Here is a 243903-nt window from a genome sequence, read left to right as displayed (position 1 = left end):
TATATTCAATAAAACCATAGAGACTTGATATTCATACTGAGTTTAGCTGAATATAACCTTTAATTAAATATAGATCAGCTAGCATGGCTATTTTGTCCTATTTAATTTAAGTATGAATGGAGGCTGTTGAAAATGGTACGTTCCTTTTATCTGATGTCCGAGCTCCACAGCGCACATGAGACACGCTTGGGAGATTTTGGGAATGAGAAATCCTTTAACCGTTTTCTACTAAAGGACAAAGTTTTAGAGGTTTTTCCTAAGGCGCGGATCAGTTATCGGCGGATCGTTATTGAAATAAAGGGAAAAAGTTATTCTGAAAGAAACTGAAAGAGCCTTTTCAGAATGATGCGCGTACGCTAGCTTGTGCGCAGGGACCGCGGGGATTTCTTTTCCAAACAGAGGATTTTTCCTTTCTCAGGGACGTTTTCTTCGAGGTGCCGAAAAAACGACGGTGCTATAAACAAGTGTACAAAAATCTTAGTGTTGACGGTACTAACGTGAACCTTAGGAGAGGAAACGTTTAGCCCCAAACCTACGTAAGCCAGAATTATTCTACTATTCTAACGATCAGATTCATTTTTTATTTTACAAAATGAAAATATTAATCATGGAACGCTATTAGCTAGGGTTTTCGGCTTCATACGACCGAGTTGTTGGAAGTCAAGGGCGTCTGCCGGGGCTTTGGCCCCCGCTTTGGCTCACAACTAGCATGGGGTAGAGCGAGGCTCTCGCCTCGGAAACAATTGTGATAATTTGATTTTAAAAATAACAAAGGGCCGTAACAAAAAGATAAAAAAATGATTCGAGTTGTCATGGCACATCTTATCGACGTATGAAAAATCTCACTCACCGGTAGCGGATTTTCTCCTGCTGACGGGCCTATCAATTACAGCCGCGCTGATTGAATTAAGCTCTGTAGCCCTTAATATAACACTTAGAGAACTTATTGAAAGAACATTTTTGGGAAAATTCATGTGCACCACCTATTTGTGGTTATTTGATGAACGAATATCAGTCTTATTTGCATGTTAGCAAGAGGGATGTAAAAAAAGCCGCATGGGGCCTGGGTTCCAGTAGGTTTTCCTTCTTCAAATGTCTTTGTATGTTTTTTTTTGGCACGGAATTCGATAGAATAGAGCTTAAATGATATAAATCGCTTTCAAATATGTGCGTTTTGATCTTTTTTTGTCTCATGAAAGGTATGAAAATCATACCACAGGGTACCCGCAAAACCAGATTAGAAAAAAAAAAAATAATTGCTCTTTATCTATGGATCCGCTAATGGTACCGGTGGGCACCGGTCTCAATATTGATTACCATCCCCTAGGCTATATTTATACCAAGTTTGGTGCTTTCGTCCGCTGTGTATAGATTGAGCTCTTTTTGTGCGCTAAGTGACCCGACTAATAAAGCCCTCTCTTCTCCAATAAGCGCCCAAGGCCGGAAAAATGGGCGCTTATTCGAATCTTACGGTAAAGGAAATGACAACCTGTTATACAACTAATATAAATATTCAATACAATCAAGCAAGTCAAGGTAGAGGGTAAATACGAAAACAATTGTAGCGGATCAAGAAAAATTACGATGTGTGTTTGGGGGAAATACTACTACGTCCGTTTTTGCGCTCGCCCCAGGAACAGCGGGCTCAAAATACATAAATGTGAACTTTAGAAGCACACTAGCATACACACATTGGCACCAGTCGGGCCAAGACGGGACGCTAGCACAGTCTATTACCCGTGCAGTTCGGCAACCATGGACAGCTGTTTCGTCCTTTTTAGGACTCGTCAGCATGGCATAGCCGGTTTGCCTCAGTTAAACTTCATCGGCAAAAAAAACTGCAGGGCGACTTCGACTCGAACGAAGTGCTTTAAACCACAGCTTAGATCCATGTGGGATCTAGAGCTGCGACCGGGGGCTAGCGTGATGCCAATTGTGCGGATCACGCATGCGACCTTTGCTAGTCTAAAACTCCGTCGGATAGCCAAACTATCCTTGCGAGTATGTATACATAAATGTGAACTTTAGAAGCACGCTAGCATACACACATTGGCACCAGTCGGGCCGATGGCGCCCGATCACCGAACGAACAGGGTTTTCTGCGATAACAACACCGAGTTCCACCTGCAAGCAGGCTATTATGCCGGAAGTTAACTAAAAATTTGGTAGTAGACTTTGGAGTTTAGTATATTGTGCGCAAGAACGACTCGGACCCCGTTTGCACACGGCTTTAATTAAATATGGCGACCGGCGGCAATTCGAAGCCAGGTTTTCATCTGAAAATAAACCAGCAGGAAATTAAGTCTATGACAATATCTAGCAGAAATTATTTGAGATAGACATTTAAACAATCAAAATAAATTATTTTCAAGGTATGTTGATTTGAACTCTGCAATAGTCATGAGCATAATTTATCAAAATCAATGAAAGAGAAGTTAAATACTAAAAAATAAGCTAGAAAAACCATATTGTCTGGTTTAAGGCAGTTTTAGTAATTAAATTATACAAGCGCTTTTTTTGACATCAAAGTTGTGTATCCTTGGAGACAATGTAAGGTATAACAATAATAAACTTCACAACAATTTTCATCGGTGGTCACCGTAGTGTAGTGGTTATCACGTGTGCCTCACACGCACAAGGTCCCCAGTTCGATCCTGGGTGGTGACACATACTTTTTTTTTTTCACAAGCTCTCAGTTTGTGAGAACGCTACTTTGTTACTATTAGTCTTAAGTAAACATAAAACGTGCAATACGTTATACTATGAAATAGACCCCCTACATATTTGGCAGCCCCCCCAGTAATTAATGACTGTTCCCTAAAAATACCATTTCTAAGAGAAAAGGCTATTTTTCTTGGATACCCCTTAAAAATACCTGATGCCTGATTTCGACCCCTAAAAAAATATGACGAGCATCCCTATCAGGTCGACATGGGAAGAACCCCCCCCCCCCCCCCCCCTGGAGTTGCATGTTTACATCAAAACAGCTTCCAAAACAATATCACTTTGCCCCCTAAAACACAAGATAGGAGAAAAATAAACAACCACTGCAAAGAGGGAAGAAATACTTTAATATATATAAAAATTTCTTGAATTACTTGGTACAACCCTTTACTGGAAACCCTTCCTTTGCCCCCCCCCCCCCCCCCCTTTGAGCTCCTGGATCCAACTGCTCAGTGTTCTAATTGTTAAAAAACTGCTTTGAACTTCCCTTTTTCTCTACAATGTAGAGTAAGGTTCTGTTTAGAATTTGTGAAAATGTATAAAATTTGTAACAAATAATAATAATAAAGTACATAAGCTATACATTTCCTACATTTTCTCAATTAAGTGGTATTTTTTTTACAAGGCCCAAATTCCATGATTTAGAGTAAAACAAATATGTCTATTGATCCACTTGGCGTCTTTCAGGGACATGCCGTCTATCCTTGCTTGCAGTTTTCTTCCTCCTCTTAGTCAAGTATTTCTGTAATTTGCCTTTAGACTTCAGTTCTTTGTACTTTTCTGCTAACTCAAGTTTCTTCAACTCGGCTGGAAGATTAAAAAAATAGAAAAGAAATATTAAAAACATATCTATGATACCTGCAATATTGATAAATTCAGGTGAAAAAGGTTAGTACTCACATTTTCTGAGATAAAAAGGTTTCTTCCCTTTTTGAACCAGTTCTCTCTCTGTTTCCTTGATCTTCTTTTTGCTTTCTCTCTTTGCCTCTGCTGACTTCCTTGACCTCTCTTGCTGATTCTGAAAACAAAAAAGTAAAATAACCCAGAATTCTCCTAAACAGGATGCACATATACAAAACTGATTTCCGGGTCCCTTTTTCAATAATTCATATAAAATTACCTCAATTAAAAGGAATGCTGTAAAGTAATGGGTAATAATCACAGATCCCAACTGTCCTGTTTATTTGAGTTCTTTTGTATAATATGCAGAAGACAAAACCTTGTAGTTACACTCAATGTGTAGATTTAGCACATGAGCTTGCGTGCAACAGGGGTTACAGTAAATCATATGCATAAAATCTGTTGCATAGTAAACTCAGACTGCAACCTCAAACCTTATGTATTAAGGGGACATCCAGCAGAGTTTGTGTTCCCTTTTACCCTTTGAACTTAAATCTTAGCAGAAATTGATGGGATCAAAACACAAATTTACCACCTACTAAAATTTTGCAGCTCCCACTTTGGGATAGTAACCCCTTAAGAGATATACATCATGTAATAAAATTGACTACTCAGCCAAGCAGCTAACCTTTATCTGATTCAAAAAAACTATTAAAAGAAATTTCATTACCTCTTACTAGATCTAAGACGTTTTTGCCATGTATATCTTCATGTATGTTAATATTCGTTTTTGTATGTTTCATTCTTATTTACCTGTGACTCGTCTGACGACAAAATCTCGTAAGTTATTTAATTTTGGCTGTCTAGCTAGATTAGCTCTTATTTCTAGACAGCTGGTACCCGTTTTGTATTAAAGTATTTAGTATTGTATTGTAATTTCATCTTGTGGTACAAATAAAATATATTTTATTGTATTGTACATTTGACACTACAACGTACCATGACTTTGAGGAGATCATGTAAGTTCTTTCTTTTCTCAGCATTTTTTGTTTTCTTCAGTTCTTTCTCTACACTCTGCAAACATCCATACACAGAGGTGTTACTGTAGCCAGTATAAAAGACAAATATCCATACATGAAGGTGTTACCGCAGCCAGTATAAAAGACAAACAAGCTGGCAACAGAGTTGATAGGTTTAGTATTCAAAATATCTAGATCTCAAAAATGGTCCTATGCAGGAAAGAAACATGTTAATGCAATAACCATTTGATGAGCTAAACAATAAATTACATTTAAGATATAATTAACAATTAGACTATGAGTTCGAGTTTTCTATGAGTCAATAAATAGTCAAAGAGGCTAGTAGTCTAATTGTTTTAGTATAAATCCACTGACATACTCCAAATAAATGATTATTTTAATAATTCTCAGTAATAAATAACACAAACAAAAGTACTTTTACAAAATCACAGTATTTTTACAGTATTTTTACAAAATCAAAACAGCGTGCACTCTTTCGAAATGGCGTGTTTTCTAAGTGCGTACGCAAGCACATACAACCAGTGTTTGCAGCGCACGAAGATAAAAGAAAATTGAAAACTTTAGCTTCAAAACCCTGCAGTCTTTGTTACTTTAAGTGTCCTTTTGTAAGGATGGAAAATCATTTACTAGAAAAGTTTGTGAACCAAATTTCCTCGAATTTGAATCAAGGTTTTTTGTCTCTTTCGCTTCAAGTGGCTTTTTCGCCGGCTTTTTCGCTACTCACTATCCATGTCTCAATAGATAGTGAGTACGGGAGCCAATAAAATTGCAAGATGCATGAAAGTATGTGAGTAGATTTATACTAAATATATATACACATATATTGCATGCATGTAATTCGTCCATGGGATAGAAAACTATTTAAACTATTTAACTATTTATTTGGGTAGATAGGCTCTCCATTTTATTATATGCAATCTTCATACCTTCTTCTCTTCAACTCTGATATCATTAACAAATGAATATGACTTTCTAAACAAATCCTCATTAAACTTTCCTGATAAGTCATCAAACCGAGGATCTCTTCCCATCTGAAAAAGATATTATGTATCTGGTCAAACTATGTGGATATACAGGATTGCAAAGGGTTTAAAAGGACAGAACTCACAACAAAATACAAAATATGGTATATAAAAAAACTAAATTCTAATGAAAATGAAACTGTTATGTCTTTCCCTAAATACACTGAAGAAGAGTCAGGTCTGTGGCCTTTGCTTTTATTGGTATTAGAGTATGATACATGTTTATGAAAGTAAAATACTTTATACCTTTTTCTTGACTTGCACCACCTTCCTTAACTTGGGAACTCGCTGTTTTGATGATAACTCTTGAGGCCTGGAAAAAAATGAAAAGCTCATGTAAAGTTGTTGGAACTTTTAGAATCAGCCATGTGTTCACGAATAGACACAAATGGATGACCAGAATCTACATTTATCTAAACAATGTGAGTATTTTTACAAATGCTTATATAACTACAAATATATAATATTAACATATTTTAAAGTATACTTTACTGTGGCTTGAAATAAGGAACCCTAAGGACCTCTACATACCCTTTATTCTTTTTTTTTTTAGTCTCTAGATCTGGTATTCCTTGGGTTCTCTCCTCCATTATACCATGAATTGCCAAATTATATCTAAACAGTAAAAATAAAGAGCGAGCTCTTGAGAAAGACATGACAGTCCACAATACAGTACAGTAAATTCCCTTAATTTTAATTGTAATAGTCATTAATACCAAATGATATATAACTATCACATCATCATCATCATCATTCTTTTTCTTTTTAGTCTCTTGATCTGGTATTCCTTGGGTTCTCTCCTCCAACCGGGCATTATACATGTATGGATATCAATGCAAAGCCAGAAGGGAGCGATGACAATGCGCACAGCACATCATACATACAACGTCATTATGATTCAATAAAATTCCACACGATAGTCAGTGAAAATGGATGACGGTATCCCACTGAAAACTAGACCTTCATACTAATTCTCATTTCTACATACTTTTTGGATCCAATCTTATCCTTGAGATCTTGAAGTTCGCAAAATGGAATCTGTGATAGTTCTGATAGACAAATGAGTAAGAATATTGTAAGAATGTAGAAAGTATGGAAAATTAAAAAATATATATATATATAAGTACTTAAGTTAAGTAAGAATACTATGGAATAACAATGACACAGTAAAATAAAGGTAATTCGGGAGCCGTAATTCGGTCAAACTTACCATCTTTCAGATGTTCCTGAAATAAAACGAATATTGATAGAATTTAAATATATCTCTAGCAAGGCAAAAGACAGCAACAAATGCACAGGCACGTGGATTTCAAACTTACGACTTCGCCTTCATCTGAACAATCGTCTGTGGGAGATTCGTCATCAGAACTATCACTTAATTGATTATCCATGTTTTAACTCTTTATTGAATTTATCTTAATAGATTTGTCGTCATAAATACATCGCGAACGCGAAAGGAAACTTCAGTGAGAAGCGGCACTAAAAACACGACAGAGGCGCCATCTTGGAAAGCTGGCTGCTGAATGATTGCAGGCTCGTATGTACCAGTCTGATATAGTGCGATTTAGTCGTATCCGACTTGCCCGCGACACCTTTACTACTCGAATCGTAGATTGTAAATTAACCTACGGCTCCGCTCGTAATTCAGGGCTAAGACATGTCGTAGGCAGGTGGCATACGACTAAAACGTGCTGTCTAAATCAGCCTTAAGGAGGAGGGGGGGGGAGGGGATGTTAAAGCACTAATCAAAGCATACTTGCCATCGGCTGGGCTGGTAGCTTTAGCCTCCCCCCTTCAAATTTTTGAGAGAGAACAGGTAGCAAATAACGTCACTATAAAATTCATACGCCTCCCATTGATTTGATAAGTGTTAAAGGCTGCGCTATTGTTCTACTACTCCTTTGGAAATCCACATTATAAAGACAACCGTTCTGTAAATAAAAACACGAGAGTTTGTTACATCAGTAGTTTTTGTATTTTACCAAAATACAAAATATGGGCTCTCCTTTCAAGTTACGAGCGTGAGAAAGTTATTCCAGACCTTCAACTACCGCTACATTTATTTCAGCCCCCCTCCCCCTGTCAAAAAACATATAAAATCTACGTACCTCGCCTTCTATGCAAATTATATTCGAGGATGCCATTTGACCAGCTGCTATGTCCCGATCATCGACGGAAAGCTAAAATTGACGTTCAAACAATCATCTCTCGCAGGTTTGTAAGCGGATTGTTTTAAAAATCGATTCGGGGATCTTTCCATCCCTTTCCCATCCTGTACCGGTGTCAGTGTTTTCGTACTGCTTAAAGAATCACAAACAACCACTCCTTTGATATTGTTTACAATTAAGAATACATCGGTTTATTTGCAAGGAAAGAACAAAATAACCATCCACACCTGAAGTGTAATACCTTATTAACAATGTTTTATTGAAGTGGAGTTTTGTTTGAAGTGGCCGATGGATTCTTTGAGTGCGATGGTATTGTGCGGGAGCGTAAAAATGCGGCGTGATTGGCCATTTTTAAAATCTTTCAAAAATCGCGCTGAATCTGAGAATTAAGTTGCCAGCCTTGTTCATTAACATACTTAGTACCGACACAAAAATAAGAGACAACTAAACTCGTAAAATATAGCTTATAGAGAAGAAAAAAAAAACCAGACGGCTACATTTATACCCCAAGTTTAGTTCATAAATTAGTGCATGAAGATGGGGTCGACGTATGCCTGCACTGGATATAAGGTCTTTCGACATCGCCTTTAGCCTCATGTTCTAACAGTAATGGTACTATAAAACTAGGTCTTCCCTGCTTCCACCGCCACTGTGCTTGGAGACCTATAGGCTCGAAAAACTTCCGAGGCAGCCCTCCTTCCCGTCTCTATAGCAGCCTGGACTGTAGCAGGGTTTGTCACGTGAGTTGCCTCTCCCGCGAAAAACAATCGGCCGCTGATAGGTTTAGCAAGTTCGCGGCGCATCCCGTACGCATGCGCGCTAGATGCACTGTAGCCGCCTCTGACGTAAGGATGTTTGGACCAATGGTAGTACACGCAACTCATGAAGCACTGGGAGGCTGGGCGGGGGTTGCCATGGGAACTGAAAGGAGCGGATGCGGAAGATTTTGTTAGGCACATTAAGCCTCTAATATCCATACGCTACAACTCGTAACTGCCTATCTATAACTCACTTTAATTATATTGAGCTATCGATACACATTGTGGCACAAGGGATAACTACATAGGCGTGTGAACGGCGAAACTCGGCATTCTCGCTGATACTATCTATTTCGTTTTAGTCAGTAATTTCACAGAAGTAATAACAGAAAATTTGACTACGATTAGAGAAGGACAAAATCAACAAAACCAGCAAAAGGAAGAGTCTTTATAAAGGTCGAGCCTAAGGATTTTATGGACAGAGCAGCCTGCTACTTTCGATAAATTTCAAACATACCCAAAAATTTGATCAAGCTGCTCCAGGAAACGATCCCTGACGACCTCCTCCTCTAGGTGAACCTTCTGGGCTGCATGCTCGGCAGACTGGAAACCCACAAGCACGTGGCATTCCTCGCCGTCCACGTGCTGGTCACGTGTATAAGTCCATATTTGACTTATAAATCCATGTGTCACATAAATGAATTGTGTCGGACCCCAGAAGGGTTTTCCAAAGCGACAGACAATTTTTAAGGCCGTACCCATGTGGAGTCTTTCAATGGCTAATTCCTTTTCTCTTGGGAGTGGTGGCGAGAAGATGATGTCTCCATCCTTGAGGATTGTCAAAGGGACTGTGATGACCACATAGTTTGCAGATAGCGTTTCGCCAATGTTATTTGTTAAAGTCACTTGCATATCCTGAGCATTTGACGTGCTATTTTGACCTTTGTAAACATATAACAAGGAAATTAGCGTTAAGAGATTTAACCACACTTGTAAATTACACGCTCTATTCAGTCAAGGGTTCGTGTTATTAGAGACTAAAAGCACGCTTGATGTTCCCCTGCTTCTAACATAATTAACTTTCTTGTGTACTAGCAGTAGCTGGCTACAAAGAAAACCTTTAAAGAAGCACCTGCGGTACAAAAGGCAAGCAAGTACTATAAGTTGTCATTCAAGAGAGTCTATTGACAAGTGGTTGCTAGGGTGTATCTAAAATTGACGTGTCAGGCAAATAAAATGCACTTGAATACAATGTGAAGTGCGCATTGAAACCTCTTAAAATCCAAGGTATCCATACCAACCTGACCAGGTTATCTGCCTGACTGGCCAGTTGGTCCTGATATCAGCCACAGGGCATTTTTTCAGGTAATGAGAAACAAGAACTGCATAGGATCCTTCAAGCCTGTAAAGAGAATATAGACTTTTCACTGATGAATATATCATTTCAAAATTACACCCAACTGCCCAGGAAGGATATCAATTTGAAGCGTTTCTTTTAAAAGTGAAACATTTTATTTTTAAATATTTGCTATATAAAAATAAAAAAAAAAATAAAGTAATATAATTGTATTCCTTCCTCTAAATGGGGACAGGAATTCAATTGGTGGACAAGCTACTCATAATTGAAAAACAGAATTGAAGGTAATCTTATCTTATGAAGACAGTGCCTGGGTGGCGCAGTTGGCACAACTTCATTCTGTTGTTTTTACTACCGTTTCTGGTATTGAGACCCAGTACTTATGACCCTTTTTCTTTCAGGGTTCTCTGATCTCCTCCCTCCACAAAAATCTCCAGTTTAAACCATAAAGCTGTACTCCACAGTCAGGCATGAGTGTTTCTTTATATGCTGTCAGCTCAAATCGTTGTATTCTGTGCCACTGTAATCAACCAGTGATTACTTAGGAGATTGCCTATAAAAATGTAATCAATAGTTCATTCATTCATTTATGAAATGATCCCACAAACCTGTAGTTAACAGGGCCATAATCCCAACATTCCTCTTCCTCTGCAACACCTAGTAGTCCAAGCTTAGAGAGGGGTGCTCCATTTGTTTGCCCTATCTTAGTCTCAAAAAGATCCCATGTTGACTGTGTTGCACCCTGTTCATTAAGCCATGCCACTAGACTGATATCTAGATTACCAATGACAGTTCTGTAAAGAAGCAAACAATATGTTAATCAAGAAGACAAAAGTAGATATGATAATCAAAACGAAAAAAAAACGCACATTTTTACGAGCATATCTTTAAAAAAATAATATATGGGGTAGTACTCAGCACCCCAAAGTCAAGCCACGAGGATGTTGTACTTGCAAAAGGTGTTAAACATCTTAGCAGTGGTAACATGGGTAACAATCTTGTGTCAGCAAAAGTCTGCATGTGAGAAATACCTTAATTCATCATCTTTGTATTTTTGTTTCATTTCTGTTAGTTTCTGGTATAGGTTTGTCCTATCAGGTGTGTATGTTTCCATATCTTGAGCACTCATACAGGTGCAGGCCCTACTACATTGTCTTGTTTGATGGCAAGCAATTCCTTTCATATCAGAAATGTCACATTGATCACAACTTTCATGATCATTAGTGCTATCCTGGTATAATTGTTCTCCAATTTTTGTGATCCGGTCCCAGACCTCATGCATTTCCTTGATGTCTGGGTCAGTTCCATGTAATGAATGCAGTTCACCTTTATGGTAAACTGTAGATTCAAACAGGTTGCTAGATTCTCCATAGCCCTTGGGAAGAAAATATGTTTATCTTATTTGTCTGTATTGTGTTGCTTTCATTTGAATTTCAAAAATTAAGACTAATGGCCAAAATAATAAAACCTGTGATTCATGAATAGAAGTGACAAAATTGTCAATCCACAAAATTCTGCTAATTTAAAAAATGGCAAGAAAGCTCAAAATTCAATTACAAAGGATTGGGGATGGTAGGGGGTGGGGGCATGGGTTTTGTCTGAAACCTGAGAGAGGAAAATATGAAAACACAAAAACTATCATATGCACACTAGAAATGCACTTGGAAAAGATACAATGTTTGCTTAAAAATACCAGACCTTTATTTTCCAGTTGTTTGCATGCGCTATTTCATAAATGACATTTTCTGAGCCATGGATAAAATCTGCACCAAGATCAACAGGGGGGAATCCCATAAAAGGCTGAGCTGTCTTGATTCGACCACCTAAAATATCAACGATACTAATATTTTGGGACTCTTTGCAATTGAACAATGTTAATCATCAGCCTACTTTCACAAGAGTTGACAGTAAAAATCATCAATAGTCATTGTGTTTACTTCATTAAGTAAAAACTACATAAGTAATCTGTCTGTCCTGTAAGTCTGTTCTTCAGATTGTGTGTCCTGCTCAGCTTATCTGTCCATTAGACTGTCCAGCCTGTCAGAAAGACATAATGGAAAAACATGACAGGACGTTTCCAATAAGCTCATTACACACCAAATGAGGCGGAAAATTCTCCTAAGTACTTAGTGAGTAATATCAAACAAAATATCAAGTGCAACTTTTTTTAAAATTGATGCGACTTATTGTAAAGTTTCATTGGAATTTGAGCTTTTCATCCCTAAGCCCATAAATAGCGCGAAGGATGAACAAGGAAAAAATATCTTAAACAGCCAAAATCTGGGTATGTGCATTTCGGCCTCACGTTATTTGTGTTTTAAAATGGGAATATCAGTCCAGAATACAAGGAACTGATGGCTATTGGAAAAATTGTATCTTCTTTCTCCATCGCTTCAAAGTGCACATGTTCAGGGGTTTTCCGTCATGTCTGTCAGAATAAAAACAAGGACTCTTTGCGTATGGTCTGTCTGCCTGTCTTTCCATCTGTTGGTCTGTCTGTGAAGTCCGTTCATTCTGTCTGTCCTGTCCGTCCACCCGTCTGTATCATCTGTCTGTCTGACAATCTTGTCTGACTGTCCACTCTATCTACAAAAACGAAATACCAACCAAGGTAGTCAGATGCTTCAAGAAGAATCACATCAAACCCCTCCTCTTCCAGGACAGCTGTGGCAGCAAGTCCAGCCACCCCTGCACCTACGACAGCAACTCGCTTGGGAGAAACTTGACTTGTCTTGACAGCTGCATATCGATAGAATTGTGTGAAAGAGAAAATTAAAACAATCAAAAGGAAAGCTAGTTGAGTAATATCACTTATAGACTATAATTTTAAACAACAAACTAAAAAACAAAAAAACAAAAAAACAAAAAAAAAACAAGCAGCTCGAATACTGAGTACTAAAGATACACACTCGATTGCAAGACATTTCCTGGCGCTTTGTCCGCCGCCATTGTTGATTTCACACGACTACAGGAAGCCCAACCCCATGTCCATGGTGATCGAAAACATCGTAAATTCGAGTCTAGCAGCAGTGCAGTTGAGATCCAAAATATTTGATTCACTTGTAAGTTCGTAGCTTTATCAAAAAAAGGAAGATTTTTTTTTTCCTTTTTACTAATAACATTTTTTTTTTCTGTCACAAATGGGATACCCGTGGTCTAACTTTACCGCTAGTTTCCAGTCCTCATTCAAAATGTCAGCTTGAGTGTGAAAGAAGACAACTTATTCGTGGGTAAAATACTTCTTGAGTTAATTTTTTTTTTAAATTAACTAATGGATGCACTTTGTTCTTATGGAAGCTCTGATTCTGAGCCAGAAGAACAGGCAACTATCGACCCGCTTGCGGCTAGCAACAAGGAAGTCGAATGTTCTTCAAGAAACTTCAAAAAAGACTTGAAATCGCAAAGTGCAATGATGGCACTGAGCTCTGCTGTCCTTCAAAAAGACAAACCGGTTCCAGGGGCTTCAATTGCAAACGGAGAATACAATAATAGGACTCAAGGTCCTAGTTTGAAAAGGGCGTCATTACATGACTCTGATTTTAAAATAGATAGAAATACAATGTGTGTGACAAACCAATCGACATCACTCTCTAGGACACCTTCCTTGAGTCTTTCAAATGGCGCTAAGACCAGACCCTATGTTTCCAAACGATTGAGAAATAATGAAACAATCTCTAACCCAGGATCTTTGATTACAAAGGCTAAAAGTACAGATGAAACTGGTGGTGGTAATGAAGAGTTTATTGGACCTTTGCCAAGACAATCAACCAATATTCAATATTGTCCTGGAGAATTGGTTGAAGCTAAACCTATGGCGGAACCAGAGAAATGCATAAAAAACAAATCGCCAAGAAAATCTCGCTTAAAAATCCAAGCTCACACAAGTGGTGTAAACCGTTTGGACTGGAACCCAGTTTATACTAATTTGCTTGCGTCATGCTCTATGGATAATAGTGTTCGGGTGTGGGATACATATCTGAATGGGATCTGTGTCAAGAGTCACACTTTTCATGGGGGTGCTGTTAAGGATGTCAAATGGAGTCCCGGTGGCATGCAACTTCTCAGTTGTGGATATGATAAGAGTTCAAGGCTCATAGACATACATACAGGTTTGGCATTATATACAATCATCATTATCAAATCTTGCAAGGCAGGAGGGGCCTCTATCTCACATAACAAAGTGTGTCTTTCTCTTTTTTGAGCAGGTTGTCAAGCCTCCGTGTTCCATCAGAATGATTATGGGGAGGGAGATGTTAGAGGAGACTCTATTTCACATAACTAAGTGTGCCTTTTTTTTTAGCAGGTTGTCAAGTCTCTGTGTTCCATCAGAATGATTATTGGGGGGGGGGGGGGTAGATGTTAGAGGAGACTCTATCTCACATAACTAAGTGTGTCTTTTTCTTCTTTGAGCAGGTTGTCAAGTCTCTTTGTTCCATCAAAATGATTATGTTACTTGTGTGCAGTACCACCCTATTGACCGAAATGTGTTTCTGACTGGAGGTGCAAGAAATGGAATCAAGTCTTGGGATGTTAGGACAGGAAATGTGAGTAAATACTTATTTCTACATTCTCATGTGCGTGATGGTTGATCTTATATGGGTGAAGGGATGTGTAAACGCTGGTCCAGATCCACAATATTGTAAATTTTTAATTTTTGTATACAACAAAGTTAACAGTTGAGTGCTTAGTCTATGTAAGTTCAAACATTGTATTATCCATAAGCTGTATCTAATGTAAATGAAGATATAACAATTGGCTAAGTTCATTTGCATACTTTGCGTATTTTGAATATGGCTCATGAATGATACAAGATTTGAACTTAGCATTAGCATTTGATCCAGGTAATCACAGAGTATCATGCAGCCTTTGGCCAGGTACAAGCACTAGCATTTCTCCCAAATGGCCAGGAATTCTTCTCTGCAGCAGAAGTGATAAGACGCAATTCAACTGACAAGGGCATCATGGCATGGGACTTCATCTCCACTGCAATTTTATCCAATCAAATTTATCAGGTATGATGACTGTAATGATTAAAATAAGAATCAGAATAAATAAGAATGGAATTCTGTAGTTTTTGTGTTGTTTCTTTTTTTCATGAAAAGCAATTTAGCATTTCAAAATCATGCTCACAGTTTATGCCTGCAAATGATAATCAAAATGTTTTACTTTTTAGAAAAATGAATACATAATTTGATTTTTGTGGGTCTGTCTGTTTGTATGTCTGTCCATTGGTTGGTCAGTCTGCCCACCAGTGTCTGTAAATTGATTCATTAATGATTGACTATTATTTTTATTGATTGATTGATTGATTTTAATTCTTTCATTCATACGTTCACTCATACGTTCACTCACTAATTTACTTATTTTGTGGTCAAAAAGGAAGCTTTCACCTGCACTAGTCTAAAAGTCCATCCAAGCGGTTGCCAATTCATTGCTCAATCCAATGGCAACTATCTGGCTATATTCTCTACCAAGAGACCATATAAATTGAACAAGTACAAAAGATATGAGGGACACAAGGTATGTAAACGGCCTTTTTCTAACACCCATAAAAGAACCAAATTTTAGATGTCCTTATACTAGGTATGCTCTGCATACAGTTGATTGACAAAATGTTGTCATCCACCGGCTTCGCAACTAAAGACAAGCCTGCATGTAAACATGGGTAAAAACCACTGAAGCACCTAGCTGCATATATTAGCCAAAGCGTATTTTAGCTTAGACTCGGTGGCTATGTTGTTGAAGACAATGTTTTGTCAATAGACTGTATAAGCTTATTTGGGTGATGCCTCTCCACCTCTGACTTTCTGGAATGATTTAGATTACCAGTAGAGTCTAAGGATCTGAATCTTGCCAAGTCTCTGTTGCATATCAGCCGTCACTACTGGAGGCCTCATCAGCCTCACTTATGTGGGCAGTTAATAGGGGGAATAGATTGTAAGCTAACAAAAACAAGCTGAAAATCACAGGCGTGTAAACAGAAGGGTGCACAGGGTGCTCTGGCAATCCCCCCCCCCCCCTTGGCGGCCAAAAAGTAGGTCATTTCTTTTTAAGGAATCAAAAACTTTGCTTTTTCCACATAATACTTATGACTGAATCCCCCGCCTCTCAGCCAATCCTGGGTATGCGCCTGAATCGAGCCTATAAAATTATTTTATTTTTCTTATCAAATCTTTTTTTGCAGGTCTCTGCATATTGGATTGGGTGTGACTTTAGTCCAGATGGTACTCTTGTTCTCTCTGCCTCAGCTGATGGTAGTGTGTATGTCTACAATGAGCAATCATCCCGCCTGGTAACTTCTTTACCTGGACATAGTGGCGTTTGCATGGATGTATCATTCCATCCAACACTTCCAAGCACTGTTGCCAGCTGTGGTGTGGATGGTAGTATCATAATATGGACATGAGATTTTATGCTGTAGCTAACACATTCCACTGGCTGTAACTTCTTCACCTGTACAAAGTAGTGCCTCAACTAGGAAGTCATGGAAATGACTTGGAAACTAGCCTGCTAGTCGATTCTCCAGTGGGTTTATTCGGAAATTACTGTTTCAAGGAGTTTCGGGATTCCTGTGGTGCAAGGGGAACTCTGAAAACCCTATCCTCGCACACTATCCAGAGTCTTGTGATGAAAAAACATATAATGCGATTTTTTTTGTCTTTGTCCAAGTAATTTTCTACATTATCCAACCCACGCACCAGAATTTCCCCTCCCTTCATTCGCGAGCCTAGCTTTCCGTGGATGTCACGGGGGCCTCAGGTTTTGCCATTTTTTAACTCAAATTTCAGTGAAAAAATCCCCATAAATTCGTCTTTGCTTTCAAACATCCGTAAGCACAGCACTCAATAATGCCCAAGACTCTCCTAATATGGTAATAAATCAAGTGACATTTTCAACAGGCCCTTGTAGAGAAAATGCATTTTTAGGTAGATTTGACAGGTTCAGGAAGAGATGCCACTAATTCTCATCTATAGAAAAACTAAATGCGAAGCATAGCTCGGCACCAAATGCATGCAAGACACCTGACAACCAAGAGCAAAGTTTTGATCGTCACCAAAGATCTCGCTTGATTTTGGTCATCTCCATAGTAATTTTTTGGATATTTTCTTATCAGAAGTAATAACGATATATTTGCAGGGCCACAGTGTCCAACTTAGTTACGGGACAAGTATACATATTTTAAAAAGCAAACAGCTTTCTATCAAAGTGTGTGACATTTAAAAATGATAAAAAGTTTGACACCTTTAGCTAAAAAGTGGAGCACTAACATCGGCCACAGATTCCTCTCCCTCATAGACAAGCACTTCCCGAAAGACAAAAAACTCAAAAAAAATATCCAAAAAACACCATCAAGATCAGTTACAGCTGCATGAGCAACACCAAACAGATAATCGAGAACCACAACAAGCGCATTATAACTCATCATTGACAACCGAAGACACCCCCACATGCAAGACATGCAACTGCAGACAAAAGAACACTTGCCCTCTCGACGGAAACTGCCTCCAATCATCATAAATTTACCAAGCCACCGTAACAAGAAAAGAAACAGAAACCTACGTAGGACTCAACGAAAACGAATACAAAAAATCACACAGCCTCATTCCGCCACGCTAAACACAGAAACGCGACTGAACTCAGCAAACACATATGGGAACCTCAAGGACAACAACATCGAACACTATTTCATGACGCATCCTATCATCTCACTCCAGGCCCGTAGCCAGGGTTTTGAGCGGGGTGGTTCGTTTTTCTATTTCAGCGGACCAAATTTCTGGTATACCCCTCTCCTCGCCTTATTACATTAGGTTATCAATCTTGTTTTTAAAATGTTATTAATAGGGTGCATTTTAACATATAGCGGTAATAATAAAGCTCCAATAAAACGATGCAATCTTTGTCTAAAAGAAAAACGTATCATCATTCGCCAACCCAAGCTGTCAAAGCGCAACGAGCTAGTGTCTTCGTGTCGCTACAAAAACAAAGCCCTGCTACGCAACAATTAAGCCATTCAAATTTCGCGCCTTTTTTATTTATGAAATATTGTATATAGACTGTATATATGGTGATATTATGTATATGCGATGGTATGATTAATAAATCCCCTGATGAGTGGGCAACCACGAAACGGGTCTCGTAGGGATGAAAAAGTAGTTTGCGTCTTTTCCGCACATCAAGATATATCTCCCTCTACGACAGTGTATCGAGCACTCTTTTATGAACGTCAAAAATCACGCATTATATATACTGGATATATACGGTATATGTATACTGTATGTATACCCCAGTGCCCCACCCCCTGTTACGTCCCTGTATTTATATAAAGCCTCGGACTATCGGCAGGTTTTACTACTTCCCCATAGAAGTAGGCATATCTGTTTTTTTTCTTTTCCTACAGCTATTTTCTTTCTGGAATTCAGCAGGTTGTCGCTAGGTCGCTAGAACGACAATTAATCAATAACGGCTTCTCCCCTAACCGTGCTTTTTATTCATTAGATCAGCTTGCTTTAATAAATACCCAAGCTGTGAAAGGGCTTACACGCATGGTCTTTATACAAGAAGTCGTGGCGCGTCTAACTTTGGTAGTCAGGTGAGTATACAGGTGGACATATATAGAGGCGTCACAGGTATTCTTAGTCCCGGGAATACTTCTCGAGGTTGTTTGGTGTAACGGAGATAGCCTTTCTTATGAAAGCTTGCGTGAAATCTCAAGGTTGCGCATTCCAATAGGCGGGAGACAATAGAATATCCTCTCAAGGTTGCGCATCCCATTGAGACAATAGATTATCCTCTCAAGGTTGTGCATTCCATATTGACCCTTGCCCTCTGGGAGTGACTTTTCGCGTGATAATCGCGTGACACACCTTATACGCAGCAAAGTGAATATAACATCTTTGTTTTCTAGTTCTAAGTTATCGAGGTTCCGGTTGCTTAGTACGAGTTCCCCCCACAAAATTGCCAAGTGGCAGTTAAAATCAGCCTACGTATTGCTATGTTTCAAACTTGAAGGTCATTTTATGAAACAACCCAACTTTATTGCATCATCCACCACCAACTCGACAACAAAACAGGTTTCGAAAGTATTTTACGCAGTGTTAATATGCATGATGCCTAAACCAATCACATTTGTTATTCTTTGAAAGTTAAAAGAGCAGACAAATGTGATTGGCCAAAAGGGAAGCCCATTCAGTGTCCCATGCGTAGGCCTCGTGACCAACCAAGCGCGTGGAATATTATTTCTTCCTTCGCGCCATTTTGAAGTTGGTCTCCGAATCCTTTTGTTGTGGTATCCTGAGTTTTTAACCGTTCTGGGAGAGCTACAACACCAGTGACCATGTCGAATGAGGTAGAATTCAACTCCCTTCAAGGGAAAGACGAAGTGAAAGTCAAGCTCGAACAGCCTTCTAGAGTACCCCAAAAGCCGAGCGATGAAGAAGTGGCAAAGTACAGCAAAACACGCATGGTCCTTGTTGTGTTTTTCGGGTTGGTGATCCTTGCTATGATCGTGGCCGCTGTTGTTATCATTATAGTCGCTCCTAAATGTGCTAAGGCTAAAGTTAGAGATATGGATAAATCCTGGTTAGAAAACGAAGTCGTATACAAAATATCCGCTCAACAATTCAACAAGAATCTTACCGGCATAATCGACAAACTCGGTTACCTCGAGAACCTTGGCGTGAAGGTACTAAGTATAGGCGCTGTATTCAGCGAAGAAGATTTACAAGACGTAAACAATGCTCTCGGCAAAATGGAAGATTTCCAAAATCTTTTGAAAAAAGCGCACGATAGGAAGATGAGGGTCATCGTAGACTTCGTCCCCAATCACACGTCGAAGAAGAATAAGTGGTTTGAAGAGAGCAGCGTAAACAAAACGAATTCGAAAAGAAATTGGTACGTCTGGAGGGATTCAGCCAACAACTGGCCCTCGATGAACGGCGGTAGTGCTTGGGAAAAAGACCCAAAGACCAACCAATATTACCTTCACCAATTCAGTGTCGACCAGCCCGATCTAAACTACCACGAAGAGGCCGTCGTTAAAGCGATCAACGGGGTTGTGAAATTTTGGAGTGAGAAAGGAGTCGATGGTTTCAGTGTTAGCGGCATCGAGTACCTTCTTGAGGATAGCGACTTCAGAAACGACGGCTACACAGAGAAGTTTAATGCCAGTCTCCCTCTGACTTACGACATGACCAAACACAACTCCACATATGGTTAGTAAACATTAGTGATATCGAGTCGAATCTGCTGACTTAAACTGTTGTTGATAAAAAGGTTCAGTATTTTACTAAAATTGGATTTTGTTTCTGATGTTTTCTTTAATCTTCGGAAGTACTTATAATCTTGAATGTTTTCTCTTTTTATGAGTTTACATTTACGAAAATGTTACGTGGCATTTGACTGAAACGAAATGAACACACTACACGTGCCTTAAAATTTGCATAAACCGCGCGAGTAGAATATTGTTTTTTATGGACCGGCTAATTTAATTTTTCTTGCGGCCGTATAATTTGATCCCTTCCATTTCTAGCCAGACTGAAGACAAGTTTCGTGCTGTTTGAAGGAGAAAGTATTTGAAACCGATACAGATAGGGCAAAGAGCAAACCGATTAGCTCGGACAAAATCACGTATTATTCTTTTCAGTCGGCGTTTACTCTTTGACTTGAGCTTTTAATTCACTTTATATGAAATATGATAATTTATGAAGAAAAGAAAACCGACCACTAGAATCATTGAAATATTTGACTGTAATTTAAGGATTTTCAAATAGGACAACTATAAATTATTGAGTGCTTTCAGGTGGTAATGGCTGTGAAATTCTCATTTGAAATTGGACTGAGCTATTTCCCTTCAATATTCCAGTAGTTTCTCACCAATCACAACATTGATTATCATTATTTGATGAGTAGCTTTTACCCAAATTGTACATTCCATCCAATGAAGAAATTAAATCCCCTGTTGCTATAATGGCTTGAGGCTCATAGATCACCTTTTAAAAATGCCATATGGAGAAATGACTTTAATTTTCACACTCTCAAATTCTGGCATTACGAGAGAGACCATGTATACTCATGCAAGCAACATGGACATTCAATGAGTATGAGTGTTCGATTCCCAGGGGCAAGAGTTTCTGGTTTTCTGGTTCTTTACTTGTTTTAGTTTGATGTGTCATGTCATTGAGTCCATAAACCCCCCAAAACACAAAATAAACAGTGGCTTAAACATTTCATTTGTCTGACATTCTTTGTTGTTTCAGATTTGGATGGAAATCTGAATATTGTCAAGACGTTCCGTGACACTCTGGATGAGGTTGATGGGTCTTACAGAGCTCTTGTTGTACAAGTCAGCAGTACAAAGAACATTGCTGCGCTGTACAACAGTAGCGACCTACCTGTTGCAGCCCTCGCCAACAAAATTGACTTGGCTGACCTCCCAGGGTCAATTAACAAGACGGTGATGGCATATCTGGCCATGGTCCCTGCTGGTAAATGGCCAACATTTACTCTTGGCGATAGCAAGATTGATGATAAGATGGTTGATGCCATGAATGTTTTGCTTTTGACCCTTCCTGGTACGCCCTTGTCTACCAGTGGCCAGGAACTTGGTTTGGAGAGCATGAAATGGGATGGAGAAGGTCTGTGAACAGATTTTTATGAGTTTGTACTGTTTTAACCATGTAAACTAGCTTGTTTATTTAAAATTACCTTCAAAATTATTATGCTGCTAATACAAAAAAAATGTTGCCTCATACATGAAAAATATCTGATCCTAGTTTGCAAAATATCAAAAACAGGACTTTATCTGATTGGGCCATTCATTTTGCACCAACATGTACTAAAACACATATTAGTCTTGCAAGGTCTTGGCAAAATTTTCATCATGGATTATGGCTCTGCCTTTCTCTTACTTCATGTTGTGTTTTTATGCAGGTGTTAAGGAGCAAGAGAAAGGTAATAAATCACACTACAGTGTGTACAAGGCTGCTAGTGCACTCCGTCGCAATGATGCATTCAAGAAGGTGAAAACACAGGATATCCATGTCGACTCACAAGTCTACGCCTACCTCCGTGCTGACAAGTACCTAGTTGTTATTAACTTCAGTGATAAGGAATGGAATGGTGACCTTCCCAAAATCTCAGGGCATGGTGTGTGCAGGTTAGATAATAAGTTTGAGATGGTAGATAAAATAGTCGACCCTAACACCATCAAGCTACAAGGTGGCCAAGTAGTAGTTATTGAAATGAAAAGTGTGACGCTTATGTAGATGGTGTTATGCAAAGTTATCTGTAATTGATTGGCGTAATAAGAGGAGTTAAAGATATGGGTAATTATCATGTGGGGATGCTATAGACTGGCGTTGCTGATTGCAAATCAATATCCTTAGTTAACCATGCCATAGTTAATCTAGTTGGTGAACAGCCATACCAGAGAGGTCTAATTAGCTCCTTGCATAAATTCAATATTATTATTTATATCATGGCAAGACCTTTATCACTCCTTAAAAAATAGACTAAGATAGGTTTTATTGTTTTCGATGTGATAAAATGTTTTAAAATAAATATAAATACTGTGATTGTAAGACACAGTACATCTTCTCAGGGTTTTAATGTGATGAATTCTTGTGATGATTGTAAATCCAATATCAAACCTGCATTAACTTTGTATATAGCATCTTATTTGGAAGTGTTAACTTAATCTACTTGTGTTCATTTCTTATTGACTGATTGACTTGATTGACATTAAAATGCTTGGTGTATGTAATGAAGTTCTTTTGAGTATTTTGTAAGCTCCAATGCATACCTGAAATTGAGTAAGAGTTTGATTTCTATGGACTGATCAGAGTTTTTCAGTTCTGGATTTCAAAAGTTCTAGTATGTTCGTGTTTTAATTTTCACATACCTTACAAATGAATTGCAATGATTTTTCATGAAATTTTATGTGAATTTGATTTAGAGGATTGCAAAATTGGAGACACATCTGGTAATAAGGTACAAAACTATGTGATCCTACAAATATTCTTAAAGCTCACTTCATGAACATACACAGAAAATCCTGGAGTTTTGTTACAAAACACTCAAATCAACTTCAAGTTGTTTATTTGTATTTACAGTAAAATATTCAATAACAGTGCTATGAATGATTGCAATTTGTGACACATGATGTTTTCTGTGATTACGTTTTTATTATATGTTTAGTCTCAATAATATACTTAGTAATATACATACCATGCCATTCTTTAAACCTTTATGTTGTGTTAGGGCAGTTGCTGTATTGCTAAATGTATTTGCCCAAATTGTATCTAGTGATCCAGTCGTGAATGTTACAAGGTTTGAGACAAAATACAGTAATGTGCTGCAACACTTCTATCTGCACTAAATGTCCGTAGACCACTGCTATTGGTGCCAAATAGCTGTATACTAACAGCTTCATGTGTTGTAATCATGATTTGGAGACTTGATTAAAAAATCGCAAGTATATAGTGCATTACTCTTTTGATTTGATAGGAATAAAATTCATAATCGTGTCACAAAAAGGTGTTTAAATGTAATGTTTGCTATATCATCAGCAAAAAAAACCATCAGCAAATCTGATTTGCCATTCTCATGCCAAGGGGGTAGGTTACCTGCATAGCAAGCAGAAAAATCCATTGAATAGTGTGGCCTGTTCTCCATGCACCATGCTATTCACTTGGCCTCTATTTCTACTGAAACCCCACTTAAACAATTGCTACGCCGGCTAGGGGGAAGGGTGAGTAAATTTTTTGGAGGTCACTTGTGTAAACGTTAGAGCTGGGGGGGGGGGGGGGGGGTACAACAACAACAACACTTTTTATTTTCTTTGTTCAAAGTTTACATATATTGGCGAGCATTCCTGCAGAAAGCATAGCTTGTCGAGGGATTTGGGGTCGTTTTAGCGCTGTTCGGTGGAATTTAGAATTCCCTCTGATAAGTTAGAGGGTAAAATGAGCCGGTCGGTTCAAATTACTATACTCATTGACAGAACCTGGGCTACCTGTGGTTACGTTAGTTAAATCTCTGTTCCGGGCTAAGTCTAATTTCACTGCACTTCAGATTTTGTAATACATTGCGTTGTAGGTCCGATCTTAGCGTTTCGTCGTCTTCCAGTAGTCAGAGTTTCGGATCGAAGCGCAACCGCTGTTCGTAGAGGATATCGCTGGCTATGAGAACGCCTGGCCGGGTCAACATTTAAAAATTGGAAATTCGGTTTCAATGTTTGTATTTAAAAGGTTGGAATGTTTTTTTTTTTTAAATTTGTTTTTAAGGTTTGAATTTTTTCAATGTTTGGAATTTTTTTATTTATTTTTTGCGTTGATTTTTTATTTGCGTTATTTTTTTTCATTTCCTTTTTAGTAAATTTTATATTAATTTTATTTTTCAATGTTTTTTTTGTGTGCAAAATTTACGGAAATATTTTTGAGATTTTTGCTATGAGAACAATGGGCCACCATACTCCAACTCCAAGTAATAAAGAGCGCCAGAGATCATCAATCACGGGATTTCGGAAATAATCAGCCAGAACCGGAGGAATCTCTCAGCTTTATTAGGCAGCCGCGATTGGTGGGACGAGTGTCGATTCTATATCTCAGCGTCGTTCTTCTAATTCTTGTGTCACACTGGATAAACCTTCCTTAGACCGCCTTCCTTAGAAAGTGTTGCCTAGGCTTATTTGGGGAACTCTTGAGAAGTTGACGAAAACCGGACCTGACGGGATACCTTACTGGATATGGGGAGAATTTTCAAAAAATATTTGTGCATGTCGTACACAAGATCTGGCACTTGTCTCTATCTACACAAGAATGGCCCCTCTCATGGAAGTGAGCGAATATAAACCCCCTACCGAAGATGGATATTCATTCCACATTTTCACACTTCCAGGATGGAGGAAAAAGTTAGAAGATATATGCTGCTTGACACCGTGACACTCTCCCAGATTTCCACATTTCCACACTTTCACTGATAGAGGAAAAAGTAAGAAAAGATAAGTTGTCTAACACTCTGCCAGAACATTCACTTTTCCAGGATAAAGGAAGAGATCAGGGCCCGCACAATCACCAAAATACTGAGTGCCCTCGTTCAGATGATACCGCAGCTTCGATCAGTAGTCTTTTGATCGTAACGTTGCATATCACGGAAAGACAAAACGTGTAGATTCTACTACAAAACGTGTAGATGCTAATACAAAAGTCAAAAGAAACGCGCCAAACTATCAAAACATGGCGCACCCACAGTGAAACCAACGCGACCAGAAAGCAAGTACCAATAATAAATACCGAAAAAAGAAATAAAAACACTTAAGATCCCTGCGGATGAGTATTTTTAAAAATTGGGCTCTCTGTGGAACTATTTTATGGGAGAGAGGGGACTAAGAGCGAGTTGAACAAGAAATTGAAGCAGCGCCGGACGAGGAAGGTGGAAACATATTTCTCACAGATAGTGTCTTTCGTATGTATTGCCTTATATGGGCATTAATGCCCATATTTAGAAGAGCTAGAGTTTTCCCCTCCCTGATCTCCAGAAAACATGCTGAAAAATACTGATTCCTGTCAATTTGAGACTTGCGGCAAAAAATTGTTGAGCAAAACTTGCTTGCTTGGTCAAATTTTTTTCTTACTAGTCTTATGATGTCCTTAGACCCAGGCCTCCAAGAGATTGACCGAGCGGGTTAAAAAATCACCCAATTTCCCAGGACCCCGCTGTTTCTCGATCATGCCATAGGAAGTCTGAAATCAATAAAAGCCCACTCAAAACACCTGAGAAGGAGGCTATGGTTGGGCTACGAATGTCATCTTGGTGGAAGCATCGAGTAAAACAATCTAATACATTTATTAATATTTGCTTCACCAATATTCTTAAATATATAAGATACAATGTTGATGGATAAGGAGGTAATAAGAAAACCCTGAGAAAACCTTGTGATTCCTACTGCTATGTGGGTGAGCGGAAGAGGCTCAAAATCTTGTGATACCTGCCTAATGCGAGTGAGTTGACAGCTATAGTCCACCATTCCACCCAAAGTTAGAAAGAAAACTACAGAGGGATGATGAAACACATTTGTGATTTGACTTGTCAATTTAGAGCAGCATGACCCTCCCCTCCTCTTTGGGTAAAGGCCTGGTTTGTTTTATAACAGCTAGTATGCTGACATATAAGCTCCAAAGCTAGAGACTATCATTAGAATTTATTGAAAATAACAAATGGTATTATCATCAGGTATAAGGCATATTTTTCAGTGTTGAATGAAAATTAATGTTTACATACTTTATAAACAAACATGTGGCACTTTTCCAGGTTACCAGCCAAATGGTATGGCTCTAAAGAGTGTGAGACCAATTCCCAGTATTTTTTTTCACATAACTCAGCCATTTTGGCTTCATAGCCATACTCTGTGTCAAACATCACATCTTCTCTAATAGTAAAACAAACTAAACCCTCTGCTCTGACTACTCGCACCATTTCATCCATAGCAGCTTCAGCAGTCACATGGCCTTTCGTAAAGACACCAACACAAGCAACGGCATCATAATCACCATCTGAGATGTTAAGTTTTCTCCCAGGCTCCAGGTAATCTGTAATGTAGTTCTTGTAAAGGTTTTTTTTACGAGCCACTTCATGTGACTTCTCAGAGGGGTCGAGAGCATCAATGTTGGTGAAGCCATGCTTGACAAGCCCTTCTGCTTGTAACCCAGTTCCTGACCCAACATCAAGGATTCTACAATCTTCGCTAAAGCCTTGGGACTTGAGAAACTTTGCTGTGATGCTTGCTGCAACCTCTGGTCCAATGTAGCCACGGGCATCCTTTACATACTGTGGGATAAATGTGGCACTAAGAGAAATCACAACACCATATAGAGCATGGAATGTCTAATGATGTTGTTTGTTGATGCAAAAGTTTTTGCCCCCTCTTCCAACAGAAACCAACTTCCAACTTTCTCTTCAAAAAGGGCAGTGGCCTCATGAAGTATCATAATTATTGACTTGACCTGGTGGTGTCAAGAAAATAATATAATAATTACGACAACAACAATTATTATAAGTACTTATATAGCGCTTCAAGAAAATTATGCTATATAAAATAATAGTGTATTTCATGTTTGGTCGATAAGTATTTACTTTCTCTGTCGCTTTAGATAAGAACCTCAAGTTTGAAAATGGACGAAAAATACATTCATCATTACCCTGGGTACCAGAGTCTCGAGCTTCGTTCGTTTACTATGCGCCCTTCGCAGTAAACGAACAAAGCTCGAGACTCTGATACCTAGGGTAATGCATCAAGTAATGCATCATAATCTTAATTCATGCATCAATAAGTGATGTTTTCTTTTTTATTACAACTCTGACATACCTTATCGTAATGTATTGCCGTCTCGTCATAATAACTAACAAGCTCTTTAAGGTTATCAAAATCATTACATTTCAGTACGTTGTCTTCAATTGGTTTTTTAGCGTCACTCATCGTTGCTGTTGTTGTTTCAACCTGACAATAAAAGCAAAATAAACATCCCTCTCGAATCTTCATACAGCTTCATAAAACTCCACAATTTTTAACTTCATTGTGAGTGCAGTTATGCCATGGGATACTGCTCATACATAAAATGTTAAGGATTTTTAGGGGCTGTTTTTTTTTTACCTTGCTTGTTGTCGCATAATCGAACTCTTCGTCACGAAAGGTGTGATGACCGAGAGGGCCTAGGCTACACCATGTCGATCAACCACCTTACCACCCTAACTGAATGGCGACGTGAATTACTAGTAAGGGCAGGTATAGTAGTATATTATTCTGATTGAAGTCTAAAAATATACTTTGAGAAAAAGTGTCATAGCGCATATGTAAAGGAAAAAAAGAAAGTTTTGTGAAAAAAAAGTGGAGATGCGGGGGATCGAACCCCGGGCCTTCCGCATGCAAAGCGGACGCTCTACCACTGAGCTACATCCCCTAATCTTGGTAGGATTACTTGTTAATATGAATATCATTACAAATCGCAAAATGCACAGGGTACCCAAATTGAGTAATTACATCTAACAAATTCTATTATTTCAAATAAAAAATATTGCTATTCCGTTAAACTTTTTCAGAATTTTGTTTACAATTCTTTACACTTTCTTTTCAGTATTTTTCATAAAGTATTTTGTTTTTAGATGGACTGGTAAGAAGTTTTTGTTCGCGGGCTCAGGCTGTCACTCCATCCTTCTACCTAAAATGAAACCTTCTCCACACTCGACAACGCTGTTGGCAATTTTTTGGGTTGTTTGAAAGACACTAAGCAAAATGTGTAATGAGATGATTTTTAAACGCATGTTTCCCAACATCCTTGCTCACCAAAGCAGAGTGAACCACTAACCATTTTGGCGTTCGACGTCCGGAAATGGCGGGCTTTTCGAGCTTGAAATACGACGTCGGCTTTGGTGATTTGCTGGCTACTTCTATCTCAGATAAAGCGCAATCTTTGTCATAGGAGTTCTGGTGGCTCGGTAAGTTTATCGTGTATTTTTAGGTCAAGTCGATTCTCGATATGATTCTTTAAAGATGAACATCTTTCCAAACTCAATGTTATTACCTCACTCTCACTGATTTGAAAGCATTTGCTAGACTGTTGCATCTGTTGCATGATTGATGTTATTGTTGGATGTTCTTTTAAAACATGAGATAACCAAAGAGGCAACTGGGGCGTGGGTGTGTTATTATTGGATGAGACTTTTAATATAATCAATGTCGAGACAAGAACATTGTTTATTATGGATAAAATGAAAAATAAATCCAGCTTAAATTGTTTTTCTTTGTACACAGTGATTCACCTTCACCACATCTTGCCCACCACTGTTCGCGATGCGCACATGAAACCGAACCCTGGGTACCAGAGCCTCCAGACTTCTCTCGTCCAGTGACGCTCGTCCAGTGACGCTCAAAATGCAGTGACAAGCACCATTTTGGCTGAGCGTCACTGGGTGAGAGAAGGGTCAGACGTCAAATTTGGAAACAAGATGGTAAAGTTTGTTTTTATTGCAAAGAGTTGCAGAAGATGTGAGAAAGGTAAATCAAGTATCACATTCATTTGCGAAACACAACTTATTTATTAGTTTTTTTTTATCACCAAAGTAAAGCCCCTTTGCAGCGTAGGCCTTTGCAGCCTAAGACCCTTCGTATGCACATAACAAGAATTCGCTAGCTCCTTCTTGAAGCCACCCCCCCCACTGCCACCCCCCCCCCCCCCAAACTGCCATATGTGTTGTACTGTATTCATCCCTTCACCACTAGCTACTGCAAAATATTCCTGAATATTCCCCTGGGAATGAATTTTAATGGAAATATAAACACCAAAAAAGAAATGTACCACCCCAAAAAACTTGACTTTAAAGAAAGAATCCATGTGATGTTAATACCTGAGCACCCCCACCTCTATTTGGGCAGAGCTGACCTTAGAAATACATTAAAAGCTTGATTTAGTTTTATTCCTCACCCCCAAAAGTAGAGGTACTTCTGTTATAGGGAGACACTTGAATACCCTGCTATCAGAGCTTTTTTCTGTTTATTTCTATCAGTTCACTTACCTGTGTGACGACTTTGTTCTTTCGCGTTTTCACACAAACAAAGGAGGACATGTCGTAAACTAAATTTTGTAGTAATTCTAGGTTTCTGTTACCTCTAGTATTATTCTTCATGACATTGCTAAGACATGTTAAACAAATCACTAAGAAAAGCATTTAAAACATTAAACTCTTCCATTGATATCCATGTTAGGCAGATCTGTTCATTTACAGGAAGAAATGTAAAGGGTGTGTACCCATTTAAGAACACTCATCCAAGTGAGCCACCAAAAGAGAGTGTATCCATTATACTTTTCGTAGGAGCCGTCTTATGACACATTTTTCCCATGGATATGATGGTGGAATCACGGACAAGACTCTTCCGCATTCCTAAGCATCAATCAAGTAAGCTCAATAATATCCTAAGTTAATGCTGATAAATAATAATAAGTAGATTTATATAGCACCTTTCTGTAAAGGTTCCACAATAATATAAAAGGTAACATAAGTAGCTATGTACTGTATGTATTTACTGTATTAATATTTGAAATGGTATATAGTATAAGATTTGAAACGGTAAAACGATTGCCAAAAAAGGCAGAACGTTTTTAAGAAATTATTATTAAAATCTTTATTTTTGATTTGAAGTTAGACAATTCATCCCACCTCGGATTTCTGATAGTATAGAGCTCCATAACATTGGAATATACACCAAGAAATCTTTAGAGCCACATGTTTTAAGGTGATATCTAGGCTTTGTTTATACTTGGCTGCAGTGTAAAAAAAAAAAATTTTCAGAGATAAATATCCAACATCCCTATCCCCCTCCAGAAAAGATCCATCTCCCCCCTCCCCTGTTGTTTTCAAAGCTTGGTTTTTTTTTGCCGATTCCGTGGGCGGTGGGAAGTGGGTTGTTCCTATCCTTTTTTCGAGAATGGCGTTCCTACTTTTTGGACTCATGGATTTGATCTGCATTGTTTATTAGCTTGGCTTTTCGGTAACAAAGAGACGTTCGTGGGACTGGGACCAGCTAGCTATCGTGACCCTCAGCTTCCAGTAACAACGTTCCAGGCTTTAGTAACAGGGTATTGACTTATCTACGGAATAATTATCTAAAAGAAGCTAAAAAACGAAACGAAATTGTCGAAAATAAATGACGATTATAAAATGAGCGATAGTTCCCAAGTCGCGGCCTGAGAAAGTTAACAAAAGGTGGAACTTCACCCGCCCCCCTAAAAAAAAACACACTTTCGTAAAAATCTCAAATAAGCCTTCAATGTAGGTAAATGTAAAAAAATAGCCAAGAAGAAAATTTGAAACAGTTGCGCAAAATTGTATCGACAGAGATACCGTAGCGCGAAAAATAAAATACCTAAAAAACAACAACAAAAACAGCAAAGTAATCTAGTCATCTTAAGCCTAAAATAAAAACAAATGTATGAAATAATAACACAAAAAGACGCCACTGAATAAACAATGTGTAAAGAGAAATTTTAGAAACGAACTTATAGAAATTAGAGAAACGAACCCCTGCGATAGTATCTTCTCCATGGCGATTTTATATAGAAAGGTTCCCATTTAGGAAGAACATTACGAACAACATCTCACTCATTGTTTATTACCTATCCAAGTTATGAAAAATGGGGAATAGTCGTTGGCATCTACAAGGGCAGGGGAATAAAGTTTTTTAGGCTAAATTCTAAACAACGAAATTCCCATTTTCGTTGTAGTGCGCCTTGCTTTGCGAGAAAAACCCGGTCAAGCGAAACAAAAAGATTTCTATAGAAAAAATTGATTACAGAGATTGAAGGTTCTAGAGATATCCTAGTAAGAAACGAAACTATAATAACTCGAGGAACAAGAACACTTTTCCATCACTGTAAGACTGACTTTTAAGTCAGCATCAGCCGCTAAGGGACAGCTTGTCGGTTCAGTTTCAATATATTGGTCCTGTTTTAAGTTGTTGGTTAACGACATTTTTCTGTAAAAAAACGAAATAAGAAGTCACTTGAACTTCGTTTTCGCGAATTCCCTTCCCCCCACTGCAAACACAATTTTCTCTGCGTTCGCGAAATTATTAATCGTATAATGTGCTGAAAACTTTCGCGAAATTTAAGACGCGCGAAAATAAAGAAAAGATTAGGTACGTTTCCGTAATCTGAGCTACTACCCCGTGGAGTAGAAACAGTCCCCGACGCACATCCAAAACCTGTCCGACTATTTATTTATTGTTTAAAATTTAGCCTAACAAACTCATTTCCTCCAGCCCCAGCATCTACTGCGCATATTCTTAAAAATCTACTGCGCATGCTCAAGTAGAAGTACCGCTTCCTAATTTCGACTTAACAATGCAAATATTTTTTTTAATGGTTGGCGGCTTGTTTAAGAGCAATGTTATCAAATATTGATTGGCTCTTGCATGGCTACTTCCATATGTGATAACATATATCCAGAGGGGCTTAAAAGATGCTTTACTATTCTTATTACTTTCCCTTGATGGCAAATGCTGTCATGGATTTGGGGTGCTTGCGAAAAAAATAGACATTTGAAAAGAAAAATATTGGATGTTTAACTGAGGGTTGGCCACTACGCGTCTCCATTTAATCCGCCCTTTTTACATTATAACCACAAAATTGTGATTTTTGAATTTTAGGGTAACCGTGATTAAGATATTTCTTATCGTGTACCGCTTTTTCGGTAATTCCTTAGCGTATTTCGCGGAAACAACATCTAAACAACCCTTATCTTAAACAGCTCCGCGACGCCTTTAATAATGTGTCGTCCTATCCACGGGCTGTTTTTTTTTAAGGAAATCAAGTATTATTGAATTTATTGCTCTTCAAAAGGTAATGTAGAACTCACACCACGGGGCCTGGAACATACCTTGTGTGACGTCAGAGTAAAGATTTGACCCAAAACTGGCGCGTCTTCGGGTTGCGGCAGATCAATAAGAAAAGCAGATAAGACGATGGAGGGTACTCTAGTGTGCTTCGGTTTACTATGAAAACTTGGCCATCCCTTTATGAATGTTGCACGGTGGTTATTGGATTTGTGCAGCTTTCTCGGGTTCTATTTGGTTCAAGTTGTTTTGTCTGGGGTTAGAAGTATACCAGGATGCCGAACGTTCGGATGTTCCGACGCGGACCACCTCAACCTCGTTGCCAACAAGAGAAGGAACACAGGGAACAAAAGATTTCACTTCAGAAAGCGCACCAGGTAAGAGATATTTGCTATTATTCTAACACTCCGCTCCAAAAGTAAGGTCCTTGGATATTCCCCCAAGGTTTAGGATAGTTCATCTTTAATGCGATTATCTTGTTTGATAATAAAAATGAGCGCTGGGAATCGGAGTGGATTCTTGTGTTTTCGTATTTAATAAAGGATCGTGTGTGGAAATAATATCAACATTGTGAGACTTGCCTGTTTGTTTACCGTAGATAGCTTCTATTAAAAGTCTTATGATCAGATAAACAATACCTTCAATTTTAAATATCTTGTTTTGTATAAGAGTAAATGCAAGTCCTAGCATATTTTCACCAAGAATATGCTTCGTTTTGTTATTTTTTTTTTAAACAAGTTTAGCGGTCTCATATCGGTCTTTAATAAGAACATCATATTTGGCTAGTGATGAGATAAAGTATGTGAAGCCCCTTTGAAAGCCTTCCCAAACAGCATGTGAGAAAGACATTCTCAGAATTCATAATGCACGAATCAAGCGAATATTGATAATAGAAAACTTTTGACTTTTAAGGTCCTTCACTAGATGAAAGCTCAAAGTTCTTGGGTTGTGAACGCCGATGAAAAGAGATATTCTTCAACAAGTGACCTCAGATTGGAGAAAAATGTCTGTTTTTCATACAGAGGCGACTTCAAACCCAAAATAATCAGAATATGACTGCATTTATTATTCATGGGATATGAATATGTAGCTTAGGTGAACAACTTGCTTACAAAAGACCGGAGAAAAAACACCGCGATTAAATACTTTTACACTGGTTGAATTTCTGCTAAATCATGGCGAAAATCATCTGATTTAATTTTAAGATTCGCCATTTTTGGGCTGTAGTTGCAGTCTGTAGTATAGTTTCCCTGTTAACCATAATTCCAACCGCAATTAACTTTTCCATTATCAAAAAAACACCGCACATCTTAGGACGAATGAACGCACGAGTTTCACCAAGCCACGGAGGAAGTGCAATTCTTTCGACAACCCGATGCATCTGTACTCATCTATAACTAAAACTTCAGTTTTTTTCTTATTAGAAGCCTTTTTGTGATATCGATAATGATAAAGTTATTACATTGAGTTCTTAGCTAGTCCACCCTTATCTTTGATATCGGAGCGTTTGTTGAATCTACAAATATAGCAGTAGATTGAAGGGCCTTTTTATACATTGCAGTGTTTATTTGTACTTCGTATTGAAATGTTTTCGTAAAGGTTTTTTTTCTTTTTACACTTCAAGTGTAAAAGGATAAAGCAAACAATGGAGATTAAAAGGCGTGTTTATGCATGAAGAGCGTAAGCCACTTTTTAGAGGACGGAATAATTTTTAGATTAAAGAGCAGGTGAAAATAGTTAATAATGACGAAATGCATCTGAGAAAACAATCAAAAGGTTGTAAGGAGATGGGTCGCACTCTTAAAGCATCGTTATTTTCAAGTCATCTATTTTATATGCTTACGAACGTTCTCCGCCCTCCAGCAAGACTGGTAAAATACCTATTGATGAAGCAGCGTACAGCTAGACTGGTAAAATACCTATCGATGAAGCAGCGTATTTACTGAAAACAAGTCGATAACTATTATATGTGATAGTTTTGTTAGTTTTCTCAATAGATAGTTCCGTACCCTTATCGTAATCGGTCTCATAATCCAGTCTTAATAAGACTCTGCCATGACTTTTATGATCATATTAATTGCGTTTTCTTGCCGATATTTCAATTTTATATAGGTGATTCCCGAGAAAGTATAAAGGTCATGGGGTTCATTAAGCTGTAGTACTGCATCATAAAGGCTATTGTACAGAAAGCTAAATTCTCCTTCCAGACTTATTAATCGATGCATTTAATAGTTGAAAGTGTGTGTGCGTTGTGACCACGTTACTCACGGGTTTGTATTTTTGGGTCGATATATTTGTTAATAAACCAGAGTTTATTTTACCGAAGGAAAGAGATTTTTTTACAAATAATTACAAACCACAACCGGCAATTAATTCAAATCAATATTAAAAAGTAGTTAAACTTTCATTGTAAGAAATCTGACCAGAAGAACATTCGTCAAACTTTTAGACTCCGCGATCAGTTTGAGCAGTTTTGTTCAAGAGTTTTACAGAGAAAAAAAGTTTATTTGCTCTTTAAAACAAATAATTACCTGGACCCACGATCTGCAAATGATAAAAATCCGTAAGGTTTTCATTTTGAAAAAAAAATCTGACGAAAGAAAAAAGGTTGAATTTTGAGACTCCGAAAATCAGAAGTATTTTAAAGGGTTTCTACAGAGTTTACACTGATGGTCGAACTTAACATTCGAGGCTGCGACAAAAAGGTGTATTTCATGGTTTTATGGTGTTTGATAAATTGTGAAATGTAAGTTGTTAAGGAAATCATATTGAGCGTCCTTGTAAAAGGCTTCTTGTAAAACATTTAAAAACAAACCCTGCAATACCTTGAAATCTCACTTCTGGTGGTATGACCACGATTGTCACTTATCAGAAGCATTTCAGGGATTCGAAATGTGTAATAGCATTACCCACAAGCATCTCACATGCTTTCAAGCACTTCCCGCCATATTTGATAGTTTGATGCTCTGGCTATTCTGGACAAATTTACATTTACGCGTGACGTTTGCACGTCCTAATTGGTGCGCAGGCGTCTATCATGGCGACTACGAAGTTGTTTGCTCTGTGTCTGTTTTGCCGTCACCCAAGCCGATACTAGCTCGATGCTTTTCTACTGTTTAAGCCTTTGCCAGTCTCATTACCTGGAAACCTATCGAATATCAGTTTGCAGTGTGCCATTGAGAAACCGCCCAAACAAGGCTACACGACTCACGACTCTTCTCAACCTAGGCCATGATCAACCGATTGATGTGATTGTTTTTAAGCCTTTGCGAGTCTAATTATCTGGAAACCTTACGGATATCAGTTCGCAGAGTGCCATCACAAAGACGTCCAAACGTCGGCTACACGACTCACGACTCTTCTCAACCTAGGCCATGATCAACCGATTGATGTGACCGTTTTAAATAACTTTTATTAAATTTCCGTATACATGGAAGAGAATTGATCCACGTAGTCAAAATCAAGCCGCTCCATCGTCGGAGCCATGCAGGTTGCAGCGTTTGTTTGCTCCACTATCCCCTGTAAAAGTCTTCCTGATTTTGTCCTGGTAAGATCGATCACTGAGACTCTGTGGCTCTAACAAAGTCATCTGTTCCTCACAAGGCGATTCTCGTCCCGTTTTCATGGCGGTTATATTTACCACCATTCGCATTTGATAAAATGAAGCTCTCAGCTTTTTTTTTTATCCAGTCTACAGTTTATACATATCTACACCTACACAGCATGATCTCCATCGTCGGCAATTTCAACCCAGTTTCGACAGAATTATCTCCTTCAACGTTCCGACGAAGAAGTCCAGACCCGTGACTCAGACACTCTAGATTGGCATCTGACAAACATGAGTTACACGAGGCGTACCATTTACACTCGTGACACCAGGAATAGTGCGCTGATAGGTTTTGGGAGCTGGATCCATCCTATTTAGGGCCGTAGAAGGGGATGGGGCACTTGGGGCATGTCCCCAATATTTTCAAACATTTCAAGCAAATGACCATTAGGGGCATGGCTGTGCCCCCCATTGTTTTCCTAATGTTTCTGTATTGTGTCCCCTCAAATCTTACGTGGCCTGCAACGGCTCTGCTACTCATGGGATGGATTGCTTTCTTTGATCTCGTGAAATGTAAAAACAACATGGCGTTACATACAGCTGTATCAATCTGGATATGATCCTCCTCCCCCCAGAGGATGTGTCAAGCATCCAAGTGATCTCTATCCCTTAGGGTCTCCCCGTGGCTGCCAGAGAAGCCTACCCGGGACTTCACTCAATAGGCCATTCCAGCTATAAGCATGCGCGCGCACTTACCATGGGAACCTACCTCAACTACCGGAATGCAGCGCGCGCTTCGTTCGATGTAAGCTTAAAAAGGCGCGCGCTGCATTCTGGTAGTTGAGGTAAGTTTCTATGGTTATGGGCGCGCAATCTTATAGCTGGAATGGCCTATTCAAAAAGACACCAGGCCCTGACTCCATCCCCAGCATTTTACTGAAGTTGTTTGAGTGTTTGTTGTTTGAGGCTTTTGATTTAGTCGCTGCTTCGGCCATCTACAACGCCCCTGTGCGCCAGGGAATCCTGTCTCCACTCGTGAAGCGCGCCATCATTCCGATGCTCGGTCGAGGGCCCTACCTTGCCAGATTGCGATGCCCATTACACAATTTACTCTTCAAATAACTATACCACCAATCTTTCACAACTTAAAAAAATAAGTTTACTTGTACAGGGAAATCAATACTTGATGCCTTACATCCACAACACCTGGGTGCCCTATGTAAAGTGAACTTTTCCTGTAACTTGTTCTTCGCGGACAGGTTTTGACCTTATCAACCACAAGATTCTCTATAAAATGCCCCGCTAATTCGACCTCTATCCCAGCATGCTTGATTGCTGCTTTTCTCCAGGAGCGTTCTCAGTCCGTGAAAACCTTATCATTGCCTTCATCTGTCAAATGGCAGCGTCCCACAAGAAACTACTGTTAGCTCAGTCCTTGTCCTGTTCTTTCTTCTGTTATGATCTTATAAAGATCTTAGTACCGGAGCAAAACACGTGGACGATCTGTCTATCATAGAAATGAGAAAATATTCTTTATATGACCTTTCGTCCCACGTGTGTAACAGATCGTACTTGCCATGACCGAATAGCTTGCCCTTTTTGGCAAAACTGTGAGAACTGTGGATTACTTGAGGTATACTTTTAATGTAATAAATTTTCGCTCTTCAAGGGATCTCAGCAAAAGAAATGAAAAGCGCTGCGCAAAACTTGCGAAGCAAAACTATTGTTAAAATCATGTGCGCAAAGAAAAAAGCGCGCGAAAAATTACGAATCATTAATTAAGTATGTATGTCTATTTTAAATACGTTGTTTGGCTATTGTCCAAAAAGGCGTAAAGTATGGGTATGTTTTGGCTTATTAACGAAGGAGCTAGAGAGGCGCGAAAAAAAAAACAATTTAAAATATTGTGTCTCTGACGATCACAATCAAAACCTTGACAAGGTAAGACTTTTTAAGCTTTTTTTAAAAAAGAAATTATGCACTGCAACATGAATTCGAAAACAATACTTTAAAATGCAAACAATATCTCTTCTTTAACTCATAACCTTACTTCGAAATGTCTTTTCATACTTAATTATGCATGGTGGTATGCAGACGAAGTTTGTCACGAGCTTGTCAAAACCTTTTAAGAGCATAGTTGTTTGATAAGTTTACTTTTTCCTGAAGACACATTTATTTTAATTTGAATGAAGAGTCTATTTCAAGGCACATTGTGAACTAACGAGCATCAAATTTTGTTTATTTTTTGCATCTCAAACGCGATTAACTTCCATTATTGCCCTACGGGTATTAACCAACTAGAAATGGAATAAGCAGCGATTTTAAGATAAATATTTGAAGGGGGGATAGTATCTCTATAGTCCGAGATTTCTTACGATATGTTACATTCTGATGGGTAATGCTCCTGGGTAAACTAGTAGGCAGTTTTAAGTTAGCATCGCACGTGTAGTCCGTATGTTTCCGTGACGTTTTCCTCTACAGTAACCATGGGAACATAAATCTGTTTTTATTAATAACGATAGCTTCAATTTTATGTGGTTGTTTTTCAAAAAAATAATGCTTCTATGTATAAAAGTTTGTCAGAAAAACACATGATTGTTCCTTGTTTGTTTCTATGCTCGTACTAAGTTTGCAACAATGACAGAGCAAAAAAATGGCATGAAATTGTCCAATTCTCATTATATAAGCCCAAGATTCCGCATTCAAGGAGTTCCTCTGACAAAAAGTTTAATTCAAAATTTTAAAGAAATTTAGAAGATATGAAATTTAGATATTTGAGAGGAAAGTTAGCTTAATTTCTGATCAGAGCCCTATTTTCCCTTCAAAATATTGCTTAAGTTTTGTACAGTCGTGCCTTCTGTGACTTAAAGCCCGGCGCACAAGGTGAGGAAAATTTCACGCGTGCACTTTGGCCTCCCGAGGCAGTGAGCAAAGTACACGCGTGAAATTTTCCTCACCGTGTGCACCGGGCTTAACGGTTATACGTGAGGCCGAACATCCGTAGTTAGCACTACGCACATTTTCTCAAGTGCGCACACATCGCTTAAAATAAAACCTTATTTTCTCAATAAGCCGTGCGCAGTTTTTGCTTGTACATTTTTTCTTAGGCATTTCCCGCCAAAAAGACCACAACGCGTGTACTTTGCGGTGCGGGTTCCTTTCATTCATGCAGTAATTAATAAATTGTGTCAATGACATTTACCTTTTAGGGAATATAAAATTTTAAAGTGCGTGACTGAAAGTTAACATCATTATCATTGATGTTGAATTAACTGATAAGGCTTGTGATGCTTCGTTGCGAAATTTCATGTCTTGGCATTTCTAGCAGCACGTAATTTGTGATAGCAAGATTCACAAGTTCAATGCCAATGCTTGCGATAATATTGATATTTCAATGTATTATCCAAAAGGTGTTTTTCCATCTACTATTGGTATCATTGCCACAATTTATTGATGACTGCATGAATGGAAGAATCCCACACCGCAAGGAATTACTTTTTGGCGCGAAAACTAGCAGGCATCGTTGGTATCTTTTTGGCGGGAAATTCATAACGCACCCATTATTCAGCCATAAAATGCCTGATTTCGAATAACAGATCAAAGATGTGAGCATTGAATAGGAAGTGGTTTCGCATTTGATATCTTATTTATACTGTATACTCCCCATTATCATTTCAATTTCGCTCTGCCATTGCGCAATTAGAACATAATAATGATAAACTTAAACGACGCGATATATGTTTTTCGCCTTACAACCTGGCATCTGTCACGGGTTCCTTCCGTCACATATTCGTGAGAATTCTCACCGCTTAGAACCATACAAATATGAATCGAAAGGTCATAAAGAAAACGCATTACATTTAAAAAACGCCGCAAGAAGTGGGCGATCTCGCGTTTCGTTATATCACGTTTAGCTTTTGCATTTTCTTGAATATTATGAATAGCTTTTAGCTCAATCGCTTCGAGAGTGTAATACATTTCTTATTTCTCAGCGGAACCCCGATAACTCGAGCTTCCCACGAACTCGAATTGAACTCAAAGCTCCTTAGAGAGTGAGTTTCAGTCATTTTTACTCGGATTTTTCCAACTTCCCGTTAACTCGGACTTACTTTTGTTTTCCTTGAGAATTCGAGTAAACCGAGTTACATTGCAGTAGCAAGATGGTTTACTCGTACTAAAAAGTAGTTTCAAACTACGCATTCAATGTTTATTGTATTGATAATGTAGCGTTTTTAAATGGGAATTAAATTGGTTTAGCGAATACTCGGAGCAAGCACGTTTCATGTGCTGTTCGTTTAAGAGAAAAACGTGCTCATCCGTGCTTGGCTTTACATGGAATTACATCATCCTTACTACCGTTTATCACAAGCGATGCTCATGAATAAGCGATGCCCCACTTAAAATTAAATTTGCTCTTTACATGATGTAGATATGTGTTACGGATTTTTGAATTAGTCGTCTCGCGATTGTAATTTCGAAGACACTTTTTTAAAGCCACAAGCTGTTCTACGACAAAAATCATAAATTTACATTGAGTTAGGCCTGCGTTGCTGTAAAATCATTCTAAAAGACGGTTTTAGATCAGGAATGTATATTAAGGCGTTGGCGATTAACTTTCATATTCGTTTTAATATTTTTAAGAACTATACTCAGTGGTTCATTATAGTTTGCGTGGTGTGGTGTCATCCATCACGCTCATTTTCTCCCCCGTGCGATGCGTCTCAATTGTGCAATACATCATTTCAAAGAGATTTCCTTTCACAGCCATATATTGCCATATTTTGGCGTCAGGGTTAATTGTTAAAATGTGCGGTTGGCGTTTATCACTTCGACGCGCGGCAAATTCTTGCTGCTGCACGCAATTTTCTCCGCTTTCCTGCCTTTCCTTTTGGCCCTTTGGCCTTGGATCACTATGTGGCCCACACCTGCTGGTCGTTTAGAAAAAAAGTGAAGTTGATTAAAAGTGGATCACGCTCACAATATTAGATTGCCTGACTCATCCCGCACCATGCCAATCGAATGAGTTCATAGAAAGATTAATTGTTTTATTATTGTTTTGCCTTTTTATCTTTATCACAATCGTGTTTGTGTGTGCTGATCACCTTGGAACGGCTTTGCTATTCAGGGAAGGGTTGGTCCCTTTTGACTTCTTCACTTCTGACCTGGTTTCTTCTGTTTTAGACACCTTCTGGATTGGTCCCTTCTGATTTGGTCCCTTCTGACGAACCCCTTCTGACTTTGACCCCTCTGTCTTAGCCCCCTTTTGGAATGCTCCCTTCTGACTTAGGGCCTTCTGACTTTTTCTCTTCTGACCTGGTCCTTTCTGTTTTAGACACCTTCTGGATTGTTCCCTTCTGATTTGGTTCCTTTAGACTGGACTCCTTCTGACTTCTAACTTTGAATCCTTTTCTTCTGACTTGGTACCTTCTGACTTGTTGCTTGATTTGGTGCTTTGGCGTGTATCTTTGCCTTTTGACTTACTTCTTTAAATTGACTTATCAAATTGACTTTTGGACTTATCCCTTAGACTTTTTATGTCCTTGTGTGGAGGTTTGACTTAGCTTGTTGACTTTCTTTTCATTTTTTGACTCTATAACTTAGTCTTTTAATTTTATTTCTTTTTTCCCTTGGTCTTATTGATTGGCCCTTTGATTTCATTCCATTGTTTGACCCGTTGACTTGACTCACTTGATCCGTCGACTTTTCCCTTGGTAGGCCTTTACCCCTATCACATCAATTTGCTCTTTTTTTAACTGTGCTAAAAACATGCATGGATATAGCCTAAATTGGTGCTATATGAGAACTTTATCTATCTGGCTATGGAAACATACTTAAAAAATACCCAAAAATGAACACGTGAATGCAATATTGACAAAAATGTGAAATCAACTTTAAAAATGGTGTCAAAAGAGAGTTCAGTTACTAGCTAACTACAAGTTGACAGGGTTTTCCGGAATGCATTATGTAGGCATCAAAGAGGTGGACTGGCCATTTAAGGGCCCCCCATTTAAGATCAATGATAATGTTAGTCTTCCCAACAGTGATAAATACGGGAGTGGTGATTTCGTCACCAAAATATAAGATCGTAATTTTGTCAGCGGTCATGGACAAACACTTTTAACTGGATATAGTAGGAAGATGGAAAAGTATTTCGGCCTTTTCCCTACAGATAGCAGTTCATTTTTTACTTTATTTTATTTTTTCATTTCTAAATATATTCAACCTTCATTTATATAGCAAGCATTTTTCCACTACGCTGGATGTTTTTAGAATGACTGGCTGTTTGATGCTTATCTGTTAGTAGATTTTCTATGTTCTGTCTTAGATAAATGGCATACATTTATTTCCCCCCAATCATTAATTGCCCACAAACATTGTTTCGCAGTTTTGAGCCGAATATCTTAGAAAGAATAAACACTCCTGGAAAATCCTATTGGGTAAACTTCTTAAGTTCAAAGATTAAAAGTTTACAGACAAAGATTACTTCCATCCTCTGACATGTATAATTTCTTAAGAAATTAAAAAGTGCTATCTCCACGGGGAATCCAAAAAATGAAATCTTCGCTAAAAGGTAGATTGACGCTTGGTGGGAATATAACCACAAGGACAGCAGCCTTGACCCTAACGCTTTACAATGATTAATGTACCGAAGCTCGCATCTCAAAAGAGTCCTTTTTAATATATATTATTAACAACCTCTCTGTCTGCAAATTTACAAGAGAGTGGCTATAAACTGACGTGGCGCTTTTCCAGTTTTCTATGAAGACTGGAGCCATAATACGTTGATGATATTGTTTGCTTAATTGTGAGCTAATTCAACAAGAATAACTATTGTTTCCATTAACACGAGTCTTTTTCGTTGCTCATGCGTTGCATGTAACACCATCAAAAGTAAGATTTCACGCAAAAAAAATCCGTTCTCTACAACAATAACTAAGCCCTCACTTAAAATACAGCTTGAAGCTACACAAAAGCTCTTACAATTCACAACTTTTTTGGTGTACGATTGGTTTCTGACATTGCCCATGATTTAAAAAAGCTTTTCCGTACTCTTATTTTCCTCAGCATTTTCGTGACATGTCGCACTCAAGATTCTTCATTATATGGCCGGAGGGCAGCCGCTCCTATTTTATTTGGAGTTTCCTAATTTCGGTTCACGTTATCTCAATATGCGGCTTCGCAACACATCATAACGAACATAGCTCCCCGCAAATTTGTTTGAATAAAAATATTGCATTAAGAAATAACAGTAACATCGTGTTTGAAAAAAAAAAATGCTCAGTTTGACTTACACTCGGCCTTTTCGGTTGGCATAGACTCGTGCATCCTCTAGTTGATCGTAGTTAGAGCTCACAAAATTATTTTCGACATTTTTAAGGGCAAGTACGGTTCTCGACAGGGTTTCGACCTTTTTTAAGTTTTAATTCTTTTTTTACCAAAGTTGCACCCTTTTAAAATACCCACCTAGTCACTGTGGAGCACCCTCTCGCTAATCGTATAGTCTTGCAGTTACAAATACAAGAAGCTAATGTGTGTTTACGGCGTCCATTCGCGGTAGTTTCCTCGAAAACGCAATAAACGCCAAAGTAGATTTAATTAAGAGGCAAGACACGGTCATATGCATGCTACTCATAAAATATAAATCTTCATAATTAACATGATAAAAAGCTACGGTGTTACTCAATGTGTAAAGTTGAATTCAGAAGAAGCAGTGCTTGTCTTTTGTTTGCGGAAGCATCTATTTCCATCGGTTTATTTGAGGAAGATTATGATAGTTTTGTTTTGTGAATTTAGTCAATAAAGTATATAGAACTTTATTTTTTATGGTTATTTTGAGATCTCATCACATAACCTGCCTTTCAATATTGAATAAATAAAATAACAAAAATGTGGTTGAATAAGGAAATAGGCTTCCGCTATTTCTCATTAGAACTAGCCTCTTCAAGGTTGCATTGCGTAACGAAAAAGGCTTCGTTTACTTAGTGAGTTATAAGTAACGTGCTCAGATATGATATTGTTTTGGCTGGAAAGTCCATATCGTGATATATCGTGAGTAGGCCGGTATTTCTCTAAGGTGGTGGTGGTGGTGGTGGTGGTAGTGGGGGCACGGTTATTCAAAAGCTTCCCCCCCCCCTCCCTCCTACAAATTATGGGAATGGGGCAAAGATCAGCTGTGTATTGGAATGAGCTTTGCCGTCGTCCGGAATCTTTTTACCATAGAAATAATAGAATCTTAGGATTCCAGTTGATCTGTGAGCCAGTCACAATAAATTGATTGATTCTGCACCTCAAATAAAGTTTCGCGATATTTTAATCAGTGTTTTTAGATAATCCAAAATAAATTGGCTAGTTTGAATTTGGCAATGCAAGCTAAAGTCGGTACTTGGCACGTGACAAAGATTCTATGTATCCAATTCATGTTTTGTGCTGGCCTCACCTCTTTTCGCTGGGCAGTTCTCGCTAATATTCGTAGCGAAATCATTTGATTTTTCAGTCTATCGTTATTCATATTGTATTTATCCCGGGTTCCCTGTGGTGACAATGCCGATTTGCATTGAGATCGAGTGCCGTGAGGAGTTCACGTGCATTTTACAACCAGCATGTGTTCACTTAAAGTATGTCATTAAAAGTTTTTAAATGAAATAAAAGTTTTGTAACTAAAATATTGCTCAATATTGTGAATAGAATAAATACAGTAATGGTTTTGAAAGGGAATGTTGTCAACGGTTATGACTGTTAAAATGATAAAAGTCGTGTTCGTGGGTTTCAGTACAGGTTTAAAGCCCACTGAAACCTTAAAAATGGAATTCGGTGACCAACTAAACCCCCAGGACATATTCCATTTCGTGGATAATTTGGTATCACTTTGATGAAGTTAACAGGAAATTTTACGTAGTTTTGTTCGACACTCCTTCATATATCATATTCATATTTAAATTTCTTAGTCAAAGCATGCATTTCCCTTAAGTGCTTTCTATCATAAAACTCATAAAATTAACACACATAGGTATTTCGACGTATCGGATAAAAAACAGTCCCATTTCTGCGAAGTATTCTGTACTTTGGGTTATTCGTGCGATTGTCGGCAATATATTGTCGATATAAATCGTTGCCCTTATGTCTTCATGGTAACATGAAGTGCGCTTTCCAAGCTACGGTTCTTCTAAGGTTTAAGGTCACTTCATTTATACACTTAAGCATACTGATAATCATCATCGATTTCAACATCGCCTTATTTCTCGTAACTGAATACAGTTTGGGCGGTTGCGTGACTCGATTAAACATGAGTTCTTCTATTGGACTCCATAGCGTGGAATGTAAAACTTTAAGTTGAAATAAAACATATCCTATACAGTAGATCTGTTTGTTTTTCGCTCTTGTTCGTTGCCAGTGACGACCTTACAGAAAAAAACATCATCGCGATCATTGCAAACACCATATGGACATGGAGTCTCGAAGCATTTCCGCTGCAAAATGCACGGAATTCCTTCCTTTATTGTTCTCAAAATTTATAATCATGTATGTTAAGGTAAATGTAGGTTTCTAGTTTCTCTGACAACCGATTATTAGCATAAACTTGTATATGTAAATAATATGTGATGAGAAAGACCCTTCGATGAAAAGCATTGACGTGATTTCCTAATGAGAAAATGTTACGCAGGAATGCGAAAAAAAAAACGTCCCATTAAAAATAACATGAAAATTGAGACGTTTGCGAAAGTAATTTCTATATTGTTTTTTTCGGAAAAAACGTGTCTGGATTTAAGGATGCTACGAGCTCAACTACGTTATTCTGGATGACATTGTTCTAGCCCCCCCCCCCCCCCCCCCCTAAGGTATGTTTCGTTACAAAAAATAAAGACGTTTTAGCCACCAAAACCGTACAACATAAGAACTTTGAGACACAACGAAATAACCAATCTGTCGCTTGTATTTCGTAGACTTAGCAGATACAATTAATATTTACCAAACATGTAAGACTTCGGCTGTTTGCTAAATCACCATACTATAGTAATCAGGATTAATAGTGGAGATATTAATTACAAGAAGGTGTAGGATAGTTGAATAGAAATGGACAAACACGTCGTTTAGCCGAAGTTTACGACGACATGGGGAATTTATCCAACTAGGGAATGTATTTCTTTCTTTCTTTCTTTCTTTCTTTCTTTCTTTCTTTCTTTCTTTCTTTCTTTCTTTCTTTCTTTCTTTCTTTCTTTCTTTCTTTCTTTCTTTCTTTCTTTCTTTCTTTCTTTCTTTCTTTCTTTCTTTCTTTCTTTCTTTCTTTCTTTCTTTCTTTCTTCCTTTCTTTCTTTCTTTCTTTCTTTCTTACTTTGCCTTTTCAACCAACACGAATGTTGGAATTATCTTGTAAGGGTCTTCACTTTTGATAGGTTTCCTTTTTAATAAACTTTTACAAGCTTTCCGTCCCTAAGTCTCGCTCGTTAAACGTTGGCCTGTGATCTTTGGTTCCTATAATTTGATCAACTTAAGAATGATTCTGAAAGGATTTCCCCGATTAAATACGAAGTGGGGAGATGATAAATTTCCATATCACCAATCCGCTCTTACTTCGACATGCCTTTTACCAGTTGTCGTTTGGGGAATGGCTTTAGAAACCCGGTTTAGGGTCGCGTGCTCTTCGTATCTACGAGCTGTTTTCCTAGTATGTATGTCCTAGGGTTGCCATCGTCGATAGAAAGTGAGGATTTGATTGGGGGGAACCAACAATGAACTTCTCCGTCAAGGCCTAGCACGAAAAATATGCATAATCGTAATATGTCTTTGTCAGGGATCAATCCATTAACTATTAATAACTTCTTTAAACAGGACGATGAGTATGATGCAGTACGGTTGGGGATGAGCGTGAAATCAGAAAAATGCTCCAAAGGCTTATGTTGTTGTTGGAGTTCTGCAAAAGCCGAACCCAAGTCCCTTGGGATGGCGCAAGATTCCCAGAACTGCAGGTACGGTGAACTTCTGGCTCACATTACCCATTTGTTTAGCTAATCATGCATCATTTCTAACAGTTTTCCTGTTTACTCCATTAATTAACACAGTCTGCGACGCGTTATGATTGCAAAAAATGTCTCTAACTTTGTTTTGACACGATGGCCAGTTTTTTTTTGGACGCCAGGTTTGCCCGAAAGTTTCTGTTTAAGAGTTTGTTTCAGCAGTTTCTGTGTTAGCAACGAAAAGTTTAAATTGATCTCGTACTGGTAGTAGCTGTGAAGCTGGGGATTGGATGCAAAACTATCCCAAACTCTTTAAGAAGTCAACTTGAACGTTTTTAGACATTTTAGTTTTTGTCAGTTTTGAAATAATATCTAATCCTAAAGGGGTTTCTCGGTCAAATTTCGTTAAAAAGTCTGAACGATTTGTTGATTATTATTTTTTGTCATGTTTTTTTTTCGAGAGCTTTATGATTTTTCGACTTTTTGTGGTTTGTTCCGTATGAAAATAGTGCTCATGGCTTATTTAGGTATATGATATATTTTCTTGAGGGTAATAAATTTGTTTTGAGCGTGGGAAACTTAGCATGCTTCGATGTTTTTTTTTTTTATTATTCTTTATAAACCCAACAATCACCTGCTCCGATGCCTAATTACGTATTCCCGACGATTCAGTAGAGCCGGGTTGGGGCTGTAGTGAATATTTAGCCAGAGGTGCTGTCTGCTAAAACAACCGACATCTTTTATCGAGTTACACTCTAAAATGCGATGTTACCGCAAATAAAATGCGTAAGCCTCACAATAAAATCTAGATAAGAGCCGAAAACTCGGGCTACAGTGTTACCAATAACTAACTTATTTCCGCTTCTAAATATCAGTCGGTCTTACATTTGACACAACTCTTTTCCACTCAGAATCGCAATATTACGCGTAAACTTAAAAACTCGCAGTCTCGCTTTTGAGTGCGTACTCGCTATTGTTAGCAAGGCAATAATGGCTCCAATGACTTTGTAGCTTTCTAATGTTCTGATGACTTGATAGCATTGTTTGGTGTGCGGTGTTTTGCGTTTGGAATGTGTTGCATGCCACCAATCTTATGCATTGGTGTTTTAACACGTGATATACTTGACCAATAACGACGCCGAGATTTTTTTTGCGGAATGAATTGTTTTTGTTTGGTGTCAATTGTATATTCCGATCGCGTTTGGCTAGAATGAAAAAAAATATAGCGGGTTGTAAATTTGAACGTTTTACTTACAATTTGCACTTTCTTTTCTCTCTTTTTGATGACACTTTTGAAATTGCATTAAACGTTGGTTATTTCCGTCTTTTCAAATTGTCGCCATTTCAAATCCGATCTGTTTTAGATTTCATTTAAATGAAGAATTGAGCGCAAAGCCAGGAATTCTTAAAAACAACGACATTACTAGTTCTCAGTGTCTTACCCACAAATATTTAGCATTTTGTCGGAGAAATTTATTCAGCGGCGATAAATCACCGTAGTCAAGAAACAGCCAATCAAACGGCAGAAGGTGACGTTGAGAGAGGATCGTCCCGACTTGCCTTGCGAGCGCGGGGCCGGTTTCTCAAACCAGGTGTTGTTTTATTTTTAATGACTCGCTGTTTACCAGCATTATCGTCATGGCGAACCCTTGTTTTTGCGCAAGTTTTCTGATTTCTTGAAGTGAGAATCTCTTAAAAATGATCCAGGGTGGACGGCCGTGAATTGTTGTGCGTGTGGCAAATTCTCGACTGCAAATTCTGTGTGGTGCGCGATTGTTGTGAGGCTCTGGAAGTTCTGAAGGGGGACTTCAAATGTTATGTGCTCTGTTGGCGCAGCTGAACTTCAGAAAAGAATTTCACTTTCAGCGGCATCAGTCCAAATATGATCGCAGCTCAGGCGGCCGCAAGGGCTCATCTTAAGGCTGTTGAACACGAAAGATTATCGAGGGAAGAAAACCTTAAACGTTCACAACTCGCACTGGGCAGCGGCGAGGATGGGTTTGAACCAGTGCCGGAGGAGAAGCCCGTCAGCGTACCCGACCATTTATTAGGAGTTCCACTAAAGGATCGAGACAGCGAGGAAGAAGTATGCGAGGTATGTAGCCGCTATTCACCATCATGCACGTTTTCAACATCTCACACACCACCGCGCGTACCAACTCAAAGTATTCGCTCTGACTTCCGTCCTAAGGTTCTAGTAATGGCGCGGCCGTCGTTTTGACTTTACTTCACGTTCACGCCACGATACTCACGGTGCCTCACGGTCTTGCGAGACTACACTATTTTTGTGTGATACATCAGCATTTGGTCTGCCCATTTTGTTCATTTTTCTGCGTTTATTTCCCGATTTTCTAGTCATAGACTGAAGCTGTGTGCATTCTCTTGGCCCATGCGTAAATATTTAAATATTATGCTGCTTTGGTCGCCGCACGGTTTTTTTTGGAAAATCTATAGGATTTCATGCCCTTGATAAAAGACTGGCTGTCTTACCTACAGTTTTTATCCCTATTTGAGAATTTGTTCACTCTCGGATGAAATTAGAAGAGAAAACAGAAAAGAATTATACCTGTCAACGCTTATACTGAAGGCAAATTTTGACCCAAATTCTCTTTATGTATGACACCATATAAATCCACTATCTTCTAAAGGGTTTTTAGGAATCAATAGTTCCAAAACAGACGCTGAACGAGATCTACCAGGCTGTATTTATCGCTTTACTATGTGAATATATTATGGCGATTGAAATTCATCATTTGCCTATTTTGAATCTCTCAATTCTACTCGCAAAATGCTGTTTCTTTCTATTCGTGCTCAGACAGCCGTACTCGCTCAAAACATGTCGGTTTGAAGTCTATTCGTTTCATCTGACTGTATTCTTAAATTCTATTCTGTTTTCTCTAAGATAAACAATTATACCAGAGCGTTCACCCATCACGATTGTCATGTATATATATTTATAACTTTAGGGAAGTCGGTATTTCTTGCACTTCAATTTCTCATTTGACGAGATCAGAATCTTAGGGAAATCCTCTAACTATCCCCTTAATGAAAATCATTTGTGTTTATTTCCATAATTCGTTTTTCTTTTCTCGATTATCAAAGATGGTTACGTCCGAGACATGATAGACCCTCGCGATTGAATCGAACCGAGTTGAACGCTCGTTATACGCGAGCCACTCAAAGCGCTCTCTGGATATTTTTATTTACATTTTTATTCTATAACAATAGTCAGCTCGGAAGAGCCGTAAATGCGCGGCGCACTTTAGAAATACGAAGACTCAGCCGATTATTCGCTTTTCTTGTGGATTAGAACGAATTTAATCCTAAGCGTAAAGCCAACTAACTTTCGTTAGCTGCGGTGTAGTGAATAACAATGACATCTTCAGGTGTCCGTAAAGCTAGCGAGAATGTTGGATTGGTGTGCGTTAACTTCTCATTTACGTAATATTTAAGCGGTGAAACTAATTTGGGATTCTGCATTATAGACTTCAGTATCTAGCAATATCTAAACAACAAGACGACAGCTTGGCCTCGCGAAGAATTTTCCCGTTTTCGTGGGATACCGGTCTTGTTACACCAAACTCTCTTCGCTGACCGCAATTAACCATGAATATTCATAGAAATGTTATCGCAAGTTTTCACGCGGAAAAGTTAAAAGTTCTCAAGTCATTCATAAGTGTTACGACTTCGCAGTTTGGCGTTTGGCATCAGACGAAGTACATTGACCTAGAACGAAGTTGACATACAAAAACTGCGAGACGAACGTTTGTTGTTTTTTTGTGGCCATAAGCCCCCCTGAAATAACCCCAAAGAACAGTAACCTTGGTCTGCATAGGTTTATATTTGCCAGTGTCAGAAACATACGGGTTCATACATACGGCGGTTCATACGAAGCACTAGACAAACTTCCCGCGAATACTAAAACCCAATCCCACTTCCGGCAGAGTTATAATTGAAATTTAAAAGAACTACGTAAATAATGATCTTTTTTTTTATCTCGCCTTAGAGTAGACCCTTATTGTAGGCATTCCAATAAATTTGTTCTCCTCTTGAGGACAAATATTACTACTGGTAGGGACTGTGATTTTATTTTCTTATACTGGTACCTGTTACTAGTTATAGACTAGCAATTAGGACACTCTCGAAAGGTAAGCATGTATGTAAAGAGTGCTCTCGCCCGAGAGAATTGCATTTCGTAACCTTTCCTTAATTTTCAAGAGATTTTTTTTTGAAAAACGCTGTTCTATGATTCGTGGTTGGCAGTGCCAGCTAGAATTAAATATTAATGGTGTAAATTTTCGCTTCAAAGACCTGATTTACATGTGCTTAATAATTCATCCCCGGCTTTTGTTGGTTTGCTTACTCCCATTTGTTCTCTTGATGAAATATTCAAATTCCATTGCCCCAAAAAGTAGAGCGATATTATGGCGACTTTTCGGAAAATTGAGTGGCTTTGAGTGTGGCTGTAAAGATAATTTTTCTGCTCTCGCGTCCACAAGTGAGCTTGTTTTCTCCAAACGTTCACATTGTGCTTGCCTTGTAGTTCGTATGTCGCTAGCCAACCAATTAAGTCTAAATAAAAACCCGGTAGTGCGGACTCTCAATTCCGACCAGAGATTCTAATTTAAGAAACATTTAATGTTGTTCAGCTTAATTTAATTTGAAGGAGAAAATTCATAGCAAACGTTTGGTTTTTGCTTTTTTTTTTTGTTCAACGCCGCCATGTTTTTCTCTGAAATATCCTTGTAACTAGCTTCCACCAAGTGGTTTCTGCCCGACATGAAAATAGGTTCGTATTCAATTCCAATGTTTCTTGCTGTTAAGGACGCCAAATTAATTTACTGACTTTTAGACTAGTGGAGTCGATTCCTATGAATCACTGTATTTTGGTTTCGGTGGAGTTAAAAAGCAGCAGCGGTTAAAGTGTGTCAATGGTAAATGAATTATCGACAGAGTGGGATGGCACTGCTCTGGTGGAATTTTAACTCAATTTTGTCTACTACAGGTCGCTTATATCGATAATGTCATTTCGCTTATAAAGCAAACGACGTAGGTTTCGCCAATTCTAGCTTTCTCGACAGATGCCTCTCACCAAGCAACGGGAGAAGTCTTGTATATGCTAAACGAATAAAGTTCTTAAGAGTCATTTGGATTTTTAAAAGAATGCAACGACGTGCTTCAAAAACACCAGGACGGAACCCTGACCGCGAATCACTGACTATTGGAATAGGCATTGTTGATTTTTCACGCTGTTCCCATTTAAACAGCTCGAGTCTTTGCATAAGCTCTTTGATGCGCATGCTTTACAAGCGTAAACCCAGCGCAATTAAAACTTGTTCATCCAAAAAGTTGATTATCAGGTTGACTCTGTGATATTAGCGAATGGATTTTGTTTATATATTCTTGCCAGCAGTCTAAGCCCTCTGTCGCAACAGAAGGCTGCACTGTTCGACGCTTGCCTCGTGGAAATCCTCTAGAAAATACTTCAGCATGAGCATGTCTTTGTCTGTGGGGCTACACATAGTTTTCACGAACAGACATTCTCCAGTACTTGGTATCTTGCTGAAAATTAAATTCTATTTTGTCATAAGTATCTTAATCTTGTAAAGAAAAAAGATTGTTGAAGTCTGAGTGATTGTATTGCTTTCCTGAATCTGTTTTATGAAATTAACTAAAAATAACATTGTAAGTTTCGCATTATATTATGAAATAACTCCAGTTAGCTGATTCCCTTCAAAGTGGTTTGAATTTTTTTGTATGGTTTTTATTTTTTTTGGACCTGATTGTTTTATTGAATAGACACCGTATAAGTAAGCCTATTTCCCTGTTTGTAATGTATATTGGCTTTGAATAGAATCCTTTTTTTGCGCTTGCACTTCCAAAGAGAATATTTCGGCTAGACTGTTATGCTTATCCTATCACTTATCTCGAAGATTTCTTTTTTCTGATGATAATGTAAAAACTATTGAAGCATCTTTGAAATACCATCAGCGTCATCATTGAATAATTGATTTTACGGAATAAAAAGGGACAAATACTAAGAGTAAAAGACGGAACATATTTCACTTGACGTTCGGTTAAATGTTTTGTGCCTAAGATCGCGTGCATTGTTCTGTTATCACTGGCCGGCAATGGTTCTTTTAAATGCTACTTTATCTTTACGCGGGAGTCCACAAATTATTTTTGTTTTACAGCCGGGCTACGAGATGTAAATAAGCAATTGGCCGTCGATTTAAGATCTTAGTGTTTACTAAAGTCTCTCTTCAGCCGTCTACTTATCTCGTTTCTGCCATTTTTTTCATATCCAAGACTAAAACCTATTGGGCAAACTAAAGGTCGATTGTCGAATAGGATAATTACCGGAACATAGCCATACCCTATTTTCTAATTATTTAATGCTGTCCCACCGGTCATATTTTCTTTTGAACGAAAAAGATTTATCACTGAGACATCGCTCGCGGTACGAGTGTTACTCCACTAAGATTAACACTAATCCTAGAGCCCAATCAGGAATGATCCATAAATAGAAATATACTTTAACCATATAATTTCAAGCCTAATTTAATTGTCTGACTCGCTTGTGGGTCGGTCGTTCGCCATTTATCGTTCTGTTCTGTTTTCTGCTTATTTGCTATATCACGCGACTGAAGCCAGTGTTTCTGTATGAATAGTGATCTAATTAATTCATTGTTTAGTTTTCTTAATGTCTTAGCCATTTAGCACCTTTGAATACTTTTCATGTCAGCCAGACGAAGAAAATTATTTCACCCGATTGTTGCTAGAATCTTCGCGCCAGATTTTCGCGCCTCTGACGATCTCCCAGCAGCGACGATCCCTCAAAAAATCAATGAATTCTGGTTATTTTTAGCTTTTCTGACGTGAATCTTTCACGTGACCATTTTTAATGGCGTCAGATCTCTATTTTAATCCGACCGCGTGCTAGTTTCGAGCAATAATTGCCACTGTATTTTCGTTTATCTGTTGGTCGCCATAAGAGACTACTCCTCATTTAGCTCTGCTCTGTTTGCGTATCCTTTGATGTGGTTGCTGCAAGAAATCAACAAAATTACTGACTGAATCTAACTAAAAAGCCCTGGCATTCTTATTTTTTTTATATAAAAGATTTTTATAGATCAAGTGTTTGTTTACGATTCTTAAAATGTATAGTCCAAAAATCTCAACTTGCCCTGGTTGAATTTTTATAGTCTCTTTTCAGCCTGTTTGACATTTATTGGATTCAGGGATTCATCTAGCTCCCACATTCGAAACAAATAAACAATATAAATAGATACAAGCAAATTATATGGTCCTTATTCGCCCTCTTTATGGAGTTAATTTTTCTTTTGCTTTTATTTTCTCTTTATCAAAAATCTCAACTTGCCTTGGTTGAATTTTAAAATATTTCTTTTTGAAAATTATTTTTATGCTGTTGAAGACATTGCGCTCCGTTTTTTTATTAAACTCACTTAATTATGTGTAAACACAAAAGAATGAACTATCGATTTATTTTTGTGGTCATGAAGACCCATCCTTTTTTAGGCTCTCTGGTTTATGGTAGTAACTGTAAAAGATTTCATGAAAAAGCTCCGCCTAATGTTCGAGATCATTTTCGAAATCTGCTTATGAGCCGAGTTGTCTACGTATTGTCTACGTATTGCATGACATGCAACAGGAAATGGACGCTTTCTCATCCGCCTGTGACAACTTTGGCCTCACCATCAGTATCAAGAAGACTGAAGTGATGTATCAGCCCGCCCCAGGAAAACCATATCAGGAACCAAACATCACAGTTAAGGGGCAGCGACTTCAAGATGTAGAAAACTTCACCTACCTCGGCAGCACTCTCTCCCGCAACGCCAACATCGATGCAGAAATCAACAACCGCATCGCGAAGGCAAGCAGTGCCTTTGGGAGATTGAGGAAGTCAGTCTGGGAACGCAGAGGCATCTCACAATGCACCAAGATCAAAGTGTACAGAGCAGTCGTCTTAACAACACTTCTCTATGGCTGCGAAACTTGGACCATCTACAGAAGACATGAGAAACTTCTCCAGCAGTTCCATCTCCGCTGTCTCAGAAACATCCTAAATATCCGCTGGCAGGATAGAATCACAAACACTGAGGTTCTGGAGAGAGCAAACCTCCCCAGCGTCATTACCACCATGCGCAAAGCTCAGACACGATGGGCAGGACACGTCTGCCGTATGTCAGACTCCAGAATACCCAAACAGCTGTTGTACGGTGAACTAAGCCGTGGAAGCAGGAAAGTTGGAGGCCAGCGCAAACGCTATAAAGACTGCATCAAATCACATCTGAAAGACTTCAATATCGACGTTTCAACGTGGGAAACTGCAGCATCTGACAGACCGATTTGGCGTAATCTGATTCACAAAGGTGCCATCCACTCAGAAAATAAACGCTCCAACGCAGCCAAAAACAAACGCCAAAAACGCAAGGCTAGAGCTGACCAACCTACCAATATGACCCCCTCTTACTGGTGTCCGACTTGTGGAAGGGGTTTTCTTGCACGAATTGGCCTTATAAGCCACCTGCGGATTCATCCCTCCGCCCCTTAGACATTGTTATACTGTCAGTATTGCTATGGTCATACTCGACTACGAGTTGACGAACAAGAATCTCCAGTATTATCACCTTCATATTGGACTATTCTTTCCGCTTGTAGCACATTTTCTCGTTTGGAGCTATCAAAACTTCGACAAGTTGTGACAATTTGATGTGGAATCTTCACAAGCGTGATGTAATTTGGTATTCACAACGTCACATTTTGGTTAGGACCAAACCCTCAGTAATTTCTCTGCTAACTTTAATCAGATTTCCTTTCAGTTCATCTTATTTATACACGATTCAAATAAACTAATGAAACTGTATAGTGACGGGGTTTAACACCGCCAAACAAAACGACTTCCAAGATTCTCTTGAAATACGAAGGTAAAAGAATCGTGGATGTGCACCGGCAGTTCTATAGAAACCCCATTGCGATATGTTTTTGATAACACTCACTTTAAAAAAATGTTGCCGAATATAAGGGTAGAGATAACACTTCTGCTCTTATGTTTAATATTTGAAATTCGGATAAATTGAATGTTGATTTAGTTTTACCGTACATTTGCACAATCTCGATCCTGGAGTCCCACTTTTCAATCATACTTGCCCACTTCCTGCATTAGTTAAATTGAAAACAAATACTCAGACTTCCTCTTGTTTGGCCTTAGTCACCTTGTACTGACAGTGATTCGCACAGTCTCGTCTGAGACCTTCGATTCTATTTAAAAAAACTAATCCGATCTTTACAGACGTAAAAATATCAATCGAAATAAGAAAACGGCTCAATTCTGTAGCAAAAGCATAAAACAATCTATTTGGATACTTCAAACAGCAGTTTGAATCCAGAGCTTTCAAATTATGGACGCCCTTCTTCCTCCCATGATGCATTGCTTTGTCTGCCGTCTTTATATTTCTACACTTTGCGATATAAAAAATATTGCAATGCAAAATATCACGAGCATTTTTGCGATGCGCTTTTTTTTTATCTTAATGTATAAATCTCAAATAACAATATTTGCCTGGTAATCATAATCTCACCATGGCAAATGTTCGTTGACACTTCCCAGGCGCGTACAAACAGTACCCCCCTTCAATGATACGTTTCTGTAGCGCTAGCATTGGAGGGATCGGCACAAAGAATTATACGCCCCTGGAATGGTGTGGTGGTTTTTACACCCTGTTGCAATGCTTCAGAGATGTCGTTTACCAATATTTTATCCCGTGGTCAACAATTCTGAGCGATATTTGTTGGTTGTAAACGGGACAAAGTAAATCTCCCCCAATATTGTTAACGGCACCAACACTGTTGGGCCAGCAATGTTAGCTGTCTTGTCTAGCAATGTTGGCGTGATATCGGAGGGTTCAACACGGAAGCCGGGGGTTTTATAGCATTTCGTGTCTCTCATAGGGAGGTTTACCCCAACCCCCCTAGGGTTCAACACGAAAGCAGGGTTTTTTATAGCATTTCATGTCTCTCGTAGGGAGTTTTACCCCCACCCCCATGTGCCTTTGTTTATGCATGTCCTCACTCCTGCTCTGTTTTGTTTGTATTACAGACCTTTCTTGTTGTCGCGAGAAAGTTCGGCAAACAGTATGTCTACAGATTTCACGCATCCAAGTCCTTGTGGTTATTTAGCCCTAGAAATCCACTTAGGAGATTTGTAATTTTTCTAATCACACATCAGTATCCTTTAAAGCTAATTGTATATGCTGTTAATGTTAGTACCATTATCATTATTTGATATTATTATCGTTATTAGTTCTTGTTACTTATAATATTGATATTCTTGTTTTTGTCGTTGCTTTTCATGTTGTTGTTGTCGTTGTCAAGAATGTTGGTAATTACTATAATGTTTTGGCCGTGGTATTGATGGCACTTGTCTTATCGTTGTTGGCCGTGGTATTGATGGCACTAGTCTTATCGTTGTTGGCCGTGGTATTGATGGCACTAGTCTTATCGTTGTTGGCAGTGGTATTGATGGCACTAGTCTTATCGTTGTTGGCAGTGGTATTGATGGCACTAGTCTTATCGTTGTTGGCCGTGGTATTGATGGCACTTGTCTTATCGTTGTTGGGATGGTGTTGATAATGCTGATTGTCATGTTGTTGTCGCTGTTAACAATGTTGATTAAAATGATGTTGTTAGTGATTTTAATAGTCTTATTATTGTTGTTTTGGCGTTGAAAATGTTGACAATGTTAATTGTGATGTTGTGGTCATTGTTAGCTCATACTTCTTCTCTTGTCTTTTTTTTTCTACCGTTGACGTTTGTGATGATTATCATGGCAGTGATAGATGGTTGTTTTAGATGCTCTATGCTGCTAATTCCCAAATTCTACCTCCTTGAAACTGTTGCTGTTAATTGCCATCCTCACAGCTCTGATCGTTGCTATAGTAGCGTTTATTTCTAATGTAGCAAAAACATCTATTCATACTAACAAGTACGTTATGAATATATATACGACATCCAAAAGTGCCAATTATTAAGCAGTGGGAACTTTTTAAGAATATTGTGATGTTTTCTTGCTCCAGTCAAACCTTCTAAATCCAATTATCCGTTTTTAGTTTGAGTATACCTCGTTCTGATATACTTCAGCCCTATTCATTTTGATGTCCTTTTTTCACTTGCTAATTTTCTTCTTTTATTTGCTTTTTCAATTACGTCTTTTTATGAAACCGCGCGGCTTAGCATATTAAATCGTAATCTTTTTAAACTAAGCTTATCTTCGACATATTCAAATCCTTTAAATTTCTATCAGTTGTTTATAATTTACTGAAAGAGCAACTAACCGGTATTATGTGCAGCTTTGTTCTATAATCGATGTTTTGTAGTTAGCATAATCCATTTTCCCTTTTGGACAATTGATTGCCCATTTTCTTGTTAATCTGCTTATTTATCAATCCATAAATATCCGATGAAACTCAAATTCGTTTTCATAGATTTTATTGTCACTTCGAGAAACTGTTTTTTTTTTTTTTTGCGAAGAGTGCAATGGACTATATCTTTCTGTTTTACGATTTTATTCCTTGTTGTTATATTTATTGGAGATCACTTTGTGCCCATTATTTTTCTTGATAAGCATTCGGCTCTTATCTTCCCACAGTCATTGTGATACTATAATGTTAAAACATAACACAATTTTCTCTATTTCTGCACTCCTTCAACATAATTGATTTTTTTAGTCATCGACCAATGTTGGATATATGTGTATATTACTACTCGTCTACGATAAACTAAATGGGGTTTTCGCACTGCCTAGTTTATTAATATATGAAAATTTCTAACCTGGAAATCTAAATTTGGATTTTTTTATAGTTTTTTTTTTTGCTGACGCCCAGAACAGATGTTCGCTAGACTTGCCTGTCAAACCACCGATCAAGAAATAAAAACAAGACCAACCGGTTTCCAGCAAATGATTTTGCTCTATCTTTCATCTTCCATTTGTGTTTCTAGTGCTTTTGGATTAGGATCAATAAAATGATGTCGCTGATAATAAAAAAGTGTATTTTGATCAATGGAAAATTAAGATTTTTCAATAGAACTTAAGCGTCGGCGTAACATAGAAGAAAATTCTACTCTCTTCCTGTGCTGTGACGGCATATCAGAAGTGCAGACTCTACAAATCAAATCGCAGTCGGATCCTTGTTACGGCAGCCGACCTATATTTAAGTCAGTTCTATATTCAGGTGTTTCCATTTATGGGAAACAAGGGGCAAAAAAGACGTGATGGCTTGGGTGCGTGGCAACTAGTCCTCTGAGAATTTCATTTTTAGCGTACTTTAATAAATATGCCGCCCACGAATTGGGTTTTTGTCAATTGTCTGATGGGCGTTTTTATAAATATTAGTAAAACGATTTTTTAATTTGTTTTTGCAGTTGCAGTCATAGAAACTTTGTCGTGGTCATAAACATGTGAGCAGAGCATCTGAATAGCTTTAAAGATTTGCCGTAAATAATACTATAATCAAGTATTTTTTTCGTGTTTTTATTTAATTCATTTATTCAATTTCACTTGAGTAAGAAGGCACAATTACCCACGCTTCATCTTCCGCCTGTCGCCTTATTCGGTTTTAGTACTTTATTTCCCCCCACAAAATGTGTTTTGAGGGACGAAAGTCGCATAGCAATCTCCTCTCAATTCGTATATCCAAAAATACGAATGTTATTCATTACATTCCTATTTCAATACATATCAGAGAACTCACTTCCAACTTCGAAAACCAATAAAAACCTATATTAGGTAAACACCCATAGGCTATATACCATATATAGCCCTTGCATTTCGTTTGGTTCAATCTCACGAAAAGAATCCATGCTTTAGCCAACCAAGGCTATTTATGATTTTAATTTCCTTTGATATTTATTTTCCTATTAAAAACATTTCATTATTCTTCCAAATAAGCGAACGATCTTTTTTGTACATTTTCCAAAAGAAAAGCCTTTTTTTCCAGCCTGCTAAGTGCGATTGCGAAGTCGATATTACAATTTGAAGTGCGGCGAGTAGCCTGCTGAATTGTTTAACATCGTCCGCGGTAGCATGTGAGATAAAAGCGCATTTTGATCCTTTATTGCTCGCCTGGGACTAATATTTGTATTTTGTGACGCTGGTGTGGTTTTGAAGCGGTTTTAGCCAACAGTAACCATCGTCACCTTATATAGCTCGGATTTTCTCAGTGGTTTTTAGTCAATTCAGGAGAAGCAAGGGTTTCTAAAGAGACAAGTGTGTTTCCCACTTGAAACCCTATTCAAATACTAAAATTATGCAGCAGTTAGATTAAAAGTCATAGATATTTACATAAGCTAAATGACTCGAAACGTGCCTCTAGCTTATGTTTTTCTACTTGGGTATATATTTTGCAAAAATAAAACCATTGAAAGTGTTGTGAGTATTCCGTGTTGAATTTAAAGATCGATTATCACGATTTTATCTTTCTGGTTTCCATTCACTCCCGCGTCGACATATTTTATATCATTGAACGCGTAACCCAACAGATGTCACGGATATCCATCGGGTAACACTTTTGGACTGGGATTACTTATATGCGACCGTCTGTTTTCAATCCTAATTCGCAGATTCTACACTCTTTTCTTCCGTTTAGTGAATTTAGACCTGTCGTATTAATCAAATCAACGGGCGTCACTTTGCAATTCACTTCATCCTCAAAGCATAACTACATATTGGTATTTTTAACCGGTGGTCGCACACATCTCCCTAAGCCGATAACTCAAGGATTTCAGTTGCTGTTGCCCTAATCAATTTTCCAATTCTCTTCTGCTTAATCGATATCTTGTATGAGTTTTGATGGAAACCTTTTTCAAATTCTGACCTGGTTGAGGCCGCCTTAATTTGTGTGACATCTTTATGTCTCTCTCCGTCTCGCGCACTTCCTTAATCTCTCACGAAAGAAGCTAATTGTTCTGCGAATTTCGACCTTAATATAACATGGGCGTGTGTGTGTCGAGTCGAGTAAACATTTTACTCAAGGACCCCCCCCCCCCCAACCCCTCCTCTGCACCCGCGACTGTCCCTCCGGGTCTTACCGTTGGGTGTTTGAATTGTGTACTTTTAACTGTGTACGTTTGATGGAGCTGGTCGAATGTTTATCCGATTGATATTTTATCTCACATTGAGCTCGCGTAGTTAGACGTAATTAGAGGAAATCCTGTATTTCCTTAACTTGCTTTTCAGATATTTTGAACTGCTTATTTTATTTACTATTTTAACAAATTGCGTGTTTCTGGCAATAAATGATCCTCCAGAGGAGCCAGAGTAAGTAATGGGGACTGGTACTGATGATGATTATGAGGAATCATGGTGACGATGGTTGTGATGTTGTTAATATTGATGAGGAATAATGATAATGATAGTTGTGATGTTGTTAATATTGATGAGGAATCATGGTGACGATGGTTGTGATGTTGTTAATATTGATGAGGAATCATGGTGACGATGGTTGTGATGTTGTTAATATTGATGAGGAATAATGATAATGATAGTTGTGATGATGTTGATATTGATGAGGAATCATGATAATGATGGTTGTGATGATGTTGATATCGATTAATTAACATGATGATAGTGGTTGTGATGTTGTTAATATTGATGAGGAATCATAATGATGATGATTCTGATGATGTTGATATTGATGAGGAATTATAATGATGGTTGTGATGATGTTGATTTCGATTAATTAACATGATGAAAGTGGTTGTGATTTTGTTAATATTGATGAAGAATCATGATAGTGATAGTTGTGATGATGTTGATATTGATGAGGAATAATGATGATGGTTGTGATGATGTTGATATTGATGAGGAATAATGATGATGATGGTTGTGATGATGTTGATATTGATGAGGAATAATGATGATGATGGTTGTGATGATGTTGATGTTGATGAGGAATCATGATGATGATGATTCTGATGGTGTTGAGATTGACGAGGAATTATGATGATGATGGTTGTGATGATGTTGATATTGATTAATTATCATGATAATAGTGGTTGTGATGATGTTGATATTGATGAGGAATCATGATGATGATGATTCTGATGGTGTTGATATTGACGAGGAATTATGGTGATGATGGTTGTGATGATGTTGATATTGATTAATTATCATGATGATAGTGGTTGTGATGATGTTGATATTGATGAAGAATCATGATAATGATAGTTGTGATGATGTTGATATTGATGGTGGTTGTGATGATGTTGATATTGATATTGATGAGGAATCATCAATATATGGTAATATTGGTGGAGATTGGTAGTGATTGAGGAATGTTTTTACTTCAAAACTGTGCATGGTGGCTCCGTGCCTAACATGTTACTCTATATTTACAGGTTCGTCTTCGCAGCAATTTATACGGCCGAGATGATTCTCAAGATTATCGGCCGAGGGTTCGCCCTCCATAAATACGCGTATCTTCGGAACGCATGGAATTGGCTGGACTTTTCTGTAGTTGTTTTAGGGTGAGTAGCCTTCTAGGGAACAGCTTCCTGTATGTTTTTTAAAACAATTTAACAGTTGTTATGACGTCTTTAAAGACCGCGACAGCAATGCATCTATGGATAGAGTGAACGTCTCTTAATCATCCACACGTTTGCTAATGTTTTTAATTTAATATTTGAAGACAGCGTTTGTGGTGAAATTTCGAGAAAAATTTAATCCAAACTCACGAAAAATCAGTAGAAATGGATGCTTTGTCGCACGTAGTATTTTGCTAGGATGACACAATGGCAGTTTCCAGGAACACTGTGTGTTCGTGAAAAGACTAACTCTTTGCAATGTCTTTATGTTTCAGTTATATTACTATGTTACCCGATGTGCAAAACCTTTCGGGGATTAGAACTTTCCGTGTTCTAAGAGCTTTGCGGACGATATCAGCCGTAAAAGGTATGAGCTGAAAGTTCAACGTTTAGAAGTGTTTCTGTCTTTGTATGCTACGATCTGTTTCCGTAATTGTCTTGTGTTTGCAGGTCTGAAGGCAATGGTCAACACTCTTCTCAAGTCCATTATTATGCTGTCGGACGTATTGATTCTTACCACTTTCTTCATGTGTGTGTTTGCGCTTATTGGCTTGCAATTCTTTTGTGGTAACATGACGCAGAAATGCGTCAAAGATGGCGCGCCGTTTGATGCTCTTAACTACTCTAGATATCTAAAAACACCAGGTAAGCCGTTCTCTGTGCCCCCTCCCCTGGGAAAACTAGGTTACGAGTATTTAGTTAGTTATACAGTGATAGCTTGTCTGACATCTGAAACACTGCATAAAAACTGCTTCAAAGACTCGAGATGTTTTGCAATGTATGGCTACCGAGTGCAAAATACGCGAATACGGTCAATGAATAGGGTAGCTATTTACTAACGAAAGATTTATAAAAGAAAGTAGCTTACTCGAGCTTGAAAAGCGTTACAGCGTTGGCTATGCTTGGTACGTTTAGTTAACTATGATAGCACAACTTGGATCTGTCTTCTTGTAGATAACTGGTATGTTTTTCCTGGTGACGGGTTTGCTGTCCTGTGTGGCAACGACTCAAATACAAAGTGAGTGGTTTACATCATCATCACTACCATCGTCTTAATCAGTAGGATCGCCATCATGATTCACCATCATCACAATCAGCCTTATCACCATCATCATCATCTCAATTAGCCTTAACACCATCATCATCATTACAATCAGCCTTATCACCATCATCATCATCTTAATCAGCCTTATCACCATCATCATCATTACAATCAGCCTTATCACTATCATCATCATCATCATCTCAATCAGCCTTATCACCATCATAATTCATCATAATTGCAATCAGCCATGATTCATCATCGTCATCATTGTGTGCCTTAACTTAGTTCTGTTTCATCACAATCAGTCTTATCACCATCATCATTCATCATAATTGCAATCAGCCATCATAATTCATCATCGTCATCATTGTGTGCCTTAACTTAGTTCTGTTTCATCACAATCAGTCTTATCACCATCATTATCATCATCACAATCAGCCTTATCACCATCATCATTCATCATAATTGCAATCAGCCATGATTCATCATCGTCATCATTGTGTGCCTTAACTTAGTTCTGTTTTTTCTTTCTTTCTCTGCCTAGCATGTGTCCTGCAAATTATACCTGTTTAGAGAACGCGGGGCCCAACCCAATATCTCAGTTTATCAGTTATGAGAATTTCGGCTTCTCGCTGCTGACTTCACTACAGCTCGTCACGATGGACTACTGGGAAAGCATTTACAACAGTGTAAGTAGTGATGACCTTTACACTATGCTTTTATAGGAGTCATAAATGTTAAAGCTGGATGGAGTTTCGTTGAGAAATTCTGATCCTCTATGTCTTTTTTGTGCTACAATAGGGTCACAGTGATCAGTCACTGTGATTTGTCAATATGTAATTTTTCAAGACATTCTGCATGTGACCTTTTAGCAATTGTGCCCTTTATTGGCTTGTCATTCGGTGTGATTAATATTCCATGAATTCAGAACAAAAACGGTGGTGTAAAATGTTATACGGAATTCGATTGGTTGTTGTTTCCCTCTTCTTATTGGTAATAAAGTTAGTTTTAGTGACAGGCATGGGACTTGTTTTCGATTGGGTGCATTTAAAGTCTCTTCTAATTGGTGGAGCTAGCTTGAGTGACAGGTATCATCTGATGTGATGTTAATGCAGGTAATGTTGACCAAAGGCCCTTTGTACGTGTTATTTGACATTGTGTGATGTGAACGCAGGTAATAGCTTCCAAAGGCCCGCTGTACGTTTTATCTCACATTGTTTGATGTAAACGCAGGTAATAGCTTCCAAAGGCCCGCTGAACGTTTTATCTCATATTGTTTGATGTAAATGCAGGTAATAGCTACCAAAGGCCCGCTGTACGTGTTCTACTTCCTGTTCGTCATCTTCCTTGGCCCATTCTACCTTATCAACTTGGTCCTTGCCGTCGTGTCGCTGTCGTACGAACAGGAGACTGCGGCACTTCAAGACGAAGAGCTCAAGGTATTTTCAACATCGATCTAGTACATTGGTATAGTTGGACCTCTGAACCTTTATACAACGAACACCTAGTACAGGTTAACCTCTACACAACGGGCACCTAGTGCAGGTCAACCTCTGCACAACGGGCACCTGTGTCCTTTGTATAAAGTTTTTGCTTGACAGACTCAGCCACAACAACAGAGACATCAACATCAACGACGACGTACACTGCCACATTAGAAAACAGGAAACGTTTGACGATGTACGTTACATAATTATGTATTTCTTATTAATTTTGTTTGCTACTCTGTCAGGCCAAGGCATTTGCCGTACTCAAGCGAAGTGCTTCCACATATTCATTTGACGGTAAAACCAATGTAGAACCTATGTACGAAGAAGATATCCTTCCCCAACTGCCGGACGAGGTTACGGAAACTGAGATACAGACAGCAGAGGAATCTACGCATCATGATCTGGAAAATACGATAGACACTGAACCGGCGGAACCGACTTGTTTGCAGAGGATTCGGAAGGTAAGATGCGCAGTACTGCTTGCTATAAACTGTGCGAAACTCTTAATTCCAATTTTGTACTCTTGAAGTCGTGCCGCCGCTCCTTTACTTAAATTAACACCTCTTATTTTTGGCTGGGCTGACGAAATTTCAGAATGGAACCTATAGCTTACTCGAACCCTAGGAGGGAGAAGAAACAGTTCGAATTAGCAGGGTTTCACTGTAGTTTCATTAAAACTAAATAAATGTTTCAGTCCAGTTAATCCGTGAATGTCGAAAATATGTGTACGTATTCTTTTATCGGCTGATTTAATATAGAGTGTAAATGTCGTCCGTAGACGGTTGTAGACGTTAAGAATGGACGTAATAGATGTAAACAAAGGTGTGACTGATAGACATTCTTTAATGTGTGTTTTCTCCAGGTCTCGCTGAAGATCGTGAATGACTCTGTCTTTGAGACGTTCATTACTCTCTGCATTCTCTTCAACACGCTAGCCATGGCGCTAGAGCACTTCGAGATGGATAGTACTTTCTCAGGGATCTTGGACATCTTCAACTACGTAAGTTAAATAAGGAAAATAAGGCACTTAACTCCCGCTATTCAAGGAACACAAAGATGTTTAGTTGTTAGAGATAAGGTTTACCCTATTTAACTTAGCTCTAATCGATGAATCACCGATACATTATTGTGCCTTTTATATTTATCGTACATCGGGACACGAAAAGCTGGTGTGGTATGCAATGTTATCCATATCACAGTAACGGCCTCTTGGCTGTTGTAGTAGTATTATTACGAAGATCACAACGTTGACGAAGACGACAAAAAAAACAATTGGATTGGATCAAGCAGCACGTGGCTTATTCATTTCTACCGGGTTCCCCACCAATCGTTTAAACTCTGACGGTCCTTTGATGACGCAGACGTTTATCTTGTGAACTCTCTGAATTATGTTCTCAATGTAGAAACAAAGTGTTAAGTTCTATTTCAACTGTTTCTGTGCATATTGTTTCGGTAATTTTATTTGTACCACCTTTGTAGCCTTTGCTAGTACGTTTTCCCATGGACGGTCACATATTTTTGTTCCTCTCCACGTGTAGATATTTACCGCCGTCTTTATACTGGAAATGGTGCTTAAGCTGATGGCTCTCGGCTTCAAGAAATACGCGAAAAACCGGTGGAACCTGTTTGACGGGACGATAGTGGTGCTAAGCATCGTCGACATGCTGCTGACCTTCACAAAGTTGATCACGGGCGCGGGGCTTAGCGTACTCCGGACCTTCCGTCTGGTAAGCGATCCCAGAATATTCTTTTTCACGTGTGTCATGTGTCTGTGTTACGGATAAGCTTACTCATACCTCGCTTTGACTGTTTTTCCATAGTCTTTCCTTGCGTTCTGCTACATTTTCTCTCCTTGCTATAAGGCTGATTTACAGGGTGTCTCAAAAGTTCGTGCCCCTTTTAAAAATATCATTATTTCCAGCCTGCACGTAAACTGAAGCTGGAAAACCAAAGAAATCTACAGCGGTACTTTTTTCTTCCATAATTAGTAGCAAAAAATAGGGGGATATAAAAGTTTTTTCCTTTTCCCGCAAAAATGTTGCGCGCGCGCCAAATCAAAATAAATTTCCCGCCATTTTTTTTAGCATGAAGATATCGAATATTCTCCTCCATTTCAAGGCGTTTTCGCAACGAAAACAGCTTAGAAGAGAAATGAATCCTCTACAAGCTAAAAAAAAAGCTCTAATATAAGAGCTCCAAGCGGCTATTCTTAGATCAAATGAGTTTTCGGTAAAAGAAATTGCGATAATTCTTGAAAAGTCGGAGAGATGGGTAAAGAAATGGTCCCGGGAAACTGAATTCAATGACAAAAGACAAACGGGAAGGCCATCTATTTTATCTGATTCCGCAAAGAAATAATCGAAAAAGCCAAATACAGAAGAGGATTTTCATTGAGGAAGATTTCCAAAGTTCTAAAACGTAAAAAAAGTCTCGAAGGATACATTTCAACGATTTATTAAGGGAAAATGGTTGAAAGCTATGAAGCGCCAGGAGAAGCCAAGTTCCTCCGGCGTACCAGGTGAGAAAGAGCTCAAAATGGATGATATAGGGCGGAGTGACTGGTCGGGGGTTAGCATATCTCCACTTCGTTCTCCAAAACCAAACTTGGACTTCAAAGTACTACGTTTCTCAGATATTGGAAAAGGAAGTAAAGCCTTTGTTATCGAGACGATCAACAACAGAAAAACCTTCAAAAAAGGAAGCTTTTTGTTAGAAATGAAAAATATGATCTTCGTAAAAGATGGCGCTCCAGCGCATACAGCACAGATGACTCAAGACTGGTGCAGCAAGAACTTGCCGGGATTCATAAAAAAAAAAGACTGGCCACCAAATTTACTTGATCTTAATATAGTCGAAAACGTCTGGGGTCTGATAGATCAGTCAGTTCACAGGGATCCTCAACCAACGACGCTGAATGGCCTGAAGAAGCGTCTTCGGGAAGCCTGGAGAAATGTACCAGTTGCCACATTACAGGCGTTGTCTCACTCCATGCTCAAGAGCATGAGAACGTCATAAAATGCAAAGGCGGACACTCTGGATACTGATATTTGGACATGTAAATCTTGACTTAAATCTTGACTAATAAATCTATAATTTGTGTTAATTTGCTTTGGTCATAGTTACTCAAAATATTTTTATGAGCTCTTAAAAAAGGGGCACGCACTTTTGAGACACCCTGTAGATAGCACGATTTAGTCGTATGCCTCCTGCCTGCGACACATCTACAACTCGAGTCGTAGAGTGTAAATCAGCCTACGACTCCGCTACGATGCTCGGCTACGAAAGTCGTAGTGTGTAATTCAGGGCTAAGACATGTCGTAGGAAGGTCGCATACGACTAAATCGTGCTGTCTAAATCAGCCTTTACCTTGCCTTATGCCAACAACACTCGACTAACCTAGCCTACTCTTTTCTTCTATCTTTTATGTTCTTTAGCTCCGTGTGCTCAAGCTGGCTCAGTCATGGAAGACCATGGGTGCTCTGCTCAATACGATCGGCAAGAGTATCGGCGCAGTGGGAAACATCATTGTCATCCTTGGCATCATTGTGTACATGTTCGCCGTCGTCGGTATGCAGATGTTCAGAGACAAGATAAGAAATAACGATGGCGAGCGTGTCCGGTGGAACTTTGACGATTTTGGCCACTCGTTTATGATGATCTTTCGTATTCTATGTGGTAAATGGATCGAACCCTTGTGGGCCACCATGAAGATCTCCTCGCTTGCTATTGTGTTCGTTTTACCCGCGTTTATCATCGGTAATTTCGTTATCTTGAATCTCTTTCTTGCGCTGCTGCTGAACTCGTTCGGTGGAGACTTGGGAAGTGACGAGGAGGACGAGGAGGCCAAGAAAAAGAAAGAGGAGGAGGCCAAAAAGAAAAAGTCAAGGAAGAAATCCCGCCTACAGATCAGTCGGCTTCTCGGACGGAAAAAGGTGTCCGGGAGCCGAAGCAAAGTCGGACCGGAAGACGAATTGGACAGCGAGGACGAGAACAGTGAGATGATACGTCAGCAGGATGAGGATGAGAACGAGAACAAGAAGGAGGCTGCCAATACGCTTACGAATTGCAAGAGTGCAGAGGCCGTCAACCAAGACAACAGCATGGAGCTCTCGGAATTTAACGGTAAAGTGGCTGCAGACAACACCAATGGCTACAGCAACTGCAACTCAGGTAACACACGGTGACGGCGTTGATTCAGGCACTTCTATTCGTCAAATGCGCATTCTAATTAACCAATTCATTCACTTGGTATTGAGCAGAATTAAACAAAAGGCCAGAGTAAAAATAATACCCCCACCATATTATAGAAGCCCGCAAAGGTCTAATGTGGGTTACTCTCATGGCTAGCCTGCATAGCAAGCTGCATAGCAGGGCTTGGTAAAACGAGTGATAGATCCCGCGCGCCCTCTCCCTAGCGCGCGCCTCGTCTACTCTCTTCTTTCCCAACCCTTTGGGCTCGCTAAACACACTATGGCTGGTATTGTCCGGCATAGGAGTCCATGGGTAGGATAAACGAGAGCGCACACACCACTTGTAGCAGTTCTAGGAATTCATTTACTTGACATTAGCGGTCCACAGGAGACATGGGTTGATAGGATGCACGTTTCCTTTAACACTTTGAAAGTCTAAATGAGGTATCTCTTACCCTAGGCAACCCATCCCTGGCTCAACGCCAAAAGCACTCCTTACCTAATGACACCAACAAAAGTCTGACCACGATGCTAGAAGTCGACGAAGCCGCACATCGTATCCGAGACCAGCCCGAATTGAGCCCCAAGAAACCTAACATGAACCCAGGTAAAAGCGAGGACGACCTCCTAGAACCCAACGAGAACAACCTAAGCAACGGGGACCTTGTTGCCAATGGCAACGCCCCTGTTCTACCCAATGGCAACTCGCGGCTCTCAGCGAGCTCAAGGAGCTGCAAAGATCTGAGTCTTGGTGACATCGATTCGCGCATTCCCTGCGCCAGCCCCAACCACGACCCCAAGCGTGACACGATCGTCACGGTGGACACGGATATCGTGACAGGAAACAGCAAAGTGCGTGACTGCTGTCCGTCGTTCTGTTACTGTGAGAGCAACTGCTGTACGAGCTATAAGGAGTCTTGTATTCGTCGGAGCTGGCATTCGTTGCGTTATAACCTGTTGTTGTTCATCGAGCACAAATACTTTGAGTTCTTTATACTGGTGATGATTGGGATTAGCAGCTTGACGCTGGTGAGTGGAAGGGAGGGAAGGGAAGGGACCGGTTATAAATTCATGTCCAAGTATACCAATAAGAATGTTGATATCATGCCCTTAGTCACTCTAACCTCTTATTATAACCTTAGCGTTATCTTTATTGGGGTACTTAGCCGCGAGGACTAAGGAAAACCGTTATGAAAAGATATTCTTGTTGTAAGACAAATCAGTACACGAATCATTTTAAAAAGAGTATCCAGGTAATTTTATTTAGCTAGATACTTTTGGATTATGAATATAGTTAAAAGAAATAATCACCTTTTTGTATCGTTTTGTGTCGTTATTCATCAATACTTTTGAGATCTGCGCTAATCAACCTTCACAAAACTAAAGCTTCTCCCTTATATCTACGACCAATGATCATCTCTTATATCCATGTTTTGTGCTTGTTAGGTATTTGAGGACATTCATCTGGACAGTCAACCAACGCTGAAAGCAATTCTTTCCTACATGAACTACACCTTCGCGGTTACCTTCACGGTGGAAATGTTGCTTAAACTCCTTGGATTCGGTATCGTCGGCTACTTCTCCAACCTCTGGAACTGTCTAGACTCCTTCATTGTTGCCGTAAGTTTTTATACTGCGTGGTTGTATTAAGCGGATTGAGATGTATGGAAAATATGTGGTGTTCTTATTAAGTGGTCGTCTGAAAGGTGTTCCACCGTACCTTTACTTTTCTTCTCTAAACAAAAGAAATTTCAATGAAATGGGAATTGTGGAAACATTGATGGCTGTTGTCATTTCTAGATCTCTCTCGCCAGTATAAGTGGTAATGAGAACTTGAATGCATTCCGGTCTCTTCGAGCTCTGCGTCCTCTTCGCGCCATCTCACGATTCGAGGGAATGAAGGTAACGCTGCCACCTGCCCAGTACCGCAGGCTCAAACCGTAAGACGTTATCTATCTGACTATAAAAATAGTCGTGCGTATATCTTAGTTGTGACAAGGGTTTTACTTTGCCAATAATCGTAGACAAAAAAGCGCTACAGGATATGATTGAAAGCTTGCTATCTTAGGTGACTGGTACATTCAAAACTATGGTTTTCTTACCACGCGCTTTGGCTTCGTAAGTCCAATTTATCTACCGCCCGTCACTCGTTCTAGCGAAAGTTTCTTCACTCTATGCTGTGGTTACAATTTCTTGGTTGTTTCCTAGATCGTTGTCAATTCCCTGGTTCATGCCGTGCCTGCCATTTCAAACGTGTTGCTCGTCTGTATGATCTTTTGGCTCATCTTCGCCATTATCGGCTACCAATTGTTCGGTGGAAAGTTCTGGAAATGCGTTGACAAAGACGGAATCCGTATAGACCATAATATTTGCCCAGACAAGTAAGTCACTCTTAGATACGTGTTTTGTGTATCAAGAGAACAAGCTAGAGGGGGGGGGGGGGACAATGGCTTTAGAGCCTCGGCCAATCAGCGCCAACCTCGCCAAGCATTGCTCGCATGGTTGTTCACAAGTAAAACCCCAATAAGACGGACACGTATAGCTTGCCTAAATACTATTTTCATTCATTTCTACTCAGATAAATCAAACTCGCCGCTTACTTGAAATTTTTGCAGAGTTCGAGATCTTTGGGTTCTCATGTAATTCGAACACCATTCGAATAATGATAATTCATTTCCTGCCATAACACTAGGAGAGGTCTTACAACATTGTAAGAACACAATATACATCCCATAGGCTGAGTTTAAATCCCATCTGGGATTGTTTTACTCAGTGATAACTGGTTATTTTGGAATTCTCTGGTTTAGGGAAACGTGCTTGGAGATGATGGCTAACGGCACTGCTAAAAATTGGACCAACTCAAAAGTGAATTTTGACAGCTCTCTCAACGGATTTCTTGCTCTCTTTCAAGTTGTAAGTATACTTGAAACATTATTATTCTTGTTGAAACTTTTTTTGATACATAATATTTGCAATAATGTAAGGACAATTTCTCAAAACTTGAGGGGAAAGAAAAAATATTTCAGGGGAGGGTTAGGGGGAGGGGACTGGTGCTATGATATCGATCCTCCTACACCCCCCTCCCCCTGCTCCCCTCCTCCCTGCCTCTATATGCACGAATGTATACACCTCTTACACCCGAGGGTGACCGTATTCTAGAGGTTGTACCATGAATTTTATACCTTACCCAGTACACAGATGTACGATAACTGATAAACATTCTGCGTTGTTATTTCAACAGGCTACTTTGGAAGGCGTGTTTGAGGTCATGAATGACGCTGTGGATTCATCTGAGGTAAGTCTGTTTTCTCTCTCCTCACTTTTGATGGGTGATTTTTCATCTGGGTGAAACACTTGTACGAGGACATTAAAATATCGCCCTGTTTTTTCTCAGGTATACCAACAACCCCGCTTTGAAGCCACTTTTCCCGCGTACTTCTACTTCGTCATCTTCATCATCATGGGTGCTTTCTTCTTCCTCAACCTGTTTATTGGCGTCATCATCGATAACTTCAACCGTCTCAAGCAACAGGTAACCTTGCTAAAGCGGCCACTTGATCAATTCCCTAATAAGTGTATGTGTTTGGCTCCCCGCGTAAGATGACCACTCATTGTGTCGGCTAGGATGGCGTGACCCTGAAAAACACTTTCGGCGAAAGCCATTGTTTTCTACCATCGTGTGTTCCTTGGCCGTGTACATTTGATGTCTAACTGGAACCCTGCTTAAGGTGGCTCTCTTGTTTTTTACAGTACGAAGACAGTGGATCTCTTGGTTTCCTTTTAACGGCGAGTCAGAGGAGCTGGGTGAATACAATCAAGAAAACTTACTACCGAAAACCTAAGAAACAGCCCAAGAGACCCAAGGTTTGACCATGACGCTCAATGTCTGAGAGTAGAGATCTTTTCCTGCTCTTCTATTAAAATAGTAAAGCTTTGTGTAACCAAGTGTCACCATTGTGAAACAAAACCCTAGATGCGTAGCAACATGTAAAAGTCCTTGTTGTAAACAAGCGTTGAATTAATTTAGTTATGTGTTAAGTTTTCTGTAATTATTTTTTGTCTGTGTTCCAGGCGGCATGGAGAGCGTGGGTGTTCGACCTCATTCACCAGCGCAAGTTTGAGGTGATGATCATGGCGGTGATCATGACGAACATGGTGACGATGATGCTGCAGCACCACAACCAAAGCGAAGACTTCAAGATCGCATTAGATATCCTTTAACATGTTGCTTTGTCAGTGGTCATTCTGTCATCCTAGAACAATTCCAAGTAAAAAAGCACCCGTATTTATCGGCTGATGTGGGGAAGTTTTTAAATTGGGTAAATTGTTTATTATTGGTTCAAATGCAGTTGTGAAGTTGCCATCGTGTTACCTCGTTTAGAAAATATTTAGTGCACTACAGGGAAATAGTTATTAATAGATTAGATGTTGGGGTCGGGGACGAATTCTTCTGAAAAAATAAGCTATTCTGATGCAGATTCTGTCATGCGCGATCTTTGGCAATTAACAATTGGTCACTGCGCATGCATTAAGCATTGCTTATTTTGTCGTTGTTATCCTTGACTATTGTCCGGTATTTTGGCCGGCCTACACTTGACCTCAACTATATCTTTACGGGCATCTTTGTCGTCGAAGCTTGCATTCGGCTGATAGCACTCCGACTGGATTACTTCAAACAAGCCTGGAACTTGTTCGACTTTGTTATCGTCATCTTTTCTATTATTGGTAAGACCCGGAATAAAACAGTTCAGACGATTACCATCTTAGGTATCACAGCTTGTTAACGACAGTCTAGAGCAGCATATGGCATATGGTAGTGAATTGTCTGAGGAAATCTGTCACTAATTATTTTTGGTTTCAAAGGCCAGATGTGACTCTGTGTCCCTTTCTATTCCCTTTTTCAGGTATCATCTTGGACGATGTGATGAAGATCAAAATGTCCTTCTCCCCCGGTCTGCTTCGAGTAGTTCGTGTATTCCGGATTGGTCGGCTCCTGCGTTTCTTCGAGGGTGCTAAAGGCGTGCGACGTCTTCTGTTCGCCCTCGTCAAATCCCTCCCCGGCCTGGTTAACATCGCCACTCTTCTCTTTCTCATCATCTTTATCTATGCCATCATCGGGATGTCCTCATTCGCTTACGTGAAGAAAACAAACGGCATTACCGACGTCGTCAACTTCGAGACGTTCGGCAATTCTATGCTTCTCCTGTTCCGAATCGGCACTGCGGCAGGTTGGAACACCATACTGGACCCTATGATGGTCCAGGAGCCCTATTGTGATCCAAAAATGACCCCTCCAGGAGAGGGCATGGGCGGAAATTGCGGCAAGCCTTTGTTGGCGGTGTTTTACTTTGTTAGCTACATCCTGTTGATTTTCTTGATTATCGTTAATATGTACATCGCGGTTATTTTGGAGAATTTCAACGAGGCGCAGTCTCAGGAGGAGATAGGAATCACTGATGATGACCTGGAGACGTTTATCCTCACGTGGGAGAAATACGACCCTAAAGCTACGCACTTTATTTATTATCACCAGCTAGAGGACTTCCTCGATGAGCTGGATCCACCGATGCAAATGCCAAAGCCGAGTTACCACTTGTTTGACGAACTTAACGTACCGCTGAAGGCAAATAACAGGATTTACTGCGTCGATTTGATGCAGTCTCTGATTCGAAAAGTAATAGGAAAACTGGACGATGTGGAGGAGGAGGATATGGGCGAGCTTATGCAGAGACTGTCGGATCGATTTTCGGGTAAAAATAGCCGCAACGAGCCCAATGTAACCACTGTTAAAGATTACTTTTACTTCGAAAACCGTATGGCGTCGGTGATCCAGCGCACGTTTAGGATACACCTGCTGAAGAAAAAAATCGAGGAACATTGCAACGCTAAGTTCCATAAGTATGATCACGTGAGTGATAGTAACGAGAAGAACAAGGGCAAGTGGCGGGAGAAGCAATTGGAGGATAACACAGGAGGGAGTGCTGGAATAGAGGCTGTTATAGGAATGTTATGGTACAGTCAGGGCCAAACCAGGAAATACGACGAGGAGCCGACAGTGGAAGTCACTAACGAGACGGATGAACTTGCGGTGGACAAAAATGGCTCCAAAAGCGGCTCCAAAAATGGCTCCAAAAACGGCTCCAAAAATGGCTCTAAGGAATCGAGTAGACCTACTTCGTTGGTTGTTAAGAGGACCTTGAGTCCATCCAATTGTTGATTATTGCACGGGCCTGGGTCAAGGCCTGGTGAAATCATTTAATGGCGCGTCAAGCGCCGAGCTGTCTCACAGGTTGCACGGAAGGAAAGCGGAAATCCTCTCTGACATCTTGTTGTCTTTTTTGTCAAACAAACACTTGGACCTTCAAATATTTAGAGAAATATTCGTGAAATTCCGTAGTCCTAATATCCGCCTAAGCCGTAGCGCGCTGGCTCATGGGCGCGTGTCCCCATCTTGCGTGTTTACATCTTACCTTGCTTCAAGCACGGTGATACCTTACAAAAAGTTACTGTCTCAAGGACAACTTTGAACAGCCAAGCAGGCAGTATAAAATGACTGTAAAAATTAACGAAAGGAATGAATGGAAAAAACGAAAGAGGAAAAATTCAGCATCAATCAAAGATTTGCTGGAAAAATCAGGATATCCTCGAATGCATATTGTATTTGCATATCACTCCCTGCGCGACATTTGTTGGTTTCAGCCAATGGGAAAGCGGTCAAGAACAATAGAAACCAATGGACGTCACGTAATTTGAATTTATTTGATAGGAACAGCTCGTAGAATTAGGTTAAAAATAGTATCACGACTTAGGTTGTTCTCGGATCATTTTGTCTTCACTTCCATATGTTATTTTAGTAATTCTTAGGAAAATTATTTCCGTAAGAACTATTTTCTTGTTAACACCTAGAAAATAATTAATCAATTCATTTTCCTCCTATTTATTGAAATACAAATTTATTTATTTTACAATGAAATCATAAAGTTATTTGCCCACGATTTTTTTCGAGAATAGAACATCCGTAGCTGTGATCGAATTGACCGTCATTCATTTCTCATACAATTTAGCAATAGTCAGCAAACTAACTCAGTATATTAAATATAGATTACAAAACTTGAAAGATAACTCCTCATGATAACATTTCGCCCACTTAATCGAATTATAGTGCAAATCTTTTTTAGAGCTTAAGCCACTTTTTGTCGAGACATCAGACAGGAGCTCCCCTTCTTCGTTTCTTTTGTTCGTTGAGATAAAATTTGCAAGGGGAACAATCATTTACGCTTTTTGTATTCTTTTTTGTAAAGAATATAGAATGAACGAGGAGTTCAATATGACATATCATTGCTTCCAGTTTCACGAACAGAAGAATTCGCATGTTTGTCCGAATACGTTCTTATGTTAAAAAAAATACTTTAAAGATAAAAGTATGATATTTGCACGTCGCAGTTGTGGCGTCAAGTCGTATGGTCCGATACTGCGGCTGGAAAAGGCCTCTTAAATGAACCTTAAAGAACCCAGCATCTTCGTAATGAAGTTAACCTACGGTATCCTCGTCTCCAGACCCTTTACCAACAAATAGACCGCGCGTTCCTGGGTACACTAATAACGCGCATACACTGAGCAAAGGATCTGGTGTCTTGGGCTGTGAAATCTAGATGGAATCCCTACTTGTAACAAAACGACAATGGTGAAATTACAATGTCTAAAAACAGAAGCATTGAAATTTTAAAATTTGATTATATTTTCTATTTTTTTCTTTTTATCTTGTGCCTGGAGCCAGAATCCGTGTGATTGTAAATGTATCCGTTAGTTCCAATAGCAACTAAAAGAAGAGGTGTACATATCAAAACCGCACCCGACAGTTAAAGTAATGCTTAAAAAAGTCAAAGATACCAGTAGAGCTTAGCTTAGACAACCTCCTTCAGGAAGAAAAATTGGTATCAAATATAAATCTAGAGGGTACGATTGAGTCTGAAACGCGCTTCGATCATAGCTGGTGCCCCATTGGCTAGTTATAAACAACTCTCCTTTTGATTGGCTCAATTTGCGCGAGTTGAGCTCGCAGTGATTGGTCCAACCAAACGCGGATTTCGATTGGCTAAAACCGAGACAGTCCACTCTGAACGGCCTACGCCTTATATGGTAACGTTTAATGGTAATGTAGTTTGTTGGTTCAGACCCAGACCTACCCTCTATCAACGCTAATGTTGGACAAGCAGCTTATGCAAATTATGTTTTGTGGAATAAGCACAAACAGGGAATTTTATTTCACTCTCATTCAATTTTTTGTAAGTTATGAAATTTTATACATTAAAAATTACATTAAAATCTTCCAAATCCAGAGATGGTGTGAATATTGTTAATTTTAAAGTGGTTTTATAGATTGTACCCACATCAATCAAACTGTCCTTTTCTAGCTCGCTTAGTCAATTCCTCTTTAGCACAATATATCTTTGCGGGGAGTACGCTTCGATTTTTTTTAAAAAAAGTGGCACTTTTTGTTTACCTAAGAGTAGAACAGTGTACTGAGAATTTTCACGTTAGTTTGCAAGAATTCGTGTTTACTACGATTTTGTTGGGCCGCCATTTTGAAAAGTCGGTGCTCTAACGTTTTAGAACACCATTCCCAGGCTCTTAGACCATTTAGAAATACGACAATAGCCTACCTGTAGGCTTTGATAGTTTTTCCGGCACGAACACCCCTAAAACACGGAGTCGCATAACTTGGCCGCCATCTTGGATAATGCGCTCCGCAGGGGGAGGGGGAGGAAAAATGTGCGGGGTTTTCGTGCAGGAAAAACAGGAAGGCTATACGGCAATCATTGAAGATGTCCATCATTAGGAGCGATTTGATAAGTGCGCCTTTCCTCTTTGGAGAGCAGTACAAGCATAAAATATTGGATCTCTTTGCTATAGATAAGTTGCGAGTAAACACGTGATATACTGTGGCCCTTGAGCGCCCGTTAAAAAGAGGAGCGCTATTATACATACAAGAATATTGTGCTCAATACACTAGTCATTAAGGGGGGAATTTTTAGTGGGCTCACTCAACCTCCTCTCGAAAAACTGATCTTTACTTATCTATCGATAAAATTCTTGCGTCATCTTTTTTTAGCCTGCTCGCCAGCTCTCAAGTGGTTTTATTTGAAAATTACTGTTTTCGGGAATTCCGACACCCCGACAACAGCAATTTCCGAATTAACCCACTGGAGAGCAACACCATTTTTTTCCCCGCATATTTTGCGATATTTTAATAAACGCGATTTGAAATTAACAAGAATGTATTTTGCACCAAAGCTGCATTCAGATATAGGCTCCGAGATTGTGACGTCACGGGCTCCGGCGACATGTTGGGACATTTTTTGGAAGGTCTTAAAGGGCCTGTTCACATGGAGGTTGGGGACCCCAGGGGAGTGGGGTAACCCTCTCCATATAATCTCTCTTATTTTTGTATTTGCGTTCAGATGTCAGGTGGGGGACCCCACCGAGGCTGGTTACCCGGGACGCCGGGCCGATAACCCGCCTCGGTGGGGTGGGTTTTCGAGAGTTTTCAACATGTGAACGCTCCCGAATTGGCGTAACCCGCCTCCCCGGGTACCCTTCATCCGGGAATCATAATAAGCCCGCCAAAAGCGCAGGCAGAACCAGCTCGAAAAGTTGAGTAATGGCCATGATAAAGCTAAGGAGAACGAAGAATTTTCTATTGAAAGCGACCGAGAGTCGAGTTCTTTCGTTAATAGCGAGGTATCATTCGTCGAGCGTTCGTCCCGCAAAAAAGCCGAAGAAAAAGACACCAAATCACATGCAGTGGACCTCAGAAAAGATAGAGCTGCAGTTAAAGTATTTACATGAATACAAGGTCACTTGTGAGTTTAACGGAAAAGATTTTGAACAGGACCTGGCGTCCTTGTACACAGAGATACGAAGGTGCATGGCGCGAGACAACGACGAATTTGGTCCCGAAAATATAAATAAATATCTTATGTCGCATCTTTCTCAGTCGAGCTGCGGCAATATCGTATTGGTTAGATAATTCTATGCAAATTCTCTGGAGTCTACGTCTTTCAGAGATTAAATAGTACAACAGACCACATAGCTGGAATACCGCCTCTGAACATGCAAAGAGCATTTACCGCCACGACGTGTCTTCTATCCGCCATCTTGTTTATTACATTCTATCGTAGGTACTTAGCCACCACGCCCCACATTCGCAACCTCACCCCAGGCATGTGAACACAACTTTTTCTTGATCAAAGGTAGGTGGGGTCCCCCACCTCCATTATGTGAACAGGCCCTAAGTGTAAAAGCCTACGTATCGAGCAAAGCCCGAATATTTTGACCGAGTGCGTCTTTGTAGAGAAATAGGGTTTTCAAGCAATTAGCCTACCTGTAGGCTTTAAATGCCGTTTTCAGCGAGAAAAACACTCGAAAACCCGAAATCGTATCTCGTGGCCGCCATCTTGGATTCGAGGGACAAAATATGAGAGGCGCAGGGGTGGGGGGGGGGGGGGGGGGAGGGACGGCCACGAGATCTGATCCTCGCCGAAAACGCATCTAAAGCCTACAGGTAGGCTATCAAGCAATTCAAGCAATGGGTGAAGGATTCCAGGGAGATCTCGGACCATTAGAACGTTAAATACTCATTTTATCATTAAAACAATGCCATTGTCTACAATGCCTGTATTCTTCAAGTTGCTTGCTTTAATTTCCATGGATACTCATATAAAGATTGCGTTTGCGCGAAATCTGCGCGAAAACACTTTGAAGTTTTAACATGCCAACTTGCCCAAAATAGTCCAGCGATCACCATTCCTCTTTGAACAGACTACGTGAAACGATTTAATCCACTCAGCTTAACATGACCATGGAGCGTATCTATCGTATCTAAAACGAATCTAACATTAGTAAAACGGTAGCTTTTAGGCAGATTTTAATTAGTCTACATAGTCTTTAATTAGCATAAAAATTGAACATTTTCATAATTTCCTGTAGCGAAGCAACAGTCTCTTCGCTCAAAAATGTTCCCCAATATGAACAAATTCGGTGCCGAAGCAAACATTGGATGACACGTCACAAACATTTAGTCTTCCCTTATTTAGTCTTCCCTTATGCTGTGATACAGCATTTCGGCATCGCTAGCGCAAAGCTGAAAAACGCAAAGAAACGCCCCTTTTAGCATAAGTGAAAAATGGACATGGACGAGTTCTTGGCATATCGTGTTAACTTGCCTAACTAGCACAATCTTACAAACAAAGCCACTGCAGCTTTTTCAAGGAGATTATTGGATCCTAAATAAGAAAAACTTCATTTTACTTGTGACGTTTGCCTTCTGCCAACCATCGACCTAGGACTGGTCTACACAACAGCGAATAATATAATGCAGATTATTTGTCGCACTTTTCTTTTATACTGTACTACAAAAAAAAAACACAATAATCATAGTACCTGTAATCGTGTGAAAAAAACGTTTTTGAAAGCAAAAAAGAATTGCTTTGCCTCGTTCGGTAATCTGTCCCACAATTTTGTTCCATGATATCAAAATATTATTTGTTTTCATATATTTTGCCAAGAGGTTAGGACAACTGAATGAAGTCTGCCCCTATTACGGGACCCCTTTTATCTGGAAAAGGCCCCATTGCGAAAGGGTTATTTTAATTTCTTTCTCATACCAATATATTATCAAATTTAGTGCAAGACAGCTAGGAATTTCCACCTGCATCGTTGCTTCCTTTTCACACCTCGGTTTGTTGTTGCACGCCGTTTCACACTTCTTGGCAAGCTCTTCGCAGTTAAGTTTGTTCTCAACAAAGCAAATGCTGTAAACTATGTAAACCTCCTCAGAAATAATTTTTTTTGTCATAAACATCTTTCCATCTTGTTCCATCTTGTTTGTTGTATAGGTCTGCGAGACTTTCACTCGCCGTGCATTTCAAGACAATTCCCAATTCCAGTTCTGTCCTACTTGCATTGCTTCATTTTTTATATCGCGCATTTAGCAAATAGTAATATAGATAGTATTAAAAAACAGGTGCGTATACCGGCCGCCAAAAGTGGACTATTTATTCTCAAGGATCTTCAAATACTTTGCTTTTTTATATGAAACCTTTGACTGCACACCCTTCTTTAGCCAATTCTGGGACGCGCCTGGAATACGAGGGGTGAATGAGGACAACTACTTTCATCACATTTCAGTCCTTCTGGGTTTAAGGTAACTAAAAAGATTTGTCTCTCTTGGATTATAGAATATTAGTGATACAAAATTTACTTTTCAAAATTTTGTACTTGTAGGGTTTTATGATTTTAAGTGGCGTTATTTTGAATAGGTAGGGGAGGGTGGAACGTATTACAAGGGGTATTGTTATTTTAAATCGTTATGGGCAAACTTCACGAAAATGTGATCCTCGCACCGCCGATATATACAAACCACTTTTGAAACAATAAAACTACAAAAATATTCCCACCACCTCCGTCATTTTTAACAAAGCCAACTCTATCCAAACATCGCTCTCAGAGTTTTAGTTTAACTAATGTGCTCATTAACACGTATTTGTTACTTTAAGAGATAATCTCGCTGAGCCGCTTCTATTCTGATGTAAATGATAACGGCTGGCATTTCAAATCATTACCAATCCCAATTCTTCCGATGTGATTTCGAAAGGTTTCCTTGAGCAATCAGTTCCCAAAGAGCTGAGCGAGATCTTGCCCTAAAGGAGACTGATAATGGTAGAGCTATTCGATAAAAATTGAAGTCTTCATCAGAAAGTTCAAGTAAGTAACTGCTTTCTGAAATGTTTAACTCCACACATTGCTTCACCCAAACGCTATTAAGTAAAAAGTTATAGGAAAATTGAGAGAGAAAACACAGTTTTTTGTTTTGCCAAACAGCATCTCGTACGACATTATCGATTTTGCATTTTTCTCGTAAGCAGTGCGAAAAAGGTTGATTGAGTGTTACAACCTGATTGAGTGTTAACCTGAAGTAAGGTCCATATTTTTGCCATTAAAAGCGATCTGATAATGCCTGTTTGAAAAATCAATTTCAAGAATCCTTGTTTTACATCTTGTGCTATTGAGGAGATACTTTATAGCCTTAACCGTAGTTCAACTCTTTTCATATGATTTCTTGCCAACGACGTAAGTCAAAATCCGGAACGTTGATTTATCGAAACACTTGGGGAGCCAAACTGGACTGGTCTGCAAACGTCGTATTTAATGTATACGGATGCAGAAAAAGGGGATGAAACAACTGAAACTAACCCTTACCCAATGTTTTTGGCATTCACAACAAACAGTGCGTTAGTCAGTGGCTTTTCAAGAGGGTGTAAAAGTGGTGCATGAGTACTTCGATTGATTTCCACTCTCGCTATAGTTTTAAGTTGGTGTCCCTCCCCCCTGGATTGCGTCGAGAGAGAACGAACTTCGTTTACGATAACTCGAGTATGCAGCAAGCATTATCATGTCAATTAGTGTCTACAATCCTTCTCTTTTTTTATTCGGCTGTTGATTTTCAGTACATAGAGGAGACATACTAGCGTAAATGTGTGCGCCCTCTTTTCCGCGCACACTTAGAGAGACAAACAAATAGACAAACAAATAATGTTTTATGAAATAAGGAAAGCAGGACACAATTCAGTTAAATAACATTCCCGCCCAAAATTAATGGCCGCGAACCAACTTAGCGTTGGCATAAAGCGAACGGGAAAGCGATAAACAATAAAAGAGCCACAAGACTGGACTGTCTATACCCCCATTTCAGACGGAAGAAATTAATCTTTACCTCAAAGTGCTATGAAACTAATTGAGTTTTTTAAGTCCTTTTATCATAATGTTCTCCTGAAATCGTTTTAATCCGCAATCTGTAGTTTTTACATTAGCCAAGTTTTGGGACTTTATTGGGTCTTTGTTGTGCAGAAATGAACGGTATTAATCCAAGTGCGCGAATATTCAGGATCAATTTCCGCTTTTATTTACGTATCTGATTTTTGTTATTTTTCTGCGTTATCTAGAGCCCAGTGAGGCTTAATTGTGGGTTGGTTTACAAGTACGCAACGACCGGAGTGAATTAGCGGGCAACTCAGCAGGCAACTCGGTGAAGTTAGCTTAATGTGTAATATATTGCCAGGCATTTGGTCGATTTTTATGAAAATTGCACATGTTGGTACAAATGAGATAACGAACAGATTTATGTATGTACTATATCAGATATTATAAATCACGTGACTGTGTGATTTATAAACACACAGTCATTAAACGTTCCAGCGAGCAAGTCGTTACATTACTTTGGGCCATAACTACATTCCATTTTCACTGATAATCTCCAATCTTCGCCTTGCTCTGGCACGAGTTCCAGTGACAATGGAAAAGCTCTTGCGTTTCACTTGTATTTGCGTCGTCGTAGTGAGAACCAGTCTTTAGAGGATTACCACTGTACTGAAGTATACATTTCACGCTTTACATCAAGAAAGCGATTTTTTTCCAATTTTTGCTATATAATATAATGGTACTTCTGTTTTATGTTTTCTGTCTATAATCAACCTGAGGTTAATTTCTCCGCTTTTGACACGAACTACGTATGATATTCTCTCATATATTTCGCTCATTAATCATCAAGTCGTTTTTTATTGTATTTGGGATTTTATTTGATAGATTAGTTTGGCTTTTTGCTCGGTTTTTGCTTTTTGTGCGCGGAAAACCTTTCATCTTGATAAGCGCGCGCTGTTTTCTCGAGACACCAACCCCGTCTTTCCGCTCTCGCTGACATCACTCAGTTCTCTGTCTCGTCTCGACCCGCGCTCTAAATACGACCTTCGAGTAGTTGATCCGCGATAGAACGACTCCTGAAATCGTCGTTCCTTCAGAAGCAACGTTATTGGTCTCCTAAACTCAGGGCTGCGCGCGCTGTACACAACAGGGTTTAACGCTGACCCGAGATAGTGCAGCGCCTTGAAAAACAGTACCATGTTGAAGGTCACCACACTTGCACATGCACGGCACGTGTACAGCACCAGATTAAGGCTGAAGAACGGTAACCACGTGGCTAAGAAGAGTAAGATGAGCGCGAAAATAGTCACCGCTGTCCTGCTTTCTCGTTTGACGACCATAGCGCGCCGTCTGGTCATGCTTGTACGGCGCTTGACGACAATAATTATACTCATGTATGAGATGGATATTATGCTGAACGGAATAAAAAACCCAAGAGCGGAATAGACTAGAAATGTGCCCTTCCACTGACCGCCTTGAGGGAGGAAGAAATTCAACGCCGACACAGACGCCCCAAGGATCCAAGTCACCGCGAGAATCAGGAAATTCCACTTAGGATTCGAGATACGATGGCGTAAGGGGAAAGCAATAGCGTAGACCCTCTCCAAACTGATGATCATTAAATGCAGAATAGAAAGCATACCAGAGAAGATATCCATGGGGCTGAATACTTCCTTGACACGTGCAGCCTCGAGAAAACTTCCATTATACAACAAGTTCACAAACGTCACCCATAGAGGTATCGTTACCGTGCCAACGATGACGTCGGCGGCGGCTAAGCCAACCACGAAGTAGTTAGTCCGTGTGCGAAGTCTGCGCTTTTTGGAGAAGACGACGATGATAAGGACATTACCGATGACGGCGAATAACGCGATGAGAATGTAAACCACTGACCACGTGATAAGGTGGCTGTACTCGAGTAGCACCCCTCTACCTCCCCCACGGGTCAGGCGCGTCCCTGTGTGGTTGAGGCTGGAGTTAAGCATGCCCTGCCTTCAGCTGACGGGTGATTGGTATTCTAAACAAGAAAAGAGTTTGTAAATGATTTCTGCATCACGAAAGTTCAGAGTTGCCTGTGCTAACGCCAGACACAGAGGCGTAGCTAGGCAGGGGTGGGTAGGGGAGTGCGCATAAAACTTTTCACAAATATAGCGCGTAATAAATCAAACAAAATTTTAAACGCTCCCAATATTTTACTGACTGCTCTGTACCAGGACAGATGTGTGTTCAAAGAAACATTTTTAAAGATACACATTACTAAAGCTTTCTCATGTTAATATTAATATTTTTAAAAACCGACCATGATTTCAGCTTTAATGTAGTTCCCCAAAGATCCGAGTTGATGGTAATATTTGAATATTGAAAACTGTGATTTTTTTGATAAATATTATGATCCATGCACCTTATTTTTATAGGAATAGAATAATGTTATAATATGCCTATAGAATCACCTATAGCTGTACTAGAGTATAAAAAAACATCCATGAGCCCTGTGTTGCGGCGATTTCCTAGACCTATTCTAATAACTGTCATCAAAATGATTTGGGTTGCAGTCGATTTTCCTTAATGGTGATTACGGTTTATCCAGCGTACCTGAATAAACACACGCCATGTTATTAGTAGGTACGACATGACGCAAAACCCTGAACATGCGTACCTCGAAGAGATGGAGAAAGAAGATACAAATTCTTACAATGGCCATCAGCTCCTTGTATTCCGGCTGATTTTCCCTTTTCAAAACACAAATAACTTGAGGCCGGAATGCACATACCCAGATTTTGGCTTTTAAGATAAATTTTTTTACTTGATCATCCTTGCGCTATGTATGAGGGACGAAAAGCTGAAATTTCAATGACTACAAAAGGTTGCATCAATTAAAAAAAGTCGCATTTGATTTTTTTTTTTGATATTACTCACTAAATACTTAGGGGAATTTCCCGCCTTATTGGAAACGTCAAGTCATGTTTTTTCCGTCATGACAGTAGTATCAGCAATGTTAGAAGACACAAAATACTCTTCGGCGAGCACAAGCAGAAGTTTACCTTAGAACCGCGAACAACGCGACCACTCGCCGCCTCCCTCCCCCCCTTCCCCACCTCCCCCCCCCCCCCCCCCGGGTAATCCTGCTTTGAACCTGTACATGAAGAAAACGTTGTCATTTTGGGGATCTGGTACCCTAAATTTCTTTTCAAGGACCTTTTCAGTTGACCAAATTTTGTCAATATCATCGTTATGCTCTTCTAAATTGACCAATAAATTTTACAACCCCCTTCCCCGGGTAAAAATTACTCAGGTTCCTCTCACTTCGCGGCTAACAGAGCTAACTTGAAACATTCATGTGCGATTAAGCGTATGGTATATCGAAAAAGGCACTAAAGGTTGTTTGTCGACCCATGGATAGCTATTACCCTCTCCTTAAACGACCATCAACATGTCTGAGAAACAGATTTGACCACTGTGACAAAATATAATGTGTTAAGCAAGGCTTCCTTAAAGAAGGCCAATCACGCCGCCATTTTATGCTCCCGCTCAATGGCGAGTCACACAAGACATCCATTTCCATGGCTAATTCAAGCAAGTAACCAAGACATTTTCAATTAAATATCCTCAATAACATATCAGACTTTTCTTGCGAAAAAAATCCCTGTTTTTATTAATGATAAACAATAACAAAGGAGTGGGGATTGACATTCTTTAAGAGGGGAAATTCTTAAATATCCGCAGGTGCTCGTCTTTCTGTAGGTTACTTTCGATAATGAATCTGAACCTCTTCGCTTACGGGAAATATATCAGAGATCACCGATGAATCAAGGTGGATTGTTTTTATTCACATCCCCGCACGACCAAACTAACGATTTTCTGAACATTTGCTATACTCAAGCGGGTTTAGAAATATCAATATGCTTCCTGCAGCGAAAATCTGCTCTCAACAGAGTCACTAAGAGCGAGTGACGTCACCTTTGTTAGAATAGGGTTTACACAATACATGCAGTGAAACATCTCCGTAGAACCTTCGAGGGAGGGAAGCCCCGTGATCTTTACATTTGAAAGACACTGCTTTCAAGACTAAAATTAAATGTCTTGAAAATTATTACTTGCGGCTTGCTATGGGCTTAAACGCGGAAATCCAAGCATTTTTCGAAAATACAAGACTGTGACAATCTACAACAACCAAATTTGGCATGGTGAATAACCATAGGAGAAAAACATGATCTGCACAGTCTGTTGCCATGGAAGCTGCCAATTATGTTCCGCGTATAAGCCTATAGTCAAGCCTTAATTAGCCTGAGCGATCCAGTGCACCACCCCCTGCTATTGCACTGTAAAAGAAGGTATTGGAAAAGCTACGAGGGACAAAATATATCATTTTGGCGAGTTTCACAGGGCGTTTGCATTAGTAAAGACGGCTCGTGCAATTTGAGCTTTTTTTTTTTGAAAACTCACAAGTTGAAATTGAACTCGAAACCGTTTGATTACGGTCAAAACGGTCGTAGTTTGGAGGAAAACGGCTAAAATAAACCAGAAAGAGTCCGTTTCAGAATGCGTTTCACATCTGGCTCTTGGAGTTCTCCATAGTATAATTGTTTGTTAGCAAATCAGCGTCCAGTAATACTGTACTGAATTACCTTCTTTCTGCAAACTGAGAACTTTTCTGCTCTCAGCCAATCAGAATGTGTGCTCGACCTATTTTTTAGGGTAAATGGTGGCCCAATTGCTCGACACGTATTTTACAATAAACCAGAAGTCAACTGATCAGTTGATACTTCCGGCTTTATTGTCGGTAACATAAAATACAGCATCAAACAGCCTATTAAAACGGGCATTGTTCGAGCGTGCTAAATAGGAAACGTCATTCAAATGGCTTGACAGTTTACAGGAGAAATCACAGCATCTAGGTATTAGGGTTAGAAATTCCTTCGACCACACCCAATGTGCTACCTCTTAGGGGTAAGAATTGTTGTTGACCACGCCCATAGTGCTATCTCTTAAGGTTAAAATTGATTATGCTGTCGAGCACCCCGTCTGTTTTTCTCGAAGTCCCCCTAAGCCTCTATTTTTATCGGATTTCAGTTTAGAAAATATGAGATTTGTATACTCCTTATCAAGCTAATAATTATTTCACTTGCCAAATCTGCCCTAACACTATGTCCCACACCACCATATCTTGGGGGATAATTGGGTCAGTAGACATTTGTTCCTATGATTTTCACAAAAAAAAGCCGTATGACATCTAACAGTTCGGACGCGCCAAAACTAAGCCTTATGATTCTAGTAACTGCTTTTTAGACAAAAATTGATCTACAAACAGATGTTTTCGATTTAATGGCGCAAGAAATCAGTCAGAAATATGTAGATGGCGTACAGTAGTATGTTTTCAGTGATCAAGTTTGAATGTGCTGGTTCCGAAACTAGCTGCGGTCAATAAAAACGGTTTTAATCTTTGGTTATGTTGGCAAAATAGAATTGTCTTCAGGCTTTTATTAATAAGATAGCAACAGCTGCTATTTTATCATAATAAATATAGTATTTATACAATATTGAGTTTTCCTTATTTATCGTTGAATGCCTAAATGACAACTTAGAAAGCAGAACTGCCTCTATAACACAAAGGGAATAACTTAGGCTCAAGTGTATCATTCAAATGCAGTTTTCCTACCCGAACAGCTGATACAAGGGGCATAAAGTTAATATTAATATCGTTTTAGCGACAAAGAGTCTACAATAATCATCAGAGCGCTTATGTAAACACCCAAATCCACCTACATCCAAAAAACTTTATTGAAATGTAAGAGAATTCTTTCAACGTTGTGTGGACATTTCTGATGAAGACAAACAGCTAATGTTGCTTGTAAAAAGAGAGTAATGGAATTTTAAAAGAAAGATAAGGAGAAAACAGTTTAAGTCAAGGGTGAAAATTGGCTTCTTGAAAAACGATAGAAACTTTCTTTGCCATTCAAATTCACATTCATTTTGTTTTTAATTAAACTACTTTGTGGTCGAAAAGGAAATGAAAAACAAATATCTATAGATTCAATATGGAAAAGTGCAGGCCATAGCCTCATACATCATAATAGTTACTCTAGACGTCAGAGAATGATTGAGGCCACAAACGGACTGATTTAATATTTCTTGTGTTGATTTTCTTATATTTCTACAAACGAAAATATAAATAAGAGTCATCCTTTACGATTGTATGGCAAATAATAATTGCTTAGTCCTTCCCGTTAAAATTCGTCCAGAGACTATGAAATTTGTGGTCCTCTTTATCAAATATAAGCAAGAACATTACAAAAATCCATCCGAATCGATGGCTTCTTTTCATTCCCAATGCTATTGAATTAAACGGAAATTTAATGCGGAATAATGTTTAAGAATTGAGATTTTCGTTAAAGGTGATTGTCTCCTCGATACAGAATGCATAAAAGTTTTTGTTCTTAGCAAAACATTTAATTCAAAAACAGCAGGGATTTTGGCAAGAGACATGAAACAACATAAATTTTCAAAACATTCATAACAATGTCATCAAGAGAAACGTGAAGCAGCAATTCAACACTTTTATAAAACCGCAAATTTTTACTGACACGCTAGCGGCAAATGTCTACTCATAAAATTCCACTAAAACTGGTTTCTCGATTTTTGCTATCCGCCAATTGAGCCTCTATTCCGCCAAACCGTTTATAATTCGCCATCTCAACAAAACAAACACTTTCACAAGTCTGCACTTTGTAAACAAACTCGAAAGTCAAGATGAACAGAATTTAAATTCAATGTAATTTTCACCATTCCCCCTTAAAACAAGCTTTCATAAAACTCATGAATCTCTTTTCTCCTCCTTTTTGTACGGAGGAATATCCTCTTTTGATAGTCGTCGTTGACGAAACACGCGCTAAACTTACCTGGAAACTCACAGGAAAACAATTCAACCTTTATCGCGGTATTCACAGAGACGAAATCTGAGGAGCTAACTGTTTTGATAAAAATCACTTGTGTTAGTGATCTTATCTAAAGTGTTGCACATAAGAAGGATCTGTCTTCGCTATTCAGGCTTATGTTTTGGATTGCGCATGCGCAGTCAATTTTTATTTCATTCATTACATATCTGGCCGGCATTTCCATTACGTGGGAAACCAGAGCTCACACAGACAAAATAAATTGGCAAAAAATCTAAAGCTAAACGTTATGGGTATAGAAAGAGGTTAAAATACCGGATGTCATCTCTGGGTCTTATTTAACTGTTTGAGGGAAAGCAATCTCATTTACCGTCACTCCCCCATTAAGCATTCTCCCACCTACGCTTTAGAAAAACTTAACCCGAAGGCAACCACCGTTAACAAGCCAGACAAGCTTAATTCCATCATTTAAGTAGTCAAAGTAGGGTGTTAAAATCTAATGTCCAAAGTAGGGATTAAGCCGGACCTTTGGTAAATGGACAGAATTTGTTCCGGTTTTAAGTAGACTGACGGGGGAACCGGTGGGAAGTATTTGTACCTGCTGATTTATGTGAAACCTTTTCCGAAGGAATAATAGCGCTTTTCATTTCACAATGTATTCATTCTTTACAAATCCGTGCGCCTCGCAGCATGAAAACTTTTCCCATAAAAAGAGTGCAACCCGTGAGAGCAAAACACCCATGCAACACACATAGCGATTTTTGTTAGTAACTTTTACAAGACAATATAGGACATCCTAAGAAGAGAAATTTAGCTATGCAAATGAGAGCTTCTAATCAAACCATCTGTTAATCTTACTATATTTTCGGCCGCTGCACTAAATTTGTTTTTCACGGGACATAAAAGGCAGGGATCATCATTGCTGATTGAGATATGATATTCTAAAACTTGGTAGTGGTCTCTGCCAAGTTTTTTTTATAACATTTTGCCGAATGATATGCAGAAATTGTCAGCGCGAATGGCAAGCGTCGGTGTTTTTTTTTTTTACACTAACCTTTTTAATAAGAATCATAAGAATAAGAATCATATTATTGCGTTCATAATAACAACCAAGTGTTATAGCTATTAATCATTTGTGAGCTTCTCTTTCTAACACTACTACCATTATATTCTAATATACCCTAAAATTTAAGAAAATCCTAGCCTACACTGAAGATTAGACGTTCTGATGAGAAAAGTGTATTCCCACAGAGGCGTAAAGGTGCCGTGGCCTTGTTAAATTCCTACCCATAAAAACACCTTATTGAATTGTTATTTCTATTCGCAGTTTGCACTGAGAGGGCACACGAAAGATACATAGCCTGATGCAGGGCAAATCACATTTGTGTAAAAATGCTGAATAAGTAATTGTTCACGGCTCTTGAAGCAAAAGGCAATTCAGCTTGCCTTCAGGCATTGTGATGATGTTTCCACGGTAGCTATGGGCAGAATGATGGAATTCTTCCCCAGCTGCTGCGAAAAATATTTCTAACAATGTTTCTTATTATTATCTTATCATTATTTTTTGCACCCATTGATACCTTAAGTTAAAATTTTAAATAATACTGGCTATGAATCGCTTATTAATATGGCATTATAATCATACTCTTAAGGACCAGGAACACCCCAATCAACGTTGCTAAACACAACAAATCTAAAACCAATCTTTATTCATCTCAAGATTTTTTCATCAAATACTAAACAAAAGATCAAAAACAGCTGCTTTTTCGCTCAGAAAAACCCTAAATCTGTTTTGTATTTTTATTCATGTGAAAACAATTATGGTCCGGTCTTTACCGCAAAGTTTTCGCTTCCTCTCGCCGCGTTGATACTATCGCGCGATGTCAAGTACTTAAGGCCTCACACTCCCTTCAATAATAATACAATAATCCTTGTTCATCGAGGTCAGCATATTAACCGAATACACAGTTTTCTAACATATGGCCCTCGTAAACATTGCAAGCACTTTATTGCGTCCCAAGTGTTTTTTTTTTACGTCCCTTCGGTTCAGGTTAGTGTAGTTCAGCTTGACGAGACTCTTCAACTTAAAAAATCTTCAACTTCAACTTACTTGTGACACAAATTCGAATAAAACTGGGAAAAAATCCCCTGTTTGATCTAGGATTTGAACCTGGGCCACAGCGGCGAGAGGCCTACGTGCTTCCCTTATTACCTTCTGGTAAGAATATCTATTTACACAGCAATTGCCCCCAAGAGGCCGTTGACAGCCACCTTTGGTAGGGTAATTACCGCTAATGTCTGGCCCTTTGATGATAATACGCGAATTAGATCTGCGAAAGCATAGGCACGACATAATCAATGCACAAAAAGATACAAAGATGCCCCCAAAAAAATTGTGGCTTATTTTTGACAAGTGATGGCACAAGCAGGGTTTTTTTTACTGCTGAGAAGATGCCAGAGGAGAGGTACAAGAGTGCAATTGGTTTTCAATAATTCTAACCGTTTGGCTCGATGGGGAACCGAAACCAGCTATAGCTATCCAGAAATTCTTAATGCATTACTGGTGGTTATGTAATATATGAAAAACGAGTGCGGGTGTCTCATCAGGGATTCCAAATACCGAGAGAGATGAAAGCACGAGGCCTTCATCGTGTCGAGGTGTTTGGAAGCACAAGTTTTTTTTATATCGCTTCTCCAAGTATTCACCCAAGAATGTCACGATGAAATTGCATTTTGCACTAATTGTAAAAGGGGCACGAAGGGGATGCTAAATTGCTTTTCAAACTATCGACCAAACAATGCCGAGAAGTTTGTGTCCAATCACAACCTGCTTTTTCTCAAGGGAAATACAATTAGTACATTTTGTTATTTGTTATGCGACGCAAGATCATTCATTCGGAGAGAGAAGCTTGAGCTATGGCCGAAAGTTTCGCGGCCAACCGTTTTCGTTCTCCCATAAGTGCGGTGAGGACGAAAAGAAAATTGGTTGAAGCCAACATCCCAGTGGTAGTTCTGGAATGGTAGTTCTGGAATCTTTCGCAATGGTTATATGACCCAACTATTGTTGTAAGGAGAGTTAACAATGGAAATTACAGCTAAAAGTAAAAGCCCTTTTAAATTTCCCAAGTGTTAACCCGTGCTCCTCCCAATATAAACGGGTTCTTAAATGCTCGAGTCGTTTACATAATAAATAGCGATGACAATACCCACATTATAATGTTGCATTTTTATACCGGACGTTTTGTAATGTCTAATACACCGGAAGTCAATGTATTACACTGCTGAAAGCCGGAGAGTCAGTCGGGATTTCCGACTACGTACCGGTAAGCGGCTCCGTAAAACCGCTGACTTCCCGCAGACTCACGCTTCCTCTACGCCGAAAGACTGCCTACTGTTTCCTAGGCTTGTGATTAAAATTATGATAAATAAAGTTGTCATTGATGTTATTGTTCTATAAATAGTTCTTGATATCCAATGATAATCCAGATGAACATCACTAGTGGTTTGGATCACATATCACGTTTTCATTGGGTATCAAGACCCATGCATGTGACCCAAATCCTCTCCACTCATCGGCTAATGCACGCATGCATAATTAATGAGTTTGAGAATTTAAATTAATAATCAAAACTGATGGTCATTCTAAAGCGAGAATTAAGGCTATATACGACATAATATGACTGTGTAATATAGCACACAGTAAAAGCGTAAAAGATTAGTAAAACTTAATTGCACTATTTTGTACAATAACTAAATCTTGATTTGTCAATTCTCCTCACAAAATAATGTGGCTGCTCAACCGATAGTGAGACAAAAGAAAGCCAAAGTCACTATTTTACTATATATGATGTTGGTGTTGTTGTTGCTGATAATGTTGATGATGTTGGTGGTGGTAGTGGTGGTGATGATGATGTTGTTGTTGATGATGATGATGTTGTTGTTGATTATGATGATTATCATGTTGATCTAGAAGGTTGTGGCGATGATGATTATCGATGCTGATACATGATGGTGATGCGTGTGACGGTATGCAAATGCGGACTTGTCGCTGGTGATGATGATGATGAAGATTTTAATGATGCTGTTGATAATGCAGTAATGATGATGCTGATAAGTGATAATGATGAAGATGCTCTTGATGGTGATGATGACGATGATTATGATGCCGTTGAAGGTAATTAAGATGATTTGAGTGTGGCGATCGTGATGGTGATGACAATCACGACTTAAGTATTTTCAATAGACGAATACCTGGCTTTGAGATTATGTCAACGTGCCTTTTGTACCCATCAGCTGTTTGACAATGAATGTTGTCATATCACGTAGGGCTAGAAAGTTTCATATTTCATTAGAGCAAGCCACAATGTTACATTCTGAAATCGTCTTAGGCTATAATGTTTACACAGACTTGGTATAAACTTTTCCTTGAGTTTTAGAGAGACCTTATTATTCTACACCGGCTTTGAGCCGGTCTTGAGGGCGCTCTTGTATGTCTATGATGTCCTTCTGTGACTTGATCATAATGTCATTTTTTAAGTGAATCCAGTTATTTTCTAAGTGATCAAAATTAAATAGGAAAACACCTTCAGTGGTTTCTTCAAATACAGAAAATTTATGACTAAGCGCTTTTAATTGGAATATTGCAATGATTGTCATTAGTCAGAAATTTTCTGTATTTTAGGTTGTCACTTTTGATGAATTGGTCATAGCGGTACAAATAAACTGTACTAAATACCAACTAAAAGCGGTTAGACCACTTTAATCAATTTACATTTTTAACGAGAAGACACGCTTTTACGGTACCCCAAGAACATATCATGTTATTCTGAGTCAATAAAAATGACGAGAGAGGAGATTGTACCTTCGAAGAATGCCTCGCTTTTGGATCAGTTTTAGAACATGACAAAATGTGGTCGTCGAAGATGAACTCTGACACTTATAATGCGGTAATCCCCGTGAAACCGTCTCCTTGGGATATCCCATGGTTAAAGGAAGATAAAAGCTCTATTCTAACGCGCTATTTTGATCAATATGAAGTTATATCAAACACGACGTTACATGGAAAGCGAGAAATCCTAAATCATCAATTCCCCTGTCATGTCTTGCTCCCTGTAGTTTCGCTCGTTGTGGAGTACATTCGCTTGTCGCTGGGATCTAAGCAGGATGAATGTCTCTTTCGATCGAGTTTATCTGTAAAGATCAACAGACCTGCGTTCACTTGCCGCCAGAAGAGCGACCTTTCATCAGTATACTGCGATAACTAAATAAGATAGCCCCTCAGTGATTAGCATAGCATACATTTAGACCGCAGATAGAGGGAAAGCTTTTGCTCCTATCTTTCCAGGGTGTGAACGAGTTTGCGCTCTTAAGTGAATCCCACTACTGTTGTTTGCCTTTTTCGCATTTCATCGATGACAGTAAAAATTCAAAACATCTTCTAAAAAAATCTTTTTGTTTAGATACTATAACAATACCTTTGTTCTGTACTGATTTGGTAAGGTTTAAGCGTGTGAAATGCATTATTAGTCGATTTTGCGCTCGATCTTTAATTGCAATAATATTAGGTCTAAATTGAGTGTGTTGGCCAGTAGGCCCAAATTGTTGGCGCGACTAGACGCCTTTAAACAGCGGGTCACTCAAAATACAACCGCTTTATTCTTTTTGTTGTCAAAATTGGCTGTATGCCCTCTATTTAAAACGCAAAATACGAGCGAGGGAAGGTATACTTGTTGTTACAGCTACTTGACACAATTTGGCAATCGCGTTAAATAGATCAAGTACCGCAAAGGTGCAAACAAGTTAGTATTTTAATCCCCCATTGATCTTTCCATTCGGTTTTACAATCGAAGCCCGAGTTCGTAAACTTAGACGAATACATTTGTACTTGTGACATCGTCTGCAGTACTGCCAGCAGTTATTAAGATAAAAATGGAATTGCTATTGACTCTTGCTCGCGAAAACAACCCCTGACTTACGGCAAATTCAATATTTGCTTTTCCCCTCGTCCGTCAGCGTAACAAAGGATTTCTCTTATCAGCTTTCTCTCGTCATGGCCATTAAGACTTGTTTATCCCTGCATCACTACAGTGACGGGTACGAATATCAAAACATTTCCCGGGCGACTACCTACATGTGAGTATGAATCTTGTAAGAAGATCACATAGCCCTTCACTGAGGGGCCATGATCTGTTTATATCTGACGGTGATGTTAACAAACGTTTTTCTTGCTCCAAATGTTTTTTCGCAGGCAGTTTTTTTCTTCGAAAAGTCGCTTGCCTTTTTAGCAGAGGATTGCTTGTTTTGACTTTTTTTTAGAAAATGCTTGAATCTGTGAATTGTTTTGGCGAATTTTCGTTATCAACCCGTCAGATATCAGATTTTTGGCTTCAAATGAGAATTAATACAAAAGAGCCCTCGAAAGTTGTCTTTTCTCTTTATAAAGTGATGGTAATTCTGGGTGTACCGGCTCATTTTATACTTATGCCCCCATGATTCCCAATTTTCTCTTTTCACAAAACTAAAACAGCTCGGTGAGTATCTATACTCAAAGGCTGCAACAAAGTTGCGACTATTGCATTTTTTAATTTTTTTAATTGAGCAGTCGCGAAGGCTGTGTGACACACACCTCACCCCCCTCGGCCGCTAAAAAGCGGTCACTTCCCTTTGAAGAATAGTCAAGTCGTAGTCTTGTATAACTCCTTGCTTGCCTCTCCCCTCCCCCTAGCTAATATAACATCTTTCCATGTTCAGCGTGTCCAAGTGGACACTCCCCCTCCCCCCCCTTAGCAAATATACCAGTTCTTCTTCAAGTGAACAGTGTAAATTGAAAAAACCTTTAAAAGAAAAAGTCGACAACAACGCAGATTTATGTTAAAAAAACGATATTTCGGCAGGCCAATATGGTTTCTTCCTACATTTTGGAAATTAAAAGGCTTGGAGCAGAGCAGAAATTAAACATTCAACTTTAGTTTTTTTTTCAGACATCCAGTAAATAAGGATACGTCCTTTAATAAAGACGTTTTGTTTATGGTTCCATGTCCTTATTTTTTAGACGGGATTCCTCCCCCTCCTTCGAATTTCAAGGAGCAAAGCCAGGTACGGACCGCGCCACAATACATTGGTTAGATAGTCAAGTATTAATTTGCAGCAAATGCTGCAAATGCGGTGTGCGACACGATTTCTCTTCTTTTTAATAACCCAAACTGTTTACATTTTTCGGTACTTGTTATCAGCCCTACATTGTTTCCAATGTATGTGTTTGTTCCTATTTCGTTTATTGTTTAGACTTATTGGCATTTAGGTAATCCTTTAACAGTCCGACTTGATTACCAATTTAGCGAGGTTCTCTCATTGTTTGCACAATATCGATCTTTGACTGTCTGTTACTTTGAAAAGTACACACTAGTCAAATTTGGATTTACAGCTCGTGTATGCGAGAGGAAATAATTTCTAGAGAAATGATCCGTGTTTTCGCAATAAAGGGTTAAAAATCAAAATATTACAAATAAAAATAAAGCCCTTAATGATTAAGCCAGCGTTTAAATAACACCCCCTAATTTAAAAGAACCCAGTCAATTTTGCACACCCCACAGTATTAATATGCAAAAGAATTAGCTTCTCCAACGTGGTCAATTTACGAACCACATTACAGTATCCTTGTCTTAAAGAGTAATTTTATCCAGCTTTGTGAGATATCGTTTTCTTAATGCAAAATACAAAGTCAGTCTCAAAGTCCTCTCCAGTTTTTGAAGCCTACCTTTCACTCAGCATTTTGTTATCCTAGGATGATCGCGTCTTTTCCATCACGATGCGTGTTCAAATTACTTATAATATACAAAAACCTTACATACAACAAGAAGATCTACCGGCAGACAAGGAATGAAACGTACATAAGCAGAAGAAATATGTAAACTTACCATTCAAACCAGTACTAGCTGGTAAATTTCCAAACAGTGCAAAAGTCCTCATCTCCCACGCATGCGCATTTGGTGCGGGATTGTTTAATCGATTTTTATTGATATGAGAACGACGCGCTAAAAGGTGTAAATTGGAACTTCGTGTGTACTTTTCTTGGTATCTAAACTTCCTTAAATTTGTTCCTGGAACCGTAAATTTGTATATTCAAACGCAATAATACAAAGATTTTCATTTTTAACATTCCTCGGCCATGGTTTATAATCATCTACCCTGGGTACCAGGGGCTCGAGCTTCACTCCGACAACACGAGCCGCGAAGCGGCGACAACCTCGAGACTCTGGTACCCAGGGTAATAATTATCGCCCCCCAGCGGTAGTTTCCTGGATCAACAAAAGTATTAGCGCCACTGTTTATTTGTTTATAAACGAACATTTTATGCATAATAACGGTTAAATCCAAGAATCGGTTAGATAGTTTTTTTTTTTCATTTATCTCTAGTAATTTGAATTCGAAACAGTCTACGTCGCTTTAATCTCGGTATATCCGACTTGTAGACGCGTGGTTTTGTAGGCTCAATCCATCCTTCAATTAAACAGCTCAATTCTATTTCCAAAGTATCAAATAATACAAGGAAAGTTGTATTTTTTGAAGGTTTTGAATATTAAACAAAAAAAAACAGCATTGTCGCGTAAGTCGAATACTGTATGCAAACTTTAATACCAAGTTTTCTCGCACAAAAAATCTCATCGACACTTCTACTTGCTCGCTGCCAAAAGGGCATTGTCAACAAAATCTTTTCAAATATTTGGCTTCAGCCAATGAATTCTTAAAAAAACAATTTTCAAAGTATAGTAGAGAATAATTTAACTTTTACTACCCCATGCAGAGGTTTAAGGATAGTTTAAGGCAGGGTGTACGTTTAAGCAACTTCAATATCTATAAAAACACTTATAACTACCTTCAAAACACAGTCATTATTTCCAAATCGTGGGTACAGCGAACAAAAGTAACAATATAAAAATATCGGGATTTTGTTATGGGTTTTTCATGTCTTGAAACCACGAATATTCGGAATAGAATAAGTGAGTGGCGGATCTAGGATTTTTCAAAGGGCTATTCAATCTTTTTTTTTTTGCTTGAAAATGGTCTAGAATGGTGGGTTTTATTGAGTTCAAAAAGCCACCCCAGGATTTGCCAATGAGTGGTGTGTCTGGTTCGAGTTTATACAAAATCATTCCTACCAACAAGCGGACGATATGATTCAGTATCATTACAATGCCAGAGTAAGTTCTACAAATTATTTAACTCACGGTCTTCCGAAAGTCTTTACCACACGGCTTTTGTGTGCACACGACGTTTCTCGGCATTCATAAGGCTTATCTATACACATAACGATTTGTCGGACAGACTTCATAGTGTTTCAGAGTATAGATATTTGCGAATTTTATCAGTAAATTACTGTCATGTCTTGAGTCAAGTCGGGACGACACGTACTCATTTTAATCAGAAATACAAACCAAACATCATCAAACTCCATTTTCCCTCCCGTAGTAAAATGTGTTTTTCATTTAGTGTTCGTACCCTGGGTTTGAAGGATGCCCAAAAGAAGTAGTGTAATTTCTTAGTCAAATGCTTCAGTTTACAATGAAAGTTGAAATTATTCTGCTTCAATCGTTGTTACAACAGCTCTGATGAATCTGAATTTCAAACCGTGAAGACCTACCTTTGTTCACTGCAAGAATTTCATCTTTTGTACTTTCCGATCCTTCTTCTTATTTACTTCACAATTCTAGGATGTAACGATAAAAGTAACCACGATATTACCAAGGTATGATTCCTAAATAAACACTAAAACGTTATTAAAGTTGCAATTGTTGCGGCCAGGGGAATTTAATAACTGTGTTTTTTTTACAATTTATATCGGCTCTTTTTAAAGCGCCAGTGGAATCGATCATTAATGTCGACCTCCTGTAGATTTCCATGGTAACAAGCAATTTTCTTAATTACCAAAGTTTATTGAAACTAACCATTCTAACACGGCAAAGAAAAGAAAATTAAGAATACAAATAGAAACTTGTTTACAAAAAGTCTGTAAAATCAAATTAGTGTGTGATACGCAATTTAGTACATTCGTATGGTACGTGATATGTGTAGTGTGTAGGGTATGTGATATGTGTAGTGCGTAGGGTATGTGATATGTGTAGTGCGTAGGGTATGTGATATGTGTAGTGTGTAGGGTATGTGGTATGTGTAGTGTGTAGGGTATGTGATATGTGTAGTGTGTAGGTATGTGATATATGTAGTGCGTAGGTATGTGATATGTGTAGTGCGTAGGTATGTGATATGTGTAGTGCGTAGGTATGTGATATGTGTAGTGCGTAGGTATGTGATATGTGTAGTGCGTAGGGTATGTGATATGTGTAGTGCGTAGGGTATGTGATATGTGTAGTGCGTATTGTATGTGGTATGTGTAGTGTGTAGAATATGTGATATGTGTAATGCGTATGGTATGTGATATGTGTAGTGCGTATGGTATGTGATATGTGTAGTGCGTAGGGTATGTGATATGTGTAGTGCGTAGGGTATGTGATATGTGTAGTGCGTAGGGTATGTGATATGTGTAGTGCGTAGGGTATGTGATATGTGTAGTGCGTAGGGTATGTGATATGTGTAGTGCGTAGGGTATGTGATATGTGTAGTGCGTAGGGTATGTGATATGTGTAGTGCGTAGGGTATGTGATATGTGTAGTGCGTAGGGTATGTGATATGTGTAGTGCGTAGGGTATGTGATATGTGTAGTGCGTAGGGTATGTGGTATGTGTAGTGTGTAGGGTATGTGGTATGTGTAGTGTGTAGGGTATGTGAGATGTGTAGTGCGTAGGGTATGTGATATGTGTAGTGCGTAGGGTATGTGATATGTGTGGTGCGTAGGGTATGTGATATGTGTGGTGCGTAGGTTATGTGATATGTGTGGTGCGTAGGTTATGTGATTTCTGTAGTGCGTAGGTTATGTGATTTGTGTAGTGCGTAGGTTATGTGATTTGTGTAGTGCGTAGGTTATGTGATTTGTGTAGTGCGTAGGTTATGTGATATGTGTAGTGTGTAGGTTATGTGATATGTGTAGTGCGTAGGGTATGTGATATGTGTAGTGCATAGGGTATGTGATATGTGTAGTGCGTAGGGTATGTGATATGTGTACGTCCGTACTTCGTAAAACGAAATTCCTCAAAACAACTTCGAACAAGCCAAAATACCCCAAATATTTCAAAAATCGAACATTTGGATAAAGGCTCGGCGTATTTTCCGTGAAAAATATCGATCAAACCAATTTCTAGCAGGGAATCAGATAACTAATTGATATACACTATTTGACGGTTTTCGCCAAACTAATTATTATTACAACGATGTTTTACGGTGTAGATTTAAAAAAGATGTTTCTAAAAATAATTTATATTCTTGAGTGCTGTGAAAAATGATTTATTTTCATCGCCACCCTTCAATAGCGCATTGTTTGGTACCCAAGTACGCGCAAGAGGGAGGTATACAGATTAGCCTTCGCTTGGAGAGTAGAGCTAATCGATAATGTGGGGTATCTGCCAACACACATCAAGATGAACACACTGCAGCGGAAACGTTTTTTTGTAGCATTCAGTTGCCAATAGCACGAGTTATATATTTAGGTATATTTAGAGATAACGTAGGCGAGATAAGATGAAAACATAAATTATCTCTTTGATTCTCCCTAGTTCAATTTTAATTTCCTTTTCGTTAAGATTTTGCGAATATTGAAAAGATCCGTTCACATAGCATAGGGTAAATTACGTTCTTGTCACTTTTAATTTAAGATTTCCAATGTTAGGAGAAACTGGTGGTGAATCAGGGCCGGATATGCATACCAGCCCGCTATGGGAAGATATATATTTCTGAGCTCATTTAAATTAGGTTGTCATTCTTTGTAAACCTGGGCCTGGCTCCTTGAAATATTAAGTTAATATACCCAAACAACATAACTATTTACCCTCTTCAGATAAGAGTTATTAATCGTGCTTTCAGATTTGTTTATAGTTTTTGCATGATTTTATACCCGTATCGTTTCGTTTTGATGGATCTCGTATGTGATGTGTGTAGTGTGTAGGGTATGTGATGTGTGTAATGCGTAGGGTATGTGATGTGTGTAACGCGTAGGGTATGTGATATGTGTAGTGTGTAGGGTATGTGATATGTGTAATGCGTAGGGTATGTGATATGTGTAATGCGTAGGGTATGTGATATGTGTAGTGCGTAGGGTAGGTGATATGTGTAATGCGTAGGGTATGTGATATGTGTAATGCGTAGGGTATGTGATATGTGTAATGCGTAGGGTATGTGATATGTGTAGTGCGTAGGGTAGGTGATATGTGTAATGCGTAGGGTATGTGATATGTGTAATGCGTAGGGTATGTGATATGTGTAGTGCGTAGGGTATGTGATGTGTGTAATGCGTAGGGTATGTGATGTGTGTAATGCGTAGGGTATGTGATATGTGTAGTGTGTAGGGTATGTGATGTGTGTAGTGTGTAGGGTATGTGATGTGTGTAGTGTGTAGGGTATGTGATGTGTAGTGTGTAGGGTATGTGGTATGTGTAGTGTGTAGGGTATGTGGTATGTGTAGTGCGTAGGGTATGTAGGGTATGTGATATGTGTAGTGTGTAGGGTATGTGATATGTGTAGTGCGTAGGGTATGTGATGTGTGTAGTGTGTAGGGTATGTGATATGTGTAGTGTGTAGGGTATGTGGTATGTGTAGTGCGTAGGGTATGTAGGGTATGTGGTATGTGTAGTGTGCAGGGTGTGTGATATGTGTAGTGTGCAGGGTGTGTGATATGTGTAGTGCGTAGGGTATGTGATATGTGTAGTGCGTAGGGTATGTGATATGTGTAGTGCGTATTGTATGTGATATGTGTAGTGCGTAGGGTATTTGATATGTGTACGTCCGTACTTCGTAAAACGAAATTCCTCAAAACAACTTCGAACTAGCCAAAATACCCCAAATATTTCAAAAATCGAACATTTGGATAAAGGCTCGGCGTATTTTCCGTGAAAAAATTCGAGCAAACCAATTTCTAGCAGGGAATCAGATAATCCCTTAATGACTAATTGATATACACTATTTGACGGTTTTCGCCAAACTCATTATTATTACAACGATGTTTTACGGTGTAGATTTAAAAAAGATGTTTCTAAAAATAATTTATATTCTTGAGTGCTGTGAAAAATTATTTATTTTCATCGCCACCCTTCAATAGCGCATTGTTTGGTACCCAAGTACGCGCTAGAGGGGGGTATACAGATTAGCCTTCGCTTGGAGAGTAGAGCTAATCGATAATGTGGGGTATCTGCCAACACACATCAAGATGAACACACTGCAGCGGAAACGTTTTTTTGTAGCATTCAGTTGCCAATAGCATGAGTTATATATTTAGGTATATTTAGAGATAACGTAGGCGAGATAAGATGAAAACATAAATTATCTCTTTGATTCTCCCTAGTCCAATTTTAATTTCCTTTTCGTTAAGATTTTGCGAATATTGAAAAGATCCGTTCACATAGCATAGGGTAAATTACGTTCTTGTCACTTTTAATTTAAGTTTTCTAATGTTAGGAGAAACTGGTGGTGAATCAGGGCCGGATATGCATACCAGCCCGCTATGGGAAGATATATATTTCTGAGCTCATTTAAATTAGGTTGTCATTCTTTGTAAACCTGGGCCTGGCTCCTTGAAATATTAAGGTAATATACCCAAACACAATACTATTTATCCTCTTCAGATAAGAGTTATTAATCGTGCTTTCAGATTTGTTTATAGTTTTTGCATGATTTTATACCCGTATCGTTTCGTTTTGATGGATCTCGCAAATTTTAAGCAATTTTACGATTTTGCTTTTTTTTTTTCTTTTATCTGGAGCTGACATCTCGCACGTATTGGGACCACTTGCTTATGAACGTCTCTTACAATTAATTCATGTGTTAACCTTTATCGGTGAATTTCAGGAAAATAGCTTGAGATACCAGTTCTTGGTATCATTTCTTTGAGTATACAATAAAACGTACGCTCAGTGATATATCTAAGTGATAATATTACGTAGCTTATCTAGAACATTTTCATTTTTTCAAAGGTTGTTATAAAATATTATAAGGCGCAATAAATATTAATGGTACTGAAGTATGAAACATATTGACTTTGGTGGAGAATTTCCCACTCCCTACCTTCTTGTCAAGTCCTATCGGTGTTGGTATTAAAAATATTTTTTATTCACATAGCTTCTATCCCATAGGCCATAGCCTCTATATATTTAAATATGTGGTCCTATAAATACAAAAGCCCAAATTTGGCAGAGTCGAATACCAGTTTTTGGTGTATTGTTAATATTTGGTTCGGATTTAGGGCAGAGAAGAGAAGAGATAGGCTTGTTTGGGGTAGATAACAAATTCATGTCTCACAACCTGTTTAGAGTAGAAAATAATTTTCAGATGCTTTTGCTGTTTTGAAGTCCAGTGTCGCAGAAATAGACAGGGCTTTATGAAAAGGAAGAATCAAAGAATGAGGCTAAAAAAGGACAACAATCGTTCAGGGTGGTATGGCTCCTCACCAAATTATTTATCGGCTTTACTACATACTTTACTTAAATAGGCAAAAAGAATCGTGAGACAACACTCCCACTTAAAAACAAAAACTGCACTAAGGTCCCAAGCTTCCTCAGTTTCAAGTGGAGGGAGGTGATCCGGACCGTGTTTCGAATAACATTTTTTATCGTTATCATGATGTGCGATAACCGAGCATAGAAAAGTCGTTATGCAAGCCTACCACTACAAAGCGTGGAAATTAAGTGGAACAACCAAACACCCAAATTTAGCACTGATCAATAAACAAATACCTCTTCTTAAAGTCTGGTAATATGTTTCCCTATCTAAACAATTAAATTGTTAATAAAAGCATTTTTTTAGTTTTTAGTTAACTACCACGTCCATTAGGCCTCCAAGGCCACTATTCTTCTTTGAATCTTTTGTTGCTGTGACAACTAAGTATGCCCTACAGCGAATAATAGCGAAATCTATTTCTCTGGCCTTCCGTAATGCATTACAGACCCTTTAAGAGTTGTGTTTGACAAATCTCGGCTCAAGTTGTAGTTCACAGATTAATTAACGGATAATTTTGGGAGGGGCAGGCCCGTACCCAGGATTTTTCTTAGGGGGGAGGGGGTGGATAAAAAATTATCTGATAAAAACCTGACCCCCTCCCCCTCCCGAAGGGACAGAGAGGGACATTTATTGTCAGATTTGGCTACATACCGTCTATTGAGAACCGAAAAAGGACCTTCGGCCGTGTTGTGGGGGGGGGGGGGGGGGTGGTTGTGGTGGTGGTGGGTGGGTGGTGTGCGTTCGCCCCTCCTGCTCCCCCCTGGGTACGGGCCTGTGGGGATATTGTAATACACGGACGAGAGGCCGCTTGGTTTTTTTTATTGATGCGTGAGATTTGCTAGGGATCGAGAATTTAAGGGGGCAGAGCTGGGTTGAATAGGTTGCCCCTGACTGGGAGCCTAATTGTTCCGTGGAGCGAGAGTCATGCAATTTAAGAGACTAATGCTAAATATGAAAATATAGCATCCCCCATCCCCACGCAATGCAGGCTCACTGAAATCGTGTGGATTTTCTGCCTTGAAGAATTCATGATGTCCTCCACTGAAACCCCTCCACTGAACCGATCCCTCTCCCCTTAGACCCACCCATTCCTTTTAGGCTGACCCCTTTCCCCCTTTTGCCGAACCCTCCCTCCTAGACACATCCCTTCCTCCACCTTAGGCCAATCTCCTCCCCCCTTACAGCCATCTCTCCCTCTTAGACCCATCTCCCCTCTTAGAACCAATTCCCCCCCCCCCTTAGACCCATCTTCTGCCCCCTTAGACCCAACTGCTCCACCCTTAGACCCATCTTCTGCCCCCTTAGACCCATCTTCTCCACCCTTAGACCCATCTCCTCCCCTCTTAGATCCATCTCCTCCCCTCTTAGACCCATTTCCTCCATCTCCACCCATCTTCTCCCCCCTTAGACCCATCTTCTGCCCCCTTAGACCCATCTTCTCCACCCTTAGACCCATCTCCTCCCCCCTTAGAGCCATCTTCTCCCCCCTTAGACCCATCTCCTCCCCTCTTAGATCCATCTCCTCCCCTCTTAGACCCATTTCCTCCATCTCCATCCATCTTCTCCCCCCTTAGACCCATCTTCTCCCTCTTAGACCCATCCTCTCCCCCCCTTAGACCCATTTCTTTCCCCCTTATGCCGACCGATCCCTTCCTTTCCTTACATCCATCCCTTCCCCCCTTTGACCTCACACATAGATTATCTCTGGTGTACCATGTAATAATTAGGCTAAAGCTTATCTTCTTTGAAATAATAGCGATCAGTCGCTCTGATTCCACCGAGTGCGGTCAGAACAGGTGAACAGGTGATGTTGGTTGGGAAATTGTGATTCGCTCACATGCAAAGTTTTTCAGTTTTTTCAGTTCCTTTGCCTCATTGGCAACAAAACAGTGTCTAGTTGAAAAAAGAAACCCATGAATAGCTAAACCTCCAAATATAATATGTCATTTTGACATATTATATTTGGAGGTTTAGCATATATTATATATAATGTGAGGCAGCACATATTATATATGTGCTGCCTCACATTGCCATAACTTATAGATGTTTTATTGCCGTTTACAATATTGCATTTGATAGGGAGGGAAAGAAAACTATTCGGACGCTGTTAGCTTAAATTAGCGCAACGTTTAGTGAGATGCGGTCTCTCTACCCTGACCTCACGTAAGCACTACTGCTTTGTAAACTGATTGGATTATATGTCCAACTGAGCACATCTCCATATCAATTATTAAAGACTCCCTAAAGTCATACTTCACACGTTCGTACGCGCACGCCATGGCCGATTCGCAATAATAGGAACATTGCGCAAGGCTTAAAAAAAGAAGTGAATTTAAGAGGGCAGAGTCTCTAGGTAAGACAGTAACTTTATAAAACTATCCATATATATTCATTTATTTTATTAATTTTGAGTCGCTTGGGAGGGAAAGAATATATTTCAAAAATAACTCTTATGGTTACTAAAAAAACTATATAAAGTATTTTATTTTTTACGGTAGGACAGAATGCCTCTTGACAAGAGTAAATACTATTCAAGATCTCAGAAATACTAATAATTGCCTATAAGAAAGCACTTCCGTTTTAAGTCCGCTAATTACCTAACCGAAAAACGTATTTAAATAACTTGGGTATATGCCTTAGATGCTCTTTAAAAAATAACTTTAACTTGCCAGGGTGATAGTCATTATGCTATCTTACATAATAACATAACAAGAAGGCTTAATGCGAACTGTGCTTCACTTAAAAGATTATTTTAGATCTTAGATAAAAGAAGGAAATAAAGCAAAATGTAAAATAGAGAAAAAAGAGCAAAAATGTATAAAAAAAGAAGTAAAACCTTACACTTTTTAGAGTTATACCTTTTTACAAAGGTTTCAGAGCATTTTTCTGTTCTCTTCTGTTTTGATATTGCGGTCGGATTCTTGATTCGTAATGCAATTTGAACTACATTTCGCCGGTTGAAACAGGTTAATAAAAGACAGGTGAACATACATAAACGGGAGCTGGTGCAGCAATAGTTCACTTTGTTTGAAAGCCACCAATATAATTCATCCACCTTTCCTATCTTAAAAATTCCATAACTATGATAGTTTTCCTTTTAAATCATTTTATTGTACATTTTGTTGTAACGATATTATCGTTTTTCTTTCCTTAAGAAGCTTGATTGATTATTAGATGCGTTATTGCGCGCGTTGAATATTTTATTACATTTTGCGTTGAAAAGTTATTGCATTTCGCATCATATGAAGAAAAAGTTGTCGTTTGGGGGTCTGGTACCGAGCAATTTTAGTTTCTTTTCAAATACTTTCTCCGTTGACTAAAGATGGTCACAGTAACTGTTTTTCTCTTCTGTTTACAAGTCATAAAGTTTACGAAGCACCTGCGGTACGGCAACCTTAAAAATGACAAGAATCATGCAGTTTTTCCAAAAAGGAATATATTAGTTTCTTTATATGGAAGTGACCGCGTTTGTCAAAAACGACAATTTTTGTCTACATTTACTTGATATGTAAACAGTTATGTTTTGATTTGAAAGTTATTACAATCCGCGTTAGAATTACTTTTTTTCATTTTGCGTTTGATGATATTACATTAAAATTCGGCGAAGGAGTGATGTGCACAAACCCTACTCCAAAAGAGCCATGTTTTCACCTCCATATGTTATCTCCTTTACCCCCCACCTCCAATCACCCTCCTTCACTAAGACACTTGGAAGTATCGCAATGTTTTTACCTCCATATATCTCTTAATAACAAAGAATTGGAAAAAGTATACCGTGTAGGGTCGCCTAAAATTCCCCCACCCCCTCCCCTCCTTATACACATCTTCTTACTATATACTATATATATGAAAGTAAGTACTTTAGTACAGTTAGAACTGATGAGCTGAGTTTGTTTAGAAACCATTAATGATGAGACAGCATTTTATTCTTTGCAGATATTCCTATTTGTCTAGAATGGCGGCGACATAAAAAAAAAACAAATAAATAGAGGAACTCACTGTCGAATCGGCCTAAAGCAAATCCTGCCTCTGTGAATTATTACTCTGAGTAATTAAGCATATTTGCTTTCGCATCGCATAGTGGAATTTACTATTCGGATATTAGCAGATTCTTGACTGTTCTAGGTACCGTTCCAAGAAGTCATTCCAAGAAGGTAATTGTACTAAAAACAATACGTGATCGTTTAAGGTAAAAATGTCGATACTCTGATATGGAGATAAGTGGTAAGTTAGAAAATCCTTTTGATTATAGTATTACCTAGCTTGCTTTTGTCTGCGGCTTTTAAACAATGTTTACCAACCACTCCTTTGTCATTGTTTACAATTGAAAATGCGGTTTATTCGCAAGAAAACTTCAAACTAACTATCTACGAATGAAGTCCGATAGGTTTTTGACCATATTTGATTGAAAATATCTTTTATACTCGCTTGAATTAGCCGAGGGAAATGGATTCTTTGAGTCACTCGGCATTGACCGAGAGCTTAAAATGGCGGCGTGATTGGCCTTCTTTAAACACACAAGGGGGGTAATGTATATAAATCAGATAAAAGAATGTTATGATTCAAATAGAAAAACAACGGTATAATAGGAATTCTTTACTCACCGTGACACTCGGGTATATGTGTACTGATAGTCAGAAAAAAAAATAACATGACATTTGGTGTTTTTATATTTCAATTCAACTCACGTTTGAATTGAATAACCTCTTTATAAAGACAAAAGCAAACAAAAGGTCTAACACTTATATAGAAACAATGGTTCTTAGAGAAAAATGAATAGAACAAATGGGATTGGGTTAATCAAATTTGGCATTACTTTTATTATTTTTTATCGTTAGACGAGGTTTATACTTAAGATTTCTGTACAGGAAACCTTCATTAGCTTTCCACATTTACAAGACTTTTATATTAACTTAAAGAAACTTAATGTAATTAACGACTATTTCGAAACCCCCCTTAGGCAATTTTTTGTTTGTGATTTTAGTTAGTGAATTTTCATTTTTAAAAAGCACACTATCTTGTGAGTTAAACGCGTTGTAATTTAACATCCTACTCGGGATATTAAATTTGCCCTTGTTTTTTACAATTACCCCTTCGATTTTAAGATTCTTATATTTTTAAGCCTTTTTGCAAACTATTGGATTTTAGGGAAATAAACACAACTAACACAAGGTCGGCCTTGTGAAAACAGAGAAAATTCGCTGATGTTTCGAGCCTTAGTCCTTTGTAGGGGTTTGAGATTTAGATTTAAAAAATCGCTGCTCTGGAAAACCTTTCACGATATGTTTCCAAGAGATGTCTGAAGACGGTTAAAAATCTAGAAATGCTACCTTTATATAATTAGTCAACCTCAATTTTAAAGAGATCCACAAAAGGCATCGCGGAAAAAAATAATAAGGCAGCTAATTTAGATAATATTAATCTCACGCAAATATATGACGTTTGTGAAATAATGCTTCTCACTTTGTTCAGTGATAAGTGCTCGTTTCTAGTCGGCTGGGTAACTGACGCGTATAATGTGATATAGGAACCAAAGTATACAATACTTTGAAAAGACGGTCTATTTTGAACACAGAGTGTTCAGGATGCCTTAAAGGGTAAGTAGTTTTAGTTTCTTGGGTGTGTGAGTATTTAAAACGCTACGTTTAAGCAACGTAACGCCTCTTCTATAAGAGTATAAGAGTAACTTATGATATCTGACATCTGTTTTGTAAAAGGTCTTTCATATCATATACTATTGAACGTTAGACTTTACTTTTGTGACATCCAAAACAATTATTGTTTTACTTTATTTTGATTATTGTCCGATTCCAATAATTCTTGTTTAAAAAAAAAAGAAATCCAGAGAACATTTTTATCTATCTGTATCCATACTATAAGCGCTATTTTTAGATTGAAAAATCGATTGTCAATACAAGAGGAATCAATAATTTTGTTGTTGTGATGGGTTTTGTGCATGCGTAGTTTATTTTCTATAATCGAAGGAACAAAGCAACGTTTTATGTAGATAAAAGTAAAAGGCATAAAGAGATACAATGAGTGACTTTTGCAAGGTAAACAAAGAAATATAGCACGTTCTTTTAGAACAATAGTGTGCCTCACTTAGAAGGTTCAAATATCAGCGGCGTAGCCAGGATTTTTAACAGGAGGGGGCCCAAAAGGTCCTTTCCAGACATTTTCTCCTGTATTTTAGATAATGTCTCATACATTTACTGTATTTTTGGCTGCTAGAAGGGGGGGCGGGCCCCCTGGGCCACCCCCTGGCTACGCCCCTGAATATAGATCTAGAATAACAGCCTTAGAAACCTGTTAACCGTTAGACAACTTAGTAAAATACAATTAATCATTAGGTATTTATCAAGATTGGGATTTAAAACAGTTTTGGGCGAGTGTCTAAAAAGCAGAAAGTCACGATTATTTATTACAAAGTCATCTAAAAAAAAACACCTGAAAAAAGAGACATTGAGATAAGCACGTTTTTGAAATTTTATATGAAAAACGTTAATTTTGAAATTATGTGGTCATTTCCCATGGCTGTCCTTTTTGGATGAATCGTAAACATTTTTACACGATGGTTTGGTTTCTAGGCTTATTTTTGAATTCCAGGGAAACATATTATGCGGTTTTTACATTCAGCGATTATCCTAGTAAAAAAAGAGCTTTTTGGCGGCCTCAGCCTCTTCGTATGCATTTCTCTTCTTCATCTTTTACTAGCACGTTATGGTTAGACATAACCTCGGTTAGTTTCTCTGCTGACTTATATGCATGTTACAATCCCCTCCCGGTCAGAAGCGGGCTTGGGTGTGGCGGTTGGGGCCGGGGGAGGGGTGAGAGTAACTCTCTGTCGACCCAAAGTTCTCTCTGGGCATATTTTTTTGTAAATTTAAATGAATTGAAGTTTTTACTGAAGTCCAGAAGAGGACAACTTGGTATACATGTTGCAAATCAACTTTATAAATATTTCCAATGGATTTAGGTGTTACAGCTTTGCTTGTAAGAAGTTGACCCCCCCCTCCCTTCAAACCCCACAAAAAAATATTCTAGATCCACCACCATTCCCCACACCCCATCCCAGCCTCCCTGGAATTTAAAAATACGCCCTTAGATAAAGGTTTCGAATTTGATTCCTTTGGGTGGTAACTACCTTTAGATCACAAAGGTGTTTTTTTCTTCTTCCTTGCTTAAAAGCTTTTACAGCATCCGTGAGAAAAAGAAACATCGAGTATTCAGATATTCAGATGAGAAAAGATGTAAGAACCAATTAATATATAAGCTGAGTGATAATCAATTTGCGCTAAGAAAGTCACGTTCCCGTAGAACGTCTGAGAGACCGCAATAAATATTGACGATGCGCTTATTATTTCTAAAAGGAAGTTTTGAAAAACGGATGCTGATGCAGTGGGCTGTATTTTCAAAATAACTAAGGACGGTTTATGCCCTTTAAATGTACGAACAATGTTGGGGTATCTTGCAATATAAAAAGAACTGCGCGCGTGAACCGACAAATTAAATGCAAAATCCAGTGTGCTAACAGAAATTTTACTCGATTTTACTCGTACGATTTACGGTAGATATTCCGAAAAACGCTTTCGTTAGATACTTTAAGTGTTTGCAAGAGAAACAAAAAACTGTACTTAGCACCTGACAAAACGGATTATACAGGAGTTTTGCGAGTATTAGGGTGGTAGGGTTCGGTCGGATTTTCAAGTCTATAAGATAAATCGCAGGAAGAAGTGAGAGACTTTAAACATAGTTTTGTACCAAAAAAAGCTGCAATAGAGAATGTTTAACGTTCACATAAGTGTAAGAATTTGAGAATTCTGAAGGGAATTCACAATAATTGCGTATATAGCAGTATACTTCTACTCGATGTCTAGAAACTGTTAGTCTCAACTGCAATTATGCGTAAACCCCATATAATGGTCAATCAAAAAATGCTTTGCATTTGAGTTGTTTCTAGCACTTCAATTGCAATTCACGTTTAAGCATAAAAACTTCCGTGTTTCCTTGTATGCAAAAGTAGGGCCCCAAGAGATCAATATTTTTATATTGTACTTGTGTGTTGTACAGTTCACTAGATAGCGGTGTTGGAGCGGAAATCTCCAGCCTTACCGTAAAGCCTTAGCTGCCATACGGTGTTTCAGCGTTTGTCTGGAAGTATCGTCTATTTTTTGTTTGTTTTTATCGAATTTTTTAAGTTGTGGTTTTCGTGCGATTTTCCTGGCTCTAAAATGTAAATAATGTCTATCTGTCAAACGAAAAGTAACCCACTTTTCGTAAGCGCCAGGCCTTCCTCGTTGATTCAGGAATGCTGAAGGGCAAATTAATTTAATAACGGCATTTCTTATTTCTAAGGAAAATGTACTTACCAAAAAAATTGTCGAGATAATTTTTTTAAACATTAGTTTTTGTCAGTTTTTAAGTTAGCAAAAGCAGGGATGCAGTTCTAACTGGATTATTTTCTTTCACAGGAAGGGTTGTTCGATTTTTTTTAATTGATAACATCCTCTAAAAAGCGTTTATATATTAAAAAAATAATGCAAAACGTTATTTTCATTCTTTAAAAAAAGTAGAGTATTATTAGCGACAATAGTTTTTCCATGTATTGTTTGAGCGGCAAAACGATGCAAAAAGGAATAGCTTTTTAAACTTAACATCTTCCTCTTCAAAATGAAATAGTAATTCATAAGCTACTCGTTTAGAAAATTTCTTGCACATTTTAGCTTGATGCAAGCACCCGCTTCTCTCACTGCGCGCGGGCTCGTTTATGGGGTCAACTTGTGAAAAGAAACAGCAGTTTTTAAACGCTTGTGTCTTTGCCCGTGGTCAAATTTCGATTTTTCTTTTCTGATATCATATAAAAATTCTTTACCTATTCTTCATCTTAGGAAAAGTAAATATTAAAAGCAAACTACAGGAATTTGATGCTAGGGGCACTTTAAGGCGCTGACCAACTAAATAGCAACAAATGTCAATCCGTTAGTTTGAATGATAGAAGCCCAGAAAGCGGTTCAGCAGTTAGAAATTGTTGACTGGAGTTTTGCTGAGTAAAATTAAATAGACATCACGTTAAAAAAATTATTGCCTTTTTTACGGAAAGATCATAAAATATTATGGGCTACTATGTCAAACTTTAGTATACTCAAAAGTCTTGTAACCATGGCAACATCATATCTTAAAAGCCTTTATTTCTGTGTTTCTATGTATTTATCTAATAAAGTATTAGATATTTCCGCGCAGTTTTGTTGACTTTTGACATGTCTAAAACGGTTTTTACGAGCAAACATCCTTCACTTGCTGTCAAATTGATGGGTTTTGAAACCATAAGAGTGTTGAAACTTCTAACTTCCGTCTCATTAGACGCCGACAAGCTCATATACTTAGATGTCTTCATTTGATTAAGGTATACTATTCTGATGCACGTCGGTCAAGGACCTCAAACAGCACATAGTTCGCTTGAAGAGTTCGAGAATTGTAGATGCTCCCGTAAGTACCATATATTACCTTAATTCAGCCGCCAAATCAGTAGAGTTATGTTGTATAAATGTTGACTATTTTTAGGTGAAGCTTTCTATGGGTGCATGTTTTCAAGAGGCGTAAAGATATGCAGCGCCGTCGCACACTAGAAAACGCTTGTCGAGTTTTTCAGTTTTTCAACTATTTTAATCCAATCACTTGTCTTCGCTTTAGTTTTTTCTCATACCAAGCTTGTGCATAGCAAATTAGTCGTGTTAAAAGAAAAATATGGAATATATATTGTGAAATACTTTTTAGCTGTGAGACAGCAATTCCTTTAAAAAAATCATTATGATAAAGGGTGGGGTCGGAAATCAAAGGGTTTCGAACCATGAACTGTATGAACTGCGAACCTCCGAGAACCTCCGAGAGCCTTGATATTATGGCACACATTTTTAACATTATTTTTAGAAAAAAAAACGTTTCTGCAAACCAGAAGCTGAGCGTTCTATCCATGTGAATTTGCAAATCTTTGTCTTTAGTGTTTCCGTACAAATCCTGCTGCCTATCGCATTGCTTTTTTTGTCTAAGTTTTTTAGGCTTTTTCTGCCACAATGTATTATAACACAAACTTCTTATTTATCAAAATTAATCCCCTATAAACAGTTTCGCTCGATGTTTTTACGACAAGCGACAATCCCTTACGGATACGAAACCTATTGTATGGTGACGTAAAAATCTTAACTTCATCAAATATTTCATTTTCAACTAATTTAAGGTCACTTATTGGACATTTTGACGACGAATCAGGTACTACTGTTCATAAGTGCTTTCCTCAATTAAGACGGCGCTATTTCGTTCTTGCACAAAGAGAAAGACGTTCCCGGTTGTTTCCAGCTTCATATTTGCCAGAGGGTAAGACTCTTGCTAAGTTCTACAACCTTGTTTTAACACAGTCTTGATACTAAAAGCCCATATGGTAGAGAATCTGTTTAGAAGACACCATAAAATTCCGAAAATATGCTTCGAGGCTTTTAATCAATACAGAGTTCAGGTTTTTTATTGGTTAGGTTTATTCTTCAAGGGGTTACAATCGATGTCGATCAATTATTAAAATCTTACTTTATGATAAATATACAGTCTGCCCCCCTCCCTCCCCCCCTCCCTTCCCCCAGCCTCAGCAAATCCAGGCCACGTGCCTTAGTGCTCGTTCTTTTATTTTTATTTATTTATTCAATTTCCATTAGTTATACTGGTGCGGAAGGTACAAGAGAGCTAGACTCCAAATCAAGTACCCCCTCGAGTGTATTGTTAGTAAGTTTTGTAAGCACTGTCACTGGGGGTGCTCACTGCCAGAGGGTTTATTGCGTCCCCAGTGGTTCTTTTACGTCCCTTCGGTTCAAGTTAGTGTAGTGCAGCTTGAAGGGACGGGACCTCCGGTTTAGTGTCCTTATTCGAGAAGACTTGAAACACGGAAGAATAAATTCAACTCACTTGTGACACAAATTCAAATCTTAGCTTCCCCTCCTATTCCGGATCCATATTGTTTAACAATAGGCCTTGTTATTTACAAGAGCATACAACAAGCCCCCCTTCCCCAAACACGTTAAAATGGCATGTTTCGTCGTTTGAATATGGTCTGATGCCGAAAATACCCATTTGAAAAGTTGCTGGGGAAAAAAATTTCTGTTCCTTTTTTCCCAGCCGGCATTGGTTAGGCATTTTAGCACATGAATAATTGTCCGTAACCGGTCGGGACGATTTTTTTTCCCAAGCATCCGCTCCAGCGCCCCCAAAAATATTCCCAGCACAACTAGTTTCGACTCCACAAAATTCGCCAGCAGAACCATTCGCGACGATTTTTTTCCTCAGCAACCAAGAGGTCTAACATCTTCCATGCCAGCAAAAAACGGGCTGCGGAACAGTTATTTTTCGGAACAGATCCGTTTTGTGCCCTTTACTTGATCAATTCTAGAATGGCTTTGATCTGAGAGGTCGCAAGTATGGTCTCCCTAGATATGACCGTGCGCGGAGCTTCCTTCACAGCCCCGAGATGTGAACTAATATCCCATTCATCAAATATCCCCAGCTCCCTCTACCATAAAATATTTAATGGTCTCCAAATAGCTATAGGGTGGCATCGATATTTCCGTAATTAAGTGCGCACGTAGTATGACCGAACTATTGAAAGGAGAAGGGAAAAGTAGAAAGGGAGAAATATAGCAGCTCAGCTTTTAGATCTGATGAACAGCAGCCTGGTGGAAGAACGAAAAGGGTGTGTGTTGTAGGGTGGGGGTGGGGGGTGATTTGTAGGCAGGAGAGGTCGACCGCGCCCTCTTGCTTAATTTAACAGAAAATGCTCAATTTTGCGTTTTAAAAACATAGCCGATATCATTCAGCTTATTCGATTTTTCCTCAATGCATTTTTTAAAAAAATGGATTAAAAGCAGCCCTTTCTACAAACTCTAGACCTGATCACTTTTATTACTTTAAGGTGAAGTTACACATTTTATAAACGATTTTCTCGGATTTTTTTCTCTTTAACTACTTAAATTAAATTATCCTGTTTACCACCTTTGAAAATGAGGAGATGAGGAAGTTCTTTTTTCATGAGGTATTAATTTAAATTTTCTTATCTTCTTTGCATGAGTTTAGGTTTTGAAAGTCAGTGAAAGTCAAGCTAGAAGTAAACAACGGACATGACAAGCGAATCATTTCAGAAACTAGACAAAGTGGTTCCAAGATTTAGAGATTGGAAACCATATAGTACTGCTGCTGCTCGCTGTCATTTTTCATCGATTTCAGGTCGCCTCCGGTCTTGCCCCCGCGCTATATCCGTAGAACGCGAGAGCTGTCTCACGCCGGTTGTCAATAATACAAGAAGACGTAATAAATCATGCAAATTGCTTGCTGAAAGTCCTCTTTTTATGCAGAAAGAATATTAGTATCCAAAGGGCGACAAGGTCACGGGGATTTAAAGACTCATGAGTTTTCTGTGGGTCAAAATTTAAAACAATAATCCACCATTACAAATCAAGGCTGGATAATCTTACATGATAATGATTCTCTTTCTCGCCATATGCATTGAATGAATTGCAGAGTTTCGACCCTTGGCATTGCTCAAGGTTAATTCTTGTTGAACAACTGATGACCTTGCCCTTTAAATACCAAGAAAATGAGCAATTTCGAGAATTAGCTCTCCCATGCACGCTATTAAAACCTCATTGATCAAAACAGAAATATGACCCTGTGTTTCAAACGTCTTGACGGCTGCCACGCTGTATTTAACATAGCATTTACTGGCCAGTAGGCGTCACCTTATTGATCGATCTAGCTATATTATAAAGGGCGCTATTTCAAAATGGCGGCGCTAATCAGAGAAGAAGACAGAAGACGCCGGGAAAGGCTGAGGCACGTAACCTGGCAAGGGTAACAGGAATTCCGAATTGTAACAAAAACCCGGAATCAGGCCCGTAGCCAGGATCTTGAGGGGGGGGGGGGGGTGTAGTGTATTAGCACACTTTACTTAGTATCATATAACAGAGATGACGTTATTGATAATGATTATTTGTAATACCATATAAGGTCATGGCGTATGCCATAAGTTGTAAATACTGTGATTAAAGATCAGTCTATATTCGCAAACCAAAGCGTGCGGTTGTGTTAACTGACTCCAATGAATATATAGCGAAAGACACTAAAGGGGGGAGGAGGGGCGCCGTTTAGCGGACGTTTCAGTTCCCCTACTTGTACTTGTCCTAGCATTATAAGCTAACTTTATTTGAAACCTTATTTCAGAAACATCACTGTTCAAAACAACAACAGCAACACCACGAACAAAAATGAATAATTCCAGTGCAAAAGTCGTCCCAGGTCGGCTGAACTTGAGCGGATCCCGGATGGAAATAGGAGAACTCCTTATATGGTGCATCGTAAATGGCGTGTTGTCCTTCAGCGCTATATTTGGTAATTCCCTAATCATCTTGTCATTCGTCCGTTTCAAGAAACTACGCACGCGCACGAATTACTTCATCGTTGGCCTCGCCGTGGCGGATTTCCTAGTCGGGCTGATCTCGATGCCGATGTGGATCGCGAGTATGATAACGGTCTGGTTACGGACCACTTCGTGGATGAGGTCCGTTTTGTATCGCGCATTTCTCGCACTCGATGCGTTTGCAGGGATCTCGTCTATCCTTCACCTCATGTTGATAAGCCTGGAGCGTATGTTTGCTATCGGTTGGCCCATATACCATCGTGTCTCGTCCAGGAATTCCTACCTTGCCGGGCTCGCTATAGTCTGGGGTCTTGCACTGATGACCTTCAGCTTATTTATCCCTAAAACAGAGATCTCCATGATTCCACGATTCTACGTGCTCTTCGTCCTCTTTGTCATTCCGCTGCTTGTCACCGTGGCCACCTATATCGCCATATGGTGGACTGTTCGCCACAAACAGCATGATACGAATTACTGGTCTCAAAATCGTGAGGTCAAACTCGCGGGGATTTTGTTCCTTGTCAGTGTGCTCTTTGTGGTAGCATGGTTGCCTTTTATGGTTGTAAACACCGTTTTGTTCTTCTGTGGAACGTGTCGCGTGAACTCAAAAGTCATCTACTTCGTTAAACTCCTTCATTACAGCAACTCATCCGTAAATGCAGCGTTGTACAGTTATAGGATTTCCGACTTCAAGAGGGCGTTTTTGACGATTCTCCGTAGACGAAAGTGGAAGCAATGGCGTGATGGTTCTTTAAAGAGCAGCGTGGACCTAAGAAACACGAGTCGTTCGAGCTCGACTAAAAACCCGGGCTCCATCCGGGCATCGTCGGAATCAAAACCGCTGACACATTCTGTCAATGTTTAATGGCTCAACAAATAGCATCATCACACTTTCTTATGCAGTAATGTATCCATTCCTTAACGTCTCCTTAAGAGACTTTGACATATCAAATATTGGAATCAATGATGTGCATGGTAAAGGGCTTCCTGTATTACAATTTGTAAGAGTCTCTACGCTTTTAGAAATAGACCAATACTTGGCCTAAATCATTCGCAAGATTTAATAGATATACACCTGTTTTGATAATTAAATATTAAATTGATGATACATGCGAACATTTCTAAATCAGGTAATCATGATTGACCTTACCTTTTATAACAAGGTATCTTGATAAATGTACTGAATTGAATTGATTTAAAAAAAGTAATTTTGCTCAAAACACAAATGCTCATACTAGAAATAAATAGCTTCGTTTATGTTTATTGTTTATTGTCTATAACATTGACCCAGAAATGCCCAGATAAAGGCTAGAACACAGCCTACTCTTTGGCCGTTTTTTCGGGATTCCGTCACACCATCAACACACAGGTAACCCGCATAATAATAAAATCGGTCAATTCCTTATTAGGTCATTACATACCATATTTGGAAGTCCTCTTCAATCTTTTTTTTCGATTTTTTGTAGCCCTAGAATTGTGTACGAAGTTACCACGTAAACTCGCAGAAATGTGTTTATTGCGATTTTGCAGGCGGCCATTTTTTAAATACGCCCAGGCCCTAATGTTTATAGAAAATCACAGGTTTCCCGCTCGCTTGCACCACTTTTAGACCATTAAAAAAAACCGACTTTCGTTAAAAGCATTAAATGCTAAAAGCAGTGGTCTTGTTTTTAGCCAAAAAGTGCAATTTTTAGAAAAAAATTCCTTGTGGGTTACAAAAAAATACCCACTTTTTCCAAATTTTTTAATCATAGAACACTACATTTTTCAACAACAAAATTTAACAATCAATGTTTGTTTCCAACACAAGTCCAACACAACGTTTGAGGTTGATGCCCATCATAGTTTTCCTTTTTTTCCAGAAAACAGCCCAGATGTTGTGGCCGTTCCTGCACTTTATCCGGCCCAGATAACCCTATTCGTAGATTATTCTATTCCTGAAACGGTCGATAAAATAGCAGATAAAGTTAGCAGAGGGCGCGTGATCCGATAAAATTGCTATCTGCTGATAAGTCGTTCAAATTAAGCACAGGGTTCCCAAGCCTGGTAATTGCAGAATGGGGATTTACTCCCAGAATTTATCTAGTATTTATAAGTCCTATAATGTCACCCGGCGATTATTATTGGCGTTTATCATGTATTGATTGCAAATAACAAGTCCTTATACATTCCACGGCTAGAGTGATTACTATTGATTACAATTAAAGCTAGAGAGAGAATGGGCAATTGGAAACCAGTTAAAAACAGGGACTGAATGGAGGTAATTGCAGGATAGCATAAAGATGTAACTAAGCTACTCTCTAAAATCAACAATAAGGTTAAACTGGACGCATATTTGCTGATTTACCGGGTTTCCTTTGTAAATTTAAGGTGATAGCCATATCCGAGGGATAACTTTGCTTCCCGGGACCAGTACTTATAGATCGGTCTGCCATCCACCGCCTAACTCATGAATTTAAGAATTTGACTGTTCATTCATTTATGAATTTAATTATTAAGGAACCATCCTCGGGGACCCAGGACGTCGTAGAGATTGGGCACACAAGGAAGGCGCGAGAAAGAAAGAGCACTTTTCACGCGCGCTCTCTTTGTGCCCGATTTCTGCGACGCCCTGGGTCCCCGAGGATGTTAAGGAACCGGTCCTATCACGGTCTCCCGCGCGCTCGCCCCAGGCTCTTGCTCTATCCCCGTGACGGCTCTGTCTTTAGTTTATATATTCGCTTTTTTTTTATCACAGCATAGACATCCCCACGCGCTCGCCCCAGTCTCCAATTTGCAGGAAGCCCGCCCTTTGCTTCCCATTCAATTCTCGCTACAAGATTACTTAGGTTTCAATATAGTTAGCCACTATGCTTATCTTTCAGTTAATATGGAATACTCAACTCAACCCACATTCCCTTAATGCTATCCTCTAGTTCACGACCAAATATCTAATCCTTTACTTGAATAAACAAACTTTGGCTTTGATGTTGTCGAGGTTGGCGCAATCAATGATAATCACATCTCGACGTGTCTATTGGTAATGTGCTCATATTATATTGGGGCTTTGGGGGCGCATCAAGCTCGGTGGCTTAACTCCCTCGTTGTCAACCCAAGAGGCGCTTCATCCCTGTTAGTAGAACTCTCTCTCTTTATTTCAGTGGAACGGAGCCGCGATCAAAGAGGTAAGATTGTCATTTTGCAAACAACGTTCACCAGAATGTTTGTCCACATTTCTTGGTTTTCTTCACATTTTCAGTTAAAAGGCTCAATGACTCAGCTATATTGTAATATATATATTCAAGATTAACGTATTTAAGAGAGAAAAAAAACACTTCGATGGACAGTTGAAGAAAAAAGAAAAAAAAACACATAATTATTTCTGTAAATTATTCTGCTTAGTATTTCCGTAACCTGAAGACATTTCAAGAAAAAAAATGAAAAAGCTCAAAAGCATTAATAGTTTTTTAATGCTAGGTAAGAACTGCATAATCTGGACAAAAGAGGAAAATTATGTTAATTATATTTGATACTCAAAATAGGTCTAGGCGAAAAGTTCGCAATGTGAAAATTGACGCTCCAATCACCACGATGACATGTTCTGATGTACACTTCAAGTAGAACTATATGTTTTTTTACATAAAAAAACTCAATATTCCTTTTAACTCACAATAAGCCACAAATCGTTCAATAAGTCTTGTCTTGTGAAATGGAGAGTGATAACCCTGTGAATAGTGAATACACTATGGCCGGCCCACTTTTTTATACAACCGTGTAGGAAGTCCATTAGTGCCGGTTGTCTCTATGTTTTTAGATTGACTATCGTGGGAGATGATGTTTAGGTTCAAGCAATTTACCTGAAAGTGACTTTTCATTAGGCCAACTATGCATAAATATTGAAATGCAGAGGCCATAATCTGTATTAATGCACCATTTCATCCGATTAAGTCTGCCATGCGATATAAACACCACCTTGATCACCGTAGTATAATTAGTTTGGTTCGATTTTTGTCCTTTGATGTTTTATAATTTCACCGTCGATTTTATCAATAAAGAAATGGTGCTTCGTCAATCTGTAATATTTAAAGAAATAACTTAAAAAAGAAAAAATACAGAAAAAAGAAAATAAATAAAGGAACGAAAATAGCTTTGCTTCACCGATTATTGTAGATTCACTAAAAACTATTGGCTCTGTAAACATGTTCAATTTCTTATGGATCAGCTTCTTTTTGATCAGAGTTTCATGATTGTACATTTGGCTATACTAGACAGGCGCGTTTCCCAGGATTGACTTAGGGGGGGGGGGGGGGGGGCGATTCATCTGGTCATATGGAAAATGACCGGCTTTTTGGCCGCCAAGGGTACATGTCATCACGGAATATCCATCATTCGCTGCAAAAATCTCTTACTAGACATCGCCAAGGCAAATACAATTTCCCTTCAAAGATGCCGATGCTATTCTTATCTAAAACTATGATTTATACAGTGAAGTGCTATGTTTAAAAGTGCTTCTTCCGAATTGCAGCATCTTTTCTTCCTTACTAGAAACATCATTGAACACTTCTATCTGTCTATACGAGAAGGGGAGGCGTAATAACATCTCTTATGCATATGATATACGACGAGGGGGGCGTAAGGGGGTCCGAAATTCGCAAAACCGCACAGAAAAACACACAGAAACCACACAGAAAAAACGCCCAAAACCGCGAAATAAGCCAATAATCGTAAACCGCGCAGTCTAGAGAAACCGCAATATGAAAAACCAAAAAACCACGCCAGACTAAAGGCAAAACCGCATCATCGCAAACCCTTACGCCCCCCTCTTGGAGTTATGTCGTAGGAGGAGAAAGGGAACAGATTTGTGCACTTCCTTGATTCATCAAGAGATCGCTTGTATAAGATTCCTCTCTAGTATAGTATCCGATTAATGTTTAGACATCATCATCAATAGACTTATCTGAACAAGACGTCCACTAGCACCTCGCGAGTATGTCTTAAAGACACAGGCAGTAATGATCTCCATTTTGAAAACTGGTGGTATTATTTTTCCATATTTAAAGGAACGTCTAATTTTCATTTTAGGCTGGTCCGCTTTTAGAGAAACTTAAGGCGGAAAATATTCTTCAGGACGTCCTTTTAAATTAAGGAATGGATATTTTGTAATTTATGTGCTATCCATGATGCAACAAATATGGATTCACCTGTGCAGCCTTACTAAAAAAATGTTTATATGATAATAAGTGTATTGATACCTTTTAGGGTCGTCCTTTCAGTTCAATATTCAAATTCCAGCTGAAAGTGGTGTAATTCCGTTTTCATGTCAAATTCAAATCCCTAATTGAACATTTAATTGTACTTTTGTGGCCTTTTAGGACAAAGGCTGTGACTCAGTCATAAAGCGAGTTGCTGGACAATTACACTTTGGTTCGTTCCACAAGAGAATGGAGCTAATGAAAGGTAAAAAGGGATTCTATAATATATAAGTATTGTATACAAGAATCATTCAACTTATTGGAAATCCTAAAAGCTCATATCTTTCCCTCGAGAACATAAAAGCTGGTTTAAGGTAAGGTGAAAGGGATATGTTCTTCTTTTATGAATTTTTGCATAAAGCTGTTGTCGTCTGGTACCATTGTCGAAAAATTTTAAAAGAAAATTTTAAAAGAAAATTTCTTTTGGGCTTCATGTGAAATATTATTTTCCCTAGTTTTGTCTATGAATGCTTATATATATATTTTTTCTCATGAGATCAAGCATATTATAAAAGCTACAGAAAGCCAAACCATTCAGGCTTGCAGATATTTTGTAGCTCTGTATTTTCCAAAAAGGTCAGCTAAGGATGACTAGATTTTTAGACCAGTATAAGGTGACGCGCCGAGGTTGTTTTGGCTAAACAGCTTATACTAAGTTCCCTATAGAAGGCTCATTTTCGGCGCGATTTTCGTATATTTTTTTTTTAGATTGCTATATCAGATTTCGCAAGATTCACTCTTCTTGGGAATCAAATGATTTTATTTCATACAAGTTAAATGGAAGGAATATTTTTATATTAAAATACAAATCTCGAAATCTGCGGGATGAATTTGTTTCTTAATTCACAGTAACACTTAACAATACTCCAGCTTGAAGCACACGCTTTATTTTACGCCAAAATTGTCCTCTCAATCTTTGACAAAATAAATGTACTCTTGCCTAAAAAGATCCATCCTCGTCATGTCATATAGGCGTTGGACACAAGCGGACGCACGATACCCTGGGGGGGGGGGGGGGGGAGGTAATAAAATAGTAACAAGGGAAGAGTTTGACTTTTTACGGGCTTCGTTGCATTGGAACCCCCGTGTCGATCTTAATTTTTGCTCTTATATCGGAATTAATCTTAGGTTTCTTCCAATATTGGTGAAGGACAGAGTGAGAATGCATGTTTGTGGCCCCTCGGTGAAGCTCAAGGGTGTGCTGAGTGTCATATTTCTCAAAATAAAATCCTATAATGAATTGCCAAGGAAAACATTAGCCTTTGTGTTTTTAAGATTTCACACTTAAAGATTATAGCAAAACTGACGCTCGTTCGCATCGGATGATTCCTAATCTATGTGATTTCAATCCATTGATCTCACTTTGACGACAGAAATTGATTCAGTGAAAATTAAGTTTACAAAGACTGTATTGCCGTAGACAGTTGAAGCTTGTGTGTAGATGGGATTGTTGGGGATATTTTATATCATGTGGTAGGGGAGCAATAACTGCTCTTATTAATTCCCCCCTACCCACCCTTCTCTAGCTAGCTACCGTTCGGAAAAATAAGAAAGAATCAGTATCAGTGGCATTTGTTTTTGTTCTTCTGGAGGCAGCAATTTTCATTGGATTTTTCGTAGATTTGAAATAAAGTCTGCGGCGGCTAAGTGTTTCAGTATTATCATTTGATGATTTTTACTATCGAGAGCTTATAACTCAATCGATTTATATGCCCTTTTCTTGTATTCTGCGGGCCTTATGTGATAGATAAAAGAGGCGAAAGGGTATCAAGATAACGCTCTCCTTATAAAGCCCGATCCAGTCGCTTTAGACACCAGCTTACCTCCGTGACCTTTTACATACGTCGCTCAAGAAAAAAAAATAAACTTAAAATAGAAAACATGGGAACTTATTGTGTGCTTGTCGTCAATGAGTTTATCTGGACATTGAAAGAAAACCAAGAGACTCGCACGATTCCAAGTGATTCTAAAAGACATCATAGTCGCCCTTTCGCTCAAACAACTGATTACAACTTGGCATTATGGGCGAGCATCCAAGAAGGAATATCAAAATATACTTATTATAATCGTCTTCCTAAAAGGCGTTAAGTTTATTTCCCTAAAGGCAAGTGAACGTAGTAATGGCTACTTCAAAAAAGGTTAGTGTTGTCATAAATTTACTTATTTCGACAATCTTTTTACTGCTCATGAATTTACATATTTCGGCAATCTTTTACTGCTCGGCAGTGGTATGGTATACCTGGCCCAGGTAGGAGATTATGACAAAACTTTTTAGTTGTCGAGAAGTTTGAAGTGCATGTCAAAGTTGACCTAGTGGTAGAAATGTTAAATTCATCAACGTTTCTCCTGAAATCTCAGACAGGGGGAAAAATGGCATGAAATTTTCCAATTCTCAATATATAAGCTCAAGATTCCGCAAACAAGGAGTTCCTCTGACCAAAAGCTTAATTCCAAATTTTAAAGAAATTTATAAGATGTGAAATTTAGATATGAGCGACTTCTTCCTAAAAACAAGGAGAATCCATACTTTGAACATTTGAAAATCGCACTTCAAGCCTCATATCCCGAAGATGAATCCATTAGAAAAAAATATTTTTTGACATGTTGGTTTACGTAACATAAGAAACCTCTATGCAAAAATTCCGAATTTAACCAGACCTTATTTTGGGAAAACTTGCAATTTTTTTGCTCTGTCTGTCTCTCCTGAATGGACAATCTCTTTGAATCAGTTGCCATTTCCTCGTGTCTTGCCCAAGTATGTTTTTTCCCCTAAGATTTTATTTACAGATGAACTTTGGATTTCCGCTGGCTGTCGCTCGGATCAAGGGAAATTCGACAAAATAGACCCCGCAAAGGAGATGTACGTGTAAGTGTTATGCTTATTTTCAAGATGTTCCAATCATTTTGTAAATTTATTGGTCATCTAAATAATATTTTGCTTTAAACACAAGTAAATTATGAATAGCTAATCGTGTACACGATAAGGGGTTCTATATCCTGTAATAAAACCGGTAAAACGGAGATAGCGAGGAAAAAACTGGCGAGATGATAACGAGGCATTTCGGCCATGTACACGAAAGACGGTACAAAATGGCGGACCACAGTACGTTCGAGAAGTTTCTAATCTATAAACAACAACAACAAAACAATCTAGAAGAATGTAAAAGGAGCCCAAATATTTGCTGCGATTTTTCGAAATTCTGCGAACTCTCGTCAACAGTTTCCAAAGCTAAACACCGCTTTCTGGCTTCGTCATTTAAACTAACGGCGGATAACATTTGTTTTTTTAATTAGTCACTTACTGCCTAGCGGATCGAGATATCGTGATTTGAAACCATTTCAGTGCTGGCAAATGAAAACGCTTCAAAAATTTAAACATACTATTTCTATGGTATTTTTTTCGATTGGTTTTGCATGTAACATAGTGGAGGTATTAAAAAGTTGTTTTTATCTATAAAATATCACATCTCCGTCAAGTGGGCGGTGAAGGGCGGTCCTAGATGAATGCGCTAAGCATAATAAGCGGTTTCCGTCATTGTTTGATTCATGCAGTGCTTGTTACGGTGGCGGATGTTTGCAGAAGTTTTTTTAAAAAAACCTATAAAAACTGGGAAGCAAAGCGCGACCTAGGATAAAACGTGTTTTGCACTTCACTTACTATTTGATTTCTCTTCGTATGAATTGACGCATCAGCGTCATATGAAAAAGCAGTAATTTCATATAAAAAAGCGGTCACGCTACGGTGACATAAATCTACTCTAAAAAGCCGCATTACATCCAAAATAGTCGTGTTAGAGCGTAGAGATAGCCGTTCCTAGTTAAAGCCTGCATTAATGTCGATTTTGGAAGTGTTTCAGAGAAGTATTTCTCGTTTGGCACTTAGCTTGTTTATGTGTCCGCGTTAGCGTTTGGTTAAGAGTGATAACGAGGCCCCGTTACCGAATTACCAGAATCAAAACAAACTACAAGTACCGGACAATAAAACTGATTTAAAGCTCTATCAAACTGCAAGCTACGCAGGCTATGATCGGAGAATTGATTTCAATGATCTAACACGAATTCAGGCTTTATTTGTGACAAATTCTAAGCTATTATTATCGCATGTTTAGAGCATGGATAGTGACGCGTGAATCATCTAGAGTCATTTTCGCTTCAAGCGAATAATTCCATAAACAGTCTATTTAATCCTTAGCAAGCTTTTCCATCTCGATCGACTGCCGCTTTCTTCACATGGGAAGAAACTGGAATTTTCGAGAGAAAATCGATCAAACAGCCTCTAATCGCTGTAGTCGAACGCTAGGCCCAGTGTACACGCGGTCGCTAATATATATCGCTGCTACCGTTTTTTCATATGAAAAAGCGGTATTTTACCAAAACATATATTTCGAAAAATACCGCTTTTTTATATGAAAAAACGGTATTTTCCCAAAATATATATATTTCGAAAAAATGGTAATAACACCATCGCTACCATCTGTTTTTACAGAAAAACAAACGATGCAAAACTCGGAGCACCGATCTTAAGGTATCAAACCGCGTTTCACTGTCCGAAACGAATAGGCGTATTGCATTCATGATTTAGAAAAAACTTTCCTTTCAAATGTACAGGAAATAGCAAAATTCAACCATTGCATTGTATGAGTGAAGTTGATCATGGTATTGTAATAGAAATATAAAGCGTTATAAAGCTGGAGCAAAAAAATGCAGGTCTTTTTGTTATTGCCATAAATTTGACTTCATATACTTCCCAGCATGCGCTGCTTCCACAGGCGAAGAAATGATTGTTTAGCCCAATGATATTTCAGATCGTTAATAAAATCTCCACGAGGATAGCTAATGTTACCGGCACCTTAGGGGAAGAACACTTTAGCTATGTATTTCGGAAATGCTGTTTTCATTTCATTAGCCATTCAATCACTCTAGCCTCAGCAGGGCTAGTTGAGGTGATTCTGTAAGCGAAGAATACAGGATAGAGGCCTGCTGGCCCACAGTATGGACCATATATCAACAAATGGATTAAGAAATTACAGGCAATATCTTTAATCTTCGAATTGTGCCGCACACTCTAATATATTTTTTTAGGCTTCAACTGTTCCGCAGTTCCGCTAAAATGTTTTTTTTTAAACATTTAATGGATACAAAAATATTTTTCTTTGTATACGTGTTTAGCTTCAAGCTTAATGGAAGTTAAAACAAAACGTTTACCCTTTGCGGGGGAGGGGGCATTTGCAAAGCCTTTGCACATCATATAACCTGTGTCTGACACAAAATAACTTATTAATAACTATACACAGGACAGCTTAGAGTCGAATGAATTGAGAGAACAAAATTTTCCCACCCCTCCCCCCCAATATTCGAGGTGAAAAAATTATAGCGCTGTTGTGAAACTTGTCACCTAAATAAACTTAAAACAGGCATTTTAATCTGAGAAAGAGGACCAAAATATGAAAAATTCACTATTTTTTAGTTTTTGGGAAATTTTTGTGTGAAAAAAACGGTTGCCATGGTAACTTGGAGCGTCTCCTCGGTATGTCAATGGCATCAAAACTGGTATGGTCCAGAAGTTATAGCGATTTTTAGCAACCCCCCCCCCCCCCCAAGTCTAAATAGGGTTAAACATGACATATCAATTCATATCTCAATTATATCTCAATATCTCAATTCATTCGACTTTAAGCTGTCCTGTGTATAGTTCAAGGTTATTAAAAGAGTCTTATTTTGTTTTGTGCAGTTTTGTCTAAAAGCTGCAAGTATAAAATGAAATACTTTGACGTTGTTGACTTGTTGCTCCATCTAAAAGCAATAAATCAGCCAATCACAATTGTGGAAATGCAACTACATGCACTCGAGACATCTCAAACTTCCCGTTTTACTAGAACTAACCTTTAGTTCCCTAAAGCATATCATGAATTTTACAGAGTATTACAGCCTAACCCAGCTTACTCGATGTCGAATACCTCGAATTTTCCGCTAACTCAAACTAAGCTCGATTTCTCTTCGCTTCAGAACTCTCAAGTCCCCCAAACGCAGATCTCTCAGAACTCTCGCTTACCCGACCTTTTTTGTTCCCAGGCTCTAACGGTTTTACCATGAACAACTCGTCCGCGTCCAGCGGTACAGGCCCGTGGCAAGTTGACCTTTCTCTGGCTGAATTCATTATCTGGGCGAGCGCGTGCATTCTGGTCGCCTTAGCAGCCACTGTCGGCAACATCCTCGTGATTGGTGCATTCTGGCGTGCTGTCAATCTCCAAAGTCGGCTTCACTACTTCGTCGTTGGACTCTCCGCGGCGGATATCATGGTCGGGTGTGTCTCAATACCCATGTGGGTGTACATACTGTATCTAACATGGAGGAAACGTCACATGGCATTCTCCCTAGGCCGAGCATACGAGACAATGGACGTGTTTGCGGCAGTGAACTCGATTCTGCATTTGATGGCTGTCAGTACTGAGCGTCTGTATGCGACCTTGCGCCCGCACTCCTGGAATCAGCGAAGTTACTCCAAGAGGATCTATTTCGGGTTTTTGTTGATCATTTGGACCCTCTCCGCCATCATCGCGTCACTGTTTGCTTTGCCGTCAGAAGGCGCCACGCCTAACGTGCGCTTCCATCTGATGAACACGTTTTTCTTTCTTCCACTTGGAGTGATATGTATGACTTACGTAGCCATCTGGTGCGATTTCAAGCGAAGAATGCATGGGCGCACAGGACACGATAGGTCCACCAAACTCACTTTCACACTCTTTATCGTGATTGGCTTGTTCGTGGTTACATGGTTACCGTTTTTTGTGGTGCGCTTCGTGCTTCAGGAGTGTGCCATGTTCTGCATCTCCTGGCGTTTTTTCTACTTTACTAAATTTCTCCATTTTAGCAACTCTGGGTTAAACCCCATCGTGTATGGTTTTAGGATCCCGGAGTATCGATCGTTCATGCTGCATTTTATCGGATTCCGTCGGACCCCGTCGGAGGTCACAAATCACGTGACGGCTGCTGTTATGAGGCAACGAAGTGTCAGCGACGCGACACAAGCAGGCAAACGTTATTCTGAAAACGTCACCGTTGCAGTGTAGAAAGCATTAAATAAAAGCTTAGTATTTTCAATCAGAAATTTTGTGTTTGGCAGTGAGGGCAGGGGTGGAGGAGATAGGGGAGGGAGGTAGGCTATCCACTGACAGCTCCTCACTTTTAGTATCCACTCACATACTATCACGAATCTCGCAATTTGATTCGCTCCCGTACTCACTATCTATGGCTCAATAGATAGTGAATAGCGAAAAAGCCGCAACAAAAGCGGTTATTTATTAGTGAAAATTATTAAAATCGTCATTTATTTAAAGGTAGTATGTGAGTGGATTTATATTAAAACAATTAGACTACTCGTTCTCGAAAACTCGAATTCGTAGTCTAATTGTTAAATATATTCTGTAATATTTTGTAAGCATAAAAGCAATGTCCAAGTTTGTATAAGCTGCTAATAAAATGCATCTGTAATCAAAGGCACTTTTCTTAAAAAAAAATGTTCGGCGCTATATGACTGAGAATTCTCAATTCTCGTTACATCTAAGCATGCTAAATAAATTGCGTGTAAAATGGATACTAATACAAATTCAAGTGAGATTTTCTGAGGGCAGTTTTTCAAGGGGGGGGGGGCAACAATCTATTAGGCAATAATTTAGGGACGAAAAGCCTTTATCAGGATTTAGTCGCACCTTTGAGAAATTGAGTGCCTTCACTTTTTTGAATTAATATTTTTAGCGAATTCTTTCCCCTCCACTTTCTGATCTCTTGCTCGCATTTCTTTGATATTGTCGTTTTCGTTTCTTCCTTTGCTCCTTCTTTCTTCGGTTTCCTGGAGGGGGCACCGAAAATATGGGGAACGTAAGGGGGGGGGGGCATGGAACATTATGTTCCTCCTAAAGGGGGGGGGACTAATTTTATACCTTACTTGTATCAAAATCCTCACGCCATCCCCCTAGGGATAATAAATGAACTTTTTCCAAACAACCGTAAAATCATCGAAATCCAGCCGGCCTCGGCGGTCTTCATTTAGGCTCAGGTTAATCTTCACAATTACGATGAAGTCCTGCTTTTATAAAGTTCACAATATGGATTGTTATGCCTTGGAAACTCTCTGTTTTCCTTGCACATTTTCGCTCGCTAAAGATCTTACAAAATGGCATCAACTTCTCTAGAACCCAGATCCTGCGATCGCGTTTCCTAGTTGGGTTTCCTGTGGTATAAATAAATAAAAAGATCCCCGTCACATGTAGACCCCCTGCATATAGAATACGGCACTTGGCACATTTCTTTATGAGTCCCCACTTGAGTTTTGTTTTCTAGCTAATAAGTTGCTTTTTCAAACAGTGAGAATTTGCGCATGCGCAAAGACGTCATAGTATAGTACACATCTCATTTTCCCACGCGTTGTAACCCGCATGCTCCTCTCTTTGCACGGATAATAATCCTCATTGAGTATGGGGTAAGAAATGACACAAACACGCCGATTTAGATTAAACTAGTTTTCAATGCACAATCATATATTTATACCACATGGAGATACTTTGCGATGGGCTTCCTTCAAAATCCACAGGCTCCATGCCTATTTCACAGCTAAAACGACCGTGCGTACGCGTACGTATGTATTACGTGCGTACGCAAGACGTATGTACTACGTGCGTACGCAAGACGTATGTACTACGTGCGTAAGCAAGACGTATGTACTACGTGCGTACGCAAGACGTATGTACTACGTGCGTACGCGTACGTATGTACTACGTGCGTACGCAAGACGTATGTACTACGTGCGTACGCAAGACGTATGTACTACGTGCGTACGCGTACGTATGTACTACGTGCGTACGCAAGACGTAGTAGTTTGCCTTGCCTTACGTAAAAGTAATTATCGATGGGGTCACGCCCCTCTAGCCAATGAATGCGCTAGATAGGACCAATAAATCAAATTAAATGACTTAACGGTTTCAAAAGTATTTCCTGATCCACCCCATATTTATTTACGACTTCACACCTTTATTGTAACAAAATGAAGGTTTATTATTCTTTAAAGCAGGATTTCATCAAATTTAGACAGCTCCGATAAGAGACTTCGAGAGTTCTACAGTAGGTTACCTATCTAGTGACTAAGTATTTATTTGTAATATTGTCCTATTTTAATAAGTTAAAAAATGTAGAATAATTACAGCTTGTATAAAGAAATTACTGAGAAATCTGTTCATGCCTATGGCAAAAAGGAAACCTCAGAGATAGAGAAATGAAGAAAACAACAGCAGCAACAACAATAACAACAACAAACACGAGAAGACTGTAAAACAAATAAGAGTTTAAAACGTACGCGAATAACAAAAGCCTAAACATAAAAGATAAAACTGAAAGCCAATGTCAGACTGTTGCGACAAGTCCTTTTGGAAGAATTAACGTCGACGGTCTGACTAGACTTGGAAACTAGTTTCATCTCGATTTTGGAGAATTATCGGAAATAAAAACATACACGGCAGCAATGCAATTCGCAACCTCTTCAATGAGCTAAGATCAGAGACTGCAATCAGAAGGGAACATGACAGCGTACGTGCATTGCACCATATGTGTGACCACCAGCGCATGAGATGCGAGGTACGTGCGCTGTTCAGTCGTACCACACCCTCCCCCCTCTTGTTTGCAGCCTCATGGACTCAAACTAGCCAAGAGATCACCTTTAAAAATATGTATCTATACATTGGCACCGCATTTCAACGGATTCTGATTCGATAAAATTTATCTAAACTTTCTAACATCTTTTTTGTGAAAGTCCACAGGAAGGCTGAGACTCTAATATATTGCGCCCTCGGAAATGTCCAGAACCTCGGGATTCATTGAATTAGGCAATGATTGTTAATTATCTGCTCGTCAGAAGGCGTTTGGCCAAAGTCCATATACAATGCAGACGAGTCCTTCCGCTAAAAACCAGGCCATTGAGCCATTAAAAACTGGATGATCTCAAACACGTGACTTGTTAAGGCTCGTCTACAGCAAGCACGCGAACTTCCGCCGGAAAAGACGTCATCACTGCGGAACATCACTTCAGACACATCAACGCGATGAGATGCGTGACACTTGCGTTACACAAAATGCGGATTGACAAATGAGAAGCCTCGGAACTCCCGCTGATCGATGTTGACGATGACGTTCCGGTCCGTTGGAGTGAGTTTGGGCTCCTCCTTTGTGAAGTCCGTATCGAAGTTTCCAACATCTGTTCTTGATCTCTGTGGATAGGGAAACACCGACAGCTCTAAGTCACGATCTACATCAACAGTACATCTGCAACCGCCAGAGCAAAAAAAAAAAAATGGCACGAAATTTTCCAATTCTCAATATATAAGCTCAAGATTCCGCATACCAGTAGTTCCTCTGACCAAAAGCTGAATTCCAAGTTTAAAATTTTTTGAAGATATGAAATTTAGATATTAGCGAGCAAAGTTGGCTTAATTTCTGATCAGAGCCCGACTTCTTCCTAAAAACGAGGAGAATTCATACTTTGAACATTTGAAAATTGCACTTTAAGCCTCATATCTCAAAGACGAATCCATTAGAAGAAACACTTTTTGATATGTTGGTTTACACAACATAAGGAACCTCTATGCAAACATTCAAGCTTACCGAAGTTAACCAGACCTTATTTTGAGAAAACTTGCCATTTTTTTTGCTCTGTCGCTGCAACCACTATGCTGCCTTGTAGTGTATGCACGTGCTAGAAACACAATCAAGAACACTGCGCGCGGTCGCAAACGCAATGCGCACACAAAAAAGACGCGCGAGCAAGCAAATTACACTATGACGAAAGAAGGGATAACCCTCCGCGAATGAATGTTGCAAAGTAGAATATCATCTGCTCGTTACGCAACGCCTTCACTTATTATGTAACACGTCAAATAGGTATAGGCTGGTATGAGTATGAGCAGCAAAAGGCCATCTTTCGACAAGCAGGGAAATTTGGTGTGGGACTCGTTCCAGCAGCCTCCGGGCACCGCGAGCGAAGAGGACTTCGAAGAACTCCCATCGCATCACTGCCTCATACTGGACAAAAGTTTCGAAGCTCTGAAGTCGGCCAGATCATCTACCGACGCGATGAGGAAAACAAACCGAACCCTATCGATGCTTGTTCATACAGAAACGGAAAAGAGCGAAGAATACGACGCCGAAGTGCATGGTGGGAAGGATTTTTTGTATAAGGCCGAGAAAGACTCTATGCTAAGCTGCATTCGAGAGAGGAACGAGGGGGGTAGGGTGGGGAAGTGTTCAGCGGAGGACACGACGCAGGGGGAGGTGGAAATAAGAAGGGATGAAATTGACTGTGGGGGTAGGGGAGAGCCCCAGGCTCAGGGTTGCCTAGACAATATCTCAGAGAGCGAAGAGGGCGACTACAGCATGCAAGAGAATACAGAAGAGCCAAAGATAACACTGCTAGACGAGTAATTCATACTCCTTGACCAAGATCTTATGCCGGAGCATATTGGGTTTTATTTATATCAGATCAGGTTTGTAACCAAGATTTCTCTTTTGAAGTCTATAGTATAACCCAAAGCTTATGACATCGGTACATAATAAGCAGCTGATGCAAATAATAAATGACTCGTGAATGTTATGCGTTTTATAAACCAAGAAAAGAAATGCGACATTGCCGGGGTCATCCAACGTCTTTTGCTAGCTGCTTGTTGTGGTTTCTGCAGCCAACACAAAATCTGCGGCGCACATTTGAAAGGGGACCATGTAAAGTGTTAAAGGGGCGCTTATCATGTAAAGTGTTAAAGGGGCGCTTATCATGTAAAGTGTTAAAGGGGCGCTTATCATGTAAAGTGTTAAAGGGGCGCTTATCATGTAAAGTGTTAAAGGGGCGCTTATCATGTAAAGTGTTAAAGGGGCGCTTATCATGTAAAGTGTTAAAGGGGCGCTTATCATGTAAAGTGTTAAAGGGGCGCTTATCATGTAAAGTGTTAAAGGGGCGCTTATCATGTAAAGTGTTAAAAGGGCGCTTATCATGTAAAGTGTTAAAGGGGCGCTTATCATGTAAAGTGTTAAAGGGGCGCTTATCATGTAAAGTGTTAAAGCGGCGCTTATCATGTAAAGTGTTAAAGGGGCGCTTATCATGTAAAGTGTTAAAGCGGCGCTTATCATGTAAAGTATTAAAGGGGCGCTTATCATGTAAAGTGTTAAAGCGGCGCTTATCATGTAAAGTGTTAAAGGGGCGCTTATCATGTAAAGTGTTAAAGCGGCGCTTATCATGTAAAGTATTAAAGGGGCGCTTATCATGTAAAGTGTTAAAGCGGCGCTTATCATGTAAAGTATTAAAGGGGCGCTTATCATGTAAAGTGTTAAGGGGGCGCTTATCATGTAAAGTGTTAAAGGGGCGCTTATCATGTAAAGTGTTAAAGGTGCGCTTATCATGTAAAGTGTTAAAGGGGCGCTTATCATGTAAAGTGTTAAAGGGGCGCTTATCATGTAAAGTGTTAAAGGGGCGCTTATCATGTAAAGTGTTAAAGGGGCGCTTATCATGTAAAGTGTTAAAGGGGCGCTTATCATCTAAAGTGTTAAAGGGGCGTTTATCATGTAAAGTGTTAAAGGGGCGCTTATCATCTAAAGTGTTAAAGGGGCGCTTATCATGTAAAGTGTTAAAGGGGCGTTTATCATGTAAAGTGTTAAAGGGGCGCTTATCATGTAAAGTGTTAAAGAGGCGCTTATCATGTAAAGTGTTAAAGGGGCGCTTATCATCTAAAGTGTTAAAGGGGCGCTTATCATGTAAAGTGTTAAAGGGGCGCTTATCATGTAAAGTGTTAAAGGGGCGCTTATCATGTAAAGTGTTAAAGGGGCGCTTATCATGTAAAGTGTTAAAGGGGCGCTTATCATGTAAAGTGTTAAAGGGGCGCTTATCATGTAAAGTGTTAAAGGGGCGCTTATCATGTAAAGTGTTAAAGGGGCGCTTATCGTGTAAAGTGTTAAAGGGGCGCTTATCATTTAAAGTATTAAAGGGCCGCTTATCATGTAAAGTGTTAAAGGGGCGCTTATCATGTAAAGTGTTAAAGCGGCGCTTATCATGTAAAGTGTTAAAGGGGCGCTTATCATGTAAAGTGTTAAAGGGGCGCTTATCATGTAAAGTGTTAAAGGGGCGCTTATCATGTAAAGTGTTAAAGGGGCGCTTATCATGTAAAGAGTTAAAGGGGCGCTTATACGAAGCTGGGTGCTCGACGGGCGAGTGCGGTTAATTGCATGAGCGAGTACAAGTAACACGACAAAGAGTGCGTTGAATTGATGAGTACAAGTAACTCGACGAGCGAGTGCGGTTAATTGCATGAGCGAGTACAAGTAACACGACAAAGAGTGCGTTGAATTGATGAGTACAAGTAACTTGACGAGAGATTGCGGTTGATTGCACAAGCGAGTACAAGAAACTCGACAAGTGCGTTTATTGATGAGTGAGTACAAGTAAATCGACAAGAGTGTGTGGTTTATTGCATGAGCGTGTACGAGTAACTCGACGAGAGTGCGTTTAATTGCATGAGCGAGTACAAGTAACTCCATGAGCGAGTACGAGTAACTCCATGAGCGAGTACGAGTAAATCGATGAGCGAGTACCAGTGACTCTATGAGCGTGCGCGGTAGATGAATGGGTGCACTTATGGTAACTCGATTTGGCTATACTTACAATTTTAGGCTTGAAAGGCGGGTTTATTTGCCGCGCCTCCAGCTTTTCGAAGTTGATGAGTCTGAAGAACGCATGTTCTCGGATCGAGCTTTCCGTACTCGTCGGCGTACAACCCAATCGCTTCAGATAATTTTTAGTCATGAACTAAAACAGAAAAAAATAAAAAGCGTCGCTACAATGACATAACTAATACATACTCCATGGACAATTGGTTTGAATATTCGCTCTTTTCAGGGGCGTTGTCAGGGGGATTAGGCCAAAGCAATACATATCCCCTCCTTTCAAAAGTATTTTTCAATGAAGGAGAGAGACGTTCAGCCTAAAACTAACATGGCCCTGTACTAATACTATATCTACATATCATATTTAATCTACTCCTCTCTACTCCTCGCGCAATTAGAAACAAATGCAAAAAGGATAGAACGTCAACTATAAAATCAACGCCTACATACAAAATTCAACAAGCCTTGAAATGTCATAATATATCGTATTCACACATACCGTGACAATGTACTTATCGTACATGACATTATACCAACCCTATAAATTGTAGCATATTGTTACACTCATTAGACTTAGCACTTTAGGGGCACGTGGTGTTGTGGAGTCTTTATATAAGTGACATTTGTTGATTTGAGCTCCCGCAGACATGACGGAAGAACCTGGAAAATTCGCAATTCGAGATAGAGAAAGAAGACACAATTTCTTACAATGGCCATCGGTTCCTTGTATTCCGGACTGATTTTTGAAACACAAATAACGTGAGGCCGAAATGCACATACACATATTTTTGCTTTTTAAGTTTTTTTTCCTTGATCATTCTTGCGCTATGTATGAGCTCAGGGACGAAAAGCTCAAATTTCAATGACACTTTACAAAAAGTCGCATCAATTTAAAAAAAGCAGCATTTGATATTTTGTTTGCTATTACTAACTAAGTACTTAAAGAAATTTTCCGCCTTATTAGATCTGAAATGAGCTTATTTGAAGCGTTAAGTCATGTTTTTCCGTCATGTCGCTCCCGCACGTTTCTTCTGCAGTTATTCCCTTCCCCCCCCCCCCCCCCCCTGGACCGGTCTCTCTTCTCACCCCTTTGAGTATGGAGACAGCTTCTCTCGACAACCACACTGGGTAAAGCACGTCATCGTGGAGAATTGATTCAAACAAGTCTTCCTCATTCTCGGCCTCGAACGGCGGCTACGAATAAACGAGTACCAAACAAACGCTTGTTACTACATTATCAGGAATCTTATGGTAGAAGTACTGCAACGGATTTGGCGTGTTCTTTCACTAGGGAAAGTATCATCGGCCCACCTACTGGATATATGTGTGTTGGTTAGATGCACTAGATGGTACCACAGGGCTAGGGCCTTTATTGATTTATCCTGCTTTATGTATAAACGCTAAGTGGCCACCTATTGGTAATTTATATAGGTTATTCACCTTATAAACTATCCAGGCAAAAATATTTCAATACAAAAAGCGATCGCAAAACACATCTATAAATGCTTCTCCCGTAGGAACAGTATTATCTCAACATGACTCAAAATTATTTTTGTGTTGTGTAGTGGTCGTATATAGTTAGAATTTATTGGGATTCCCAGTCAATGTACTCTTTTGTATAAGACCCCAATAAAAACTGTCTGTCTGTCTGTCTATAAGTTAGATGGGGCAACCCCTCCCCCCCCCCCCCAGTAGAGCACGAATTTTCAAAGTAATATTTAATAATCTGGTATCTAGAAAATGCAAGAAATGAGGGGTTTCCCCTCCTGACATAGTTGGGAGACTGTTTTTACCTGCCCCGCCATCATCTCATACATGAGGACACCAAGCGCCCACCAGTCCACAGAGAAGCCGTACGGCTGCTCCTGTAAGATCTAAACAAAAACATTCATATCAGCTTTTATAGGACAGAAGCAATAATAATACCAAGGTAAAAACAGGATAATTTCAGCTCGAAATGATGTGCCTTCAAGTCGAATGGGATGGAAACATCCCTTCCACCCTGTGCTTTTTTAAGTAATGGAATACCGTATTGACTTGAATAAGCGCCCATAACATTTTTCGACCCTCAGACGGAACACTTATTCTTTTAATATCAATTTTATACTACTACAACAGTTTCTTTCCTCTATATCATTATTTCAACTTGAACTAGCTTTTTAGAATAAACTTTCATCCATTTAATGTGCCTCTGTCTTTGTCCGGAGTCCATGAGCTTCAGTGCCTTCTAAGAACTACATATACAATTTTACTTAGTTACATAAAACCTAGGGAGCGCTTATTCTAGTAAATACGATAGTCAAATTCCTTATCTTTACATAGCTTGACGTTCCTTTAACTACCCTTTAATGTGATTTAAGTGCCAATCTGTGTTCTTCCGAGTGCGTTCGTCAAGTGTGCTTTCTCCCGTTTCCCCCACTTGCCTTGGTACGAATACTCACGACAAATTTCTACGTTTTTCACGTACCTCTGGCGCAATGTAGTCAGGCGTCCCACAGAACGTGGTAGTGGTTTTCCCTGGCGCCATGTTCTCTTTACACATGCCAAAGTCTGCGAGTTTGATATGACCATCCGCGTCCAACAACACATTATCGAGCTTTAAGTCTCTGTAGAAAAAGCAGAATGCAAGATGATGAGGTATACCCATAAAGGTGGGTCGAGTATCTCAAAATATTGCCGAGTACTTCTGAACATTTTTCAATTCTAATAGAAAGTAGCGGAAAAATAATATGAATTGTAGGGTCAATTGATGCTCCCAAATATTGTAAACGCGGATCCTTTCACTCACGGTTGTTATCACGATCAAAAGGTTTTGGAAAATATTTAAAATAGGTTCTACTTTTTCCGGTGCTTTTACTTCCGCGCAATGTAAATTCAGCGAGAAAACAAAACAAAAACTCATAGGCTCAACTATTCGTTTCACATATGAACAAGCGGAACTAATACCTCCCAAATAGACATGATTCTTACACATCTCTGTCATAATGCAGATTCACTAGAGAAATTAGCAAATCATTTGATCGCAAATCGCTTGTAAGTTCTGCACAACTTTGAACAGTCTCAGTATTTTGTTTCCTGTTTTCAATTGCAAAAAAAAAAAGAATATCATACCTGTAAATAACACCATTTTGATGGAGAAACTGTAACGCAAGGACCACTTCCGCTGCGTAAAACCTAAAGGAAATGCGTAAAATCAGTTGGGATGCTTCGATTAATCTCGGAAAATACCTAATAATTTGGCTGTCTAGGGGAGAATTTGGGCTACGTAGGAATAAGGGTTTCCTGTGGCGTTAGTCCTTGTGATTCTTCTTGGGAGTTTTCTATAACACGTGAAAAGGAAAAATGTAGTTCTCCTGAGCCTTTTGGCCACGTGAACCTTCATTAAGGCTTAAGGCCTCTCGCGGGTCGCTTTCAAAAACTCGTTTAAATTGAAATCTGTTTAGTAGCCCCTTCAAAGCGTGCAATCGATCTGATCTTTGGCGAACATAATCAACATTTTCTAAATGTTTCCGAGGGTGGCCAAACGGTCACGAAACATAGGGAAACATGTTTACGCGCGCTTGGAAACATGAAATGTTTCTAACTCGCTGTGTAAACATTTTTGTGTCCTAGACGCAAAATTTGTTGCGCGCAACAACGTTTCCATGGTGGCCAAACTTCCGGCAACATGTGTCCTTGTTTGGCCAGGGCTTAAGACAATCAATGCACAGGACCAAAAACACTAACCATTACTATAGTGAATCATATATGAAAAATCTACGTAATAACCCTTTCCCCAAGCTCGTCCCAGATTCCAGGCTTCTTCTCGGTTCTAAGAACACAGGCAACCCAGTAAGGAGGGTAGGGACTAGGCTGCCTGAATATGTTTTTCATTTCTTACCTAGATCTGTTCTCGTCAAATTTTCTTGATTTTTGTATTTGGAACATTAGATCCCCTCCGTTGACATACTCCATGACAAAGAACAATCGCTCCTACAAGACCAAGAGTTTGTAAGCTGTTGTCAAACATGGCAACATTTTTTTAGCTTTTGGCAGAGTAACTTATTAACAACAGAAAAGAAAACTGTACAGGACCCGAAATGATCCCAGGACCCGAAATGATCCCCAAAAGTACCCAAACTGATCCCGGGACCCGAAACGATCCCCAAGAGTCCCCGAAATGAACCCCAAGGAATTGCAGTAATGGACAAACAAAAGGAATGTGGAAGGATTGGCTTTCAGTTTTAAAAACATATGAAACATTTTAGCGTCATTTTTGTCACTATCCAGAAATTTGAATTAACTAAAACCATAGTATTAAGATTTTTATATACGACTGCGCGGGAAATACAGCTTTCGACAGCTTGGTTGAGTCAGCAATTGGGGTCAAATAAAAATTTCCGGTATCGTTTCGGGTCCCGGGATCAGTTGGGGTACTTTTGGGGATCATTTTGGGTCCTGGGATCGTTTCGGGTCCTGGGATCATTTCGGGTCCTGTACAAAACAGCGACGGCAGCAACAGTGAAAATCGGCAGAGACAGATAAAAGCGCATACACAATCGACGATGACGACCGCGCCAACCGAAACGACAACATAAAATGCTTTATGCTTCGCGCTCTATATAAACTATTCAATAAAACTTGACTTGATTTTTAGAGAAAAAAAAAGAATGGCTATAGAACTTGTTTCTGCCGAACCAAAATATCTGGGTTTACTGCAGAGCAAACATTCTTATTATATTCTCGATAGACAAGGATCTTATAGTTCCAAGTCGTGGTTTGGAGAAAATCGGCTGAAATGTACCAGACAGTGCATCAAGTCTGCCTCTTTGAATTTCCCATTGTTTCTGCCTTTCAGGGCTTCTGGAATTACGCGCTTGTGCGGAAGCGCGTAATTTGGCTTTTTTCGCGTAATCCGCGTAATCCACAAATTTCCGCGTAATTTGGCTAAATTTTGAAAGACAAAACATTTAATTGCACAGCTGATGTGTTCTTTTAGGGTTGTTACCTCTATTTCTCGTGAAAAAAGAGAGATATTCTTCGTAAGAGTGCGATATTTCGAACTGAATTTCCGAAAACAAATAAAATGACTAGGCGTTCTTTGCTAAACCGCGAAGGCCTAGGACTAATAATAAAATACTTTTTTTAATTGGCTGGTGGCTAGGAGCCAATGAAAACTCGCCTAAGATATTTTCACGCAAAAAAATTAACCTTTTCAAGTTATTTCGTGCTTTCCTTCGGTACAAAATGTTGTTTGGGCGTAATAGTTGGTATTCCGTGTAATTTAGCGCGTAATTCAGTAAAGAATCCCGCAAAATTTTGATTTTTAAAGAAAAATGTATTGCAAAATCCCGCGGAATTTAGCGCGTAATGATTGATTTTCCGCGTAATTTAGCCAAGAATCCCGCGTAATTTTGAGTTTTTTTCCGCGTAATTCCAGAATCCCTGCTTTGTCGTCGTAGGTGTCTCCCTATTCAGGCAAGAGGACAAGGCTTCGAACCTAAACTAATAAAACATGTACAGGAACAAATGGAACGTACCACTGTCTGAAATGAGGAGTGCAGCGAGGTAAGGAAAGGGTGACCCGCGGAAAGCGCCAGCACGCGTCTCTCGATCATCGTGCACTCCACGTCGTCATCTTGTAGTACGGACTCCTTTTTTAAGATTTTGATGGCGTAAACTTCGTCGGTTCCTTTTCTTTCTGCTAATAAAACCTGGGGAAGAGAGCAATTTCATGAGTATGCACCTTTCTTCTGCGAATATGTCATGCAAAGCGAATTCATAAATATGGTTCAAAAGACTGGGGCGAGCACGCTCAGTCGTTATACAGTTGCAGCCTCTTTATCCCGTAAATGCTCGTTTTAGCGCCCTGCATTGAAGAGCCGCTCCCTCCTTTACTTAGGCAACCATAAAATAAGCATCCATTTCAAATAAGCGTCCCCAGCACCCCAACAAATGTAAGGAGGACAGAATGCAATTCTATTAGCAAATATCAATTCAGAAAGGCGTGTACGGACTTTTTGTTGGAGTTGTTATTGCTTAAATAACTTACTGTTTGATGACTAGACATTTTATTTAATTTGATAATTAAAATTAAGTTATTAACAGTTATTTACATAGAGCTGAAGTCTTGATTTGACATAAGCGCTCCGCTTCGAATAAGCGCCCGCCTCACACCCAGGGGCCGTTTCCTTGGCGCTAAAACAAGCATTATGGTAACTGGAACCCCCGACGGTAGTTATCGGACAAAAAGGAACAAAAAGGAACAACAGCAAGATATAACCATGAAAAGTGTGTGATACAAACATCATTGAATAATACCTTTCCAAAGCTGCCTTTTCCTAATACTTTAATAAAGGTGAAATCCTTGAGCGTCATCTTGCGAAGCACATGCCTCCGTCTCTCGCCCGGGGAGGTCTGGTGCGACTCCAGTTTGAAGGTGCTGCCTGGTAGACCGTTCTCGTTGACAGATTCCATCATGGAAGGACTGGAGACTGAACGTGGGGTCATTTTCTTCGCCGGTTTGTTAGTGCAATCGTGAAATGATGGCTAAAAAAATAAGAGAAGCAAGTGTGATGAGAATATTAAAAAAAAGCTGGAATTGCAATTTAGTTTTGTTAATACTATCTATTAAGAACTATGAATGAAATAAGTATGGTAAAAATAACTACTGTGAATCTGTAAAGGCCTGGCTAAACTAGGCGGTGTGACATGTCTAATTGCTTGCTAGTTTAGCCACTACCAAAAACATGTAGTGCGCGACAAATATATGAGAGCGCGACATGAAAATGTTTCTCAACTATCCAAGAAACATTTCTTTGTCGCTACCACGAGATTTGTCGCGCGCTACAATGTCTTACTGGGTGGCTAAACTAGGAGACATGCAGGCGACATGTATCTATTGACGGAAATTCCGGATCCATATCCCAAAGGAATTTGGGATACCTCTACCCCCTCCAAGTTTCAATCCTTGAAACGGGCATCGAACCCTTATGCACACTGTAATTTCATATTTTCTCAGGAGGGGTTATAGATATTTTACGAATTCGAATTTCTGAAACTTAAACTTAAACGATGTTGTTTCGTAATAGCTGCCCCAGCCACAGCCCGATTCACGAGTACAACATCAATTACTGTGTCATCGTTTTCGTTTTTACCTTTTTGATCTGCTGTGATTCTTCGTGTATTCTGTCGGGGGATATACCTATTTCTTCGAGAATCTCGGCCATTTTCTTAGGATTTATTCCACAATTATTGGCTACGTTTTGATGACATCTCCTATGAACATTCATTTTGCAAACTGAAACAAAACGGAACAGAAGAGGCGTTAAACTCTGGTAAAATAATATAAAGAATCATTACTATATAATCGCACCTGTGGGCCAAAAGATTTTGATTGTGTTCAAGTGAGTGAGCCTCAGAAACTTCCCAAGTAACTTAGAGAAGATTGAAAACGCTAGCAACACACAGGAACATTTCTTTTGCATTTTTTCCGTTGCCTTGTTTTTCCATCGAGAGCGGGCAAAACAGCACGACAAAAAAAGGACCTCTTGTCTGGACTAGCGCTAGATTATCATCTTACGTTATGAAAAGCACGGATTAATCAACAACCATGCTACGCTAGCTGCACGTTACAAATAAAAAGCACGAGTACGAAAAACACGTGTTCCGAAAATCCCGTGTTCACAGAAACGTCTGTGACAAAATTATTATGTAATCAAATATACTATCTTTATACTGAGGTAGCCAATCTTCAACAGAAAAAAAGTCGTGTTTGATTCTGGGTAAAGGCCTAACATTTTAATTTCCAGAAATCTTTTATATCAAGATACCTCATTGCAGTATCCGAAAATTTTGTGGCAAAATTGTTTCATGAAATGCTTGTGGCATATTTTCCCGAGAATAAGCGTTTAACTTTTCAATAGGGCCCAGGCTTGCGCAGACATATGAATACTTTGCGATGAAAACATCCGTCTCCCAAAGGACAAACATCAACTAAAAATAACTAAAATCACCCGCCATTTAAACAGACAAAACAAGTGTCTCCTTACGAATAAATGTTTTTTTTTTCATGAATATAATTTTTTTCTGTTTGACTTGTTTATGTTAATTTTGAAAAAAAAAATGGGGAATTTTGAAAAAATAAAAAAACAAATCGTTTTAACTTGTTACAGCCGAATTCGATGAACCATAATGCTAGTCACTGGACGAGAACCAGACAATATTCGCGACAGAGAGCCAGGCCTCTGCACTAGGCAAAACAGGGCATAAATTGTGTAAAAAATTGTGTCAAAAAGGTCACCCCCCTCTCTAAATCCTAGATCCCCCACTGAAATGTAATGCAGATTTCTCCTTTGTCCCCATCCTATTTCATAGAGCTTTCTTAAATGTGCCACATAAGGCGGACCCACAAAGCATTTGCCAGTTACTCAGGCGTGAGCTGGGAGAGGGGGGGTTCGATTGTGTAGTTCCAGAAATTATCCATACCCCCCTATTGAGGGAGTCAGAGGTATGACCCCCCACGCCTCTGGAATTTCCAACCCCCTGGAAAAAAAATAAATACAGTAACTGTTAATTAAAAAGGGCATTTTACCCCCTTCCCCTCTGGAAATTCATGGGCGTTTGAACCCCCCCCCCTCCCCGGAATTTACAATCCCCTCAATAAGGGGGGGGGGGGGGGGGGTATGGATATTTTGTGGAACTACACATTACCATTTAGCAGACCTTTATCCCTTTATATGCCTGACTTAGCTCAATGTTCCTTCATTAGAGTTGACCATTCAGTTAAGTGGGAGAGAGGGGGGGCTATGGACCTGTTACAGTACTAATTTGAAAGTGGATGAAACATTTCAAATAGATTGTTAGTTTAATTTGCAAAGAAAGGCCACTCAGAGGTCATGCCCAAGTCACATGACTTACAGTAGCGGATCTAGGGGGAGGGTTTAGGGGGTTTAAACCCCCCTCTTGGGCTGCCCAGGGAATGTGTTATATGGCAAAAAATGCCATAAAGATTTAAACACTGCGCTTATTCGAGCAATTGTGGTCATCGATGAGAGAGCCTGTGGGAGCTATAAAATTTTGTAAGGAAAATGTTTTCTTTCCCCATATTGCCATTAGGTAAAGCCCCCATCTTAGCATAAAGCTAGATCCGCCCCTGACTCACCTGTACACTGCATTCCTTGTCTGACTATTCCATATAACAGAGAGCCACACAGTTCACAGAAGGTTGGACGATTGTAGCTCTTTTTTTCAAACTTGTGTGGGACATCCATTTTGAACCTAAGTGACCCTCCACCTAGAGGCATCGTCTAAGGGAAACACCAAAAATCAGTAAAATATTTGATTCCTTTGCAACTAATGTGTCTAGTGTAATTCTGGAAATTTTAATCATCAGGGGAACAGGGCATAGAATAGGGGCAGATGAAGTTCCAATTAGGGGGGGGGGGGGGAGGGAACCCAAATGGTGTTCATATCATACCTCAGCATCTTGTCGTGTTCCTGGGCACTTCGTCACTACCATCTTATGACAACGCTTGTGAACTACGCAAGTACAAACTAACATGCAAACATATTATGTTATGGTAGACAAAAAGGTAGACACATCAAAACATTAAGAAACTTTATAACTGTGAGAAGTTTGTCGTTTCTACACTAGCACCACCCATTGCCTGGTACATATGAAGCATAATCCAGGGACCACGGAGCATACTTTCAAGTAGTAGGGCTAATTAGTAAGAATTTCTTAAAAAGTGGTTGGGCTACAGCCCTATCAGGCGCTCCCCCTCTGGGGTACCTGTAAGCTATTCTCAAGCGGATCCTGGATTCAGGAAGGGAATGGGAGAGTGATTCAATAGGGTTTTAATCCCTGCCCCCCAAGGATTGCGATGTTCAGCTCTAAGACTAAGCCTTTCTGAATTATGTGCTGATACAAAAACCACACAATTCCCCTCCCAGTGGATTATTCTGAATAAAAAAACACATAACACCAATTAATAAGTGGCTAGATTCTACATACACACACCTATCAACCCCAGGAAATCTCAAGGCTTGAGAATTCTTTTTGGGGGAGGGGTGGGGTATATTCCCTTTTTGGAGGGCAGGGGTGGGTATACACTTGCAGGTGTTTGCTGTACGGAAGGCTCTCGCACACAAATACACTTAACATCTAACGAGGGTGTTACATAAATTGTGCTACGCAAAGGGATTATTGCTTTAAATATTTTTGCTAGAAAATAGGCATTGATTGTCAATAGTGTAGTTTTTCGGGAGCAATAAAAATCGCTTAAAAGCAGGAGGTTTGGTGCTCAATGCGGGAGAGCGGTAGAAGGCAAAATCTTGAGACTCCTGCCTAATTCGGGAGAGTTGACAGGTATGCATATACTATATGAAGTCTTTATCCAATTTTCCATACATCTTTGGCAAAAGTTAGGAAAACACAAAATGGTTGAGTTTTGAAACCTACTAGGCATTTCATGCAGAAACCATGGCGACCTAGGCACTAGCGTTATAAGTAGCAAAATCCAAAATGGTGACTATGATTGCTAGTAATAAAAACACAACTATTTAAATAGCATTTGAGTCATCCATTAGCATATTGCAAGGGAATGAAAATATTTAACAATAGCATAATAACTAATTTTTAAGGAAGAGGGATGCTGGGGTAGTAAAAGGAAAAGTATAAAAAAAAATTCCAGAAATTGACATAATCATCTAAAAGCTAACAATAAAAAAACCTTAACTCACCTTGACATTGATAACCTTGCTTTCCTATAACACCCCTGCACAAACAGAAAACAAACATTAGCATTTGACAACTCATCAAGAAAGATATACAAAAGATCATAAATATGATTGACTGTCATATTACTTTCTAGTTGAGTGGTTTATCTGCCTTTAAGTATGAAACATCAGTACAAAGTGGTGAAATACATGTATGGGTAATTCCAATATATATTGATGTGCACTTGCTTTGTTATTGCTTTATAATCTAATGTCATTTTAAGTGCCTTTAGGCAAAAATATAATTAAATAATTAAATTTTAAAAATCAGAGAATGAAATACATAGAAAATTCTCAAGACCCATATTATAGATTATTTGAAAATAAAGGGAATCCCACCAAGCTTCATTCAATTCATAAAATTTAGAACCATGAGACGAATAGGTAATAAATAATGATATTGATCACAATTTTAGTGTTTTCAGGCATTCCAACCATTCCAGTGAAATGTCATGACAAGTGAGTTAAGTGGCAATATATAGCATACATAAACATACATTAACATAAACATACAAATGACAAAATAATAAAAACAGGGAGAAGTGACTTAAAGAGATAGATGTCAAATTGTAAATTTAGAATACAAGGGGTTTTAATCCAAAGCAAAACTTAATCAGAATTTTTTTTTAACTTTAACATTACAGACTGGAGAGGTTGAGAAAGTCACTTCAATTGGTTGCATCTAGCTCACAACTTCTTTAAAATGTGGAACCATATTCTGATAAAAAGACAGGCATGTCATAGTAAAGAATACACGGTTAAAGCATCACATCTCTGAGTAGTATTTTTTAAATCAAACTGCAGTACACCAAAAATAAAAACTGAATTAGTTATAAACCTGATAAAGTTGTAACAGTTCCAGAGGATCTTTAATTTGCAAAAAAAAAAAAAAGGCAGGGGATCAAAAGAAAAAAAAAGAATTACTTAATCTCAGTTATATTCCAGATAAGAAGTCAATCTTTATGTTATATATGAAATGGTTGTGTTTAACATTAAAGAAAAGTTGAAATCGTAGGATAGGGAGAATTGCAAGCAGTCTATCCTCAAAATGCAAAAATATTTAAGTAGGGAATATTCCATTGTTATGAACCAAGAAGTTGAAGGCAGGTGTGCCTACTCATAGAAAAGTAAACAATTCATGCTTAATTCTACAGAGTATTTAATAATTGAAACAAAAATGTGACCATCCTTGTACTAATAGAGAAGTATTATATTTTGATCACAGATATGCAATTAAATAGGCTCATGTGGAAAGAAACCTCAGAGCTCTGGATAAAATGTTAAATTTTAACCACATTATTATCTAGTTTATTAACAAATTATTATTTTTAATAATAAGTAGACTTATCGCCATTATATTATCACCCATTTTATCCAGTTGCTATGAAGCAATAAGAAATTCATTTAATTAAGTATAGCCTTACACCTCTGTCAGAATGCAATCATAAACTAGGAAAAATGATAAAACAATAAAGCTGCACTTTGTCGACATACACAGATACTACAACACCTAAGGTGATAGACAACTTATCTTAACTAAGAAAAATTCAAGAGAGTTCTAAATGTCTGACAAAAAAACACAATCATCAAAAAACATTTGAGATTCAAACCAATATAAAATATACAGCCCCAAAGATCTCTAAATTGTTAGACTGTCAATTTACTTTGATCACAGCTTGTATAGTATGGTAATTTCTGGGCATCTTTGTGTGTTGGGTATGATTGAAGGGAAAGTCTCTTATCCAGCTTACAATCTAGCTTCAGGCATAGAGAGATATACCATGGACAATAGGTATGACATTAGAACACCACAGCACATCACTGAAATTTTAAGCAGTACTATGAAAAACTCTTTACTGCTGCCCTTTTCTCTTGGATGGGCTCAAGGTTGTAAACACACTTTGACCAACAGTGGAATATTTCCAATGTAAGCATGACTTGAGGTTATGCTAACGAGGTTGCTCAGTGGAATACAGGTGGTAGCTCAGATAATTTTTTCATAAAACAAGTGCTAGTAATCTGTGATCTTCTGAGAGGAAAAGTGTTCGGTTTGACTCGAATGCGGATAACACTGATCGTGAATGGAATCAAAGGTCTAGAAGTGTGACGAGCAGGGTGAAACACTTCAGATGCAACCACTAATACTGAGAGTAAACAGGCTATAGAATTATTATATAACAAGAAAGTTCACTGAAATTGCTTGGTAAACAAACAGAGCGAATAATGCAAAGCATCCACCGCATACTCGAATAGACTCTTTACCCGGTATTCCGGTATTCCATTCCAAATGAAATGTGTTCGATCCGAACACATGATCAATCGGTCCCCATAACACTCAAATGGTTTTCCATAATGCAACTTGTAATGTCTATAAATTGGTGCTATTCTTAAAGAACAGCAATAAATTTGGAAAACGGATAGCGAGAAAGGGGAAACATATACTCAAAATGATTGCCAAGTAAGTACGGGCTAGTACCCGCAGCAGAAGAGGTCGATTATAGACTTGGTAGTATCGCGAAATGTCAACAAAGTTTGCGCTGACCAGTGATCAAGTTAGCGTAGGTTGTAAAGCCCTTAGAAAGGCTGCAGCTCCAGGTAAAGCAGCAAAGTCAAGCGCACCGTGGACAGGCCGATAACACAAGGATTTACTTACCAGATAAAGTCGTTGCAGTGCGAGCAAAACGTAGGTTGACGCAGATAGGTCGCCATGAACTTATGTGAGTTAATTTGGTGGATTCTTCTACGCATAGCACCTCTTCGCCGATTGATCCCTCCTGGATTTTCCTTGAATACTCTCTGTTCTTTATCTGCAAGAATAGAAAAATGAGATAGCATGAATTGTCGTAAAATTCGAAGTTCTTGATCTCCAGTCACAGTCCCAGATAAGCCACTATTTGCACCAAAACACCATGACATGTTTCAAACGCCTTGTCTTCACGTAAATCCAATCAGAATAGTGCACAATGGGAAGGAGAAAGATCTGGGGGCTTCCAATGTACAATGTACCAGTTTCTATTTCAGAGTTAAATAGAAGCAAGTAGAAGTCGTACCATGATAGTGTTGGTGAGCGGTGTTACTTGGTTTGAGTTCTATGTTCACATGGACTTGGCCATGGGGCTCGAGAGGAATCTGAGGAAAAATATTCACAAATACAAATTGGGTTAAAGCGACCACCGAGGCGCCTCGCAAAAATCAAGTTCATCTCAAAGGAGTAAGGCTGTACCCATATTTCCGAGCTTCCACTTTTGATAACTTCTTCTAAAGAAACTGTAGTATTTGCAATAAAAGGCTTTGGCGGCATGACAGCGTTATGAAAGACAGCGAACTCTAGGTCTCGACCATTTTCCACTTCAACGATAAACTCTTCATTCCAAACGGGAGTGAAAGTTTTAGTCTTTGAGGTAGTCTGTGCTATTTGTACATCGTCGACCTTGACTAGTAAATAAGGGTCGATGGTGGTTAGTTTCACTCCCCAATGAGCTTTCGCTGCCGGTTTGAGTTCGATCGCCTCAAAGATCCGTAATTTGAGTGAACCAGTGAAGCCCACCATTTCTACGCGATCCACACCGGCCTGAAAACCTCCACCAAATTTACAGCAAGGATAACAACTGGCAGTATTCTATGTTAAAGTAAGCATGGCGACTCGTCCCGCGAAACAGGAGCTGTGCAGTGAGTTCGAAGCCTTGATCGTGAGCTAGTTTTGCATGTGATGACAATACTCTCTGCGGAAAGAAACAACAAGAATGTACCATCATGCAGTGCGCCTGGCGCGGGCGGTGCTCTCTCTAGAGGACTGGGCCTGAGTTCACATCTTACCTAGAACTGTAAAAAGTAAACAATAGATCATCCCAAGATGGCTATCGTTCGCTGCACTCTTTCTCCAAACACAAAGCCCGTGAGATTCTCCCACAAGTAGTGTTTTTCGTATAAAATAGTAGCTGCGTTTTACCTTCTCAAACGACTGAGATATACACAAGAAATGACGAATTCGCTATTTATTTACTGGGATTTCCCCCAAGGAAGGTATAACCAAAGAATCGTAGTGGGCAAACAATCACACCTAACTAAGATCAGCTATCTCGAAAAACCAATCAAGCCGGAACAGGAAAGAATGGAGGGAAAATTAATACCGTTCTAAAACCCTAAATAATACCCCATAAAACAAAACTACTTTAAAATGTCCAAACCATTACGATGTATTGATTGTTGGTATTTGAACTCCGTAGACACGAAATAGCTGCAATTACATAGAATCAGATTAGAAGTTTTATGCTTCAGTTAACTTCAAATTCCGGTCATGTCTTGTAGAACAAGTCATCGGCCACATCGGCCATGCTCCCAAAAGCGGACTTTCATTTCCGCCGGGGAGTCATTTGCCTCGGGCTCCCTGTGGATGAAAAAACAAAAACAAAACAAAATATAAGAAAAGTCTACGTTCAATCTTCGTTTTCAATACTGTTCTGATTTTATTTTACCAGCCTTATCTGCACGCTTTGCTTCGGAAGCGAATGCATTGCAATGACCAAAGGATCAATATGAAAATATAGTATATTTTTTTGAATTCAAGAGACCATCATGGTCTCTTGCTGAATTATAATATATGGCCATATTTTGCACAATAGTAAGTACATTCTCTCGTTCACATACTCAGACAATTCTAGTCTAGAATAGATAGATCGCATCTAAAATTAGTAGAGGGAAGTAATATGTTTACTTGATTCAGCAAACCACCCCCATAACCCCCAGAAAAGGAAATGTTTCCGGATTTTCACGAAATCGCGTAGGTGTATTAGTTTATAGGGTGAGGTCTGTCAATATTATTGAGGGTGGGTACTTTTCAATCTTAATTCTTTCAGCAATAATTATGCCAAATCGTTATTTATAACGTCAAAATGTTATCGTTCTTAAACCCCTTCCGTGTTGTTCAGAGGAGCAGATATCACTTTTAGGGAGGTGGTCCACAGTGGCAGATATCCCTTGTTGGGCGGTGGCCGAGGGGAGGAGAGGCGTTGCCGGTTCGCATGATGCGGATTCAGCTCTGAAGAGGTACCGGCGATCATTTGTCCGTAAGGGGTCTTCCTTGTTCCATAGAGATACTTGCTCTTGTTATATTTGTATACTGCTCTTAAAAAAGGCGCTCAACAAGATTAAGGGGAAATAGATATAGCACTTAATTTTTTGCGCGAGAAAGGAAGAAGAAGAAAAGGAGAAGAAAACAAAACACGTATAAAAGCAATACGAGTTTTTAAATAAGCTTTTGAGGCTGACCTCGGAAAAAAATCTAGCAATGCTATTAAAATGTTGCGTGAAATGTTATTTTTTTACCTTATCATACACAAGTGTAATAAAAATAAGGAATAAAACTATTTTCTGAGAAATAGATTGTACATGGTGGGTCCAATGGCTTTACTATTTACAATTTTAATATTTGAATGAGCGTACCCAAAAGTACTTTTTCTATATCCATTTCCGTCCTTTAGATGTTAGACGTCAAAGCCTCATATTGTTTCTTTCTGACTGATAATGGGCCAGAATGGTTATTAACTTTTATTTTCACATATTTTGGCTGTTTTCGAGCTTTTCTAAATTTCGAAATTACCAAAACGCGTGCAAGTATTGCACCGAATGTTACACCTTTCTTTATCCTCCCAAATTCGTGATAGCCTAGAATCCAAGTAACACCTAGCCACAGGTTTTAGCCTGAGAGAGGGGATTTTAGAAATGCGTACACAGGGGGGTGCGCATGGTTCGCGTGCACCCCATTAGCGGCCAAAATGTATTATTAAGGAATCTTCAAATACTATGCTTTTTCCATATGATTTCTAAGACTGCGAACCCCCCTCGGCCAATCTTGAAAACGCGCCTGAACAACGCCAGTTAAATTTTTGAATACCATGTTGAATCTTGTAAGTTTCCCAAATGTTTTCTTTGAACGTGTTTTCGTCAACTCGTAAACCCAGCAAGGGTGCGCAAAAATGTTGAACAAAGCCGAAGCCAGTGTTTGGCCTTAGTAAAGCCAGGTCTTTATTAAACATGGATTGTTTTATTCAATTCCTCAGCACGACATCTTTGCGGAAAAGCTTCCTACCGAGACCAATCTTTTAAAGATGCAAACTTCACGATAACGTTAGTAACGCAAAAGTATCTTCACACGGAATAAAAATGAATAGATGTTGCCTTTATGGTGGTCATTTTGGCAGAGCACTCAATGATGTTGCATTCTGTAACCACCAATACACATATACATACTTTTACTTTTTAGTGAGTATTTTCCTGCTGCTTTTGAAGGCTTTTAAAAATACAGGAGCATTGTCGCCAATTAACGCAAACCAAGAGACCATGATGGTCTCATGCACGAACTACTCTTAATTCCCTTAATTTTAGTCAACCACCATTTTTTCATCCTAGCAAAATACCAAATGTGAGAAAGTAACCATTTCCATCGGCTGATTTGGGGAAGCTGTTGTGATAGTTTCGATTGAATTCGGTAAAAAAAGTATAAAACATTTCAATTTTAAAGTATAAAACTGAAGACAAAAAGAGAGGTGCGGCTGAAAAGGGCTCGTGTAGACGGGAAAGCTGCTCCAACCCCCGTGCTCAAGAACCATCGGTTATCAACCAGCCGTCGTCAACACACCAGAACAATTGCTCTCGGCAATTAATTCAAATTTCATATTCTAAACCGAATTAAATATCGTCATTCCTAGAGTTGTCCACCTAAATGATGTTTATACCAAGATGTGTGCGCTCTGATAAACATTTTCATAACAGCGCGAGGATAATTTATGGAGATGCGCTAGATTATGATAGTGTGAAAGAAAAAAAAAACATTGGACAGTAAATCATCTGTTACCTGTGCACACATTGTTCAATTCCAACCGACCAAGGCTCAGAGATTTACAATTTGTGATTGCTAGCGTGGCATTGTTCTGATTATAATTCGAGCACGGGTGTGGGAGGAGCTTTCCCTTTGATAGCGGAACCTCGCGTGGAAAGAGCATTGCTTTGTCCAGCATTGATTAATTTCTTTGTAGCACCTTCCGAGAAGTGTATACAAACAGCCCTAGCATCGTATCGCTGGGCCAGCCCGATGGGGTTGCCTTCAGGCTGTGCGCTAGATGGCATGGTTTCTTATGGTTTTGTAGTCTATCTACGTTTATCTAGCTGTTTGCCTAAAGCCATTATGCTCTCAAATGCTACGTGCTACTTAATGCCCAAACCACGCCCCTACCTTGTTGATTGAGGATTATCATGAGAGACAGAGGAACAAGGCAATAAAATAACATCCGCTGTATGTTCTTCGGAATTATAAGTATAAACTAGAGATTCCGTTTGATTGATTTTATATTCGTCGACGTTTCGCACAGGCTCTTTACTATTTATTGTGTTGTAAATGCAGTCTTTTAAACAATCAAAAGATGAAATTTTATGATATGGGAAAAGAAAAATCTACCATTTCATGGCTAGCTTTTAATTGACTTAATGCTTATGATGAGGTACCAATCTCATGAAATGGTACAACTAATGGCAATCAAATTCTTGCTTAAAGATTTTATTATCAGCAAAACCTACATATAAAGGACAACCCGAAGACCCTTATATTAAGGGTGTACAGTAAACCTGTATATAACGGACTCTCTCGAGACACATACAATAGTCTGCTTTACAGTAAACCTGTATATAACGGACTCTCTCGAGACACATACAATGGTCTGCTGTACAGTAAACCTGTATATAACGGACTCTCTCGAGACACATACAATAGTCTGCTTTACAGTAAACCTGTATATAACGGACTCTCTCGAGACACATACAACAGTCTACTGTACAGTAAACCTGTATATAACGGACTCTCTCGAGACACATACAATAGTCTGCTTTACAGTAAACCTGTATATAACGGACTCTCTCGAGACACATACAATAGTCTGCTTTACAGTAAACCTGTATATAACGGACTCTCTCGAGACACATACAATAGTCTGCTTTACAGTAAACCTGTATATAACGGACTCTCTCGAGACACATACAATAGTCTGCTCTACAGTAAATATGTATATAACGGACTCTCTCGAGACACATACAACAGTCTGCTTTACAGTAAACCTGTATATAACGGACTCTCTCGAGACACATACAATAGTCTGCTTTACAGTAAACCTGTATATAACGGACTCTCTCGAGACACATACAATAGTCTGCTTTACAGTAAACCTGTATATAACGGACTCTCTCGAGACACATACAATAGTCTGCTGTACAGTAAACCTGTATATAACGGACACTCTCGAGACACATACAATAGTCTGCTGTACAGTAAATATGTATATAACGGACTCTCTCGAGACACATACAACAGTCTGCTTTACAGTAAACCTGTATATAACGGACTCTCTCGAGACACATACAATAGTCTGCTTTACAGTAAACCTGTATATAACGGACTCTCTCTCGAGACACATACAATAGTCTGCTTTACAGTAAACCTGTATATAACGGACTCTCTCGAGACACATACAATAGTCTGCTTTACAGTAAACCTGTATATAACGGACTCTCTCGAGACACATACAATAGTCTGCTGTACAGTAAACCTGTATATAACGGACACTCTCGAGACACATACAATAGTCTGCTGTACAGTAAACCTGTATATAACGGACTCTCTCGAGACACATACAATAGTCTGCTGTACAGTAAACCTGTATATAACGGACACTCTCGAGACACATACAATAGTCTGCTGTACAGTAAACCTGTATATAACGGACACTCTCGAGACACATACAATATTCTGCTTTACAGTAAACCTGTATATAACGGACTCTCTCGAGACACATACAATAGTCTGCTTTACAGTAAACCTGTATATAACGGACTCTCTCGAGACACATACAATAGTCTGCTTTACAGTAAACCTGTATATAACGGACTCTCTCGAGACACATACAATAGTCTGATTTACAGTAAACCTGTATATAACGGACTCTCTCGAGACACATAAAATAGTCTGCTGTACAGTAAACCTGTATATAACGGACTCTCTCGAGACACATACAATGGTCTGCTGTACAGTAAACCTGTATATAACGGACTCTCTCGAGACACATACAATAGTCTGCTTTACAGTAAACCTGTATATAACGGACTCTCTCGAGACACATACAATAGTCTGCTGTACAGTAAACCTGTATATAACGGACACTCTCGAGACACATACAATAGTCTGCTGTACAGTAAACCTGTATATAACGGACACTCTCGAGACACAAACAATAGTCTGCTTTACAGTAAACCTGTATATAACGGACTCTCTCGAGACACATACAATAGTCTGCTTTACAGTAAACCTGTATATAACGGACTCTCTCGAGACACATACAATAGTCTGCTGTACAGTAAACCTGTTTATAATGACTATTGTATTAGGTGCATAGGGTGACTATTCCTCACGGCTCTGGTCATCTAATTTCTGGGTAACTACCTTCACGTGGTGCACCTGTCTTAGACAAAATGTTATCCTAGGGACCGAGCGAGGGACGGTATATTCCCTCTCGGGTAGGTGGAGCTCTTCAGCCTTGGTCGGCAGTCCACCTAGGGGAAGGAAAACCCTGATTTCAAACCTCCGCTGCCTTGCGGCCATACCCTGTCAGGGAAAGGCACTCAAAGTCTCCTGGGTAGGTGGAGCTCATTAGCCTTGGTCGGCAGTCCACCTAGGGGAAGGAAAACCCTGATTTCAAACCTCCGCTGCCTTGCGGCCATACCCTGTTATGGGAAAGGCTCTCAAAAAGTCTGAGAACCGGCAAACCCCCCGATAGATACTACTTGTTCTATGGGGAAGACGGCGGCTTCAGCAAAGCACCCGTGGAGTGTTAAGGGCAAGTGAAGTCATCCATGGTTTATCTTGGCCATCCACTGCATCTGGTTCTGTCTTCCAGTCGTCTAGACATTGTCCTGCCACTGGTACATGATGGCTCCAGACGAGAGAGTGAGGTCGACGATGCGCAACTCTTCTTCACTTAAATCAAAATTCATAGCGCAAGTCATCTATCATTTTTTTTCACTTCATCACCCTAATCCAAAGTCCTGTGGCGACAGGCACGCAACGAAGCGACAGGTGTGGGTACACTGGAAGTCGTAGATGCAAACCTGCACATAGGCGGCTCAGGCCATAGGGTCGCTATTCACTGACTGGAGCAGCAGTGGATCTCGGCAGCAGTCTGAGTGACTGAGCAGCCCTATTTAGGAACGCACTGCTCACCTCCATGGCAAGAGGAGAGGACTAGAAAAGGTGTCCCAAACATTGCCTGCTCCACCTTACCCTATCCAGTTTACCGCGACTGGAGGGGGCCTTATTTATGCGGTCGAAACAAAGGAAGTAAACCAAAAGCAAGATTCACACCACTAACCGCTGCAGCCTGGAACGTTCGCACACTCCTTGACAGAGGTGGCTCCGAAAGACCCGAGAGACGCACAGCACTTGTCGCAAGCGAACTTGGTAGATACAACATTGACATCGCTGCTCTTAGTGAAACCAGACTAGCGGGAGAGGGCATGCTATGCGAGAGAGGTACAGACTATAATTTCTTCTGGAGTGGACGCAGCCCGGTAGAGAGAAGAGAAGCAGGAGTGGGGTTTGCTGTTAAGTCGTCCATTGCTTGCAAGCTACCTGATCCACCTAAGGGTATAAGTGACCGTCTTATGACATTGAGGCTGCCCCTTTCCAATGATAAAAGGTTCGCCACTATCATTAGTGCCTATGCACCTACAATGACCAACCCGGATGAGATAAAGGACAAGTTTTACGAAGATCTAAACAATGTCATCAACACTGTTCCTCAAGCAGACAAGCTCATTATTCTAGGCGACTTCAACGCAAGAGTTGGGTGCGACAGTTCCGTGTGGGAAGGAGTGATTGGGAAACATGGAGTCGGCAAATGCAACAGCAATGGTCTTCTCCTTCTCCAAACATGTGCAGAGCACGAGCTTCTAATCACAAACACCATCTTCAAACTTCCCACCCGTAACAGAACATCTTGGATGCACCCCCGCTCAAAGCACTGGCATCTGATAGACTATTCCATCGTGCGTAAAAGAGACAGACAGGATGTTCGGGTCACAAAGACCATGTGTGGCGCTGACTGTTGGACAGACCACCGTCTTGTTGTTTCCAAACTTAATATTCGTGTCCAACCAAAGAGAAGGCCTCAGGGTGTAAAGAAGACTAAACGTCTGAATACCAGCAAGCTGAAAGTCAGTGAGACTAAAAACACCTTTTCTGATACTCTGAAACAACGCTTGGATTCCACTCTGCTAAATGGCCAGGACGTTGAGACTGCATGGGCAGGACTCCGTGAATTGGTTTACAACACGGCTTTAGAGTGCCTCGGGCAAAAAATCAGAAAGCACAAAGACTGGTTTGATGATAACAGCACGGAGATTGAACAACTGCTAGAGGAAAAGCGTCGTGCGTACAAAGCTCATCTCGTTGACCCATCGTCAATTTCAAAACTTGATACACTAAGAAAAGTACGAAGCACCGTCCAAGCAAAGCTGCGTCAGATGCAAGATACCTGGCTCAGTAGGAAAGCTGATGAGATCCAGGACTATGCTGACAGAAACGACATGAAAAATTTCTACAACAGCTTAAATGAAATCTATGGTCCTACTACCTCAGGCTCATTGTCTCCACTTCTCAGTGCTGATGGGGAAACACTGATCTCCGATAAAGATAAAGTCCTGGCGAGGTGGGCAGAACACTTTGAGAGTGTCCTGAATAGACCCTCGGCAATAAATGACGAAGCCATTAACAGACTACCTCAAGTTCCTGTCGACGAAACCATGGACGTTGTACCAACATTCGTGGAAATTCAGAAAGCAGTCAACCTTCTATCCAGTGGCAAAGCCCCAGGGTCAGACTCCATACCAGCGGAAGTCTACAAAGAGGGAGGTGCGGCTCTGACGGAGAAACTTTACCAGCTTTTTCAGCTCATCTGGAATCACGAGGCAGTGCCTCAGGACTTTAAGGATGCCTCCATTATACATCTCTACAAACGCAAAGGAAACCGCCGTATCTGCGATAATCATCGAGGAATCTCCCTGCTGTCCATCGCTGGCAAAATTCTGGCCAGAGTCTTACTCAATCGTCTCATTGTACATCTCGAGCAAGGCCTCCTACCTGAAAGTCAATGTGGTTTCCGGAAGGAGCGCGGGACAACTGACATGATATTTGCTGCAAGGCAACTTCAGGAGAAGTGTCAAGAACAAAATGTCGACCTGTATTCCACCTACGTCGACCTGACAAAAGCGTTTGATACTGTCAGTAGAGAGGGCCTCTGGAAAATAATGGCGAAGTTTGGCTGTCCCAGCAAATTCATAAACATCGTACGCCAATTACATGACGGCATGCTTGCGAGCGTCCAGGACAACGGAGAGACCTCTCATTCTTTCCCTGTCTCAAACGGAGTTAAGCAAGGATGCGTCCTTGCCCCTACTCTATTCAGATGATGAGGTAGGCATCGGCATCAAGTATCGTTTCGATGGCTCTGTGTTCAATCTCAGGAGGCTTCAGGCGAAATCCAAGATCTCGGCTGATACTGTAAACGACCTCTTATTCGCTGACGATTGTGCCCTCAATGCTACCTCTCAAGCAGACCTGCAACACAGCGTAGATCTGTTTTCTAGTGCCTGTAACAACTTCGGCCTCAAAATAAACACCAAAAAGACGGAGGCTATGCATCAGCCAGCGCCTGGAAAGCCCTACACTGAACCTAACATCATCATCAATGGTCAAAAACTCAATGCTGTTGACAAATTTATCTACCTTGGCAGTACTCTCTCCAGAAACGTTGTCCTCGATGACGAAGTTACCAACAGACTCGCCATAGCAAGCGCCGCATTTGGAAGGCTTCGTAAGAACGTTTGGAAAAGGAGAGGGATAAGAACAGATACAAAGATCAAAGTGTATCGTGCCGTTGTGCTGCCTACGCTACTTTACGGGTCTGAAACCTGGACTATCTACAAGCGCCATGCGATGAAGCTTAACCATTTCCACACTACCTGTCTGAGGAAAATTCTCAATGTTCGCTGGCAAGAAAAGATCCCGGATACTGAGGTCCTTGCACGTGCAGGTCTGCCCAGCATTCACACCATCCTGAAACAGTCTCAGCTTCGCTGGGCGGGGCACGTAGCTCGTATGCCTGATGAACGGCTTCCTAAGAAACTTCTGTTTGGTGAGCTTCAGCACGGAAAACGCTGCAAAGGTGGCCAGAAGAAGAGATTTAAAGACACCCTAAAACTCTCGCTGAAAGCATTCAACATCGATCACACCTCGTGGGAGCTTCTGGCACAAAACCGTCAAGGTTGGCGCCGTGTCATTCGCAACGGTGCTGCGGCATGCGAGGCAAATTGGACAGCTGCCGCAGAGGAGCGTAGAGCCGCCAGAAAGTCTCAAGATCCCAAAGCTGCAACAATACCATGCCCTCAGTGCCCCAGGCTTTTCCGTGCACAGATTGGCCTTATTAGCCATCTGCGCACCCACAAGCGTCCTTAGTCCCGCTCAGGATGACGGTGAAAATGTAAAAATGAACACGATGGTCCTCGTCGTAGCGACGGACAAACAACAAACAAACAACAACAATATAACGGACACTCTCGAGACACATACAATAGTCTGCTGTACAGTAAACCTGTATATAACGGACTCTCTCGAGACACATACAATTGTCTGCTGTACAGTAAACCTGTATATAACGGACTCTCTCTCGAGACACATACAATAGTCTGCTTTACAGTAAACCTGTATATAACGGACACTCTCGAGACACATACAATAGTCTGATTTACAGTAAACCTGTATATAACGGACTCTCTCGAGACACATACAATAGTCTGCTTTACAGTAAACCTGTATATAACGGACTCTCTCGAGACACATACAATAGTCTGCTGTACAGTAAACCTGTATATAACGGACTCTCTCGAGACACAAACAATAGTCTGCTTTACAGTAAACCTGTATATAACGGACTCTCTCGAGACACATACAATAGTCTGCTTTACAGTAAACCTGTATATAACGGACTCTCTCGAGACACATACAATAGTCTGCTGTACAGTAAACCTGTATATAACGGACACTCTCGAGACACATACAATAGTCTGCTGTACAGTAAACCTGTATATAACGGACACTCTCGAGACACATACAATAGTCTGCTGTACAGTAAACCTGTATATAACGGACACTCTCGAGACACATACAATAGTCTGCTGTACAGTAAACCTGTATATAACGGACACTCTCGAGACACATACAATAGTCTGCTGTACAGTAAACCTGTATATAACGGACACTCTCGAGACACATACAATAGTCTGCTGTACAGTAAACCTGTATATAACGGACTCTCTCGAGACACATACAATAGTCTGCTGTACGGTAAACCTGTATATAACGGACACTCTCGAGACACATACAATAGTCTGCTGTACGGTAAACCTGTATATAACAGACTCTCTCGAGACACATACAATAGTCTGCTGTACAGTAAAACTGTATATAACGGACACTCTCGAGACACATACAATAGTCTGCTGTACGGTAAACCTGTATATAACGGACTCTCTCGAGACACATACAATAGTCTGCTTTACAGTAAACCTGTATATAACGGACACTCTCGAGACACATACAATAGTCTGCTCTACAGTAAACCTGTATATAACGGACTCTCTCTCGAGACACATACAATAGTCTGCTTTACAGTAAACCTGTATATAACGGACTCTCTCGAGACACATACAATAGTCTGCTGTACAGTAAACCTGTATATAACGGACACTCTCGAGACACATACAATAGTCTGCTGTACAGTAAACCTGTATATAACGGACACTCTCGAGACACATACAATAGTCTGCTGTACAGTAAACCTGTATATAACGGACTCTCTCGAGACACATACAATAGTCTGCTGTACAGTAAACCTGTATATAACGGACACTCTCGAGACACATACAATAGTCTGCTGTACAGTAAACCTGTATATAACGGACACTCTCGAGACACATACAATAGTCTGCTGTACAGTAAACCTGTATATAACGGACACTCTCGAGACACATACAATAGTCTGCTGTACAGTAAACCTGTATATAACGGACACTCTCGAGACACATACAATAGTCTGCTGTACAGTAAACCTGTATATAACGGACACTCTCGAGACACATACAATAGTCTGCTGTACAGTAAACCTGTATACAACGGACTCTCTCGAGACACATACAATAGTCTGCTTTACAGTAAACCTGTATATAACGGACACTCTCGAGACACATACAATAGTCTGCTGTACAGTAAACCTGTATTTAACGGACACTCTCGAGACACATACAATGGTCTGCTGTACAGTAAACCTGTATATAACGGACACTTACGGAACCAGTAAAAATGTATATCACGGACACTCACGTACTGTACAGGGGCAGTATCGAACAAGCAAAACAACAAGATGATAAGTGCAAGACGTTTATTGTTCTCTATACTATATATCATATATAATATATATTAAATTATCTTTGTAACGACATCAATTGGCAGTTCTACAAAACCGTTCACAGTAGAAAATTTTACAAAAATATATATCTATAAAATCCACATCGGTTAAGTCTATACGCATGCGCGAGTTAATTTAGTGAAGCATTGAGGACGGAAAGAGACTGGGTCGCAGTCAAACCTGAGAATAAAAATTTTAACCACGCAGTTGTGCCATGGTGAAGTGACCACAGGGTGCCCATCTCTACTGTTTAAGTAAAGTTTGAATTCCGAAAATACTTTTTTGAGCAGTGCACTTTTTGCTAGAACGCTAAGTCAAAAAACACAGAAATGCTGAGAAATATTAGAATTTCAAATTTATCAAAAGTTTAGAAAGCGTCCTTACAAGATCCAAACTTTACTTTACCAAGAGGAAAGCTCACTGTAGAAAGGTCTCACTGCAACTCCGACTTAAAAGATTCCCAACTGGTATAAACAACATTAACAAAACCATCAAAGAAAGGCAACAAACAAAAGCGTACTTTTCCTTTCGCTCTTTCTCAATACAGAATAGATATGGTGCCATGCCGAAGAATAAAGAACCAGAGGAAAAAAAAATGCAGATTAGTGACGAGCTTAAAATTGCCAAAAAATCAGGGTTTCTCATTTCTTTCAAGAATAATCTAAGAAAAAATATGTAATAATGTCTGATGAATTTGGGGTAGCATTAAAATTAAAAATTATTTCTATCCGGGATTTTTATACACACGGGAATCAAAGTAAACAAGGGGAATTAACCAATCAGATGCGAGGGCAGCTTTATAATGCGGCCATAAGGCCTTACTCTTACTCCAGATACGAAGCCTTGGTAACCAAAAGGGTAAATACACTTAAAACCGGAATCCTGTGTATGGCATCATGGGATATGATAACGCTATGCATGCTGAGAATGTGTTGACGCGGGAGACTGGGCGCCCAGATGGGTCGTGCTGGAGAGAAAGACATCCAAATAAGGCAACGGGAGCGACATAAAAAGTGAGTGTCGGACCCAGTCTCCCGTCTAGCTAATGTCGCATTCAACCACAGACATACCATTTGAATATAGCCAACGGATGATGTCTACTTATACAATGTGCAACCACGATTGACGATTCCTAGAACATTTCCCGATGTGAACGGTTTTTGTGCAAACATTTTTCCGCACACTACCCATGCGCAGTGAGTCGGCCAGGGGGTTACGTGACCCACGTGGAACACGGCACGATATGAACGTCTGAAAATTAGCGGGACAAATTCTACGTCGGACATGCATCCGTAAAAGTTCACCACTAATTCAATACAACTTGTACTATTTACCATCTCGAAAATTATGTTACAATGTACCTGTACGACTTCTGCCATTAAAAATTATTTCCGTCACAAACAACCTCAAGTCCGCATGTCCTAATTCATATTATAACAGTGTTCTATTTACAAGTTCCATCACCAAATGCGGGGTTGCTGTGGATTCTCCTTTCCAGGCGGCCTGGTCCCCTAGGTCTCGCCTTTGAATCTCGTGACTCACGAGACAGTTACGACTTGTCAGCGATCTCGAGCGAAATTTTCACACTATGAACTGGCCAGCCACGTGACTTAACCTGTAAGTCAGGTTTTGCATTTCTGTTTCTCATAATGCTTTGAGCAACATGTGCGCGTCTGATCACGTGATAAGGTCACACGACATCAGCTTGTCGAGTTTTTATTTGTAGGCTTCAGAAACCTGTGAAAGAGAGTAGAATCTTAAGAGGATTATGGGGGCACGGGGGGGACACGTGGAATACACTACAGGGGCACGTGATTGGCTGCATGTTAGCGCGATGTACGTCAGTGTCGCCGCAGCATTAGCATCACGCTATTTTTAGACTCTAGTCTGACGTTACTGCATTAAAACACACGATAAGAATGTCAAATTAACATTAGGTTAATTAAAATGTGACATGTGGTTAAATGTAATCAATGGAACGAGACTCGGCATTTTCCACGCCCACGGGAACGCACGATGTCCTTTCGCAAGGCAACACGGGGTGTGCCAATTTGATAAGACTCTTTGTGTTTTTTTTTCCTCTCTTTTTTCGTTTCTTTACCTTAATTTAATTAACTTATATTTCCACTTCCACTTCTTGCCAGTAACCGTAATCAAAACAGCGGTTTGGTAGGAAAAGTTCCCCCAAATCTTGCTCTGGTACTATCTCGGACAACTCCATGGACGCCCTGAAAAAATAGACCACTTGTCAATCATCAGCTTTGCTCAGCAAAGGGAAGCTTATCGAACCCAGATCCAGAATCACTCAAAATTCGAATTTGTTCTTCCTTCGGGGACACGGTCCATCGAGGGCGCTTTTCGTTTCCAAAATATAAGACGATGATGGTTCGTTGCTGATGACAAGTAGTGATTGGCGGTGTCGAGTTAGGACGACAGAGGCAACAATGGCACGATGGTGGTGAGTTTAGAGTGTTTGTGGATGATCAAGATGAAGGAACGCATTGATAGTGGACATGATAAATGCGTGGATAAAAAAATCGATTTTGAAGAAAAAAAGGATTGGACAAAAAGAAGAAGTGGTGATAAACGAAGAACATATGAAAGACATAGAAAAACGAGAGAAATAATAATAATAATAATAAAAAAACAGAAAAGAAGTCCAGAATAAAGAAAAAGAAAATGTGCAAATGAGGATGGAAACAATATAAGAGGTGTATAAAACATCGATTTGTAGAAGAGGGCGAAAAGAAAAAAGATGGAGTGAAAAACAAGTAGGAGCAATCAATAGACATATGAAATATAGGCTTTTTCTGTCAATTGCAGCTTTTGCCTGGAAGGTAAGTATACTCTCACATTTCTTATAAAGTTTCAGTGCACACAAACCACACACAAATATTACAAGTGATGAAAGAAGAGACGAAGTGTGAAAATAGACCACAGTTAACTCAAATTAACTTAAATTATCAGCTGGGTGTAGTGCCTTCGTTATAAGCTTCCCTTTCAATGAACCAAAACTTTAAATAGCAAACACAACGATGTCACTACAAACACACCAATGTCACGCAATGTCACGCAAGGACTGGGAGGCAAGGTTTGTGTCACGTGGTATCATGGTCACGTGGTGTCATGACAATTTTCTCGCGCAACAAACGTCACGGAAATATGTACCACGATTATCATGTGTTTGGCATGTTAGCTAAGCCGCTATCCATGTTACGTGTTACCGTACTCATTAGCTTAACTCATGCAAGTTGTTGTTAGGCGTTCTCGCGACGTAGGGTGATCTTCAATTCAATCATCATTTAACAATAAAATGCAGTTGCATTAGGAAATGTTGTTCATATTATATTCACGCTCTAGCATCGGCTAGCCGTGCAAACCTGTCTAAGCTCAACTTCACGTATGTAACGTGGTGAACGACTGAGATGAGTTGAGCATTGCGGAGCTACCAAATCCTAAATCTGCTGTATCTTTCTGATCATAATCTTTCTAACTCCGAGCTAAATAAATCATTTCTCTAAAACGTACATCAACTTTCAGTACCGCATCACTCACCTTGAAGTTTCAGCTTTAGGAGAATCTGGAATTTCCTTCCCCTTTCCCCTCTCTGGAGGAAGTTTTCTTCCAACAGTTTGACAGTCTAGTCTGCTATTTACATTCTTCTTGGCGTGCGAAGGCACGAAATTAATAATAATGTCCGGATTTTTCCGGGATTTGGTCCCTCCAGCCCCGCAGTGTTTGAGGTCCGTCTCGTTAAGTCTCTTTGGGTCCATATCTAGATCAACTTGTTTGACAGCCGGATCAACCGGTCTGATTTCCGTGCGAGTGTTCGATTCCTGAGGATCACCTTTCGCACTAGACGCGAAGCAACAGAACGGCCGCTTTCGACAAGTTTTCCACACAAGAATACCCGCAATAACACACAATACAGCCGCACCGCACAGAACTATCGGTAATATTAGCGTCTTATTCTCATCCCAACCTGAAAGCCAACAGTACCGGGATTAGACTTGCCAAGAGTTATACACTACATCATGGTATACTATACAACGACGAATTGATTCCAAGTCTTTTCCCCTGTTAGCGAAGTAAGAAGTCTATCTCGTACCCCGATCACCCCCTTCCGATAGACGAAACTTTGTCATACAAATCCTGGCCCAGTGCCCCAGCGCCCATTAATCAGCCCTTTTCTCACTTAATTCATTTCACATTCTTATCAGATCGGTTTTTTTTAGACATAAAAAGAGATGAATACTTACTTGAGCTAGACCCATGTTCACCGGTTCCAACTAAAAAGAAATCAAATAAACATCAGACATAAAATTACTAAAAAAAAATTATACATATCTCGTTTATTAACTAACATTTACTACATTTTTTATATTCTCCAAAAGTATTTCGAAACGATAACGATGCTGACCAAGCAATGATCAGGAATTGTTTCTTGAATGACAGAAGCCAAAAGGCGGTTAAGTCGTAGAAAGTTGTTGGTCATGCCATACCTGAGGTAGAATTTCCATCTGTTGTTGTAGTCGGTCTTCCAGTCGTTTTATCAACAGCAAATTCACATGCTCGACCTGAGAACCCCGCTGGACAGGAGCAGGTGTACCGATTGACGCCGTCCACACATGTGCCGCCATTTTGACACGCGCCATCAAAGCAATCGCCGATATTATGTTCGCATTTCTTTCCGGTAAAACCGGTTGGACAGGTACAGTTAAAGTCATTGAAGAGATCCTGCGAAAATAAAAGGATGGGAGATCAGTTTTGGTATTGTAGGAAGATGTAAAATGGAAGACGATTTTGATCAAGCAGGATATTGATGAGGAAAACTTTGATTATAAAGGTGATACCGGTATATGAATAATGATGATGACAATGTTAATAATTGATGTTATGATGGTGCCATGGTAGTTTTGATGACAACTGATGATGGTGATGACAACTGATGATGACGAAAATGACAAAAACGAGATCATGGTGATAATGGAATATGTTAATAAAAATACTGATAATTATTATGATTGTGATGATGAAATGGCCAAAAGCACCTCACCTTGCACATCCCCCCGTTTTGGCAAGGACTACTATCACATTCATTTAATTCTGAAGAAACAAAAAACAACAACATTTCGGTTAAAACCCAACTAGGAACGTTAGACTAGCGACATCGATCCCTTAATATAACGATGCTCTTGTACTTGCCATGTTGACAGTTGATGCCGGTGTATCCTGGCTTACAGATGCACTTGTACTGTCCTGGATTTGTGTTTTTGCACGATGCACCATTTATACAAGGATTGTTGCGACCACAGTAGTCCAATTCTACAAGTCAATGACAAACAAATTGCAGCTAAGCAACAAAAGAACACTTTTTTTAACGAGAAGGGAGTGAGGATGGAGGTCGTCTTAACAATGGAAATGAATGGTTTTTCACAATTGGATCTTGGCTAGGATGACAAAATGGCGGCCGACAGAGGGCCACAATCGGCGGTCTCTTACCCAAGTCGCAGTACAAGCTTCCCCATCCAGGCGTACAGATGCAATCAAAAGGCTTGTTACACGTCCCGTGCACGCAGGCCGGGTGGGGCACGCACTGATTACACTGGGGACCTGTCCAGCCACCTTGGCAACTGCAAAGCCATACGCAAGAAAACAGTAAGTCGATATTGACGCCTATTAATGTACTAATAAGGCTATGTATGGCAAGGGTGGAGTCATTTAAGGTAGAGCTGGTGTCACGTGGGGTAATGACAGGGATATGGTAGGGTTCACGTCATGACCACGTCATGATATGTAGGGGGAAGATTGTGTCATAAGGGTGCCATGACCCTGTTAAGATGGTAACACTTTATTATGTGCCGCGCACGTTAAAGATGAAGTTAAATAGGGGAGTGATGACTCCATGATAGGTGAAGATGACGCCACATAGACTGATAATGAAGTAAAGTGACGTTAAATAGGCTAATAATGACGGGAAATGACAATGTTAAGTGATGTAACAAGTAATAGAGGCATTCACCTGCATCTATCTGGGCTGACGCAGTTTCCATTTGGTCTGCAGCTTTTACTACAAACAGCTGAAACGCAACAAAGGAGAACACAATCTATGAGTGGCAGTCGCGACAAAGGAGAACACAATCTATGAGTGGCAGTCCCGACAAAGGAGAACACAATCTATGAGTGGCAGTCGCGACAACGTAACCTGGCTAGTTTTGTTATGCAACGTGCTTAGAAAGGTTTTTTGACGACGCAACATGTTTTATCTTGCTTATATAAGTTTATTTGCTAACCTAATCCCCAATCACTCCATTAACCTAACGCAACGGATTCGGTTTACTAACGCACTGGTTTTGTTGGTAACGCAACACTTTCAGTTTGGTAACGCAACGGCTAGTACTTACGAGTTGTGCAGTAAGGAAGTCCCTGCCAGCCTGGTAAGCAGACATGCGTTCCGTTCGCGTCACACGTCATGTGACCAAATTTATCATCACGTGGTTCGCAAAACTTCGAGCAGGAATCACCGTACTGGTTGGGATTGCAGACCATACGGAATGACAAGCTAAAGTTCGATGACACACCTATGTGGCTTGTGTTTGCCCAAAGTTTTCCAGGAAAAAAAGTTTCCCTTCTTATTTCCGTCCGCGCTATCAAACCACCGGGTTCTACAAACAAGGAAATGATATGTTAGTAAATGCTCATATGGATCTATTAGGTATGTATAAGGAGACCTCACGGACATATTCCAAAGACTTTAGTAGTGAATGGAAGAAGCCCTGTGAGTGAAAGTTTGAGAGAAAAATGTACACATATTTAGCGCCACTCTTCTAATGCTTTCCAATCAACGTAACCACCTCTTTAAAAGACACACACGAGGCAGACATTCGACTCCTTGCTCTACGCTCAAGGAAGAGTCTAAATTGGATTTATTCTCCTGGCCAGACTTTCCGGCTGGCTAGAATGCGAGTAAAATGGCCGGATATTACTTCTGAATGTGCTTTTTCAAAACGACTCAAACCCACATCTTGGTAAGTGATTGTTCCTGTGGTCTGACCCCGCTAACCAACGTGATCCCATTGTGCAACTGCGAGGTGGCAATTACGTTTTTACTATAGTGCGTCACATCAAATTGTGCTGGTTTCCGAGTAGTAGTAATCACGGTTATCTAACGAGTAACAGGCCTATTTATGTTCTATTGTTTAAAATGCAATGCATCTGCTAATGTCATGCTGGCTTCCTAGTAGTAGCAATTATGGGTTTAGTAAGTAGAATTCTTACTTCATCGCTATTTATGCTTGTGTATCAACAACTTCAGTAATTATGGGTTTGTAACAACACCTCTTTTATTACCTTCAGATTAACTGAGTCAAATGAAAGAGCACTGTGCTACATGGATGTATCTTCAATTAGACTTTTTGGCACAAGCCGCAGTGAAGCCAGGCAACGAAGAATGAAATAAAAATAGCAGCACAAATTTGGCGGGATATCGTGACTGATCGATACAAGTTGTAAAATAAACAAAGGGATTTCCTCGTCTAGAGATAAGAAACTCATTAAAAGGATGTTTGTTTGTAGTACTTAATGGAGGTACCTTATCACGATAACATGCGTAACATGCGCGTGAATAAACAATAACAGTGCCTAATGATATTTATATGGAATAGGGACCGGTCTGTACAGGGGCCTCCGCTGGCCATGTCTGTCAACGCTTGTTGGCTCAGACAATTTGTTATCTGCAGACACACATTGGCTTATGATGGCGATGCTAAACACACATGTTGGGCACTTTACTGGGGCAAGAATAAATAAAAATTAGGACATTGAGGCTGTCCTCACATACATACTTTTAAACACTTAACTTAAAAATGGAAATGTGGTGAGAACAGGAAATAAAGCATGCGATGGAAGCGTGTGTATAGCCAAAGCAAGGAGACAAATACTTTTACTCATAATATTGGATCAGTGTATGTGTATAGAACGTTTGATCAGAACGTACGATTAGAACCTTTAATCGGAACATGTGATAAGAACGTTTGATCAGAGCATGTGATTAGAACGTTTGATCAGACTATGTGATTAGAACGTTTGACCAAAAAAGAGCACAATCAAGAGCCGATGTTGCAAACTCATGATTGAGGTCAGGCATTAGCAGACATGCGCTTGTTGCGATGAGGATATGATCCAGAAGGCGAGTTCTATCGCGATAAGCCGAGTACTCAAGCACCGCCCTGTGATGGATTAGATGTTATCAGCTTGACCACTCGCGCACCTCTCACGGACAGATCACCCTCTTCTGCGTCTCGAGTCGTCCTTATCAGGGCTTTTTGACACGCCTCGATATTCCCGATAGTAATCCTATTGCTTATTGTCTTTTGTGCATTTTGATTCTCGATTACCTGACGATTATCACATTAATAAAGTGGTTCGAATTGAAGTTTTGGCACGCGAGATTCCGCACAGGAACTCTTTTAGTTATATCTTAGAAGTCGCAACAGGGCGGGTATTTTTGTACTTCTTGCGCGTCCAAATATGTAAAGATGCATTTTTTATGTAAAACCACCAAGTAAACGCCTGTATATGAAACTATAAAAATACTTGTCGGAGCTCGAAAGGACTTGCCAACTACATTATCAGGGTAACTAATAAAAAAACATCAGAGATGTTCTAAAATAGTAAAAAAAAACAAAAAAAAAAAAAACAAAGAATGCACGCATGGTATAAAGTCTTTACTTAAGAGCTACAAATAATTCCTTCATATGTCATATCTCCATATGGCTTTTTTTGGGATTCATTTTCTTAACTCTTTCTTCCTGACATCCCAGACCATGCCCTTATCTGAACGATCCCCTGCCGTTATTTTTTAGACGTGATACGCGTCCCATAGCTGGATCCAAAGGTATGAAGTGAATGCAGCAGGAACTGTGTTATCCTAGTCGATCTATATTCACTTCCGATGAGGGACAAGCGGATCCCTTGGCAGCAGCTATATCAGTTATCTCTTAGGCTGTATACTAGACCCACTAGACCACCGTGGGCGAACGCGATAGCGATGTATCGTGCGAATACCGAGAGGATAAGAAGTTTTGAGCTTATCAGGCGCTAATGAGTAACGATTGCCCCCTCGCCTCGCCCGAATAGTCCACATTAGTCACACTCTTATGTTATCAATACCAAACAATGGGGAAATCATGTATCGGCTTCTAAGCCTTAAAGATCTGCACTTAGTCAAAATGTTTGTGCCTTGACGCAAGCCTCCAAAACAAAGTGCGGTAAAAAATCTTACGTTAACACCTCAAAGCAATATGACTCAAGTATCGCCCTCTACAAAGAACAAATTGCGCGCCTTAATGCAAAGCGCCTTAGAATAAACAAACTGTGTTTATCCACTTAAAGCAGTATCGGTTGTGCACGCGAGGCGCTATATCTTAAGTCCACTTTAGGTACTTATCTCGTAGTGTACTTAGACCAGGGGCACGCACGCGCTGCGCGTAAGCACCACAGTAATAACATCTGGTATTTTTCCAGTACAAACATAGCTACCAATGAGGACTTCGAAGGCGCAAATAATCAGAGAGACCTCCGAGTAAATAGCTAGTAATTCTCAACACCAGCATGGCTTAAGTGCTTATAGTAAGTGCTTTATCCTAAAGTACGATTAGTTTTCATGATGATTGGACCCATCTGAGGTGGACATCAGGCGATACCGCCCTTGAGGTGAATATGATAACTGCAGAAGTGCGATAAGGGCTGATAAGTGTGCCAAGCACCGAGCAATGCGCGCGCCAACACAGATGCGATTGTAATGACGCCAGGTCCATGCACAGACGTACAACGACTTTAAATACAAGTATACTATAGTGGTATATCACCACGTGACGACACAATCTTAAGCGACTAGTTCATTTACCTACCAAAGGTTTAGCCTATTACTCTAACGCATAAGAAAAATAATTCGTCTTATAAAACCACACTGAACAGCCGCTTTCTCAATACGAACACTTTCGCATGCTTGGCCATTTTAAAAGAAGGATGAATAAAGACGATAATTTAAGCCAAGTGACTGTTGAATCATATATATGCAAAGGCCATGGAGTGCATGGAAACAACTCACCTAAAGAGCGCAGTTCTACAATCATCGAGAATGAGCCCTATGACAGAAAACAAAACATGAATAATAGCGCGAAAAAAGGACCATGCGTACAATGAAACTGAGGAGACTAACTCAAGTTCATATTCGATTAAGCGCGAAAAGCATAAAGTAAACACACCAGGGAAATTAGCCCCGCTTAGAGTATCAGTAAATACATTTGCCCGAGGCGTGTACCGTGGCCGTATGATCAGCTATGAAGGATTAATGTTACATTTATCACGCATTATGCCAGGGATTAACAAAAACGCAAATCACACTGCTACATGTCTATCACTGCTATATATCTATGGAAGCTACAAGGGTCCTGAGACTTGTTCAGAAGATCTGGGCGGAGCAAGGCCTCTGCCTCAAATGAAGAGGGGGGAACTGAGGAAGGGAGGGGAAAAGAAGGGGGGTGTGCTTACCGGCCAGCTAGACGCTATGTCAAACCGGATGACATGGTCGCGTGGTGCAGTGAATGAGTCCTGTCCGAGTTCAGAGGTGAGCATGTTCCCAAAAGTGCAGTCGGTCGGGTGTCCGGGGCTGTACTGCCTTAAGCAGGCCCGGACGTATGTCCGGCACGGTAGGGCGCACTTTCCGTCCACTTCCATCCCACTGCAGCACTGACGAGTGAAGTTACGCCCGCCCGGATTCCACACTCGACGCAGTTTTACCTCGAACACGCCTTGCCCGGCGACCTGACAAGAACAGTGAAGTCTATTAAATAAGGCCAAATAACTCTGTCGTTGTGCAGTCCCACAAAAAGAATACACTTTTTTATATAAAAACGTCTAATTTTCAGTTGAGGCTGGGCCGTTCTTATTTTTGGGACATTTTAAGGCTGAATATGTTCTTAACGAAAACACTAAACAACATAAAAATACGATATTTTTGTCCATCGAGACTTCTAGCGCGCAGTTATCCCGCTTTTGAGAGTTCCCGGATATTTGTGCGCGTCTAACAACCAAATTCGATAATTGGCACTATTATTCTTCAGACACTGAAAAGTTCCTCGAATCTTCCAAATATGCCTGAATGTCCGTAGACACATTTTGGTAGTTTTCGCAAGAGTCGTGTGATCGTACCTAAAACAAGTTCACACGCCTAATTTTTAAAAGAGGACATGCTCGAATGACAATTATAGTTTTGTTAGTTAAGGCATCGCCATGATATTTGTTGCAGTAGCATCAGTTTTTCCCACGAGGTGTACCCAATCGGACATTATACAGGTACCGGGTTATTATACAGCTACCGGGTCATTGCTTTGCCTGTGAAAGCGAAGGGTCAATTCGGCTTTCGAAGACACAGTTTACTACAAAAAGCGTATATTTCTAAACACGTTCCTAATCTAGATTTGCTTTCTGAATGACATTGCCTTGTTCTGTTAAGGGCCGACACAAAATGACTACCCGCATCATTTCAAAGCACTGTGACAGATGCCCACACCAGTAATAACAATATATTGTATGGATCCTATATAATATCTCGCATCAGACATGAGCCATGGACCGGATATCCTATTCCAAGCGTCGGCTTGTTTTACCCGGAGACGGAACTAAAACCAATAATAACAAAATTATGGACCGGATGACGACATGTATTGACCGGGTAAATCGGAGTATAGACCGTCTAGCTTTGTATTGTTTTAATTCGTAATAGGGCACTCGGCACGGGAGATTAAGAAAAAGGGTGGAATTGCGTTACTTTGTCTGTTTTCGTGAAGAAGCTCATCCGACGAGATCTCAAGACGTTAATCGAAGGTTTGCAGACTTTACGGGATCTTTGCTCTGGTTTCGTTTTCTTGCTTATTAGGGTTAATACAAGGTTAAACGGTTCCACTCACATTGCAAGATTTGGCTTAAATGACCCGTAGGTGAATACGGCCACAACACAACAACCGGAACAAAATCTTCAACTTTTATCTTTTTTTGATTCTCAATTGCAAGCGATAACGCGAAAGAAAGATTCTAGTGTCTACTTTGTTATGCACAACGAACCGATGACATAAAAACCCAAGGTTTTCGAGTGATCCAGGCAGAAATTAATTTCCCCAAAACCCGATAACGCTGAAATAGTTAGGAATTTTTTCTATGAAATCGGAAACTCCGCGGAACGAAAGAAAGCAGAAGTGACGAAGTGTGATGCGTGCAAGAGCTGGATTTTAAGCCTTTAGCTCTTGCTAAATGGGCCGACATAATGGTCAAATAGAGACACGAGAGTTGATATTTTTTTTAGCGTTTTTCGAGCGCGTGTTGGTGACGAGTGTGCATGCAAAGCAAATTCATCAGCGTCTGATACCATCGATACGTACCGATGATGGTATGATACAAAACCGGACAGAGTCCATCGTTTTATCGTCTACTACGTTCTCTCGGCGATTCGAGGAATTCAACATTTTCACAGACTAATAGCGCAAAGTTTTTTTACTTCCACGGATTGCGAAAATAGAAATTCACAGCGGATGTGTCATCCATTCAAACTGTCAAAATTGCTTTTATGAAGTACAACTGAGCGTTTCAATAGACAAACAAATCAATTGCCCAAACAACAACACCAAAACAATGGATTCAGCACGTAGTGTTACAAAACCGCGATGTGAGAAATTCAGCGTAACTTTTCTTAAGGTCAGCGTTATCGGAATTGCGATAAACAAAAAGAGACCTAACCGGCCACACGCACAATCCGATCCGAGGCTACGCAGAGTGGTATAGACGTCCGTAGAGCTAGTTTCGCGCAGCGGGACCTCTCTGACAACATGTGTTTTGCTACTTAGCAGAGAACACCTCTCTCACGGTCTACCACGACCCTAACAGTGACGCAATCCCGTCGTTATCTCTCGTTTGATCAGAGAAATACCTACTTGAAGGGACATTCTATTCAAAATTGTTAATCATATTTCTATATATATTTTAGAAAAACCGTAAACAAAGCACTGGTAAAGAATAAACATGTATTATTTTAAACAAGCGTAAAACTTTGTGTTTGACGTGTTGGGCTTATTTGATCATAGTGAAAACATGCGCTAATTTTCTGCGCGTGACAATAACAGAAAAAAAAAACTGCAGCGCTGGTCTAAGTGAGTTTTTCCTGTTCTAAATCCTCGTCTGAATGTATGATCCTCTGTGGATTTCGCATCCTGCTGTCTTGGAGCTTTTCACATGAACCAAGAAATCCCCCCTCGCCGCGGAGAAATACACATGCGACATTGTTTTTAGTATTTGGCTCAGCGCTGATGTGACACCCCGGATCAAATGGTGGCGTGGGAATTTGGCCTCGGAATCTGGTCATTAGCGGAGATCCAAACATAGCCGCAACAAAAAACCGCGCTAACAGGAGAAAGTTTCAGCTCGATTCGCAGCGAAAACAAAACAACGAAAAACAAACAGCGCGCTATCAGTGGCCTTAAGAGGATGAGGAAAGAGTTTGGATAAATAGTCACGAGGAGGTTTTACTTACATGCGGTGGAAAAAGTATGAAAACCAGTGTAAGCGTCAGGAAAGACTGTAGCAATCGGCCAGATGCTGAGACATGGGGACGTGATGGCTGGAGTGGTAGTAGCTGCATTAGCCTATAGCCGACGCCGAGGGACTTTCGCAGAGAGTGTTATGCCGATCCTCCTAGACGATGTTACACTGCAAACGAGAAAGAGACGGTTAGTTGCAATCCCGGTGAGCGGCGATAAGTCTGGCTGGGGTCACTTACACTAGGCCTGGTGTCGAGAAATCCTAACATCACTTCCTACATTGAATAAAAACCCTAGGCCCGGCCACGGTGAAGTTTTCGATGAATATCTGCACTCGCGGTTTGTTAAAATCACACTGATGTATCGGGATAAAAATTACAGCTTCGCTTTAAGTCCATCTAAACTATCCCTTCATCATCTGCGTGAAGCGTACAGTGAGGGTTACGGCGGAATGTAACACTAAACTTGCGGTGTTACCTCTGGCGATTGCCAAGGACGAATGCAAGGAAGCGGAGTGAGTGCGACCGTGACTTTGTGACAGAAAGATCGCGGCTTTACGCTAGACATGCACAGGCGCGTTTCGACTGGTGTGACATCAAGGGAGTATTACGTGGGATCACTAGAATGTGATGGCCTTGCAGGTTCGCTGCTAACCCTTCAATTAGCACGCTCTGGGCTTGACGACAACGGGGTCGCGCAACGACCGAGTATTCCCCGCGAAATCCAAGATTTTTGACAACTGATTTTATCCGGAAATACCGGTAAACAATCCGCGAGTCAGAGATTTCTGCAATCTACGATCTGACTTGGGCGATGACTTCCTATTGACTGGTTAGCTCAAAGCAGCTAAGGGAGCTTTTGTTATTATAAGCGCGAAAGCCTTTGTGTAGAGAAAAGGACTGATTCACACTTATCGTTAACTCCGGCCTCAAATTTCAAAGCTTTTTTTTTTTTTTACAAAAGCTCTTTAGCTCTTTTGTTTTATATCCTATTCATTTCGTAGTGTTTCAGCACAAATACTTCGCGTTTCTCACTAACATCACGGCTGCGATAAGCAAATTGCTGGGTCATAGATCGGTGGGTTTATCCCTCTGGCATTTTCGCGCTGTGATCGACAGAATGCAATAGGAGCAATTATACGGGCAGTTTAGTCTGCAGTTATATTACATTAAATGACGAAACTATCCTGAAAGAGTAAAAGCTTTACGGGTGATTTGGTAGGTCGGGCTCATTCCCCCATCGACACGCTTGTATGGGTATCGTTATCATACCCAGCGCTATCACTGCAAAGAATTCAATTCATTCTCCTGGTCTAATCAAGAGTTATCAGAATTACACCCGGACAGGTTGAGCAACGCACTAGAGGATACAGCAGTGTTTCTCCCGAGATCATCCAAGAGTTAAGATCCAGTCGATAACCGCAGGACCAGGCTTTCGGGGAGTTTTGTATACTTTGGCATTGTTGTTTAAAGTTTGTTGTGCTATTCACACCACGGGCCCTAAAGCCATGTGTATCACCGTACTTACTTGAAATCGACTCAAGGATCGCGCTACTACTAAGAACAGTGCCCCATGTTTACAGCCCCATCCGCTGTTGTTCCAAGACTGGCCGGGTCGAGCGTTAGCGGACAACTACTGCTAGCCTTCCAGCATGCTAATCTCGCACCATAATCAGGATGACTACTCATTGATTGAAGTAATTCATTGACCGATGAATCGGCGACTGTGCGAGGTACGGAGACCCCAAGCCGCGCTCACATAGAGCTTCCCTAACTCGCTAAGTTGTCGCGGGTATAGCATACGTTTAGACTTGCCTACACGTTTGTTACAGACGTAGGGTCAAGGGTGCTACTTACAACACAGCGCAAAATGACACACTCCACTGAGCGGCGTGGGAGCGAGCTAAAATGGCTTTCCCAAAACTGCTGTTCAATCATGCTCGAGCTTGTATAACAATAGCGCCGAGTCCAAATCGTCCGCGAATCCAGATCGAAGAAAACACTCGAAGTCCGAGCATGAATAAGACCACCCGGGCCGGCAGACTCGAGACCATCAACATCAACTCTAAACAAATAAATGGATTTACAGCGCCAAGACACAAAGCGGGCTAAAACGAGTACCATATGGCCGCGCGGCAGGGTCCATTAATAGCGTTACGAACTCTTTTTCTCTATCGGAACTTGGAGGTTGAACGTTGGTATATTTGCGATTCGCCGGGGCTGACACGAGTTGAAAGTCATCGGAAGCTCTCTGACGCGTGCTGCCTTTGGAGATAAACTCTAAAACAAACATACGATTCCCCAGTGGTATCACTCACTCCCGTACGTCAATCTCCTTTACAACTTTAATTAAACTCGGAGATTTACACCCTCAAGAAACTCCAAAGGGGATCCTGCGTGGAAATTTGGCGCGCTAATCTCATTAAATAAACTATACATATTTTGTAGTCGATCTTGAGCCACAGAAATTGTTTGGCGTTGACATGGCTAGCAACTTTATCGTATTGTTCACTCGAGTGTGGAGGAAAAACGATACCAGAAGCAAAGTGCGCATTTATTGATGTGCCACGCGCCGGAATGAGAGGTGCCGTATATAGATTTCATTACTCGAGTTACCGAAAGCCCGCTAACATCTCTGACTACAATATAAACATGATCGAAACCCGGGAGGAATTCGGTCCTGTAGGTAAAGCACTTGGCAAATCCACGCGGGTAAACTGCAGTACATTGGGGTCAGCACAACTCAACGGTCTATTGAAGTCACAGGCTCACGTGAAAAACCGCGCAAAAAAAAAAAACGTACAACGAATTGCAACGCACGGGTCGCGTTCTTCGACCAATCAACTTGTGCAAGTACAAACACGAAGATATTTTTAAAAGCAGCAACTTTTCAGCTGAAGTTACCTACAGTCCCAAGAATGAAACCTTTGCATTACAAGTCGTATAACAGCGATACAACGATCTAAATTTGCAACCTTATTGAACAAACAGGAAGGAATCGTCATTATCTTTTAATTGAATAGTACCCTAGAGTTCTACGAATTCTAGTCTATATGTTGTTTATTTTATTCGCGCGCCGTCATGGTCCAGCTGACAGGAAAGTGATGTTTTAGCTTAGTTAGCTGTTAGCGACGTTCAAGAACAGCATCTTGCCAAGTCCCGCGAGCTGTAATTTGGGCGGGTAAACAGTAAATCGACACATTATCAGTTCTATTACGTTTGTATTATTATAGTTCAGCTTGAACGCCTCAGGTGAGCCCAGCTTGTTATCAAGACATAAAAATATGAATGGACAGTTTAAAGCTAAGCTCAATGATAAACATGGGTCGGGCCGAGGTTCGGATTAATGCATGCTCTGGAGCGAGTTGGACAGCATGAACTGGCTACTTGCCACGTGCGCGAGCTGTCCACTAGATTAATCTGTGTTATTCCTGTAAACTTCGCTGTATTTGCAATAAAAATGCTACCCTAAGACGCAACATTTAGTCCTCTCGCATACTTCTTCCGTCTTTGCTAGACTATTTCGGAAATTTGTAAAAACTTAAGAGAGATTTCAGAGAATTTGAGACCTATTTTTAGGCGGACTTAACCGGATTTTTTTAGTTCAGGAAAGAGCATGATTGGGTCTCAAGATTCAATTAAATCCCTCTAAGAGCTCTGTATTGTTTTTCGAGGTTACATGAGAAGCTCTCCTCATTAGCAACTAGATTACGCCACCCACTTGCATTCTATAGTCTCTTTCTTTCGCCTGCTCAAAATAACAACAACACCTCAGGCGGAACTAGGCTTGTCTAAAAGCTTGTCAAACTAAATGGATGAAGAAAACCTTTGATCTGTAGCACATAATTAAATATCCACAGACATTGATCCTATTTTCACCTTAGAAAAAAAGGTCCAAACTCCAAAACTCTGCAGACTTTCAGACCACCCATAGCAGGAAAACGTGTCGAAGAAAAGGATATACTAAAGAAGTAAATATTGCGGGTTCTAGTTATTAAGGAAGGGCGAATTGTGCTGAGGTTTTGCGGTTACAAGATGTTTTGGTTCCGATAGTGTATACTTATGATTAAAAAATCAAAATCAGATGCATAATTTAAAATGACACAAACATGAGCATTTTAGTAACACTTTAAAGGGCCCGAAGAGCCTAAGACATAAGGAATTGCTTTGTCTAAATAGGCATTGTGCCCTAGGCGTCTTACCGATACTGTCCTATGAGTGCATTCCCGCGCGAGAAGGAGTTGTTATCAGCAAAGCTTGCGGCATGTACTGAGTTTTTTTCTGGTGATTTCATGGTACTAATAAGATCTACTTAGGCGCGACAATTAGCAGGTTTTACTTCTCGGGGTGTCGGTATTTGAGGAATTCACAACTTGAGTTCGTCCTTCAAGAGTACACAGGAAGGGAGCTCGCTGCAAATGACCGCGACTTTAGAGCTAAACTGCTCGCGACATGACTTCGTGTCGTGTTGAGGAGCCGCAATCTTCTCGCAGTTGTAGCCGGTAAGGTCCAGCGACTTTCTAGCCGAAAAATTGCTCTTACTAAGACGTTAGGGTGTGATAAACTAACCAAATACATCAATATTTGTTTTAGTCATTACGAACGGTAGTGATCGTGTTTTTTGCCCCATCAGACAGTGTACAAAGCAGGACATCTGTTTGTTCTATCCACAAACGCAAATCGTGAAAATAATGAATTGAGAAACTTCGAGCTAGCTCATCTAATGCCCGCACAAATTAAAACACAGCATAGGGAGAAATTTCCGATCACTCTCAAAGTCCACTCAAAGGGAGATTCCGCATACCGGCTTGCCCTCGCATTGAAATAAACGGATAAGGCAATCCAGCAACAGCAGCATGCTGACTATGGCTTACCTTAGTGAAAAAGCTGAAGTCAGGCCCCGCAAGCTGCGATACACCTAATGTGTCGAATTCTGAGTTCTAGGATAGTTCTAAGGACGCCACTGCATTATCAGTAGGCGCCAATGATGAAATGGTCACATGAGCAGAGATAGCGCACTGCCTATCCCGTTAGACTAACACTATAAGGCCCCTAGCCCATCCGTATGCTCATTCCGGGGAGAATTCCGGGCTGGGGCGATTCCAAATAACACAGACATGAGTTGGTGGGCTACCACGCACGATACAAACACTCTACAAAGTCCATAAATTCTGCCTATATTCAACCGCCCGTGGACCATCAAACGATGATATCTCTTGTAATCTATTAAATCCGCAATAGGCGCACGACTAATGTTGATTTGCTTGTTGCAGTACTGTTATCCCTGTTATCGTATTCCGATCTCGTGTTTTCGCGACTTGAGGCCGGAACCCATTGCTCGTAGTACATAGTCTGGCTGTACTTATCTCTATCAAGCTCGTAGAGATGGGTAGTGCTGATAACGTAAGTAATCCGCCCATACGCGCGGATTACTGCGTTGTTATTATTAGAATGGGAGCGATACACAGCCCGGTAGATATATGACAATATTTGAAGAAGGAAAAGAGCCCTCAATTAAAATTGTCGTCAATCGCTTCACGTCACTGAAGAAAAATGGCAGTCTAAGCAGAATTTAAATCCAAGAAAAAAAAAAACCGTGTAAAATTCAAGCGCTGAACCACAATCTGCGACACTTACAGAGGTATCAGTATTGTTATCAAAAAGAGGCTTTTTCATGATCAATGAGTGATTGCAATTCCTTGAGTCCATTTCAAGGTATTATCAGGAAAATTAAACACTCCCTTTACTATGACGTGATTATACCTGAAGACTATCCTTTCTGACGAGTTCTCAATTTAGCAACAACGGATATCAAATCCCTTACCAAGCAGTGCCTTCCCGAGTGCGCAATCGTTGCCCAGTTTGCTGCAAGCCAGCAGAAAAAATCTTGGCTCTTTGGGTGCGATCGCTTACTGGTGTGGCGGCGCGGTATTAGGGCTCCTCTAATGAGTAACCTCGGCGTTATTACAGGGACAATCCACACGAGCGCGCCTTACGCTAGAAGATAACCTCGCTCACACCTTGGTAGTGACTCGCAAACCTGCCGATCAACAGCCCGTTTAACGGCGAGCGATGAGACGAGGTCGCAAGATGTGTGTCACATTAGGTAGAGACGGGCGACATAAGTATCGCAAGGTGAAGTGTTCTTCAGTCCTTCATACGCTACTCTGCCATCCAAAGAATACTCAAGATCCTAGCTCCAGCTAACAGACACCCGAATTTACAGGTAAAACACCAACCAGAGAAAACTCCAAGGCAACACCTTTAAGCAGCATGAAGGGAGATCACTTCTGGGTTGTGTATCATCTTGGTACTTCGACTCATCATTAAACGTGTCTGTCAATCATGGCTGCAGGGCTTAGCTCCGCCCTCTTTGATGCGCTTAACACAATTAACCATATTGTGCAGACCCGGAGGCAAAGGGTCTAGCTGCAATGCCCAACAATGGCTGCAGACCAAGCGGATCTATATCTTGATGAGGGTGTAAAGAGTTTTAAAAGGGGGACAAACTTGTGCGTTCTTAAACGCGCTTTAAACGTCAGTAAAGCACACGATGGCGTGGACTTGGCGGCGTCTTTAACTTCCTGAGGTGAAGTTGCAGCCGTGTCCAGACTCGTCGTGCTATCAGCATTACCCGCGCGCCGCTGATGAACGACTACTTAAAGATCCCTTTAAAAACAATAAACATTGACTTGAAAAGGCAGTTATTCCAGGAGGATAGCCATTAAAGGCGGCAAGCGTGTGGCGCTGATGGAACGGCCGAGTGATGAGTTTTAATAGAATTAAATCAAAACGCATCGCGTCTGCTGATACCTAAGGCATGCGCCTATCACAAGTGACACCAGACTTGATGAGCATTATGGGTAAGTGAGCCCAGACATGGGCTTGATGAGCATTATGGGTAAGTGAGCCCAGACATGGGCTTGAAAAGCATGACGGGTAATAGCATCGGAGATGGGCTTCAAGAGCATGATAAGTGACACCAGACATGAGCTTGAAGAGCATTATGGGTAAGTAAGAGATGGGCTTCAAGAGCACATTGGGTAAGCAAATAAGGTAAGTTAAGGCTTGTCAGGTAATTCTGACCTAATAGCAGACATGAGGCTATAGAGCATAAAATTTACATAAGACTATGACTGAAATAAGAAACACTAAAGGCTAAGCTAAGCTAGTAAAATAGGCGAAAGAAGAAGGTTAAAGAAGAAAGACATACTCGTGCATCTAGCTCCTCCTTGCCACAAAATAATCCCACCGGTTTGGAATCTGATGGTCTTTGGAAAGAACCCTTGATGACCGCTGGGTCTTCGAGCATGCTATAAAGGCTATGCGCCTTGCACTTGTTACTAAGAACCGCCATTAGTAAGCCGATTAACAGATGGAACTAATAATATTCTTTAATAAAATAATTTCAATGGACTCCGAAAAGAATTGTTTACTACCGCTTGGCGGAATGGCACAAAAGCTATCTCAATATGTAAAATGTAAAGAGATTATGTTATGCAAGGTGGTCCATACTCATAATTCTGGTTAAGGAACGAATTTTGATTGAGACATATTTCGGATATTGATCATGGGAGATATACGATTAATTGCAGAAAACATTACGAAAGAACAACTGACTAATCTATTATCTCCTAACAGAAAGGATTCTATATTAAAAAGCGCACTATACAAAGAACCACAGATTATTACTTACTCTAGAACTCCGTGTCACTTGGTCTGAAATGACTAGAAAGGTTTATCGCGATGGGAACTACTATAGCTCCTCTTGCAATAACAATGTGCGTCAGTTTATCGATTCATTTAAAATTGATTGCTAAGGATCGAAACTCCTTAAAGAAAGGGTACGATCGCGACGTTTTCTGATATATTACCAATGAACCCAACAAAGAGTCTAAATATAGGTGTCATAAAGTATCCCTACAGTTAGTATCCAGTGATAATACTCTTCTGAAACTGGCCACACTGTTGCGTGCGCTTGCGCGAGATGAACTCCTAATCGACGCTAATAGTCATCTTGAATGGGTTCGTGAGTTTACGAGCCGCCGTAATAGGGGGGCCTCTCAAGAGCTATTGTGCACGCAGAATAGGACACAAAGATCAGGTAGCTAGGTTTAATACGGTAAGGAATTGAGCTAACACGCCCCACGCGGTGTGACCCACAGGACCAGCAGTTCGATCACGAGATCAGTAAAGAGCCAATAAAGAAACACAGAGATAAGGCGAGTTAATTCAATTCAATTCCACTAAGCAAGGCTCACTTACGTTCTCACTCACAGACTCGACATTTCTATCGCGAGTTCAGTAAAGAGATCAAGTAATAAAGATTTACTGGGTTGTAAAACGTACACCGACCTAATTCGATTCAACGAAAAGCGGCTCATTGACTTACTCACGTCTACACTAAACATTTTCATCGCGAATTCAGTGAAGAGATCCAGTAATAAAGATTTACTGAGAATCGGCGAGTTGTAAAACGCACACAAAGACACAGCCCAATTGAACTCCACGCAGCACGGCTCACTCACAGAGTCAACATTTCTATCGCGAGTTCAGTGAAGATACAATAAAGATTAAATACAGAGAACTGGCGACTATGAGCACACAGACGCACAGTTAGACTCACAGTGGTTGCCACGCAACAAAAGTGGAGGTTGGAAGAAAAATAGCTGTCTGTATTTGCTAATGTTCCTACTTGAGAGAATGAAAGGAGCACGCGGGAGTGGTAGGTTATAGCCAGAGGCAAAATTGATACATTTTCCAAGGGCTCATTAACAAAGATTGAGAACATCAAGCTGGCTAGTTTGAGTTTCACGGAAATTTATGGGAGCAAGTTTAAGTTACAAGTATATCAAGAGCAAAAAAAAAAAAGTTGAAACACATACTTTGGAGCCATATTTTGTGCTGGGGTGACGCCTTTTTTTTAAAATGAAAAAAAAAAAAAAAGGTAGGAGCTGATGAATCAAAGTATATACTTACTATCAAAGTATTTCAAAATTAAAAAAAGATCTTCAAAAAGAACTGTGGTCTGCTTCCTTTTCTAATTGAATTTGTAAAAACATCCATTCTCATAAAAAATACAAACATTTTAAACGAAAGCAACCATCACGAAATTACAACACCACGGCGTTGATTAGATTTATCGCTTACATCTACGCAACCTGCTAGAATGCAGTGTGTTTCATTTGGATAAATGATGGGTTTTGATAAGTGGAAGATTGACAAGTTCATGGTAAAGGGAGCCAAAGATCCAAAAGAGAAATAATATTGGGGCAATTGCATTTAGGCTCGATTTGTTTGGAAAAAATCAAAATTTAAGATATTAACGGCCCATAGATGTAAGATAAAAGAACAGAAGTATACTTATACGAGATCTCAGAATCTAAGATCAACTTTTTATATGACCTTAGTGGAAATAATAATTAAGTTGAAACACTTGAGTATTACTACGATGCCTAATTAAGGCTCTCGAGCCGATAACTCAAAACAAAACAAGGCATTGTTCAGCAGAAAGCGTCAGGCAATCATTCGCATTATTACGGTCCTCACAACACACCGCATGCAGCTAATTCCAATTTGTTCCGTCGTGTTTGTTCTACGTGAAGAATATGGCCACCTGTGGGAAATATTCCAGGTCCCGAAAAAAACAAATTGCTCTCTTGAAGCCCAGGACATTTTTGCAGGTTTGAGTTTTTTACGAGATGGGCGCAGAGTTGTACAGTTCAAGGTGGCTATTTGGATAGGTTTCTCGTGTATTTGTAGCACGCGTTCGCCTTGTGCTGTCATGCTTGTGTGGTTTTGCACGTTGTTCGGATCTGTACATATTCAGAGTAGTAGCCGTCTTAAGCATTTTCCCGCCATTTTAATCTCATGTGATTAAACGCACGCGTTCTCCTCCACACACCACAAAAATACTCAATAAATCACAGGGTTTTAAATTAAAATCACTGAGCCAGCTTATGCTAAGAAAATCGGATTTAAAACAAATCCAGCATATCTTTACTGGTAATTAGTGAATGCTCTTCTAGAAATTCCCGCGACAGTGGTTGTTTAGTAACCTCTTCGCCAAAGAAGTATTCAAGAAAAAAACCGCAATTGTCGACCGCGTCACTTAACGGCTTAGTCTACATCATTTCGTGGCAATATTTCCGATATTGAGTGGATGTTTCATCGACGCTTTCAAGTAAATCGAGCCGATTGTTCGCTAATTACCCAGGTCAGCTTGGCGCAGTAGCAGCTGAAATGGGCCTGTAAAATCGCGTAGAGCACTGTAGCGTGAACGATACGTAGAGTCTGAAGGCGCCCGAGATATTCCATCCCATGCTTATAATACTATCAATAAGAAAGATGATTGTACCTTGATACTCAATTAAATACTTCAACGAAAACAAGACCTTGACTATCACAGAACACACTAAGTGAATTTCGCTTATATTCATAACCTTAAAAACACTTAAATGGAAAGTAAGGTGTGTTGTTTTATCCCCGCATCTTCAATAATAATTTCTCTGCAGTAGGCTAAAAAGTATCATTACAAACTTAACTTAACATTCAATTGATGCTAAGAGAAAACGAGTTATCTCCATTTCCATTATGTTATGAATGGTTGGCAATTTTGATTCCGCATTCGACACCTGATTCGCAATGAATGATTGTACTGACTAAAACTACACTGAATTGTCTCATAAGAAGTTCGGATATAACACTATCTTAAACAATATTTCGTGAATCTGATTTGATTATCGCCATACAAAGGCTAAGATTTCCAGAATAACACCTGGTAACCTATTTATCAAAATTGATTATGTGTATAAAACGTATATACAGCAATATAACAATACTTTATTTGTGTCTGAATATAAAACGAAAGTGTATGAAACCTCTAGCAAGGGTGCAACAATATGTAATGCACCCTTACCTGTGGCGAGAAGCAATAACTCGGGCAGTTGTCTTCAATTGAACCTAGAGGCAGAATTCAAAACTCGAGAGAAATATATACGGATGAGGTGTTGATGATCGATGAAAGTTCGTTAACAACTGGAGTTTAGGGATTCTAAATCCCTTTAGAACTTAAAGCGCTTTTAGAGATGACGAGGGTTTGAAGATTGCAAACTATATGCATATTTGGAAAGTGTCTGAGATGTGAATTCTCAGCACTACTAGGACAAACACTTAAAGGGAATTATGACGTTTGCCTCTAGCATATACAAACACAATTTAAAAGTTTCCGGGACCTTGGAAGATTTGCAAGTGGGGAGACCTTGATAGCCCGCTAGCTTGCAAGTTTTGCAATGCGAAAAACTGTGAAAAGCCGGCGAAATATGATAACTATAACTGCGATTGTGGTAAATTGCGGGAGATATGTAACTCGAGGCCCAACCCGCCCGCTATTCCATCCCCAGTGCATGATACAACACCGCAACTCCCAGTCACACATTACAAGGCCGCGGCTAAGTCGCCGGGCTTTTCCCATCATGGCCAGATGGTAAAAAGCTCAGATATTCATTTCGTGTTCAAACTTACTCGCATAATTAGCAAAAGGAAATAAAAAGCGGTATGCAAGCTTAAAAGGAAAAAATAATGACAAATTATACTTTTCATCGTCTGGAAAACACCAACATTATCAAGAAAAAATAAGCACGGGAACACAATTGCAGTTGAGCCACTATTTAATATTGTCCACGTAGAAAGGCTGGGTTTAATGTTTTTTTCTTGTGTTTTTTTTTTTTACTTTCAAGGCAGGAGATAATGGCAGCTGATATGCTAATTAGAGCCCATGTTCGCGAGATATTGTTCAGTGTTTTCCTGTAGAGATCTTGAATTGTCTGATTTATAACAAAAATCAATAAAACGAATAAAAGATCCCTAACCAAGTCAAGTTCAAGTATTTTAATGCGGCTTTCATCAAGGCGTAACCGGGTTTTTTGCTTTATTTAGCGCCGAAAAAGAGTGAATGAATCACTTGTCGTGGATAAAAACGATGAATTTGAATTGTAGATTGTCTCTCGGATAATACAAGGATCTCCATTTAGCTCATCGCAAGTTTGTGGTGAATTTTGCGATGGAGAAGTACTTGATGTACTGGGATTTAGGTGCAATGAGCTGAATTACTATAAAACGACAACTACTCGTAAACGCACTCAACCATCTCAGCTCTCCACCATGCGTTATCTTTCTAAACAGCTATGCTCTCTACTTTCCTTTATAAACCTCCCATCATCTCCACTCCATCAATCCAAAGCAATCTTTTGAGCGGCATTCAAGGTTGTTATTCTCAATAAAGTTGTTTTTCATGATAATGTTTAGGACAAGCAGGTACCGGGAAGTGTTTTCGAAATATGAAAGTACTCCGACCAGCTATCTGTATCCTAATTCCTTTTAATCGATCGAAGTTTTGTGTTCGTATCGTTATAGTTATAGAGTGATGGGTATCCAATCGACTTTCGTTATATGTCATGGAAAAATGTCAAAATATGGTAATAGAAAGAGAGGGAAACAATTTGAAATTAGATCGCATGTAGAATGCTTGCCGTCACAACCTTAATGAATACGTGACCAATGTTAAAATCGCGCTCTGTGTATTCATTATTCGCTCGGAAAAATTATCGACCATCACACAGAGCCTTAAAATCCGAGAATACTGACATTCATAGAAAAATACAAAATATACGACGCGCGCCCCTTGGAGCAAAATTAACGTTGCTTCGAATCAATGAGTGTTGTGAATCATATAAGAGAAACAACATAATATTAGCAATAGCAAGCCTTCATTAATACCAAGTAGGTACTTACTCGCTTAGGATATTCCTCATATTGTACAAGCCGTGCCTCAGTCAGAAAATCCTTACAACAATCCTTCCATGTTAACAGCAAGTCATAGTAAACAGTACAAGCGCAGCCCTCAGTGTCTCCTGGGGAACAACTTCGCTCTACCCTCACTATTTCACGTGGGTTGGTACCGTTGACCTTTTCCAGTGTTCGCGGGCGCATGCACGTGTAACAAAACCCTTTGCAAGACTACGAAAACGAAACGAGTGCACAATTAAACGGTTTTTTCTAATTTTCGCGCTGTCCTCGGCCAAAGATCGCGAAGGAGAGCGAGCGAAACTCATAAGTTTACTCGAAGTCGGTGAAATTGTATTTACAATAATTGCAAAGCTTGTCTATTGTCTTAGCCATGTGCTCGATAAGCGGTAAACGGGCTTCAACAATACGATCCCACCTGACCTATCTGAATGCTTAACAATGGCACGCATGCTAATTACCAAAGATGTTGGTAAAACGCAAATAGTAGTATTTCATTTCTACCATCCCCCGCCCCCTATGTCGCAAATCCAGTGTTTTTAAGCCATCGACCATTTTGCAGATAATTGTCGCAGAGTTTACACAGTCCCATTTCACGATTGTGATAGAAGCGCTTGTGTCGTGTGTTGGGTTGTTGACACGGGCTGCCCGCTCGAGTCAGTCGCACGCCAGTGCATTCCAACACACGTTAAACGTTCCACCGGATCTCAACAGCTATTCAATTGACTTAATTGCAGCAAACCAAGTGTGAATAAATATTACCTAGTCGAGTTATTCGTCCTAGCTAAGAGCACGTGGTCAAAAAAAACCTTCTGATAGCGAGGAAGACAAGAATCAACAGAAACCGAGGTTGTTATTTGCATAGCAAGTTAGAGCTGCATATGAGCAGTACTTATCGTTGCCACCAAACTTTTCTCGCTCGAAAATCATGGATTTCCAATTACTGCTACCTAAAAAGCAAACAAGAAAATGGGTTCTAATCATAAGGTACAAGAATCTAAGGGTTTGTAACAGGAGATTGAAACTTTTGAATTTTGTGGGGTTTGCTTATTTTGCAAATGGCTGAAAAATCTAGCACCTATAAAAACGTTAGCAAATAGATGCTAGACGGCGTCGAGAGCCTAAAGCAAAGAAGGAAAGTACACAAATATAGGGATAAATTAGCATGAATTCACACGAGCGTGTCCTTTGTCTGAGTGGCGTAGAGGAAATCAATTGCATTGCATCGGTTTGACCGTCGTGCGACCGATTTATGCTAATCTGCACTCATCACTAGTAGTTACGAAACATGAATGAACAAACTGCCACCTACGGTAAGCCCTCGCGGAAACAGATGATAACTGACATTCTAAAGTCTTTAAAAAGTATATGAGCACGTCATTGGTGGGCTAGGGAAAAATGACGATGAATATTGTAAATACTGCATAGTAATGAGATGTTTACAAGACCTCGTAGTAGAGCCATTTTCCCACAATGCCGTGAAACGAACCGTGTCACAAGACGCGCTCTACGCCTTCGCGTGTCGTCATCAAAATTTGTTTTCCACCAATAAGAGGGAGGAGTCGAAGCCACCGATTAGACAAACCCAGGTGGCCATGCTCGCTCCAGCCATGAACGTGAATAGAAACTATTTTATCAAGTTTTCTGTAATTTTTAGTACTGAAATAGTGATGCAGTGGTACGCGAGTGCATATTAAGAAAGAGCCGCAATTGTTCAAATATTTGTATGTAGTCACTTAAGTACAATTTCTAAAATTCAGCTGTTTAAATATTGAGTTGATCTCTGTGATCTAGATACACTTTGACTAGCTGTCCGAAACTTTTCGTGGTCTGTGTAGGCTTAAAGAAAACATAAAAATAACTCAACATTTTTTTCTGAAAAATGAGTGGTTTCGCTGTCAAAATTGGGCTGCCTTGATAAAAAAAAGATGCTCAAAGAGAATGGTCAAACGTTCCTCGCAAAAACAGTAGTCTATTCTCTTTCCTTGTAAACTCCGGCATCTGCACTTGTAAAGTAGGCCTAATTAAGAAAGTCACTTGCAAAGACTGTCCCAACATTAGGCATTTTTTATAGTTGTTTTTTTTTACGTTTGTCCACATGACTTGTCCATAATTCTTGTGAAATGTCGTCCAAAATAGTACGCAAACATCAGTGCTTGGTATTGTTATTATTTCCATTTTCAGTGCTCTTTGCTATCAGTAAATAAAAGCTTGTGCAACGCCATTATTGTTGAAAGAAAACAGTCATTGTTACATATTACGCCATAAGTCCACAGTGTTTGAAATGGAAACGACTTAAAGCATAAAGAGCTATGGTCAGACGTATCCTTGCTGTTTTCAACCAATATTGGTTTACGAATTTTGTAAAATAAAAATCCAAAAAAACACATACTTCTTTTTATTAAATTCCATTTAAATTCAAAATATCATAATGGCTTCCACAAAACAGCCATAATGAAAATGGCCGATGCTTTGTTGCGAGGAGAAAGGAGGTAGGAGAAATAAACACTATGCCAATTGCTGGGGGTTGTTTACAAGGGGCTTTAGATATACCTAGGAATGGAGCCTTCAACAAACGAGCTCAAAAGTGGACATCCCACTTGTAACGAACGCTTCTTAATGTCCCGATCGTAGTTGGCAGTGGAACTCTGTAAATTGTTCCCACATACTCGCAGGCTGTAGATTGATTTTAACGTTATGTCGAAAAGCTCGAAAAAAGATAATTTATTAAGAATTATTTATTAAGAAGTTAAAATCCTGTTTTATCAAATAACTCTTTATATGCCATATATTTTTTCGTATGTTTATCTCATATAAGACGGGTGGAAATGCCCTTCTATGTTTCAATAAAAGTTTGCCCGCACGTTTACTAACCTTGAAGTTATAAAGAGCGATCCAATACGATCTCCGTAGACTTGATTGAAGTCAACTAGAAGATTTTATTTCCTTATAGAACCCTTTTTCACTGACTCCTCTTTTTCAACAGTCCCTGTGCTGCTTTTTTGTTTACCTATATATAGATTGCTTTCTATGTGAAAATTGTTATTATTAGTTTGGAAAACAAAGGATTGAAAGGATAATGCCATAGAGTTCATAACACACTAGCATCTATAAAATTAGCACGCCACACCCCATTCCGTATAAAATGCGGTCTGTACACTTTGTTATATTTGATTTTGTTAAACAAAGGATAATGCCACATACATCTATAAAAATAGCGCTCCTCGCTAGAACATAGATGCGTATATGGCAATGTAACCTTTCTTTTATCTATACTCTCTTCATCTAGTTTATCGTCATTTACTCTTCCTAATACGGCACCAGTCTTTTACCAAATAATGTCTTGACGAAATTGGTCCAATCAATTACAATCTGTAGCCAATCAGATAGCATAGCTGATCCTTGCTATTGTGCCACGAATTGATTTGAATTGCAACATGTTGAGCTAATTTTCTTGCTATTGTTGCCCCATGGGGTTGTTTTGAAGTGGGCTGTGTAATTGTTTAGTTATACTTAATTTTGTTTTTTGCTTCGTGATTATTATAGGAATTTGGTCTCAGTTGTTTTGACAAACCAAAGACTGTTATGTCAATTCTACATAAGATACAAAACTTCGTCATAACAACAAAAGCCAACCTTCGTAGAATAACAAAAAAAAAAAATGTCTTCAGAGATATGAACATTTGTTTCAAAGTAATGAGTAAACTAAGACATGAATTTGGGCTTTGAAATGCCTAGCAACGAATTGAACTTAAATGCCCAAATGACGATAAATGAATATAACGATAAATGAATAAACAAGCTGACTTACTGGGAAGTCTGTCAATTCTTTCACGTCCCAATTCCAAATAAGACGATTACCATGGCAATGGCGGTTCAATTATTTAAAATAGCAGTCTATCTCATACCCCTGCTACGGTATCAGACATGAGTTAACAATCGAGCAATGCTCACGAAATTCAATCACAGGCTCCTATATTCCCACGGTACAAGTACGCTACACTCAACAACATCAGCTGATCCGATATCTCGTGACTTTGTTTTGTATTTGTCTAGTGAACAACGTAGAACTATTTTGCCACTTTGTCAGCAAATATAAAGGGTGATCGAGGAAGTTGTTAGAGTGTCCTGGGCTATTGAAGTTGCTAGAGTGTCAGAGGCGATATCATCGTCAAAAAGTTTAGCGTTTAGAAGTAAACAAGATGGGCCAAAGCTCAAGTTGTGTTTACACTAACGAGGGACAAGAAACAGTGGTAGAGAGAAGAAATACTTACGCAGCATAATTAAAAACAGATCATTTTTTATTTATTCGGTCTACATTCAGATTGTGTCAATCAAACAACTAGCCAATTAGTTTCAAAGTCCAGAAGGTGTGTACGATGAGTGAGGATATTTGGCTCAGAGTATGTAAACAGACGTTTAGGTAGAGAAAGCGAGACAGCGACTAAATAATGTTAGGCTTGTTCAACACTTGTTATATGAACCAAGTGGAATCGGGAAAAGAAGAAGAAATAACAAGAAAAAGAAACAAAATAAATGTGCGATTATGCTATACTTTAGCCAGACTGTTACGTAATTTGCTTGCAGCGCAGACAACCACGTACAGCGGATGTATCTAGGATGAGCATGCGCACTCTTGCCAAACTCTCAAAAAAACGTCTCTTTTCTTTTCAAAGATACTACTCTGTTTTATCAGAATCACCATGGATACTGGAGTCTGTGGACTTACATGCATACGGTATTCGTCAATTTTTACTTCTACGTTATAATCCTATACTAGGTATTCACGAAGAACGATTGTTTAGGTATTCCCCACCTAAATGTTTTCTTTCTAAAAGAAGCCGTATTTTTTCTCTTTTTTTTTATAATCCATCTCCATGTTGATAACTGTTATTACATAATATCTATTGCTAATATCGCATGTTTCTTAATAATCCAGGATGATTGCCTTCAAGGTCAAGGTTTCCGATACATGTATTCTGAGACATAATATTTATGGCATACCTCTTCGTTTAGCTTCTCACAGTTTGTTCTACCAACATGTTAATATAAACATAAGGACGAATCACAGCACAATACACGCAATCGTTTTTTTAACAAGACAGGTTATGAGAACCTTACACGCTAGCTATAGAAGCTTTGATGAATAGTTTTCCGGTGGGGGAATCATCAGAAAACAGAAAACAATCATGATATGCCATGAATAGCATCCTCCCTTCTCCGTGAATTTCACCGGCTTGCGTGACACACTTTGTCTTAAGTCATAACATAGAACCACAGTTATTTCAGAAAAAAAGGCGAAATTAAACAATTTTTTCAAGGAAAGGTACCGTAAAATTGCTTAGTAGAACTTCAACAAGCTATATACACTTAAAAAATTCATAAGCAGCCCGGTCTATAGAATATTGGGTAAAAAAAGGATGCAAACTATGAATATTAGGTAAAGAAAAAAAAGATGAAAACTCGTTTTAAAAATGCAAAAAAATAGAATAGGAGATAGAGGAAAAGAGATATAAAATCAATCTCACTTAAATGTAGTTCTATGACAGTTGAAAATTACCCCTCGATAGAACAAGTCTATAAGGTCAGGTTAACATGAAATCCTTATAACTAATGCCACAAGTCGTTCCTTTTTTAGTTTTACAAAAACCTACAACAATAGAAGGCGGTTTTAAGCATTATAAGCCAATCAGAGAAATGGAGAGTCGACGTCTTTAATAAGGCCGTAAACATTTATTATATAGTGATCATTAAGTACAATGGTCTAGAATTATCTACCTTGTATCCTGCGTATTCTGTAATCATTTGGCATATTTATAATCATCCCACATGTTAACGGTTAAAAAGACAATTTGTTATAAACGGTTTTCAATGATTTAAATTAGTTTCTCAGTAAGATAATTATCAACTGCTACTACCGCATCACATTTTCATATTCCACTCAAACAGATACCAATCATAGTAAATAGTGGGTGATTTTGTTACATAAAAACGGTTAAAGCAAGTTCAAGCTTTCCTGGAATTACTGGAATATATATATATAAAAATGGGCACACTTACCAGTAACGCATCTGTATAGCCTTTTATTTTCTTTGTGACTCTTTAAATGGTAGAAATACGTTTCAAAACGACGCGGAAGCGATCAGCCCATGTCTATGCCAAGCGCACTTATCCAAAAATCGCAGAAGTGTCTTAGAATTCTCGTCTATGGTATAGTATTCCTTCGTCTGTCATGACTGGGCGAGTTTTGGCACAAGTCGAAGGCAGTATATCGCCACGGCTTACTTGACACTGCTGACAGGTTGACAAGAACTCTCAAGTATGGAGGCTATCTCACGAGAAGTTACAAGTGTGGGGAATAGCCCTCCAACAACTCTCTCCCTTCAACAGTGACTCAAAAAGTTACAACGGACGCTTTGCTTAACGGAGAAAGGGCTGCCAGGTTTTTAGCGATGCACATTCGTCGATACTCATCCACGTTTGCCGGTTGTAAAGAAATTGGCAAACAGACAAATAACATCGCAATCGGGATTAATAATTAATGGTGTTTTTGAATATGAACGTTCGCGCCGCCAGTTATGGTAATAGTCTCTACGTAGCAACATGTATCGATTTAAAGGAAGAATATCTGGGTTAATATGAAGTGTATTTATTGCAAGACAGAATGAAAAATGGGTATGTCAACTACATGCCGGCTCAAAGTAAAGCATAAGGCTAAGGATGACCTGTAAATCAACTCCATTGTACTAGTAACATAATTGCAGATCATAGCTTCTTACGTGAATCGCATTTATCGTTTCTTATCTAATTACTAAAATCTACAAAGTCTAAAGTAAAGCAACCCCAATTGCGTCTAAGTGTTTTCAGCGCACATTCAAAACGTCTCTTTATTCTATTTTGCCCCATCTACCTTATTCTAATTATTTCAATAACTCTAAAATGACTTGCATTTATAGGACTCTGCAAAACTAGGCCACATTAACTAATAGACAATCAAATATCTTTTGTTCTGTGTTTTTTTTTTCATTTTGCTGTGACTAATAAAAACAGTTGCCAGTCTTAATGGCTTTTTTTTAGCTAACCTCCCATTTAAAATATAGCTTACACATGTGACAAATAAAGAACCCCCTCCCGGAAAACCCCAACCACTCATCTCTTTAATTGATCACCAACGTTACACAGCGTCATTACTCGTCTATCATTCACGTTACGTGGAAAACAACGATACATGTGTTTAAAAAGAGCGGTAAAAATGTTTTAGCAGCTTTCTTTTTTTTAGCAGCTTTCTTTTTTTATCATGGAAACTAGTTCCCTTGTTTAACCTACATGGCAGTGCAAGTGGGTGAAGTGCGGCGTTTTGGCCCCCAGGGCCACAATGATATCAACCAAAAACACAAAGAATTGAGTTTCGATTTAAAAAAATATATGTTATTTCTAACAAGATACATATAGCTCGCTTTTTACTTATAAGTAGATATAGAAGACCTAAAAGCTGTTTCGTGCCAGAGGCAACACTAAAATACGCCCCTATAGTCTCCCTTGTAATTTATCAAACCTTGTCACTGGCATAAAAAAAATGCAATCTTCGTTCTTTGAAGGGGTTGCTTTAAACTTTTCAACAAAAACTTCACTTGAGTGTCAGGGACGAACATGGCGTCGTTTGACATTTACAATTTGTAAAGGTAGTGCAGTCCCTCCCTTTAAGATTCACTTGCTAGACACAATTCATACAAATGACTTTTGAAAATTAGCATGAGATGGAATGACGGGCCAAAAAGTAGATGTTTTGCCCATGTAAGATGGGGTGAGAAGATTTTTAAAACCACACTCGTGTCAGGAGAGCTACAACACATTGTCATCTGTCAAAACCTGAACACAAATTCGACAAAAATGCGAGGTGACCGCGTCTTACCAAACTAAAGACAAGACAGATATTCAGGGTGAAAAATGTAGTGTCTGTTAAAGTGACAAGTGAATCAATAGTAGATCTCCACTTCAAAAGCTAGACGGGTTTTCAGAAAAACTTTTATCACGAAACACGGAAATAATATTTTTAATATGTTTGGGATTATTTGTTCTTCGAAAAGTTTTACTTTAAATGTACTCGACCCCCGTCTCACGTCTACGTCATGGGAGATGTGCTTCAAGTTCCAAGCAGAGATTTCTAAGAAAACTAATTTTTTTCAATACGGTTTAAGCAAGAACATTAAACTGAAATTTGCTGAGACATGTATAGCCTGAAGCTCTTGCAGACTACCTCAGTGGAATAGGCGATGTATCAATATGAACATTGATAGTAAATGAATATAACTTGAAATTTTGAGTTTTAAATTTAATTTTTTTTTGCTGACAAAAGTGCGGTACACTTTAATAGAGGTTCCTCTTTTTATATCATCAAAGATTTTTACCAATTCTTTTTTTTATCTTACCGCCATTTAACTGTTTATTTTTTCATCAATTTTTACCGTTTCCACCTTTTGGAAATCGAGTGAAAATAATGCTCGACTAAAAGTCATTAATACAAACGTTGGCAGGAGATATTCAGCATCTACAAATAACTTACCTACAAATATTGGAGTTACAAACTCACCATTTGCTCTAGCTGCTGACTTCGCTTGCTTGTCTCACACCAAACGAGTATCCCCAGTGACAAAAACCTCCCCGGTCGCACAACTTGATGAATGTCGATTACGTCACTTGCCACCAAGGAACCGCAGCTGTCACGCTTTCAAAGGTAACACGTGATGATGGGTTCCTACCCAATCGACAAAATTCAAACCCAAATCGCTGTTTACTCGACGGCGCAATTGTCGAGTAGACTCGTGTTTTCTCGAATCATTTTAAGTAGATTTCTGCGTCGTCCTTCCGTTCTTTCCAGCGCGTGTAATAATTCAATGGGAGTTACGACTTATTTGAAGTTCATTAAACCCATTGGAATTGATTACCACTAGAAGCTTTCGCATGTTTCTAGGCGCTTGTTGGCTTGACATTTTTTTCTATTGCTGCCATAGTATGAGTGGACGCCCACAGATACCGATGGCAAATAACCAAGACATCAATTCGAATATTTCTAGGCTTTGCATGGTCTAAGGCTAACAAGTTATAAAAAAAGTTAATTTGTTTATTAAACACAAAAAACTAAACCCTCACAAAGTATTTAATCCGTGAATGGAAAAACACTTTTTTAAAGACAACATTCCCCAGCGTGAGAAAACATATCCATCCGCTACATTAGTTATTTATTTCAAGCGATCTTTCTATACTTTTAGAAACAACATTCTTAAAACCTTTTGTAGAGAATAAACCATTATCATCCAACGGCAGGGAAAACTACTTTATTAGCGGATGACAGGGCCATATTTTACATTTCAGAGAAGTCTTCCTTGGGATAGGATCGTATTCACCTTAAAACAATGCTATTTTTATCGCAACCATGTTTATATTATCATACTGTTTTTCGTGTCCATTGAGCTTCTCCTTATGTAGTCATTGGAGTTCCTGTATTTTTTTTAAAGACGTACACGTGTCCGCAATGAACGCTAGGTATCCGCTTGTTACCTCAAGTTGTCTCTGTAATACGAAATTATGAACACACCAATAGTTCCATTAAGTTATCATCAATTTACCGAATTTTAAAAAGTCCGCGTTCTCGTTTCGGCTCTCATCATCTTGGTATAAAGGCAAACATGTCGCCAATGGTCATTCATCGCCAGGGGTATGCTAGCACCTATGTTATATGGTACCTTCGGATCATTCGGCGATTTGTTCGTCATGTAAGCCGGAAGTGAAGTCATCGACTGAGCACTCATTTATCCTGGGAGAGTATAGGAAGTTGCTGGTTTAGTTCTCGGGATTTACATACACCTTTTCCATACACTACGGGCATAGGGCAAAACGCAATGGTACTTCATAAGCAACACAGATAAATGAAACCAAAATATTTAAACATTAGGGGGAAAACAATCAATAACAAAATCTTTGACCTTATCTACATATATTTCGCGGCTAAATGGGTACGGAATTTTTAGTTGCTCGAGATTTGCTCTCTCTAGAATTTGAAAGTTTTTTACCTATAGTTTGATGGTTTGATATTATTTTTAGACATTTTCGTTAGCTCGGATTATGCTTATTTTTTAGGGAGGGAGGGGGGGTGTCGTTAACGACCTTCAGATATCACACTCATGAAAGAGATGTCAAACTTATCTATGATTGGATCACTTACCCCTCCTGATCTACCAAACAGACCACGCCCAAACATTCCACCCCAGGACCGTCCTTGTTTGTTTTGCTGCTCAAGCTTTTGTAACCTGGCCTGCTCGGCCTCACGTAACCTGGCCTGGTTGCGCTTGAATGCAGCGACTATGTCATCCTCTTGGCGGTAGAAGTCGAGGACAGCACGGACATCATCCACCCCTGAAGTGGCAATCGCTGGAAAATAGAATTGACACTGTCCATTCTTCTGTAATTCACTCGATATTTACTTCTAGGTAAGCCGGACTTGACTAAACTAAGCCTACTTGTAGGCTTTGATAGTTTTTCCGGCACGAAAACCCCGAAAACACGATGTTCGCATACTATGGCTGCCATCTTGGATAAAGCGATCCGCAGGGGGGGGGGGGGGGGGGGGGGGAGGGGGAGATGCGAACATCGTGTTTTCGGGGTTTTCGTGCCGGAAAAACTAACAAAGCCTACAAGTAGGCTAGACTAATCTAGTAAATAAACGAGGGGAAAAAAGGGAATAAAAGGGATACAGATTAGTCCTTTGTTTGAACAGTCAGAGAAGGGGTGGAGCAGTGATAGAAGAAGGGTCTCAACAAAAAAGTCAAACATTTTTAGGGTCAGAGGGATTAACAATTAAATTTGGGGAACTTAAGCACGGATTTTTTGAAATGGGAGCCAAATGTTTTTTTTTTTGTGAATTTTCTTAACTTCTCCCAAAAGCAGTCGATTAGTTTAGGTCACACGCAAGCCGAGAGAGCGAACAACGTACCACGTTGCGTTGTTTTAATGCATTCTTGCCGTACGCTTCAACAAAAACGTCCTCGTTTCTATGCTTTTCGTATGAAAGTATCTTCGGCATTATCAATAGTTCTTCCTGCATTAAAAATTCTTACGGATAATAGCCAACATTCCTGCATAACAAAGGAAAACTACATGCACTGATTGTGTAGTACACTCAGCGTTTTACACGCTAACTACACGCACGCACAACACTCGATTACACCTAAAATACACGCAAAAAACGCGCCCAACGCTGTAAAGTTTCTTCCAAGCTGTACTCTTGATAGTTGCATTGGTACCCTTGGCCCACACCCCTGGATTGCAGTAGACAGTCAAGTACAGAAATTTGAACAACTTACTCTGAAGAAGAGGAAGCAAGTCCACTAGCGTGGTATCGGCTGGGTTGCCTTCCCATTTCTTGAGGATTATAGCATTTCTCTCATTCAGTTCTGTGGCTGCTTTGTTGCAATCGATAACAATAACTTTCTTCAGGTCACGGTTTATACCAGATAAATCCTGAGGTGGAAACATTCGAATATATAAGAAATACCTGGGAATTATTTAAACAATTTACAACAGGTTTGGCCTCAATGCAATTACAAAATGATTAAACAAACAACCTGAATAAACTAAAAAGGTATAATTTTCAATCATGTTGTAAAAGCTGTTATGAAATATTTAATATTAAAAAACCTCAATGCTTTGGTTATTCTGTCGCAATGTAGTAAATTTTGAGCTTTTAAAAATAATTACCTCTTTAAAAAATTAAACTGAGCCTTGAAGGAATGCCTAAATAATAAGAACAAACAAAATCTCTTCAGCTGACAATAGCCTTACCTTTACATGTGTCCCTTTTATGTATTTTGTGGCATCTCTAAACAATCGGTACATGATCATTTGATGGGGATCAATTCCATCAATAACAGGAGAAGCACTCTGAAATATTACACAAATCACATTACTGCAAATACCAGATTTAAATCTCACAGCATACCAAAAGTTAAATAAAACCATTTTTAATGAAGAATCTGATTCAACCCAGTACAGGCACCGCCGAGGGGAAGGCTGCGCCAACTTTTTGCAACAGAAACAGAAAAAGTCAAATACTATAATTTATCCCTTTTTCGTTTTTCAATATGATAATTTTTTCAATTGTCAGCCCACCCACTTTTCAACATACTCCGCAGGCCCTAAAGTGCCCTATAAGAGACAATTCTAAATATTTACAAGCTGCTTCAGACAGCCCCATTTCATATTGAAGTCAACCTACAACTAGCGCATGTTAGTAAAACTATATCACAGCTATTTTACTGAAGTTTTAATTATATATTTTTATTATTAATCTGCTTGGACAATAAAAAAGTTGGTAATGCAACTTTCATAGCAAGTTTTAGAAGTGTCTGTGGAATGCACATTGGAAACACTGTGTAATTTTGGCTAGATCTCTATGGCATGTCTTCACCAGGAACTGATCAACAAGTCCAAATATTTTTGGCATGACCCACGTTTTGTGTCCTTACTGTAAAGCTACCTTTCCTATGAGCAGAAAACTACCATGAAAAGCAATACTTACAAATCCAACTTCATGAGTAAAAACAACGATCTCAAATAAAGGGGCTAGCTGATTCAGGAAAAATTCGACCCCAGGTCTCTTGCGAAATCTCCAGCCACTTTTTCTCTGCAAAACAAAAAAAAAAAACAAAAGAAAACAAAAAAGATTATAATATCAACCCATTTAGGGATGTCGGACCTCCTCACTTTATTGAGTGGATGTGTGCTTTACAAGCATCAATCTATTGCTTGATAAAAAACAATATTTTACAGTTTTCAAACTGCTCGTATTTGTTTTTAGTAGTACTCTACTGTCATACCCAGGTGTACTCCTTTTAATTTTGTATTCATGGTAGCTGAGTGCATTCATGAACAAGTGCACAATTCAATGATTGGCTTATTATTTGAAATAGGTGTTACAGTATAAAGAAAGCTAACAGTGCATGTCTTACATCATATTCAGGATGTACAAGTACATCTGTCATCTCCAGTATCAGGGTGTACGGTGGCTGAATATAAGGCTCTGGTAGTGGGTCTGGTAATAACTTGGTACTTGAAGGTTCAACAAACATCTAGGATATAGCATTTATAGACAAAACCTCAGTGGTAATAACAGTCACTTATCACAATTTCAAATTACTATGTCATAAAACAAACCCTTCTAGGAAGCAAATCATGTCACCATTTTATCAATTGATGTTTTATAATTGCAAATTTATTTTCAATTATAAACAATAATAAAGAAGTGATTGATCAACTTTCTTTACAGGAGACTAATAAGTTCCTGTTGGTTGAATGGTCCGAAGTACTTGGTTGAATAGTAGTTGGGAATATTAACTTTTAATGCAGAGTAACTGTAACCTAGCATGACCTTTATCTATTAGAACTTAAAGAGATGTGTAACTAAATGCAAGAAAATGAAAAAAAAAATCAGATAAGTTCTTCTTTCAAATAACAAACAAAAAATATCTACTTACCTCATAAAAATCCCATAGTCTATCCCGTGCTCTGTATATAAATTGAAGTGGAAACAATTCTACAAACAAGTTTTAAGGTAAATTAGAGTTCTGCATAAAATTTTACACAGAAGTCAGACCTTAACCAAGAAAGAGAGTCTTACCATTCTTATATGGGTCTCTAGAAGGCTGAAAAACAAATTGGATACCATAATGTAATAAATATAATTAAGGGTACTCAAGTGAGGAAGGGTGAACTCTTCACACTTTCTAAACAAAGGTTTGAAACACTGCGTATATCTCTATTCCACGAGCATATTATATGAAAAAAGTAAAACCATCAAAAGAAAGAAAATAAATAACAAACCAATATGTAACAGTAACAATATTTTAAAGATAAAAATGTGAAATGAAGTAACAGTAGTTCAGTAGGTACTGTAACAGAGTTTGAAGAAAAGTTTCACCCAGCAAGCTTACAGTACCTGCCCTTTCAAAGATTCACTTCCTTTATGTTTGCCCTTCTCTAGCCAAGGGCACAGAAGGTTAAATTATTCAATCATCCTTAATCCCTACCTTATCAGGCTCATCTGCAAATGGTTGGCCTGGAAAAATAAAAAATAAAACAAAAGGATAAATTGACATAGACACCTCTAAAATGTACCATAAGCTGACAATGTGTACAATGTCACTATAATAACACTGACAAATGAGCTACTGAAAATTGTGATGCTGGTCAATGAATATACCTTGATTAGACCCCACTTATTTTTAAGTCTATAACTCTAGATTAAATTTCTACTTCATCCCTCTCTTTTTTTGTTTTGTTTTTTCTCCCTTGCCTTTTTTTCACTACCAAGAGTGTTTCTTTTTCGTTTTCTGTCATCCCTCCCTCTATTTAATTTGGATTTGAAGATGTGTTAAATGCAGACATGAATAGTATTTTGGTCTGTGAGGTGTGTGGTGTTCTGGTATGAGAACACAACAGTTTGGGCTTTTTGATTCTGTTCGTCTGTGAGGTGATATTCTATGCCTTTGACTCTTAAACTATGTTTAAACAATACTTACAAATAATTATTTGAGCTGTTAGGGGGATGATAAGCTTCCCATGTCTATTTTTCAAAAGTGATTTTATTCAAGATATTAAAGTGCAAGATACACAATGTCTAAAAATGTAGTTCCCTGCAATATGTGTCTTTTTGTATAATGTACATTCTTAAGCCCATTTTACTAAAGTAAGTTATATTGTATTTTAATTGCCTAGACCTATTGAATGGGGAGGGAGTTAGAATCTCGAAATAAGGCCAATGAAAGTTGATTCCATGGTATCTTTCGTCACCAGCCTCTAGCAGGCCCATAGAAATAGAGGATAGAGAGGTTCTGAAGAACAACCCCACTTGACTGGAAAGTCTGCTAAAATAAAAGAAAACAGAGCACCACTGCAAGCTTGGAAAAGCTACCCCTAGGAAAAGCTAGGAGAAAATTTGTCTGCTAAATGGGTAAACGTACCCCCCCCCCCCCCCAGTAAAAATCTTGGCTATTTTAGCCAAATCTGCAAAAATCAACACAAGGTTTGTTTCTGTTGTAGAATAATTTATAAAGCTAAATTGTATTTTCCCTCATAATTCCCTTGATGCAAGCACCCAGTTGGGGAAAAATGTGTTTACCTTATATGACGCTAACCATGAAATCAACTTTGACTGGCCTAACACTATTTGAGCATGTCACATGGCAGGCGAAATACTCATGCTATGATATAATTGTACCCATTTGCTGGCAACGTCGCGAAACTGGCTGGACTTTTAGTTAGCCGACTCTTTAAGATAAACCCTTACTGAGTAAAAATTATCACTGACCTAAATAGATGACGCCGGCGGTCGCAAAACCAACCATTCCCCCGCCAAACAGAAGCCATCCCTTTAGCGACGGTCCCTTCTTCTGCTTTGGTTTTACATAGTAAAACGCACGTTGATTTCTCAGAGGGTAGTACTGCCTTGGAAGTAGTGGCTCAGTTTTACAATTAAAAATCAATCGGTTTCTTGGGGATGTTAAAATCCGGGAATTCACTCGGACTTTATTGAGAAAACTTCTGCACCGCGCACCTAAAACGGACGCCATGTTGAGGCCTGCAGTCAAACGGTCAGCAGCATCAATAGGTACCAGTCTCTCCCGGGTTGAATGTCAAGCTTCTAAAAAATGCCAACGCAATGGGCACAAATCGTACTCGCAAAACACCCCACACACGGGCGCTTTAGCATGCGCATTTTCGCGATACTGTTGCCGTGAATCGCAAAATAAAAACATACATAATTTCCACAAAGCTACTCTCATCTGGTTGCCACAGAGTGGAAAGCAGTTTTATTGATAATGCACACTAACTGTGTCGTTGGCATGCCACGCATGATAAAAAGCACATTGCATTATGGACATGGATGTCGAATTGTAAGCACGCATGTTGAATTGTGAACATAGAAAATCGCATCATAGATGCACGCATGTTAAAGTGTGAACATAGAAAATCGCATTATAGATGCACGCATGTTAAATTGTGACCGTCAAATATTGCATGACAAAAGTTGCACATTGAAACCTCCTTTGAATGTCAAATCACAAGATCGAATTTTGGCGGGAATATAACGCCATAAAAAATAGTGTCTCAAAATAAAATCGCGAAATTTTCACATGTCCAGGTGTAAACGACGCAAACACAAACAACACTTCTCTCGGCATCTACACCTACTTTTTATTTTTTATCTTATTTTGAACGCGAGAAAATGTCTAACTTGGGTGAAAGTTCGCCCGTGACGTCATAACCTTGTGTTGGTGGGTGTCGAGAGGGGCTCCCTAGGGACTATCAGTTGTTTATTTACCAGTCTAATGCAATATTTGCATACTGCTCAAGGCAGAAAAACGTCACGGTCCCAATCCGTGCCACTCTATGATATTCTTCGTATTGATACACTAAACACTATTTTTAACAGTTAAGAAAACTTCCACAAGGACAGGAGCTCTGAGTTTCGTGACACAATACGAGATCTGTTATTGAATTTCCTCTCATTCCATTCATTTGATGGTACTAAGCTACAAGCAACGAAAGGAGGCCGTTCCTTAAAGATTACCTGCCAATTTCTGCATATATTTTGGTGAATTCAAGTTAAGGACTTTTATGGCACATATGAGGGCAATTGTTTTTTCTCTCGTGTGTTGCGCGCTTCGATTAAAGGTACGTATTGCTCAAACTATCTTATTAACTTGACTTATTACTCAACATATAATTGATTTGTCTCTTATTATGACTCCAATTAAAGCACTGGATCCCCTGTATTTTACCATCAGTGTACACAATATTAAATCTTAAAACAATTTCTTTAGTTAATTTTAAAAGTAGTATTCACAATCAGGTATTTTTATGCAAATTATTAATACATTGCTCCGAGTAGCTCACGCGTGAGACCTAACAATAATCCTCTTTAAATCAAGTACTTATCCATGACAGCCAGAAAAGAGTTCTACTGTTCATCTCTGTGTGTTTTTGTCGCGTTTTCGGAGGTAGTTATCGTTATGTGCTTTCGTTCATTTTACCATGGAGCACGTGCTGGGATTCGTAGTGTATGATTGACCTCCGGATGTGTCGGCGACCTGATACTTACTCCATGTACTACTCAAGTTATGTAGTGCACAATACGGCATAACACTAACTCGGAAGCCAAAAAGTAAAAAGAAAAAACATTTCAATGCACTACTCACTTTATGTAGTACACAATATGAACAATATGAACAATAGAATACTGCTAACTCGACCTTTAAAGAGTAAACAAATAATTTCGAGTTAGAGGTGGCTCGAGTTGGCGGTGTGAAATGTGTGATAAAAGAAACGCAGGAATCATACACAAAATGATTTTTTTACTTTACTTAAAACATAAGGCGGGGTGGGTGGGGGGGGGTCGTAGAAAAGGAAAAAGAAAGTAAGCATGTGATACATGTTTTTGTTATTTCCAAAATCCGCCTCTACATGTATAGAAGATTTTTAGTTTATGTGTAAGCATACTTTCTTTACGCAGCGTTCTTTCCATGATGTGGTAATGTGTTCGCTTACCTTTTTTTAGATATTTAACTCGATATTTTAATCCACGGAATAATCAAGCACAAGGTGGTATTCCGCGTAGAAACTTTTTGATGCAAGAACCAATAGCATGTCTAGGGCATATTACGTAACCCGTATCCGTGCATGAAGTATTGCCCAGGTCTTGTTGGGTTTTCGTTACTATCATATCGGTGTAGTGTTACGCTGTTTAAAGTCGAAATCAGATAAATGAGTCTATCGGAACCTGTCGGAATGCTTTGAATAAGGACCAATAGATACTACATGCAAGAAAAAAAATATGAAAAGTACACATGTCGCGATTTTTTCGTGGGCCACGTGTCCTTTTACTCAATAACCCTCCATGAAACAGTAACAAAGATAGCCAGAAAAATCTCCCTTGGTCATCCGCTTGATAAATTGAAGACTATCGATTTTCAAGCCTTTAGTTTTGACTGTTGGAATGATTATCAATTCATGAGAGCTGAGAGCAATAACCGCCCACGGGCAATAGGATATATAGTTTACCGGCGGTTTGATGGTGATTTTAGAAAACAAGTGATAGGGTCACCAGGCGGTGAAAAGTAAAAAAAATGCACAAGAAGACGCTAAATTGATGTATGATAGTTACATGTTCAGGAAGAAAAGTAGAGCAAGGCGAAGGGCCCCCGCATTGAAGCATGCATTTTCTCACTCAACCGGTCTTAACTTCATGCGCTCACTCCGTTTTTCCCTTCACCACTTTAACAAGGCTAGCTCGCTTATATTTGTGAAGGCGCGACGAAGGCGCGACGAATTCATCCCAATAGAAATCTGCTTTCTTCAACATGCGTTATACGCTACCAATTTTCAAAGTCTTATCAAGCTTTCAAGTAATGTGCGTTACGTGACATTTGACCGAATCTACGTAGCCAATTTATGCTGTCACGTAATGCTCGTTGCGTGACTAGGGCTGATATGAAGGAGTCATTTAGGGGTCGTCCACACTGACAATGATTCAAAAGTATCCGGATTCGTTTCGCCGAAAACGCATCACTTGATTCGCGTCCACACTATCGTTTTCGCAGCGTGTTCGCCTGGATCCAGCCGTCCACACTAACACGGATTCAAAAGTATCCGGATTCGTTTCGCCGAAAACGCATCACTTGATTCGCGTCCACACTATCGTTTTCGCAGCGTGTTCGCCTGGATCCAGCCGTCCACACTAACACGAAAAACGCTGAAAGGAACGAGTTGACGTCATTTTTATGATATGCGCATGCTCAAAGCAGCAGGCGCGCCTGCGATATGACGCCATCGTTTTTATTTTGATACGGATTCGACCGTCCACACACTAAGTATACGGATTCATTTTGATTCATTTTCGACAGCGTTTTCTAAAGTATCCGGATTCGCTGGATCCAGCGCGCGTGTCAGTGTGGACGGAAGGCCTAAACGTATCCAAAAGCATACGGATCCAAACGAATCCGTGTAAGTGTGGACGGCGCCTTACTCACCCACACCTTTCTTGTTTGCAGCCAGTGGCAGCAGATGGCTACGTCTCTGTACAACTTTACGAATACGACAATCCAACACACAGGGATAACGGCGGCGGCTGCTGTGACCTCGTCTTCTCCATATTTGGCAAATGCCCCAACGAGTGTGAGAACTTCTTCGAGCTCCAGATGACGTCATATCCGGCTAGCTGGTCCAAGTCGCAGTGGGCTGGTCTTACCACGTACGTTTTGGGAGATGACAGTTTTTATTTTCCGGGATATGGTCACACAATCGGCCCTAACGTGAGAAACCCGCTGGTCTACAGATTCTCGGGAAGTTGGCCGGTACGTAGATAATGACTAATGTGCGCAGACCCAAACGTAAATAAAGGTGACGATAAAATGTTTTCAGATGGGCGATTCTGACTGGTAGACTCTTCTGGAAGCTACACCTTTTGCTGTTCATTACCAGGAAATCTACATTCATTTGCGGCATTTTACGATCAATAACACGAATATACATTCATTTTCGTCATAAAGCGCTCATTTGCGTGAACACAAATTTCATTAGCGATATTTACATCGCCAGTAACATTCAATCGCAAAGATCGACAGTCATTCGCGCCTTTCGTCATTCAAAGGCGAAAAATGTACTTTACTCTGCGTGTTTATTCGATCATTAACAAGAAATCTATAGACAAATGTGCGAATTGACAGTCATATGAATTTAACTTATATTTATTAGTGTTTATTGACATCTTTAACAAAAAGAGTGAATTCAATTGAATTTATAGACAACCATTTATACATGACATAAATTAGTGCGATTATACAAACATTTAGACCTTCTTTGCATTCATTAACCAAAAATCTTTTTTCAATATAACAATAGATAATTTGAGTAGTTTTTTTTTACCAAACTAGATATTTTATAAGCTTTCGCATTCTGACAAAAGGTTATGCAACCCTTTCCAAACAAATAACGGTATAAATGTAGACAACATTGTACAGTTTTTTTTCTGTTCGGCAATACTGTACAGTTCGTGCCATTGTTCAGTACCGTTGCAATGCCTCCAAGAAATAGAATCCCCTTTGAGCACCGCGAGCGAATTATACGGTCATTCGAAGATGAATAGGAAGATTATCTCCTGGTGGCGGACACATTGGGGTTCAACCCTTCCACAGCCCGTGGTATCGTTGCTAGATAATACGAGAAGGGAGAATTGAAGAAAGACCACGAGGTGGAAGAAATAACGTAAGAGTAGATGACGAGATGATAGACTGCCTAAAGGTATCATCAACGACAACTGCCTTCTTACTCTCAGCCGTATCAACCAAGAACTAAGAAGGCGACTGCCCTTGAAACCAAGGATTCACCAAGGATTCACGTCAGGTCTGTTCCTTTCCCAGCGGAAAGGAACAGACCTGACGTTCTACAGAAGAGAGTAGACTACGGCAACTGGTTCATGAACCGTGGTGTCGTGCATCATTCGGTCTTTGTAGATGAATGCGGCTACAATATCTGGACCGCACGTCACGGGAGGGCAAGACAAGGAGAGCGAGCCTATAGACAGGTCTGCTGGCAGCGTGGGAGGAACATTACCGTAACAATGGCAATATCACCAATCCATGGTCTTGTATTCCACTCGGCAATTATTGGTGGCATGAACGCACAGCGGTTCAGCGACTCTTACGCAGGCTAGACTTAACCTCGACCCGGACGAGATGGTGATATTTATTTACGATGGAGCGCCACCACATCGCAACCCTGCGATACCCGGGCCCAATACAGAGCTGAAAATGCTACCACCCTACAGCCCCTTTTTGAACATTGTGGAGCAGGCAATAAGCTCTCTTAAAGCGGCTATAAAAGCTGACATCAAGGCCAGAAGTACAAGCCCAGATGGGAGATAGGGGTGCGGCTAGAGACCAAGGCCTTGCATTGGGAGTTTTCCGTACGCGTTTGCTTTTGCAAGCGTTTGTAGCACAATATTGGTACTATAACCCCTGCTAAATGCGCTCAGTGGTACCGATTCATGCAAACATATTTTCAGACAACTACGATGTCTGAATGGTGAGGTGATCGAGGGCTAATGCAAAGTGCAGCGAAATGCTCTATGTAGATCTTTAACATGACTCACCGTTATTGAAATATATTTTTTGTTATTGAATGTAAAGAACGCGCAAATGCTTGTATAAACCCAGTAATGTAGGTCATATTCGCGTGAATGACTGTCTATAAATGCTATTGAATTTCACTCTTTGTTATAAAGATGTTAATATGTGTTGCACACAGTTGACTGTCAATTCGCCTAATTGTTTATCGATTTTTTGTTAATGGTCGAATGAAAACGCAGATGAAAGTATATTTTTCGCCTTTGAATGACGAAAGGCGCGAATGACTGTCGATTTTTGCGATTGAATGTTACTGGCGATGTAAATATCGCTAATGAAATTTGTGTTCACGCAAATGAGTGCTTTTTGACGAAAATGAATGTATATTCGCGTTATTGATCGTTTATTGTCGCAAATGAATGTAGATTTCCTGGTAATGAACAGCAAAAGGTGTAGTATCAAATAGCACTTCAAGAAGCCAGATACCACTAAAGGCCTGGCTAGACTAGGACACATGTAGCGTGCGACATGTCGCCTAGTTTAGCCACCTCGAAAAAAAAACAATGTAGCGCGAGCCAAATCTTGTAGCAGGGACATGTTTCTTGGATAGCTGATAAACATTTTCGTGTCGCGACCTACAAAAATTGTCGCGCACTTCATTTTTTGGTAGTGGCTAAACTAGGATGGCCCATTGCTTCTTTGCTTTCCCCAGGTCGCTTATCTTTGATCGTGCCTGATCGATTTGTGTCTACGCACCCCAACCCCTGCCCTGCCCCTTCTCCCCTCTCCCTTGCCTCCTTGGAAGTTCGACCGTCAAACAATGTATCTGTTTGATACAAAGTTTGACCGTCAAACAATGTATCTGCTAAAATGTATTTACTAAACGTTATTTTGATGTCGTAATCAATTTTTTGAGTTTCCCCTTAAGAACCAACGGCTTTATCATGTCAACCATTTGCAGAGAGCGTTCGGAATACGTTTGCACGTGTGGGATGACGACAGCAATCACTTTCTTCAGCTCGGTAGTAGAGACGACTTGATCGAATCGCTTCTGTACAATGTAGCCGGCATCGACGCGGATAGGGACTCAGCGAGCGCTACTGCCAGATCATACCAGGTGAAGTGAACCTGGTAGAGTGGTTTAAAAAAGTGAAATATTGTTTATTTGGTACTAATACACTGTAATGTCTTTGTTCTCTTCTGTTCTGACTTGACTACTACACATTGACTATTACATTTTGTTGCACGGAATTTTGAAAACCACTCTAAAGATAGCACAGGTATAAAGTATGTCACCTAGTACGGTAAGAAGACTTGTTGAACAACCGGTGTATACCAGACATAAAGCATGTCACCTAGTACGACAAGTACTGAACAACACGTGTATACCAGGTGTAAAGCATGTCACCTAGTTTATTATGAGTTAAGTGTCCGCGTTAGTAGAAAGTAAACTCTTGTTGCTTTTACAGATCCGAGGTTACCGGTCCGTAACAGGAATAATAGTGCGCGTCTATTGTGATACCAACTATTACGGACCTACTTGCGGGACGTACTGTATCCCGCGGGACGATAACTACAACGGGCACTACACGTGCGATAGCAACACGGGAAACAAGATCTGCCGTAGCTATTGGACGGGAAGCAATTGCCGTACACGTAAGTAGACCGAACGTTATTTTCTGTCATGCGCATGCATGACTTTCACCAGACTTTTACTTTTAATAGCTGGTCCACACTATGATAAAAGCAGAAACAGAAGCAAGATTAATGTTTGTGAACCGGCGCGGTATAAGAAGATGTTGTACTGGCGCCTTGAGTAGGTTCTTAAGCCCCGTGCAAACTGCGCCAGCACCTGCCAGACTGTCTTAAACCAAACCCACTTTTCGTCGATAGCCGAACGTCTCCGTTTGGTTGCTTTATAGCCAAATTCGTCGTTGAGCGATCTCGGCGAATCTAAACTCTTTGTCACGTCTGGTAATAGAGCGTAGTCAATCAATCATCTAAGCCAATCGACAGCTTTTATGTTTTCACTGTCGCGCCAGAAGCCATTTGACTGCAAACAGCAAAGGAATGGATTGGTTACGGTGGTATGATTGACTATGCCCTACCCGATCCCTCCAAGAAAGAAATGATCTCTGATTCATTGAGTTCATTGCTCTGAGCTTGTTATCTGTTCTGTTTTAGCGATATGCAAGAGCGGGTGCAGCTCAGTGCACGGGTTCTGTTACACACCACAAACCTGCGAGTGAGTAAAAAATATTTCCATTCGGGAAGAGTAAACTTGGGCATTATTTTAACTTTTGAGCATATTGACTCTAATTTTGGACAAATTAAACTTCCCTGTGGTTTGTAAGTGTTGTGACGTCACAGGAGATGGGTGTGAATGAGCTTGTCCTGGGTCCCACGCTGCCTCTCGGCTCATCTCAAGCACAGGAAACCCGGCAAAACGCCTGGAGGGATTCAGAGGATTGACACGGATTGGCTTTAACTGGTTTTTTTTTGAAAGGCGCATTTATAATAGGGTCACTCCCACTCCCGCTCCCGCTGCTTCGAAGCGGTCTGTTTTGAGATAATTATAAATTCTTGTTTACTTGCATTCCATGATTTGATGGAATGCTTGTTTCACCTCTAATACTCCGTATATAGTCAAATAAACTTTTAAAAGGTTGCAAATAGCCTTAATTTGTCTATTAATCTTGCGCTGTCATAATGCAGATGCTACTCAGGGTGGAGACTCCCTGATTGCACCCAGTGCATACCCAAGCCAGGATGTAATTACCCTGGTAAGTACAGTAATGTATGCATTAATGAAACTCATTGTCACGATAGAGCAGCAGATTAATTGAAATCGGCATCCGATTGCGCATTAACGTTGAGTTGCTTTATAACTAGATATCTTGTTTACTTGTTGTTTTGATGTTTTTTTACTGTAATTTTAAAGCTAAATAAATGTAGTTCACTCATTCATCTAAAAAGGAGAAAGCACACAATTCTATATTCTTGATTGTGTTATAAGAAAGAAACTGCGCACGCTTACTAAAGTCAACATGCAAGCCTACTATGCAGTTCGCTTCTTTGCCCGGTATATTAACCTTCTGCTAATATTGCTGGGCAGATGGGGGAACATGTGTGAGAGGCAACGACTGCGTTTGCAAACCAGATTGGCAAGGGGATAACTGTGATCAAGGTATGCGTATTGAGCCCCATAGTATCCAAGACTTGTTTTTTGTCATTCACTGTAATTGCTATTTTTTTTAGTATAATAATGTAAATAGATAGCAACTGTGGCAAAATAAAATATTGTAAAATAATTGAAACTGAAAAGACTTCTTACAAACTGAGGCCCCTAGACCGGTCGAGTTTTTTTTACCTCGCGACAATTCCTGCAATAGCACGTTTTCTTTACTTGGATGTAGATAATTGAAAAAAAAAAGACATCGAGAGGCGGTTCCGCTAACCGTTTCCGTTACAAAATTTTGAGAAAATTCGAAAACTCGATCAGCAGAACCGGTATTTAAACGTCTAAACAATTGATTTGTATAGATCTCAACAAGTGTCGCTATAGCCCGTGTCAAAACGAAGGGACTTGTTTGAACACCGGACCTGACGCTTACTCGTGCGCCTGCAAGGACAAGTACACCGGCAAGAACTGTGAAACAGGTAAATTATCACTACGAATTTTTAAAATTGTAGGCGGCAAATAGGATTAACGTGAGAACAGCCAATGTAAAAAAATCAAGTTAACTAACGTTCATATGTTTTGCCTTGTGTTCAGAGATCGACCTGTGTGAGCCGGAGCCTTGCGCTAATGGAGGCTCTTGTACCAACTTCTACACGTACTACACATGTACCTGTGTGCCAGGGTATACTGGAAAACAATGCGCGGCAGGTAGCAATGTGTTTCATATCATTGCTTAATTTTCCATGGTTTTCGTGTGAGAAATGACTGGCATGTACATGATTCTTTTATTTCTTAGATATCAACGAGTGTCGGCCAAACAATTGTCAAAATGGAGCGACATGCAATGTAAGAAAAATTTATAGTAAAAAGGGATTTCTGTTTTACCACAACCTTTACAAAACACTCTCGTTTACAATTATTTTGAATGTTTTCTGTATGGTCACTGATATCTTGCTATGACTGTAGTTATTTTTAACCTTGAAACCCTCAAGGCCGAAATACCTTTATATTATCCTTTACCTCCTTCTGCTATACAAAGTAAAAGAATGAATAACTTACGCATAAACAGCCCCTAAATTACTATTTTCCGTATAATGTCGTTATGCTAGGCTTCAGGCCTGGATTAATGATGCTGATTTTTTATTATGGAATGTAGAATCTTCTCAATCGGTATGAATGCACCTGCGCACCAGGGTATACAGGGACTAACTGTGAGACGAACATCAACGAGTGTGCAAGCGGTCCATGTCGCAATAACGGGACATGCGTGGATGAGGTGAACGGATACCAGTGCCTGTGTTTGCAAGGATTTACCGGACAGCGGTGTGAAACTGATATAGACGAGTGCCTGACAACACCTTGCCTTAATGGAGGTAAGTGCTGAATTCGTCATTTTTAGTTTTACTGCAGTCGAGGGAAATGTTAAAAAATAGCGATTCTGACTTTCAGGTACATGCCACGATGAGATAAATAACTTTCGCTGTGACTGCCCTACTGGTTACTATGGCAAAACGTGTACAACCACAACAGACGAGTGCGATCCAAACCCTTGTAAGAACGGCGCGTCTTGCAAAGATCTCCATCTCGATTACAACGTATGTATTTTTTGTATTAAATGCATTGATTCACGTGATGAAATAATGGCTCATGGTATTTATCAAGAAATGACTTTATGTTATGTGACCGCACAAGTGATATTAGGTGGTAACTTTGCAGCAAATTTAGTTAATTCGATTGACACGAGTAAGTTTCAGAGCCATGTCAAACAGTCGTGGAAAAGATAGTAAATGATGAATTTATTCGTGTTACATGATGACAGAGAGGTTCTGATTGGCTTGTAAATCGCATAATGCCTTGTCGTTTAAGTGTTCGTGTCCGGTTGGATTCACTGGAAAAGACTGTGAGATAAACATCGATGACTGTACCGTGGGTTCCTGTGCAGGTACAGGCACATGCAAGGATGGAATAAACGACTTTTCTTGTGTCTGCAACACGGGATACACCGGTGCTAAATGTGATTCCAACATCGATGACTGCGCAGGTAAAATGATGTTACTGTCGAATCCGTTGTATCGTTTTGTGCACTTCCCTGGCTATCCTCTGGACGAAAACCAGACAGTGTCGCGACAGAAAGCCAGGCAACTGCACTACGCGAGAGATGGCAAGATTCTGATTGGCTTAGAATAATTGATTGGCGGAACAGAAAATCCCAAAAGACAAAAACAAATCGATGTTTTGAAAATGCGGCGTCGCGATACAATGGATTCGACAGTAAGTCGCTTCTTCTACGCAGTGAAAAAGTATTATTCATGCACAATAATTTCTACCCTGCACAAGCTCGTTTACTTGTTGCTCTTGAAAATATATGTCAACCTGCATAACGGCATATAGAACTCAAATAAAACCCAGTGGGGGGGGGGGGGGGGGGGGGGCGTGAGGATTTTGATAAAAGTAAATGATAAAATTAGTTGACCCTTACGCTTCCCCCACATTTTCGGTGCCCCCCTCCCGAAAATCGAAGAAAGAAGGAGCAAAGAAAGGGACGGCAATAACAATGTTAAAGGAACACAAGCAAGAGATTAGCTGCAAGCTGGTCAGAAAAGTGGAGCGGAAAGAATTTGCTGAAAATATTAATTAATAAAAGTGAAGGCAATCAATTTCTCAAAGATGCGACTAACTCCAGGTTGCAACCTGATAATGGTTGATGCTATAGATGATGTAAAAAAGCAAAAAGGCTTTTCGATCTTCTCCTTGCAAGAAAAGCGCAGCATGAGAAAAGAAAAAAGGAAGAGAGCGAGAAAGACAGTCAATCAGATATGAGCGAGGATTTTGATGATGGAGAATAAGCGCTTTTGCATTAAAATGTTTTGCTTATATTTTAGATATGATACATAAGCACTTTATAATATTATATAGCGGAAACCATAAAAAGATGTATTTAGGTGTATACAGGTTTGCATTGCATAGATAAAATGTGGCTTAATACGTATCCTGGACTCCCGGATTGTGCATGCCAAATAACTGCCCCCAAACCGAGACAAGTTAAAACAAGAAGTCTGATTAGACCCTTCGTCAAATTATATAGTAGAGACAACACCCAAAGGAATCAATGACCCCCCTTTTTAAAATCCAATCACATTCGACGTCCCCCTTTAGACCTAACAAATTTCTCGAGGCCCCCCACAGTATCCTCACTCCCCCCCCCCCCCCCCCTCGGGTTAATAAATAAACTTTCCCTTATATGCTTACATGCCATACCATGCAGTGCCATTGTTAAATGTGCTTCTACTGTATATTCCTCAAGTTAATATATATATTTATAGCTAAATCCCTTCAGCCTACATAAAAAAGTGGTATTATCTGAAACACAGCTTATTCTGAAAATAATAATTTTCAATTTGATATGGCATCTAAAATTATTTATTTCCTGCAGCTTCCGGTCAACCTTGCCAAAACGGCGCCACATGCAAAGATGGCGTCAACCAATACACATGCGAGTGCCCCCTGGGGTTCACGGGAAGGCACTGTGAAATCAACATCGACGATTGTGCTTCTGCAGCTTGCGCGAATGGGGCGACTTGTGTGGATGGGATCGCTAATTACACATGTAACTGCTCTATAGGATACAAAGGTACTTGATGAAAGCTTGAAATTCAATAACGCAATTGCTACAAATACTAGATATTAATAATATGCTTATTGGTAATTGTGTTGGCGAATCTCAAAACGCGCTGAAAAGAAAACGGTATACCAAATATATCTAGCGTTAATTGAGTTCTAAATTTATTTCACTGCTCCGCACCATGACGCGTCGTAGGCCTAGATAGTTTTGATTGTTCTCGCGTTTTAAGAAGCATGCATTGACGCATGATGTGACGCATGATGTGACGTGAATTTTCTATCGAGCAGCTTCCCGTGATGTAACCCCACACTGAAGATTACCAAAACTGATGTGTGAATTTGCTATATATACAACTATTCTCTGTGTGTATTTAGGGCGCCATTGTGGCGAAAGGATCAATTACTGTGTGACCAATCCCTGCAAGTACCAAGGAACCTGCGTTAACGAGCTCGGTTATTATCGATGCTTGTGCAAGGAAGGTTACAATGGAACCAACTGCGAGATAGACCCGTGTAAATGGAATCCGTGTCAACGTAATGGCACTTGTGCTGTGGTACCGAACACGCTATACCGTTGCGAATGTAAGGAAGGATATAGTGGAAGAAACTGTGAAATAGGTGAGTGTTTAAGATAACAACCTATCGACTTTATGGCTCGTTTTCTAGCTCGTTTTTGAGCCTGTTATCCGGTCACCCATCAACAGCCAGATAACCGCCGTGAGCCTTGCCTACATACGGGGAAAGCGGTTGAATTCAAGGTTTTCGAAGTCTTCTAAATTCAATTTGACAAAAATAACGGTCTCGGTTTTCAGGAATCGCTGCAAGGAATTGCCCAGGCGTTAGTCCGACAAGGCCTAGCGATGTCTGGAAATAGAGCCTATTCAATTTTTGTTTTCTTTGGTGCACGATCGCTTTAATGAATTTAATGCTTTAATCTCTTGAATGAATCGGTGATCTTTTGATGTGCATAGATATTGACGATTGTGATCCAAACAACAATATCTGGAATGAGGAGAATTCTAACAACGTGGGGGCTTATGGGTTTTGTGGGCCTCACGGGACATGCGTCGATGGCGTCAACAGGTACACGTGTACGTGCCATCCGGGTTGGAATGGTACCAAGTGTGATATAGGTAAGAAAAATCTCCACATCACCTCATAATAGTCTCCAGAACCGCCTCGCATTCATTAAGAGGTAGCAGTCTCGAACCGTCTGCGAACACGATCAGTCAAATCGCTTTATACGTCATTTATATTCCTCAATCTATGGGAGCAGAGCTAATGTATACAGATACTTTTTTAATACTTTTAAAACCCTTTACCTGATTCCTCGGCTGGAATTCACCCAAAGAGCCTTTAGGTCTTACTACTCCGGACATGATTCTTGCAACACACACAATATCAGAATAATATTATAAGCGTTTATCCTGGCCGGGTTGGCTAATAAACGAAGGATTATTGCTTTTGTAATCAATAACAATGAGAAGCCTCGCTTATTAGGGACTATTTGCAGGTCTGTAGCCAGGATCTTTTTGGGGGGAGGGAGGGGAGGGATTTGATCTTTTCCGTTAACGTATCTCCTTTTTGCCCATAGTCCCCTGATGCACAGAATGTTTTATCATGACACACGTGAACTGAAGAAGGCAAATTGGAGATGAATACTGACCATCTTTCCAAAGCGAATCAATCAGAGCGCGCTTCTTGTGGTGTTTTCGTGATTATTTATTGGTATTATTGCCATGTGATGACTCTGTTTTGTATAATATTTCATTCACTCTTAATGACAGATATTGATGAATGTGATCCTAATCCATGTTTACGTGGTGGACAATGTCATCAGACGAACAACGCAAGCTACATATGCACCTGTCCTGTAGGATACACCGGACAAAAATGCGAGACTGGTAAGAACACAAACTCGTAGTTGATTTTAACTAGCTTCACCCGTCGCATCGCGATAGTGATAGATGGAGTCATATCACATTAGTGGTTTATCATCGACGCTACTTTCTGACTGATGCCCACTAGCATAAGTTATAGCCTATCAGTAGCAAAATAAGCCGATTCCTGCTAATCGCAAAGTACCCAGATCACAAAGTAAATTAACTATAAAAACAGACCTTTTGGGACTACTGGCTCATATTGTTTAATAGCAAATAAAAAGGAAGTAAAGAGTAACTGCGTGTATCTGTCAGCAATCGGTGATATGTTCGGAGGATGGGACGAGAACCTACGCTCACGCGAACAACATTCGCCATCTCCTTGATAACTAAATCATCTTGAGTGCAATAACCTATTCTCTATTGAAGAAATAAATATGACTTGTAAGCAATCGCCTTGGGGTTCTTTTTTAACACATACACGTGTATGACGTTAACAATTTTGATTACCAGAAGGGTGTTTGAAGTTTGAGACTTTCTTTTGTTGCCGTGGTTGCGGTGATGGTGGTGTAGACAGATGAATCATGATTACTTATCTTTTCAGAGATAAATGAGTTTTATCGAGTAGTGTGAAGTGCGCGTCTGGCTCGACCTGTCTTGACCGTCTCGATAACTTGTCTTTTCAGAGATAAACGAGTGTTTATCGAGTAGTGTGAAATGCACGTCTGGCTCGACCTGTCTTGACCGTCTTGACGGTTACGAGTGTCAGTGTCCCCCTGGACTCAAGGGAATCTACTGCTCCTCAAGTAAGAATACTCTCTCTTCATACTTCGCGAATCTAATTGTTTGGATTAGGCACATGAACAGTTCGACGTCTGGTACTAAGCGCGGCTGCACCGTCGGGCTGCTATAACGCAGTCAGTGCATTATTGTTATATAAAATATTTCTGGTAAAATGATGATTAAGGCAAAGTAAGAAAATGAAAATATTGATTATGTTAATCCGGAACACATCTATAAGGACGAAAGCAATATATTGTTACATAGCAAATAAAAAGGAAGTGAAGAAAAATAGTCTATTAAGTTGTTGTCAGTATTCGTGTAAAATGATGATTAAGGTAAGAAAATGAATATATTGATTATAATACTCCGTTTTTTCCTTTATTACCAAATTATAGCATAATAAGCCATTTTACTCTTAATTTTGGCTTCAAGCTATTGTAACCCGAATTTGTTTTGCTTCAAGCTTTTTAACCCTAATTTTTAGCTTGAAGCTTTTGTAAGACCATAAAAAACTGTAAAAACGTACGAAAGCCTCGCTCTTATGCCCCAATTACACATCACCTCATCATCTTGTATCTGGATGTTGTGACTATGCCAAATCTAATATTAATGATCATAGGCTATTATGATAGCGTTATACAACAATATTTTTGTTGTTGTTGGCGACGACGACGACAATGATAATTTCAATCCCGATGCCTTTCAGATTCGTCATGGTGTGAGCCTAACCCATGTATATCAGGGAACTGTACAGATACCGGTACCAACTTCACGTGCCTCTGCAACCCTGGGTTTACCGGACGCTACTGTGAAATAGGTAAAAGTTACAATACAATAACTGATACAATTATTTGAAGTGTATAACAATAAAAAAGGTCTTAAAACAAACTTAGTTGTTGACTCCCCAGACTCTTTCTTTAACAATAGTGAAAATTTTAGAATTGTCATCAATGTAAATTTTGATAAATTGATGCATCGGTTTATAGATATTGATGAGTGTGTGTCTAGTCCATGTGGGAATGTCAGTAACACAAAATGCATTGACCTCCCCGGCAACTACTCCTGTCGCTGTCCACCTGATTACGAGGGCGCAAACTGTGAGACCAGTAAGTACTTTTTATACTGTAAAACTATTCAAGGACTCTTTTTTTGACACAATATATGCTATCCATTGTGAGAATTATGAGCAACTATATAACACCATTATACTTACATGCTAAAATGCGTCTAACGAAGTGTTTCTTTTTCTTAGAAATCAATAACTGCCGCGAAAATCCTTGGTAAGTCAAAACGAAAGTTTTTTTTGCCATATGGGTGTGCAGATTTGGAGGATTGTGGATGACATTTTAACTCTCTGAAATGTCTTTTCGACTTTTTCAATGTTTTTTCGATATTTTAGTAAAAATGGAGGCGAGTGTATCGACGGTTCTCTTTCCTATACGTGTCGTTGTCCGGCAGGATTCACCGGTCTCAATTGTGAGAAAGGTACGGGATGTCTGTTTTCACCCCTACTAATAACAAGGGCAACTGTTTCCGTCTAAAACGTCGACTACAATTGGAGTATAAAGAAACAGCAAAAGAAGCAGCATCGACGATATCGAAAGCTGAAGCCAGAACAGCAACACAAACAGAAAACCAAGAGACAATAACAAATAAAACATTATCATTAAAACACACCAGAAACCAAAAGCAAGTCGTTTCAATAATATTTCTTCCTTTTATTTGATCATTGCGTTTTATTTGTATTTTCCCAGATATAGACGAGTGTAGCATTTCTTCTCCTAAAGCGTGCAGCGGTGCTCGATCGCGCTGTGTCAACACCTTTGGCAGTCACAAATGCCTTTGTCCGGTGGGGTATGAGGGTGAACGATGTGAAAAAAGTATGTATTTTGCACATTGTAACCGGCGCCGGCGAGATAGATTAGAAAAAATATCTGTTTTGTTCAAATTTTAGGGGTATTTACATGGTGCTCCTCTAGCTACCCCCACTTTATTGCCTGGAAACAGAAGGGGCTCCACTCACACAACACCCTAACTGGTTAGGCTTGTGCAAATAGAACACGTGCTATGGGTGATACGGCGTGATTCTTTCATCGCATAGCATTACAAAAGGCAACATATGTAAAACTGTAAAAAAATATTCAATAGATGTGTACTGTCTGACCTATCATACACTTATGTTTATTCGATAAAGACATCGATGACTGCGCCTCTTCACCGTGTCAACATGGGGGGCAGTGCACAGACGGCTTGAATGGATTCACCTGCGCCTGCTGTACTGGCTGGTCAGGGAACACCTGCGAAATCTGTAAGTACCTAATAACAAATCGCGCGATCCAATTGGCTATACCATTAGCTGTTTATAAGCAACTTTAATCTTAGCGTTTATACCATATTTTTTGCTGTAAATACAAGGATATGTGAGCAATAATTAGCGAAATAACGTTTTCTAGTTCTCGAATTCTAGTCCGATGTCGAAAAAAGTCTTCACCTTCTGTTCTCAGGTCATTCAAATGTCAATAACTTAACTGCACGATTAGACTTTTATCAGGCAATGTGCGCGTGATTCAATGGGATCTTGAAATACGGAAAATGTTTTGACATCCTATCACGTTGGATAAAGAGTTATTATTTAGAGATTATTTATTTTGCATTTGGTGCAGGCCCGTACACTTTCCACCTCATCCCCCCGCCGTAACAATCTCCAAAATATGCACGGACTTTCATAACCTTGATAACAATATGTCCATTCTTGATTTAGACTACCAATGCGCTAACATTGATAAAAAACATAGATAAAATAAAGTAGGTCAAGACGCATGACATATATGTTTAAAAATAACTGTCATGACGTTTTTGGCATAAAAAACCCTTGTGTGTTCGCCCAGTTCTAATGAAAATGTATTTTTGAAAACGTCAAAAGAGTAAAAGCTAATTACATTTCTTCACGATCGGAGTCAGAATAAATATCCTAGCCGGATCAAAAGAGTAGTAATTTCAAACAGCTTACAAATTTTAATTTCTGTTGTAAAACTAATGATTCTCAGCTTCCTGCTGCATTACATATCTAAATAGCGGCGGGTAGCTTATTAACTTGTTATGCATGGATACTGAAATTAGAAAGCCAAACACGGAAAAAGTAAAAAGAGCATGATGATGCGAAAAAGGGCACTTCCCGTCCGTTGCTCTTGTGTTGGTGGTGACTTCAAAAGGCCAAAATAACTGAAAACTTGAAAACCAGGTAGGTGTAGTCGTTGTTCGTCTTCTTTTTCGGGTAAAATTAGAAAAAATATGCGTGGATATAATTAAATTATGATAGTAAGTAACGTTTTTTTTAAAAATTTATTCACAACTTTGACGATAGAATAAAAGAAACAATTCATTCTATTTCGTGCGATAAATATAAATTACATAGCTGATGAATGACTATGTAACAGTCTAAAGATATAAAAGACAGAATAAGGTATCATTCAATTTTATTTCTTTGTATATTATTTTTAAACTAATAAATTTTAGCACATAGTCTATGCAAGCAATAATTGACAAACACACCAATGAGTTTATGAATACGCTTTTCTTAACACTCTTTAGTCATTGGACAATAAACCGAACCTGAGAATGCCAGTAGAGCACTATTGTTTCAGACAGGATTTCCTTTCAGATAGAACACAAGATTTTGAAGGGGAAAGAACGTCGTGCCTCACGAAAGATGTGGAACATGTAAAAACTTAGTGGAATTTTGCGCCTAAAAGGATGGATTAGACGAAACAATCATCGACTATGCAAGGTTTGGTAAAAAACAATGCGTTTTCCGAATAGAAGCGAAACACTTGATACGGACCAAACGGCTATAGTCGAGTTATTTGAGCTTGAAACTACTTATAACGACATCTTTATTAAAAAAGAGTAACAACTAAGTAAAATTTACGAGTGACAAAGAAAATCAACAGAAATGCAGTCGACATTCAATGGTACCCATGACAACACATGTTTCTTTCTCCGACTCGACACCCGAGCGGTCCACGAAGTTTATGCGAGTTTTATTGTGGCCATCGCGATGAATATAATCGGATCGATTCCGACAGTGCTGTTAAATGCATTGGTTGTACTAGCAATATGGCGAAGCGCTCATCTCCATTCGCCTTCTCAAATGCTGCTATGTAACCTCGCAGTGACGGACCTCGGGGTTGGCATGGTTTCTCAGCCATTCTACGTCGCGTATAAGTTCTCGGAAATCAATCATGACTTTGTGAGCTACTGCTGGACTGGCGTGACGGCTCTAGTGTCGAGTTACATCTTTGCGGGGGGCTCCTTTATGACACTCACTGCCATAAGCCTTGACCGCTACCTGGCATTACACATGGGATTGCGTTACAAAACCATTGTCACATCATCTCGTGTGACACGGTTGATTCTTTTGCTATGGGTCTTGTCAATTTTGCTTGGTTTATCACAGCTGGTCCTGAGTACCAAAGCATTTATTCGCCTAATAGCCGCAGTAATGACTATCTGTCTCGTCACGAGTATTAGCGCTTATATTATGGCCTTCAAGGAACTAAAACGCCACCAGGCCCGTGTGACTACTAGCCATCGAGACCCCACATCTTTAGATCCCATGGACCTCAATAAGTACCGGAAGTCCCTTATCACGATGGTACAAATTTTGGTTCTCATACTGCTGTCCTATGTACCGTACCTTTGTGTGTCCGTTGCCATAGCAATCACAGGGCTCAACTCTCAGACGAGGGCTGCGCGGAATATTACGAGCCCGATACTTTTTCTTAACTCTGGCGTCAATCCTGTTTTCTATATATGGAAGATCCGAGAGATTGGTAACGCTTGTCGCATTGTCATCAGGAATGCGTTACACTTGAATGTTGTGTTACCAGAAACCCACTCGGAGGAGGAAAGCAATATGTCAAGATTTGATTCAAGAATGATAAAGTCACGTGCCCTACCAGTGGTTTCTTAGTAAGATAGATGAATCATTGATGGGTGTCTCGAATGTATCTAAGATTGCAAAAGCATGAAATTCGTTCAAGAAAAAAAAATCATGTCAATATTCGCCAAGGTGTCGGGTACTCATGTGACAAGATGTGAAATGACATGGGTAACAGCTGCATCGATTGATTCGACTCCGGTTGGCACCTTCGTGGGTATAATAGCTAAGAAAATGATCAATTTTCGGTGTGTATTTGTATAGGGAAGATTAAATACAGGTTGATCTTGTGACCAATTGATTTAGGGCCCCGCATGGTGCCCCGAAATTTTGATGTGCTCGCAGTTGTCGGCTAATGCTCGCGCGTTATTTTCCGCCGTGGTAGCATTGTATTTTTTGTTGTGCTCGTTGCTCGATTTATTTAAAAACCAAAAATGCTCGGTCTCGGTGTGGCATGGGCTCGAAAAAAAGATTTTTAACATATCCATATCCTCGAGGAAATTGATTTACTTTTGGATTTTCCATTTTCCTTGGAAATTGCATTTTCCTCTGGACACCCCACTGGATGGTGGACGTTCGGTTGGTGAGATCTGATCAGGAGTACGACGGGCTTTTGCGCGAATATATAAGCATTTTTAGAAGAAATTATCATCCTTTGAGTACTATTCTGAGTCCTCGGGCCATGTGATCGAAGAGTCAGCGATTTGGGACCTTTGGGGAACGTCTGCAAAGACCGCTTGGTCTCCAAGCACCTTACTCGCAAACAGGGCGCCCTATTGCGGCCATGCTTTTTCCATATGATAACTATGACTGCGCGCACACCCCCCTCCCCCCCCCCCCCCAGCCAATCCTGGGTACTCGCCTTGGGCGAGAATGACTGTTGTAGAAGAAACGAGGGTTCCCGGGGCCTATTCAAAATGGCTGTTACGGAAGACGAAGAAGTACAAGATTCTTCGGAAGTTTTTAAGCTCAGACTTCGCCAAAAAAGTAACAGCGATCTTTTAATGAATATGGCATGAAATCTCCTTATATGGTAACGACGACGCTGTATAAACGTAGGAAATCTTTTAAATAAATTGATTCCACTCAGTCGTTTGGTTTTCTGTGCTACAAGAGTAATACTTAAACAAGCAATTCGGAAAACAGTCATATAAATGCAATAGTCGTAATTGTGCGCACAAGTCGCTTTTTATTGAACATTACGGCACGCGTGACTTAAAGGAAAGGCAGAGGTACTTTTGGCACATCCTCTACAGATCGTTTTTCATTCCCAACCTCAACACATTCTGTCGGGCGTTTAAAGTCGTCATCCGTCACCTCCAGTCGCGATACATCCAACAGACTGAAAGAACAACCAGGGGCAGTCCAAATATATTGCATGGATACGATTAGTAGGACAGGGAGAAAAATGCAAGCTGCAAACTTACGCTGGTCTCATCGCAGCGCGTGACATTAAAAATGGGACCGCAAATTACTGTTGGAAAGTTTGGATACCGCTGACTAGGTACAGCAGGGTTTCACTTTGATGAGTTGAAAGAAACTCGAAATAGAAGAAGGTATTTGTTTTCGGTCTGTTATTTTTTTTTTTTGTAAATTCAGATAATAAAGATAACCAGGGGTAGATGGGCTAAGGTATGTGCAGAATTCTAGGGGCTAGAGAAAGCGCATAGAATGAAATAAGTACATTGGAATAGAATAACAGGGACAGCCTCGAATTGTTGGGGGAAGGGGAGGGCACGACACAGAAACATTAAGAAAACAATGGAGGGCACAGCCACGCCCCTACTGGTCATTTCCTTGTGATTTTTGAAAATATGGGGGGGGGGGGAGGGGGGCACGTGCCCCCAGTGCCCCACCCTCTGCTATACGGCCCTGAGGGATGATAACAGAGTGCAAACGGAGTCCCTCAGGGGTATCCAAACAGGCGATCGTGGGCTACTTCGCGTCTCAACTACTTGCAGCTTTTTGAGAATATATACTAAGGCTTTTTTACGTGATAAAAGATCATGCGCTATGATTCCTGCCGCGTAATGATTACCTGAAGATAACAGTGGTGTCGTCTTTGCGACCGACCGAGCTGACGAGGATGCACTCATCGGCCGTGACAGTGGCCAAGAAAGGAACTTAAAACACGCCAAACACACAAGTTAGAACAGTCTTTTCAACCGAAAAGAGGTAGGAAACCTTTCCCTTGCGTGTCTTCATTCATCTCAATTTGAAGTTAGCGCGTTATCTATGTATTGGACGTCCCACATGGCATGGCCATCCCGTAGAATCCTCACCTCCCAGAACTTTCCCGTGAAACCGCTTAACGTTGAGTCCGTGTTCGGAGGAGCCCGCCCGACCCGACTCCAGGAGTGTGGCGTCGGCGGGCAGTTCAACGGGAGTGAAGGGGGTAGTTAGGGCGTATTTGTAGCAGCGCTCGCCAAAGACTGTGTACCCCACTTTCTACACAAGAAAATTACATTATAGCAGATATATAAAAAACTACCGGATCAAGCAATAAAGAAAATTGGAGAAAGGGGAAAAAGGGCAAAATCATCATCTATACTTTGAAATTATTATCCATAGATTACTTTATGATATAGCAGTAGAAAGGAGTCGTTTTGATTGACATTGATGCAGGTGGATTTTGTTTACTACTGAAATCATTACCGGATGTTGTGGGAGGGAGGGTGGCTGCTAAGGGCCTTGAGATAAAAGGGCTTAGTAAGGCTGTATGCGGTACCTCGTTATAGATGAGGTACGACTTGTACGTAACGCCTTCAACTTGAACGTCCACGCGAATTCGCTTGTGTCTCCAATCGTAGTACATGTTGCCTGGAACAGCGCTCTCCTCACCGCTGTCCTTATGAATGTACTAAAATCGGAGAAAAGAATTTATTTCCAATATTTGGTTGCCTGTAAAACATATTCCGCAGGAAGGGAACTCTTCTGAAAGGCGCCTAAACTTTGGGTTTCATCCTGGAGATAATGCAATGGTGTGGTATCTATGGAAACAAAATATTCCAATTCCATCGGCAGGAGAGGTCCAGAATATGATGTATTGATGACGGGGGTAGTGGTTGTATATTTGGTGGTGATGTTAGAGGTTGTGATGAGGAGTATTATAATTAGACACCTTATCTTATGCACATGGACACTCACCGTTGTATAACGCCCAACGAACTGTTCGGGGGAGACTGTTTCCAAGGCAACACAGCAAGATCAGTACATATTGTATTGGATGCAGCATAGTTTCTGGGGTTGTTTATGGAAATCATATAATTTCAATTTTCAATTATTTTATTTGGCACCTTTTATCTCTGACTCACGGGCGTTGCTCCAAATACATTCGTATTAAAGAAAAACAATTGGTTTTCAATTCATAACCCTATTGACAATATATTCTTTATCATATCTCCTCATCCCTCGCTTTTTCCTCTATCTCTTCTATATGCTGTTTTCTCCCACTTCAAATATTTCCCCAAGTCTTATTTCCTTTCTCTTATTTTCTCTCCCTTTCTCTGTATTCCCTTCGTTTTCCTGCCCTCCTTTTTCCCATCCATTCCTTTTTTCCTTTCATTTCTCTCCGTCCTCCTCTTTCGTTACTTTCCCTTTCACTATTATTTCCCGTTAGACCTTTTTATCGCACTTACCGCAGACATCCCCACTTTGTTTGGATGGCATCGCACTAGCGACCGCGACCAGTACTAGAGCAACCGCGAACTTCATGATATCCTCAACTTTACTTCTGAAAGAACGTCTTTGTAGGTGTATCCTTGTGAATGCAAGCTTGCAGGGTGAACAGTGCTGCGCAAATGCCGGGTTTTATACACTACGCGCCTGTTATGAAGTTCATGTGTTTAAACAGCTTATGGTTGAAGCAAAATTATTTTCTGCAAAAGAAAGACTGTAAATTGAAATTTCTCGATTCAGAGCTGATTATATTTGCTCAACAGCAAAGTGCGCAAACAAGTAGCTTAAAATGTTAACATTTATAACGTAATTAGATTGCTTCGTTTTGTCGTTTGACGCCTGGGGCGTCTTTCATCCCCATGATTGTCCATTCACAAAGAGCACCTGATCTTGATGCTAACAATCGCTTCTTTAAAAAGAAAACCTTTGTTACAATGTTGTGCATAGAATAGGCATGGTGGGGGCGTAGCCAGGGTGGCTCTAGCAAACAAGCACAGGTTTGTGTTATTTTGTCTGGATTTTAAGCAAAACGCCCTTATTTCCTGGTCGGGGTAATGAGGTTTAAACACGTTTTGTTCAAGTTACAGTATTATGTTTCCAGCAAAATTTGGTAACTCAGAATTTGATTTGACACTCCGAATTAATATTGACTCGTGTTACATTTTTTTTGTGAAATTGGAACAACTTTTTGATGTGCCGCTAGTATTGTCTGCCTGTGTGAGTACAGCAGTTTGTGATTATTGTCTGAAGACACGTTATTTTGGTATTATGAACTAGGTACCCACTCACAGTACCCTGTAAACGCCTGGATACAAGAGGATTGTGGTCGGTCGTGCGATTCTAGGTGCGATTCTTGAGGCGATTTTGTCGCACCCTAAATGGTGCGTCATCTAAGCTGCACACAAATTCACGGCGAACTCTCGCAATAGGTTGCACATTTATTGCTAGTAATTCAAGCATCCATCTAACTTTAATGCAAATCGCACAACTATAGGTAGAGCTAGCGCAAACAGGCATTTCGTCGCAGAAAACGCTGTCAGAAAAAGGTTTATATGTTCGCAAAAGTCAGAAGGCGATTTAATTGTTGGAAATGTCGGTGAGAGTTCGCAGAATTTTAAAAACTGCCGTAATGGGATCGGTTGTGTGGTAAAACAAGTATACTAATGTGATTCTCGCATTTCAGGGAATCCAGATATTGACCCATGCGGTTGTGCTGAGCAAGGAACATGTTACTGTAACCAGACGACGAGTATCAACTACTGTCTTTGTAATAAGGACTTTGGCGGTGAGTAATGTGAGGGGGTGGGGTGGGGGATATGTCAACTGTTACTGCCTTTGTGATAAGGACTTTGGCAGTGAGTTATGTGAGGTGGTGGGGTGGGGGATATGTCAACTGTTACTGTCTTTGTAATAATGACTTTGCTGGTGAGTAAGGTGAGGGGGTGGGGTGGGGGATGTCAACTACTGCCTCTGTAATAAGGACTTTGGCGGCGAGTTATGTAAGCGGTCGGGGGGTTGGGGTGGGCGGGATTTGTCAGCCACTGCCTCTGACAAGACCTTTCGTGGCGGATAATATGTGGGGAAGGGCAGGGAGAGATTAGGGATATCTGCTATAGCTACCGCCTAACAATTTCCACCAATTTCACCTTTTTGCTCTAAGACACAGTAACCCAATAACTTATAAACCTAATATATACGTATTGTGTGTCAACAGGACTGAAGTGTGAGAGAAATATAACGGCTGAACGAATCGAGCAAGCGCAAGGTTTGTCTCTACTTTAAATTTAACAATTATTTTTTGTATAAACAGTCAACGGTTCAAACTAACTACCTATCGTTTTCTTAGCTGAAGCCGCTAGACGCAAAAATGACGCAGATAGCTGTAAGTAATCGCGGTCACAAGCTCCATGTCGATGTCTCTTTGAAACGTTTCATTTAGTGTTCAATGCAATTGTTATTATTTGATTCTTTTACATTTGATATAACCCTTTCTATGCAATCATTATGGTTGCCAAAAATTTGAACTCTCGTCCCATTGAAGTTAAATCAATTTAATTTCTGACATCTTTTATTAAGCGCAATTGAGCGCACCATCCTGTAACTCCTTAACCTTGTTTCTTATTGTAAATAGTATTAAAAGTAATTATTATCTTCATTTTTTATGAGGGACACGTGTAAATTATCTTAAGATATTAAGGGCTTACCCACCCACCCATCCATCCATTATGAAATAGACTACATACTACTTTGATCGTAGTCGTTCGCGTCTGTGTGTGTCGCGTAGCTGAATTGTTTACTTGCCAACAACAACAAAACACCGCACACACACCGAATCGCGAATAAATAGGCCAATGTAAAGAGAAATAAAATAAAAGCCTCTGCTAGCAGGGTAACTATACTTTTACCATTCAAGATATTTTCTGCTTTTCACAGCTGAGAAGAACAAGGTCATAGCTATTGCTGTCACCTTCTCTCTCCTTGGCGTTATCGCAGGCGGGGCAGCGGTTTACTTCTACATGAGGCGGAAAAGTCATCCGCCTGCCAGCCCCAGTAAGTACAAATTGGCCATTCCAGCTGTCAGCTTGCGCGTGCATAACAATGCAAACCTACCAGAATGCAGTGCGCGCCTTTTTTAAAGAAGAACCTGCGGTATAAAATCGAAGAAAACAAAAAGACGAGCTCGAAAGTAAGAGGAAGACTTTATTTAGCCCGCACAACATGGGTATTTTATACCGCAGGTGCAGCCCCTGCGCGCCCCCGCACAACATGGGTATTTTATACCGCAGGTGCAGCCCCTGCGCGCCCCCGCACAACATGGGTATTTTATACCGCAGGTGCAGCCCCTGCGCGCCCCCGCACAATGGGTATTTTAAACCGCAGGTGCAGCCCTTGGGCGCCCCCGCACAACATGGGTATTTTATACCGCAGGTGCAGCCCCTGCGCGCCCCCGCACAACATGGGTATTTTATACCGAACCAATCGAAGCGCGCGCTGCATTGCAGGCTACTTTCTAATCATCCCGTTTTGTTTCAGCTCGTAAAGATCCTGAGCATCACGATTACGACGCCGGAAACATGATGTTTACCAACCCAGCCTACAGCAAAATGGGGGACGAAGAATTTGTTGACTTTTCTTGTCAACGAAGCACTTATGCCTAAATGTTTTCAAATTACAATTAATTACAATGGCTTGCAGGTTACAAATTGCTTTAAAATGTCATCACATCAATGTTTTTTTAATATTTCGCAATTTAAACGGCTTAATTATTTTAGATTTTAGTCATGTGAATAAATGATCGTATAGCGATTGACGGAGCCTTAAAACATTGGCCGAATTTTGAATGGTACAACTAACGACTGAATCTCTGCAATGATGCATTATCGTTGAAAACGAAAACTCAATTGTACAGTTATTGAAACGATAAATATAAAACATGAAATGGACTGTCATACTGATTTTTTTGGGGGTTGACATTAGAGTTCTCTTATACAAATAGTGACTAGCACTGAGAAATCACGTGACTTTTTGGGTTCAAACTCGCGCGAGCCCCATCCGTCTTTTGACGGCGAAATAACAACAACCAAAGCAACTTATTTTGCAAGCAATGAATAAGCCAGTGAATTTCTATGTTAAAAAAGGCTTCTTTTCACTGTTGATTTGATTTTCCTTCGCTCTCTGGCATGACGACTGGGGCCATGTCTGTGTTTATTTTGGCGATTTTGGCGCTCAGAAAGCAACGTGATTTCTTAGTAAAAGTCGCCTATTTATAGCATTAGCACAAGGGAACGCGGCAGCATCGTGCACGATTGGGATTGTCGATTTTTACAAAAATAAATTACTTTGTTATGCAACGCGTCTTGTGTTGCGCTGCTGGGGCAGTTTGTCCACAGGGTCTTTGTTTGTTTCATCGGTTACAGACATGCTCAAAGATCCAGCGTACTTTGCGGGCGCTCCCAAATGTCAGCCCCGCGAAAGATGCATCGCGAGCCTCGGAGAGGCGTAACTCACTCCTCGGAAAGCATTTGGGCATTATACAAACAAAGACCTTGTTGACAAACATAATCCACTTCATAATCCGAGCCCCACACCCCCACCAGCGCAACTGAAAACTCCCCTTACAAAACCAACACTCCTCGTGTTTTAAATAGTACATAATCTCTATCGCGCGTTGACATTTTCTGCCGTGCTCCCTTGATCAGCATTGACTCACATTTACAAAAATTGGCGGGTAATCGACGATAAACCAAATTAAATAAAATACATTTTACTGCTAGTATTCTTGGTGGAAGAAAGTTATCGCTCCCAGGTTCAAATATTAGGCCAAGCTGTAGGTCGGACTGATCGCCAGCCCGACGGCATTCGTTTGTCGTGCTTTCGAGTTTTCCGCGGTGCGGTGCGAGAATCTCTGAAAGCCGGGATAATGGCTGTAAAACAGTATTCGAAACTGCATTCAAAATCCAATTAAACGGAACATTCCGCTATTATTTTGACAAACAGCTTCCCTTGTCAGTCATCTTAAATTCCATTGTAACTGATGAGGGGGGGACTGTTTTTTTTCATAGACACCGGGGACTCCTTCGCGTAGATGAATAATTATCAATAATTAGCAATTATTAATCTACGTCGGGCGGGGTTCTGGTAGATTAATAATTAGCAATAATTAATCTACGTCGGGCGGGGTCCGGGTAGAGAAGAAATTTGCAGTTGCCAATCCACGTCGGGCGGGGTCGGGCAGGGGCTTTCATAGAAATGGGGATAACCCGTGCCGCACCCCTAAGCCCGTTTTCCGAAGTTCTTCGTATGCCCCCAGCGCTTCGCGCGGCATACCCAACGCCTGGGGTATACCGTCTGGGGGCCTCCGCTCCCTTCGGTCCTCCGCCCGCCACTGCATGCAGCAGGCTCATCCTGGTGTCCCGCCTCCTCGCCCCCCGGAGCGCCTAGCGCGCGCCGGGCGGCGCGATGACAGGGTGGCTGCCCCCCCCCCCCCCCCAGCGCTTCGCGCGGTAACATGTGGCGCCTTCCGGCTTCGACTCGTCCAGGTTGTTTAGGTCGGGTCGCGGGTGGTTCGGGGCTCGTGATTCTCTCCACTAACGCCGAAGGCGTACATGAAGGTTCATGAGTAGTTTGTTCCGTAGGCTTCCGCGATATGCTGAGCACTAGTACTTCCTTGAGGTTCCTCCATTTGTGATGCAACTATTTGGTTGCTGAAGAAGTGGCAAGCTTTCAAATGAGCGTTTACTCTGGGATGGCAGACTCGCCATCTGGTGAGTCCGCGGCTGCTACCTCGTGTTGACACCGCGTGTCAGCGCCGTTGATGTTCACATGACGTGCTACGTGTAACGCCCCGACGGCTAAAGCCATCAAACGACCGCAGCGTAATGACAGGCTTCCGCACAATGTGCGGAGCTCGTTGTTGATGATGTAGTCGGACACGAGGTCGTTGTGAAGATCGACCACACTGTCTATCGGCAGCGTCATGCCTACTAGCTTGGTCGTAAGCTTCAGGAAGCTGTCTGCCAGGGCGTCTGTAGTCCGGCTGGCTAGAGCGGTCTCGTATCGCTTCTCGTACTTCCTCACCTCCTCGGCGCTCATGCGTTTGACGTCGTCGTGAGTCAGGGCCTTGCCTACCATCTCTCTCGACTTCCCCGAGGCTACGAGAATCGCGAGTTTCACCCTCGCGTCTGCTATCACAGTTTGCTTACCTCCGGTAGCTGGCTGCGTCGAGCAGTCCAACGACTCGACGGCCGGGAGGCCGGCGGCGCCCCCCTCAAGAAGACTCTCAAAGTATTCGTTGCTCATCATGGTACACGTGTGTTCCGCCTTGAGGGCGGTGTGATCAATGCGTTATGCCGCGCGAAGCGCTGGGGGCATACGTGGGCGGTGGTTAACTGCGCTTACCGTTCAACTAGGGCGGTGGTATAAGGGCGACGCAAGCAAAACTCTAACTTCGAGAACTTTTTCGTCTTGAGGGCCTTCATGTACTCTTTCATCTTCTCTTCTGAGAGCTCCGCGCCGTAGTCATGCAGGATAGCTTTCATGTCCGCCTTGCTCGGGGTATAGAAGATCACCAAGGCCGCGATGTTCTCACGGAACGGCTTTGTGATGCTGGTGAGCTGCTGCGTGATCACCCACACGCTAATACCCACGTGGCGCGCGCTGAACGCCAAGTTGACGAGCTGGTCAGAGCTCCTCTTTACTTCTTTTGAGGCCGCACAGTCGTCGAGTATGATTAGCGTATTAGTGCCTTCGAAGACAGCGGAGACAAACCTCAGCAGTATGTCGATCTGACCCGCCTCAGGTGTGACGACAAACAGACGATCGTCGCCCTCGCCGAAGCCTTCGTATGTTTTGTTGTAGACGATGGTAGGGCACACGAGTAGGATGTAGTCAAACTTGACCCAGAAAGGGCCGCGCAGCCGGTCCACTACGAATCGGGTCTTCCCGCATGACGTCGGGCCCACAATGAGAGCGTTGAATGGGATGTTTTTCGGGTCCATACCGTACTACTGTGCTCAGTATTGTATGGACTCTAGCTGTCTGTTCATAAGGTTCATTTGGGCGTCGGCCATCACAAACACGTGACAGTTTACTGTACCCGTGCCGCTTGCCGTGCGTTTTATCTCGAGATGCACACCGTCACGGGTGTTGACGAATCGGAGACCGCCCCCATGGATAGCACTGTTGTCCGTCGTTCGAAGGTCGATTCACAGAGCAAACTTGTTATCGCCATAGAACGACTCGGGGCTGATACTAGGCGCTCCACTGCCACTGACGAACCGCCTTTTCGCCTCCCTCCAGAAATCCGTGGGGCGTAGTCCCTGGCTGAAGACCTTGTTTGGCATGCCGTCGATTGTAACGCGAACGCTCTTGATGTCGGGGTACACGAACTTCTCAGAGTCGCGAGCCCCTGCCGTGTATGGCTCCACAAAGAAGAGTAACAGACCACTCATAGACCTTCGCGGCAGGTTGACACTCTCGTTGATTATGCTGTCCATCCCTTTGCTACTCACGAAGGTCTTGTGGAGGTTCACTTGCTCGTAGAAGAACGTTGTGCCGTTTTGGTAGGCGGCTGCTGCAGACCGGGCGAGGTTGTCGTCCCTCAGGCTTTCGTATTCCAGCTCTGCATTTTTAATGCCGTAGAATAATTTGGTAGCATCGCTTCCGACTACTACCTGGTCAACCGTTGAGAGCGTGATCTCGAAGAGCAGCGCCTCGAAGAGCGCCCTTGGGTACAGTACGCCGTGGTCCGTCAGCGGAGAATGGTCTAGCGGGATGGTGTACTTCGCCCCGTGGGCGGCGTTTAGAGCGTTCTCCTTGGCGTTACTAGTCACTTTATCGCCAGCCTTGGAGCGAAGCTTGCGCATGTTTTCTGACTGTATTCCCTGCTCCAGGCGGTCCTCTCTCTCAACCTTGGACAGGTAAAGCCCCGTCTTGAAGACGTCTTGAAGACATCGTAGCGGTTGGTGTCCTGGAGCGTTTCTCCTGCAAACGTGATTTTCAGGCGGCTCACGAGATTTCGGCCGAAGTTGTTCACGACGGTATTATTTGCTTGGCCTGAGATGGAGAGATCGAAACCGACCCTCAAGGAGCCAGGCACGGGCGTGACGCCTTCCGATAGCTTTGGGACCGCCACATATAGCGTCTCGCCGGGGGAAGCCGTCGACGGGTTGACAGTGACCCGGTGGACATTTCTCTCGGCTTTCAACCCCAGAGGGGTTCTGGGTGTTCGTTGGGGGTCAAGTTTATCGCTGACTGACATTCATAGTAGTACGAAGTGACGTGAATATGGTGCGGACTGTTAGACATGTCATGGGTGATGTTGACGTTGACATTGACGATACCTTGCCGGGTGCGTCCTCCGAAGGAAGGGACGACGAAACGCCCCTCATCCCGTTTGACCCCGACGATGGGGAGTCGATCACAATGACGAGCACGTCATCGCGGGGGGCCCGGACGCAAACGACCGCTGAAACCTCGTTCACCACAGAGGGTGCAGCGACAAGACTCGGTCTCCAGTCACTCAGGGAGAAATACTTAGACCTTAACGAGAATCTGATACGGTTCCAGGCAGACCAGAGGGGAAAGACGCTAATACAGCTCCGCAACCTCGGCAAAGGAGGTTGGACTAAGCCAAGACAGCTGTTCAATGAGAACGGGGGCGTTCGACAGGACATTGCGAAGCTGAAAGGCTTCAAGCTGTCGATGGGGTCTATGGCAGAGATAGACGCGGTCATCCAGGAGAACACAGAACGAGTCCAAGAGCTGCAAGGGGTGGTAACCACAGACAGGGAGACCATCGACGACCCTAACACGTCAGAGAGCCGCCGCCAAGACGACCGTGAGCGCAACGAGGAAAGGCTATCCGAGATTGACGAACTAGAACTCGAAAATCGTGAGCTCGAGAACCAAAAGCCGCTCAGAGAGCGCATCAAAGCCATCTTCAAAAAGTACGGCTTTACCGTCACCGTTATCGGGTTGGCCGTAGCGACGACGATCGCGGCCATTGTGACGTCGCTCGGCAAGTCGCTCTCCTCCGTGGCCAGAGAGGTCGGTAACGGGCTTAAGGCTATCGGGAAAAAGCTAGGCGAGCTTTTCTCTGGGCTAGTAGGCAGCATCGCGAACTTCGTGTTTAAGGCTGCAGGAGAAGCGGTGAAATTCCTTGGCGAAAATGCGTGGCTGCTCATTCTAGCCGTAGCCGCGTTCTTGGTTCGTCGAATGCAAAGCAATCATCGGAACAAGTAGTACGCCGCGGCCAGCGCGAGTGCCGACAACCCAGCCTTGAGGGCGGTGTGGTCACTTTTTTCGCCCGGTCCGGGCGATGTCATGCTGCGCATACGCGAAGAGGGGGCAGTGCCCTCTGCTTGCACTACGGCCTTGCTTCGCACCTCGCGGTCGATCCTCGGATTAGTCACGTGTTGCACCCTAGGATGCCCACCAGCCATGTTATAAGCACCTACTGGCTTTGTCTCGGTGTTGATCGCGTTTGCGCCGAGCGTCATGGAGTCTGTGGCTTTCTGCAGTTTATTGTTGTAACCCACGACGCTTTGCGTGTTTATCACCAGATCGCTCGGCATCAGCCACACTCCTGGTGTGACCGCAAGACTCAGTCTCACCTTGGCCTCCTGCACGGCTAACTGGTACCTTTGCACGCTTTGAGCGATGTCGTTTTCTATGATCGCGTCTTCAAGCAGCTTCGTGAACTCCGCCTGCACCTCCATGGCCGGCCCACCGGCCCCCGAGATGGAGAAACGTTCACCGACGTTCACCTGCGCGCCAAGCACTGCGTAGACGAACGCCTCGACCGGGCAATCGAGTCTTCCTAGCCCTGCTTTTGTCAGCCCCTCACCTTTGGGAGGCGCAAACAAGCTATATTGAACGTGTTCGTGTTCGTCGTTGCGTATGAAACCCACCTGCTTCTCACTATTGTACGTCCCACATTCGTCGCTAAACAGATTGAGGTGGCTCGGGTACTCGTCCGCCGCCGTGTCGTAGTCACGGATCACGTGCACGTTGCGATACCCCTCACCCGGGTAGAACACAAACACATCGCCTAGCCCGTGGTTCCGCCCGCCTTTCCATCGGAAGTCCGGCTTACGCGGCAAACCGAACTCTATACAGAGACGCTCGAAAGCTTCTTTCTTGTAGGGGTTATCTTTTTGCGTGAACGGGCTGTCGCCAGGCAGAGGGGCGCCGAGCTCGTAGAGTATCCTCCGCGTGGTAAAGTAGACGTGAAACCTTAGAAATACCCTGATGACAGAGGGGAGCGTGGCGAAAGCGGGGTCGGTTAGGGACACCCAGCACCTGGCGGTTGCGCACCAGACCGCAAAGTTGAGTTGCTGTGGCCAGCACCCATAGAAAGGCTCCTATAGCCACCGGCGAGACTCCTTGGCGGACTTTTGCGTGACTACTGTCTCTTTGAATATGTCTCGGACCATAGTCGTGAATGATTTGTCCTCAGCCACGTGTATCTCCAGCTGCGTGAGTAGTGGGGTGATGTCTGAGGCCGTGCTCTCCACGGGGGTCGCGAGCACGGCGTAGAGCAGCTTTTGCCCGAGGGTCAGAGACCTAGGGAAACCGGGTTTTGCGTGTTTGATTTGTTCGGCTATAGCGTGTTTGATATGTTCGGCTATAGAGGCTCCCGCCGCAGTTGCCGCCTTCTTCGTCTCTTCCGCCCCTTTCGCCTCCTCGTTCAGCATCCGCCAGCCCTCCCAATCCATGCTCAGTCCTATTAAACACGAAGGCGGGCTGTGTTCAACACAATGGTGGTCCTACATACTGTGCTCACCAAAGGCGAACAGACGCTCTACTTCGAGCGGCCGATAAGGCGCCCACGCTTCGTGGCGCTCCGGCAGTGCTCGCTGTTTAACAGCTGGTATAATCTCGAGAGGGAGCATCATATAACGAATATTTACGCCCTCCCGCCCATCGCTACTCTGCCAGCCGGGCACCACACGGCCGAGTCCATCGTGGAAACGATCAACCGCGCTGAAAGCAGGATTCTGTACGCGAAGCTGGATCCCCTCACCGGGAAGATCGCGTTTACGTCCAATGGCGTTGCGTTCCTGAATGCCGAGCTTTGCGCACTATTTGGCCTAGAGGCTGAAGACGATCAGTTGGGGGAGCGGGGCCTCGCACTGCCCTTGGAGGGACCCCCACTTAAGGTGGCTTTGCCGAAAAAAGAGGCCCTCTACATCTGCTGCGATATCGTAGATCGCACGCAATGCCTCTCCTTAGGCGAGCCTTAAAACGTTCTCGCTTGCCTAGAAACCCGCGGGAGACCGCACGAGAAAGTCGTCTATGGACCCGACATCCCCGTTTGTGTCGAAGCAACTTCCTCTGAGTTTGTCTCGAGTATCCAAATATGGATAAGGGATAACTACGGTAGACGGGTGGACTTTAAGGGCAAGCCCGTTCGCCTTGTATTAGAGCTAACCTAGGTCCGACGTAACAAACATGGCAAGCAGCGACGTTAGCGGTGGTGCCATATACCCCTCGCTTCCCAGTATGCACATGACGCAGGGCGTCGGCGGCGGCGTGCAAAGCTTCCGACTTCAGAAAATATGTGACACTCAGGCGGTTCTAGGCAACGAGATAACGCATCATCAACAGGTGCGGAAAAAGTATGAGCGCGCCTTTGCCGTTGCCCATGCTGTGTCTGTGGCATCCGGCATCGCTGCAGGGGCGCTTTCCAGCGCCGGGGTAGGGGTCTCTTTGAGTGGGATAGGGGTTCTGATCGGCGGTCCGCTGGCAGGGGTCGCTGGGCTGGTCGGTGTCGTGGGCGCGGGCGCGGGGGTAGTCTCTAGGGGTCTTACGAGCAAGGTGGCAAAACACGGAGACACGATGGTTTCAGCGGAGAGTATGAAAAACTCGATCAGCGAGCTGGTCTCTAAGGCTCTGTATAACGGGCATATCTGAGACGAAGAGTTCCAGCTAATACTTCGGGAACAAGAGAGATACTACGCGCTCAAGGCCACTATCAGAGCTCGACACGGCCTCGCATCGCGTGAGAAAAAAAGCAAGAAAGGGCCCTCCCTGGAGACACGCGGAAAGATGAAAAAGAGGCTGCGAGAAATTCGCGAAGAGTTCGGGAGCGAGGTGTTCGAGTAAAACTCAGGTTTAAATGCCACGCTAGCGGCTTCGAATTTACGTCCGAAAAACGGTTATTCCGCGCTCCGTAGGGTGGCGGTCCAATCCAATACTATAGGACAGACGGGGGTCTAATTGCAAGGTTCCCACATGTTACCGCGCGAAGCGCTGGGGGGGGGGGGGGGGGGGGGGGCTAGTCTTAAACTCCGTCGGATAGCCAAACTATCCTTGCGAGTATGTATACATAAATGTGGACTTTAAAAGCACACTAGCATACACACATTGGCACCAGTCGGGCCAAGACGGGACGCTAGCACAGTCTATTACCCGTGCAGTTCGGCAACCATGGACAGCTGTTTCGTCGGAGTTTTAGACTAGCAAAGGTCGCTTGCGTGATCCTCACAATTGGCATAACGCTAGCCCGGTCGCAGCTCTAGATCCCACATGGATCTAAGCTGTGGTTTAAAGCACTTCGTTCGAGTCGAAGTCGCCCTGCAGTTTTTTTGCCGATGAAGTTTAACTGAGGCAAACCGGCTATGCCATGCTGACGAGTCCTAATAAGGACGAAACAGCTGTCCATGGTTGCCGAACTGCACGGGTAATAGACTGTGCTAGCGTCCCGTCTTGGCCCGACTGGTGCCAATGTGTGTATGCTAGTGTGCTTTTAAAGTCCACATTCAGAACATTGTTGCTGGTGAGCCGCTGGAGAGAGAAAAAGAGTTAAAAAGGCCCACTTTTTCGGGTTCTCCCCTCCATTAACATAAATACCATCGTGTGGGGCCCGATGCAGGCGCCGTTTACTACTAGAGCCTTTTTGTTGTTCTGTTTATAAATTATCGACTTACAGAACAAATGATGTAATTTGCTGAATGTCAGCGCTTTCGCGACTGACAAACGCTGACAGAGCCAAGCATTGGTAACCTTAAATGGATAATTGTTTTGATTTATCCATATTCTTCGAGACGCATGGTTACTTTCGGTCGTAGAACTTCCATTCGCCAATCGCCATTTGCACTGACAACCTTTATTGAAATAGGTGTATACAAAACAGAAATGCTTTATCACAAAACAGATTGCGGCATAACACATCTTAGTCAAGATGTTGGCGGTGGGAAAATGTGTCTTCTTCTTCGGAGCTTTGGCCACTGTGTTTTCTTAGTAAAAGTCGCCTATTTATAGGGAACACGGCAGAATCACGCACGATTGGGATTATCGATTATTACGAAAATAAATTACTTTGTTATGCAACGCGGCGTGTGTTGCGCTGTTGGGGCAGTGGGTCATGTTTGTCCACAGGGTCTTTGTTCGTTTCATCGGTGACAGACATGCGCCCGCAAAGTACGCTGGATCTTTGAGCATGCGGTTACAGACTGCCCGAAGATATTGGATACGCGTAGTGTCGACACTATCCTGGTTCCAGAGCCAGAGAGATGTTCGAGGCTCTGGAACGGGTATGTCGACTCGAATTGTCGACGAAAGACGCTCGAAGTGCATCGCGAGCCCCGGAGAGGCGTAAATCACTCCCCTGAAAAGCATTTGGGCATTATACAAACAAAGACCTTGTTGACAAACATAATCCACTTCATAATCCGAGCCCTACATCCCCAACAGCGCAACTGATGACTCCCCGTCGGCATTCGCTTTCGCGACTAACAAACGCGGCAGCTTCAAAGGAGTCTACCGAATATCGGTCTTTTATTATTTTGACTACTTCATGAATCATTCCATGCTCGTGATTTCAATGAAATTTTACAAAAGTATTTTCATTTGCATGAGTGATCACGTCTTCTTTAGTATATTGTGCGTTCTGATTAGCTTTGAGCTCATGGTATATGAACACATTGTTCCAATATCGAAACCAGTCAATCATATACAAAAACACAAAATTCTTTATCGCGAAACAGATTGCGGCATAACACATCTCAGTCAAGATGTTGGCGGTGGGAAAATGCGTCTTTTTCTTCGGAGCTTTGGCCACTGTTTTTGCTATAACTAGTGCCATGAGCTATCCCCATAAGCTAGACATGCACGATAGATTCTCCGTGCACTGGTTTTACAATGCAACCGAGAGCAAGTTTTATTTCAAGGTCGTGGCTAATACTACGGGCTGGGCTGGTTTTGCCATGACTACAAACTACCAAAGCCCAGGCATGATCAACTACGACATTGCTCTCGGCGGAATGAGAGGCAACACAAGCTATCTGAATGTAAGTAAAAAAATACTTTGGAAAACCAGTACTCGGCATAATAATGTACCCTTAAAAACAACATACACACTCAAATCTTACCTTGGAAATATAGCCTTCCCTGTTTTGAATAACTCTTTCTTTGATGCCAAATCCTAGGATGCATTTAATGGAAGGTAGCATTTTACTAAGTGAGATAATTCACTAATCTATCCGCATTCCAATAACCTCTCCTTGCAAAGTAAGAGCGAGAAATTCGTCGCTACTGACGAGGAAACCCCAGCAAGCAACTTCGCCGTTCAGGGGTGTAGCCAAAAATACAGTAAATGTATGAGACAATATCTAAAAACAGGAGAATAGGCCTTGAAAGGGGCTTTATGGGCCCCTCCTTTTAAAAATCCTGGCTACGCCTCTCCGCATTTTTGAAATCATTGAAAACTTTAATGTTTCTATCATAGAATCATTGTATACTTCAATGTTACTATCCAAATTAAAATTTACAGCACATTCCATGCAAACTCCACATTCCAGCCACTATATATATTCATCAGTACATATTAGGGCTTATTAATGATATGTATTAGGGCTTATTAGTGTTATTATGGCACGCCTTTCAAGGGGAAGCATACGTCGACCTGATTTTCAATTATTATTATTTTACATTACTTTTTGAATAATTAAATTCATACTTTCGCGAAGTTTGCACCTAAGATTTCATGCTATAAGATTTCATTATAGTTCCCATAAGAACACGGGAATATGCACTGTCGTGCGAAGAATGCAATCGAGCGTGCGGTTTGAAAGAATGCCGCTGCACTCAAGGGAATGTAGACATAATAGCCAGCTAAGGGGTCTTCTAGCCTTCTCGGCAGGCGTCTTGAGTGATTTGGGGGAAAAGACTTTTTTATTCGGACTTCCTGTGGCGTGTTCAAGAAAAGTGGGGACCTGGGTTAGAGGGAAAGAAGGATTTATTTTAAAATCTGAGAAACTACGAATATATAAGGGATAGTAGTTTTAACATGTTGAGGAAAGGAAACATAAGATAATTGTGTGAGTCAGTAGGCTCGTAAAGAGTTTACGTACCTCTCTTGTCAGAAGTATCTTGACTCCTGATAATCTATACCGTGGTTCCAGAGCCTCTAGCGTCTCTCTATTCAGTGGCCAGCGGAGAGACGCTCGTGGCTCTTGGACCAGGGTAGATAATCTAGAGCCCGGCACTTTCAAGTGCTCTAGGAAAGGATGTTCCAAATGTGATTACATCCCTTCTACCACCCGCATTATCGGACCCAATGAACTCCGAGTCGTACTCACGGACCATATCACCACAGGTAGCTCAGGCAATTTATCAGTAAACGGATGAGAATTAACTCTGTAAGAGTGAGACTCTCTCCCTTACAGTGGGAAGGGTGCTGATATGTTTTTCAAGAAAA

General features: G+C 40.3%; 18 protein-coding genes, 3 long non-coding RNA genes and 2 other non-coding genes across 47 annotated transcripts in view; 11 read left to right on the top strand and 12 right to left on the bottom strand.

The window, feature by feature from the left end:
- The first annotated feature begins 2594 nt into the window (after positions 1-2594).
- On the top strand, positions 2595-2667 carry Trnav-cac. The gene has a single exon. It is a non-coding gene; the product is annotated as a tRNA-Val (tRNA).
- A 385-nt stretch (positions 2668-3052) lies between these two features.
- Positions 3053-7329, bottom strand: LOC5507003 (ribosomal RNA processing protein 36 homolog). Of its 2 annotated transcripts, XM_001627631.3 has the most exons (9): positions 6946-7329; positions 6837-6852; positions 6615-6675; positions 6158-6241; positions 5873-5939; positions 5531-5635; positions 4564-4638; positions 3625-3742; positions 3053-3531 (listed from the first exon to the last, which is right to left on the bottom strand). In XM_001627631.3, exons 1-9 carry the CDS (start codon positions 7015-7017, stop codon positions 3386-3388), a joined length of 744 nt encoding a protein of 247 aa, XP_001627681.2. In that variant the 5' UTR covers positions 7018-7329; the 3' UTR covers positions 3053-3385. The 2 variants fall into 2 exon arrangements, with proteins under 2 accessions (XP_001627681.2, XP_032231357.2); XM_032375466.2 differs by lacking the exon at positions 6158-6241 and having other exon boundaries at positions 6946-7280.
- A 630-nt stretch (positions 7330-7959) lies between these two features.
- Positions 7960-13010, bottom strand: LOC5507012 (lysine-specific histone demethylase 1A). 2 transcript variants are annotated; one of them, XM_001627632.3, is made up of 8 exons: positions 12819-13010; positions 12517-12648; positions 11608-11732; positions 10941-11284; positions 10518-10703; positions 9854-9954; positions 9070-9493; positions 7960-8715 (listed from the first exon to the last, which is right to left on the bottom strand). In XM_001627632.3, exons 1-8 carry the CDS (start codon positions 12856-12858, stop codon positions 8418-8420), a joined length of 1650 nt encoding a protein of 549 aa, XP_001627682.2. In that variant the 5' UTR covers positions 12859-13010; the 3' UTR covers positions 7960-8417. The 2 variants fall into 2 exon arrangements, with proteins under 2 accessions (XP_001627682.2, XP_032231354.2); XM_032375463.2 differs by lacking the exon at positions 12819-13010 and having other exon boundaries at positions 11608-11946.
- Positions 13011-13075: 65 nt separating this feature from the next.
- LOC5507016 (WD repeat-containing protein 25) lies at positions 13076-17816 on the top strand. Its single transcript, XM_032375465.2, has 5 exons — positions 13076-14018; positions 14323-14453; positions 14751-14921; positions 15289-15429; positions 16094-17816. Exons 1-5 carry the CDS (start codon positions 13181-13183, stop codon positions 16313-16315), a joined length of 1503 nt encoding a protein of 500 aa, XP_032231356.2. The 5' UTR covers positions 13076-13180; the 3' UTR covers positions 16316-17816.
- Positions 17817-19119: 1303 nt separating this feature from the next.
- On the top strand, positions 19120-23383 carry LOC5507007 (neutral and basic amino acid transport protein rBAT). Its single transcript, XM_001627618.3, has 3 exons — positions 19120-20120; positions 21165-21542; positions 21838-23383. The coding sequence occupies exons 1-3, from the start codon at positions 19244-19246 to the stop codon at positions 22170-22172; spliced, it is 1590 nt and encodes a 529-aa protein (XP_001627668.3). The 5' UTR covers positions 19120-19243; the 3' UTR covers positions 22173-23383.
- Positions 23384-26088: 2705 nt separating this feature from the next.
- Positions 26089-27682, bottom strand: LOC5507013. Its single transcript, XM_032375477.2, has 3 exons — positions 27557-27682; positions 27272-27403; positions 26089-26733 (listed from the first exon to the last, which is right to left on the bottom strand). Exons 2-3 carry the CDS (start codon positions 27380-27382, stop codon positions 26173-26175), a joined length of 672 nt encoding a protein of 223 aa, XP_032231368.2. The 5' UTR covers positions 27383-27403; positions 27557-27682; the 3' UTR covers positions 26089-26172.
- A 109-nt stretch (positions 27683-27791) lies between these two features.
- Positions 27792-27863, bottom strand: Trnaa-ugc. Its single transcript has one exon. It is a non-coding gene; the product is annotated as a tRNA-Ala (tRNA).
- Positions 27864-28103: 240 nt separating this feature from the next.
- LOC116614450 (sodium channel protein 1 brain) lies at positions 28104-77452 on the top strand. 4 transcript variants are annotated; one of them, XM_048729863.1, is made up of 30 exons: positions 28104-28398; positions 28715-28957; positions 29773-29856; positions 30437-30536; positions 32298-32667; positions 46665-46801; positions 48656-48884; positions 56910-57037; positions 61044-61124; positions 62204-62332; positions 62665-62756; positions 62840-63034; positions 63344-63407; positions 63979-64123; positions 64727-64873; positions 65167-65385; positions 65787-65924; positions 66463-66651; positions 68359-69046; positions 69575-70143; positions 70561-70734; positions 70915-71016; positions 71323-71495; positions 71922-72027; positions 72356-72409; positions 72509-72646; positions 72865-72978; positions 73186-73324; positions 73708-73839; positions 74019-77452. In XM_048729863.1, exons 5-30 carry the CDS (start codon positions 32566-32568, stop codon positions 75329-75331), a joined length of 5697 nt encoding a protein of 1898 aa, XP_048585820.1. In that variant the 5' UTR covers positions 28104-28398; positions 28715-28957; positions 29773-29856; positions 30437-30536; positions 32298-32565; the 3' UTR covers positions 75332-77452. The 4 variants fall into 4 exon arrangements, with proteins under 4 accessions (XP_048585820.1, XP_048585819.1, XP_032231359.2 ...); XM_048729862.1 differs by having other exon boundaries at positions 68359-69094; XM_032375468.2 differs by lacking the exon at positions 30437-30536 and having other exon boundaries at positions 68359-69094.
- On the bottom strand, positions 39477-43932 carry LOC125568233. Of its 2 annotated transcripts, none has more exons than XR_007312165.1 (2): positions 40940-43932; positions 39477-40765 (listed from the first exon to the last, which is right to left on the bottom strand). It is a non-coding gene; the product is annotated as an uncharacterized LOC125568233 (long non-coding RNA). The 2 variants fall into 2 exon arrangements; XR_007312164.1 differs by having other exon boundaries at positions 39477-40762.
- A 4340-nt stretch (positions 77453-81792) lies between the features above and the next one.
- LOC5507022 (5-hydroxytryptamine receptor 2B) lies at positions 81793-119064 on the top strand. 3 transcript variants are annotated; one of them, XM_032375461.2, is made up of 3 exons: positions 81793-81879; positions 113761-113843; positions 117612-119064. In XM_032375461.2, exons 2-3 carry the CDS (start codon positions 113774-113776, stop codon positions 118670-118672), a joined length of 1131 nt encoding a protein of 376 aa, XP_032231352.1. In that variant the 5' UTR covers positions 81793-81879; positions 113761-113773; the 3' UTR covers positions 118673-119064. The 3 variants fall into 3 exon arrangements, with proteins under 3 accessions (XP_032231352.1, XP_032231353.1, XP_048586470.1); XM_032375462.2 differs by lacking the exons at positions 81793-81879; positions 113761-113843 and adding an exon at positions 106446-106710; XM_048730513.1 differs by lacking the exons at positions 81793-81879; positions 113761-113843 and adding an exon at positions 109251-109954.
- LOC5507000 (octopamine receptor beta-2R) lies at positions 82579-97737 on the bottom strand. 3 transcript variants are annotated; one of them, XM_032375495.2, is made up of 3 exons: positions 97679-97737; positions 94821-94952; positions 82579-84889 (listed from the first exon to the last, which is right to left on the bottom strand). In XM_032375495.2, the coding sequence occupies exon 3, from the start codon at positions 84855-84857 to the stop codon at positions 83808-83810; it is 1050 nt and encodes a 349-aa protein (XP_032231386.1). In that variant the 5' UTR covers positions 84858-84889; positions 94821-94952; positions 97679-97737; the 3' UTR covers positions 82579-83807. The 3 variants fall into 3 exon arrangements, with proteins under 3 accessions (XP_032231386.1, XP_032231387.1, XP_001627684.1); XM_032375496.2 differs by lacking the exon at positions 97679-97737 and adding an exon at positions 95061-95147; XM_001627634.3 differs by lacking the exons at positions 94821-94952; positions 97679-97737 and adding an exon at positions 89769-90119.
- On the bottom strand, positions 105433-105906 carry LOC125568291 (H/ACA ribonucleoprotein complex subunit GAR1-like). Its single transcript, XM_048730209.1, has one exon. It carries the CDS (start codon positions 105904-105906, stop codon positions 105433-105435), a length of 474 nt encoding a protein of 157 aa, XP_048586166.1.
- Positions 119065-120406: 1342 nt separating the features above from the next.
- Positions 120407-130569, top strand: LOC116614447 (dopamine D2-like receptor). Of its 3 annotated transcripts, none has more exons than XM_032375458.2 (4): positions 120407-120971; positions 123159-123243; positions 125826-125898; positions 129111-130569. In XM_032375458.2, exon 4 carries the CDS (start codon positions 129128-129130, stop codon positions 130106-130108), a length of 981 nt encoding a protein of 326 aa, XP_032231349.1. In that variant the 5' UTR covers positions 120407-120971; positions 123159-123243; positions 125826-125898; positions 129111-129127; the 3' UTR covers positions 130109-130569. The 3 variants fall into 3 exon arrangements, with proteins under 3 accessions (XP_032231349.1, XP_032231347.1, XP_032231348.1); XM_032375456.2 differs by having other exon boundaries at positions 120410-120971; positions 125826-125904; XM_032375457.2 differs by lacking the exon at positions 120407-120971 and having other exon boundaries at positions 122194-123243; positions 125826-125904.
- Positions 130570-132064: 1495 nt separating this feature from the next.
- LOC5507010 (calcium-independent protein kinase C) lies at positions 132065-151234 on the bottom strand. The gene is made up of 16 exons (XM_001627635.3): positions 150712-151234; positions 150539-150617; positions 150142-150295; positions 147453-147487; positions 146188-146264; positions 145873-146017; positions 143867-144009; positions 143031-143258; positions 142250-142423; positions 140611-140702; positions 139842-139904; positions 139198-139336; positions 138524-138604; positions 137817-137924; positions 136729-136872; positions 132065-133294 (listed from the first exon to the last, which is right to left on the bottom strand). The coding sequence occupies exons 1-16, from the start codon at positions 151036-151038 to the stop codon at positions 133151-133153; spliced, it is 2133 nt and encodes a 710-aa protein (XP_001627685.2). The 5' UTR covers positions 151039-151234; the 3' UTR covers positions 132065-133150.
- Positions 151235-157382: 6148 nt separating this feature from the next.
- Positions 157383-161040, top strand: LOC125568290. The gene is made up of 3 exons (XM_048730208.1): positions 157383-157476; positions 157819-159810; positions 159992-161040. Exons 1-3 carry the CDS (start codon positions 157383-157385, stop codon positions 161038-161040), a joined length of 3135 nt encoding a protein of 1044 aa, XP_048586165.1.
- A 1967-nt stretch (positions 161041-163007) lies between these two features.
- Positions 163008-198272, bottom strand: LOC5516035 (delta-like protein 1). Of its 12 annotated transcripts, XM_048730702.1 has the most exons (15): positions 189432-190393; positions 182464-183308; positions 176634-176809; positions 173603-173875; positions 173160-173196; positions 169453-169713; positions 169071-169128; positions 168551-168681; positions 168254-168373; positions 168105-168154; positions 167551-167785; positions 167308-167337; positions 166604-167030; positions 165150-165276; positions 163008-164785 (listed from the first exon to the last, which is right to left on the bottom strand). In XM_048730702.1, the coding sequence occupies exons 3-14, from the start codon at positions 176739-176741 to the stop codon at positions 165165-165167; spliced, it is 1842 nt and encodes a 613-aa protein (XP_048586659.1). In that variant the 5' UTR covers positions 176742-176809; positions 182464-183308; positions 189432-190393; the 3' UTR covers positions 163008-164785; positions 165150-165164. The 12 variants fall into 12 exon arrangements, with proteins under 12 accessions (XP_048586659.1, XP_048586656.1, XP_048586655.1 ...); XM_048730699.1 differs by lacking the exons at positions 182464-183308; positions 189432-190393 and adding an exon at positions 195504-198272; XM_048730698.1 differs by lacking the exons at positions 182464-183308; positions 189432-190393 and adding an exon at positions 198034-198272.
- Positions 169807-170601, top strand: LOC116614458. The gene is made up of 2 exons (XR_004294533.2): positions 169807-170076; positions 170405-170601. It is a non-coding gene; the product is annotated as an uncharacterized LOC116614458 (long non-coding RNA).
- Positions 198273-198762: 490 nt separating the features above from the next.
- Positions 198763-205092, bottom strand: LOC5507019 (mitochondrial import inner membrane translocase subunit TIM50). The gene is made up of 10 exons (XM_001627637.3): positions 204805-205092; positions 203525-203553; positions 203116-203140; positions 202973-203031; positions 202448-202567; positions 202018-202122; positions 201282-201380; positions 200804-200960; positions 199666-199871; positions 198763-199257 (listed from the first exon to the last, which is right to left on the bottom strand). Exons 1-10 carry the CDS (start codon positions 205064-205066, stop codon positions 199249-199251), a joined length of 1071 nt encoding a protein of 356 aa, XP_001627687.2. The 5' UTR covers positions 205067-205092; the 3' UTR covers positions 198763-199248.
- A 732-nt stretch (positions 205093-205824) lies between these two features.
- On the top strand, positions 205825-232144 carry LOC5507001 (fibropellin-1). Of its 2 annotated transcripts, none has more exons than XM_048730696.1 (29): positions 205825-206171; positions 208547-208849; positions 211581-211736; positions 212089-212275; positions 212804-212864; positions 213335-213402; positions 213735-213806; positions 214163-214279; positions 214395-214508; positions 214597-214646; positions 214957-215173; positions 215250-215395; positions 215667-215841; positions 217234-217431; positions 217797-218039; positions 218393-218554; positions 219209-219325; positions 219988-220107; positions 220791-220901; positions 221071-221190; positions 221337-221364; positions 221484-221569; positions 221839-221964; positions 222279-222392; positions 229885-229986; positions 230416-230466; positions 230548-230578; positions 231130-231251; positions 231735-232144. In XM_048730696.1, the coding sequence occupies exons 1-29, from the start codon at positions 206115-206117 to the stop codon at positions 231857-231859; spliced, it is 3579 nt and encodes a 1192-aa protein (XP_048586653.1). In that variant the 5' UTR covers positions 205825-206114; the 3' UTR covers positions 231860-232144. The 2 variants fall into 2 exon arrangements, with proteins under 2 accessions (XP_048586653.1, XP_032231369.2); XM_032375478.2 differs by having other exon boundaries at positions 230548-230583; positions 231135-231251.
- Positions 222399-227523, top strand: LOC5507002 (melanocortin receptor 3). The gene is made up of 2 exons (XM_001627622.3): positions 222399-223325; positions 223746-227523. The coding sequence occupies exon 2, from the start codon at positions 224037-224039 to the stop codon at positions 225054-225056; it is 1020 nt and encodes a 339-aa protein (XP_001627672.1). The 5' UTR covers positions 222399-223325; positions 223746-224036; the 3' UTR covers positions 225057-227523.
- Positions 226193-228818, bottom strand: LOC5507021. The gene is made up of 6 exons (XM_001627638.3): positions 228662-228818; positions 228171-228205; positions 227752-227883; positions 227306-227471; positions 227062-227146; positions 226193-226365 (listed from the first exon to the last, which is right to left on the bottom strand). Exons 1-6 carry the CDS (start codon positions 228735-228737, stop codon positions 226239-226241), a joined length of 621 nt encoding a protein of 206 aa, XP_001627688.2. The 5' UTR covers positions 228738-228818; the 3' UTR covers positions 226193-226238.
- Positions 232145-241299: 9155 nt separating the features above from the next.
- On the bottom strand, positions 241300-242894 carry LOC125568418. Its single transcript, XR_007312348.1, has 2 exons — positions 242576-242894; positions 241300-241812 (listed from the first exon to the last, which is right to left on the bottom strand). It is a non-coding gene; the product is annotated as an uncharacterized LOC125568418 (long non-coding RNA).
- The window catches only part of LOC5507005 (DBH-like monooxygenase protein 1), a 6435-nt gene continuing 4653 nt past the window's right edge, over positions 242122-243903 (top strand). The window contains exon 1 of the mRNA XM_001627624.3: positions 242122-242494. Coding sequence (XP_001627674.2) covers positions 242219-242494 — 276 coding nt within the window. The 5' untranslated portion in view covers positions 242122-242218. The remainder of the gene's footprint in view (positions 242495-243903) is intronic.

Source organism: Nematostella vectensis, chromosome 7, assembly GCF_932526225.1.
Source record: "Nematostella vectensis chromosome 7, jaNemVect1.1, whole genome shotgun sequence".
In the NCBI taxonomy this organism is placed as follows: Eukaryota; Metazoa; Cnidaria; class Anthozoa; order Actiniaria; family Edwardsiidae; genus Nematostella; species Nematostella vectensis.
This window is presented reverse-complemented; position numbering and strand designations above follow the sequence as displayed.

Excerpts from the sequence above, each read along its gene's own strand:
- LOC116614447 (XM_032375458.2), top strand. The coding sequence starts at position 129,128 with ATGAACAACTCGTCCGCGTCCAGCGGTACAGGCCCGTGGCAAGTTGAC.
- LOC5507007 (XM_001627618.3), top strand. The coding sequence starts at position 19,244 with ATGTCGAATGAGGTAGAATTCAACTCCCTTCAAGGGAAAGACGAAGTG. Across the intron at positions 20,121-21,164 it reads CAAACACAACTCCACATATG|ATTTGGATGGAAATCTGAAT; the intron begins GTTAGTAAACAT and ends TTGTTGTTTCAG. Across the intron at positions 21,543-21,837 it reads CATGAAATGGGATGGAGAAG|GTGTTAAGGAGCAAGAGAAA; the intron begins GTCTGTGAACAG and ends GTTTTTATGCAG.
- LOC5507000 (XM_032375495.2), bottom strand. The coding sequence starts at position 84,857 with ATGCTTAACTCCAGCCTCAACCACACAGGGACGCGCCTGACCCGTGGG.
- LOC5507013 (XM_032375477.2), bottom strand. The coding sequence starts at position 27,382 with ATGAGTGACGCTAAAAAACCAATTGAAGACAACGTACTGAAATGTAAT. Across the intron at positions 26,734-27,271 it reads CGGCAATACATTACGATAAG|TATGTAAAGGATGCCCGTGG; the intron begins GTATGTCAGAGT and ends TTTATCCCACAG.
- LOC116614450 (XM_032375468.2), top strand. The coding sequence starts at position 32,566 with ATGCCGAACGTTCGGATGTTCCGACGCGGACCACCTCAACCTCGTTGC. Across the intron at positions 46,802-48,655 it reads CAAGATTCCCAGAACTGCAG|CGGCATCAGTCCAAATATGA; the intron begins GTACGGTGAACT and ends TTTCACTTTCAG. Across the intron at positions 70,735-70,914 it reads TAGACTCCTTCATTGTTGCC|ATCTCTCTCGCCAGTATAAG; the intron begins GTAAGTTTTTAT and ends TGTCATTTCTAG.
- LOC125568290 (XM_048730208.1), top strand. The coding sequence starts at position 157,383 with ATGGTTTATCTTGGCCATCCACTGCATCTGGTTCTGTCTTCCAGTCGT. Across the intron at positions 157,477-157,818 it reads TGATGGCTCCAGACGAGAGA|TTTACCGCGACTGGAGGGGG; the intron begins GTGAGGTCGACG and ends TACCCTATCCAG. Across the intron at positions 159,811-159,991 it reads AAAAGCGTTTGATACTGTCA|ATGATGAGGTAGGCATCGGC; the intron begins GTAGAGAGGGCC and ends TACTCTATTCAG.
- LOC5507002 (XM_001627622.3), top strand. The coding sequence starts at position 224,037 with ATGCAGTCGACATTCAATGGTACCCATGACAACACATGTTTCTTTCTC.
- LOC5507010 (XM_001627635.3), bottom strand. The coding sequence starts at position 151,038 with ATGGTGGGCTTCACTGGTTCACTCAAATTACGGATCTTTGAGGCGATC. Across the intron at positions 146,265-147,452 it reads GCAAGGTTATCAATGTCAAG|TTTGTACTTGCGTAGTTCAC; the intron begins GTGAGTTAAGGT and ends TTTGCATGTTAG. Across the intron at positions 136,873-137,816 it reads CTGTCTCCATACTCAAAGGG|TTCATGACTAAAAATTATCT; the intron begins GTGAGAAGAGAG and ends TTTCTGTTTTAG.
- LOC125568291 (XM_048730209.1), bottom strand. The coding sequence starts at position 105,906 with ATGGAGGAAATGGGTCTAAGAGGGGAGGAGATGGATCTAAGAGGGGAG.
- LOC5507003 (XM_001627631.3), bottom strand. The coding sequence starts at position 7,017 with ATGGATAATCAATTAAGTGATAGTTCTGATGACGAATCTCCCACAGAC. Across the intron at positions 5,636-5,872 it reads TGGTGCAAGTCAAGAAAAAG|ATGGGAAGAGATCCTCGGTT; the intron begins GTATAAAGTATT and ends TATCTTTTTCAG. Across the intron at positions 3,743-4,563 it reads ATGATCTCCTCAAAGTCATG|AATCAGCAAGAGAGGTCAAG; the intron begins GTACGTTGTAGT and ends TTTTGTTTTCAG.
- LOC5507022 (XM_032375461.2), top strand. The coding sequence starts at position 113,774 with ATGCACGTCGGTCAAGGACCTCAAACAGCACATAGTTCGCTTGAAGAG. Across the intron at positions 113,844-117,611 it reads CGAGAATTGTAGATGCTCCC|AAACATCACTGTTCAAAACA; the intron begins GTAAGTACCATA and ends ACCTTATTTCAG.
- LOC5507001 (XM_048730696.1), top strand. The coding sequence starts at position 206,115 with ATGGCACATATGAGGGCAATTGTTTTTTCTCTCGTGTGTTGCGCGCTT. Across the intron at positions 214,509-214,596 it reads TGGAAAACAATGCGCGGCAG|ATATCAACGAGTGTCGGCCA; the intron begins GTAGCAATGTGT and ends TTTATTTCTTAG. Across the intron at positions 220,902-221,070 it reads CGGACGCTACTGTGAAATAG|ATATTGATGAGTGTGTGTCT; the intron begins GTAAAAGTTACA and ends ATCGGTTTATAG.
- LOC5507012 (XM_001627632.3), bottom strand. The coding sequence starts at position 12,858 with ATGGCGGCGGACAAAGCGCCAGGAAATGTCTTGCAATCGA. Across the intron at positions 11,285-11,607 it reads CAAACAACTGGAAAATAAAG|GGCTATGGAGAATCTAGCAA; the intron begins GTCTGGTATTTT and ends TTTCTTCCCAAG. Across the intron at positions 10,704-10,940 it reads TACAAAGATGATGAATTAAG|AACTGTCATTGGTAATCTAG; the intron begins GTATTTCTCACA and ends GCTTCTTTACAG.
- LOC5507021 (XM_001627638.3), bottom strand. The coding sequence starts at position 228,737 with ATGAAGTTCGCGGTTGCTCTAGTACTGGTCGCGGTCGCTAGTGCGATG. Across the intron at positions 227,147-227,305 it reads TCACGGGAAAGTTCTGGGAG|TTCCTTTCTTGGCCACTGTC; the intron begins GTGAGGATTCTA and ends GCGTGTTTTAAG. Across the intron at positions 226,366-227,061 it reads GACACCACTGTTATCTTCAG|TCTGTTGGATGTATCGCGAC; the intron begins GTAATCATTACG and ends TTGTTCTTTCAG.
- LOC5516035 (XM_048730699.1), bottom strand. The coding sequence starts at position 176,741 with ATGCAGCTACTACCACTCCAGCCATCACGTCCCCATGTCTCAGCATCT. Across the intron at positions 167,338-167,550 it reads AGATGGAAATTCTACCTCAG|TTGGAACCGGTGAACATGGG; the intron begins GTATGGCATGAC and ends ATTTCTTTTTAG. Across the intron at positions 165,277-166,603 it reads CCTAAAGCTGAAACTTCAAG|GGCGTCCATGGAGTTGTCCG; the intron begins GTGAGTGATGCG and ends CTATTTTTTCAG.
- LOC5507019 (XM_001627637.3), bottom strand. The coding sequence starts at position 205,066 with ATGGCGTCCGTTTTAGGTGCGCGGTGCAGAAGTTTTCTCAATAAAGTC. Across the intron at positions 200,961-201,281 it reads TAAAAGGGACACATGTAAAG|GATTTATCTGGTATAAACCG; the intron begins GTAAGGCTATTG and ends TTTCCACCTCAG. Across the intron at positions 199,872-200,803 it reads CTTGCTTCCTCTTCTTCAGA|CGATTGCCACTTCAGGGGTG; the intron begins GTAAGTTGTTCA and ends TCTATTTTCCAG.
- LOC5507016 (XM_032375465.2), top strand. The coding sequence starts at position 13,181 with ATGGATGCACTTTGTTCTTATGGAAGCTCTGATTCTGAGCCAGAAGAA. Across the intron at positions 14,019-14,322 it reads GCTCATAGACATACATACAG|GTTGTCAAGTCTCTTTGTTC; the intron begins GTTTGGCATTAT and ends TTCTTTGAGCAG. Across the intron at positions 15,430-16,093 it reads AAAGATATGAGGGACACAAG|GTCTCTGCATATTGGATTGG; the intron begins GTATGTAAACGG and ends CTTTTTTTGCAG.